This window comes from Coregonus clupeaformis, chromosome 31 (genome assembly GCF_020615455.1).
Source record: "Coregonus clupeaformis isolate EN_2021a chromosome 31, ASM2061545v1, whole genome shotgun sequence".
NCBI lineage: Eukaryota > Metazoa > Chordata > Actinopteri > Salmoniformes > Salmonidae > Coregonus > Coregonus clupeaformis.
Genome location: NC_059222.1, coordinates 1,726,902 through 1,969,375, shown reverse-complemented (window position 1 = coordinate 1,969,375; position 242,474 = coordinate 1,726,902). Strand labels below are relative to the sequence as shown.

The following is a 242,474-nucleotide window of genomic DNA, read 5'->3' as shown; positions in this document are numbered from 1 at the left end:
CAGTTGCCTCCATCATTCTTAAATGGAAAACTTTGGAACCACCAAGACTCTTCCTAGAGCTGGCCGCCCGGCCAAACTGAACAATCGGGGGAGAAGGGCTTTGGTCAGGGAGGTGACCAGGAACCCGATAGTCACTCTGACAGAGCTCTAGAGTTCCTCTGTGGAGATGGGAGCTCCTTCCAGAAGGACAACCATCTCTGCAGCACACCAACAATCAGGCCTTTATGATAGAGTGGCCAGATGGAAGCCACTCCTCAGTAAAAGGCACATGACAGCCCACATGGAGTTTGCCAAATGGCACCTAAAGGACTCAGACCATCAGAAATGATTCTCTGTTCTGATGAAACCAAGATTGAACTCTTTGTCCTGAATGCCAAGCGTCACGTCTGGAGGAAACTTGCCACCATCCCCACAGTGCAGCATGGTGGTGGCAGCATCATGCTGTGGGGATGTTTTTCAATGGCAGGGACTAGGAGACTAGTCAGGATTGAAGGAAAGATGAACGGAGCAAAGTGCAGAGAGATCCTTGATGAAAACCTGCTCCAGAGTACTCAGGACCTCAGACTGGGGCGAAGTTTCACCTTCCAACAGGACAATGACCCTAAGCACACAGCCAAGACAACGCAGGAGTGGCTTCTGGACAAGTCTCTGAATGTCCTTGGGTGGCCCAGCCAGAGCCCGGACTTGAACCCGATCAAACATATCTGGAGAGACCTGAAAATAGTTGTGCAGCGATGCTCCCCCTCCAACCTGACAGAGCTTGAGAGGATAAGCAGAGAAGAATGGGAGAAACTCCCAAAATACTGGTGTGCCAAGCTTGTAGCGTCATACCCAAGAAGATTCGAGGCTGTAATTGCTGCCAAAGGTGCTTCAACAAAGTACTGAGTGAAGTGTCTGAATACTTATGTAAATGTAATATTTCATTTTTTTTTTTTTTTTACATTTGCAAACATTTATAAAAACCTGTTTTTGCTTTGTCATTTTAGGGTATTGTGTGTAGATTGATGAGGTGAATAAAATAAAATAAAAATCTGAATAAGGCAAATGTGGAAAAAGTCCAGGGGTCTGAATACTTTCCGAATGCACTGTATCTCATAGGTTCACATAACAAGTTTAATGATAGCAACCAGAGACGACTGTGGTTTAACTACTTTTATGGGTATAGAGTACCACAGTATGAGTCCTATACCCATAAAACCTAGCGGTCAAACAGGGAAATGGTTCCAATAGTTTTTCCACCATTCATTTTTCCCATAGGAGGTTTTAGTGACACTTAAAATAAGGGCTGTGTTTTGTGTAGGCTTACCTTGGCATGACGTTTTGATAACCATGTAAATCTGTCTAGGACAAGGTGACTTTTATCAATATATTCGCCTGTATTTTCCCACCAAAAATGAAACGCTAATTAGCTGCTAATGTGTTTATCATAAAGAACTACAAATGCCATGATGATCTGGACAAGACTGCCGAATTGAGGCAAAGGTAAGAATTTCTGGATGATCTATAATGTTAAATGTAGTAAGTAATAAATTGGCTAAATTTCATTAAATGAACAATTCTGTGAACTGTCTTGTGCAAGATTTAAATTGTCACAATACCTGTTAGCAAAGGTGTCAGCTAGAGATGACGTGCAGGAGCTTGCAGGGATTTGTAGTTTTGCATGATGTCTACTTTGACGCTAAATAGCATTTTCCATATCTGAGAGTAAATAGAGCCGAATATATTGATAAGTTACTTTGTCCGAGAGAGATTTACATACAGTGCCTTGCAAAAGTATTCAGCCCCCTTGGCGTTTTTCCTATTTTGTTGCATTACAAACTGTAACTTAAAAATATCAGACAATTTGAATATTCCACGGAGCACCACTAAATCCATTATTAAACAATTGAAAGAATATGGCACCACAACAAACCTGCCAAAACTCACGGACCAGGCAAGGAGGGCATTAATCAGAGAGGCAACAAAGAGACCAAAGATAACCCTGAAGGAGCTGCAAAGCTCCACAGCGGAGATTGGAGTATCTGTCCATAGGACCACTTTAAGTCGTACACTCCACAGAGATGGGCTTTGCGGAAGAGTGGCCTGAAAAATGCCATTGCTTAAAGAAAAAAATAAGCAAACACATTTGGTGTTCGCCAAAAGGCATGTGGGTGACTCCCCAAACATATGGAAGAAGGTACTCTGGTCAGATGAGACTAAAATTGAACTTTTTGTCCATCAAGGGAAACACTATGTCTGGCGCAAATCCAACACCTCTCATCACCCTGAGAACACCATCCACACAGTGAAGCATGGTGGTGGCAGTATCATGCTGTGGGGAGGTTTTTCATCGGCAGGGACTGGGAAACTGGTCAGAATTGAAGGAATGATAGATGGATGGTGCTAAATACAGGGAAATTCTTGAGGGAAACCTGTTTCAGTCTTCCAGAGATTTGAGACTGGGACAGAGGTTCACTTTCCAGTAGGACAATGACCCTAAGCATACTGCTAAAGCAACACTTGAGTGGTTTAAGGGGAAACATTTAAATGTCTTGGAATGACTTAGTCAAAGCCCAGACCTCAATCCATTTGAGAATCTGTGGTATGACTTAAAGATTGCGGTACACCAGCGGAACCCATCCAACTTGAAGGAGCTGGAGCAGTTTTGCCTTGAATAATGGGCATAAATCCCAGTGGCTAGATGTGCCAAGCTTATAGAGACATACCCCAAGAGACTTGCAGCAAAAGGTGGCTCTACAAAGTATTGAGGTGAATAGTTATCCACGCTCAAGTTCTGTTTTTTTTGTCTTATTTCTTGTTTGTTTCACAATAAAAAATATTTTACATCTTCAAAGTAGTAGCCATGTTGTGTAAATCAAATGATACAAACCCCCCCAAAATTAATTTTAATTCCAGGTTGTAAGGCAACAAAATAGGACAAATGCCAAGGAGGGTGAATACTTTCGCAAGCCACTGTACTTATCAAAATGTCACGCCAGGGTAAGCCTACACGAAACACAGCCCTTTAAGTGTTTCTAAACTCCCCTCCGGGAAAAATGAATTGTGGAAAAACGATTGGAACAATTTCCCTGTTTGACCGCTAGGTTTAATTGGTATTATTACACCTCCACTGTGGGGCTCTATACTATGGGTATGGAGAAAAGTACTGCCAAGTTAGTTTAGAGCTGTAAGAAAACATACCTTCCCTAAGAAAACAAAAGAACCTTATCCTAAAGTAGTTGTATTACCTCCATACATATAATGACCGACAGAAAAACATACAGTAGATATACCTATTGAACTTATACCCCTACGGATAGCTACAGACACACCTCAAAGACCAACACGGTAACACTTTATAATAACTCATGAACAATCCAATATAAATGCTTATACATGTTACTAAAATGCTTGCAAATAATAAAATGCTAGTTTATTAATAGAATGTATACTATTTATATAGTTTATAATGCTTATACTTGAAAGTTATTACAAAGTGTTACCCATACTCATTAAAGACAATGTTACATAATCTAATGGACCATATTACTTGTAGACATTCCAGAGGTCATATGGAAATACAGACCCCCAGTTGATGCATGGCCTTGAGTTTAATTATAGAAAGACATATGTAAATCTAGTCGTCAGCATTCCAAAGACAAACAAACATAATGTATACTCATCTCACTTTTCACAACAATTTGTAAAACAGACTTAGGTATTATTGTTTGCTGCTATGGAGAATCAAAAGGAGAAAAAGAGGTGGTCACTGGAATACATGGTTGAGACTAAAGCTGGATTTTAATTTTTTAATATTGGAATCTCAAAGAATAATTCATTAAAAAACTGTATAAAGTGTATTTATTTCAATGGAATGTTTATGATCTATCTTTTTATATTTTGAAGTAAAAAATAGAAACATATCAATAATGTGTCATAATTTAACATAATTTTGACTATTGAGACTTAATGTATGAATGTCAATGCGATCTAATGTGAACAGAAATCTCCATAGCAGCTTGAATGAATAAATGATTAAAGTCATGAAATGCTTTTTCAAAGACATTAAAATGCTTCAAATCATTTAAATGAACTTCAAATAAATGAAAAATATTTAAAATCAATAAAGTACAAGACCTTGTTGGATTTCTAACAAATGACCCTGTGTGTTTGTATTGTGTCAACATTATTTTAATATTGTATCGATCATCATAACTATGATCAGTGTCGGTTTCATGTAAACTTGTGTTGCCCTTTTCAGAAGAAATGGAGAGGTATCAAAACATAAAGGCGTTTCATGTTGATGTTGAAGTAGTGCTGAGTGATTTAGTGCTTTTTGAGGTCGGTTTGGTTTCAGTGAAATTATTAAAGAATAATCACAGTTTTCAGTTTCGATAATAAAAACAAAACAATAAATGCACTTTGAATTATGTGGGTTGAATGCTGTAACAACACAGAATAAAGCAATTAAAAGTCTCATGATGGTAGTGACTGCCCATTACTCCTTATCACTTATTATAAACTGGGTGGTTCGAGCCCTGAATGCTGATTGGCTGACATCCATGGTATATCAGACCGTATACCACGGGTATAACAAAACATTTATTTTTACTACTCTAATTATGTTGGTAAACAGTTTATAATAGCAAATAGGCACCTCAGGGTTTGTGGTATATGGCCAATATACCATGACTAAGGGCTGTATCCAGGCACTCCGTGTTGCGTCGTGCTTAATAACGGACCTTAGCCGTGGTATATTGGCCATATACCACAAACCCCCTCGTGCCTTATTGTTTAATTAACCATTTATTCACATTCATTTACTTTAATAAAATATTTCAGTTGTGTATATTACATTAGGTTTTATTTGATTTCTTTATTTCATTCCAAGTCATTATCTCATCTCTATAGAGCTGCTGCCTATGCTGTCTGACAAAATCACTAGTTAAGTTGTTCTTTAAAGTAAATAAAGCATCATTTTATGACTGCTGAATACCAACTATCAATCGCTTAGATCGTGCATTTTCAGGTAGAATTACCAACTGCTCCCTATCCCTCTCGATCACCCATTCTTCTCTCTTTCCCTCTCCGTGTCTACCCTACACTAACCTAATGTACAGGCGTAAAAGAAACACACAGACAGGACAAGTAGGCACGCAATGGATTATGGTCATTTTAGTTAATGACCAGGTTTTCAGAATGAAACTATGTAGAATATTGGCCTGTTGGAAACTACAACTCACTACTACATCGCACAGTTAGGGCTTGATCTGATTTATTTCTAGAGAAACTGGGCAGTGTCATAGATACAAAAAAAACAAAGAATAACTGACATTTCGGTTAATAGCTCAGTACTATGTTGAAGACATGGGGCTGAAGATACATTATATATACAATAGTATGTGGACACCCGTTCAAATTAGTGGATTTGGCTATTTCAGCCACACTCGTTGCTGACAGGTGTATAAAATCGAGTACACAGCCATGCAATCTCCATAGACAAACATTGGCAGTAGTATGGCATTACTGAAGAGCTCAGTGACTTTCTACGTGGCACCGTCATAGGATGCCACCTTTCCAACAAGTCAGTTTGTCAAATGTCTGCCCTGCTAGAGCTGCCCTGGTCAACTGTAAGTGCTTTTATTGTGAAGTGGAAACGTCTCGGAGCAACAACGGCTCAGCAGCGAAGTGGTAGGCCACACGCTTACAGAACGGGACCGCCGAGTGCTGAAGCGTGTAGCACGTAAAAATCGTCTGTCCTCGGTTGCAACACTCACTACCGGGTTCCAAACTGCCTCTGGAAGCAACGTCAGCACAAGAACTGTTAGTCCGGAGCTTCATGAAATGGGTTTCCATGGCCGAGCAGCCACACACAAGCCTGAGTGGGACAAAATCCCTCCTGAGATGTGTGCAAACCTGGTGGCCAACTACAAGAAATGTCTGACCTCTGTGATTGCCAACAAGGGTTTTGCCACCAAGTACTAAGTCATGTTTTGCAGAGGGGTCAAATACTTATTTCCCTCATTAAAATGCAAATCAATTTATAACATTTTTGAGGTATTTTTCTGGATTTTTGTTGTTGTTATTCTGTCTCTCACTGTTCAAATAAACATACCATTAAAATTATAGACTGATCATGTCTTTGTCAGTGGGCAAACGTACAAAATCAGCAGGGGATCAAATACTTTTTTCCCTCACTGTAAGTATTCAGACCTGTTGCTCTGAGACTAGCAATTGAGGTCAGGTGCATCCTGTTTCCATTGATCATCCTTGATATGTTTCTACAACTTGATTGGAGTCCACCTGTGGTAAATTCAATTGATTGGACATGATTTGGAAAGGCAAAGAGCTGTCTATATAAGGTCCCACATTTGTCAGCGCATGTCAGAGCAAAAACCAAGCAATGAGGTCGAAGGAATTGTCCGTAGAGCTCCGAGACAGGATTGTGTCGAGGCACAGATCTGGGAAAGTGTACCAAAACATTTCTGCAGCATTGAAGGTCCCCAAGAACACAGTGGCCTCCATCATTCTTAAATGGATGAAGTTTGGAACCACCAAGACTCTTCCTAGAGCTGGCCGCCCGGCCAAACTGAGCAATCGGGGGAGAAGGGCCTTGGTCAGGCAGGTGACCAAGAACCCGATGGTCACTGAAAGAGCTTCAGAGTTCCTCTGTGGAGATGTGAGAACCTTCCAGAAGGACAACCTTCTCTACAGCACTCCACCAATAAGCCCTTTATGGTAGAGTGGCCAGACTGAAGCCCCTCCTCAGTAAAAGGCACATGACAGACCACTTGGAGTTTGCCAAAAGGCACCTAAAGACTCTCAGACAATGAGAAACAAGATTCTCTGGTCTGATGAAACCAAGATTGAACTATTTGGCCTGAATACCAAGCGTCACATCTGGAGGAATCCTGGCACTATCCCTACGGTGAAGCATGGTGGTGGCAGCATGATAATTTTTTTTCAGCGGCAGTTAATTAATTAGCTAGCTAGATATCTTAAAGTGCAACTGAAGCGATTTATGAAGTAAGGGTCTTTTTAACCTAAAATGATCACCAAGCATGTCCCAACATTCATATGTAAATAAAACCTCTGTAAACTTTGTCACTGACCTTCGGTGATGTCATCTGAATGGTCACTTCTCACTGACAGCTTGCAGTGGCAGTGTGTGGCACTGACAGCTTCTCTAGATAGCAGCTAGCTCAAAATGGCTTCTACAGAACCAGCTCAAAAAAGGCGTAAAGGGGGGTCTTACTGTATAGCCGCAGGCTGTAGGAATGAATTTTACAGAACAGAAGGAGTCCACTACCATGCCCTACCACTCAAGCAACAATCAGTGTTGCAACAATGGCTTGTGGCTATGAAGCGCCAAAGCCCACCTGTTTCCCCCAGATTCAGGGTTTGCAGTGCCCACTTCAAAGATTCAGTTTGTGTATAAAAAAAAAACAGTTAAATGCCTCTGGGATGCTAATCGAGGTGAAGACCCATAACCTGAAGCCAGATGCAGTACCCTCCATATTCTACTTTTCAGGGTACGGTGTTGGAAACACAGACCGGCAGCCAATACAACAATGATCAACTCTGTTCGACGCGGGGAGTGAGCGTGAAGCCGCGCTAGCCAGCTAGTGGAAAGAGAGGTAAGGTCCACAGCCCAACTAGCTAGATGTAAGAAAGAGTATAGCTAATTAAGTGATGTTGAATGATGATGTTTTCATGCTCACATTAGTTCCAAATCAGGTTATCAAACAGACGGAGCTAGATTTGGTTTGCTTTCTTATAGCTCTAGCTACCGGCAGTATTATTAGCTAGGTCAATGCTAGTTACTGCAATTCTATAGCCCAGCTGTCCATATAGCACACATTATTCAATAAAAATGACTGCCACAGTGTAGGATGAATTGCACTACCAACATACAGTGTATTGTTTACACTGAAAACATCTGCTGCAATGTAGTAATATGGCACCGACAGACATGGGAGCTCTGCTTCTAGCTCCCAAGCATCTTTGCAGTACATATATTTATTTTCTGTTATTTCTTACATTATTAGCCCAGAACGTTTTCTGTGTTATTACATACAGCCGGAAATAACTTTTGGATATCAGAGCGGCGGTAACTCACCAGCATTCCGAACAGGAATGTTCTCTAGTATGTCATGTTTCATGTGTAGCCCAGGAAGAGTAGCTGCTGCTTTTGCAACAGCTAATCGGGATCCTAATAAAATAGCAAATACAAAACTTATCCCAGAGGCTGCTCCAAGACACCGCTGGTGGAGAAGAGGTATTCGGAATGGACTTCTAGTCCGACTCAGGAGGCGTGCACAACATCCACTGCTTCCGAGTACATTACTCGCTAATGTTCAGTCCCTGGACAATAAAATAGACAAGCTCAGGGCAAGGATCTCCTTCCAGAGAGACATCAGGGACTGTGGCATACTCTGTTTCACTGAATCATGGCTCTCTCCGGATATACTGTCCCCATCCATACAGCCAGTTGGGTTCTCAGTACATCGCGCAGACAGGAATAAAGAACTCTCCAGGAACCCAAGACAGCAAAGGTAACTGAACTAAATGACTATCACCCAGTAGCACTCACTTCTGTCATCATGAAGTGCTTTGAGAGGCTAGTTAAGGATCATATCACCTCCACCTTACCTGACACCCTAGACCCACTTCAATGTGCATACCGCCCCAATAGATCCACAGACAATGCAATTGCCATTGCACTGCACACTTCCCTATCCCATCTGGACAAGAGGAATAACTATATAAGAATGCTGTTCATTGACTACAGCTCAGCCTTCAACAGCATAGTCATCATTAAGCTCGGAGGCCCTGGGTCTGAACCCCGCCCTGTGCAAATGGGTCCTGGACTTCCTGACAGGCCACCTCCAGGTAATACCTCCACTACGCTGATCATCCACACAGTGGGCCCACAAGGGTGCGTGCTCACCCACTTCCTGTTCACCCATGACTACGTGGCCATGCATGCCTCTGACTCAATCATCAAGTTTGCAGACGACACAACAGCAGGCCTGATTACCAACAATGACGAGGAAGGAGGTGAGGGCCCTGGCGGAGTTGTGCCAGGAAGATAACCTCTCTTCTGGAGACAGCAGAGGGAGCACGCCCCCATTCACATCGACAGGGCCGCAGTGGAGAAGGTGTACACATCACTGACAATCTGAAATGTTCCAGTCACAAAGACAGTGTGATGAAGAAAGCTCAACATCGCCTCTTCAACTTCAGGAGGCTGAAGAAATTTTGCTTGGCACCTAAGACCCTCACAAACTTTTAGATGCACCATTGATGCATCCTGTCGGGCTGTATCACCACCTGGTTTGGCAACTGCACCACCCCCAACCGCAGGGCTTTCCAGATGGTGGTGTGGTCTGCCCAACGCATCACCAGGGGCACACTGCCTGCCTTCCAGGACACCTACACACCGAAGTCACAGGAAGACCAAAAAGATCATCAAGGACATCAACCACCCGAGCCACCGCCTGTTCACCCCGCTATCATCCAGAAGGCGAGGTCAGTACAGGTGCATCAAAAGCTGGGACCGAGAGACTGAAAAACAGTTTCTATATCAAGACCATCAGACTTTTAAATAGCCATCACTAGCCAGCCTCCTACCCAGGACCCTGCCCTGAACTTCGTCACTGTCTCTAGCCGGCTACCACCCGGTTACTCAACCCAGCACCTTAGAGGCTGCTGCACTATGTACAATGGCTTGCGAAAGTATTCACCCCCCTTGGTAGTTTTCCTATTTTGTTGCCTTACAACCTGGAATTAAAATAGATTTTTTGGGGGGTTTGTATCATTTGATTTACACAACATGCCTACCACTATGAAGATGCAAAATATTTTGTATTGTGAAACAAACAAGAAAGAAGACAAAAAAACAGAAAACTTGAGCGTGCATAACTATTCTCCCCCCCCAAAGTCAATACTTGGTAGAGCCACCTTTTGCAGCAATTACAGCTGCAGGTCTCTTGGGGTATGTCTCTATAAGCTTGGCACATATAGCCACTGGGATTTTTTCCCATTCTTCAAGGTAAAACTGCTCCAGCTCCTTCACGTTGGATGGGTTCCACTGGTGTACAGCAATCATTAAGTCTCAATTGGATTGAAGTCTGGGCTTTGGCTAGGCCATTCCAAGACATTTAAATGTTTCCCCTTAAACCACTCCAGTGTTGCTTTAGCAGTATGCTTAGGGTCATTGTCCTGCTGGAAGGTGAACCTCCTTCCCAGTCTCAAATCTCTGGAAGACTGAAACAGGTTTCCCTCAAGTATTTCCCTGTATTTAGCGCCATCCATCATTCCTTCAATTCTGACCAGTTTCCCAATCCTTGCCGATGAAAAACATCCCCACAGCATGATGAGTCAAAGATGGCGTAGTAGTGTGGTCGTGTATTGTGTTGTGTCCTCGTGTAAATAGCCTGTTATTTTTTTTTTAATTATCTTTTATTCGTATATATTTCTCTATCTCACTTTCCATCCTCTAACTAAATATACTTTCCTGCAACCCGCCTCACCCAATGTGGAACGGATTCCATTATTTCTTTATTTTTATCAATAACCTACGGCTGAAACTAGCCAGCTAGCCAGCTAACTAGCTACTTGCTATTAGCCACCGTTAGCGGTCTTCACCACTGTCCGTGGCCTGCACTACCTACCAGCCTGCTCTAGCCTGGACAATTATCGGCCAGTCTGCACAGCGTGCTATCGACCCAGAGCATATTGGATTTACTGCTGGAATCACTGGACCTTAACACCGGACCATCGCAACTAGCTAGTTGCAACCGAATGGCTGTTGTTGGCTAATATCCACTTCCCGACGTACCAGTTAGCCTTGAGCTAGCCTCGAGTTGCAATCTACTGTAGAGATAGCCTGCAGAGCTCTATCATACTATCCAGGTCTGTGCCAAACAGTTTGAGCTTCTACTTCTAAAAATCCACCTTTCCAGAAATAAGTCTCTCACTGTTGCCGCTTGCTACAGACCACCCTCAGCCCCCAGTTGTGCCCTGGACACCGTATGTGAATTGCTTGCCCCCCATCTATCCTCAGAGTTCGTACTGCTTGGTGACCTAAACTGGGATATGCTTAACACCTCGGCCATCCTACAATCTAAACTAGATGCCCTCAATCTCACACAAATGATCAAGGAACCTACCAGGTACAACCCTAAATCTGTAAACATGGGCACCCTCATAGATATCATCCTGACTAATTTACCCTCTAAATACACCTCCGCTTTCTTCAACCAGGATCTCAGCGATCACTGCATCATTGCCTGCGTCCGTAATGGGTCCGCGGTCAAACGTCCACCCCTCATCACTGTCAAACTCTCCCTAAAACACTTCAGAGAGCAGGCCTTTCTAATTGACCTGGCCCGGGTATCCTGGATGGATATTGACTTCATTCCATCAGTAGAGGATGCCTGGATGTTCTTCAAAAGTGCTTTCCTCTCAATCTTAAATAAGCATGCCCCATTCAAAAAATTCAGAACTAATAACAGATATAGCCCCTGGTTCACCCCAGACTTGACTGCCCTTGACCAGCACAAAAACATCCTGTGGCGTACTGCATTAGCATCGAACAGCAACTTTTCAGGGAAGTCAGGAACCAATATACACAATCAGTTAGGAAAGCAAAGGCAAGCTTTTTCAAACAGAAAGTTGCATCCTGTAGCACTAACGCCAAAAAGTTTTGGGACACTGTAAAGTCCATGGAGAATAAGAGCACCTCCTCCCAGCTACCCACTGCACTGAGGCTAGGAAACATTGTCACCACCGATAAATCTACAATAATCGAGAATTTCAATAAGCATTTTGTTACGGCTGGCCATGCTTTCCACCTGGCTACCCGTTCCCCGGGCCACCAGCTCAGCACCCTCCGCTGCAACCTGCCCATGCCCCCCCCCCGCTTCTCCTTCACCCAAATTCTGCTAAATCTGGACCCCTACAAATCATCTGGGCTAGACAATCTGGACCCTTTCTTTCTAAAATTAGCCGCTGAAATTGTCGCAACCCCTATTACTAGCCTGTTCAACCTCTCTTCCGTATCGCCTGAGATCCCCAGTGATTGGAAAGCTGCCGCGGTTATCCTTCTCTTCAAAAGGGGGTGACACTCTAGATCCAAACTGTTACAGACCTATATCCATCCTGCCCTGCCTTTCGAAAGTATTTGAAAGCCTAGTTAACAAACAGATCACCGACCATTTTGAATCCCACCGTACCTTCTCCGCTATGTAATCTGGTTTCCGAGCTGGTCATGGGTGCACCTCAGCCACGCTCAAGGTCCTAAATGATATAATAACCGTGATCGATAAAAGACAGTACTGTGCAGCCGTCTTCATCGACCTGGCCAAGGCTTTTGACTCTGTCAATCACCACATTCTTATTGGCAGACTAAATAGCATGGTTTTTCAAATGACTGCCTCACCTGGTTCACCAACTACTTCTCAGATAGAGTTCAATGTGTAAAATCGGAGGGCCTGTTGTATGGACCTCGTGCAGTCTCTATGGGGGTGCCACAGGGTTCAATTCTCAGGCCGACTCTATTCTCTGTGTATATCAATGATGTCACTCTTGCTGCTGGTGACTCTCAGATCCACCTCTATGCAGACAACACCATTTTGTATACATCTGGCCCTTCATTGGACAGTGTGTTAACAAACCTCCAAACGAGCTTCAATGCCATACAACACTCCTTCCGTGGCCTACAACTGCTCTTAAATGCTAGTAAAACTAAATGCATGCTCTTCAATCGAACGCTGCTTGCACCCGCCCGCCCGACTAGAATCACTACTCTCGACGGGTCTGACTTAGAATATGTGGACAACTACAAATACCTAGGTGTCTGGTTAGACCGTAAACTATCCTTCCAGACTCACTTTAAGCATCTCCAATCCAAAGTTAAATCTAGAATCGGCTTCCTATTTCGCAACAAAGCCTCCTTCACTCATGCTGCCAAACATGCCCTCGTAAAACTGACTATCCTACCGATCCTTGACTTTGGCGATGTCATTTACAAAATAGCTTCCAACACTCTACTCAGCAAATTGGATGTAGTCTATCACAGTGCCATCCGTTTTGTCACCAAAGCCCCATATACTACCCACCATTATGACCTGTACGCTCTCGTTGGCTGGCCCTCACTACATATTCGTCGCCAAACCCACTGGCTCCAGGTCATCTATAAATCACTTCTAGGCAAATCCCCACCTTATCTTAGATCATTGGTCACCATAGCAACACCCACCCGTCGTATGCGTTCCAGCAGGTATATCTCACTGGTCATCCCCAAAGCCAACACCTCCTTTGGCCGCCATTCCTTCCAGTTCTCTGCTACAAATGACTGGAACGAACTGCAAAAATCTCTGAAGCTGGAGACACTTATCTCCCTCAATAACTTCAAGCATCAGTTGTCAGAGCACCTTACCGATCACTGCACCTGTACACAGCCCATCTGTAATTAGCCCACCCAACTACCTCATCCCATTTTGTTATTTACATTGTTATTTATTCTGCTCAATTGCACCCCAGTATCTCTATTTGCACATCATCTTCTGCACATCTATCACTCCAGTGTTAATACTAAATTGTAATTATTTTGCACTATGGCCTATTTATTGCCTTACCTCCATAACTTACTACATTTGCACACACTGTATATAGATTTTCTATTGTGTTATTGACTGTATGTTTTGTTCATCCCATATGTAATTATGTGTTGTTGTTGTTGTTTTTATCGCACTGCTTTGCTTTATCATGGCCAGGTCGCAGTTGTAAATGAGAACTTGTTCTCAACTGGCTTACTTGGTTAAATAAAGGTGAAATAAAATAAATAGATAAAATACAATTCAGGACACACCCCAGGGACACCCCCCTGGGAATTTCCTCACAACCTTTCTCAAAACAAGATGATCACATGCAGTTCACAGACCGAGACCTTTTATCCGTAGGATTTTAGTTCAGTTGAGGCAATGTTTGACTTTTACTATTATGTACTTATTTGAATGAATATAAATAATATTTACCAAATATATATTGGAAAATATCAACATTTCTTATGTTGTAAAATATTTAGTCTTTCTACATGATTTTGTCAAGAGCTGTCCAAGGGTCACCCCCAAAATTCTGTATTATGTGTGATATTGAAAATACCTAAAGGTACAACTATTGTGAAGTGGACAGTTCTGTTTTATTCTGCATAACTGCAAAGTTTATGGACAGAACATTCATTTTCTGAAACGTTTAGGTCTATCTATTGTTGACACTGTTGTTTCAGACATTCTTTCATTTTCATCATTATTTCGTTTCCTCTCATAATTGTGCTGATGAGGAGTTTACAAAAAACAACCATAATCTAGCTAGCTTTTTATTTGGCAGGAATTGAACGTCTCTGCAATAAAAATATCTGTGATCTGCATGCTTGTTCAATAGCCTGCTACCCTTTAGCAACCTAGCCTGCTAACCTGCTAGATTTTGAATATTCAGATTATCATAACTTGAGACTATGATGAACATCATATTCGCCTAGGCAGCACGTCAGTGATCATTTAGATTTGTGGAATGACATTATGTTTATCACTTGTATTAACCTTAACGTTATACAGTCCATCACTGAAGTCAATCATGTCACTCAAAGGGCATTCAATCCAACAAATAACAGTCAGCCACCTCAGTTGTCCGCCTTATAGAGTGAGCCCCATTTAAGTTAGGGATGGTACAGTAACACACCAAGTACCAGTGCAGAGGGGCAGAGGGGGTGACATTTGAGAGGGCTTGAGAGGGCGAAGGTTGTTCCTGGCCCAAAAGGGAGGGAAAGAACGGGAGTGGCCGTGGGCAGATTGAATTTCAACAGGACAGTTTTCCCAAAAGAATTAAGACGGACACCATCTGAGAGAGAAGAGGAAAGGGATACCTAGTCAGTTGCACAACTGAATGCATTCAACTGAAAAGTGTCTTCCACATTTAACCCAACCCTCTGAATCAGAGAGGTGCAGGGGGCTGCCTTAATTGAAATCATTGGCGCCCAGGGAGCAGTTGTTGTTGGGGGTTAAATGCCTTGCTCAATGGCAGAACGGCTGATTTTTCCACCTTGCTGGCTCAGGGATTCAAATCAGAGGCCTTTCGGTTACTGGCCCAACGCTCTTAACCGCTAAGCTACCAGCCCCCAAGGACTGAATTGTGAGTATTCAACCGCAAACAGGTGCAAACGTAATTCATGAACAGGTCAGGGAGGTGAGAGACAGGAGTGGACAAGTACTGGAGGAGTGTCCATCAAGGAGTGTCTCGGAGTTGGGGACAACCATAGAAGACCACGTGACGAACAGACGGACATGGTGACAGACCAAAAGAGAGATATTCTTAAGAGTCTTGGGAGACAAACAATGTGACTTTCCGTCATGCAATTAGTCTCTGTCAGTGGCTGCTATTCACTAAGTGAGTGACTCTCTACATCTGGCTAACTGTGTACTAACAAGGGCTTGTTAGTCGTTATAATTCATGTTTACAGTGCATTGTCGTTACTGTTCTATCGCCACCAATTACAGTGCATTCGGAAAGTATTCAGACCCCTTGAAATGTTCCACATTTTGTTACGTTACAGCCTTATTCTAAAATGGATATATTTTTTTTATGTCCCTTATCAATCTGCACACAATACCCCATAATGACAAATCAAAAACAGGTTTTTATAAATTTTAGCTAATTTATAAAAATAAAAAAAACGAAATATGACATTTACATAAGTATTCCGACCCTTTACTCAGTACTTTGTTGAAGCACCTTTGGCAGCGATTACAGCCTCGAGTCTTCTTTGGTATTACGCTACAAGCTTGGCATACCTGTTTTTGGGGAGTTTCTCCCATTCCTCTCTGCAGATCCTCTCAAGCTCTGTCAGGTTAGATGGGGAGCGTCGCTGCACAGCTATTTTCAGGTCTCTCCAGAGATGTTTGATCGGGTTCAAGTCTGGGCTCTGGCTGGGCCACTCAAGGACATTCAGAGACTTGAACCAAAGCCACTCCTGCGTTGTCTTGGCTCTGTGCTTAGGGTCGTTGTCCTGTTGGAAGGTGAACCTTCGCCCCAGTCTGAGGTCCTGAGCGCTTTGGAGCAGGTTTTCATCAAGGATCTCTTTGTACTTTGCTCCGTTCATCTTTCCGTCGATCCTGACTAGTCTCCCAGTCCCTTCCATTGAAAAACATCCCCACAGCATGCCACCACCATGCTTCACCATAGGGATGGTGCCAGGTTTCCTCCAGACGTGACACTTGGCATTCAGGACAAAGAGTTCAATCTTGGTTTCATTAGACCAGAGAATCTTGTTTCTCATTGTCTGTGTCACAATGCTGGGCTTGAACTCCGGTCTCAGATGTGGAGAGCTGGGGGTAATACCCCTTAGCCACAGAGGAGGTGAAGTAGGACCCAAATGAAACACCCAAGGCAATACTCCAGGCAAGTAGATTTAATGTAAAAACAAAGGTTCCTTGCACTTCAAAAATAGTCCAACAAAAGTTCTTCTCAGAAAGAGGTATATTAACAAAACAGGAGGCAAAACAAAATAACTCCCCGAGGGGAGAAAAACAAACTAAAGATAACTTAGAAAACCTTACTTGGAAAGACACGGTGGAACAAAGCAGGAGACACATAGCCAGGACTCAATAACCAAGTGAGAAACAAGGGGAAAACACACAGCTAAAATACACAAGGGGAAACAAGGCACAGGTGACCTGGATCAAGCTAATTAGGACACACGAGGAAGAACTAAGGCAGAGGGGAACACAGATGACCTCTAGAGGCCCGGAGACAAACAGGAGGCAGGAAGCTGACACACACGAGGAAGAACTAAGGCAGAGGGGAACACAGATGACCTCTAGAGGCCCGGAGACAAACAGGAGGCAGGAAGCTGACAGGACCCCCTCCTCTAGGAACGACTCCTGACGTTCCTTCCAGAACACCCCGGCCTCAGGGTGCGAAAATCTCGGATCAAACCTGGGTCCAGGATGTCCCTGGCTGGAACCCAGGAGCGCTCCTCCGGCCCGTAGCCCTCCCAGTCCACCAGATACTGCAGAGAGTTCTGGACCCTCCGGGAGTCCAGTATCCGGCGGACTGTGTAGGCTGGCTGGCCGTCAATCATCCTGGGAGGTGGCGGGGGTCTGCGTGGGGGGGCAAAAGGAGAAGACAAGACAGGTTTAAGGAGTGAAACATGGAAAGTGGGGTTAATTCTAAGGGAGCGAGGCAGAACCAAACGATACGAAACAGGGTTAACCTTTCTAGCTATGCGGAAAGGGCCGATGTATCTCTGGGAAAGCTTCTTGGATTCGACCCGGAGGGGCAGGTTCTTAGTGGCCAACCAAACTCTCTGACCAGCTCGGAAACTAGGGGCCGTCCGGCGGTGTCGATTAGCCTGACTTTGGTATCTCTGGGAGGTCCGAAGGAGGATACACCTGGCCTTCTTCCAGGTCCGCCTACAGCGTTGGACAAAGCGCTGGGCCGAGGGAACACCAACTTGCGCCTCTTCCTCTGGAAATAATGGAGGGTTGTAACCGAACTGGCATTCGAAGGGGGACAATCCGGTGGCTGAAGACTGGAGGGTGTTGTGGGCATATTCAGCCCAAATGATATAGGTGGCCCAAGACGTGGGATTACTGGCCGCCATACACCGCAGGGTGGTCTCCAGATCCTGATTAATCCGTTCCGTTTGGCCATTAGACTCTGGATGGAACCCCGACGATAGGCTGGCTGTGGCCCCAATAAGCCTGCAGAAGGCCCCCCAAAACCGGGACGAGAATTGGGGACCTCGGTCAGAGACCACGTCCAGGGGAATGCCAAATATCCGGAAGACATGGCTCATGAGGAGCTCAGCAGTCTCCTTAGCCGAGGGCAGCTTGGGCAGGGGAATAAACCGGGCAGCCTTAGAGAACCGGTCAACGATCACTAGGATGACGGTGTTGCCCTGGGATGGAGGAAGTCCCGTAACAAAGTCCAGAGAAAGGTGTGACCATGGCCTTCGAGGAATAGGTAAGGGATGGAGCAGTCCCTGGGGTCGCTGGCGTGTCGACTTTCCCTGGTTGCACACCGGGCAGGCCTCAACATAGACCTGCACGTCCTTCTTGATGGACGGCCACCAAAACCGCCGTCGGAGGAATTCCAGTGTGCGAGCACTGCCTGGATGGCATGTCAAGGGCGACTCATGACCCCACTGCAAGACGCGGGCCCGAACAGAGAGAGGAACGTACAGGCGACCGGCAGGACCACCGCCTGGATCGGGCTCATGGACCAGGGCTTCTCGTACCCCTCTTTCTAGTTCCCACTGAAGAGGTGCGACGATCCTAGACCTCGGAATAATCGATGCCAAGGGCTTCTCTTGTACCTCGGGAGAATAGGCTCGAGACAGGGCATCCGGCTTGACGTTCTTGGTGCCAGGTCGGTAAGACAGGATGAACTGGAAACGATTAAAGAAAAGGGACCATCGTGCTTGCCGAGGGTTCATCCGCTTAGCCTGTTGGAGATATTCCAGGTTCTTGTGGTCTGTGAGAACCTGGAACGGGTGCTGAGCCCCCTCAAGCCAATGGCGCCACTCTTCCAAGGCCAGTTTTACTGCAAGCAACTCTAGATCCCCCCACGTGGTAGTTGCGCTCGGCCTCAGACAGGCGGCGAGACATGAAGGCACAAGGGTGTAATCTCCCATCCTCACCCCTCTGTGACAGGACGGCTCCCACCCCCCACCTCTGAGGCGTCCACCTCCACCACGAAAGGTCTTTCTGGGTCAGGAGTCACCAGAATCGGAGCAGACGTGAAGCGGCGCTTGAGATCCTCGAAGGCCCCTGCTGCTTCCGGACCCCAGTGAATCTTGGTCCCTCCTCCCTTGGTAAGCGTCGTCAAGGGGGCTACCACCGAGCTGAAATTCTTGATGAACTTCCGATAGAAGTTAGAAAAGCCAATGAACCGTTGAACCTCCTTGACCGTGGTAGGTGTGGGCCAGCTGTGGACCGCTTCGACCTTCTTGGGATCCATCTCTAGGTGCCCAGGAGTGACAATAAACCCGAGAAACTGAGTCTGAGAAACATGAAATTCACACTTCTCAGGTTTAACGTAGAGGTGATTGTCAAGGAGCCTCTGGAGAACCCGGCTAACATGCCCCTCATGCTCCTTCAGTGACCTCGAGAAGATGAGGATATCGTCCAGGTACACGAAGACGAACAGATTAAGCATATCCCGGAGAACATCATTAATCAGGGCTTGGAATACTGCGGGGGCATTGGTGAGCCCGAACGGCATCACCCGATATTCATAGTGCCCCGTGGGCGTGTTGAACGCCGTCTTCCATTCGTCACCTTGCCGGATCCGCACGAGATGGTAAGCATTGCGGAGATCCAGTTTAGTAAAAATGGAAGCCCCTTGAAGCAGCTCAAAAGCAGTGGCCATGAGAGGAAGAGGGTATCGATTCCGAACCGTGATCTTGTTGAGTCCCCGGTAATCAATACAAGGCCTAAGACCCCCGTCCTTCTTTTCAACAAAAAAGAAGCCCGCCCCAGCCGGGGAAGTAGAGGCATGGATGAGGCCGGCTGCCAAGGACTCCTTAATGTAGGTGTCCATAGCTGCGTGCTCGGGGGAGGACAAGGAAAAGATCCGACCTCTAGGAGGGCAGCACCCAGGGAGTAGATCAATGGCACAGTCATACGTGCGATGAGGCGGTAAGGAAGTAGCCCGGGCCTTGCTGAACACAGCCTTGAACCGATGGTAAACACTGGGGACTAGGGAGACGTCAACAGACTCTTGAAACTGGGTACTAGGGGCTGAGGGACTCTGAAGCATGCATGTGAGTTGGCAAGTGGGACCCCAGCCTAGAATGGTGCCAGTAGACCAGTCGATCTGGGGATTATGTCTGCATAGCCAAGGGTGACCCAGGATTATAGGATACTCGGGAGAGTCAATGAGATAGAAGGTTTCCTCCTGCTGGTGTTGAGAGATGGTAAGTCGCAGGGACTGAGTCGCCTCTGTAACCTTTCCTGGTTCCAGAGGTCTGCCATCTAAGGCTGTAACTGCCTGGGGATGAGGAAGTAGTTGGGTAGGGATCTTAAGTTCCTTAGCCAAGGTTACATCCAGGAAATCACCTGCGGCACCGGAATCGATCATAGCCTGGACCCGATGCTGGTGGCCCTCCCAGGACAGAGTGGCTGGAATAGCCAGGACAGCGTTAGTAGGAGGAGCTCTAATTCTCCCCATCACAGCCCTCCTGTAGCTGGGCGGGGACTGGCGTTTCCCGAAAGCTCGGGGCAAGTGGAGCGGAAGTGGCCGGCAACCCCGCAGTAGAGGCACCGACGCTCCCTCATGCGACGTTCCCTTTCGTTGGGAGAAAGCCTGGAACGGCCTAACTGCATGCTCTCCGGGGAATCCTGGACCAGTTCAGGAGCCGGGGAAGCTCTGAATGACGGAGTCCAAACAGGAGAAACAGAACTGCTCCGAGGAACTTGGGACTGAGACACCTGGCGGCGAGCCGTTCTCCGCTCTCTTAGACGATTGTCCAGGCGGATGGCCAAGGCTATGAGGGACTCGAGATCTCCAGCTGGTTCTCGGGTGGCTAACTCATCTTGAAGGGGGCTCAGATAACCCTCCCTGAAAGCAGACCCTCAGCGCTTCATCATTCCATCCGCTCCTTGCTGCTATGGTCCGAAAATCAATGGCGAAATCTGCCGTGCTTCGGGGGCCCTGACGGAGAGACAGTAGGCGCTTGGAAGCCTCCCGCCCACTGACAGGATGATCGAACACCCGCTTGAACTCTTCTACAAATGCAGCGTGGGAGTCACAACAGGCCTCCTGGGACTGCCACACCGCAGAGGCCCAGGCGAGCGCCTTGTCTGAAAGAAGGGTAATGATGTAGGCAATCTTGGAACGGTCTGTGGGAAAACTTGAGGGTTGGAGCTCGAAGGTGAGGGAGCATTGGGTGAGGAAACCCTGGCAAGAGCTTGGATCCCCAGAAAAGGGCTTGGGAGGTGGTAGTCGGGGCTCCGCCAACCGAGAAGGCCTGTCGTCACTGGGAGGTGACCTGGGGGAAGGGAGAGGACCAAGGAGGCGTTCAAAGAGCTGGTGAAGGGAACTCATCATTTCGGCCAGGAGTTGAGAATGTCTAGCCATCAGCTCCTCTTGTCGGCTGAGAACGGCTTCATGGCGCTGGAAAGAAGCCTCATGTCGAGTGATCACCGCCAACAGGTCCTGGGAACTGAGTGTTTCTGGGTCCATGATTGACTTGGTTATTCTGTCACAATGCTGGGCTTGAACTCCGGTCTCAGATGTGGAGAGCTGGGGGTAATACCCCTTAGCCACAGAGGAGGTGTAGTAGGACCCAAATGAAACACCCAAGGCAATACTCCAGGCAAGTAGATTTAATGTAAAAACAAAGGTTCCTTGCACTTCAAAAATAGTCCAACAAAAGTTCTTCTCAGAAAGAGGTATATTAACAAAACAGGAGGCAAAACAAAATAACTCCCCGAGGGGAGAAAAACAAACTAAAGATAACTTAGAAAACCTTACTTGGAAAGACACGGTGGAACAAAGCAGGAGACACATAGCCAGGACTCAATAACCAAGTGAGAAACAAGGGGAAAACACACAGCTAAAATACACAAGGGGAAACAAGGCACAGGTGACCTGGATCAAGCTAATTAGGACACACGAGGAAGAACTAAGGCAGAGGGGAACACAGATGACCTCTAGAGGCCCGGAGACAAACAGGAGGCAGGAAGCTGACACACACGAGGAAGAACTAAGGCAGAGGGGAACACAGATGACCTCTAGAGGCCCGGAGACAAACAGGAGGCAGGAAGCTGACAGTCTGAGAGTCTTTAGATGTCTTTTGGCAAACTCCAAGAGGGCTTTCATGTGCCTTTTACTGAGGAGTGGCTTCTGTCTGGCCACTCTACCATAAAGGCCTGATTGGGGGAATGCTGCAGAGGGGGGCCAGTATGAAAATGTATGCACTCACTAACTGTAAGTCGCTCTGGATAAGAGTGTCTGCTAAATGACTAAAAATGTAAATGGTTGTCCTTCTGGAAAGTTCTCCCATCTTCACAGAGGAACTCTGGAGCATTGTCAGAGTGACCATCGGGTTCTTGGTCACCTCCCTGACCAAGGCCCTTCTCCCCAATTGCTCAATTTGGCCGAGCGGCCAGCTCTAGGAAGAGTCTTGGGGGTTCCAAACTTCTTCTATTTAAGAATGATGGAGGCCACTGTGTTCTTGGGGACCTTCAATGCTGCAGAAATATTTTGGTCCCCTTCCCCAGATCTGTGCCTCGACACAATCCTGTCTCGGAACTCTACGGACAATTCCTTCGACCTCATGGCTTGGTTTTTGCTCTGACATGCAATGTCAACTGTGGGACCTTATATAGACAGGTGTGTGCCTCTCCAAATCATGTCCAATCAATTGAATTTACCACAGGTGGACTCCAATCAAGTTGTAGATGATCAATGGAAACAGGATGCACCTGAGCTGAATTTCTTGTCACATAGCAAAGGGTCTGAATACTTATGTAAATAAGGTATTCTTGTTCTAGTTTTTTAAATACATTTCCTAAATTTCTAAAAACCTGTTTTCACTATGGGGTATTGTGTGTAGATATATGAGGATTTTTTTTTTATTTAATCCATTTTAGGATAAGGCTGTAACGTAACAAAATGTGGAAAAAGCCAAGGGGTCTGAATACTTTCCGAATGCACTGTATTTAATCGATGAAATGTGTTACATAATAAAATGTGTGAAATGAGTGAAGAGTACCGTAACAAATATATTTGGATTATTTGGACATACTTATTTGGACATTATGTATAGTTTATGAGTATGGATATGATTTTGTAATAGTACAGGCCTATGTACATTTGCATGTCTGACAGAGAACTGAACAGTAACAAAGATTTTTGACATGACTGCCACCTTTTGCATATTTACAGCTTAAACCCTGCAACTAATAATGACTATGTCATATGTGTAGTGATGCATCTGTTCCCAAACGGATTCAATTCCCACTCTGGTTTAAGACCCACATCCAACCTGTTCTTACTACAGGGATGGAAAAGAACGACCCAGAAAGAGGTGTAGGAGGAGGAAAGAGAGACAATGAAGAAGGAATGAAAGACAAACAGCTAAAGAACCATCTCAACAGCGAGGAGAAGGGCGAGAAGGAGAAGAAAGTGGGTGAGAAGGACGCGAGAGAGCCGGCAGTCCAGGTCCCTGTTGAGGAGCAGCTGGGCGCTGAGCAAACGTCTCACCATCAACGTCTCAGGGATGCGCTACGAGACCCAGCTCCACACTTTGGCCCAGTTCCCGGACTCCATGCTGGGCGACCCCAGATGCCGGCTTCGCTACTTCGACCTGTTGCACAACGAGCTCTTCTTGGACTGCAATCGGGCCTGCTTTGACGCCATGCTCTACTTTTCCCAGTCGGGTGGGCGGCTTCCGGCGGCCCGCCAATGTTCCCCTGGATGTTTTCATTGACGAGCTGCATTTCTATGAGCTGGTCGAGTAGATCATGGCGTGCTTCGAGGAGGACGAGGACTTCCCCAAGGAGTCTGTGAATGCTGTTTGAGCATCCAGAGTCATTGTCGGGCGAGAGCATCATCGCCATCACCAGCGTCATGGTGATCGTGGTGCCCATCCTCATCTTCTGCCTGGAGATGTTGCCCGACTTCAGGAGCAAGAATGAGTTTTGTGAGGTAAGGCGGCAAGGGAGTAGTGAGATGGGATCAGAGTTTGTGAGCGGAGTTGAGCGATCGGAAATCCCGCTCATCGCTCATGGAGCGATGCTTGCGCAAAAGAAACTCCTGCTCCAAATTCGCTCCATTCATTAAAATCACAATTTAACCATCACCCATCTATTTTTGGGACTACCTGGACCTACCATTTGCTTTTGAAGTATTGAAAGCAAACCATATGATTTGAATGAAAAGTATTTTAATAAACGTGAAAAGGTGAATGTAAGAAGCGTTCATCATTTAAAATAGGCTACACGTCGTATTAAACAACATATAAACACTTTAAATTGGTCAGGAGCCAGACAGGGAGCCTAAGAAGGAACACAAATTAATTATTTAGGCTATATTATTTCAAATATTTCAAGGCTATAACCTACAAAGAAATACATTGTGAAGCATTTGCGAGTGCGACACAATAGGCTGGTAGGGACATAAAGGGCTCAGCATTTAAACAACATTTCGTTGTATTAAATCATTATAGTCTATAAATTGCGCATATAGGCTGACTTACTAAGAATTAAATACAACTTCAATCATTTTTAGAAACACGAGATTGACCAGGCTCAAGCGATGGTACCTGGAGAGCAGGCCAGCAATGGAGAATATCCTCTCTGCGTTTGCAGGGCCACTGGGCTAAACACCCTCCAGGCCACTCTTGCCAGGTTGGGCAGAGATGAAGAGTTTTTATTTTGTTATTTGTCTATAGGTAGGCTTAAAGGTTTTTTAGGCAAAATAACGCAATCAAAACGGAAAGCTCCTTGAAAGTTGGAATATGCCAGGCCTATTGGGCCAAAATCAATTATGGCCTATTGTATAGATCATAGAACAAAAATTAACAAAACCTTTAAGAGATCTGATTTTTAGTTTAAAAATACATTGCTACAATGACACACTTAGTTAGCTACCCACCTTGTTCCTTTCTTTTAGCATGTGCAAGTAGTAAGTACACCATCATGCTTTCGGGATATGTGTCATTTCAGATTCCACAATGATTATTTAGTTGTGGACAATACATCACTGCACTCCCTCTCTTGGTCTTTGTCCTCATCTTTGTAAGTTGTAAATCACCTTGATTTTGCACCTGTGTGTTTTATCAGCTTCTTTATGAAAATATTTAGCGAACTCCATAACAGTAGCTAAAGCAATGGGCTATTGCAGCACACAAGTAGACTACAAATGCATACCGTGCCAGGCATGCCCTGAGCTCGTGAAGTGAGCACTACTGGAGCGAAATTGGAGTGGGCGAGAAGGCCCATGTTCCAGCCTTTGGGAATCTCGCTCTGTTCTCCAGTCAAATTGGGCACGCTCCGCTCCTCGCTCCAGCTCCGCTCCGCTCACATACTCTGGATGGGATAAAGAAGAGACAAGGAAAATTGAAAACGTTTGGGTCAATAGTCCAAAGTGGCCAAATATCCACTTGTTTCCTCCTCCATCTAAAATAGGAGAGATTGAGTGAACATTCGGTAGATGGAAAGTGTTACATAACATTACAGTCAGAGCAGGTTAGGGATAGTTACTGGACATGTGATGGTAAGGGAGAGGGGAAATATGATATTTTGTGAAAGAGGGTTAACAAGTGTTTAAGCAATGATGTCATTAAAACAATGATGTCTTTGAAACAATCGAATGAAATACTACATTTTGGTCTAACTCCCACTTATCTGCTTTTGAATATTTAATCGAATTTTGAAAAGCGTCAAGAGAGCAAGATGGATGGAGGGAAAGATAGAGGAGAGCCATGTATCATTTTCAAAATGACACATTTCTTCCTCTTAAGTTTTATTAATAATTTCAACTGTTCAAACCGGTTATTGGATATTTACTTCAGATACGTAACAAATTAGTATTGCGACACATTTTTGTGTCATACAGTCAACTCATCTGGTAAAGTCTAAGTCTACCTCACATGGTCTATCTGGTGTGTCTTGAATGGGATGTGTGCAGGACCGAATTAAGAAATCATAGGCCCCGGGGCATTGTTTTTGTTTTTATAGCCTTTTGAAAATGCATTTCATGCAATTCTACCTCATCTACATGACAGAAGACATTAACTGAATATTTCTTAATACCACACAAATGACCGAAATGAGTGGCTACTCTGACACTGACAAACTGAGATTAATCTGGTCTTGAATTCAAACAAACAATAGCCCAGGCCAGTGAAGCGACACACAGATAGTACAATATTAGGAAGAAATACAGTACCAGTCAGATGTTTGGACACACCTGGGTTTTTCTTTATTTTTACTATTTTTTACATTGTAGAATGATAGTGAAGACATCAAAACTATGAAATAACACATATAGAATCATGTAGTAAGCAAAAAAGTGTTAAACAAATCAAAATATATTGTATATTTGAAATACTTCAAAATAGCCACCCTTTGCCTTGATGACAACTTTGCACACTCTTCGCATTCTCTCAACCAGCTTCATGAGGTAGTCACCTGGAATGCATTTCAATGCGTTTGAGCCAATCAGTTGTGTTGTGACAAGGTAGGGGGGGTATACAGAAGATAGCCTTATTTGGTAAAAGACCAAGTCCACATTATGGCAAGAACAGCTCCTATAAGCAAAGAGAAATGACAGTCCATCCTTACTTTAAGACATGAAGGTCAGTCAATACGGAACATTTCAAGAACTTTGAAAGTTTCTTCAAGTGCAGTCGCAAAAACCATCAAGCGCTATGATGAAACTGGCTCTCATGAGGACCACCACAGGAATGGAAGACCCAGAGTTACCTCTGCTGCAGAGGATAAGTTCATTAGAGTTACCAGCCTCAGAAATTGCAGCCCAAATAAATGCTTCACAGAGTTCATGTCACAGACAAATCTCAACATTAACTGTTCAGAGGGGACTGTGCGAATCAGTCCTTCATGGTCGAATTGCTGCAAAGAAACCACTACTAAAGGACACCAATAAGAAGAAGAGACTTGCTTGGGCCAAGAAACATGAGCAATGGACAATAGACCGGTGGAAATTTGTCCTTTGGTCTGGAGTCCAAATTTGAGATTTTTGGTTCCAACCGCTGTGTCTTTGTGAGACGCGGTGTGAGTGAACGGATGATCTCCGCATGTGTATTTCCCACCGTAAAACATGGAGGAGGAGGTGTTATGGTGTGGGGGTGCTTTGCTGGTGACACTGTCTGTGATTTATTTAGAATTCAAGGCACACTTGACCAGCATGGCTACCACAGCATTCTGCAGCGATACGCCATCCCATCTGGTTTGGGCTTGTTTTTCAACAGGCCTCCAGGCTGTGTAAGGGCTATTTTACCAAGAAGGAGAGTGATGGAGTGCTGCATCAGATGAGCTGGCCTCCACAATCCCCCAACCTCAACCAAATTGAGATGGTTTGGGTGGCTTTTTGAAGAATCTCAAATAGAAAATATATTTTGATTTGTTTAACACTTTTTTGGTTACTACATGATTCCATATGTGATATTTCATAGTTTTCATATCTTCACTATTATTCTACAATGTAACAAATAGTAAAAATAAAGAAAAACCCTTGAATGAGTAGATGTGTCCAAACTTTTGACTGGTACTATATATATATATATATATATATATATATATATATATATATATTATAGGCTACAGTAAGCTACTAAATATAATTTCCAGTTGCACACTGACTCACTTAATGATGAAGATGAAGCCATAGGCTACTCACGGGGATGGCTGATGCGCTCCTCATGGCAATAGCCTATCCTCAAGATGAGTTACTTTGGAAAACAGTGCTGCTGTTTTGGGAGTTGTTGAGAAATAATTATTTCTATTGGTTCTACAGACAGATTAGTCTTCTCGTTTCAGCAATAGGCATTTGTTTTCCAAACTGTACGTTTTTCGGCGATTGTATTTTGAATTCTGCAAAGCACAAACCTACAGGCGCAACCAACCATAGAAATATAATCCATAGATGGCAGTTCCATCCAAGTCAGACTGGCAGCCATTGTTAGTGTACCCAAGAGTTTAACGGTCAAATTGCCAGGGTAAGCGTTTCCAAAAGCTTCTATGGACATAAGTCTATGGCCACAACACAAGCAAAAAACTGCGGCCTTTCCGACTGTAGGCATGTCAGTAACTGCCAAAATAAAGGAAACACTTCAGTAAATGAGGGATACAAAGTATACAGTGCCTTTGGAAAGAATTCAGACCCCTTTACTTTTTCTTACGCTAAGGCCTTATTCTAAAACATTTTTTTTTTATCTCAGCAATCTACACACAATACCCCATAATAAAAAAGCGACAACAGGTTTTTTAGAAATTTTGGCAAATGTATAAAATAAACAAAACAGAAGTACCTTATTTACATAAGTATTCAGACCCTTTCCTATGAGACTCGAAATTGAGCTCAGGTGCATCCTGTTTCCATTGATTATCCTTGAGATGTTTCTACAACTTGATTGGAGTCCACCTGTGGTAAATTCAATTGATTGGACATGATTTGGAAAGGCACACACCTGTCCCACAGTTGACAGTGCATGTCAGAGCAAAAACCAAGCCATGAGGTCGAAGGAATTGTCCGTAGAGCTCTGAGCCAAGATTGTGTCGAGGCACAGATCTGGGGAAGGGTACCAAAAAATTTCTACAGCAGTGAAGGTCCCCAAGAACTCAGTGGCCTCCATCAGTCTTAAATGGAAGAAGTTTGGAACCAGGGAAAGTGGGAGACTAGTCAGGATCGAGGCAAAGATGAACGGAGCAAAGTACAGAGAGCTCCTTGATGAAAACCTGCCCCAGAGCGCTCAGGACCTCAGACTGGGGCAAAGGTTCACCTTCCAACAGGACAACGACCCTAAGCACACAACCAAGACAATGCAGGAGTGGCTTCGGGACAAGTCTCTGAATGTCCTTGAGTGGCCCAGCCAGAGCCCGGACTTGAACCCGATCTAACATCTCTGGAGAGACCTGAAAATAGCTGTGCAGCAATGCTCCCCATCCAACCTGACAGAGCTTGAGAGGATCTGCAGAGAAGAATGGGAGAAACTGACCTAATACATGTGTGCCAAGCTTGTAGCATCATACCCAAGAAGACTTGATGCTGTAATCGCTGCCAAAGGTGCTTCAACAAAGTACTGAGTAAATGGTCTGAATACTTATGTAAACTGTTTTTGCTTTGTCAGTATGGGGTGTTGTGTGTAGATTGATGAAGGGGGATTTTTTTTTTAGAATAAGGCTGTAACGTAACAAAAAGTGGAAAATGTTAATGGGGTATGAATACTTTCCTAAGGCACTGTATGTTATGTTGTGGGGTGCATTTTCCTGGCATGGTTTAGGTCCACTTATAGAATCTATGCCAATGCACATTGAAGCGGTTCTGCCAGCTCGTGGTGGCCTGACACCTTTTCAAGACAGTTTATGTTGGTGTTTCCTTTATTTTGGCAGTTACCTGTATGTGCTCGTGATAAAACTTAATCCACAGTTATTTTTTTAAACTATTGATCCTCTGTGGCAAAATTATTCTCTCTGGTGTATGTTGAACATTGAGAGCGGGCTCCTGTGTTTGGATGAAAAAAAAAATATATAATACAAATAAATAATGTAATGTTTATTTGTGTTTTTTGGTCTCTTTGGTCCCTTACTGGCACAGCCCCTGACTGACACAATTGACCAGTCACATTTACTTATAATGCAGTTTTTTATTTTATCAATTGGTTACCCTGTCAAGGCAGGGCATCCCAGTTACCCACGTGGGCCCCCTACCTCCTCTCCTACCCACATCTGATGATCAGCAGAGCGGCACAGGCAGCAGCAGGCAGTCTAAACTTATTGAGAGCAGGCTCCTGAGTCCTCCTGTGGTTATATAATATATACTGTATATATAATATATACTGTATATATTTCCTTCATTTCTTAAAATACTATTTTTTTGTTGCCTTTTGGGCCCCCCACGGCCCTGGGCCCAGGGGCTTCAGTCCGTAAGCCCCTGCATTAATCCGGCCCTGGATGTGTGTAGTTCTGGTGTGTCTTGAATGGGAGGTGTGTAGCTATGGGATGTGTCTAGTAGATACCCATTGACTACCAGTCACTCTGTTAACGCTAGTTAGCATTGGCTCGCAAAACTACCTCTAACTTCCTTCATATCCACGAGTTCATCTGACTCTGGGGATGTAGATAAAGGGCCTCATTGCCAAAATCCCAAAGTATTCCTTCAAAAGGTTTGGGATAGAGTTAAAATAAAACATTTGTATCTACCACTGAGATTGAACATGCAACCTTTGGATCTGGAGTCATGGTAATAGCGCTCACTGTTGCCCCTAGTGGCCGGTTTTGATGGCATTTCCCAACATTCTCAGCACATGGACAGACGTCCAATTTCAAAGTCAATCTTGAGCAATCTGCCTGGTAATGTTATCACATTCCTTCAGGAGAGCTATACTAGGCTGACGGTGGCTGCCTTTTGCACGAGGGGTGACTGCCAGGAAGCGCTTGTAACAGTGCAATCTTGTCTCCCCAGTGAGGAGTGGCAGGCTGACTGAAGAGTGTTGGCTATGCGGCTGGGCCGCAGAGGAGGGAGACGGGATAGCGACAGTGGAGATGGATGGGGAGCATGGGGAGTGGCGTGAACACTCATGTTTCTCCTTGGAGATCTCGGTGGGGGGCAGCGTCTTCCAGGACACCTTCTTCCTGGTGGAGACCATGTGTGTCTGCTGGCTCTCTTTTGAGCTGCTCATGTGTTTTGCCAGCTTTTTTTTTTTTTTTTTTTTTTTTTTTCACCTTTATTTAACCAGGTAAGCCAGTTGAGAACAAGTTCTCATTTACAACTGCGACCTGGCCAAGATAAAGCAAAGCAGTGCGATAAAAACAACACAGAGTTACATATGGGGTAAAAAACATAAAGTCAAAAATACAACAGAAAATATATATACAGTGTGTGCAAATGTAGCAAGTTATGGAGGTAAGGCAATAAATAGGCTATAGTGCAAAATAATTACAATAGTATTAACACTGGAATGCTAGATGTGCAAGAGATTATGTGCAAATAGAGATACTGGGGTGCAAAAGAGCAAAATAAATAACAATATAGGGATGAGGTAGTTGGGTGGGCTAATTTCAGATGGGCTGTGTACAGGTGCAGTGATCGGTAAGGTGCTCTGACAACTGATGCTTAAAGTTAGTGAGGGAGATAAGAGTCTCCAGCTTCAGAGATTTTTGCAATTCGTTCCAGTCATTGGCAGCAGAGAACTGGAAGGAATGGCGGCCAAAGGAGGTGTTGGCTTTGGAAATGACCAGTGAGATATACCTGCTGGAGCGCAGACTTCGGGTGGGTGCTGCTATGGTGACCAATGAGCTAAGATAAGGCGGGGATTTGCCTAGCAGTGATTTATAGATGGCCTGGAGCCAGTGGGTTTGACGACGAACATGTAGTGAGGACCAGCCAACAAGAGCGTACAGGTCACAGTGGTGGGTAGTGTATGGGGCTTTGGAGACAAAACGGATGGCACTGTGATAGACTACATCCAATTTGCTGAGTAGAGTGTTGGAGGCTATTTTGTAAATGACATCGCCGAAGTCAAGGATCGGTAGGATAGTCAGTTTTACGAGGGCATGTTTGGCAGCATGAGTGAAGGAGGCTTTGTTGCGAAATAGGAAGCCGATTCTAGATTTAACTTTGGATTGGAGATTCTTTATGTGAGTCTGGAAGGAGAGTTTACAGTCTAACCAGACACCTAGGTATTTGTAGTTGTCGACATACTCTAGGTCAGACCCGTCGAGAGTGGTGATTCTAGTCGGGTGGGCGGGTGCCAGCAGCGTTCGATTGAAAAGCATGCATTTAGTTTTACTAGTGTTTAAGAGCAGTTGGAGGCTACTGAAGGAGTGTTGTATGGCATTGAAGCATGTTTGGAGGTTTGTTAACACAGTGTCCAATGAAGGGCCAGATGTATACAAAATGGTGTCGTCTGCGTAGAGGTGGATCTGAGAGTCACCAGCAGCAAGAGCGACATCATTGATATACACGGAGAAAAGTGTCAGCCCAAGAATTGAACCCTGTGGCACCCCCATAGAGACTGCCATAGGTCCAGACAACAGGCCCTCCGATTTGCCCAGCCAGATGCACTTTTTCAAGGATGTGATGAACATCATCGACTTCACAACCATCCTGCCCTACTAAGGACACTGAGAAGGCCCCGGGAATGTCACTGTCCATCATCCGGGTGATCAGGTTAGTCAGGGGGTATTTCTCAATATGCATACTACCGTACTCCAAACTGTCATGCTTCGAGTGCATTCTCCGAGGACGTTCTCTTGAGTCCGTTCTTGTGAGGACGAGAGTGTGGAGTACGCATAAAACATTACATTTGAGAAGCACTCGCACTCCCCCTACTGTATTACCTCACACACGCTGCACCTCCCCATTCACTGAACCTTCTTCCAGCCAGGACAATGGCAATAGAGACGAAACAAGATACACACAAAGCAAACGTTTTACTTCACAATTATCAGCTAGCTATATGTGAATCGTAATAATCTAGCTAGCCAGCTAGTTAAACAGCCAAATGCCTTTAAACTAATGTTCTGCAAGGTAGATGTCAATTCTTCGTGGGTAACAAGCTACCAATTCTTAGTGGCTAGATAGCTAGCCAGTTAGCCCTATTGACTTACTATGGATTTACCCATTCACTGAACCTACTTCCAACCAGGACAATGGCAATAGAGACGAAACAAGATATACACAAAGCAAAAGTTTTACCTCATAACCATCAACTAGCTACAGTTGAAGTCAGAAGTTTACATACACCTTAACCAAATACATTTAAACTCAGTTTTTCACAATTCCTGAAAAAATTCCCTGTCTTAGGTCATTTATTTTAAGATTGTGAAATGTCAGAATAATAGTAGAGAGAATGATTTATTTCAGTTTTTATTTCTTTCATCACATTCCCAGTGTGTCAGAAGTTTACATACACTCAATTAGTATTTGTTAGCATTGCCTTTAAATTGTTTAACTTGGGTCAAACGTTTCGGGTAGCCTTCCATAAGCTTCCCACAATAAGTTGGGTGAATTTTGGCCCATTCCTCCTGACAGAGCTGGTGTAACTGAGTCAGGTTTGTAGGCCTCCTTGCTGCACACACTTTTTTCAGTTCTGCCCACACATTTTCTATAGGATTGAGTTCAAGGCTTTGTGATGGCCACTCCAATACCTTGACTTTGTTGTCCTTAAGCCATTTTGCCACAACTTTGATTTAGCTTCCTGACTGATGTCTTGAAATGTTGCTTCAATATATCCAAATAATTTTACTTCCTCATGATACCAACTATTTTGTGAAGTGCACCAGTCCCTCCTGCAGCAAAGCAACCCCACAGCATGATGCTGCCACCCCCGTGCTTCACGGTTGAGATGGTGGTCTTTGGCTTGCAAGCAACCCCCTTTTTCCTCCAAACATAACGATGGTCATTATGGCCAAACAGTTATATTTTTGTTTCATCAGACCAAGTCTGAGGACATTTCTCCAAAAAGTACGATCTTTGTCCCCATGTGCAGTTGCAAACCGTAGTCTGGCTTTTTTTATGGTGGTTTTGGAGCAGTGGCTTCTTCCTTGCTGAGCGGCCTTTCAGGTTATGTCGATATAGGACTCGTTTTACCTTGGATATAGACTTGTACCTGTTTCCTCCAGCATCTTTACAAGGTCCTTTGCTGTTGTTCTGGAATTGATTTGCACTTTTCGCACCAAAGTACGTTCATCTCTAGGAGACAGAATGCGTCTCCTTCCTGAGCGGTATGACGGCTGCGTGGTCCCATGGTGTTTATACTTGCATACTATTGTTTGTACAGATGAACGTGGTACATTCAGGCATTTGGAAATTGCTCCCAAGGATTAACTAGACTTGTGGAGGTCTACAAATAAAATTCTGAGGTCTTGGCTGGTTTCTTTTGTCAAGCAAAGAGGCACTGAGTTTGAAGGTAGGCCTTGAAATACATCCACAGATATACCTCCAATTGACTCAAATGATGTCAATTAGCCTATCAGAATCTTCTAAAGCCATGACATAATTTTCTGGAATTTTCCAAGCTGTTTAAAGGCACAGTCTTAGTGTATGTAAACTTCTGACCCACTGGAATTGTGATACAGTGAATTATAAGTGAAATAATCTGTCTGTAAACAATTGTTGGAAAAATTACTTGTGTCATGCACAAAGTAGATGTCCTAACCGACTTGCTAAAACTATAGTTTGTTAACAAGAAATGTGTGGAGTGGTTGAAAAACAAGTTTTAATGACTCCAACCTAAGTGTATGTAAACTTCCGACTTCAACTGTATATGTGAATCGTAATAATCTAGCTAACCAGATAGTTTAACAGGCAAGAATGACCTAAAATTAATGTTATGCAAGGTAGTAGTCAATTCTTCATGGTTAGCTAGCTACCAATTCTTCGTGGCTAGCTAGCTAGCTAACGGTAGTAGTTAGCCAGTTCGCCCTATTCACTTACCATGGGCATGCAATCTATGCAAACTACAGTGGCTATTGAAGGCAGGTAAACATGCCAAAATGAACGCAATGTATTTTTTAACATTTTCAAGATACAATATTGTAGTCAGTCAGTATATGAGATGTGAATGGGCAACGTTTCATTCCGAAGTCAGAGTTTATTTTCTCTCGCTTCAACTCAAATAATAGCTTTTACTATCATTGATATCAAGAAATGTTGCATCATTTTATACGTGGTTGCGTCATATTTCTGTCCATATTTTTCGTTGAAGATTGCATCGATGCAACCACAAGGACACAGCGTTCGTCAGCATCGCCGACGCCTTCTGGTGGTCTGTGGTCACCATGACAACCATGGGCTACAGCGACATGTACCCCAAGACGGTGTGGTTGGCCATTGCCGGCATGCTCACCATCTCGCTGCCTGTGCCTGTCATTGTGTCCAACTTCAGATACTTCTACCACTGCGAGATGAAGTGTGAGGACGACACCAAGTACACACACAACAAGACCTCGCTGTGGCAGGACGAGGAGCATGAGGGTGTGGAGGAAGGTGAGCTAGACAGAGCAGGAAGTTGAGCGGGGCCAAAATGTACCTCAGGGAACACCAGTTGACTCAGGTGTGATCCTTCAGCTGTGACCCTGTCACAAAAAAGAGATTAGAAAAATAACCATTGAAAAGCTTTAAACCAGTGCAATGGCAAACTGACACTGGCATATAGTGTGAAAGCAGCAATATGTGTATCAGAAAAACATGAATGTCTGTTCTAGTTTTTATGGTGCAGATAAAACTATCATCATCAGGGGGAGACAAACAATTGACTGGTGTAGGAACATTCAACTACACTACCGTAGGTTGCTTGCCAGAAAGATAAAGGAGAATGAGTGACATGCTTGTTGTTTTCATTCGTCATGCTATTCATTTTTAAGCTATGAGTTGTAAATTATTAATTGTAATATTAGCTTGTATGTTCTTTAAAGAGTTGAATCTTCATTGTAATTTTAGTGCTGTCAATATGAAACACGGTGTCTTCTCATCTTCTTTAATCTTATCTTATGCAGTTTATAAAATGTATTTTGTTATAATGTATTCAAATGTATTATGAAGGAGCACTTCTCAAACTGAAAAAGCAAATGTTGGTCGACAGAAACAAGGAGCAACTACACATTAAAAACAAATGGTTGTATATAGTGCCAAATTAGGGTTTGTTGGTTTATAAACATAGTGGGTTAGCCACTAAAAAACGTAACACAAAAAACAATAGTCCTTCCTTCCGGTCTGTTGCGTGTAGAATATCGAAGGTTACGTATGTAACCACGGTTATGTGAGCTATATGGATCACTTCAATATATTGGTATCATTCCGCGGCGGGGGGATACATCCGAGGTGAGGATTTACAGATTTACTGCCGTGTACACCTGTGTCACGGCTGGGGTTCGCCCCTATATATAGACCCCATGGCTGCGACACACGTTCTCTACATCATTTTTGAGGCGCCTCTAGCACCGTAGAGGATTGGAGTGATCCATATAGCTCACATAACCATGGTTACATACGTAACCTTCGTTATGTTTCACTATATTGGATCACTCCAATATATTGGTATACCCGTACCAGATTTAGTCGGTGCTAGAGGGACCTGGTCAGCCAGCGGCAAAGTCCCAGCGCGGAACCAAGATTCATGGGCCGTCAATGTGGAAGGCGGGTCCCGGCACAGTCCCCGGAAGGGGCCCAGGACCGCTGAACCAACCGCTGAGGGAGGGAGGTGCCACATTTACCCGATAGTACCTAGAAAAGGTGCAAGAGGAAGCCCAGCTGGCTGCAGCACAAATATCAGCGAGGGGCACTCCTCTCAGTATAGCCCAGGACGCAGCCAAACCTTGTGTTGAATGTGCCACCACAGATCCCAGCACTGGCCTGCCAGCCAGGCGGTATGCTCCCTGACTCACTTCGGGGCTGTCATTACTTACTGTGCAAAGTTATGAAAAACAATTATCTCTTATAACTTCTCAAATCACATCCCTTTCTTAACAAAAACACTTTCATAATTTTTCATATTACATGCACAACCCATAGTATGGAAACTTCATCTAAGTAGTGGGTATACTTTCCAAGTTACAGTATTTCCTTTTTAACATTTTTAATGACATCACAAAATAACAAACAAAATGACATTAGTGTTCTATAGATCGCCTCTGACCATTCCCCACATTCTACGTTAGAAATATTGTTCCAGTATTCGATTTTGAACGTGTTAGAGTTTCAGCGGGAAATGGGTCTGTTGAAACAAAGCACGTTCCTTTGGCGAATTTGGAGAGCACCTGGATCTTCTCCCTTGATGTTCAACAGGACGTGAGTTGTTAATCCCCACTAGTTATTGCCTTCCCCCAGAGGGGGTCTGATTGAAGTTATTAATTGCAAACCTGATCTGACCTATTTGGATTCTCGTGGTCAGTCATGACACTAGTGAGGTTCTCATCACTAGTGTCCAACAGGGGCAGGTAAGGCCAGCTGCTCTCTGTGGCTGGATGGAGGACCTTTGGTGGGTCATTCTTCCGTCACACTCCTGGTTAGACAATTTTACAATTGATCAAGCTCAAGCTCTTTTGCAGGTGCAGCATCCAGAAGTAGGAGGCCTCCTCATGGTGGGCGGCATCACCATGCTGTCAGCAGTACCAACATTGGCCCAGGGGTTTGTCCAGATAGTCAATCACAGGCTAACCACTGGGTCACGGTAAGTAACCTTCGCTGCCAGGAAGGTACTGTTAGGGTGTATGACTCCAGTGGTCATGACACCACCCCAGAGTTTCTCTCACATCTCACCTCTCTCTTATCTTTTCCAGGGACCTCTGTGACTGTGGAGTGGCCGGCAGTCCAGCAGCAGAAAGGGGGCACAGATTGTGGGATGTCTGCTATTGCAAACAGTCTTACTCTCTGCAGAGATGAGGAACCCTCCATGGCACTATACCATCAGAAATCCATGAGAAAAAACATATTTTCTCTTGTTTTCAGGCTGGGTGCCTGCCACCATTTCCCAGTCCCGATTCCAGTCCCCGTCCTGGGTCCAGGCCTCCCAAGGTATCCACACCCTACACAAGAGAGGTCAGCATCCACTGCTTCTGCTGGAAATACGTGAGAGAAGGTAAGGAGGTGGCCCGTTGCAGGAGATGTGGCAAGCGTTTTCATGTGTCTTGTTTGTCTCATGTCGTCAATGTGCATGAGATTGGTCTGTCCATCGTGTCCGTTGTCCGTCATCTGTTTTGTCTGATGTTTTCCCCACCCTTGTTGTCACTGCTTGGCCGGCTCCCCACCTCAAGACGGTAGGTATTTTACTACATTACATCTTGTTGTAAATTGTATGTTATTGTAAATAACCTTAATCATGTTGTAATATTGTTTTACATTTGTATAAAGATGTGTTATCTTGCAGACATTGGCTGTGAAGTTGGTAATTTGGTTGGTAAGTATATAGCACATGTATCTGTCTTGTATTGCAAGTAACGTTTACAAACAGGTAAATATTCATATATTTTTCCATTTGTTTGCTGGTAAATATTTGAAACTTGCTCGAATTGGCTGTAAATGTATACATTTGATACAAAATGTATTCATTGCAAGTAACATTTTCAATTGACTAAAATGTAGTGTTCAGTTGCCCAGTTCCTAACTGGTCCTTAACACCTTCTCTCTAGCCATGAATCTTTTGTGCCCAATTCCAAATCAAACTTTAGGCCAGGGACATTGGTTTCTAGTTAGGGTTTGCATATCCGGAGGTTCTAGATTTATGTACGTAATATGGCAGAAGTGTCCTGGAGCCCATTACACAGCAGGGTGGAGTCATCACCATATTGCTACACCTATCCAAGCCCCATCAGGCAAACACTAAAAAGATAGAGTAGGGGTTTAAAGGCCTTAATTAAACTGGGTCAAAAATATATTTTAAAAAACCTTCTCTCGGCCTGTACCTTGACGTGGTGAGAGGGCTTCCAACTAAACCAGGCCCATGTTATTAAAAATGAATATCCTTAATGTTTGCTTTTCCGTCCCACCACCCCTGACTGAGACTGGCTGCCTGTCGAGGACAAGTGACAGGAAGAACTAGCCGCAGCACCTGTCTCTTGATTCTGCCTCTTCCCTCTCTCCTCATCCTTTAACTCTTCCTCTCCTCTCCCTCCAGACGAAATTCTGCATCTAATGACATCTGATTGCCCAAAACTCTGCCCGCTCATCCCATCCCCTCCTCCCTTCTCCATCTCTGGAAACCTCCTCCCATCAGACAGGCATCCTTTCTTTCTTTTCTATGTCTGCCATTAACATTATTGCATGTTTAATCGAACATTGAATTGAAATTAAATCAATCAATAACTGTATTTGTACATACCTGATCTACCTGTAGCCTGTGTCTTTGCTTGTTTGCGTTTGTCTCCTCCCCTGTTCACTTGAACTCTGTTCCTGTTCTCCAGGAACTAAGGGTTTCTGCCTAACACGCAGATGTGGATCCACTTGATGTCTTCCATTACCAACCACCCTCCAACTTTTCATTACATCATCTAAAGCTACAGTTATTGTAATTATCTGCTAAGACAGTTATCTTGCTCTATCATACTGGGCACATAATATGTGAGATACACAGATTAACTAAAAACACTAGCACTGCAAACACTCAGAACAAAGAGAGCAGCAGTGCCTGGACTTTACAGTCTCCCTCTTCAAGTCCCCCTTCCGAGACTGGCTGCCTGTTGAGAACAAGTGACAGGCAGAACCTCCCACCCACACAGCACCCACCACCTCTATATTCCACACACCAGAATTAAGTATTTCAGTCTGATTGCCATTTGAGTGTTCAAAAAAAATCTGTGAAAATAAATGAATGACATGTCTGTACCACAAAAATATACAAGTTTATATATTTAAATCGTAAATATTGCCAGCTTGGTTTTCACAGCTGTTTCACAAGGTGTTAATTGCTGTAAATTGTAACGAATCCCTTGATGTTATTTGTTAGTTCAACATTATTCATTGTGGAATCCTAGGACCTATAATATGTACATATATATTCAACCACAAGGGTGTACTAATGAGGTAAGTGAGATAAAAAAAAATAATGAATCATAATAGGGTACTGAAATTAAATTTGAAAAAACAAGGGAAGGGCAGCTCAAAATAAAAACAAGCCAGCCAGACAAGCCAGTGTGTGAATCAAACTGATTTGCATATGAATGGAGTGGAAATTAGCTGACTTTAAGATTACACATTTTCTTTGCTATTTCTGGAACGTAGCAACGTTTAAGGCATTGATTTCATGTTGTTGAAATGTTAACAAGGTACCCAAAAGTAGTTCGAAGTGATGTTTTCATCTTATTAGCTCAACAAAACTCATTTAAACAGCAAGCTTATCGTGGACATCAGCTTTGTTTAACATAGCGGGGATGAACATAATGTAATTTAGGTTGTAATGATCATCCAAAATTCGACGTATTAGGTCATCACACCGTTGCTATAGCAACTGAAACTAATAGTTTTTCGAATCCCATTATGACGCAGGGGGGGACACTTTTTGGCTGGGGGACATTATTTGGCATGACAGGCTCCCTGGAGGTCAGGGCCCCTGGGCAAGTGCCCTGCGTGCCCGGTCGGTATTCGGCCATGATTACCACAAGTTTAGATATATGGCTAGACTAACTACCAATCTAAAAATTGTTAGCTGACAGGGCTAATTGAGTGACTGTCAGAGACTGGCATACCAAGAGAAAAACTGCTGATACACATCCACATTTTGAAATTGCACCTGGTGTATTCTACTATTCTTCCTCTCAATAGTAAGTTGAGACCCCGACTGAGTTCCTAAAACTGCTTATGCCTGGAACCGGCCCGGTCTGGGTTGAATTCAAACAGTAGAGGTTGATTACTTTACAAATGCTATATGGGCCTTAATAGTATCATTGACGATATGACTTTTAAAGTGTGGGCACATTTCAGTTGCTCTGTTAAACCTACCCTTTGGAATGACTTCAATAGCAACAGTGAATCTATTTAGTTATCAAGAGATCTCTCAATAATTATTCTCACAATAGCACATTGCTATTAGTCAGTGACAAATATTAAAGCTAAGTAGGGCTTGGTTAAAACCCTGGAGGGGAGACCAAATGAATAGCTGTAGATAGATCAACTCTCCAGTAGGGGGTGCTGCTCAGCCTATTGTTTAGTTTTTTCTGGTAGTGGATATAATGTTGAAGATCTGACGTTGTTTCAAAAGGTACAAATTCAACATATTTTATACAAGGTTTGTCTATGTTGAAAACTGGTTACAATGATGACATAATCCTGTGATTGAAATGTCACCCTCAAAACAACAGTTTGGATGCATTGATAACTTTTTTCAAATTCAATGTATTTTCCATGTAGTTTCCGCGTCACAATACATTGATAAAATTACGTTGACACAACGTTGATTCAACCAGTTTGTGCCCAGTGGGAACCTGATACGAGGGAAGGATAAAAAAAATCAAGAACACATCAAGTAACCTCTCATTTCCTGTTGACCTTCTGTAACCTTATTTGGAAGAGGAAATATAATGCAGAACAAAAAATTACATACACTTAGTTTCCATCCATTTTACAGGTCTTTTTTAATTGCAGCTTTTACAATCATTATCATTATTGTTATATCATTTTAAATTATCAGCACTACTCTTCATTATTAATATTAATTCAAATCATAACAGTTGTTTTCAAAATGTACACATACAAGTAGAATATCTTAAATGTCCATAATTTTAAACGCATTTACTTTTCTAACAAAAATTACAGTCATTCTTAACTAAGTATGAAATGAACATACAGTTCAGACACACACACATTCACACACACACACACACACACACACCATACAAATTGATAGAATAAAATACATACATTTTACAAATTACCCTTACCCAAGCTTTCACGTCATTAGAGGATTGATATCATTGCTCTCACTCTAAAATGGTTTTGTTTTGGCATGCATATTAACACAAACTTTTTGTTGTTGTTGTTGTTCGAACAGGATTTTGTCATAATGCACTTCACTCATTGTCCATTGTCCTTCTCATTGTGCATCTCATGGTGTCTGTTATGGCTTAAGAACATGATTATGACCCTTATAACTTATTTCGCAACCTCCCTCTCCCTCTATCCTAATACAGTGTTTCTCAACCTCTGCTCCGTGGACCGACCAGTTCCTTGGATGATGCTGACTGGTCCCTCAGATGGTTAGCTGTACCTGATTTAGTCAGTTCTCAAGTGCTAGTTTTAATGTAAGTGGTCCCCCAAGAGAGAAGGACCATAGCTTGTGGGTCCTTAGTAAAGGCAAAACCTTCACTTGCCTGTCCATGTTACAAAAAGTTTGAGAAACATGATCCCAATACCAGTTAATGAGATTTTAACAAATAGGGTATGCATGTTCTCTCGATAGTCCAAATAAAAAAATGTCTATCTGGGTCATCATTCTGTTGATCAGAATGGGAATGCAGTTTTATGTCCCAATGAAAAAAAGAAGGGTCATTGTGTCATTGTCATTTCACACTCACAACTGAAGATGAACTTCACAATGGGCGATGGAGTCACTTTCTACAGCATCAAACAGCTTCATGCCACAACTGTGGACTAAGACGGAGAGGAGAGAGAGAGAGACAGACGGACAATCACTCTATTTTAGCGTCTTTTCATTCTCTCACATTGTCCTTGTTTCTTCAAGGATTCCAATTGAATTGTTGTTGTTTGTGTTCTATTCTCCATTTTGTTGATGATCTTCATCTTATTTTTCTTAAAAAACAGGGTTGATTTTTTCCGGACTCTAAAGCAAAGACAGGGTTGATAAATAATGAAGCAACCATAAAATAACTAAATTTCAGTATGAGTCGACTCTTGTCTGAAATGTGTTTGGATGACTGAGATTACTGAAATGACAAATGTGTTTTGATGACAGTACTGAAAGGACTGAAATATTTTTGGATGATGGGTTACTGAAATGAGTGGAATGTTTTTGGATGACTGAGAATACTGAAATGTGTTTGGATGTCTGAGATGACTGAAATTACTGAAATATGTTTGGATAACTGATATTAATTACTGAAATGTGTTTGGATGCATGGAATTACTGAAATTGTTGAAATGAATTGGATAACATGTTTGGGTGACTGAAATTCAGACACTCTTACAGAAGGTGACAAAAGCAACATTCTAAATGTTAAAAATGTTTTGTTGAGCCAGGACTACTTTGCAACCTTGTACACGTTTATGATATTATTTGGCAATTAAGTATTTTTCTCACCTGGTGTCCTTATCTCTAGCAGGAATATGTTCTCACTGACCCCGACTCACCCCTGGGCCCGGAGTTCACTGAAACAGATAGCACTACGATTTTAAACACCTGTCAATGACACTAGATTTCCAGTCATAAACACTGAAATGGGTGGTCAGCATGGAACCAATGACCCAAATAGCAGGTCCCCAGTGGGAAGGAGATGAAAGCGACGACCACCTCACCTTCACTTTGGACTTTCCTCAGGGTGACGGAGGGCGTGGAGATGGCGGAGGCACGGAAGTTGGCAGGTAACGTTTCCGAGGAATCAGAGGTCACGCCCCGGAGGTCCTTCTCTCTGAACATCTTCCTCCAGGAGGGTGAGCGTGTGAACGTCTTAGTGCCATCCTGTCAACGAGACGCAGACAATATTGTATGATGATATTCATTAGATTTCCCAAGTGCTATTTAGGTATACTATAGAACAGCATGTGGGAAAAATACATGCACATGGTTCCCACAGTTAATGTTGGTTGAAACAAACTGCCTATCTTCATGAGCAATAACCTTAGGCAGGCAACTATCCACCTACCATTTCATAAAGATTGTAACGCTTGCTTGTATGAGTCATTATCATTGAGGATTAACTTTATTGATGTTGTTTTCATTGGCATTCTTTGATTATTATTATTTTTACCTCATCTGGCCTTCTCTCCGTTCCAATGGAGATGAGAGCATTGTACTCCTTCTCCAGCATCTGCCTCGCCTGGGAGAGAAATAATGAGTGTATTAAGATTACAATTAAGATTATCAAGGGGATTTCTTGATTAAATTGAGTTACAAAACAGTTGTAAGTAAGGTAAATGAAGTAGGTTGGTGATTGTGGTGAATGAGGGTTGTTCTGATGAGACTACGATAGTAGAATGAGGAGTGCCTGTGCTCTGATTGGATAGTGGTCGGCCCGTCGGCATGGCTGGATTTTAGAGAACATTTTAGAGGACCCCATCTTGGCGGTGTAGAGACATTTTTGAATATTTAAGCAAATTTTCTGCAATTCTACAAATTTCTCCATGGAGTTGAGAGAAACTGTTTCAGTTTTAAAGGTGCGATATGGAAAAATCCCACCACCATTTCCTGGTTGAAAAAATTCTAATAGTTTGCCTAATTTCAATTTATGTGACAAAATAAGCAACAAAACAAGTATAGTGTAGAGAATCATTGTACCATCTAACATATTTTCAAAGATATTGTATTTTCAGCTTGTTTGAAGCTGGTGTACAAAAGTACCAAAGTAAAAAATGCAAAAACTAAATGTAAGAATGGTAAGCATAGAAAAGGCGCACATAGAACAGATCTACCGCTTCTTAGACTTTAGGTTATTGAGATAGACTGTAGGCATGGCTTAGTAGGGGCGTGGCTTTCAGATAGTTGTATTTGGCCACACGTGAGAGTAAATGTCATTCCGGTTAATCTGTTCTGTTGTATTGTTATCACATGTGCAGGTTGAACACTAACGCTTGTGTAGCTTTAATGAGGGATAGTTACCACGTTGTTACAATATTAACCTTTTCACATGTCAAAATGCACTCACTGTTCCAAAATGTGATTGTTACGCAACAGGACAGTTAACACGCGCTGCCTGCTAATTATCTATAGGCTATGTTTCAACTTGTCAATTTCAAATTATTTTCTAACAAGTTTTATTTTCTAACAACAGTTTGAATTGAGGTGTGTTCCGCCTCCCAATTTCAGCGTAGCAGACAATTTATGTGTGAGTCTTTACTGAGCCGGACAAACTTCTCTCTTCGAGGAGAGCCCAAGCACGTCTTCACCAATGTTTCTGCAGATCAAATATGCAGACATTTGCGCAGCCTTGCACAAATTGGAACATTTTCTGGCTGGTACTCGCATTGCCTGCCTTGTTGTTTTCCTTACAAATAATAACTTTGGACATGTGTGCGTTCCTATCAAAGTAAGTGCCTTATTTTCTGTATATCGTGTTGTCGTTTCTACTGTAGCATACAGTTTGCATGTATGTATGTTTTGTATGTATGGAGCATAATGTATTTACAGTTTTATTCATGTTTTCAAGTACTGGTGACAAATAATGCATTCTGATTTTTGCATGTATCGTAATAGACACCTATGACGTGTGTAAAATACTTTTTTGAAGGTTCTACTGATTATAATGAGCTAATGCTAAGTTATTTGCCAGCTATGTGTGGCACCATGTTTGTTGACATTATACCATGCATTCTGGTTGTCACGTAAACATCTGTCAGACCAAAGATGTTATAATGAGGTGAAGAAATGGTTCACTCATTTTTCAAGTAAACTTTCGGAAGTGAATGATGGGAACTGAATGATCGTAGATGACACTCCCCCTTCAACATGCATACTGCAAACAGACCAAACTCTTCTTGTCTCCTCTTATTATCTTTGGTTGAGGCAAAAAAACAAACATGGTGGCGCGCACAAACTACCCATCGTCGGATTACTTTCGATTTCTACAAAGTGTTTTACTCAATTATTTCGATCAATGGTGAGCTCACCCGGGATGTGATGAATTTTAAATAGTAATTGCTATTAGCTAATTCATATTGTGGTTTCTGACAGCCAAGAGTTATCTAAATATGACCGCTTGTGTTACGTCAATCTTTCCTCAGTTAGCGCTAGGACTAATGTAGCCTACATTTTCCGATTTGGATGATTGTGTATGCTGTCACTACTTCTGTGAATGTCTGAACAGTGCATCCAAAAAATTAACTGGTCATATTCAGGACATAACTCTGAATATAGGTCCCCTGTAGCTCAGTTGGTAGAGCATGGCGCTTGCAACGCCAGGGTTGTGGGTTCGTTTCATACGGGGGGCCAGTATGAAAATGTATGCACTCACTAATTGTAAGTCACTCTAGATAAGAGCGTCTGCTAAATTACTAAAATATAAAATGTAAATAACTTTGTAAGGGACTGTGTTTGTGCAAAATGTTTCTGTGAAAAAACAGTGTGGCTAGCTCAAATGCTGACTGTTGCGTCAATCGAAACTGGACATTCTAAATAAGTGTTCTAATCACACCAGTTTGAGCGTACGCTGCAGGGACCACTGTAGAATGATCACACCCATTTGTTGGTACGTGTGAAAAGGTTTAGAAATAATATTGTTATTCAGTTTATATTAGAATTTGTAAAGATCAAAAATATTCAAGGAAAATTGAAATTTGCAGTGTACAAACGTAACAGGAATGACATTTACTCTCACGGGTGGCCAAAAATAACTATCTGAAAGCCACGCCTGCAAATTACCTATGGATTAGAATAAAAAAGGGTTAGTGCTATTCTTGGGACGTCCCTACCCTAAACCCTAACCTAACCATAACCCCTAACCTTAACTCTTTTACATTTCAACTTCAATTGGGTGACGTCAGCGTTGGGACATCCTGGGCTTTTCACGCACAACAGTGTCTAGGGTTTACAGAGAATGGTGTGACAAAAAAACAGCAACATCCAGTCAGCGGCAGTCCTGTGGGCGAAAACAGCTGATGAGAGAGGTCGAAAGAGAATGGCAAGAATGGTGCAAGCTAACAGGTGGGCCACAAACAGGCAAATAAAGGTGCAGTACAACAGTGGTTTGCAGAACGGAATCTCGGAACGCCCAACTGGTCGATCCTTGCTATGGATCGTCTATTGCAGCAGGCATCCACACCAGGTTCCACTCCTATCAGCTAAAAACAAGAAGAAGTGGCTCCAGTGGGCACACGATCACCAACACAGGAAAAACATTGCCTGTGGAAAAACATTGCCTGGTCTAATTAATTCTGGTTCCTGTTGCGTCATGCTGATGGCAGAGTCAGGATTTGGTGTAAGCAGCATGAGTCCATGGTGTCCTGGTGTGGGGAATGTTTTCCTGGCAGACATTAGGTCCCTTGATATCAATTGAGCAACTAATGTTTTCGACACCTTGTAGAATCCATGACCTGAAGATTTCAGGCTGTTCTGGAGACAAAGGGTGGTCCGACACGGTACTAGACGGGTGAACCTAATACACTTTCCGGTGAGTGTACATTGTTTGTATTAGAAGCTATTATTGGTACCATGATTGTGTTAAATTTTTATTTTATTTACACTAACATTTACCACAAAGATTGCAATTGTTCCATTCACTATAATAGGGGATCCTGTTTTCTGCTAACAATTCCTGCAGTACTGCGGTTGGCCTTGAACTGTCATGGCTTCAATGAGAGGGTGCAGTCAGTCATTCACCCCTGGGTCAACCCAGAATGAAAGTGAATAAAAACTGATGGTTAAATTAGCCAATGTTTGTGTAATCCAAACAACCCAACATCTTGGGTTATTCACGCAACCCAACTGGCTGGGTCAAAATAACCCAGTGTGTGTTCTGTCCAATATTTACCCGAATATTCAATCGTTATTATTCGATTACTTGCGAGAGTATACATTTTTGAAAGAACAAATATATATACTTTTTATTTTTATTAAAAGGCTTTGCCTACATTTTTACTATCTACGTGACATTGATACATGCAAAGATAGACCATGACATTCAAAATGTTAATACAACAGTTTTATTACAGTTTTTATGAGTGCGGCCATAAAAAAATACTTACCGGTAGCCTACACACTTTTCACGTGTGTAGCTTGTTATTGTCAGTCAATCAAAGCAGCTTTACAGTCAGAGGCTCCATGTGTAGCAAGTGAAGTGGGAGATTTCTAATCAATGGTAAATTGAATTATTGGCTAAATGAGAAGGAGTAGGCTACAATGATCATCCAATAGGTAGGCTGTTGTTTAATAAGAATGGAGTTGTTGGATGGGGAGCGCAGCAAAATAGCCTCAATTAGCCTTGCTAGCTAGCTATCTGGCTAACTTAGTTGGCTAGTGTAGCTAGCTAGCTTCTTTACATCAATTTGATGCAGTCAAGACAGACACTGCCAGATGAGATGAGAGATAATCTATTGCGGCAACAAGTTTGTCTAACTTGCGCAAGTTGGTTTGGCTACTTTCTCTCACTCTCCCTCGATGTCAGACACTCTGCCCCTCCCACACCCTTCTGTGCTGAAACAACAAGCAGAGTGCACCTCCTGAGTCGCACGAGCAAGTCCCCATTGAAGTTTAAAATGTATTTAGACTATCCGGATATCCGAGAAAAAAATCATGATATTATTTGAATAGTGAAACTATTTCAAAAGCCCATCCCTAGCTTTGGGTTATCAAATAACCCAAACTGGGTCGTTTTCAAGCCAGCATTTTTTTGAGTGTAGCAGGAAGGGAAGGTACCTGTGTGTTCTGATTGGGTATCTGGATGAGCAGGGCTAGGTCGGTGTAATCGAACGTGTCGTCCAGGGCTAGGAGGGCCCCATGGACCCCACTCTCTGTGAGATTATCTGCAAACTCCTTTAGCCCAATGGCCTGGACCCAACACATCACTCGCTCATTGGACCATACCATCACATCTAGGGAGGGGGCAGAAAGAGGCAGCTACTGTAGTACAATAACAATCGAGTGGGGTTAAAAAAAACTGTGAAGATTAGCATTTGAGAGACAAAGAATATGGGTGACGTTATAGCCCAAGTTACCTCTGTTTTATTTGCAAGACAACAATCATTGGCAATATCAGACGAGCCCCCAAATATGTTACGGCTCAAGTTACCTGTGTAGAATATTCTTACCTTGGTTCAGATGTTGGCTCTCATCCCTCCTCCTTTCTAGCTCCTTCCTGTCATAGTTCAAACGCTTCAAGCACATGATGCCATAATGCAGACTGACCCTGAGAGAGAAAGAGAAAGAAAGAAAGAGAGGGAGAAAGAGATAGAGCGATACTGTTGATGTCCTCAGAACCAAACACACAACCACATTAAAAACCCTGATGCAGAGAAACTGGAGAAAAGAAAAAAAGAATACTGAGTAGAGGAGACCGGGGTTGGTTGTCTTACGGGTTGGTTGTCACAGTGCTAATTACTCCCAATCTAAATGACACTGTGTAATATTTTAAAGGTTAAAATATGTGAATTATTTGAAAGAACTCATGCACCTGGTCAATTCATGTCAACATGGCATGCATCGGGGGGCTAGTTGTCACATGGAATATGGGGTTGGTTGTCACTATCAACTCCATTATAATAAATCCCAAGCTCTTTTGTGCATGTGCTATAAAGAGCTCCCTTTGTTTCCTGTATTTGTTTCTGTCACACACCCACACATGCACACCCACATGTGCAAACATTCACAAATTTACTAAAAAGGTAATTTGTTATTCTTACGGCCTAAAATTCTGAATTTTGATAGGAATATCGTTCGATCAAAGAAAGGCTATTTGTAAGATTCTGTATGCTATATTGCTTCATTTCCTGTTACAAAAGGAATACGCTACTAGCAAACAACCAAACCCATACTGTATGACATCCATGGTTGTCACAAGTGGACAAAGTGTGTTTGATGGCTTATGGAATAAGATATGAGGATAAAAATGGTCCACATTTCAAGTCTTTCTCCTAATATTGAAAAAGCATTGTAAGATACACTACACAACCAAAAGTATGTGGACACCTGCTCATCGAACATCTCATTTCAAAATCATGGGCATTAATATGGAGTTGGTCCCCCAATTTGCTGCTATACCAGCCTCCACTCTTCTGGGAAGGCTTTCCACTAGATGTTGGAACATTGCTGCGGGGACTTGCTTCCATTCAGCCACAAGAGCATTAGTGAGGTCGGGCACTGATGTTGGGTGATTAGGCCTGGCTCACAGTCGGCGTTCCAATTCATCCCAAAGGTGTTCAATGCGGTTGAGGTCAGGGCTCTGTGCAGGCCAGTCATGTTCTTCCACACCGATCTCGACAAACCATTTCTGTTTGGATCTCGCTTTGTGCACGGGGGCATTGTCATGCTAAAACAGGAAAGGGCCTTCCCCAAACTGTTGCCACAAAGTTCGAAGCACAGAATCGTCTAGAATGTCATTGTATACTGTAGAGTTAAGATTTCCCTTCACTGGAACTAAGGGGCCTAGCCCAAAACATGAAAAACAGCTGCTCCAGAGTCCAATGGCGGTGAGCTTTACACAACTCCAGCAGACGCATGGCATTGTGCATGGTGAGGCTTGGCCATGGAAACCCATTTCATGAAGCCCCTGACAAACAGTTATTGTGCTGACGTTGCTTCCAGATGCAGTTTGGAACTCGGTAGTGAGTGTTGCAACCGAGGACAGACGATTTTTACGTGTTGCGCGCTTCAGCACTCGGCGGTCCCGTTCTGTGAGCTTGTGTGGCCTATCACTTCACGGCTAAGCCTTTGTTGCTCCTAGACATTTCAACTTCACAAATAACAGCACTTACAGTTGACCGGGGTAGCTCTAGCAGTGCAGAAATTTGACGAACATCCTATGACGGTGCCACGTTGAAAGTCACTGAGCTCTTCAGTAAGGCCATTCTACTGCCAATGTTTGTCTATGGAGATTGCATGGCTGTGTGCTCGATTTTAGAAACCTGTGGCTGAAATAGCTGAATCCACTAACTTGAGAGGTGTCCACATACTTTTGTATATATAGAGTCTACTGGTGCTGAGAAATACACACAACAGTAAAATGTGTGACAACCAACCCCTTATACTCTAGAGAAGAGGAATAAAAGAGATGATGATAAGAAATATTCATTGGACAGTGAATATTTTGGTTCTGTACACTAGCACTTTGAGTTTGAAAGGATACAATGACAATGAGGGTGAAGTGCAGACTGTCAGCTTTAATTTGAGGGTATTTTCATACATATCGGATGAACCGTTTAGAAATGACAGCACCTTTTGTACATGGTCCTCCCATTTTAAGGTACTACAAGTATTTGTTAAATTGGCTTCACAGATGTGTCGTTAGCCAGGTATATTCATTTATTTCGTTAGTGAATGCAGGAGAGCTGTTGATGAATAGTATTGATTCTAGACTTTGCTATTGCCTTTGGAGGACATCTTCGGCAGGCTAAGTTAGAAGAGTGTACGCGCGGGAGGCCTATGGACAAGTCGACGAGCAACAAACCTGGGGTGTGACAACATGAGGAAGACAGCAGTGTCGATGCAAATTAAGCTGGCCGTCATAAGGCTCAGAAATGAAAATCAATCAATCAGGAACATTGCAAAAACCCTGGCCATGCCCAAGTCAACAGTTTGGTTCATCATTAACAAGAAAAAAACAACCGGTGAACTCAATTATGTCAAAAGACCCGGTAGACTGAGGAAGACCACTGTAGTGGATGACCGGAGAATACTCTCTATGGTGAAGAAAACCCCCCTGACAACAGCCCAACAGATCAAAAACACTCTCCTGGATGCAGGTGTAGATGTGTCGAAGTCTACCATACGTAGAAGACTACACCAGCAGGACTACAGAGGGTACACTACAAGATGCAAACCACTGATAAGCCTGAATAACAGAAAGGCGAGATTACAGTTTGCTAAAAAGCACCTATACGAGCACCAAGAGTTCTGGAAAAAAGTTTTGTGGACAGATGAAACAAAGATGAACATGTACCAGAGTGATTGAAAGAGGAAAGTGTGGAGAAAAATAAATAAATGCCCATGATCCAAAGCATACCACCTCATCCGTGAAACATGGTGGAGGGGGTGTTATGTCTTGGGCCTGTATGGTTGCCAGTGGAACAGGCTTACTTGTCTTCATCGATGATGTGACTGCAGACAGAAGTAGAACAATGAATTCTGAAGTCTACTGAAATATTTTATCTGCTCAGATAAAACCAAACGCCTCCAAACTCATTGAACGGCACTTCATCATGCAACAAGACAATGATCCTAAACATACTGCTAGAGCAACAAATGGGTTTTTGATGGCCAAAAAGTGGAAAATCCTTGACTGGCCGAGTCAATCACCGGATCTGAATCCAATTGAACATGCATTTTACATGCTTAAGAGGAGACTGAAGGCAATAAGTTCCCGAAACAAGCAGGAACTGAAGATGGCTGCAGTACAGGCTGTCACGCCCTGGCTCTGGGGACTCTCGTATGTTGAGCCAGGGTGTTTATTTTGTTTAGGTTCTAGTCGTTGTCTATCTATGTTGGCCTGAGTGACTCCCAATCAGAGGCAACGAGTGTCAGCTGGTTGTCTCTGATTGGGAGCCATATTTAACTGTCTGTCTTTCACTTTGTGTTTGTGGTTTCTTGTTCGGATTTGGTATGTGTTATACTGTAGACGTCACGTTATCGTTGTTGTTTTGATCGTGTGATCATTCTAAATAAATATATAATGTTCGCATTCAACGCTGCGCCTTGGTCTCTCCCTGACGTTCGTGACAGAAGAAACCACCAAAACCAGACCAAGCAGCGTGTCCAGGAGCCATCGCTAGCAGATCTCCGTGGCAACCTCGACTGGGTCAAGCCTAGTGAGGAGCAGAGAGGGTGGACTTGGGACCATTTGAGGAAGAGCTTCGACTGGGTCAAGCCCATTGAGGAGCTGAATGGCGGGAGTTGGAGACAGAGGAGCGAGAGTTGGGCGAGAACGATGGAGGCCTGGCCCACGGGGAGGAGAGACCCCCAGAAATTTTTTTAGGGGGGCTCACGACGTCGGGGCAGCAGGAGGCCGCGATAGAGCGGTCCAGTGGGTTGGCAGAGGAGGCCGCCAGGTTACGGGAGTCACTGGTCACTAGGGGGGAAGGAGGTTGTAGAGGCACGGCGAGAGGTACTGGCGTGTGTTGCCAGTCCGGTCCGGCCTGTTCCTGATCCCCACGTAGGGCCAGTGGTGTGTGTTCCCAGTACGGTCCGGCCTGTTCCTGCCACTCCCACCAAGTCAGTGGTGCGTTTCGTCAGCCCGGCGCGGCCCGTTCCTGCTCCCCGCACCAAGTCAGTGGTGCGCGTCGTCAGCCCGGTCCGGCCCATTCCTGCTCCCCGCACCAAGTCAGTGGTGCGCGTATTCAGCCCGGTCCGGCCCAGTCCTGCTCCCCGCACCAAGTCAGTGGTGCGCGTCGTCAGCCCGGTCCGGCCCATTCCTGCTCCCCGCACCAAGTCAGGGGTGCGCTCCGTCAGCCCGGTCCGGCCCATTCCTGCTCCCCGCACAAAGGCAGTGGTGCGCCCGTCAGCCCGGCTCGGCCCGTTCCTGCTCCCCGCACCAAGTCAGTGGTGTGCTTCGTCAGCCCAGTCCGGCCTGTCCCTGCTCCACGCACCAAGCCTACGGTGTGCGTCGTCAGCCTGGTAAGGCCCGTTCCTCCTCCACGCACCAAGCCAGGGGTGCGCGTCGTCAGTCCAGCACAACCCGTGCCTGGGTCATGTCCGGAGCCGGATCCGCCGCCGAGGCGGAGTGCCCACCCGGTCCCTCCCCTGTTGTGGTTGGTTGGCGCGGTCGGAGTCCGCGCCTTTGGGGGGGGGGGGGTACTGTCACGCCCTGGCTCTGGGGACTCTCGTATGTTGAGCCAGGGTGTTTATTTTGTTTAGGTTCTAGTCGTTGTCTATCTATGTTGGCCTGAGTGACTCCCAATCAGAGGCAACGAGTGTCAGCTGGTTGTCTCTGATTGGGAGCCATATTTAACTGTCTGTCTTTCACTTTGTGTTTGTGGTTTCTTGTTCGGATTTGGTATGTGTTATACTGTAGACGTCACGTTATCGTTGATGTTTCGATCGTGTGATCATTCTAAATAAATATATAATGTTTGCATTCAACGCTGCGCCTTGGTCTCTCCCTGACGTTCGTGACACAGGCCTGGCAGAGCATCACCAGGGAAGATACCCAGCGTCTGGTGATGTCGATGCATCGCAGACTTCAAGCAGTCATTGCATGCAAAGGATATGCGACCAAATATTAACAATGATTACGTTATTCTACATTATGTTAAACTGTCCAATGTTTTTTGATGCCCGAAAATGGGGGGGTTTCTAAACGGTTCATCCGATATGTATGAAAATACCCTCAAATTAAAGCTGACAGTCTGCACTTCACCCTCATTGTCATTGTATCCTTTCAAACTCAAAGTGCTAGAGTACAGAACCAAAATAACAAAAAAATGGTCACTGTCCAATGAATTATGGTGCTCACTGTATATGTAAAAACCACTGATATATGTAACTAAGCAGAGGACACTAGACAAGATGCCCTTTGGTATTGTACATTTAATATTCCCATCCCACTACTCATCTTTGCTGTTTATGATCAGTATTTTCCTTTATGTTTTCATGCAGCACACAAATTAAGGAAGCAGATTTGTACCAAATCAACACCAAGATTTTGGCATAAATATGCTTCCATACACAGATTGCCCTTCGATGACAGTAAAGATTGATTGAAACTATTTGAATCCAACCTGTGGAAGCTGTCCACCATTTTGAGCTGTCCTCTAAGCTCCTTCTTGGTGAGGTGGTCCAGCATGCGAGCGTCCACCAGGGACTCCATGAAGTAGGAACGGTACTGGGGCAGACCCAGGCTGGGCAGCCACTCGTTCCCTACCCACTCATGATTCATGTCCCCGTAGGCCAGGATCTAGATGGGGGGATAAGGGAGGGAGAGAGAAGTAGAGAGAGAAGGCGTGTTGGGATACAAAACATAGGGGGGAAGGAGGGAGGGAGGTGGGATATAGAAACGAGAGAAAAAGTGGGTAAGAGAGAGCATGAGACAGTGAAAATCAATGTCCTCTGAGAGACAATTTATTTAAATGTCCTATATTTCCTTCCAACATCTTCTCTGAGATAGATCGACAGATAGAGTTGACCTCAATCCCGGTCCTGAGTAAAGAGGAAAGTTAATTTGAAGCGGACAAAAAGTCTATAAAATAATTGAAAGGAACATTTCCAGGTTTGGGATGGGATTTATGATCTGTTTGCAATGTGATATCATTGATATCATTTTGCTGATGATGACAGTAATATTAATGACAAAAACAACAACTCACCTGGTCCCAGCTGAACTCCTTCACTTCCTTCAGTGGAGGCAAAGGAAAGGGAAAGAGAGAAAACAGGATAGATATGGAGGGAGAGGGAGAAGGAACGATTGCCAGAACGGTAAATGGCAGGATGCATTATAGAGAGGAGAGGATGTAAGGAAGGAGGGGCAGAAGGAGGAATAGTTTGTTAGTGAAGGAAAATTTGTTGGAGAAGCACTACATTCAAATACAAATTGGGGGAGTAGTGGGGGAAAGGTGCAGCAAATATATGCCTAATCAGAGAGAAAGACAAAGAAAACAAATCATAAATGGCATTTCATTCAGCATAGTCTCAAGTTGCTTGATGATTTTAAGCCAGTTAGATGTGTACCATCAATTCTTATACAGTTTGGAATTAATACACTACCGTTAGATAATTGAGTTGCACGAAATGTCAAACATAGATTTAATCACTTTTGAAATAAGATACTTTGTAGGAGAACTTCAAGCAAATACAAAATAGAGAGATCAGCAAAACAGCTTACTGGTTTTATGGCAGAGGTCAGTGACTCCATTTCTGCATGAGTCATCCAGATATTACTGGTCGACTGTGATGTCATCGAGGACAATTTCAGATTGAGATGGGAAAATAATAAAGGATTACAGTTTGAATACATTTTCACTCAGACATTTTTAAACTTCTGGATGTGTTACTGAACATATGCTAATGTTTGTGTGCAGGTTATTACGTGTATATGCTGTATCACTTACAGAGCGTGTGCTGGCCGGTGCCGAGGGGCTGGTGAGGGACACCATCTCCTGGATGGCCAGGCGCAGTTTAAGGCGGTGCAGGGGGTTACTGATGCCAATCTCCCGCTGGATCTCTGTGTCCGACAGGTTGGCCATGATGGCACCGCTCTTCACATTGGCACGACACGCCGCCACATACCAGGCGGGCATGCCCACCCACAACTAAGAGGAATTGGAGGGAGACAGAGAGAAGATGCATTGGGAATATTTACACACATATTACGTGCCAATAAGGCTGAATTGAATTGAAGAATATGTTCATTATGTACGTTATTCAGATTCATTCATAGTTGGATGGAGCACCTTCAGGTAAAATTGCACATCATTAATGATTTCCTCCCAGATAGTTAACCAATGAGACAACGTACCTCAAGCCATGTGACCACGGTGGGGCCATCCCATGAGGCAAAGGGAAGACCCTGACGACAGGCTTCTTCTAGCAGGTCATGCTTCTTCTTGCTGCGGCGATCTTTCTCCACGGTGCCAGTTCCCATCTTGGCCAGGCCCAGGGGGTCGGCTGATCCCAGGTCATCAGAGGGTGTGGAGGCTGGGGTCAAAGGTCATGTGAGACACTGCTTAAACCACAGGTGTCAAACTCATTCCACGGAGGGCAGAGTGTCTGCGGGTTTTCACTCCTCCCTCGTACTTGATTAATGAATTAAGGTTACTAATTAGTAAGGAACTCCCCACACCTGGTTGTCTAGGGCTTAATTGAAAGGAAAAACCGAAAACCTGCAGACACTAGGCCCTCCATGGAATGAATGAGTTTGACACTGGCTTAAACCCCCTCTGTCTAGGACAGGGCTCACCATCCCTGTTCCTGGAGAGCTACCCTATAGGACGGTAGCTCTCCAGGAACAAGGTTGGAGAGCCCTTGTCTAGGAATACTCCACATGATTACTGGAAAATCAGTTTTGCCATCAGTTTTTCTTATTAAAACTGTGAAAGTAGCTGCCCTTTTTGTATATATGTTCTTTAGGGTCAATTATATTACTGTTATATTGCGTATAATCGTGTATATTAGTGTATACTGTATAAGTTTGCAGGCAACCTTACATTGTTTCAAACCCTCATACCACACACATTGTTAACCCTCTATATTGACTTACCCAGAGAGGCAGACTGACTTCCAGGTCCTCCGATCCTCCCTTTCTCCTTCTTTCCAAACAGGCGTCCAATGGAGGACTTGATGCTCTTCTTCTTGCTGGCTTTTTGGAGAGAGTCCTGACTACTGGTGGTTGCACCATCAGCAGACAGACTGACAAATTCATCTCAGAACATCACTGGTGACACATCATTACATGAGGGTCACTGAACTAGTTGGTAATCTAGTCTATTTTAAATCCATTCTATTGGCTAGCTATTATTTAATTTATATTATTTTGTCTTTATTTCAACAGGGAGTCAATTATATTACTTAGCTTCCCAGAAAACACACAAACACCACACAATGTAGACTAAAGTAATTTCTGTACCTGCGGAATTCGCGGTGATCATCCAGCCCCGCCCCTGGGTGTGTGTGAGTCATTCTGTCCAATCGCAGAGCGCGAGGAACTGGAGGAGGGGTAGAGTCAATCAGGGCTAGCGCCCGGCAGTCGTCGCTCTCTTTGCTGTTCTGTATTGACAGAGAATCAGTTCAATTGAGTCACTGTAGACAACTAATCAATTTTAATTGCTGTAGGAAGATGTGTTCATTCAAGTAATTTCTCTAGTTTAATTCATTTGGAACCCTATAAACTGTTCCATCCATTTAAATCACAATAGAACATTCTATGTATTTGTTGTACTGTAAACAATTCAGCTCGTTTAAGTCACAGTACACTTGAGACCTGCAGCAACAATAATACCACACTGTGTTTTTCTCATGCTGCCGCATGAGAATATATTTAGAAGACCAATCACACAAACAAACACAATCAAACACAGTGTAGACATTAAGAAGAAGCTCCTTTACCCAGCGGGCAAAATTAGTTGAAATGATGTTACAACTAGGTTACAACCAGTTCTGATTGTAAACTGACATTATGATGTCATTTCAACTAGCCTTACCCGTTGGGGAGCAACAACCAAGAAGCGCACATTGAAATGCTAGATGTGTCCAAACACAGATAGCCACCAGCAGTACGGTACTATACCTGTCTATCTGACTCTCGGGCAGGGGAATGTGAGTGTCGGGGGGTGGAATGTCCAGAGCTGGGGGGAGACGGGGAGGCCAGGGTGGAGGAAGTGAGGGAGGGGGTCATGTAGCCCCTCCCCACACTGTCCCTGCCCCCGCCCAGCGAGGAGGGGGGGAGAGGGTTGGAGTCCATGGCCACGCTGCTCACCCGGCTCGCGATCTCCTCCGCCCTCAGCTCAGTGCTCTCCTTCTCCTCCTGGATTAGCCTGAGAGGAGAGGAGAGTGGCAAAGAGGGAGGAGAGGAGAAAGGGGGGGAGAGGAAGAGTGATGAGACAGAGGGGGGCAAGTGGAGGGCATTGGAGAGGTGAGGAAAGGAGCAAAGAGGAGAAGAAAAAGAGGGAGAGAAGGAGAGGGGAGAAAATTAGGAAAATTACTCCTGATTTTACTACTAAGCTGAGGATAGCCGCAATGAGATGAGGAATACATGTTTGTGGTATCACTCCTTTATAATATGCAAACCTCTGGATTGCGTAAAGAGTGTGAGTTTTTCTATCTGTATCACACCTGCTTTGGACAAAGCAGAGTAGAAAAGCAAAGAGATGTCGATTTTAGATATTGTGGGGGTTTTGTGTGCGCAATTGACCTCTGGATCACCCACTGAATTGGACAGAGGATATAGTAAGAGTGTTTTATTGAGGTATTGAGGTATTTCTTAGGCAATTTTAGGTCCATTAGGAATTCAGTCAAACCCAGCATTCCTGTTTGCGGTGTACCGGAAGACTTACTTTATCTCCTTGTTGATGGCCTCCAGTTGCTCCTGCAGCATGATGGCGAGGGTCTGCACGTCCGTCTGTCCGCTGGGCGAGAGCAGCTCCGACCCAAACAGGGTCTCCCTGTCCTCCTCGTCGTCCGAGCAGCCCCCCTCAGCTCCCCCCTCAAACCTGGGACCCAGCATGGTGCCACTGTTCCACTCTCCATACTGCAGAGAGACAGAGGAGGAAAGAAAGAAAGAAAGAAAGAAAGAAAGAAAGAAAGAAAGAAAGAAAGAAAGAAAGAAAGAAAGAAAGAAAGAAAGAAAGAAGAGAAAAGTAGAGACATGACTTGGAATGCTGTTAGCTACACTGTAAAACATTTCCTGTAAAATGTACAGTAAGACAGGGTTTCCCAAACTCGGTCCTGGGGCCCCCCTTGGGCGCACATTTTGGTTTTTGCCCATTGAATAACACAGCTGATTCAAATAATCAAAGCTTGATGATGAGTTGGTTATTTGAATCCGCTGTGTAGTGCTAGGGCAAAAACTAAAATGTGCACCCAAAGGGGGGCCCGAGGACCGAGTTTAGGAAACCCTGCAGTAATATACTGGTAGCAATTGGCCAGTAAGCTCCTGTACTTTATTTTGAAGTACAGCTACTGTAATCCATTTGACATATTCACAAATATTACTGTAATCTAATTTACAGTACCAAGTCAGTTATTGTAATCTAATGTACAGTACCAATTACAATTACAGCATATTACTGTAATTACCCAGTGACATATTAACCAGTGTTCTTTGCAGGTTTTCATTTTTACATTTACCTTTACATTTTGGTCATTTAGCGGACACTCTTGTCCTTAGAAACGTACAGTCAGTGTTTTCAACCAAGGTTGATAAAAAATAAACACAGTCATAGCAAGTAAAACGTTTCTGTAACTGTTACTGAAAATGTAGTTAAGGATTCACTGATCTTCAGAATAATTGTTATTAAAACAAAATATCTTATGATATACTGTATCTCTGACTATCTCTGGATAGTGACAATACATTACTGAGATATTCACGGTAATTTGATGCCAGCTTCCTGTAAATTACTATAATGTCCAAAGCAATGAAAAACTGTACAATACTGTAAAACTGACTAATAGACTGTAACAAAGTTATTTTTACAGTATTTTACTGCAATTACAAGGGATTGGATCAAGCAGGTTGGCTGCTAGGCATTTGTATATTACAGCATATTAATGAATACTAGGTGTTTTATATAGTGATGTTACGTTTGATACCGGAGCTCTGAGGCATGTGTCAAAATCGCTAAGCAGTTTGCTTTGAAACAGTGTGCCGATGCTTGTATCACTTTATCAGAAGCATGTGATCAATGACGTCCGAAGCGTCGTTTTGTCGAACAACCACCTGATTAGTTTGGTATTGGTTTCGGTAGAAGACAAAAGGCTACCATGCACACGCGCCACAGCGTGTGCGAAGTCATCTATAATAATTAGGCTGCTCTAAATTATTTTGACCAGCAGGTGCCACTAGTGTACACTGTGTTGATCAAAGCCTTGAGTAATGAACCTATTTTTGACACAATTTGCTGAAAATGCACGATGCTTCAGGAAGCTTTGGTTCCCCATTACTAGTTTTACATCACTTGCAATTCTAGAGGGAACAAAGGCTTCATAACTGGAATGATTACAGGGCAAAATAGATCAAATGGACATAGTTAAATATTCAACCATTAAAGGTTTAAAACCCACTGCCACTCTGATCTGTCCCCTATATACATTTAATTGTTAGGGAACTACTACCACATATCATTTAAATTGGTACGTGACTCTCACTAACGGGTGCAACAAATACAGCCTCTTACAAGACACACCTCAAAATATGTTAATGAGTCAGAAACAACAAACCATGCACCCACTAGTGTTCAAAAGGTTTTTGGAGCTCCAAAAATACAGTATGATACTGTATTCTGAATTACAGTAAATTACTGGTAGCAATTAGCCAGTAAGTTACTGCAGAGGAAAAGGTTTGTAGAAACTCTTCTAATACAGTATATTACTGTATTTTGTGGGGGTACAGCGTTCTCACTCATGGGTGCCTCTTACAAGGCACGCCTTAAAATATGTTAATGAACCAGAAACTCTTTCCTCGCCCACAACATTTTCCCATAATTAATTCTGTAAAACACATGGTATTTTACTGTACATTCAACAGTTTTTTACTGTTGAAATTACAGAAATGTCTTACAGTCTACTTTTATCCTTGCATGTCAAATCAAGACTCAAACAAAATAGGTAGTGGGTTCGATCCCCGGGACCACCCATACACAAAAATGTATGCACGCATGACTGTAAGTCGCTTTGGATAAAAGCGTCTGCTAAATGGCATATTATTATTATTATTATTAAAATGGCCCCCATGTGTAGGAGTGACAGGTCACTCAGTCAATCATAAATCATTAAAACACAAAATTAGCCACCACCGAGGGAGCAAGCCTGGTCCTAGACTGTATGTTGTGGGACAGGAGTTGAAACCCTGACTAAGACAGCAAAGCTGTTGAAATGTTGGTATTTATTGCATCAGAGCCATTTAAATGTGCAGCCTTTCTTTTCTAGGAGTTGGCTATAGCCAATATGTTATGGGACCAGGCTACCAGGGAGCTCCAGTACTGTGGGTAGTCCATGAGATCCTCACCTTGTTGCTTTCATCCCTGGGGGGAGCCCATCGGCCGCGGTGTGCCCTCCGGACCACCACGCCACTGGAGGAGCTGCCATAGCCGGCTGGGAGGGAGCCACCACCCTGGGGGTACCGGAGCTCCGAGGCACTCCCTGAAAGAGATCTTCAAAAAAAGGTTGGAGGGAAGTGAGCTCACGTTGCTCGCCCTACAGCAGTGGTCACAAACAGTCGATGGCAATAGAATGGTCGATCTCCAAGGCATTCCTAGTTGATCGAGAAACATTTCTATAATAAAGCCTTGCATTCCTACTTTTATCTGTCTTGCACTGTTGGCAGTAGGTGCACTTGTTTCAGCTGCCCTGTACACCGGGTAGGCGAAGTATTCCCATTTTGAACCATTTCATGTGTCTGAAGGAACAAACTCTGCTTACTCTGCGTGCCCGGAGAGCAAATCAAGTGCACCTTATAGCTTTCTCGTTTATATTGTGATTTCAAAACGTCTAAAACCATGACTAGAGAGAGACTGTCAACGAATACAGCAGTTCTGTTTTTATGAGTGAGTTCATGTTAAAGTTTCATTCAGCACTGTCAACATTTTTCATTCAAAACTTTATAAGTAATGAAAGGCGCGGCTCCACTTGCGCTGCAACCAGCACTGCTGCTTCAATGAATGAGTAGCAAAGTGTATCGATAGGCTTGCTGTGTTATTATTAGCGGCTGTGTTTTTTAATATCGTGGAATATATCACTTTCTCTGGTCATACGAGTAACAACAAGAATTTGTGTATAATGTGGTGTGACTCGAGTTTCACCACCAGCTCAAAGACGGTTTCCCCTTTTTGGTCAGTCTTAGCGGAGGGGGGAGAGCTGAGTGACGGTCCAATGATGAGAGGCAGAACCTCTGATGTTCTCCCTCCGCTGAGACTGACCATCAGATGCAGACATCATCAGTCCAGTAAAATATAGAATGCAAATTATTTCAATGTATGCTCACTTGGCTGTGCCTCACAAGTAATACAACAAATAATGATCTATTACCAGTGTGATCATATACATCAAGTTTTTAAATATAATTTGAAAATGGTTTGAGAAGAACAACATTGGTAGGGCAATTCAATCATAGCCAATATGCAGTGATAATGTGTTGGGCCTATAGCCTACTGCACAAACCTCATTGCTACAAAACTGTTTTTAATAGATTAGTGTTGCGTAGGCTTACGTTTTTTAAGTCATGTAAAAAAAAAAAGTTTGGTGACCACTGAGTTTGTTAGATGAGAAAATAAAAGGCTTTATTCGTTATAGCACATTTTCAGAATGTATTTACCTCATTTCCTGAATAAAATACACGTTTTTAATGAAAAACTTTAACATTTGTAAATTGAGTGAAATTGTGACATTTTACCCTCAATCACAATACATGCTTTATTTGTTACACTACATTAGAACAAAATATAATGCTACCTCAACTAACAGAAAGTGAGAAAAACAATGTAAACTTAAAGGTCCGGAACAGTCATTCTGATTCCCATGTAAATTATCCTTTTGAGTGACTAAAACATCACCCATAATATTTTTTATGTATAGAAAAATGCTACAAAATTTAAATAACTATTTTTTCTCTCATGTCACACTACCAGAAAGTCTGAAATACAGACTGAGAGGGCGGGGAGCTAGTAGGATGAGTGGGTGGGGGGGAGCTCACCTTGACTGGCGATTCTTTGAAAACACCTTTGTCAAGTGAGATTATCTCAAGCAAATTTGCTGATACACAAAGCAACTCAAACAACATTGAAATTGCATTCAACATCCAATCCTTTCATACATCACATCACGGTTTCACAAATGATTTGTTTATCCTGTTTGGTTACTGTAACAGCATCAATATAGTCAAACTGTTGACTGTTTCATTTAGCTAGCTAGCCCAAATGGAATTGTCAGGGCTGTTTATCAAGCTAGCTAGCTAGTTCATCTGGGACAATTTCAGCTGAAACCATACAGGGTGCCACCTGGGGTAATTTTGATTTAAAGACTGTCAGACAATATTCATATATCATGACTATCAATAATGTCAAGAAGTTTGTATGAATTTTCTATTTGGCATATCTCTTGATTTAATGACATGACAACTGCATCTGAGTTTTGGGCAATCCTTCCCCTACTTTTGTTCCATGCTGGCTGAAGACCTAGCTAGCCAGTTACTAACTAACACCAGACACAGATGAAAGCGGAAACCTATAAGTGTCTTTGCCTTAGATGAATAGGGGATACTTCTAATTATATTTGCTGTCACACTGCAGTCAAACTTTGCCACCAGTAGACTAGCTACCTAGCTACAGTGCATTCGGAAAGTATTCAGACAATCAACGTTTTCCCCATATTGTTAAGTTACAGCCTTATTCTAAAATGGATTAAATAGTGTTTTTTTCTCATCAATCTACACACAATACCCCATAATGACAAAGCAAAAACAGGTTTTTAGAAATATTTAGAAATGTATTACAAATAAAAAATGGAAATATCACATTTACATAAGTATTCAGACCCTTTACTCAGTACTTTGTTGAAGCACCTTTAACAGCGATTACTGCCTTGAGTGTTCTTGGGTATGACTCTACAAGCTTGGCACAGCTGTATTTGGGGAGTTTCTCCCATTGTTCTCTGCAGATCCTCTCCAGCTCTGTCAGGTTGGATGTGGAGCGTCGCTGCACAGCTATTTTCAGGTCTCTCCAGAAGAGATGTTCAATCGGGTTCAAGTCCGGGCTCTGGCTGGGCCACTCAAGGACATTCAGAGACTTGTCCCGAAGCCACTCCTGCATTGTCTTGGCTGTGTGCTTAGGGTCGTTGTCCTGTTGGAAGGTGAACCTTCAACCCAGTATGAGGTCCTGAGTGCTCTGGAGTAGGTTTTCATCAAGGATCTCTCTGTTCTTTGCTCTGTTCAGCTTTCCTTCGATCCTGACTAGTCTCCCAGTCCCTGCCGCTGAATAACATCCCCACTTCATGATGCCACCACCATGCTTCACCGTAGGGATGGTGCCAGGTTTCCTCCAGACGTGACGCTTGGCATCAGGTCAAAGAGTTCAATCAAGGATTCATCAGACCAGACAATCTTGTTTACTGAGGAGTGGCTTCCGTCTGGCCACTCTACCATAAAGGCCTGATTGGTGGAGTGCTGCAGAGATGATTGGCCTTCTGGAAGTTTCTCCCATCTCCACAGAGTAACTCTGGAGCTCTGTCAGAGTGACCATCGGGTTCTTGATCACCTCCATGATCAAGGCCATTCTCTCCCGATTGCTCAGTTTGGCCAGGAGGCCAGCTCTTGTAATAGTCTTGGTAGCTCCAAACTTCTTCCATTTAAGAATGATGGAGGCCACTGTGTTCTTGGGGACCCTCAATGCTGCAGAAGGTTTTTTATACCCTTCCCCAAATCTGTGCCTCGACACAATCCTGTCTCAGAGTTCTACAGACAATTCCTTCCACCTCATGGCTTTTTTTTTGCTCTGACATGCACTGTCAACTGTGGGACCTTATTTAGACAGGTGTGTGCCTTTCCAAATCATGTCCAATCAACTGAATTTACCACAGGTGGACTCCAATCAAGTTGTAGAAACATCTCAAGGATGCTCAATGGGAACAGGATGCACCTGAGCTCAATTTTAAGTCTCATAGCAAAGGGTCTGAATACTTATGTAAATAAGGTGTTTCTGTAGTTTTTTTCTATAAATGTGCAAACATTTTTAAAAACCTGCTTTCACTTTGTCATTATGGGGTATTGTGTGTATATTGATGAGGAAAAGTATTAATTTAATCAATTTTAGAATAAGGCCGTACCATAACAAAATGTGGAAAAAGTCAAGGGGTCTGAATACTTTCCAAATGCACTGTATGTAAACCACGCCCCTCTGCGAACATGCCTTCTGCGATGTTGCTTACAAGGCTCTACTTATTTAAATTTGGTAAGGGAATAAGACTTTCCCATTGGTGTATTCAAATTAGTATTTTTGTGATGTCACAAACAGCCCTTAATAATCCAGCCACCTGAATCCAAGTGTTTGACATAGGGGAGGGGACTAGTAACTTTATGATACAATTTTATCAATGTACAGTGAAAACATCAAAACTATGAAATAACACATATGGAATCATGTAGTAACCAAAAAAGTGTTAAACAAATCAAAACATATTTTATATTTGAGATTCTTCAAATATCCACCCTTTGCCTTGATGACAGCTTTGCACACTTTTGAAATTCTCTCAACCAGCTTCACCTGGAATGCTTTTCCAACATATGTGCTGTTCCCACATATGCTGAGCACTTGTTGGCTGCCTTTCCTTCACTCTGCCGTCCGACTCATCCCAAACCATCTCAATTGGGTTGAGGTCGGGGGATTGTGGAGCCCAGGTCATCTGATGAAGCACTCCATCACTCTCCTTCTTGGTAAAATAGCCCTTAAACAGCCTGGAGGTGTGTTGGGTCATTGTCCTGTTGAAAAACAAATGATAGTCCAACTTAGCCCAAACCAGATGGGATGGCGTATCGCTGCAGAATTCTGTGGTAGCCATGCTGGTTAAGTGTGCCTTGAATTCTAAATAAATCACAGACAGTGTCACCAGCAAAGCCCCCCCACACCATAACACCTTGTCCTCCATGCTTTACGGTGGAAAATACACTTGCGGAGATCATCCATTCACCCTCACCGCGTCTCACAAATACACGGCGGTTTGAACCAAAAATCTCCAATTTGGACTCCAGACCAAAGGACACATTTCCACCGGTCTAATGTCCATTGCTCGTGTTTCTTGGCCCAAGCAGGTCTCTTCTTATTATTGGTGTCCTTTAGTAGTGGTTTCTTTGCAGCAATTCAACCATGAAGGCCTGATTCACACAGTCCCCTCTGAAGAGTTGATGTTGAGATGTGTCTGTAACTTGAACTCTGTGAAGCTTTTATTTGGGCTGCAACTTCTGAGGCTGGTAACTCTAATGAACTTATCCTCTGCAGCAGAGGTAACTCTGGGTCTTCCATTCCTGTGGCGGTCCTCATGAGAGCCAGTTTCATCATAGCGCTTGATGGTTTTTGCAACTGCACTTGAAATGTTCTGTATTGACTGACCTTCATGTCTTAAAGTAATGATGGACTGTCATTTCTCTTTGCTTATTTGAGCTGTTCTTGCCATAATATGGACTTGGTCTGTTACGAAATAGGGCTATCTTCTGTATACCCCCCCCCCCACCTTGTCACAACACAACTGATTGGCTCAAACACATTAAGAAGGAAAGAAATTCACACAGAAGGCCCACCTGTTAATTGAAATGAATTCCAGGTGACTACCTCATGAAGCTGGTTGAGAGATTGTGCCAATAGTGTGCAAAGCTGTCATCAAGGCAAAGGGTGGCTATTTGAAGAATCTCAAATGTAACATATATTTTGATTGGTTTAACACTTTTTTGGTTACTACATGATTCCATATGTGTTATTTCATAGTTTTGATGTCTTCACTTTTATTTTACAATGTAAAATGTTTTACAAATAAAGAAAAACCCTTGAATGAGTTGTTGTGTCCAAACTTTTGACTGGTAGTGTAGAAGCAATAGTAATTTTTCACACTTGGGTCGTCCTACTTTTATCTGGTTTCATCCAAATATCATCCAATTGAATGAAAAACATGATTTTGACTCTTCGGGGACCTGTCATCAACCATTATTTGTGTTGGTTTTGAGGGCATTAGGGCAAAACATATTGATAATATCTCTGCTCTAAACTCTTTGCCTTGGTCGTCTTAGCAAAATATAAAACAAACATTTAGAAAGTCTATCATTTAGGAGGGGTAAAGTGTTCATAACATCATCCTCTGACAAGTGGTGGATTAGTGTTCCCTCGAGAGAACAAATTTGTTTATTTAATGCTTTTATCAAATGTATTTATAAATACCCTTGAAGCTCCATTGTGGCTAACCTGGAATAGGAAGAGCCAGGCCTCCCCCTCAGTTGATCCACCTCCAGCTGAATCCTCTCCAGCTCGGCTATGAGCTGGTCCTGGGAGAGAGAGATGGGAGCACAGTACAGGATGACATTATATTCCAGCAAAGAAAACGTCCTACTTGTTTACATGCATCTATTTCCCTATTAAAATATCTAAACAAAGAACGGATACAGAAGCAGGTAAGAATAACTAAAGTACAGACAGAACTGACAGAACTACAAGATCACAGAAGTATTTTTCTGTTAGCAAAATCAAAATATTGTTATCAGTGCAGAGCAGTGTGACTGGTCTCCAGTTCTTGCAGCAAAACAGATAAACCCTTGCGATGATAGATTCAATTACATATTGAGACCGGGGAGGGTAAACTATCCACCCTAGTATCCCAAAAAGGGTTTGCAAAAGTTAGTGTATAGCCCTAAAGGCAACCACTGAGTAAGTCCAAAGTTTTAAATCAGTATAAAGTCCTGCTGATGTCCTCATTCCATGTATCGACAGATGTAAAGTACAGCAGCAATGTATATATTGAAATCTGATGAACTGGATACAATAAGGGGAAGATATGTACCTTGTTTGCTAGAAGGTCATCTTGGATTTTCTTCATGTTTGCTAACTCCTCTGACAGTGCATTCTATAAGAGTAGAGGAGTGATTATGCCAAGATTACTCATGTTTGCCGTTTATTGTGTTGATCAAAAATACTTACTGATTATTGATGGCAATATTAGCTTCATTTAGCATATGGTTAACAAAGCGTTATAGTACCTTCTCCTCAAGGGCAGCCATTCTCTCTTTGAGGTGAAGCTGCAGTCGCTCATTGGACTCAGACAGTAGCTTGTCCACCGTATCCGAGAGGCGTTTGTTGTGTTCGTCATTCATTTTCTCTCTCTGCCTTGCCTGAAACAGACAAAATTACACAGTGAGGGTCAAGGTAGAGAAAAGATATGAAGGAAAAAATTAAGAAGAAGCTGAAGAAACTGTGCGCTTTTGGGTAGCAATAAGAGTTCATGCAGTTCATAAAGATAGGATTGGGTTTTAATTGATTGGCCAAAATGGAGGGTAAGGAACACATTGTAACACTTTACCACTTTAGCAGGTAAAATATAGCCGGTATAATGCTTGTTATAAGCATTTATGAAACATTATAACAGACCAAGGCATTTTTAAATCAAATACTTCTAGTAAGTTGAACTCAAAGTCAAGTTAAGTTATGATAACAAATTAACTTTTTTCCTAGCTTGTTCTACTGCTGGTGGATTTTTTAAGATTGTTTTTAATATCTGTGTTTTTGCAGGTACATTGAGTGATTGATTAATCTTATGCTACACAAAGATAAATCACATACATTTTTCTAAACAAATCCAGTCATTTAGTTAGAATTTTTGCACCCTTTACTGAAATGGATGTTCAAGTTTAAATGGCTTAGGTAATCTCCTCCCACTGTTCCTAACCCTGGCAGTCATTTTGAATTTGTGAATAAAAATGTCAACTGTTGGATATCCTAACTAGGAATGGCACATCACTTTGCAAGCCATCATAATGTGACTTGCAGGTAGTGTTGTAGTGATTGGAAACCAACGCTTTCTGAAGGCTTCGGCGCTTTAACCAAATTATGCAGAAAAACGGTTCATTACTCTGAGCTTCATTCTGTTCACAATGCACATAAGTGACATCTGCTGGTCAGCAATAAATAGCAGCTTGTGATTATCAGATAGACGTTTTTTTCTCCACTGTTTTCATCAAAACGTCTTGACGCAATTGTAAGTCGCTGGCTATAGTAGTTGGAATAACAGGTATGCATCTTACATCACGCTTCCCTGGTGAAAAATCTGTCGATGTGCCCTTGAGCAAGGCACTTAACCCTAATTGCTCCTGTAAGTCGCTCTGGATAAGAGCGTCTGCTAAATGACTAAAATGTAAAATGTAAATGTACAAGTTTACTATCTTTCAAAAACGGTATCTATGACATTATTTAGGATGCTTAACACAGACTATCCTAAATAGAACATATTATTTTAACAACAGTGCTGAAAGTGTGGTTTCACATAAATCAATTCAACTTAATTCGACCTCATACCTCTCACATCCCTGAATGTTCCATAGTTCACTACTCTACCTGCTAAGCTACACGTCAGGTGACATTTTTAGTTCAAAATCCTAACTACACTGAACAAAAATGTGAACGCAACAATTTCAAAGATTTTACTGAGTTACAGTTCATATAAGGAAATCAGTCAATTGACATCAATTCATTAGGCCCTAATCTATGGATTTCACATGACTGGGAATACAGATATGCATCTGTTGGTCACAGATACACTACATGGCCAAAAGTAGGTGGACACCTGCTCGTCGAACATCTCATTCCGAAATCATGAGCATTAATATGGAGTTGGTCCCCCCCATTTGCTGTTATACCAGCCTCCACTCTTCTGGGAAGGCTTTCCACTAGATGTTGGAACATTGCTGCGGGGACTTGCTTCCATTCAGTCACAAGAGCATTAGTGAGGTCGGGCACTGATGGGCGATTAGGCCTGGCTCGCAGTCGGCGTTCCAATTCATCCCAAAGGTGTTTGGTGTGGTTGAGGTCAGAGCTCTGTGCATGCCAGTCAAGTTCTTCCACACCGATCTCAACAAACCATTTCTGTATGGACATCGCTTTGTGCACGTGGACATTGTCATGCTGAAACAGCAAAGGGCCTTCCCCAAACGGTTGCCACAAAGTGGAAGCACAGAATAGTCTAGAATGTCATTGTATGCTGAAACGTTAAGATTTCCCTTCACTGGAACTAAGAGGCCTAGCCCGAACCATGAAAAACAGCCCCAGACCATTATTCCTCCTCCACCAAACTTTAGAGTTGGCACATTGCATTCGGGCAGGTAGCATTCTATTGGCATCCACCAAACCCAGATTCGTCTGTCAGACAACCAGATGGTGAAGTGTGATTCATCACTTCAGAGAATGCGTTTCCACTGCTCCAGAGGCCAATGGTGGCGAGCTTTACAACACTCTAGCCGAGTCTTGATATTGCGCATGGTGATCTTAGGCTTATGTCTGGCTGCTCGGCCACGGAAACCCATTTCATGAAGCTCCCGATGAACAGTTATTGTGCTGACGTTGCTTTCAGAGGCAGTTTGGAACTCAGTAGTGAGTGTTGCAACCGAAGACAGATGATTTTTCCGCGTTATGTGCTTCTGCACTCGGCGGTCCCATTCTGTGAGCTTGTGTGGCCTACCACTTCTCGGCTAAGCCGTTGTTGCTCCTAGACCTTTCCACTTCACAATAACAGCACTTATAGCTCTAGCAGGGCAGAAATTTGACAAACTGACATCCTATGACGGTGCCATGTTGAAAGTCACTGAGCTCTTCAGCACGGGCTATTCTACTGCCAATGTTTGTCTATGGAGATTGTATGGCTGTGTGCTGGATTGTATACACCTGTCAGCAACGGGTGTGGCTGAAATAGCCAAATCCACTAATTTGAAGGACTTTTGGCCATGTAGTGTACCTTAAAAAAAAAAGTAGGCGTGTGGATCAGAAAACCATTCAGTATCTGGTGTGACCACCATTTGCCTCATGCAGTTCGACACATCTCCTTCGCATAGAGTTGATCAGGCTGTTGATTGTGGAATGTTGTCCCACTCCTCTTCAATGGCTGTGCGAAGTTGCTGGATATTGGCGGAACTGGAACATGCTGTCGATCCAGAGCATCCCAAACATGCTCAGTCTGGTGAGTTTGCAGGCCATGGCAGAACGGGGACATTTTTAGCTTCCAGGAATTGTGTACAGATCCTTGCAACATGGGGCCGTGCATTATCATGCTGAAACATGAGGTGATGGCGGCAGATGAATGGCACGATGATGGGCCTCAGGATCTCATCACGGTATCTCTGTGCATTCAAATTGCCATCAATAAAATGCAATTGTGTTCGTTGTCCATAGCTTATGCCTGCCCATATCATAACCCCACCGCCACCATGGGGCACTCTGTTCACAACGTTGACATCAGCAAACCGCTCGCCCACACAACGCCATCTGACTGGTACAGTTCAAACTGGGATTCTTCCGTGAAGAGCACTCAAGTCAGTACCGACATCAAACTGCAGTCAGGTCAAGACCGTGGTGAGGACGACAAGCACGCAGATGAGCTTCCCTGAGATGGTTTCTGACAGTTAGTGCAGAAATTCTTCACTTGTGCAAACTCACAGTTTCATCAGCTGTCCGGGTGGCTGGTCTCAGACAATCCCGCAGGTGAAAAAGCTGGATGTGGAGGACTGGTGTCGTTACATGTGGTCTGCGGTTGTGAGGCCGGTTGGACGTACTGCCAAATTCTCTAAAACGACATTGGAGGCAGTTTATTGTAGAGAAATTAATATTCAATTATCTGGCAACAGCTCTGGAGGACATTCCTGCAGTCAGCATGCCAATTGCACGCTCCCTCAAAACTTGAGACGTCTGTGGCATTGTGTTGTGTGACAAAACTGCACATTTTAGAGTTACCTTATATTGTCCTCAGAGCAAGGTGCACCTGTGTAATGATCATCCTGTTTAATCAGCTTCTTGATATGCCACACCTGTCATTTGTATGGATTATCTTGGCAAAGGATAAATGCTCACTAACAGGGATGTAAACAACATTTCTGGGATCTTTTATTTCAGCTCATGAAACATGAGACCAACACTTTACATGTTGCGCTTATATTTTTGTTCTGTGTATATATGTATGTACTGTGTCCATTAGAGGTCGGTGTTTGAAAGTAGCTTGGAATCGAAGAAAGCAGCAGAACCACGGCGAAATCAGTGGAATCTCACATTTTGCATCACATGGTTTGAAAAAGCATGTGATCAAACAAAGCTTCAGATGTCATTGAATGTACTTCTGATAAAGTTATATATGCATCGGCAAACTGCTTCGAAGTTAGCTGCTTAGCGATTTCTACGCATGCCTCTGAGCTCCGGTATCAAACTTAACATCAAACGTAACATCAACAGTACATTTCCCTGTTTTTCCAGAAATCCCAGTTGGAAGATTCTGGGAATTTTTGTATAGTTACCAGAGTTTTGCAACCCTACTTGCAGGCCTGATGTGGCCTGTAAACAATGATTTTCAGGCAACTGTATTAGGATAAAGCGAGGCCTCAAAATAAGGCCTTATGAGATACAGTGGGGAAAAAAAGTATTTAGTCAGCCACCAATTGTGCAAGTTCTCCCACTTAAAAAGATGAGAGAGGCCTGTAATTTTCATCATAGGTACACGTCAACTATGACAGACAAAATTAGAAAAAAAATCCAGAAAATCACATCGTAGGATTTTTTATGAATTTATTTGCAAATTATGGTGGAAAATAAGTATTTGGTCAATAACAAAAGTTTCTCAATACTTTGTTATATACCCTTTGTTGGCAATGACACAGGTCAAACATTTTCTGTAAGTCTTCACAAGGTTTTCACACACTGTTGCTGGTATTTTGGCCCATTCCTCCATGCAGATCTCCTCTAGAGCAGTGATGTTTTGGGGCTGTCGCTGGGCAACACGGACTTTCAACTCCCTCCAAAGATTTTCTATGGGGTTGAGATCTGGAGACTGGCTAGGCCACTCCAGGACCTTGAAATGCTTCTTACGAAGCCACTCCTTCGTTGCCGAGCGGTGTGTTTGGGATCATTGTCATGCTGAAAGACCCAGCCACGTTTCATCTTCAATGCCCTTGCTGATGGAAGGAGGTTTTCACTCAAAATCTCACGATACATGGCCCCATTCATTCTTTCCTTTACACGGATCAGTCGTCCTGGTCCCTTTGCAGAAAAACAGCCCCAAAGCATGATGTTTCCACCCCCATGCTTCACAGTAGGTATGGTGTTCTATGGATGCAACTCAGCATTCTTTGTCCTCCAAACACGACGAGTTGAGTTTTTACCAAAAAGTTCTATTTTGGTTTCATCTGACCATATGACATTCTCCCAATCCTCTTCTGGATCATCCAAATGACCTCTAGCAAACTTCAGATGGGCCTGGACATGTACTGGCTTAAGCAGAGGGACACGTCTCGCACTGCAGGATTTGAGTCCCTGGCGGCGTAGTGTGTTACTGATGGTAGGCTTTGTTACTTTGGTCCCAGCTCTCTGCAGGTCATTCACTAGGTCCCCCTGTGTGGTTCTGGGATTTTTGCTCACCGTTCTTGTGATCATTTTGACCCCACGGGGTGAGATCTTGCGTGGAGCCCCAGATCGAGGGAGATTATCAGTGGTCTTGTATGTCTTCCATTTCCTAATAATTGCTCCCACAGTTGATTTCTTCAAACCAAGCTGCTTACCTATTGCATATTCAGTCTTCCCAGCCTGGTGCAGGTCTACAATTTTGTTTCTGGTGTCCTTTGACAGCTCTTTGGTCTTGGCCATAGTGGAGTTTGGAGTGTGACTGTTTGAGGTTGTGGACAGGTGTCTTTTATACTGATAACAAGTTCAACCAGGTGCCATTAATACAGGTAACGAGTGGAGGACAGAGGAGCCTCTTAAAGAAGAAGTTACAGGTCTGTGGGAGCCAGAAATCTTGCTTGTTTGTAGGTGACCAAATACTTATTTTCCACCATAATTTGCAAATAAATTCATTAAAAATCCTACAATGTGATTTTCAGGATTTTTTTTTCTCAATTTGTCTGGAATAGTTGACACGTACCTATGATGAAAATTACAGGCCTCTCTCATCTTTTTAAGTGGGAGAACTTGCACAATTGGTGGCTGACTAAATACTTTTTTTCCCCACTGTATGTATTGTCATAAAGAGTTATAACATTCACCTAAGAACTCTCTTGGTAAGGCCACAGGACTGAAAATGAACGAATTCAACAACCATGTCTCTATCACTAACAAATACAGTCATGGGTGGTAATTCTGCAATTCACTTGAAAAGGCAAGCTGATACAACTCAAATCTGGACCCCCTACAGCACGTGTCAAACTCATTCCACGGAGGGCCGAGTGTCTGCAGGTTTTCGCTCCTCCCTTGATTGATGAATTAAGGTCACTAATTAGTAAGAAACTTCCCTCACCTGGTTGTCTAGGTCTTAACTGAAAGGAAAAAAATAAAAACCAGAAGACACTAGACCCTCCATGGAATGAGTTGACACCCCTGCCCTACAGGGTCACATCGACTATCGATTTGAGTAATGACTCCAAAACTGTAACTGTAACTGTACTCAGATATATTTAGTGCAACAGGTTTCCTAAAGAATTTGGAGTAATGACAGCACATTGGGGTTTACAGTGTATAAACAAGTACTGCATTATTACCCTTTGCAACTCCTGATTCCTCTCTTCAAGTTGTGCCTCCATCTGTCGTAGTCGCTCCTCAAAGTTTCCATGGCGTTCCTCTGCCTAAATAGAAAAGATAGAGAAAGTGTCTGAACATGAGATCAAATATAAACTCAGACTAACACAAGGACAGATAGATGGGTTGCCAATAGGAGGACAACTCAGGTCATACAGACGGACGGACGGTAGAAAGTGGAAAGAGACAGACAGACAACCAAACAGTTTCACAGACAGTCAGACAGATCCACATGAGTAAACAGAACAAACAGTGTGAACTTAGACATCCAGTACAGTACCTTGTTGAGGGCAGCCACTCTCTGGGCGAGCTGGGCCTCAATCTCGGGCAGTGTCTCGGCCCTCTGCAGGGTCTGCTGGAGCTTCTGCTTGGCGTCACCCAGACGCTCCTGGAGCTGCCTGTTCTTCTCCTCACTCTTACAATATACAGGACGAGAAAGAGGGAAGAGAGCGGATGAAGTCAGGGATATTTTTATACACTGCACTACAATCCAGGTCTGAGTCCGAGAGCTGGTTTTCTGGACCCGGATTAAGTCTAGCCCTGGACTAACATATAATTTTAATGGAGATACTCCATTGAGAATTACTTAAATCGAGGTACAGGAAATTGGCCCTAAGAATCTGGCCCTAAGTATTAAAAGACAATGCTAATCTGGATATAACCTACTCATTTGTACAGGGTTATTGTACATCTATGTAAGCCACCCTTGTAGTCGTTTGTTAACCATTACCTGTCTGTGCAGTGACTCCTTGCTGGCCAGCTCATTCTCCAGCTTGTCTTTGATGTCATGTAGAGAGGTTGCTTCCCTCTGAGCACTGAGGTACCTGCAAACAACATGGTAAGAAAGGTAGATAACACCAACGGTGAACATTGGTCGAGCTGATGACCGGCAGCAAGTAATGTCAACATTAACGCTAACAAAGCTTATTTGGCACGGTAGGAGTGTAAACGTTTTTCACCAATATAAAGGTGCCTAAACAACGTTTATGTGCATTTATGCTCCACTACATCCCTGACCATTAGTTATGCACATCCACTCTTCACTGTATGTACAGTATGCAGACACAAGCCAACTATTGCAGTGTGCTGTAACGTTTGAAAATACCCAGGCATTGAGTTAAAGACGAAAGGTGCGATGTACAGGTGTTGTGACACGTTGGTGACAGCTTTTCAGATAATGAGGGGAAAACCTGGTAGTTTGGCACCATTGCACTGTAAAAGGGGAAATGAATAGTCACACAAGCCAGTATCGTTCTGCAAATAGAGGGTTACCTGCGTTCTAATGTAGTGATCCTCTCCTCCATATCCTCCCTTTGGCACAGAGCCTGAACGACACAGAAACGTAGTGAAGCATGGTTAATCATCCAAATAAACATATGATTATACATTACACATTGTGAATATCACAAACCAAAAATGGTAACCTAAACATTTAACAGAGTATGTGCACATTCATATGAATTGACTATTCATTATCACATTTGTTCAGTCATTTAATATGTGCACAGCTCCTCTAGTCTCTCTTGTCACCTAGGGCTCGTCTTACAGCTACTCTTTCTTTCATATTCAATATTAATTTACATGCTTAATAGAGTACAAAAGGTACAACTTTAGTAGAGGAATCACAATACAGACACTCATTTGCAACATAAGTAGCTAAATAGGCCTTTATTATGCGTCATTAATCCTGAGTGGCACAGATGTCAAAAGCACTGTGACCGGGAGCCCCATAGGATGCCGCACAATTGTCCCAGCGCCGTCCGAGGTAGGAGAGGGTTTGGCCGGGGGGCTTTCCTTGGCTCATCACGCTCTAGCGACTCGTGGCAGAGTCGGGCGCCTTCAAGCTGACTTCTGTCGTCAGTCGAATGGTGTTTCCTCTGACACATTGGTGCAGCTGACTTCCGGATTAAGCGAGTAGTATGATAAGAAGTATTGTGGCCAGGCAGGTCATGTTTCGGAGGACGCGTGACTCGACCTTCGCCTCTCCCGAGCCCATTGGGGAATTGCAGCGATGTGCCAAGTATGCTTGTGGCCATACCACCCTGAACATGTCTGATCTTAGTAGCTAAGCAGGGTCGGGCCTGGTAAGTACTTGGTAAAAACTCGTTTTTCAACCAATCCACAAATGTCTTGTTAACAAACTATAGTTTTGGCAAGTCGACTTTGTGAATGACACAAGTAATTTTTCCAACAATTGTTTACAGACAGATTATTTCACTTATAATTCACTGTATCACAATTCCAGTGGGTCAGAAGTTTACATAAACTAAGTTGACTGTGTCTTTAAACAGCTTGGAAAATTCCAGAAAATGATGTCATGGCTTTAGAAGCTTCTGATAGGCTAATTGACATAATTTGACTCAATTTGAGGTGTACCTGTGGATGTATTTCAAGGCCTACCTTCAAACTCAGTGACTCTTTGCTTGACATCATGGGAAAATCCATAGAAATCAGCCAAGACCTCAGAAAGAAAATTGTAGACCTCCACAAGTCTGGTTCATCCTTGGGAGCAATTTCCAAATGCCTGAAGGTACCACGTTCATCTGTACAAACAATAGTACGCAAGTATAAACACAATGGGACCACGCAGCCTTCATACCGCTCAGGAAGGAGACACGTTCTGTCTCCTAGAGATGAACGTACTTTGATGCGAAAAGTGCAAATCAATCCCAAAACAACAGCAAAGGACCTTGTGAAGATGCTGGAGGAAACAGGTACAAAAGTATCTATATCCACAGTAAAACGAGTCCTATATCGACATAACCTGAAAGGCCGCTCAGCAAGGAAGAAGCTACTGCTCCAAAACCGCCATAAAAAAGCCAGACTACGGTTTGCAACTGCACATGGGACAAAGATCATACTTTTTGGAGAAATGTCCTCTGGTCTGATGAAACAAAAATAGAACTGTTTGGCCATAATGACCATCATTATGTTTGGAGGAAAAAGGGGGACGCTTGCAAGCCCAAGAACACCACCCCAACCGTGAAGCAAGGGGGTGGCAGCATCATGCTGTGGGGGTGCTTTGCTGCAGGAGGGTCTGGTGCACTTCACAAAATAGATGGCATCATGAGGAAGGAAAATTATGTGGATATATTGAAGCAACATCTCAAGACATCAGTCAGGAAGTTAAAGCTTGGTCGCAAATGGGTCTTCCAAGTGGACAATGACCCCAAGCATACTTCCAATGTTGTGGCAAAATGGCTTAAGGACAACAAAGTCAAGGTATTGGAGTGGCCATCACAAAGCCCTGACCTCAATCCTATAGAACATTTGTGGGCAGAACGGAAAAAGCGTGTGCGAGCAAGGAGGCCTACAAACCTGACTCAGTTACACCAGCTCTGTCAGGAGGAATGGGCCAAACTTATTGTGGGAAGCTTGTGGAAGGCTACACAAAACGTTTGACCCAAGTTAAACAATTTAAAGGCAATGCTACCAAATACTAATTGAGTGTATGTAAACTTTTGACCCACTGGGAATGTGATGAAAGAAATAAAAGCTGAAATAAATCATTCTCTCTACTATTATTCTGACATTTCACATTCTTAAAATAAAGTGGTGATCCTAACTGACCTAAAACAGGGAATTTTTACTAGGATTAAATGTCAGGAATTGTGATAAACTGAGTTTAAATGTATTTGGCTAAGGTGTATGTAAACGTCTGACTTCAACTGTATAGCTCCTGATCCATGATGAATATAACTCATAAATGCATATTTTCCCGAAATTCATACCAGGCATTTCAATGCTCTGTGCATTGAGATATTTGCATTGGATGCACATAGTGGGATAGAACAGTAGCTTAAACAGAGAGGCTTTGGGAACTGATATAATCTAAGGCAGGGGTGGGCAGCCGATTACAAATTATTATTTTGTGTAAAAAAGAAACGCTCCAGGCCTTACTTGAGCATCTAAAACTAGATAGAAAGTATGTAGAAATGATCAATACTGATGTGGCCCTCGAGCCAAAAAGGTTTTCCCACCCCTGACCAAAGGCCTTGGCCAGGAACAGATTGGCCCGACTGACCTCCTTCACGTCCCTCTGGAGCTTCTGATTGGCCTCCTCCGACTTCGTCACCTCCCTCCTGGCGGCTGCAAGCTGTTCCTCTATTTCCCCAACCTGACGTGACATGAGGAAGAGCAATAAGATGATAAGGGACAATAAGGGACTATAACAGGACAGAGGGCCTTTATGAGTGAAGCCGTGAAGCACTGGTAGAGGTAGGTTTATGGCAATTATATAGAAAATACTGTCATGTACAATGATCAGGCTGTGTGGTTTTTGACTGTCCACAAGAGGGAAGAAGGTAACTGGTTTTAAGAATCTTCATACACCCCCCAACCTAATTTATTTTTCTTTATCTTTCTTCTCTTTTCTCTATTTCACTCTCTCTCTCACACAATATTGTTGGGAATGGTTCATAACAACATAGGTTACATTAAGCTCATAATAAACTACACTGTAAAATATGTCCTGTAAAATTAAAGTAACATACTGGCAGCAATTGGCCAGTAAGTTAGTTTAATTTATTATACAGTACAGCTACTCTAATCCATTTAATGGTACCACAAATATTACTGTAATTACCCAGTGACATATTAACCAGTGTTCCAGTATTTCAGAAACGGCCGGCCTCCTGGGCTTTTCACATACGACAGTGTCTAGGGTTTACCGAGAATGGTGCGACAAACAAAAAACATTCAGTCAGCGGCAGTCCTGTGGGTGAAAACAACTCATTGATGAGAGGTCGAAGGAGAATGGCAATAATTGTGCAAGCTAACAGGCGGGCCACAAACAGGCAAATAACGGCACAGTACAACAGTGGTGTGTAGAACGGCATCTCGGAATGCACAACTTGTCGGTTCTTGTCACAAATGGGCTACTGCAGCAGACGACTACACCGGGTTCCACTCCTATCAGCTAAAAACAAGAAGAAGCGGCTCCAGTGGGCACACGATCACCAACACTGGACAATTGAGGAGTGGAAAAACATTGCCTGGTCCGACGAATCCCGGTTCCTGTTGTGTCATGCTAATGGCAGTCAGGATTTGGCATAAGCAGCATGAATCCATGGCCCCATCCTGCCTGGTGTCAATGGTACAGGCTGGTAGCGGTAGAGTAATGGTGTGGGTAATGTTTTCCTGGCACACGTTAGGTCCCTTAATACCAATTCAGCAACGTTTCTATGCACCGAAGAATTCAGGCTGTTCTGGAGGCAAAGCGGGGTCTGACTCGGTACTAGATGGGTGTACCTTCCAGCACAATAACTGATATTTGGTGTTTTATATCACTTGCACTTTAGGCCTTAACAAAGGCTTAGGGAACCACTACCACATATTAGCTAAATTCGTACAGCATTCTCACTAACAGGTGCAACAAATATAACCTCTTACAAGACACACCTCAAAATATGTTAATGAGACACTAGTATTCAAAAGGTTTTTGTCGCTCCAAAAATACAGTATGGTACTGCATTCTGAATTACAGAAAATTAATGGCAGCGATTTTCAGGACAAGGTTGGTAGAAATCCTTAAAATACAGTATATTACTGTTTTCTGTTGGGGTACAGCATTCTCACAGATGCAACAAATATAGTCTCTTACAAGGCACGTCTTAAAATAGATTAATGAGCCAGAGACTCTTTCCCCGCCCTCAACATTTTCCCACAATGCACCATAATTAATTCTGTAAAACACATTTAAGGTATTTTACTGTGCATTCTACAGTGTTTCACTGTTAAAATTACAGAAAAGTCTTACAGTGTAGGCAATGCATACAGTGAGGGAAAAAAGTATTTGATCCCCTGCTGATTTTGTATGTTTGCCCACTGACAAAGAAATGATCAGTCTATAATTTTATTGGTAGGTTTATTTGAACAGTGAGAGACAGAATAACAACAAAAAAATCCAGAAAAACGCATGTCAAAAATGTTATAAATTGATTTGCATTATAATGAGGGAAATAAGTATTTGACCCCCTCTCAATCAGAAAGATTTCTGGCTCCCAGGTGTCTTTTATACAGGTAACGAGCTGAGATTAGGAGCACATTCTTAAAGGGAGTGCTCCTAATCTCAGCTTGTTACCTGTATAAAAGACACCTGTCCACAGAAGCAATCAATCAATCAGATTCCAAACTCTCCACCATGGCCAAGACCAAAGAGCTCTCCAAGGATGTCAGGGACAAGATTGTAGACCTACACAAGGCTGTAATGGGCTACAAGACCATCGCCAAGCCGCTTGGTGAGAAGGTGACAACAGTTGGTGCGATTATTCGCAAATGGAAGAAACACAAAAGAGCTGTCAATCTCCCTCGGCCTGGGGCTCCATTCAAGATCTCACCTTGTGGAGTTGCAATGATCATGAGAACGGTGAGGAATCAGCCCAGAACTACACGGGAGGATCTTGTCAATGATCTCAAGGCAGCTGGGACCATAGTCACCAAGAAAACAATTGGTAACGCACTATGCTGTGAAGGACTGAAATCCTGCAGCGCCCGCAAGGTCCCCCTGCTCAAGAAAGCACATATACAGGCCCGTCTGAAGTTTGCCAATGAACATCTGAATGATTCAGAGGAGAACTGGGTGAAAGTGTTGTGGTCAGATGAGACCAAAATGGAGCTCTTTGGCATCAACTCAACTCGCCGTGTTTGGAGGAGGAGGAATGCTGCCTATGACCCCAAGAACACCATCCCCGCCATCAAACATGGATGTGGAAACATTATGCTTTGGGGGTGTTTTTCTGCTAAGGTGACAGGATAACTTCACCGCATCAAAGGGACGATGGACGGGGCCATGTACCGTCAAATCTTGGGTGAGAACCTCCTTCCCTCAGCCAGGGCATTGAAAATGGGTCGTGGATGGGTATTCCAGCATGACAATGACCCAAAACACACGGCCAAGGCAACAAAGGAGTGGCTCAAGAAGAAGCACATTAAGGTCCTGGAGTGGCCTAGCCAGTCTCCAGACCTTAATCCCATAGAAAATCTGTGGAGGGAGCTGAAGATTCGAGTTGCCAAACGTCAGCCTCGAAACCTTAATGACTTGGAGAAGATCTGCAAAGAGGAGTGGAACAAAATCTCTCCTGAGATGTGTGCAAACCTGGTGGCCAACTACAAGAAATGTCTGACCTCTGTGATTGCCAACAAAGGTTTTGCCACCAAGTACTAAGTCATGTTTTGCAGAGGGGTCAAATACTTATTTCCCTCATTAAAATGCAAATCAATTTATAATATTTTTGACATGCGTTTTTCTGGATTTTGTTGTTGTTATTCTGTCTCTCACTGTTCAAATAAACCTACCATTAAAATTATAGACTGATCATGTCTTTGTCAGTGGACAAACGTACAAAATCAGCAAGGGATCAAATACTTTTTTCCCTCACTGTACAGGCTACATTCTCTCTCTCGCTCACTCTCTCGCTCTCAAACCCACCTGTCGACACATAAGGGCCAGTCTCTCTTTCAGCTGGGAGAGCTCAGCTCTTTGGCGTTCTATCTCCGTTTCTCTCTGTCTGTCGATCTCACCATCGTCCAATCCAGAAGAAGGTCCATTGGGTAGGCGCTGATGTCACCGGGGACGATGGTTTTCGAGAAAGGAGATCGATGGGAAATGAGATCAATTAGACCCATCATCATACTGTTGAATATCAAAGAGACACATCATAATACCCATATACTATATACTGTAGTACTGTTATTAACTTTTGGACGCTAACAAACACAAACACTAGAACCAACGAGCATAAGTCCCCCCTTACATCTTTCCCGCCGTCCGATCCTTGTTGCCGTCTTTTAATTTGGTCTCTTAAAGAGATTACCTGCAAGAGAGGTAAATGACGAAAAAATTGAGTGAATGCATTTGTATCTTTCTTATTGTCAAGAAATTGAGATATAACATGCTTTAATAAAACATCTGTATCCCGTATGGCTTTTACCTCTTGTGCGGATGCTTGTAGTTGATCTTCCAAAAGGGTCACTCTCTCAAGGGCCACACGGAGTCGCTCTCGAACCTTAGGGGCCAAAAATAAGAGATGAATGAGAAATGCTGAGAAATGTGTCTGTCTGGATCCTTTCAGCAAAACAATAAAGCGACTGTTGAGAGAAAGCTACAGTAGCTGCTTATGAGTGGGATGGAGACCCCAAAATGGGAGCCTGGTGGCCTGGTCGCCCACCTTCTCATCCAAAGCCTTGTGGTGTTCAAACAGGGACTTGAGGGCCTTGAGAACCTCCACTTCACTAGAGACACCTGCCGGGGACTGGGCCTGCCTCTTCACCACTGTCATCCTCAGACTGCGCTCATGACGGGACACAAGACACTCCAGGTGCTCTAGTAACAACTATATGGGAGGGGAGAGGACAAGAGGGAAAGATGAAAAGAGAGAGAAAGAGAGAGGGGGAGAGAGGAGGAGGAAGAGACAGGCAGAAAGAGGCAGATAAAGAGCTTGAGGGAGAGGTAGAGAGAGAAAGAGCGAGAGGCAGAAGAGTTAGAGACGCAAGGAAGGGATGGAGAGAGGCAGAGGAAAGGAGAGAAAGACAGGCAGAGTAGGAGGTGGAGAAAAAGAGAGTGGAGAGGAAAAAGGAAAAAGGAGGAGAGAGGGAGACAAGAAAGGTTTAGAGGGAGTGGAGAGGAGTGGAAGAGCATAAGGTAGCAGAAAGAGAAGGGGGAGAAACGTGGAGAAAAAGGAGAGGGCAGAGGGATGATAGGAGAAAATGTGAAAGTGTGTACTAGGGAGGAGAAGAGTGAGTAATAGAATCAATACCTCAACTACGATGGGTAAGAAAGAACAAACACAACTGCTGTGAAAGTGCTGAGGAGTAAAATGACTGATAAACATCTTACACGTGTGTTGTTTCTCTCCGCCTTGAGCTCAGAAATCTCCTCTTCCCTCTCCAGTAGCTGATCCCGGCAAACATTCAGCTCCTTAGTCAGCACAGCAAACTCCTGCAGAACCCCCAAGCAACATAACATTCATGAACAATATGGACGACTTGTAACGTGCTCACATATAATCAATTAATGTAGATGCAATATTACAGGAAATATACTGTAATCAGCAAGGTGTGCAACCAACTCTGAAAACACACATACGCATGTACAGTACACACATACGCATGTACACACACATGCAGAAAACACACATGCACGCACGCACACACATACACTTACGTGCAGACATTGAAGCAGTAAGCAAGCATAATAATCATGTACTGATTCACTGACACCGTTTACTCTGCAGTGACACTATCAGGCTGTGAACTTCAAGGATTACATCACTGAGTTACACAATGATACTGCACTGACATGCACTGGAAAGACAAGAAACACTCACAGCATTGATATGCCACTTACAATGCTAACTGGAAACACACTGTCAACAACAGTGTGAGTAAAATATCTTGCCATCACAAGGTAATATGACATGCAACACTTTTGTAATTATTAATTATTCCTTATGTTCCTGAGCCTTCCAAAAAAAGTGAAAATGATGATCCCTATTATTTGGAAGAAAAAAGACACCAAGAAATTAAGCTTAGTTTTGGCAGCACAAGCTTTAGATTGTTCCTTTTGGAGGCACAAGCTTTGGAACCTTCATTTTTTAGGCACAAGCACCACTACCTTTAGACTGGAGGACTACAATGACAATGTGTTATGCTGCAATGTAAACAATAGTAACAACATGGCATAAGACACACAGAAAAACATACAGTATGAAATGCAATAGGACAGCGATGGTAGTCGGAGATAAGAGTAGGGGAGTATACAGATGGTGACACAGTAGGACCGTTGGCACTCTGCCTTCTGGGATTGGTCCTTGTTTGGATAAGGGTCAGAATTTCACTTGGCATCTCTGGTCATTTCTTTTTATTCCATCTCTCTCTCATTCTCACTGTCTGTATCATCATTGAGAGAATATGGGCTCCATTCAGTAGAACTCTTATTTAAAGAGTAGCATACAAACATACCCTTTATCAAACGGTCCAATACATTGTTGTGTGCTATATACTGTACAGTTCACGTATGCTTTGTTTATGTACGGAATGTGTGTTGTGTACTTGTATGCACACTTGCTAATTCTAATCTAAAATCACAGAATGGTATTGGGGTACCGTTCAAAAATCGTGTTTTCAAAATAAGCTTTGTGTGTGCAGTGGAGGCTCTGTAAAGGAGGAAGGGGAGGACCATCCTACTCAGTGAATTTCATAAAAATAAAAATAGTGAAACATTTAAAAAGTGATAATTTTTAGATACAACTATACTAAATATATTCACATCTCCAAATAACTGATTAAAACAGATTGTTTTGCAATGAAGGTCTACGGTAGCCTCAACAGGACTCTCTGGGGTAGCACCATGGTGTAGCCAGAGGACAGCTATTTTCCTTCCTCCTCTGAGTACATTGACTTCAATACAAAACCTAGGAGGCTCATGGTTCTCACCCCCTTCCATAGAATTACACAGTAATTATGACGACTTCCAGAGCACGTCCTCCAACCTATCCGAGCTCTTGCAGAATGAACTGACATGTTGTCCACCCAATCTAAGAATCAGATAATTAATCTAGTACTGAAAGCATAAGCTACAGTTAGCTAGCACTGCAGCGCATAAAATGTGGTGAGTAGTTGACTCAAAGAGAGAGAAAGACAATAGTTGAACAGTTTGGAACAAATTCATTTCTTCAAAAATTAAGGAGAAGCAGCAGCAGAGAGAGCGAGAGAGAGAGCTAGCTTTATTTCGTTGTATTTTTTATTTCAATTTCACTTTCACTTAGCCTACTTAGCTAGCTAATGCAGCTAGCTAATTTAGCCTACTCAAACACCTGGCTCAAACAGAGAGGAATGCTATTTATGTTAGCTAGCTGGCTAAGGCTATCCAACACTGGAACTCTTCCAAGTCAAGGTAAGCTTTTGGTTTTATTAACTGAAGTCCACGTGAAGGGAAAAGGTGAGAGGAGGAGAGAGCTGTTACAACCTGGCTCATAGTTCGTAACAACAAAGGGAGACCACACATGACTTAAATGTAAAAAGGAATACATTTATTAAACTAAATAATAATACATTCTAAAATGTAACATAAGCTGTGGATGTCTGTAAGATCAGTAGTGTATGCAGTGTGTGGATGAGTGGAGAGGGTGTTGTATGGTGAAAACAGACCAAAAACCCGAAGGTGGTGGAAGCCAGCCTGCCAGTCATGGAGGACAGAGCGTGTTGGCTGATGTGGCCACACTTTATAGCCTGCAGGCCAAGCCTGCACAGGTGCGCCACATCAGCTGACAATCCTCCCAGCTCTGCCCACTGGCCTCCTGCAACAAGCAAACTAACAAACAGAAGATCCCAGCAGACACAGCGGGAGGAATGTCAAAAGCACGTAGATGCGATAAGGAATTATACAACAAGCAAAATGATGATGCTGTTTGTATGTGGCTGCTATGAAAGTGAACTGTGTGTGCAGCACAGGATGTTGGTGGCACCTTCATTGGGGAGAACGGGCTCGTGGTAATGGCTGGAGCGGAATAAGTGAAATGGTATCAAATACATCAAACACCTGGTTTCCAGATGTTTGATGCCATTCCATTTACTCCGTTCCAGCCATTATTATGAGCCGTCCTCCCCTTAGCAGCCTCCACTGGTGTGCGGGTGATCAGGGGTGTATTCATTCCGCCAATTCTGTTGAAAAATGTTTCTTAAACGGAAGCAAACGGAATGAAATGGGGATAAACCTACCTGAATTTGTCCAATAGAAACTCTAATTTGCAACTGTTTGGACTAATGATTACACCCTAGATCAGCTAGATGCAGGCAAGAGTGTGCAAGGCGGTATTGAATGTGTCACTGTCTGTCACCTTAATTACTCCAATATGTTTCTAGACCTGTGCACCTACAGTTGAAGTCGGAAGTTTACATACACCTTAGCCAAATACATTTAAACTCAGTTTTTCACAATTCCTGACATTTAATCATAGTAAAAAGTCCCTGTCTTAGGTCAGTTAGGATCACCACTTTATTTTAAGAATGTGAAATGTCAGAATAATAGTAGAGAGAATTATTTATTTCAGCTTTTATTTCTTTCATCACATTACCAGTGGGTCAGAAGTTTACATACACTCAATTAGTATTTGGTAGCATTGCCTTTAAATTGTTTAACTAGGGTAAAATGTTTTGAGTAGCCTTCCACAAACTTCCCACAATAAGTTGGGTGAATTTTGGCCAATTCCTCCTGACAGAGCTGGTGTAACTGTGTCAGGTTTGTAGGCCTCCTTGCTCGCACACGCTTTTTCAGTTCTGCCCACACATTTTCTATAGGCTTGAGGTCAGGGCTTTGTGATGGCCACTCCAATACCTTGACTTTGTTGTCCTTAAGGCATTTTGCCACAACTCTGGAAGTGTGCTTTGGGTCATTGTCCATTTGGAAGACCCATTTGCGACCAAGCTTTAACTTCCTGACTGATGTCTTGAGATGTTGCTTCAATATAACCACATAATATTCCTTCCTCATGATGCCATCTATTTTCTGAAGTGCACCAGTCCCTCCTGCAGCAAAGCACCCCCACAGCATGATACTGCCACCCCCGTGCGTCACGGTTGGGATGGTGTTCTTCAGCTTGCAAGCGTCCCCCTTTTTCCTCCAAACATAATGATGGTCATTATGGCCAAACAGTTCTATTTTTGTTTCATCAGACCAGAGAACATTTCTCCAAAAAGTACAATCTTTGTCCCCATGTGCAGTTGCAAACCGTAGTCTGGCTTTTTTATGGCGGTTGTGGCGCAGTGGCTTCTTCCTTGCTGAGCGGCATTTCAGGTTATGTCAATATAGGACTCGTTTTACTGTGGATATAGATTTTCGCACCAAAGTACGTTCATCTCTAGGAGACAGAACGCGTCTCCTTCCTGAGCGGTATGACGGCTGCGTGGTCCCATGGTGTTTATACAGTGGGGAAAAATTGTATTTAGTCAGCCACCAATTGTGCAAGTTCTCCCACTTAAAAAGATGAGAGAGGCCTGTAATTTTCATCATAGGTACACGTCAACTATGACAGACAAAATGAGAATATTTTTTCCAGAAAATCACATTGTAGGATTTTTTATGATTTTATTTGCAAATTATGGTGGAAAATAAGTATTTGGTCAATAACAAAAGTTTCTCAATACTTTGTTATATACCCTTTGTTGGCAATGACACTGGTCAAACGTTTTCTGTAAGTCTTCACAAGGTTTTCACACACTGTTGCTGGTATTTTGGCCCATTCCTCCATGCAGATCTCCTCTAGAGCAGTGATATTTTGGGGCTGTCGCTGGACAACACGGACTTTCAACTCCCTCCAATGATTTTCTATGGGGTTGAGATCTGGAGACTGGCTAAAGCCACTCCAGGACCTTGAAATGATTCTTGCGAAGCCACTCCTTCGTGTGTTTGGGATCATTGTCATGCTGAAAGACCCAGCCACGTTTCATCTTCAATGCCCTTGCTGATGGAAGGAGGTTTTCACTCAAAATTTACGATACATGGCCCCATTCATTCTCTTTCCTTTACACGGATCAGTCGTCCTGGTCCCTTTGCAGAAAAACTGCCCCAAAGCATGATGTTTCCACCCCATGCTTCACAGTAGGTATGGTGTTCTTTGGATGCAACTCAGCATTCTTTGTCCTCCAAACACGACGAGTTGAGTTTTTACCAAAAAGTTCTATTTTGGTTTCATCTGACCATATGACATTCTCCCCAATCCTCTTCTGGATCATCCAAATGCACTCTAGCAAACTTCAGACGGGCCTGGACATGTACTGGCTTAAGCAGGGCGACACGTCTGGCACTGCAGGATTTGAGTCCCTGGCGGCGTAGTGTGTTACTGATGGTAGGCTTTGTTACTTCTGTCCCAGCTCTCTGCAGGTCATTCACTAGGTCCCCCCGTGTGGTTCTGGGATTTTTGCTCACTGTTCTTGTGATCATTTTGACCCCACGGGGTGAGATCTTTCGTGGAGCCCCAGATCGAGGGAGATTATCAGTGGTCTTGTATGTCTTCCATTTTCTAATAATTGCTCCCACAGTTGATTTCTTCAAACCAAGCTGCTTACCAATTCCAGATTCAGTCTTCCCAGCCTGGTGCAGGTCTACAATTTTGTTTCTGGTGTCCGTTGACAGCTCTTTGGTCTTGGCCATAGTGGAGTTTGGAGTGTGACTGTTTGAGGTTGTGGACAGGTGTATTTTATACTGATAACAAGTTCAAACAGGTGCCATTAATACAGGTAATGAGTGGAGGACAGAGGAGCCTCTTAAAGAAGAAGTTACAGGTCTGTGAGAGCCAGAAATCTTGCTTGTTTGTAGGTGACCAAATACTTATTTTCCACCATAATTTGCAAATAAATTCATTAGAAATCCTACATGTGATTTTCTGAAGAAAAAAAATCTCATTTTGTCTGTCATAGTTGACGTGTACCTATGATGAAAATTACAGGCCTCTCTCATCTTTTTAAGTGGGAGAACTTGCACAATTGGTGGCTGACTAAATACTTTTTTTCCCCACTGTACTTATTTTCCACCATAATTTGCAAATAAATTCATTACAAATCCTACAATGTGATTTTATGGAGAAAAAAAATCTCAATTTGTCTGTCATAGTTGACGTGTACCTATGATGAAAATTACAGGCCTCTCTCATCTTCTTACGTGGGAGAACTTGCACAATTGGTGGCTGACTAAATACTTTTTTTCCCCACTGTACTTGCGTACTATTGTTTGTACAGGTGAAAGTGGTACCTTCAGGCATTTGGAAATTGCTTCCAAGGATGAACCAGACTTGTGGAAGTCTACAATTTTTTTTATGAGGTCTTGGCTGATTTCTTTTGATTTTCCCATGATGTCAAGCAAAGAGGCACTGAGTTTGAAGGTAGGCCTTGCAATACATCCACAGGTACACCTCCAATTGAGTCAAATTATGTCAATTAGCCTATCAGAAGCTTCTAAAGCCATGACATAATTTTCTGGAATTTTCCAAGCTGTTTAAAGGCACAGTCAATTTAGTGTATGTAAACTTCTTACCCACTGGAATTGTGATACAATGAATTATAAGTGAAATAATCTGTCTGTAAACAATTGTTGGAAAAATTACTTGTGTTATTCACAAAGTAGATGTCCTAACCGACTTGCCCAAACTATAGTTTGTTAACAATACATTTGTGGAGTAGTTGTAGTTTTAATGACTCCAACCTAAGTGTATGTAAACTTCCGACTTCAACTGTACGTTATAAACTTTCATTCATAGGCTAGGTTGTAGCAACCTCATGATGGGTATAGGGAACATGTGAGTATCATGTAGTAGCCTAAACCTATCGATGTTACATTGAACTGGGTGACTGGAATGTGAATGACAGTCATCCAATATGCTGTAATAGAAATAAGGCCTGGCTCATTAAAAAAAATTATCCTCACTAATCTTAAACAGCACCAACAGCCACTGTTGCCCAGGTAGGAGATATGTAAACAAAGATAAGTTTGATCGAACCTGATTCAAATATTATCTTTTTGAGGGAGAATATACCCACTGAAGAAGATTAGCCTTCACCTACGGTGGCCATGAAGGTCAATCTAATGAAAAATATGAACACAGTACTACTTTTATAATGCCCTATCAGATCCAATTACAGTGCTAAAAACAAACAAATGTTTCCCTCAATCTGTGATGAAAAATAGCTCAAAGAAAATGCTGACACAAGTAAGGGAGCATAAAGACAAAAGGGAACACAAGTACAAATGCTCTCCATGTGTAAGTACAATACTGGTTATTCTAAAGAGGCAGGAGTGGAATTAATTGATGTCCCTCTCTATAGTTTATAGTTTTTCTCTATATGGTGGAGCACACTGATCTGCCACTGCAGGAATTTATTGTGAGCCAGCTTTGCTCTGCAACTGACGCATACACAGACAAGCACGCGCATGCATGAACACACGCAAACACACATGCAGTCGCACACATGCACGAACCATACACAAACACACACACGCACGCACGGACACACATACACACTCAGACATGCCAATCACACCCACATACTCACATGGACATACATTGACTCTACCCACACTCATACTGTACCCCTCCCCCCCACACACACACACACACACACACACTACCATACCTGTGGCAGGGCGATGGACAGCTGTCTCGAGAGGGAGTCCTTTTCGTGGCCTAGCTCTCTGAGGCGTAGCTGGGCTGTCCCAAGGCTGTCCTGGGTCTCCCTTAGGCTGTCCAGCAGCCTCTCCCTCTCGGTCAGCATGTTGACCATCAGGGACTCCAGGTTCCCTGTGCTGCCCCCCTCGTCACCCCCACCCCTTGATTCTCCTCGGCCACCGTAGCCCCCTCCCCCCATGGCTCCACCAGGGCCCCCAGCCCCGACCCCAGGAGAGGAGAGGCCTCCACCGCGCCCATCCTCCGAAATGGTGGGCATAACCTCGCACATCATCATGAGACTGGAGAGTGTGTGGCGTGTTCTGGGAGAAAACGTCTATGTTGGGAGTTTGCGTTTACCCAAAAGCCCTGTGTGCAGCCCTATGTGCAGGTGTTCCGTGTGTCAAAGTGTGTGTACGTGTGATTCGTTGACAGAATGTCTCTGTTACTTGAACAAGATCTTCTGTTTGAGTCTGTCCACCTCTGACTGAAATGACAGTATATAAATAGAGAAATCGTTCCTTTAATTCTTTGTCAAAAATAGTTTTCAATCGGTCATGTTTGACGCTTCCTTTTCACTCCTTCTGATTCCATCTATTGCCTTACTTCTTCTCTCCAAAACAACACTAACAAATAGGCCTAGTGCACTTTTCTCTCTCGCTGCTTTTTTCTTACTGTGCAACAACCTGGGTTTTGTTTACCAGGAAGGATCTATGTCAGGGTTCCCCAACTGGCGGCCCGTGGGGCCGGGACAAATTTGACCCGCGAGTCATATTATTTGGCCCTCCAAGCTGGCCCTCCAAGGTTTCTGAGCAAAGAAAATAGTTTATTTTAAAAATTTGACATGAAAGACTGTAAAAACACCAGCAAATCAGCTAAAAGTGATTTTAATTTAGGAAATCTGCTCCAAAGTATTCCCACGCATAATAGAGAGATATATGTGATCATATACAAATGTAAGCAAGGTTTGAAATTATTATGTTTTAGTCAAATGTTATGTCTATTTTGGCTTCTTGCGGTCAATTCTGGCTCCCTGACCATCCACTCAAGAAAAAATCAGCCCGCGGCTGAATCTAGTTGATGATCCCTGATCTATGTGCTCTCGAATGACCGAAGGAGGAAGTATCTATGGGAATCTGGGCTGTGGTGGGAGTCTAGCATTGGCTGAGGGTGAGGAAGGGATAGAGGAAGGCCCACCTTCTGACTGGATCAACTGGTTGGGTCTTCACAGCACCCAGAGCGATAGCTGAAAGAAATAAAGATAGACAAAGTGTCACATTAGGCACACCTCAGTTAACACACTGTATACAACATAGGAAAGGCAAGCTAGGCCAGTACTACCACTACTGTATGAAAAATGTATGCACTCACTAACTGTAAGTCGCTCTGGATAAGAGCGTCTGCTAAATGACTCAAATGTAAAATGTAATTCAACAACAGAAACCTGTACTGTAACTTGATGTACTGTAAGTGTAGTAATCTCAAGCACCTCTCAAACATGGACAGATAATGACTCCAAATATGTAATGAAATATAGGTGCAGGACCTGGGTCGTGTTCAGCAGGGCACGTGTTTGCAAATGTTTTACACTGGAAAACAAAACAATCTGTGTTCTTACTGGTGTTACCTCCCCATTTCAAAATGTTTTCTCCCTACTGAACATGACCCAGATATTGACCACATCTAGTGTGTTATACATATTAGTTTATTCTCTGTGATTAAACAAACAAAGTGTGTGCAAGCTTTTTTTCTTGCAGCCCAGCACTAAAACACCTGATTCAGCTAATCAAGTTTTGAAAAAATGGCTGATTATTTGATTCAATCCTGGTGCCAGGGAGTCACAGAGTGTGCAGGCTTTTGAGACCACACGGACCTACGTAACCTAATCTAAAGGCCGGATGACATCCCCAGTTCCAGATCCTCACCTCTCCGGACTGGGGAGCAGACCGGCACATAGTGGTTCTGTAGTCTTTTCGAGAGAGACTACTAGTGGTACAGTAACAACAATGGGCTGTCTGGGAAGACTACAACTCCCAGCCTGTGTCCCAATACTTTACAAACCCTTCCTTTCTTTATATTTATTTAATGATCATGGATCAATAAGGCGACTGGATAAGGTTTCAAGCTTATTTCCCACATCTGTCCAGTTTAGGTTTGTAAACAGAGAGGATAGGCCTAAAATAGCAATCTAAGGAAAGATCAGTGTTTTTCTTGGTCCTGGGCACCCACAGGGTGTGCAGGCTTTTGTCCCTGCCCCTTCCTAACACATACTTGATTTAATAAATCGGGTTCTGGAAACGGGTGTGTTAGTGCTGGAATAGATCAAAAGCCTGCACGCCCTGTGAGTCCCCATCCAGGACCAGTAAGGAAGAACACTGGTCTAGGACCATTGTTACATTTCAATACATGATGTGGTGGCTGTAGATAGGGCAAGTCAGGCCATCAGAACCATGAGTCAGTCTGGGTATCCATTATAGCATTCCCTCCATGACCTGCCAGGAAGAGGATGTCTGGCAAACTGTAACCCACCCAGCACCTACTGCACCTGGGTTACTGCTGCTGCTATATCAGTATCTTCCATCTCATCCAGGAGTGCTAAGGAGGACCACCAAGGCCGTCTCTCATGCCATCCTTTTACTGGTACGGGCAGTGGTCTCCAACCCTGGTCCTGAAGAGCTATTAGGTGTGCAGGCTTTTGTTCCAGCCAAGCACTGACACACCTGATTCAGCTCTGAGGTAGGAGAACTTAGTGATGGCCAGTGCACTGCCTGTACAGGGGACTAGAGAGACAGAGGACTAGAGATATGGATATTTACAGAAACATATTCATAAGCAATGTAGAACACTGCCATATGATCAAAGCACAAACAGACTGGACAACCAGGCAATGTGACACTTTAAGCCCCTGCACTTCTGGACAAGGACTATACGTGGCCCAAGCCTTTCCACAAAATATAATCCCAATAGTAACGTAGTAGTATTTTCATTATCTTTGTGGGGTAGGCTATTCAAACATGTTAACGACAATACAAACAGTTGACACAAGGATACAAAGGCGACAAACCTCTCAAGACAAACAAAGTCCCAAATTATGGACAAATTATTATATAGAGTCAAAGATAATTGGGCTTGTGATACCAATTCCGTCATTTTTCATGGCAAGATTAGGACTATAGAGGCAGCTGATTTTAGGCGTACTCAGCTTCTGAAAGCTAGTTGGTCATCTAGCACAATGTCTTGTTTGCACCTGACACACTGACTAATATGCAATGTGGACTAATACTGCATCATTGAACAGTTACCAAATGATCTCTATATACTATTTATCATCATACTTGCCATCACCCTCATCATCTCTGTCAACACCCCATAGCTCTCACAGTCCTGACATGGTTGTGGTTGTTCTTCCCAGCCCAGAGTAGTAGGCTATCTCAGGGTTGCTCTCTATATGGCCAATTAGTAGCAGGCCCCAATCTTGTACAGTATTAGGTTACTAAAAAAGCAGCTATCCACGAATGGGGGACTAATAAGGATAATATGAAACGTTTGAGAGAGAGAGAGAGAGAGAGAGAGAGAGAGAGAGAGAGAGAGAGAGAGAGAGAGAGAGAGAGAGAGAGAGAGAGAGAGAGAGAGAGAGAGAGAGAGAGAGAGAGAGAGACGAGGAAGGAAGGAGCAAGGCAGCATTAACAGCGCTGTTCACCAGACATTGGGGTGGAGAGGGGAGTGTGGCTCAAGGCTTTCACTATTGCTGACATTGGAAGAAAGTGGGGCATGATCTGTTCAACATAAATGTTGTCTTATATAGGCTACTCAGCATTTACACACACATAAAATTATCTATTTTAAATGTTTACACATTAATGATGACTGAGACAGCGGCGGTTTGTCCTGTGCCACATTATTCACAATAGCGAACACAACTAACCTATTTCCATCCATCTCATTCAAAGAAACGCATCATTAGAATCAATAACTGATTGTCGGCAGCTGGGCAGAGTGAGACAGAATCAAAGGAAAGAAAACCAATCAAACATGCCTTTAATCGTATCCCCGACCATGTTTCAGTGCTGAAAATGAGGCGTTTGGAGATGACAGCTATAGGCTACTTCCAGTTTTGAAAAATACTATTTGATAAAACACACACACAGCCCCACACAACTAGAGACATTCCTGAATGTTAATAAAAACATCCACAGTTTGCAGGAAGATATCTCGATGGTTAACTTTCATCATGGCATAAGATATAGGCTACTCAGTTTATGGAGAACCGCACGTCAGAAATACGCTGAACGGAAACCAAAATGTATGTCACACATTTTGGATACAATGTAGTCCAGAGACAAACAAGAGAGAAAACCACTAAAATAATGGTTATCAGAACATTCTTGGAAATCGTTGCTTAATAACGGTAGCTTATATGCTACAGTTTATTAGTTTATTATAGGCTTATAATAAACTTGTCAATGCGTAGGCTACATATACGTTATATGTAGGCTATATTCTCTCTCTCTCTCGCTCTCTCGCTCTCGCTCTCTCTCTCTTGCTCTCGTGCGAGCCCTAAATAAATTGTGGTGTGTGTTGCTAACGCACCTCTCAATGCCTGACATTATCGAGCATTGCATCGTTTATTTTATTTATTTACCTCCCGCCTGTATTCCCCTCCCTTCCTGACAACACAATAAACATAGGCTAACTGGTTATCGGCTACACACAAACGCACACACATTTTCACACACTCTTCTCTTTTCATGCCATAAGAAAATGGGTTGCGAGGGGCGGTGGAAGTTCCGCCTTACCATAGTCATCGTGTGATGCTCATATTGTCCAAATCTGATGTTAAATATTTCTCGGACCCATCTCCGCGGATTTTGCCTCTGTGGCTGTGCTGCATTCAAATACCCAGATATATGGTTCCCCCTGTCTCTCTCCTTTGCACATGTAAACAGCATAAGGGAGCGGGGAGCGGCGCTACACCACCTTACCATAGCCTCCCCCTCTGTCGGATTGGAAGGTAATGGGTCTTAAAGAAACAATCTCTCAGCATTGCCCCGCAGCTCTCTGTGATTTACGCGCGCGCGCACACACACACGCATACTCAGGTACACGCACACACAAACACACACACAATTAATTATAGGCTACAGTAAATGTCTATAAGAGACAGCTAGGCCATGTTGACAGACAGACAGACAGACAGACAGACTTAACCATTATAAATTGACCACAACATGCATAAGATGTTTATATAATTTCAACAGTAAACCACTAAAATACCATAAATGTGTTTTACAGCACATGTAAGACTTTTCTGCAATTTCAACAGTAAAACACTGCAGAATACAAAGTAAATTACCTTAAATGTGTTTTATATAATTAATTATGGTGCATTGAGGAAAATGTTGTGGGCGGGGAAACAGTCTCTTGCTCATTAACATATTTTAAGGCATACCTTGTAAGAGGCTACATTTGTTGCACCCATGGGTGAGAATGCTGTATCCCCACTGAATACAGTAATACAGTAAAAATACAGTAATACATCCTGAAAATCTACCGTAACTTGCTGACCAATTCAGAATACAGTATCATAATGTATTTATGGAGCACCAAAAACCTTTTAAACACTAGTGGGTGCATGCTATTGTTGTTTCTGACTTGTTAACATAATTAGAGGTGAGTCTTGTAAAAGGCTATATTTGTAGCACCTGTTAATGAGAACACTGTATATACATTTAACTGATATGTGGTAGAGGTTCCCTAACAATTACATTTATATAGGAGACAGATCAGAGTGGCAGCAAGTGGCAGTGTTGCTGTAGGTGGGTGTGGTGGTGGAATCAGGCGCAGGACGCAGAAAATAAGTCCAAAATACTTTAGTGAATGCACAAACTCAAGCACGATGAAATGCCCTGAGGCGAGAACTCCGCACGCAGGCGAAAACAAAACGGGCGCACTAAACATGTGCGACAAAACACTCCTATACATAGGAGAACAGCTCAACCGAGCAAACAGTATTCGAACTAGCAAAACGCACGACAGTGAAAACAATCACACACAACACCTGACAAACACAACGAGAACTTATAGGACACTAATGACACTAAACGATAACAGGTGTACAATACCAGACCAGACCAAACGAACATAGAAACATACAACGGTGGCAGCTAGTATTCCGGAGACGACGAACGCCGAAGCCTGCCCGAGCAAGGAAGAGAGGCAGCCTCGGCCGAAACCGTGACAGTACCCCCCCTTGACGCGCGGCTCCAGACGTGCGCTGACTCGGCCTCGGGGACGACCAGGAGGACGCGGGCAGGGTGCGTCGGGTGACCACGATGGAATTCCGTTCAGGAGAGACGGGTCCAAAATGTCTCTCCTCGGCACCCAGCACCGTTCCTCCGGGCCGTACCCCTCCCACTCCACTAGATATTGGAGACCCCCATCCGACGTCTCGAATCCAAGATGGACCGCACAGAGTACGCCGGTGCCCCCTCGATGTCCAATGGGGGCGGAGGAGTCTCCCTGATCTCATTTTCTTGGAGTGGGCCAGCTACCACCGGCCTGAGAAGAGACACATGGAACGAGGGGTTAATACTTTTATACTCAACAGGTAGTTGTAATCTGTAACACACCTCGTTCAATCTTCTCAGGACTTTAAATGGCCCTACAAACCGCCGACCCAGTTTCCGACAGGGCAGGCGGAGGGGCAGGTTTCTGGTAGAGAGCCAGACTCGATCACCAGGTGCGTACACCGGTCCCTCACTGCGGTGGAGATCGGCGCTCGCCTTTGACTGACGGAGGGCCCGCTGCAGGTGGGACGTGTGCAGCGTTCCATGTCTCCTCCGAGCGCCGCACCCACTCATCCACCGCAGGAGCCTCGATCTGGCTCTGCTGCCAAGGTGCCAGAACCGGCTGGTACCCTAACACACATTGGAAAGGGGTTAGGTTAGTGGAGGAATGGCGTAGGGAATTCTGGGCCATTTCGGCCCAGGGAACGTACCTTGCCCACTCCTCCGGCCGGTCCTGGCAGTATGTTCTAAGAAACCTACCCACATCCTGGTTCACACGTTCCACCTGCCCATTACTCTCCGGATGGTAACCCAAGGTGAGGCTCACCGAGACCCCCAACCGCTCCATAAAAGCTCTCCAGACTCTGGAGGTAAATTGGGGACCTCGATCAGACACAATATCCTCGGGTACCCGTAGTGCCGGAACACATGGGTGAATAGCGCTCGGCGGTCTGCAGGGCAGTAGGAAGGCCCGGCATAGGGAGCAAACGACAGGCCTTAGAGAACCGGTCCACAACGACCAGTATAGTGGTATTCCCCTGTGAAGGAGGAAGGTCAGTGATGAAATCCACCGAGAGGTGAGACCATGGTCGTTGTGGAACGGGCAGGGGTAGTAACTTACCCCTAGGCAGATGTCTAGGCGCCTTACACTGGGCGCACACCGAGCAGGAGGAAACATAAACCCTCACATCCCTCGCCAACGTGGGCCACCAGTACTTAGCACTAAGGCAGTGCACTGTCCGGCCGATACCAGGGTGTCCAGAGGAGGGTGACGTGTGAGCCCAATATATCAATCGATCCCGAACCTCGAGCGGAACGTACCTCCGACCCTCCGGGCATTGAGGTGGACTAGGGTCGGTGTGTAACGCCCGCTCGAGTTCAGCATCGACCTCCCACACTACCGGTGCCACCAGACAAGACTCCGGCAGTATGGGAGTGGGCTCCACGGACCTCTCCTCCGTGTCATACCGCCGAGACAGTGCGTCTGCCTTACCGTTCTGTGACCCAGGGATGTACGTGATCTTAAATATGAACCGGGTCAAAAACATATTCCACCGCGCCTGGCGAGGGTTCAGTCCTCGCTGCCCGGATGTACTCCAGGTTACGGTGGTCCGTCAAAATGAGGAAAGGGTGTTGAGCCCCCTCAAGCCAGTGCCTCCACACCTTTAGGGCCTGTACCATGGCTAACAGCTCCCTGTCCCCTACGTCATAATTTCGCTCCGCCGGACTGAGCTTCTTGGAATAAAAAGCACAGGGGCGGAGTTTAGGTGGCGTGCCAGACCGTTGCGAAAGCACGGCTCCTATACTGGCCTCTGACGCGTCCACCTCTACCTGAAATGGTAAAGAGGGATCCGGATGTGCCAGCACCGGAGCCGAGGTAAACAGGTCCTTCAGCCTCCCAAACGCCCTGTCCGCCTCGGCTGACCACTGCAGACGCACCGGACCCCCCTTCAAAAGAGACGTTATGGGAGCTGCCACCTGTCCAAAACCCCGGATAAACCTCCGGTAGTAATTCGCAAACCCCAAAAACTGCTGCACCTCCTTCACAGGCTCTGTTGTAGCCGGCCGCGACCGGGAGACCCATGTGGCGGCGCACAATTCATCCAGGGAAGGGGAGGGAATGGCCGGCAGGGATGTAGCTCAGTTGGTAGAGCATGGTGTTTGCAACGCCAGGGTTGTGGGTTCGATTCTCACGGGGGGCCAGTATGAAAAAAAAAAATAATGTATGCACTAACTGTAAGTCGCTCTGATAAGAGCGTCTGCTAAATGACTAAAATGTAAAAAAAAGCGTGTGCGAGCAAGAAACCTGACTCAGTAACACCAGCATTGTCAGGAGGAATGGGCCAAAACTCACCCAACTTATTGTGTGAAGCTTGTGGAAGCTACCCGAAACGTTTGACCCTAGTTAAACAATTTAAAGGCAATGCTACCAAATACTAATTGAGTGTATGTAAACTTCTGACCCACTGGGAATGTGATGAAATATATAAAAGCTTAAATAAATCATTCTCTCTACTATTATTCTGACATTTCACATTCTTAAAATAAAGTGGTGATCCAAACTGACCTAAGACAGGGAACTTTTACTAGGATTAAATGTCAGGAATTGTGAAAAACTGAGTTTAAATGTATTTGGCTAAGGTGTAAGTAAACTTTCGACTTCAACTGTATATATTCTGAAGACCAGTGTATCCTTAACTACAACATTTTCAGTAATGGTTACAGAAACGTTTTACTTGCTATGACTCTGATGTTTATTTTTTTTACAACCTTGGTTGAAAGCACCGACTGTAAGCACCGACTTTCTAAGGACAAGAGTGCCCTGCTAAATGACCAAAATGTAAAGGTAAATGTAAAAATGAAAACTTGCAAAAAACACTGGGTAATATGTCACCGGGTAATTACAGTAATATGCTGTAATTGTAATTGGTACTGTAAATTATATTTCTTAACTGACTTGGTACTGTAAATTCGATTACAGTAATATTTGTGGTACCATAAAATTGATTACAGTAGCTCTTCTGTACAATGAATTACAGTAACTTACTGGCCAATTGCTGCCAGTATGTTACTGTACATTTTACAGGAAATGTTTTACAGTGCATAATATGATAACAACCTAACAAATGAAACTGAATATGGTGTGCATTAGGCTAGTTCGAATATACAGTAAGTATTTATAATGTATAATGCATCCATATAGTTTATAGGTCTTCTTAGCCAACAAATCACCTATGATGTGGACAGATGTTCTGGTGTTGCACAAGATTTAAGTCTAATATTATGTAGGCTGCACCAGATATGTATTTTTGTAATGGAAAATAGGCCACATGACTGAGGAGGCAGGTGCAGTGCAAACATCAGAAACTATACTTGTACAAACAACTTTTTTAGTTTGTAAAATGGGCTGTGATATTTGTAATTTCACTCACTGCACCAATCAGTGAATATTTAACCGAATGTACATTTCTACAGATGTAGGTTCTTAATTTGAGCCAGTTTGCTTCAGCAGGAAAATAATACTGGATTATAATTAATGGATTTATTTTGTAGGGGTTGAAACGTTTATTTTTAGGCAAATAAAGTCTGACATTTTAAAGTGGGTTTTACAAACTTTAGAAGCCTTTTTAAACCAAATACGCTACACTTTTGCATTTCCTGCTATGCAGGAAAATTCTCAGCAACTAAAGAGTGATCAAATTAAGATCCTACATCTGTAAATAGTTGTTTGTACCTTGATCTGACTGTTCTTTGCATATCAATGAAATTAGATTACGCATATTTATGTTACTCTATTATAATGCAGGCTACTTTTGTCTTTTAAGAAATACATGACATAAAAGTATGTTAAACTATCCATTCCGGGCTGAGTATGGTAAGAAAACCATTACAGTCAATACAATATGACAAGAATGCTAATATATGTTTATTACATGAATAAGTGTGCAGTTTGTAAATGTAGTTGTCATGTTGTATTCTGAAAATGTTGATGTGTGAGTAGTATACCATGTACATACTGTATACCAGCCTATATTCAATTCCATTGCATTGCATGTTCTTTAAAATAAATAAATAAACAAACAAGACATTGTTTGATATATAAATGTAGTTTCCATATAGAATATATCGATATTGATAGCATATCTCAGGTAAACAGATAAGCTGGTTGAGTTTGTTACAGTCAAAACAGAAGGTAGGGCTGTTTTTAAGCACAAGAGAGCCCAGCAAGAGGTGATGTAACGTGTTCTCAGACAATGATGTCATTGATTGAGACAAAGCAAGGATTTAAAGTGACAAAGGCGTTTTAAAAAACCCGTTGCAATTCTGCGTTAGGCCTGATCAGAGAAGAGTTAACCAGAGGGAGTAGGAATCTAGAGGACCAGTGTTGAGGGAAAGAAAGTGCTATTGATGAAACGGGAGCAAATATACATGCATTACTCCCACATGTCATATATATTCCTAATTTTATAATAATAGTCTCAATGCAACATATGGTAATGCCAGACATGTTTATTAATTAAGACATTTGAGATACAAAACACAAGCACCATTCATGTTATACAGTGAGAATAACAATAAGTGATTGGTGAACAATGAACCCCCATCCAACTGTGATACGCGTGTATTTGCTCAGTGTTAGATATGTAAACTGGGTGGAATGACTGTGAAACCTTGGACTTTTGACATGTAGATTAGTTTATTGCCTTAAATTGTATTCATACTACATACGATCACAATATATACGTATATACAGATTTTATGGTGAATTCCATGTATGTTATTTTCTGTTGGTAGCATATCCTGATCATAGATTTATTTTATGTTCATCGATTTTTCCAGGATATGACATAAAAAATAACTTTCGATACTTTACCCCCCCCATCCTCCTCACTACTCCAGTCTCTATTGTACTACATCTTTTTTGTCATTCTCCATTTTTGTGATCCCTCTATAAACTTGTCCGCAGTACTGTTACTCTCCCTCTTCCAAACGAGGCACTTCGATCCGCGCTTTCACCCTCGTATAGGCCTAAAGAATTGGTTTTGGATAGGCTACCTCTTTTTTGGACCGCCTCTTCCCTCTCTCCACCTAAACTGCTATTGCCCACTTTCAACACTGCAGTTCCCTCCTGTTCTACCTTCATATCTACTGTCTCAACTATTCCACAATTTCCTTCTCCTGTTTTCGACTTTCCACATGTATCCATAGAGGGAGCCTGTTCTGATTCAGGATTACCCGACGATTCGGGATTAGGTTTTCTCGATTCCTGACTTTTCTTCATTTTCCATTGACTCTCTTGACTGGGTTCCTCTGTTGCTTTGGACAAGGCGTCATTGTCCGGTATCTCTTCATAGATGCATAGGTCATGTGCTGGTTTGGTTGAGGCACATGATGTTTGATTACCAGATAGTGTTAGTTGTGCGTTCAGGTCCATAGATGTTGAGTCTTGCTGCTCATTGGTTGTAGTGATGTCTCCACTATTGTCTGTGGCTGTATCATGACTTGTGGAGGATTCTGAAGGGTGGCAACCTTCAATTTGTTGGTCTGTTGGTCTTACCACACTATAGGTCACTTCATCTGCTCTTGAAATCTCACTGGTTGCCCCCTCCATCTTTTCTTCCTGATCGGAAACTGATTGTCCATCAGTCATTGTAATGTCCGTGTCTGATAGATTGATGTCACTTGTGATTCTATAGAAGAGGGAATGATTCTCCAACATTTTCTCTAAACTTTCACTGATAGAAAATGTGGCGCCATTGGAATCAGTTCCTGCATCATGAGATGTTGGATCATTGTCCAAATTCAAGGTTTCCTCATGGCATAATGACTCTATTCCGTGGTCTTGTAAAGGTATGAATTCTCGCCACTGATTGGTTGAGAGGAACCATTCTGCTCTCTGATTGGTGGACAGAGAACTGCTTTCACCATGATCGATTGAGAGTTCCTCTTGTTCTTCCTCCTCGCACCTCCTCTTGAATCGCTGGCCTCCATCGGTCTGGTATACAGTCATCGAGGATATCTGTTTGGAGGAAGTGGATGGTTTCTTTTCTTTTTTATGTTTCATGATACCCTTTCTGTCACTGTGACCATTGTGTTGTGTTTTGTTCCCAATATGACCCTCATGGCCTTTCGTATGTCCCTTTCCCTCATCTGCATAAAGTAGTGTCTCTCCAGGGGTGGGAGGTTCTACTGTTCTGTACCTACGAAGAACAGCTCCGTCACAACGGCACCAGCCTCCGCACACATCCTCATAAGGTCCAGAAACTGAAAAGTACAGAAAGTTCTGGAATTGGTGTGATTCTCTGAATGTAGTACAGTGTAGACTGTATATTAATGAGAGTAATGTAGCAGAAAGGACAAACTTTCAGCATACATTTCTAAAAATAATTGATTGTTTGTACCTAAGCATTATGGCTAAATGAGTACCTGACATCTCCCTGCTATTTCTGGCCTTGTCATAGGTCTGTGTAGAAGGGGTGTTGTGGAGCTCCTGTTTCACCCCCCTGGTCAGTGGACGGCCGGGCGCCACGGCACTCTCTCTGACTGCACTGAGAGAGAGAGAGAGCGAGAGAGAGACATAGGGAGGCAGAGCAGAAAGAGGAGGTGGAAGGAAAGCCCTGAGATTAAAGCTAGATTTGTAGATGCATGCAAACTCATAAGAAAAACACATGACAAGAACATACTCTACCAATCAAAAGTTTGGACACACCTACTCATTCAAGGGTTTTTATTTATTTTTACTATTTTTTACATTGTAGAATAATAGTGAAGACATCAAAACTATGAAATAACACATATGGAATCATGTAGTAACCCAAAAAGTGTTAAACAAATCAAAATATATTTTATATATTTGAGATTCTTCAAATAGCCACTCTTTGCCTTGATGACAGCTTTGCAGACTCTTGGCATTCTCTCAACCAGCTTCATGAGGTAGTCACCTGGAATGCATTTCAATTAACAGGTGTGCCTTTTTAAAACTTAATTTATGGAATTTCTTTCCTTCTTAATGCATTTGAGCCAATCAGTTGTGTTGTGACAAGGTATTGGTGGTATACAGAAGATAGCCCTATTTGGTAAAAGACCAAGTCCATATTATGGCAAGAACAGCTCAAATAAGCAAAGAGAAACTACAGTCCATCATTACTTTAAGACATGAAGGTCATTTAATACGGAAACTTTCAAGAACTTTGAAAGTTTCTTCAAGTGCAGTCGCAAAAACCATCAAGCTCTATGATGAAACTGGCTCTCATGAGGACCGCCACAGGAATGGAAGAACCAGAGTTACCTCTGCTGCAGAGGATAGGTTCATTAGAGTCACCAGCCTCAGAAATTGCAGCCCAAATAAACGCTTCACAGAGTTCAAGTTACAGACACATCTCAACATCAACTGTTCAGAGGGGACTGTGTGAATCAGGCCTTCATGGTCGAATTGCTGCAAATAAACCACTTCTAAAGGACACCAATAAGAAGAAGAGACTTGCTTGGGCCAAGAAACACGAGCAATGGACATTAGAACGGTGGAAATGTGTCCTTTGGTCTGGAGTCCAAATTTGAGATTTTTGGTTACAACTGCCTTTTCTTTGTGAGACGCTGTGTGGGTGAACGGATGATCTCTGCATGTGTAGTTCCCACTGAAAGCATGGAGGAGGAGGTGTTATGGTGTGGCGGTGCTTTGCTGGTGACACTGTCTGTGATTTATTTAGGCACACTTAACCAGCATGGCTACCACAGAATTCTGCAGCAATACGCCATCCCATCTAGTTTGGGCTTAGTGGGACTATCATTTGTTTTTCAACAGGACAATGACCCAACACACCACCAGGCTGTGTAAGGACTATTTTACCAAGAAGGAGAGTGATGGAGTGCTGCATCAGATGACCTGGCCTCCACAATCACCCGACCTCAACCCAATTGAGATGGTTTGGGATGAGTCGGACATGAAGGAAAAGTGAAGGAAAAGCAGCCAACAAGTGCTCAGCATATGTGGGAACTCCTTCAAGACTGTTGGAAAAGCATTCCAGGTGAAGAAAATAAAAACCCTTGAATGAGTAGGTGTGTCCAAACTTCTGACTGGTACTGTATAGCAACACAGAGACAGGTCTATGGACATGGGAGTTAGAGTAATTTATATCCCTTCTAATAATTGTCTCTCTACATAGTGAAACATACTGAGCTGTCACAGAAGATATTCATCATGACCCAGCTTTCTGACTGATAAACACACACAGACACACACACACACACACACACACCTCTGGATGACTCTCTCCCTGATCCTCTCTACACGTCTCTGCTTGGCCTCTCTCTGCTCAGGGGTGAGGCAAAGATCAGGGTCCGGGGCAGAGGTTAGGAGAGTAGCACATCCCTCAACCTGTAACATGAAAGCCACAATCCTGAGTCTGTGTTTCATGAGGCATTCATAAGTTGTATTCTTTAGGAATCAATGGATGAATATCATTACTCGAAATGGCAGTTGAACAGAAGGACATCTACCAGATTGTGACTTTGAGATATGTGGCATGCTTATCCGTACAAGAGTAAAAGCCCAGGTAAAACTGTGATAAGACCTAACATGTTTCAGTTGATTGGCGATCAGTAGCTAATTAGCTTGTAAAAAGCCTTTATTAGAATATGATTTAAAACTGAAATAAGAGATGAGATTAAATGAACTATACTGCACAACAAGTCCACATCAACCATCTTACCTTCTGTTCCTCCTTATGACCTCCTCCCAACACTTTTCTTGTAGAGTCATGACCCCCATCCTCCTCTCTTACCCGGGGAACAGAGGCCACACCACCATTTCCCACAACGGCCCAGTCACAACTCTGATGGAGCTTCAGGGCCTCCGCAGCAGTCTCCGCCTCTGTCCAGGAGTCGTCTCTGGAGGACTTGGTGGTGACATTGTGGCTCTTCTGGGCCCTGGTTGCATTGAGCCCATTGGAGTTTTGCTCCTGCCTCTCTGAATCTAGCTCCTGTAGAGCCTTAGCCAACCGTTGGGCTGGCAGCTGCTCCTGGCTCATCTCAAGAAGTGGTTCCTCCACAGAAACGCGTTGGGCAATCAGAGAGGACGGTAAGATGGCTTTGACGACTCTCGTCACCCTCACAGCAAAGTGGGCCTGAAGAAAAAAAATGAGATTTTCCCTGAGTGACTCATTCACATGTATAGGCCTGCATGTATGCATATGCAAGTAACTGCCAAAATAAAGGAAACAATTGAGTAAATGAGGGCTACAAAGTATAATGAAAGCAAGCGCTTCCACACAGGTGTGGTTACTGAGTTAATTAAGCAATTAACATCCCATCATGCTTAGGGTCATGAATAAAAATGCCCAGTTGCCCATTATTTTGGCTACCATGGCTAGAAGAAGAGATCTCAGTGACTTTGAAAGAGAGGTCTCAAAGGAGCATAGGGTGTTTAAAGTGTGTGTGTGTGTGTGTGTGTGTGTGTGTGTGTCTGTCAGTCAGTCAGTCAGTCAGTCAGTCTGTCTGTCTGTCTGTCTGTCTGTCTCAGTCACCAGATCTCAACCCAATTGACCACTTATGGGAGATTCTGGAGCGGCACCTGAGAGATAGTGTTTTCCACCACCATCAACAAAACACCAACTGATGGAATTTCGTGTGGAAGAATGATGTCGCATCCCTCCAATAGAGTTCCAAACAATTGTAGAACCTATTCCAAGGCACATTGAAGCTGTTCTGGCAGCTCGTGGAGGCCCAACGCCCTATTAAGACCCTTTATGTTGGTGTTTCCTTTATTTTGACAGTTACCTATACGTACATATATGTGTGCATATACAGTACAGTATGTATATATTCATACAATGTTGGATCATATAATAATATACATATGGAAATCCATTACACACTCATCCTCATAGAACCAACCTCTTCTTTCGGATCTGAACTTTGACACTGGGTTTGGGTCGTGAGATCGGGAATTGGCGGTTTCCTCCGACTGACTAGCCTTTCCTGATGTCTCCTCATCCTCTCTATCTGCTCCTCTTCACTCATCCTCCCCTTCTGAGGAAAAAGTGATGCTTTAGTACAACGTGTATGACTCCAATGCATAGAATGAATGGAAGTCATAGATGTCGTGTGTGAAAAAACAGACTGGTAGCAGGAAAGCTTGAGAATGCCAAGAGCAGTAATAGTGCCAATAGAACATCTACGATATTGTGTGTGTGTGTGTGTGTGTGCGTTTGGTTTTGCTCTCCTTGTGGGGACCATAAGTCCTCATAAGGATAGTAAAACAAGGAACATTTGGATAAGTGGGGACATTTTGCTCGTCCCCACAAGGAAAAAGGCTGTTTTAGGCTTAGGGGGTTGGTTTAGGGTTACATTTAGGGTTAGGGTTATAATTAGGGTTAGGGGTTAGGTTTAGGGTTAGGGTTAGGAGTTAGGGTTAGGTTTCAGCTCAGGTTTAGGGTTAGAGTTAGGGGTTAAGGGTTAGGTTTAGGCTCAGGTTTAGGGTTAAGATTAGGGTTATGTTTAGGGGTTAGGGAAAATAGGATTCTGAATGGGAATCAAGTGTTTGGTCCCCACAAGTATAGTAAAACAAACATGTGTGTTTGTGTGTGTGTGTGAGAGAGAGAGAGAGAGAGAGAGAGAGAGAGAGAGAGAGAGAGAGAGAGAGAGAGAGAGAGAGAGAGAGAGAGAGAGAGAGAGCTCAAAGACATTGCTCCTGCATTTTTAACAAAAAATATAGATTTAGAGTTAGATAAAGTAGGATTTTTTGGCAGGGACATATACAGGATGCTACCCTCCACAACATAACCTTTATTCCAAACCAAAACTCCAAACCTACAACCTGATTTTGGACGGAATTACCTGGAAAGCTTTCTACTACCAAGGATTACTATTCTCAAACTATACAGCAAATGCTCTGGAAAACAAACAGAAACCTGAAAACACCATCCAACCTGGAACTGAGTGAGTAATGTTTAGTATGAAGCTATTTTTCACTTTCAAAAACCAAGAAGAAAAATTCATTACAATGATATATTTTATATTATAAGGACTGAATTCTAAGGCTACCAAGCTTAAGCTTGCTACAAAGAGATACAATTTCAATTAGCACTGACGTGTGAAGTGAGAGGTGTCAAAGCCCTTGAGCCCAACAATGGCAGGAGAGTCGTACAGTCTACCCCAACTAGAGGCCTTAGAAGAGGCCTTAGAAGCACCCCCCACTGTTCAGAGGTCATTAAAATACAGTACCCTCTGAATGTAAAAAACGACAAGACACGAAAAGAGTACAAATTGAAACTTCTTTTGGGGAAGCACGAGACACTTTTTGCTGATTTGTATAAAAATGGGAACATAAGCAACCTTATCTTCCACACAGACCATCCCCTGGCATGGCACAGTGCTATACTAGCACACTACCCCTCTGTTAAGAGGGGGGTGTTAGCGACGGGTGGAAACTCAGGATACTGGACAACGAGGACTCTGAGTCGTCTAATATTAATCTCTATAAATCTGGAACCGTTTTGGTTCAAGGCAACACCAAACAGTTCCAGCTGGACTTTCACCTAATCAAAGAAATAGCTCAGCAGGAGAAGCTGTCCCTTGAGAAAGATACCCCTACCCCCGAGCGGGTCAGACCAGACCTCTTCATTAAATAACCCCACAGAGCAACCCCAAGCAGAAACTCAACTTCCCAGCACAGAGTACTACTCCCTCATTGAAATGAAGGATAAATTCACCCAGCTGGAGGTAAGGCAGGTGGAGCTGGAACAGCAGGTGAACACACTCCAGTCAGCACAGACCCAGACAACAGTCCAGCACAACAACACCCCCTTAACTAGACCTGGAGAGCTGCAGGTGGAGAGAGACATGTCTGCACTCTGGACTGTGGTGAGACAACATCAACAGGAGAAAGAGCAGGAGCAGGAGAAGAACAGAGCACTAGAGGAGAGGATCAGAGTGCTGGAGGAGAAGGTGAGAACGATGACGGGTGACATTGAACAACCCATTAGAGAACAGCCCACCTCAGATCCTGGCCAAAGTCTCGACACCGCAGCAGAACTGTAACGATCCCGGCAGTCTGAGTCGGGTCCTGTCTGGTGACTAGTTTTTCTGTTCGTGATCTCCAGTTTCCCGAGGGTTCGGGAACGCTCCGGGGAGCTCTCTTGATTTCCGCACCTGCATCCCATCAGCAATCTGCACACCTGGTCCTGATCATCACCCTTCTTAGGCTCTGGCCTAACATCCAGTCCCTGCCGGATCGTTAGCCATGAACAGTAGGTTTACCAGAGTATCAGTCTTAGAGCCTAGCGTTAGTTTTGTTGTTTTTGCACCTTGTTGGTTTGTTGCTTACTTACCCCCGTTTTGTTCCATCTGCAGTCACCCGTCCGGAACCTTCATCCAACCTCTGCCTGGTGGTCGGCGGCTGCCGACCCAGGATGGGATCAACCACTGCACCCCCAACAACTAATCAACGCCGCCCGCTCTGTTCCCTGGATTATTCAGCATCACTCTTGAATTTGTAATAAACACTCACCTTCGTTTCAACTTACCTTGTCCTGGTCTGCTTCTGGGTTCTGGCTTAGCAACTCGTGACAGAACGATCCGGCCAGTAATGAACCCAGCGGACCTGGACTCTGTTCGCCATGCCATTACCCATCAGGAGAAGATGTTGGGCCATCATAGCACGGTACTACAGGAGATCGCGTTGTCAGTTCGGAACCTTTCTACCGGTCTGACGGAGGTCCAGAACCAACGCAAGTTTCCGGTGGAGGATCCACTACCGGTTTCACCCATCTCGCCTGCCGCTTCTGGAGCTGTGTCCTTCCGTGAGCCCAAGGTTCCGACGCCGGATAAATATGAGGGGGAGCTGGGAAGATGCCGTTCCTTCCTTATGCAGTGTGGATTAGTGTTCGATCTACAGCCCTACTCTTATGCCACAGACAAGGCTAGGATAGCCTTTGTGATTGCGTTGCTGCGTGGTCGAGCGCTGGAGTGGGCTTCAGCCGTTTGGGAACGACAAGACCCCTGCATGGCTTCATACCAGGGGTTCACGGCCGAGATGAGGAAGCTCTTCGACCATTCCGTCCGAGGGGGGGGACGCAGCTAGGCGCCTGTTTTCGCTTCACCAAGGAACTCGCAGCGTGGCCGACTTCGTGATCGAGTTCAAGACGTTGGCTGTGGAGAGTGGGTGGAACGAGGAGTCTCTGCAAGCGGCCTTTTACCAGGGTCTGTCGGAGCAGCTCAAGGATGAGTTGATCTCCTATCCGGAGCCTAGTGACCTGGACAGCTTGGTAGCCTTGTCTATTCGGGTGGATAATCGAGTCCGAGAGCGAAGGAGGGAGAAGCAATGGGGTCCGTCCAATCGATCAGCTTCTCAGTTCCCAGTCGGGTCGGGTGGTGGACCAGAACACGTCGATCATTCTCCACCACAAAGGATTAGTGGAGAGGTCCTCTCTCCCGATTCTGAACCCATGCAAGTGGGGCGGCACGGGTTAACCAAGGAGGAGCGTCAACATAGACGTAAGACCAACTGCTGCCTCTACTGTGGTAGCTCGGGACATTACATCTCCACTTGTTCCCGGCGGTCGTCAAACTGCCCGGCTCGCTAAAGTTGGGAGGACTTTTAGCGAGCCAGTTTCAACCTCTCAGTACCTCTGTCAGACCCCGTTTCCCGGCTACCCTTGTGAACAGGAATCAGAGCTTAGCGATTAACGCTTTTCTCGATTCAGGTGCCGATGGAAGCTTTCTTGATGCCGAGTTGGTGGAACAGCTGGGGCTTTCCAAGGAGCAATTGCCGGAAGCCATTGAGGCGACCACTCTGAACGGCAGTAGTCTGGCACGTATCACGATGAGGACTGAACCGGTTAAGATGCGGTTGTCGGGGAATCATTCTGAGATGATTTCATTCTTCATTCTGCCGTCTTCCCATGTTCCTCTGGTCCTTGGATACCCCTGGCTGAAGGAACACAATCCCACGTTCGATTGGGTGACGGGCAAGGTAACGAGTTGGAGCCTTGATTGTCATGCTAACTGTCTCAAGACTGCCTGCCCCCATTCGGTTCCCAGTCAGGTGATTGAGGCTAAACCCCCAGATTTGTCCCTGGTTCCCGAGACATATCACGATTTGGGGGAAGTTTTCAGTAAGCAGAAGGCTCTGTCACTCCCTCCCCACCGACCATATGATTGTGCCATCAACCTGTTCCCTGGAGCTGTCTACCCCAAGGGAAGGTTATACAGTATCTCCCGACCTGAACGTGAGGCTTTGGAGACCTACATCAAGGAGTCCCTAGCTGCTGGTCTCGTTCGTCCCTCGTCATCACCCCTGGGGGCAGGATTCTTCTTTGTGGGTAAGAAGGATGGCTCTCTTCGACCGTGTATTGATTATCGGGGGGTTGAATGACATCACGGTCAAGAACAAGTATCCCCTGCCCTTGATGAGTTCTGCCTTCGACTCCTTACAGGGTGCTACGATGTTCACCAAGCTAGACCTACGCAATGTCGTATCACATGGTCCGGATCAGAGAGGGGGACGAGTGGTTGACGGGTTTCAATACACCGATGGGTCACTCGAGTATCAGGTGATGCCGTTTGGACTGACCAATGCTCCAGCGGTATTCCAGAGTATGGTGAACGACGTCCTGAGAGATATGATCGGTCTCTTTGTGTTTGTTTACCTGGATGACATTCTGATCTTCTCGAAGGAACCTTCCGACCACGTCCAGCATGTCCGGCAGGTTCTGCAGCGATTGTTGGAGAATCGCCTGTTCGTGAAGGCCGAGAAGTGCGAGTTTCACGCCCACACGACATCCTTTCTCGGGTACATCATCTCCAGGGGAGAGATTAGGATGGACCAGGAGAAGGTTAGAGCGGTTCTGGAATGGGCCCAGCCCGGTACGAGATTGCAGCTCCAGAGATTTTTGGGGTTTGCGAATTTCTACCGCAGATTCATCCGGGATTACAGCCGTGTGGCCGCTCCGTTAACTGCCTTGACTTCCAGTATCAGGACCTTCAAGTGGAATCCGGAGGCGGATCGAGCGTTTCTGGATTTGAAGAGGCGATTCACCAACGCACCGATTCTCTCTCAACCGGACACGGCCCGTCAGTTCGTCGTTGAAGTGGACGCGTCTGATGTGGGAGTTGGCGCCATCCTGTCGCAGCGATGCTCCACGGACAGTAAACTCCATCCCTGCGCCTACTACTCTCGTCGCCTTTCGCCTGCGGAGAGGAATTACGATGTGGGTAACCGGGAGCTTCTCGCGGTGAAACTTGCCTTGGAGGAGTGGCGCCACTGGTTGGAGGGGCGGAGCAACCGTTTATTGTTTGGACTGACCACAAGAATCTTGCTTACGTGCAATCGGCTAAACGTCTCAACTCCCGTCAGGCCAGGTGGGCGTTGTTTTTCGGACGATTCAAGTTTTCCCTGACGTTCCGACCTGGATCTAAGAACGGCAAGGCGGACGCCTTGTCCCGGATGTTCTCCAAGACGGAGGAGAGTGGGTCCAAGACCGAGACAATTCTCCCCCGGAACTGCGTCGTGGGAGCAGTTATGTGGAAGATTGAGGAGGAGGTGCTGGCGGCCCTTCGGACTCAGCCCGGTCCCGGTAACGGTCCACCCGGTCGGTTGTTTGTGCCTGAGTCGGTTCGTCCTGCTGTCCTCAAATGGTCCCACGCCAGCAAGATGGCTTGTCACCCTGGCGTGGCTCGGACAATGGCGTTTCTTCGCAGACGTTTTTGGTGGCCTGCCATGGCCGAGGATACTCGGGGTTTTGTTGCTGCCTGTCCAGTGTGTGCGCAGAATAAGAGTACCAATCGGCCCAGCTCTGGACTACTTCACCCCCTTCCTATTCCCCGGCGACCATGGTCGCATCTGGCCCTGGACTTCGTCACTGGGTTGCCCGCTTCTGAGGGGAACACGGTCGTTCTGACTATCGTGGACAGATTCAGCAAGTTCGCCCACTTTGTGCCAATTGCCAAGCTTCCCTCTGCCTCGGAGACGTCCGAGATCCTGGTTAGGGAGGTTTTCAGGGTCCACGGTTTGCCCAGTGATATCGTTTCCGACCGTGGCCCTCAGTTTACCTCTGCTGTCTGGAAGTCCTTCTGTTTGGCCATTGGAGCTACAGTCAGTCTCACATCTGGTTTTCACCCCCAATCCAATGGTCAGGCGGAGAGAGCCAACCAGAAGATGGAATCCACGCTACGCTGTCTGGTCTCTTCCAACCCCACCTCCTGGGTCTCTCAGTTGCCTTGGGTTGAGTATGCCCACAATACTCTCCCTACATCTGCCACTGGGATGTCTCCCTTCCAGTGCCTGTATGGCTACCAACCTCCCCTGTTCCCTTCTCAGGAGAAGGAGCTCTCAGTGCCTTCTGTTCAGGCCCATATTCGTCGTTGCCACCGGACCTGGCATCGGGCCAGAAAGGCACTCCTTAGAGTTTCGGACCGGTATCAGCTCCAGGCGAATCGTCGCCGGATCCCCGCTCCCACCTATACCATCGGAGATAGGGTTTGGTTGGCCACACGGGATCTTCCGTTACGGACTGAGTCTAGGAAGTTGTTACTGAAGTTCATTGGTCCGTTTGTGGTGGAGAAGGTGATCAATCCAGTGGCAGTTCGACTCAAACTACCGAGGACGCTCAGAGTCCATCCCACCTTTCATGTCTCCTGCCTCAAGCCTGTTTTCCTCAGTCCTCTGTTGCCTCCTCCGCCTCCTCCTCCTCCTCCTCGGATGATCGGAGGTGGTCCTGCCTACACGGTGCGTCGCATCATGGATTCCAGACGGCGGGGCCGGGGTTTCCAGTATCTCGTGGACTGGGAGGGGTATGGTCCTGAAGAGAGGAGTTGGATTCCGCGGCGACAGGTCCTAGATGCTGACCTCATCAGTGACTTCTACCGCCTCCATCCTGGCGCTCCGGGAGTCCGCCCGGTGGCGTTCGTCGGAGGGGGGTACTGTAACGATCCCGGCAGTCTGAGTCGGGTCCTGTCTGGTGACTAGTTTTTCTGTTCGTGATCTCCAGTTTCCCGAGGGTTCGGGAACGCTCCGGGGAGCTCTCTTGATTTCCGCACCTGCATCCCATCAGCAATCTGCACACCTGGTCCTGATCATCACCCTTCTTAGGCTCTGGCCTAACATCCAGTCCCTGCCGGATCGTTAGCCATGAACAGTAGGTTTACCAGAGTATCAGTCTTAGAGCCTAGCGTTAGTTTTGTTGTTTTTGCACCTTGTTGGTTTGTTGCTTACTTACCCCCGTTTTGTTCCATCTGCAGTCACCCGTCCGGAACCTTCATCCAACCTCTGCCTGGTGGTCGGCGGCTGCCGACCCAGGATGGGATCAACCACTGCACCCCCAACAACTAATCAACGCCGCCCGCTCTGTTCCCTGGATTATTCAGCATCACTCTTGAATTTGTAATAAACACTCACCTTCGTTTCAACTTACCTTGTCCTGGTCTGCTTCTGGGTTCTGGCTTAGCAACTCGTGACAAGAACAGTACACCCTAGACCCTGACCATAGCCTCGACATCACACCCAGACAAACAAATGAAGAACCCCAAGCCCTGGGGACCCCAACCCCTCTGAGCAACCCCCCAGTCAGACACCCTGATAGCCCTCATGACGACCCCCCCACACCCACTGAGGACATACACAAGCCACAGATTGTACTCCTTATGGACTCAAACGGGAAATACATACAAGAAAATAAACTTTTTCCAAAACACACAGTGTCTAAACTCTGGTGTCCAAATACCCAGCGCGCCCTAAACCTTCTGTCTAAGGACCGACTAGGATCACCCAGCCACATAATAATACACACCGGCACAAACGACCTGAGAACACAGCAGGAAAGGGTGGCCACATCACTCAAGGGCGTGATAGAAAAAGCTTCTTCTACTTTCCCCAACGCACAAGTGGTTATCTCAACCCTGTTACCACGAAAAGACTTCCACCCTGCTACCATACAGCGGGTAAACGCAAGTATTTCCCGTGACTGTGCATCAAAACCAAATGTCTTCCTGGCCCACCACTCCACCCTGGACGTGAACAGCCTTTACGACCAGGTCCACCTATACAAGGCAGCAGTGCCCACCTTCGCCCGGACCCTAAAGGATATCGCCCTCAACCGCAGACCCAACACCTCACACAGGAGCAACAGATCAACAGACACCCCGCCCAGACCAGCGAGACACTCTCCCAGACCTGCGGGACCCCCCAGGACCTACACATAGAGGACCCCCGCAGAGAGGACCTACATCCAGACCACAGCACCATCAACCACATCTACACCCCCCACCCCAACCAATTAACTCCCCCCCAAGTCAACCATGCCCACACCCCATTTAGGCCCCCTCAGATCAGACCTATGTACACCTATAGCTCATCTCTTGGCAGTAGTACTGTAGACTACTTTATCACTGACCTCAACCCAGAGTCTCTCAGAGCGTTCACAGTCAGCCCACTGACACCCCAATCAGACCACAGCAAAATCACAGTCTACTTGAACAGAGCAATACTCAATCATGAGGCATCAAAGCCAAAAGAACTGAATAATATTAAGAAATGCTATAGATGGAAGGAAAGTAGTGTTGAAACCTACCAAAAAACAATTAGGAAACAACAAATTCAATCCATTCTAGACAACTTCCTGGACAAAACGTTCCACTGTAATAGTGAAGGTGTAAACTTGGCAGTAGAAAACCTAAACAGTATATTTGACCTCTCAGCTTCCCTATCAAATCTAAAAATCTCTAACAGAAAACCAAAGAAAAGTAATAACAGTGATAAATGGTTTGATGAAGAATGCAAAAACCTAAGAAAGAAATTGAGAAACCTATCCAACCAAAAACATAGAGACCCAGAAAACCTGAGCCTACGCCTTCACTATGGTGAATCACTAAAACAATACAGAAATACACTACGGAAAAAGAAGGAACAGCATGTCAGAAATCAGCTCAATGTAATTGAAGAATCCATAGACTCTAACCACTTCTGGGAAAATTGGAAAACACTAAACAAACAACAACACGAAGAGCTATCTATCCAAAACGGAGATGTATGGGTAAACCACTTCTCCAATCTTTTTGGCCCTATAACAGAGAACAAACAGCAAAAAAATATACATGATCAAATGCAAATCTTAGAATCAACTATTAAAGACTACCAGAACCCACTGGATTCTCCAATTACATTGAATGAACTACAGGATAAAATACAAACCCTCCAACCCAAAAAGTCCTGTGGTGTTGATGGTATCCTCAATGAAATGATAAAATATACAGACCACAAATTTCAATTAGCTATACTTAAACTCTTTAACATCATCCTTAGCTCTGGCATCTTCCCCAACATCTGGAACCAAGGACTGATCACCCCAATCCACAAAAGTGGAGACAAATTTGACCCCAATAACTACCGTGGGATATGCGTCAACAGCAACCTTGGGAAAATCCTCTGCATTATCATTAACAGCAGACTAGTTCATTTCCTCAGTGAAAACAATGTACTGAGCAAATGTCAAATTGGCTTTTTACCAAATTACCGTACGACAGACCACGTATTCACCCTGCACACCCTAATTGACAAACAAACAAACCAAAACAAAGGCAAAGTCTTCTCATGCTTTGTTGATTTCAAAAAAGCTTTTGACTCAATTTGGCATGAGGGTCTGCTATACAAATTGATGGAAAGTGGGGTTGGGGAAAAACATACGACATTATAAAATCCATGTACACAAACAACAAGTGTGCGGTTAAAATTGGCAAAAACCACACACATTTCTTTCCACAGGGCCGTGGGGTGAAACAGGGATGCAGTTTAAGCCCCACCCTCTTCAACATATATATCAACGAATTGGCGAGGGCACTAGAACAGTCTGCAGCACCCGGCCTCACCCTACTAGAATCTGAAGTCAAATGTCTTCTGTTTGCTGACGATCTGGTGCTTCTGTCACCAACCAAGGAGGGCCTACAGCAGCACCTAGATCTTCTGCACAGATTCTGTCAGACCTGGGCCCTGACAGTAAATCTCAGTAAGACAAAAATAATGGTGTTCCAAAAAGGTCCAGTTGCCAGGACCACAAATACAAATTCCATCTAGACACCGTTGCCCTAGAGCACACAAAAAACTATACATACCTCGGCCTAAACATCAGCGCCACAGGTAACTTCCACAAAGCTGTGAACGATCTGAGAGACAAGGCAAGAAGGGCCTTCTATGCCATCAAAAGGAACATAAAATTTGACATACCAATTAGGATCTGGCTAAAAATACTTGAATCAGTTATAGAACCCATTGCCCTTTATGGTTCTGAGGTCTGGGGTCCGCTCACCAACCAAGAATTCACAAAATGGGACAAACACCAAATTGAGACTCTGCATGCAGAATTCTGCAAAAACATCCTCCGTGTACAACGTAAAACACCTAATAATGCATGCAGAGCAGAATTAGGCCAATACCCGCTAATTATCAAAATCCAGAAAAGAGCTGTTAAATTCTATAACCACTTAAAAGGAAGCGATTCCCAAACCTTCCATAACAAAGCCATCACCTACAGAGAGATGAACTTGGAGAAGAGTCCCCTAAGTAAGCTTGTCCTGGGGCTCTGTTCACAAACACAAACAGACCCCACACAGCCCCAGGACAACAACAACAACAACACAACTAGACCCAACCAAATCATGAGAAAACAAAAAGAGAATTACTTGACACATTGGAAAGAACAAACAAAAAAACAGAGCAAACTAGAATGCTATTTGGCCCTAAACAGAGAGTACACAGTGGCAGAATACTTGACCACTGTGACTGACCCAAACTTAAGGAAAGCTTTGACTATGTACAGACTCAGTGAGCATAGCCTTGCTATTGAGAAAGGCCGCCGTAGGCAGACCTGGCTCTCAAGAGAAGACAGGCTATGTGCACACTGCCCACAAAATGAGGTGGAAACTGAGCTGCACTTCCTAACCTCCTGCCAAATGTATGACCATATTAGAGACACATATTTCCCTCAGATTACAGCGATCCACAAAGAATTCGAAAACAAACCCAATTTTGATAAACTCCCTTATCTACTGGGTGAAAAACCACAGTGTGCCATCACAGCTGCAAGATTTGTGACCTGTTGCCACAAGAAAAGGGCAACCAGTGAAGAACAAACACCATTGTAAATACAACCCATATTTATGTTTATATATTTTCCCATTTGTACTATAACTATTTGCACATTGTTACAACACTGTATATATACATAATATGACATTTGAAATGTCTTTATTCTTTTGAAACTTCTGAGTGTAATGTTTACTGTTAATATTTATTGTTTATTTCACTTTTGTTTACTATCTACTTCACTTGCTTTGGCAATGTTAACACACGTTTCCCATGCCAATAAAGCCCTTAAATTGAAATTGAAATTGAATTGAGAGAGAGAGAGAGAGAGAGAGAGAGAGAGAGAGAGAGAGAGAGAGAGAGAGAGAGAGAGAGAGAGAGAGAGATAATTTCTTGACACATAGGAAATAATTAACCAAAAATAGAGCAAACAGGAATTCTATTTAGCCCTAAACAGAGAGTACACAGTGGCAGAATACCTGACCAGAGTGACTGACCCAAAATTAAGGACAGCTTTGACTATGTACAGACTCAGTGAGCATAGCCTTGCTATTGAGAGAGGCCACCATAGGCAGACCTGGCTCTCAAGAGAAGACAGGTTATGTGCACACTGCCCACAAAATGAGGTGGAAACTGAGCTACACTTAGAGACACATACAGTATTTCCCTCAGATTATACAGACCCACAAAGATTTGAAAACAAATCAAATGTTGATAAACTCCCATATCTATTAGGTGACATACCACAGTGTGCCATCACAGCAGCAAGATGTGTGACCTGTTGCCACAAGAAAATGGCAACCAGTGAAGAACAAACACCATTGTAAATACAACCCATATTTATGTTTATTTATTTTCCCTTTTGTACTTTAACTATTTGCACATCGTTATAGCACTGTACATAGCCATAATATGAAATGCCTCTATTCCTTTGAAACATTTGTTGTAGTTTGTTGTAAACAGTAATGTTTACTGTTCATTTTTGATAGTTTATTTCACTTTTGTTTATTATCTATTTCACTTGATTTGGCAATGTAAACATACGTTTCCCATGTCAATAAAGCCCTTTGAATTGAATTTAAATTGAGAGAGAGAAAAAGGGAGAAGTGGTTGGGTGTAAATACAGCGAGAACCACAGAGCTATGTGTCTCTGTTTCCCTCTGTTGACTGTCAGAGATATTGAAACACGCCCTAATTGTAAGGAATCAGATGAGAAGCTAAACAGTTGAATTTGGCTTTGATTGAAAGAAAATATCATAAAAAAAAAATCTGTCAGTTATTTGTATTCTATCAAGTGATTTACATTTTAACAAGGTGCAGATGGTGGAGACGTAGATGAATTAGACAATTGTACCTTATTTGTGGGATCTGGTATGGACCATCTTGAACTAGACTGAGATTCTGTGGATGACAGAGATAGAGCGAGAGAAGGAAAATGAGTGTACAAGAAAGAGCAATTGATAACGTGACGAAAACCTGACAAGGACAATACAGTACAGTGTAACACCATCAGAAGGAACGTTTGCTATAGTTATACCATACCGGTATTTCCTCAACTCTGGAAATCGATGATCCATAGGTGGTTAATGTACATGATCGTCATAGACATAGTCAAAAACTCCATATCATACTAGCTACCTGATGTCTCTCTCTGTGTTCTGTCACCGTGGGTATCAGACTGTCTGTTTCCTCTTCTGTCCAGTGGATATACTGGGTCACTGTAGATGCCCTGGAGGACATACAGAACATACACAGAGATCATGGATGCAACAGAGATATTTACTGTGTCATTGTTGAGGATTCAAAGTGGTATTATCAGCATGGTTGCGTCCTGATTCTCTACCCTTCTCCCAAAGTGTGCGCTTGCACACTACCTGTCATGGATTTGAAAACATTGCATTGGTGTAAGCATTGGCTGGAGGGAGTTTCCACTATTGCTAAATCAATTATAGGGAGTGAAAGTGCACGCTTTGAGAAAAGGGTAGAGAATCAGAATGCAACCTACTGTGTCTCTCAATACTCACCTCATAGTTCGGATCTATCCACACATGCCCCTGGTCTCTTCCCTGATTGGTGTCTTGGAGCTCCTGAGGTAAAGGGGGGCGGGTCGGAGGCTCTGATTCAACTCCCTAACAAAATCATACCCATTATTAACCAATCAATGCTTATTGGTTCATTACACCGAACAGCACCCTTATAAGAACATTGTCTTACAGTGAGGGAAAAAAGTATTTAATCTCCTGCTGATTTTGTATGTTTGCCCACTGACAAAGAAATGATCAGTCTATAATTTTATTGGTAGGTTTAATTGAACAGTGAGAGACAGAATAACAACAAAAAAATCTAGAAAAACGCATGTCAGAAATGTTATAAATTGATTTGCATTTTATTGAGGGAAATAAGTATTTGACCCCCTCTCAATCAGAAAGATTTCTGGCTCCCAGGTGTCTTTTATACAGGTAACGAGCTGAGATTAGGAGCACACTCTTAAAGGGAGTTCTCCTAATCTCAGTTTGTTACCTGTATAAAAGACACCTGTCCACAGAAGCAATCAATCAATCAGATTCCAAACTTTCCACCATGGCCAAGACCAAAGAGCTCTCCAAGGATGTCAGGGTCAAGATTGTAGACCTACACAAGGCTGGAATGGGCTACAAGACCATCGCCAAGCAGCTTGGTGAGAAGGTGACAACAGTTGGTGCGATTATTCGCAAATGGAAGAAACACAAAAGAGCTGTCAATCTCCCTTGGCCTGTGGCTCCATGCAAGATCTCACCTCGTGGAGTTGCAACGGTGAGGAATCAGCCCAGAACTACACGGGAGGATCTTGTCAATTATCTCAAGGCAGCTGGGACCATAGTCACCAAGAAAACAATTGGTAACACACTACGCCGTGAAGGACTGAAATCCTGCAGCGCCCGCAAGGTCCCCCTGCTCAAGAAAGCACATATACAGGGCCGTCTGAAGTTTGCCAATGAACATCTGAATGATTCAGAGGAGAACTGCGTGAAAGTGTTGTGGTCAGATGAGACCAAAATTGAGCTCTTTGGCATCAACTCAACTCGCCATGTTTGGAGGAGGAGGAATGCTGCCTATGACCCCAAGAACACCATCCCCGCCGTCAAATATGGAGGTGGAAACGTTATGCTTTGGAGGTGTTTTTCTGCTAAGGGGACAGGACAACTTCACCGCATCAAAGGGACGATGGACAGGGCCATGTACCATCAAATCTTGGGTGAGAACCTCCTTCCCTCAGCCAGGGCATTGAAAATGGGTCGTGGATGGGTATTCCAGCATGACAATGACCCAAAACACACGGCCAAGGCAACAAAGGAGTGGCTCAAGAAGAAGCACATTAAGGTCCTGGAGTGGTCTCCAGACCTTAATCCCATAGAAAATCTGTGGAGGGAGCTGAAGGTTCGAGTTGCCAAAAGTCAGCCTCAAAACCTTAATGACTTGGAGAAGATCTGGAAAGAGGAGTGGGACAAAATCCCTCCTGAGATGTGTGCAAACCTCGTGATTGCCAACAAGGGTTTTTCCACCAAGTACTAAGTCATGTTTAGCAGAGGGTTCAAATACTTATTTCCCTCATTAAAATGGAAATCAATTTATAACATTTTTGACATGCGTCTTTCAGGATTATTTTGTTGTTATTCTGTCTCTCACTGTTGAAATAAACCTACCATTAAAAGTATAGACTGATCATGTCTTTGTCAGTGGGCAAATGTACAAAATCAGCAGGGGATCAAAAACTTTTTTTCCTCACTCTATATGCCTTTTCCAATATCTCTTTGGATATATGACAGCATGCAGGGAACCCACTCTGAATTCGTATGATTCCACAGCACTATGGTAACCTACTAGGTCACTGGTATTGGTAGTCATACCATTGGCAATCCACTCGGCATCCTCTCTGTTGAAGATCCAGGTGTCCCCGGGTGGGAGGATGACTTCTGGAATACTCCTTTGGGAGCTTAGAAAAGACACACAAGTGAAGAGAATAAGTTGCTACAAGAGCCATACTGTATACTGTATCTCTCTATATATCTGCCTCTGGTTGCTCCCTTTCTCAATGTGGGCAATCCATATTAATTCCTAAGCCTAAGCAATATGAGCAAATGATCAGACAAAGTATGAGTGTTTCCGACAGTTACCTGTGTGCCTCTGCAAGCCCAGCAGGACTCGGAAGTGATCCCTGTTTACCCTGAGTCCAGAGAGGATGTCCTCCATCATCCACAGCTCTCTCTGGGCCTGGGACTGCTCCTGAGGAGGGACGGGGGACAGGGGATGGGGGACAGGGGACAGGGGACAGGGGACAGGGGGTCATTTAAAGGCCAAATCACAAAACAGGTCTTTCAGTTGATTTGGTCATTCAACTTTGAACATGGCAAGCTTGCCCCTATCTATTTTATTTCCAACTGAGCTCAAGTTAGCAGTGGCTTTTGAAACAAAACAAAACCGTGGATGACAGTCTCTCCTGGTCCCATAGATTTCCCATAGGTTTATGGAAGAATGGAAGTCTATCAAAGTGAAGATATCCTTTAACGTTTTATTTGGTCTCCCCAAACACCCATTGAAACACCTAAGTCCTGGAACAACATTTAGGCTAGTTTCATACCCTCAGCATATTATCAGATAGTGTGCTCAGAACAGGAGCTACGCAGTCCTTTATCTAAAGGAGGAGTTCTTGGCTGATTCATGTGATTTAGACTGCATTTTGTGATGACATTGATCTTGCAGGTTTGACAAGCACCTTTATAAGGGCTTTGATTGATAACCATGTTTTAGGGATGGTGAGAGCCAGAGGCAGATGTGGCAGACCTTTACAATGCTGAAGCGTTTTCTGTATTATATTATTGCCCTATTAACGCGTACTGTGCAGTGCCTTCAGAAAGTATTCTCGCCCCCTTGACTTTTTCCACATTTTGTTGTGTTACAGCCTGAATTTAAAATGGATTAAATTGAGATTTGGTGTCACTGGCCTACACACAATTTCCCATAATGTCAAAGTGGAACTATGTTTTTAGAAATTTTTACAAATTAATAAAAAATAAAAACCTGAAATGTCTTGAGTCAATAAGTATTCAACCCCCTTTGTTATGGCAAGACTAGATAATTATGAAGTATTGTGTGTAGATGGGTGAGAAAAATATATATTTAATCAATTTTGAATTCAGGCTCTAACACAACAAAATGTGGAATAAGTCGAGGGGTATGAATCTTTTCTGAAGGCACTGTATTTGTTTTAAGATATTGATAACATGGACCATCACAGTATTTTATGACATTTTTTTGGACAAGTGGGGTTATCGTAAACAATGTGTAAAAATGATTTTGAATCTGGCCTTATAAAGATATAAGGTATATAAGGTAATGCCAAATTTCAGTCTGAATGAAGTATGCTTTCAAGTGATTGAAATGCATCTGACTGGTATTGGAATGTTCAGAAAAGCAGAAGGAAGATAATCAGGCAATCATTGTGTATTTCATATTTCTTAGAACAGAAGATCAATACATTTTCCCCAATCATTCTGTGCAGTTTTATCACAGTCCCTACTAACGAGTTCTGTGTGACTTCTGAGCGTTGCAGAGGGAAACAGAAGAAACATACTGTATATATGTTCCTGAGATTCATCAAATAAAATAAAATACAATTGTATTTGTCACATGCGCCAAATACAACAGGTGTAGTAGACCTTACAGTGAAATGCTTACTTACAAGCCCTTAACCAACAATGTAGTTTTAAGAAAAATAAGTGTTGAGTAAAAATAGATAAAAAACTAAATTAAAAACATAAAATAAATATTGTAAATAAATATATATATATATATATATAAAAAAATAATAATAATTAAGAACAGAAGTAAAATAATAGTAGCGAGGCTATGTGCAGGAGGTACCAGTACAGAGTCAATGTGCGGGGGCACAGGTTAGTCGAGGTAATTGAGGTAATATGTACATGTAGGTAGAGTTAAAGTGACTATGCATAGATAATAAACAGAGAGTGGCACCAGCGTAAAAGAGGGGGTGGGTGGGGTGGGGTCGTTGGGGGGACAAGGCAAATAGTCTGGGTAGCCATGATTAGCTGTGCAGGAGTCTTATGGCTTGAGGGTAGAAGCTATGAAGAAGCCTTTTGGACCTAGACTGGGCGCTCCGGTACCGCTTGCCGTGCGGTAGTAGAGAACAGTCTATGACTAGGGTGACTGGAGTCTTTGACAATTGTTAGGGCCTTCCTCTGACACCGCCTGGTATAGATGTCCTGGATGGCAGGAGGCTTGGCCCCAGTGATGTACTGGGCCGTACGCACTACCCTCTGTAGTGCCTTGTGGTCGGAGGCGGAGCAGTTGCCATACCAGGCAGTGATGCAACCAGTCAGGATGCTCTCGATGGTGCAGCTGTATAACTTTTTAAGGATCTGAGGACCCATGCCAAATCTTTTCAGTCTCCTGAGGGGGAATAGGCTTTGTCGTGCCCTCTTCACGACTGTCTTGGTGTGTTTGGACCATGATAGTTTGTTGGTGATGTGGACACCAAAGAACTTGAAGCTCTCAACCTGTTCCACTACAGCCCTGTCGATGAGAATGGGGGCGTGCTCAGTCCTCTTTTTTTCCCTGTAGTCCACAATCATCTCCTTTGTCTTGATAACGTTGAGGGAGAGGTTGTTATCCTGGCAACACACGGCCAGGTCTCTGACCTCCTCTCTATAGGCTGTCTCATCATTGTCAGTGATCAGGCCTTCCACTGTTGTGTCGTCTGCAAACTTAAAGATGGTGTTGGAGTCGTGCCTGGCCATGCAGTCATGGGTGAACAGGGAGTACAGGAGGTGACTGAGAAAGCACCCCTGAGGGGCCCTCATGTTGGCAGATGTGTTGTTACCGACCCTTACCACCTGGGGGGCGGCTTGTCAGGAAGTCCAGGATCCAGTTGCAGAGGGAGGTGTTTAGTCCCAGAGTCCTTAGCTTAGTGATGAACTTTGAGGGCACTATGGTGTTGAACGCTGAGCTGTAGTCAATGAATAGCATTCTCACGTAGGTGTTCCCTTTGTCCAGGTGGGAAAGGGCCGTGTGGAGTGCAATAAAGATTGAATCATCTGTGGATCTGTTGGGGCAGTATGCAAATTGGAGTGGGGTTTCTAGGGTTTCTGGGACAATGGTGTTGATTTGAGCCATGACCAGCCTTTCAAAGCACTTCATGGCTACAGGCGTGAGTGCTACAGGTTTGGAGTCATTTAAGCAGGTTATCTTAGTGTTCTTGGGCACAGGGACTATGGTGGTCTGCTTGAAACATGTTGGTATTACAGACTCAGTCCGGGACAGGTTGAAAATGTCAATGAAGAGACTTGCAAGTTGGTCAGTGCATGCTCGGAGTACACGTCCTGGTAATCCATCTGGCCCTACGGCCTTGTGAATGTTGACCTGTTTAAAGGTCTTACTCACATTGGCTATGGAGAGCGTGATAACACAGTCGTCCAGAACAGCTGATGCTCTCATGTATGCTTCAGTGTTGCTTGCCTCGAAGCGAGCATAGAAGTAATTTAGCTCGTCTGGTAGGCTCATGTCACTGGGCAGCTCACGGCTGTGCTTCCCTTTGTAGTCTGTAATAGTTTGTAAGCCCTGCCACATCCGTCGAGCATCGGAGCCGGTGTAGTACGATTCAATCTTAGTCCTATATTGACGCTTTGCCTGTTTGATGGTTCGTCGGAGGGCATAACGGGATTTCTTAAATGCTTCCGAGTTAGAGTCCCACTCCTTGAAAGTGGCAGCTCTACCCTTTAGCTCAGTGCGGATGTTGCCTGTAATCCATGGCTTCTGGTTGGAGTATGTACACACGGTCACTGTGGGGACGACGTCATCGATGCACTTATTGATGAAGCCGTGACTGATGTGGTGTACTCCTCAATGCCATCGGAAGAATCCTTGAACATATTCCAGTCTGTGCTGGCAAAACAGTCCTGTAGCTTAGCATCTGCATCATCTGACCACTTCTTTATTGACCGAGTCACTGGTGCTTCCTGCTTTAGTTTTTGCTTGTAAGCTGGGATCAGGAGGATATACTTATGGTCAGATTTGCCAAATGGAGGGCGAGGGAGAGCTTTGTACGCGTCTCTGTGTGTGGAGTAAATGTGGCTAGACTTTTATTTTCTCTGGTTGCACATTTAACATGCTGGTAGAAATGAGGTAAAACGGATGTAAGTTTCCCTGCATTAAAGTCCCCGGCCACTAGGAGCGCTGCCTCTGGATGAGCGTTTTCCTGTTTGCTTATGGCCTTATACAGCTCTTTGAGTGTGGTCTTAGTGCCAGCATCGGTTTGTGGTGGTAAATAGACAGCTACGGAAAATATTGATGAAAACTCTCTTGGTAAATAGTGTGGTCTACAGCTTATCATGAGATACTCTACCTCAGGCGAGCAAAACCTCGAGACTTCCTTAATATTAGATTTCGTACACCAGCTGTTGTTTACAAATATACACAGACCGCCACCCCTTGTCTTACCGGAGGCGGCTGTTCTATCTTGCCGATGCAGCGTAAATCCCGCCAGCTGTATGTTATCCATGTCGTCATTCAGCCACGACTCGGTGAAACATAAGATATTACAGTTTTTAATGTCCCGTTGGTAGGATATTCGTGATCGTAGCTCATCTATTTTGTTATCCAATGATTGTACATTGGCTAATAGGAATGATGGTAGAGGCAGATTACCCATTCGCCATCGGATCCTTAAAAGGCACCCCGACCTACGTCGCCGATATCTCAGTCTCTTTTTTTGGGGCCTTGTCGGGTGTCTGAAGTAAATCCTTCGCGTCCGACTCGTTAATGAAAAAATCTTCTTCCAGTACAAGGTGAGTAATCGCTGTCCTGATATCCAGAAGCTATTTTCGGTCATAAGAGACGGTGGCAGAAACATTGTGTACAAAATAAGTTACAAATAACGCAAAAAAACACACAATAGCACAATTGGTTAGGAGCCCGTAAAACGGCAGCTATCTCCTCTGGCGCCATTGTATGCCCCTGTTCTGCCCCTGCTAGGAATATATCTTACGTGAAACTGACCATTATAGGTATGGGAAACATTTTATGAGTTGCAGTGTACTAAATTCAATTCAAGAACATTGTATTAAAATAAATGTTGTGAGAGCACAAGATAATCTGTGAAGTGTGATAAAACTGAGGAGTCTATACCTGTGGCATCCCGAAATTACAGACGTGCTGGAGGTGTGAGCGGAACACAGACAGCTCACTCTCCATCCTCTCATACTGGCTCCACAATCTCTCCATTTCCTGTACCGAAAAGTAAACAAATATGTTTTAATTAGGGGTTAAGAATTTAAGTTTAGGTTCATAATATGGTCTTCCTGATATGGATATCAATTCGATTTTTCATTTAACACTAATATATCATACAATCATAAACAATTAGTAAAAAAAAAAAAAAGTTACAGAGCCATTGGCATTGTTACAATGTCCCTTCCATTACACTGCAGAATGTATCCTTTTTGACAGAGCAAGTCATGGTTAATGATCCTATGTTATGCACCAATGAGACGTCACACATCCTTGCTCGGATAGTGACCAGTTCTTCCTGGAGCAAAGCCTTCTGGGTGAGCGCTCCTTCCTGTCCTTTGAGTCCTTCGCTCCTCCACTCATCCAGTTGCAGCCTGGTCATCTCTAAGGCGCGCTGGACACTGTACTATAAGAGAGGGAGAGATGGGAAGGGTGAAAAAGTTTGAACAATACAATGTACACCATTGTAAGATGGAAAAGGATTGGGAAAATGTTTTAATTGTAGAAGCTTCCAAAGGTTGAAGTTTGCGGTGCTACAAATGGAACATTTCACCAGATTAAGCCATTGACTGTACAGTAAATAAAGTCTAGGCAAAGTCTGTGTGAAGTGTTGAGTGAACAACACTATACATGAATGTTGTCTAGTAGAAAAATGACAACAATGTGAAGGCTATTGAAAGGAAACTGTAAGCTGAAGGTACTGACCTTGTCAACTTGTAGCTGGGCCAGCTCTAGAGAAAGAGACTGGAGAAGCTTGTCGCACCCACACAGTCTAGTCAGCACAGCCTAACAGAATAAAAAAACACAGTTAAACAATCAAACACAGTTCAATTAGTGAAACAAATCTGATAGAAAACAGTGAAACAATAAGAAGGATATATTGGATAATAAGATAATAAGGACTACATTTAATTAAAGGGCACAAATACAAGCTCTTACATCTGCTCCACTCTCAAGAGGTCTGATGTGTGGTGGAGTCTCTCTGTCTTTGAACAGCTCAGACTTGGCAGGCTGTAAGCAGAGAGTTCATGACAGCTCATGATCTAACCACTCTGATTTTCATACTGAATTTGATAAACTTCCTTCTATAACTCAAATGAAATCCCAAATCGCCCCTGGTATCACGAATGAGTTCTTTGTGAATAATGGAATGTATGCGTGTACATTAGAAAGAAAGTGTACTGAAACGCGCTCCAGACCAGCTTGAAAAAAAGGGAATCAGGTGCTCGACTGAGAGACTTGAAAATCCTAAAACATTCCTTACCCCAGTACACTTCCTGGGCTAAGGAATATTTTTGTATGTGTGTACATGTTTGTGTTTCGAATCAGTTTTCTTGAGTGAGTGTTACACAAAACGCCTCAATATTTTTGAGACAAGATATATAAATATGTCTTTAAGTTAAATTATTATGATATGAGTTTGCCCATGAACTCTACAGTCGTTGATACATGCTTTATAGCGCATGAAAAAACAAAGAGTTTATATAGTTACTGTCATTATTCTACTTGGCGGAAAAGCAATTGTGTTGAAATATAACCTTTGACCTCAACATAGTGTAGTAGGCAGTTATTTTCATAATCATCAACATCACATTGATTTGAACATACGGAAGCTTCAACAGCCTCACGTTGCCAATACTGTAGCTACATGAAATAAACAACAACAGAAAACACATTAATGTCAAACAATGTATTTGAAAAACAGAGATTGAAAAACGTGACAAATGCAGAACACAAAGGCTATCACTACACAAGACAATTTACAGTTATTGGACTCACTCGCCAGTAGCTAAACAACAAACAGGATGGACAAACAGACAGACATAACTGTAAACAGACAGACGTTGTGAGGAGTATGTGTTAGTAGTGTTTCCTTAAATATGTGGACGTCAAATGCCATTATATGAATAACTTATCAGTAGTGTAGTTACTATGTTACAAGTCTATGGTATATTGTAATATGAAGTGCTACAGACAAAACACAATATTAAGACATAACAACATAAAAAGCTAGTCAAACACAGACCAAAGACAGACAGGTTGTACCATAAGTGTCGGTAGCAGACAGACAGACATATGGCTGTGATGGTGATGGTGGTGGTGGTGGTGGAGGTGTGGGGGGTGAGGAGCATGGGGAACTCTTGATGATGAGGGCAAAGGGGGCAATAAGTCTGTTTGCCCCCCTGTGGAGTAGCTCTGAAGAGAGAAACAGGGCAAAAAATATATACGATACAGTACGTAATTAAGAAAATATATGTATATATATATATATATATTATATATACATATACAGTAAGAGTAAAAAGTTTGGACACACCTACTCATTCAAGGGTTTTTCTTAATTTTTACCATTTTCTACATTGTAGAATAATAGTGAAGACATCAAAACTATGAAATAACACATATGGAATCATGTAGTAATCAAAAAAAGTGTTAAACAAATCAAAATATATTTTATATTTAAGATTCTTCAAATAGCCACCCTTTGCCTTGATGACAGCTTTGCACACTCTTGGCATTCTCTCAACCAGCTTCATGAGGTAGTCACCTGGAAAGCATTTCAATTAACAGGTGTGCCTTCTTAAAAGTTAATTTATGGAATTTCTTTCCTTCTTAATGTGTTTGAGCCAATCAGTTGTGTTGGGACAAGGTAGGGGGGTATACAGAAAACAGCCCTATTTGGTAAAAGGCCAAGTCCATATTATGGCAAGAACAGCTCAAATAAGCAAAGAGAAATGACAGTCCATCATTACTTTAACACATGAAGGTCAGTCAATACGGAACATTTCAAGAAGTTTCTTCAAGTGCCGTCGCAAAAACCATCAAGTTCTATGATGAAACTGACACTCATGAGGACCCCCACAGGAATGGAAGACCCAAAGTTTCCTCTGCTGCAGAGGATAAGTTCATTAGAGTTACCAGCCTCAGAAATTGCAGCCCAAATAGAGTTCAAGTAACAGACACATCTCAAGATCAACTGTTCAGATGGGACTGTGTGAATCAGGCCTTCATGGTCGAATTGCTGCAAAGAAACCACTACTAGGACATCAATAAGAAGAAGAGACCTGGTTGTGTAAGGGCTATTTTACCAAGAAGGAGAGTGATGGAGTGCTGCATCAGATGACCTGGCCTCCACAATCCCCCGACCTCAACACAATTGAGATGGTTTGGGATGAGTCAGACCGCAGATTGAAGGAAAGGCAGTCAACAAGTGCTCAGCATATGTGGGAACTCCTTCAAGGCTGTTGGAAAAGCATTCCAGGTGAAGCTGGTTGAGAGAATTTCAAGAGTGTGCAAAGCTCTCATCAAGGTAAAGGGTGTCTATTTGAAGAATCTCAAACATAAAATATATTTCGATTTTTGTTTTGTTTAACACTTTTTTGTTTACTACATGATTCCATATGTGTTATTTCATAGTTTTGATGTCTTCACTATTATTCTACAATGTAATAAATAGTAAAAATAAAGAAAAACCCTTGAATGAGTAGGTGTGTCCAAACTTCGACTGGTACTGTACTTTCTATAATAAGCCATGTATGTTACTATATATACAGTGGGGAGAACAAGTATTTGATACACTGCCAATTTTGCAGGTTTTCCTACTTACAAAGCATGTAGAGGTCTGTAACTGTGAGAGATGGAATCTAAAACAAAAATCCAGAAAATCACATTGTATGATTTTTAAGTAATTAATTTGCATTTTATTGCATGACATAAGTATTTGATCACCTACCAACCAGTAAGAATTCCGGCTCTCACAGACCTGTTAGTTTTTATTTAAGAAGCGCTCCTGTTCTCCACTCAATACCTGTATTTACTGCACCTGTTTGAACTCGTTACCTGTATAAAAGACACCTGTCCACACACTCAATCAAACAGACTCCAACCTCTCCACAATGGCCAAGACCAGTGAGCTGTGTAAGGACATCAGGGATTAAATTGTAGAGCTGCACAAGGCTGGGATGTGCTACAGGACAATAGGCAAGCAGCTTGGTGAGTTGGCAACAACTGTTGGCGCAATTATTAGAAAATGGAAGAAGTTCAAGATGCCGGTCAATCACCCTCAGTCTGGGGCTCCATGCAAGATCTCACCTTGTGGGGCATCAATGATCATGAGGAAGGTGAGGGATCAGCCCATAACTACACGGCAGGACCTGGTCAATGACCTGAAGAGAGCTGGGACCACATTCTCAAAGAAAACCATTAGTAACACACTACGCCGTCATGGATTAAAATCCTGCAGCACACGCAAGGTTCCCCTGCTCAAGCCAGCGCATGTCCAGGCCTGTCTGAAGTTTGCCAATGACCATCTGGATGATCCAGAGGAGGAATGGGAGAAGGTCATGTGGTCTGATGAGACAAAAATAGAGCTTTTTGGTCTAAACTCCACTCGCCGTGTTTGGAGGAAGAAGAAGGATGAGTACAACCCCAAGAACACCATCCCAACCGTGAAGCATGGAGGTGGGAACATCATTCTTTGGGGATGCTTTTCTGCAAAGGGGACAGGACGACTGCACCGTATTGAGGGGAGGATGGATGGGGCCATGTATCGCGAGATCTTGGCCAACAACCTCCTTCCCTCAGTAAGAGCATTGAAGATGGGTCGTGGCTGGGTCTTCCAGCATGACAACAACCCGAAACACACAGCCAGGGCAACTAAGGAGTGGCTCCGTAAGAAGCATCTCAAGGTCCTGGAGTGGCCTAGCCAGTCTCCAGACCTGAACCCAATAGAACATCTTTGGAGGGAGCTGAAAGTCTGTATTACCCAGCGACAGCCCCGAAACCTGAAGGATCTGGAGAAGGTCTGTATGGAGGAGTGGGCCAAAATCCCTGCTGCAGTGTGTGCAAGCATGGTCAAGACCTACAGGAAACGTATGATCTCTGTAATTGCAAACAAAGGTTTCTGTACCAAATATTAAGTTCTGCTTTTCTGATGTATCAAATACTTATGTCATGCAATAAAATGCAAATTAATTACTTAAAAATCATACAATGTGATTTTCTGGATTTTTGTTTTAGATTCCGTCTCTCACAGTTGAAGTGTACCTATGATAAAAATTACAGACCTCTACATGCTTGTAAGTAGGAAAACCTGCAAAATCGGCAGTGTATCAAATACTTGTTCTCCCCACTGTATATATATAGTAACATACATGGCTTATTATTATAGAAAGTTCACATGATAATAATGATGGTAAGTTATACAATTATCTTCCTATAAATACACTATGATAAATGATCATGTTATTAAAAAGATATACAGTGCCTTCAGAAAGTATTCATACCCCTTGACTTATTCCACATTTTGTTGTGTTACAACTTGAATTCAAAATGGATAAAACATTTTTACAAATCTTATCCATCTACACACAATACCCCATAATGACAAAGTGAAAACATGTTTTTAGACATTTAATTTAAGACAGAAATATCTCATTTTACATACAGTGAGTATTCACATCCCTGAGTCAATACATGTTAGAATCACCTTTGGCAGCGATTACAGCTGTGAGTCTTTCTGGGTAAGTCTATAAGAGCTTTACACACCTGGATTGTACAATATTTCCACATTATTCTTTAAAAAATTATTCAAGCTCTGTCAAGTTGGTTGTTGATCATTGCTAGACAGCCATTTTCAAGTTTTACCATAGATTTTCAATCAGATTTAAGTCAAAACTGTAACTAGGCCACTCAGGAACATTCAATGTCATCTTGGTAAGCAACTCAAGTGTATATTTGGCCTTGTGTTTTAGGTTGTTGTCCTGCTGAAACGTGAATTTGTTGCCCAGTGTCTGTTGGAAAGCAGACTGAACCATGTATTCTTCTAGGATTTTGCCTGTGCTTAGCTCTATTCCGTTTATTTTGATCCTAAAAAACTCCCTAGTACTTGCAGATGACAAGCATACCCATAACGTGATGCAGACACCACCTTGCTTGGAAATATGAGGAGTTGCACTCTGTGACGTGTTGGATTTGACCCAAACATAACGCTTTGTATTCAGGACATAAAGTTCATTACTTTGACACATTTTTTGCAGTTTTACTTTAGTGCCTTATTGCAACCAGGATGCATGTTTTGGAGTAATTGTATTCTGTACTGGCTGCCTTCTTTTCACTTTGTCATTTTGGTCAGTATTGTGGAGTAACTACAATGTTGTTGATCCATCCTCAGTTTTCTCCTATCACAGCCATTAAACTCTGTGACTGTTTTAAACTCAGCATTGGCCTCATGATGAAATCCCTAAGTGGTTTCCTTCTTCTCCGGCAACTGAGTTAGGAAAGACGCCTGTATCTTTGTAGTGACTGGGTGTATTGATACACCATCCAAAGTGTAATTAATAACTTCACCATGCTCAAAGGGATATTCAATGTCTGTTTTTTTTAAACCCATTTACCAATAGGTGCCCTTCTTTGCGAGGCATTGAAAACCTCCCTGGTCTTTGTGGTTGAATCTGTGTTTGAAATTCACTGCTCAACTAACAGACCTTACATATAATTATATGTGAGGGGTACAGAGATGAGGTAGTCATTCAAAAGTCATGTTAAACACTATTATTGCACACAGAGTGAGTCTATGCAATTTATTATGTGACTTGTTAAGCACATTTTTACTCCTGAACTTATTTAGGCTTGCCATAGCAAAGGGTTTGAATACTTATTGACTCAAGACATTTAAGCTGTTCATTTTTTATTAATTTGTAAACAATTCTAATAACATGATTCTTCTTTGACATTATAGGGTATTGTGTGTAGGCCAGTGTCACAAAATCTCAATTCAATCCAAGTTGTGTATTAACTTTCTGTGTACACAGTGTATGTTGTTTATTGATGTATACTATATACTGTATACAGAGATTATGTTCTGTTGTGCACATTCTGTGTATATTTACAGGGTACTGTACCTTTCCTAAAGCTTTTCGTCCACTTGAAATATGGTGGAGGGAGGAGTATACAGGCGTGGGCTAGGGAAGAAAAGCAACATGAAGATTGAGATAATTAAATAATCAAAAACCAAACCTTAATCCCAACCTTAATTAACTTCCTCTTTAATTATATTATGCTGTCTATGTTTTAGTTTTACCTTGTCACGATGACACACAATGACACACCACATACTCATGAATCCTTCTATTATAAAAGTATTTACCCAGCATCTACACATTTATAAGTATTGTGATAGAATAACAACACAAATAATTCATTGTTTCCTCCTCACACTGTTGATTGTTTGCCATCTCTCAGTCCCTGGAGTGTGGGGGGCGGACTTAAACTCCAGCTTGGGAGACGCAGGGGCGTAATGGGTCTCTGGCATAACGGGAGGATCATCCTGGGGGCGAATGTCAACCCGGCCCACTGGTGTGTGGGGTCGCGACCCCAATTGACCTCTGGCGGCTAAAGAACATGTCCCAATAAATTCTATGGGCTTTGGTGGTGTGTTAAGACCAGAATGGAAGGGAAGGGGATCCTCGTCTGTCCGGTCTCTCCTTCTGCTGCTAAACTCTATTGGGCTGGATGTTTTGGGCGATGGGCTGAGTACACAAGAGAGAAAATAGCACAGAATGCCAAAGTCATCACCCCCCTTTACACAATTCACCCAAATTAACCGTATTACTTTCTAAATGTGTTTGGTGACAGAGACAGTGACAGATGGCAGATGTCTAGACACTGCTTCTGCCTACTACCTTTGTTGCATGCTCCGCCTCCCTCTCGGTTCGGAATGTGGTGTCTCTATTCTCCCCCCGGTGACCTGATTTGGTTCTCTCTGTGATCGGTTGGTGTGTGCCGCATTTTGGGAGAGACCATCTCGGAGAGAGGGGGAATGAGGGAGATCAACAGACTCACTGCTGCCACCTATCTGCATGAAGTCCTGATAACTCGAGCAACGCCTGAGAGGATCAGAAAAGGGAGGATAATACAACAGTAGAGAAAATGGTAGCATTATGACTGGATTAAACCCTCTTTATAACAAAATAAAATAAAATAATGTGTTAAAGAAAGTTTCTAATGAGCCCTATATTATTATTATTATTATTATTATTCGTTTTTGTATCATTATTATGAATCCCTAATATTACTAGTATTATTAGTATAATTATTACTTAGGGAAATGCTAAGATGAAGAGATGGGATATAGTGCTCTACCTGTTGATGGAGTTGTCTGATTCCATACAGGCAGACTGACTGAGTGCTCTGACCCAGCCCAGCATGTCCTCCTGAGTGTCTGCACTGAAGAAGTAGGAGCGCATTCCCTTGTGCACCACCTTATATAATATGAATATATTATTTTACAGTATACACAGACACAGTATAAACACATACATGTACTAAACATACAGTCAACATAGTGGAAAGTGGAATGTATACTTTATGTTACTTACTTTGAAAGAATTTTTTCTGTTCTTGCACTCTCGCGGTGTGCAGAATAGAATGTTGTAGCTAGGTAGCGGGATGCTACCCAAAACAGATTCTTCTCTACTATCTAGAAGAGAAAGAGGATAGAGAAAAAGAGAGGCTAGAGAAAACGGCACTATTTATGTAAGGTACACACACAACGACATGATAAAATATTATTTGCTTGCCTTTGTAGTAGAACAGACAGTAGTTAGACAGGACAAACCATCTTCTTTTCCACAGTTTCAGCCCAGAGCTGTCCTACATGGGACAAAGCATTTATAAGAATTATAAGCATTACAATTCATAAGCATTTATGACATGTATAATCATGTATGAAGCAGTTATAAGCATTAATAAACATATACAAGCATTTATAAAGGCTTATTCGTGAGTTATAATAAAGTGTTTCTGAAAGTCCTACATCCACATTCAATACAAAGCCTGTTTAATGCTACTTCGCAGTGATCAAAACATAATATAGGACGTTATGCTTACTGAACAGTACCTTCTTATTGAGCCAACCCCTGATCACCACGGGGCAGTTGGGGTCTCTCTTAGCTGCCCTACATCTCTTCCCGAACGTGTGTACCCTGTCATCACCGTCCTGTAAGAGTTTGAAAGAGGATCATTGATAACGATGCTGATAAAATAACCTCAGTAAACGTTGATGTTCATGATGTTCGGTAGCGTCAATGAGCATTGAGGTTGTTAAACAGAGACTAAGCAAAGGGAGAGGTGGTTCAGGACAGGAGAGACAAACCTTGCTTCTGACAGGGAAAGAGGAGATTGTGACAACACTTGAGGCTTGGCTCATTCTGTCCTGATCCTCCATTCTGTGAGAAAGATACAGAGAGAGAAAAGAGGAGAAAAGATGAGATGAGGGTGAGGAGAGAAGATTAGGGAGGTAAGAAGAGAGTAACACATTATGAATACTTGTACGCACCTCAGTGTCTGTATGAAAGATTTGCCATGTAAGAATAATACGTTGATGTTAAAGAGTAAAGGTAGAGTGTTGTCGGATCTAGGGACAAGAAGATGGAGACTACATCTTCATATTAAGCTTATGATTGGTATTCAAAACTAGTGATGACGATCTGAACCTTTTAAAATAATCTACAAATACTTCGATCAGGAAATCAATCAGGACAAAAACTCATTAGGGACCTGTAGTGGGCCTTCTTGTATAGACATGATGACCAATAGGGGCTCTCCTTTCTAAGCAAGACCTTGCATCTGGGCCAATAGGAGTCCTACTTCTTTATGTAGTCCTTTGTGTAGCCTGTTGTGCAATTGATCCACAATTTTGGAGTACAGCTAAGTTAGGCTTATTTAGCGTGACCTGAACCATTATCGCTTTACTAAATGAAAAAAGGCAAACTGTGACCATAACAGCAAGAGGCACATAATAATAATAATAATATGCCATTTAGCAGACGCTTTTATCCAAAGCGACTTACAGTCATGCATGCATACATTTTTTTTTTGTGTATGGGTGGTCCCGGGGATCGAACCCACTACCTTGGCGTTACAAGCGCCGTGCTCTACCAGTTGAGCTACAGAGGACCACACATAATGGCTTGTACTACACAGCTGTTGAGCAAATTGTCCTTGCTTGTCTACGAACAGTTGACAGCAATACCAACCAGAAGAAACCAAGCACAAACACTGGTGAGTAACAAATCAACACCTACAGTCAATGGCATTAAAAAGCAATGAATCCCTTTGAAAACTGCCAATGTGGCATCAATATGAGTCAGTAACAGTTATTCTAGTGTCAAAGTTGACTACAAAGTGTAAATAGGATAGTTTTGGTCATAGAGTCAGTCCCGTCTAAACGGAGTTTGGAACATCCATGCGTCACAATGGGTAAATGAAGGTTGGGTTTTCATTTGATGATGTCCAATTGCCCACTAACATGGGGTGAACAGCTGCTGTGATTGTTAGGCCTACTGCTGCTAGGTAGCTCTCTCTCTGCTCTACCCCTCCCCTCTGTCTGTCCTTGATTGCAGGAGTGAAGTCTGGTGTGCGGGAGTCAGGGTTCCAGCTGCAGCTCATTCACCATAATCACCTCAGCCTTTAAGACCCGGTCAAACTTTCCACTCATCGTCAGATCATAGTCAAGACAACCATGTTAGTCTCGCTGCCGACTCAACCTGTCTGTTTTCGCTCTTGTGTTTTTTGGACTGTTTATTTACTTTTTCTCCTGTGCCACAGATATTTGGAACCTGACTCCTGCCTCCGCTTCACTCCTGCCACCACCATCCTGCTCTCCACTATCGGGCCTCTCCTTTGGACTCACCACGGACACTAGGACATTACGGTACCACACCTGCCCTGACCTGGATCTGTACCCTCCCTGTAACCTGGACTTGCTCTTCCCCATTTATTGGAAACCTGGACTATTGAACATTATAATAAACCTGTTAAAACTTCTCTGGCTTGGTGTACTTGTCTGCATTTGGGTTCTATCCAGTTAATCATAACAGTATGATCTGACCAACATGAACCCAGCAGACAGTAGCTCGGATACCACCCCAGAGTGCACTCAAATTTGGACTGCCATAGCCAATCAGGGCATTCTACTTGGCCAACATGATACCCTGTTTAAGACGATTGCTGAGGACAGTCAGGTGCTGCTTAATCAGGTTCAATTACTCACCAATCAAGTGTCTGTCCTTACTACCCCTTCAGCCCAGATCAGAGAGCCTTTTGTTCCTGCTCCAGAGCGCTATGACGGGAACATGGGAACCTGTGGCGATTTTTTGACTCAATGCTCGTTAGTGTTTGAACAACAGCCCCTCACCTACGCCTCAGAAAGAGCCCGTATTGCCTACCTTATCAACTCTACTAGCGGTTCCGCTCGTGCCTGGGGATCCGCGGTCTGGGAGAGTCAGTCGGACATTTGCAACGCTTACGTGGCCTTCACCACGGAGATGAGGAAGGTTTTTGACCACCCCGTACGAGGCAAGGAGGCTGCGAAACGGTTGTTTTCTCTTCGGCAGGGGGCTCGTAGTGTGGCGGAGATGGCAGTGGAGTTTCGGACTTTAGCAGCAGTGAGTGGTTGGAATGACGAGGCATTACAAGGAGTGTTCATCAATGCTTTGTCTGAGACTTTAAAAGATGAATTGGTGTCATATGATGAATCGCCTACGCTGGATAATCTTATTTCACTCACTATCAGGTTGGATAATCGGATTCGGGAGCGCCGCCGGGGAGGAGTGTTAGTTCCAAGCAACCTGTCTGTCATCAACAAACTCCTCCCTGCATCGTCCCTACGGAGAGAGCCGTGTCTTCCCGAGTCGATACGAGGAGCACTGAACCCGAAGCCATGGAGGTGGGTCGTGCACGGTTGTCCTCAGAGGAGCGTGCACGTCGTATTCAGGCTCGGGTCTGCCTGTATTGTGGAGAAGCTGGTCATTTCGTTCCTTCCTGCCCAGTTCGTCCGGGGAAAAGGGGCCGGCTCATCATTTATGGGAGAAGTTTTGGTGAGCCGAGCAGCGGATTCTTCCTCTTCTCCCCGCATTCTGCTCCAGGCATCCCTCCAGTGGCAGTCCCAGAATTTCTCTGTTAGTGCGCTGATTGACTCTGGTGCCGACGTAAAGCTTTTTGGATAGAGAGTGGGCTCAACAAATGGATTTGGAGACTGTTCCTATGGACTGTCCGCTGCAGGCTAAGGGTCTAAATGGACAATTGTTGACCCGCATTACCCATCAGACTGTTCCTGTTTGTCTTAGAGTGTCGGGAAATCATCAGGAGAACATTCAATTCCATATTATCGACTGCCCACAGACTCCCCTGGTCCTTGGTATCCCCTGGCTCATAAAACACAATCCACACATTGATTGGGTGACAGGTAGCATTGTTTCATGGAGCACATTTTGTCATGTGAATTGTTTGTGTTCTGCTCAGACTCCTGCCAGTACTGTGCCTCAACCTCCACTGGAGTCCATGGATCTTTCTGCTGTTCCTGACGTGTATCATGACCTGGCATCCGTTTTCTGCAAACACAGAGCTACTTCTCTTCCTCCTCACCGGCCTTACGACTGCGCCATTGACCTCCAGCCAGGAGCCCCGCTCCCCAGCAGTCGCCTGTACAATCTCTCCCGGCCGGAGACGGAGGCTATGGAGAACTACATTCGGGACTCCTTGGCGGCAGGTATTATGCGTCCTTCCTCGTCACCTGTAGGAGCGGGATTCTTTTTGTTGCTAAGAAGGATAAGACCCTCAGACCCTGTATTGATTACCGTGGACTTAACAACATCACCATTAAGAACAAGTATTCTCTACCTTTGATTAATTCTGCTTTTCCCCTCCTTCATGGTGCTACCATCTTTACGAAACTGGATCTACGAAATGCGTATCACCTGGTGCGCATTCGTAAGGGTGATGAATGGAAGACTGCCTTCAACACACCCTTGGGACATTTTGAGTATCGGGTTATGCCTTTTGGGTTGTCTAATGCCCCTGCTGTTTTTCAGGCACTAGTCAATGATGTCCTTCGGGACATGTTGAATCGGTTTGTTTTTGTCTATCTGGATGATATCTTGATTTTCTCAGAGTCCTCCCAGGAACATGAACTGCATGTGCGCCAGGTGTTGCAAAGGTTGTTGGAGAACAAACTGTTTGTGAAGATGGAGAAATGTGAATTTCATGTGTCTGAGACCTCTTTTTTGGGTTACATCATAGCTCAGGGGGAGCTGCGGATGGACCCAGCTAAGATCTCTGCTGTCACGGACTGGCCAGCTCCCTCTACCCGCAAACAACTTCAACGATTCCTGGGGTTTGCGAACTTCTATAGGAGGTTCATCAAGGACTACAGCCGCATTGCGGCGCCACTCACCGCTCTCACCTCCATCTCACGACCGTTCGCTTGGAATGAAGGGGGCCGAATCAGCGTTCGAAGAACTGAAACATCGCTTCGCCTCGGCTCCCATTCTGATGCAGCCGGACCCCGACCGCCAGTTTGTCGTGGAGGTGGATGCATCCGACACTGGGGTAGGTGCAGTGTTGTCACAACGTTCTCCTGAAGATAACAAACTGCATCCCTGTGCTTTTCTCTCAAGGAAACTTTCTCAGGCAGAGAGGAATTATGATGTTGGAAATCGTGAACTGCTCGCCGTTAAGCTGGCTCTCGAGGAGTGGCGACATTGGTTGGAGGGGGCGGAACAACCCTTCATCGTTTGGACGGATCATAAGAATCTGGCTTACCTCCAGTCAGCGAAGCAGCTCAACCCCCCGTCAAGCCAGGTGGGCACTATTTTTTGGGAGATTCAATTTTTCTCTGTCTTACCGTCCTGGGTCACGCAACGTCAAGCCTGACGCCCTGTCTCGTGTTCATTCGGCTGTTGATACTGGTAGTAACCCTGAACCCATTTTGCCTCCTACCTGCAGTATTGCAGTCATCACATGTGACATCGAGGGGATTGTTAGACAGGCTCAACATCATCAAGCTGACCCTGGGAGGGGTCCTCCTAACCGGATGTTTGTCCCTGAGTCTGCTCGCTCCCAGGTACTTCAGTGGGCTCACTCGTCTCCCCTTACCTGTCACCCTGGAGTTTCGCGGACCCTTGACTTTGTGCGACGGAAGTTCTGGTGGGCCACGATGGAGGCGGACACTCGAGCCTTCATTGCTGCTTGTACGGTATGTGCACGAAGTAAAAACTCCACCCAGGCCAGCGCTGGTCATCTACGACCTCTACCTATACCCAGCCGGCCCTGGTCGCATATCGCTATGGATTTTGTCACTGGACTTCCCCTCTCATCTGGTAAGACTGTCATTCTTACGGTGATTGATCGTTTTTCTAAGTTCGCTCATTTTTTGGCCCTACCTAAACTGCCCACTGCCAGAGAGACGGCTGATATTTTGGTTGAACATGTGTTCCGCTCTCATGGTCTACCCACGGATATTGTCTCTGACAGGGGTCCCCAGTTTGTCTCCCAGGTGTGGAAAGCTTTCTGTAAAGCTTTGGGCATTACATCCAGCCTGTCCTCTGGATATCACCCCCAGACCAACGGGCAAGCCGAGAGAGCGAACCAGGAGATGGAGACCGCACTTCGCTGTGTCACTGGGTCTAACCCTGGGTCATGGAGCTCCATGCTCCCCTGGGTGGAATATGCTCATAACACCTTGACTAACGCTTCCTCTGGTTTGTCTCCTTTTCTGTGTGCTCTGGGTTATCAACCTCCCCTGTTCCCTTCCCAAGAGAGGGAACTTGCGGTACCCTCGGTGCAGTCCCACATGCGCCGCTGCTGCAAGGTCTGGAGGAAGGCCAGGGTAGCTCTGTCCCGAGCTTCGGCGTACATGCAGAGGCAAGCCAACCGTCACCGGTCCCAGGCTCCCGGTTACTCTCCTGGTCAAGAGGTATGGCTGAAGTCACGGGACCTTCCATTGAAGGTGGAGTCGAAGAAGATGGCGCCTCGTTTTATAGGACCGTTCAAGATACTGTCTATTGTTAACCCCTGCGCGGTTAAGCTACAGCTTCCTGCCTCCCTACGGGTTCATTCCACCTTTCATGTTTCCCAGATTAAGCCTGTGTCGGTTAGCCCTTTGTGCCCGCCCTCTCGTCCCCCTCCTCTGCCCAAGATCGTGGGTGGGGGTCCGGTCTACACTGTCCGGCGACTTCTGGATGTTCGCTGCCGGGGTCGTGGTTTCCAGTACCTGGTGGATTGGGAGGGTTATGGTCCTGAGGAACGTTCCTGGGTGCCCAGGAGCTTCATTGTGGATCCTGCTCTGGTTCGTGAGTTTCATAGGTTACATCCTGATAAACCCTGTCGGCCGCCAGGTGGCGTCCGTAGAGGGGGGTACTGTTAGGCCTACTGCTGCTAGGTAGCTCTCTCTCTGCTCTCCCCCTCCCCTCTGTCTGTCCTTGATTGCAGGAGTGAAGTCTGGTGTGCGGGAGTCAGGGTTCCAGCTGCAGCTCATTCACCATAATCACCTCAGCCTTTAAGACCCGGTCAAACTTTCCACTCATCGTCAGATCATAGTCAAGACAACCATGTTAGTCTCGCTGCCGACTCAACCTGTCTGTTTTCGCTCTTGTGTTTTTGGACTGTTTATTTACTTTTTCTCCTGTGCCACAGATATTTGGAACCTGACTCCTGCCTCCGCTTCACTCCTGCCACCACCATCCTGCTCTCCACTATCGGGCCTCTCCTTTGGACTCACCACGGACACTAGGACATTACGGTACCACACCTGCCCTGACCTGGATCTGTACCCTCCCTGTAACCTGGACTTGCTCTTCCCCATTTATTGGAAACCTGGACTATTGAACATTATAATAAACCTGTTAAAACTTCTCTGGCTTGGTGTACTTGTCTGCATTTGGGTTCTATCCAGTTAATCATAACAGTGATTGCTCTCTATCCAATAGCATTGACAGTGAGACAGACCTGCTCAGCAGCTCTGACTGTTTACATAATATAACACGTCGCACATTTTTTTACTTGAGAAATACTGCACCAAACATCTTAGTTAGATGTCAAATTGCGCAACTAAAACATATTCCGCAAAAACATCAAAATTAATTACAGATTTCTTGAGTTATCTTAGATTCATTCTGGGGGTTTTGAGGAAGTGAAATAGGCTTCTGCGTCTACAGTGTCCAGTGGCTCTTTACGATTTAATGTGAAGACCTAAACTTGATCCTCAATAACAACGAGTGTACTCAACAGGCCTTGCCTCACCAGACCCAACCAAAATTACCAATACACTCCTGCATACAACTGTACAAATCAAGCTGTGTGTCGCTCCCATCCAATTAAATCCCATCAAAATCACAATGTCATTCACTACCATGTACAAAATGTAAAATGTCACAAACACATATCCAAACCGAAGGGTTTTCCGCTAACTGTTCCTTGAGAGGGGGGTACCGTAGTGTACTTGCCAGCCCCTTTTTCCCCATCTCTCTGAGTCCTCACAGGCCCTGCCGTCCCATGGCGAAAGTGACAGGTGACAGCTGCATTGCCATGGTAGCAGGGAGGGGTCTGGGAGTGTGTGAAAATCAATCTGGCACAGAAGACAAAGATGGCAGATATAATAGGGGAACGGGGAACACAAAACTGCAGACTAGACTGCACAGCTGAGAAAGACAGAAAAAGGGGAAACCCAAAATTAAAAAAAAAGGTGGACAGGGGGATGGGGTAACATGTTGGAGGTAAGGAAGCAGGAAGGGATGAAATCATTGAAAATCCATCAGTTTTGTGTGTGTGTGTGTGTTGTTTTGTCATTGTTTTACTGTAGCCTGTTACTAGCTAGCAAGCTCCATAGATACAGCTATGCACAACAAAATCTAGCAAAGAGGAAGATTCATGAGGAACATTTGAAACAGTGCCACCACAAAGCAGTCGTGGGAGCCCCAGTTATTCCGAATCGTAACATTATTAATCTACGCAACTATCAACCAACCACAAACAAGTGAGACATGGAGTAAGAGAAGACAACAAGAAGCCATTGTCATGTGGGTGTAGTGAAATATTTGGAGAATATCCTTCTTAACTAGGGGGGTCGCTCGCTCTGGGAACAGAAACGGAAAATGCTAAAGAGCGCTAGCAAAGACAAATGGTGTGTTTGTGTACCACACAGAGTGGGCTTTGTAGCCTAGCACTCAAGGAGCCTGGAGCATCATGAGAAGGTCGACACTGAGCATGTTGAATAAATCACGTAGGGAAATTGTTTCTTTCCATCTACGCACAGATCTCACTAACGAAGACACTTGTATGTTGAGTCCACCAAAGTCAGAAAATCGTAATCTTCAACAGTAACACACTAGGGATGACGTGAGCCACCCTCTTACCCTATGAAGATTTTATAATTACCTTATTTCAGGTAATGAGAAAAATGGCTTTGGATGGCATCATAGTGTAGTATGAATCTGAAGCCTATCAAACAACACGTTTATGGATAAACACACATTTTACATATCAAGTGTTATTCAGCCTTGCTCAAAATAAGTTCAGTCCCATGTCTCAAATTTCAACCACAAACAATGGGTTATATCAGGCAAACTGTACAGTACAGTATAACATTTGAACACCCAGATGACTTTACTGGGAAGTCATACAGAGAATGGTTTACTTTATAATAATACCAGTAGTAAATGTATTGGAACACAATATCAATACAATAAGATCACTGTAGATCAACCAGTGAATCACTTTACTGAGAAAATGTCATACAAATCATGAGAGCCTATTGAGTAAACCAAATGAATATACAATAAATAAGGATACGTATTTTCTGTCTAATCTACTGTTTATGATTTATCTATTGATATTACAACTACTAATTTCCCCCAATTAATTATGTACTGTGACTTGTTACCAAAATATCAATATGTTAATTAATAATATTGATACAAAGTTAATTTGGGTTCATTTTATGTTTGTATTTTACATTTGTATAGTAAAGAAGAACCATAGAACTGCTTTTGAAATTGAACTGAATTAAATGTGACTGGTCTGTTTTTTGGGTAAAATAAAAAAAGACTTCATAAAGAGTCCTCAACATACCATTTTATATACATTTCTCAATGAATCATAAAGATGCCATATTGCTGTACCTGACCAATCGTGTCCGCCTGCTGGCTCTCTCAACCTCCATCACTTGGCTCTAGTCCTGAGTCCTCACAGCATCTTCCCAGGGTTGGCTGCTCTGTCCTGGCTATCACAATCGCCTGTTGCTCCTTCAGTCACAACACTATCCTACTTTACTGTACTTCATTATCCTAATATGTGTTATCTCTATCTCTATCCCTCCTTTTCTTCTGTACTGGGTTTATCTGTGCAATTTGTCAGGCAATCTACCTACGCTGTCCATTGACACTCAATCAGTCTTTCTTCCTTCTAACAGTGGGCTCTCTGTGTGCTCCCTCTCCCACCCTCCCTCCCTCCCTCCCTCCCTGCCCTTGGCAGTCTCTCTCTTTCGCTGAGTGTGGGATTGTGACTTGGGCATTTCAAAGAAAAAGCTGTCCTCTCTCTCTTTCTTCATCTCTACCCGCCGTGACATTTTACTGCTATTCCCCAATTTATCAGAATCTAGGCTTGTGCCAAAGCAAGTAGGGACTCTAGAACCGTTTATACCCGGTTCAAACATGCATCCTTTGTCCTGATCTTGTACACTTTCTGATTGTGCCCACATTTTTAGACAGGTGTAGACTATTGAAAGACTCATTGTGATCTGATTGTGATCAGATCTTCCTGACCACGTCTGGAGGTAGTCATGCACACATTGTGGCAGGGTAAGTGTAGACAGATCTGGACAGTGAAACCATTTAAATTGTCATTATACCTCCCTCTAAAATCATTTGACAAGTGACGCCATTGACTTATGGCATCAATATGTATCTTGAAATAAAGAAATATGAATTTGAAAGAATTTCTGTCAAATCATTTGCATTCAGGGAGGGACCAGGATATCTGGCCACAATGCGGACACAGAGGACGGATAAGAGACACATTTTACTACGACGTGTAGACACAACGGCTACAATATGGGTACAATCAGAATGTGGATAAGATCAGGACAAAGGACACATGTTAGACCCAGGTATAAACAATGCTACTGACGTGTACTTTCAGTGATGGTTTTGACCCTTATTACTCTTGAAATATCTCTGTCATTGTATCATGTTGGTGTTATACTGCACTGTTTCATTAGACAACAAATACTGTCTCAACATCCAGTTTAGACCACAACTGATGCTCCAGAAACATTGGTCAATAACACATTAACAGGGAGGATATTTTTAGGCTATGATAAGAGGAGAAAGATAGAGGAACACTCACCCAATCTAATATTACCTCTAGTGAACAGTCAGTGTCTGGATGCTTGGCTGGTCTAACAGAGGTGGTTCGGTGAACGGACCATACACGCAGGATGGGTAACATGACTTGCATTAGCTCCCCAAGCGAATGCGTAGGATTAAGCTCAGTGGGCTAACACCGTTTTATGGAGTGAAGAAGGCCTGGTTTCGAATCTAGGGAGTTATTTGTCCGATACAGACAAATTGTTTTCAACCATGTTAAAAACCAACCAATACACACTTAGAAAAAGAAAACAATTTACACAAAGCCTTTGTTTGTATATAAAAAAAGAGATGCACATACAGTGGGGAAAAAAAGTATTTAGTCAGCCAGCAATTGTGCAAGTTCTCCCACTTAAAAAGATGAGGGAGGCCTGTAATTTTCATCATAGGTACACGTCAACTATGACAGACAAAATGAGAAAAAACATCCAGAGAATCACACTGTAGGATTTTTAATGAATTTATTTGCAAATTATGGTGGAAAATAAGTATTTGGTCAATAACAAAAGTTTCTCAATACTTTCTTATATACCCTTTGTTGGCAATCACACAGGTCAAACATTTTCTGTAAGTCTTCACAAGGTTTTCACACACTGTTGCTGGTATTTTTTGCCCATTCCTCCATGCAGATCTCCTCTAGAGCAGTGATGTTTTGGGGCTGTCGCTGGGCAACACGGACTTTCAACTCTCTCCAAAGATTTTCTATGGGGTTGAGATCTGGAGACTGGCTAGGCCACTCCAGGACCTTGAAATGCTTCTTAAGAAGCCACTCCTTCGTTGCCCGGGCGGTGTGTTTGGGATCATTGTCATGCTGAAAGACCCAGCCACGTTTCATCTTCAATGCCCTTGCTGATGGAAGGAGGTTTTCACTCAAAATCTCACGATACATGGCCCCATTCATTCTTTCCTTTACACCAATCAGTCGTCCTGGTCCCTTTGCAGAAAAACAGCCCCAAAGCATGATGTTTCCACCCCCATGCTTCACAGTAGGTATGGTGTACTCAGCATTCTTTGTCCTCCAAACACGACAAGTTGAGTTTTTACCAAAAAGTTCTATTTTGGTTTCATCTGACCATATGACATTCTCCCAATCCTCTTCTGGATCATCCAAACGCACTCTAGCAAACTTCAGACGGGCCTGGACATGTACTGGCTTAAGCAGGGGGACACGTCTGGCAATGTAGGATTTGAGTCCCTGGCGGAGTAGTGTGTTACTGATGGTAGGCTTTGTTACTTTGGTCCCAGCTCTCTGCAGGTCATTCACTAGGTCCCCCCGTGTGGTTCTGGGATTTTTGATCACCGTTCTTGTGATCATTTTGACCCCACGGGGTGAGATCTTGCGTGGAGCCCCAGATCGAGGGAGATTATCAGTGGTCTTGTATGTCTTCCATTTCCTAATAATTGCTCCCACAGTTGATTTCTTCAAACCAAGCTGCTTACCTATTGCAGATTCAGTCTTCCCAGCCTGGTGCAGGTCTACCATTTTGTTTCTGGTGTCCTTTGACAGCTCTTTGGTCTTGACCATAGTGGAGTTTGGAGTGTGACTGTTTGAGGTTGTGGACAGGTATCTTTTATACTGATAACAAGTTCAAACAGGTGCCATTAATACAGGTAACGAGTGGAGGACAGAGGAGCCTCTTAAAGAAGAAGTTACAGGTCTGTGAGAGCCAGAAATCTTGCTTGTTTGTAGGTGACCAAATACTTATTTTCCACCATAATTTGCAAATAAATTCATAAAAAATCCTACAATGTGATTTTCTGGATTTTTTCCCCTCAATCTGTCTGTCATAGTTGATGTGTACCTATGATGAAAATGACAGGCCTCTCTCATCTTTTTAAGTGGGAGAACTTGCACAATTGGTGGCTGACTAAATACTTTTTTCCCCCACTGTATGTCTGGGCGTAGATTATACACCTAGTAGGGCGCAGCTGTAGGGTGTTAAATTGGGACTATCTTATTTCATGATATGCACAGAAAATAATAGCAATCTACACTGACCAAAAATATAAACGCAACATAAAACAATTTCAAATATTTTACTGAGTTACAGTTCATATCAGGACGTCAGTCAATTGAAATAAATTCATTAGGCACTTATCTATGGATTTCACATGACTGGGAATACAGATATGCATCTGTTGGTCACAGATACCTTTAAAAGAAAAGGTAGGGGGGTGGATCAGAAAACCAGTCAGTATCTGGTGTGACCACCATTTGCCTCATGCAGCGCGACACATTTCCTTCGCATAGAGTTGATCAGGCTGTTTGTTGTGGCCTGTGGAATGTTGTCCCACTCCTTTTCAATGGCTGTGCGAAGTTGGTGAGTATGCAGGCCATGGAAGAACTAGGACATTTTCAGCTTCCAGGAATTGTGTACAGATCTTCACGACATGGGGCCGTGAAACATGAGGTGATTGCGGCGGATGAATGGCACAACAATGGTCCTCAGGATCTCGTCACAGTATCTCTGTGAATTCAAATAGCCATTGATAAAACTGCAGTCAGGCCAAGACCCTGGTGAAGACGATTAGCACGCAGATGAGCTATCCGGAGATGGTTTCTGACAGTTTGTGCAGAAATTCTTCGGTTGTGCAAACCCATAGTTTTATCAGCTGTCCAGGTGGCTGGTCTCAGACGATCCCGCAGGTGAAAAAGCCGGATGTGGAGGCCAGTTTGGAACTCGGTACTGAGTATAATTGTAATTCATAACATATCATGTTTGCCACAATATGATAGAATTACCTGTAGGTCTACTATGCTACTTAAACTTAAACAATGCACAGGAAAAACCAAATAGGGCAAGATGCAAAACTTAATTTAATGTTGCAATGTAATAACCTGTTCATATTTTCCCTATAAACAATCACTTGACTTACTTTTGATATTAGCCTAATAAAGTTAAGAAACCTTTGTGAAGGTTTGGTGTGGTATGGCTATTATTCGTTTTAGCTACTGCAGGCCTGAAGGCAGTGTGCACCGGCACAACTGACTCCCACAGTTTAATTTAAGGTTTAAGGTGTAGAATAATGTTTTAGACCTACCAGAGTTACTGCTTCAATCTAACAATATAATGCTTATCTTTATCAAAAAATGTCTGATAGAAAATTATGAATTAACCTCCTTCTGTATGCTTATATCTGTATAGCAGTAGTAGCCTATGTGTCAAGTAAAAATAAATCCATGTCAATGTCGGGAACATGGCGCCGACATATCTCTATCTTTCTCTCGATCTTTCTAAGGCCTAAGCTTGTCTCCCTTTATATTATGATTTTTGAAAATATGAATATCATACAGTGGACGCCAAGGTCTATGCCTATATGCATGAACTGCGCTGATGCATAACTGTGGATAATTTGGCCAATATCGCTTGTTTCTTGATGGCGCTGGCAGTGCCCAGTTGGAGGTTTCTTTCTCTCTCTCTTTCTACTCTCGGATCCAAACCAACACGGGTCTGTTTGGGTTTGTTTTCCACTGTCCTTTCGGAACGGTCTAACTGTCCTCGGGTCCATTTGGAACGGGTCTCCATTTTTTGAAAATTAATTTATGTATATTCGGTTGGGTGGGAAAGCCACGGATCCATTTCGGAACGGGTCCAACTTTTTGGAACCGTGAAGAACTCTAGTGCCTTTGTGTACGTGTTATGTGTGAGTGAGTGTGTGTATGTGTTGGAGTGTCAGTGTAAGTATGTGTGAGTGTATGGGTAGAGTCCAGTGTGTGTGGACAGAGTTAGCACAAAAAGGGTCAATGCAGATAGTCCGGGTAGCTATTTGGTTAACTATTAAGCAGTTTTATGGCTTGGGGGAAGAAGCTGTTCAAGAGCCTTTTGGTCCCAGACTTAAGGCTCCGGGACCGTTTGCCGTGCGGTAGCATACTTACGTACATTATATCAACAAGGCCAATGACTTGGGTGGCTAGAGTCTTTGACCGTTTCCCCCAGGGCTCGGTTCTATGCATCAAGTCACTCGGTTCTGTCATATCCTCACATGGTCTCTCCTATCATTGCTATGTGGATGGCACTGAACTACTTTTCTACTTCCCCCCTTCTGACACCCAGGTAGCGAGACGCATCGCTGCATGCCTGGCAGACATCTCAGCTTGGATGTCTGCCCACCACCTCAAGCTCAACCTCGAAAAAACAGACCTGTTCTTCCCCCCGGCGAAGGACTGCTCGCTCCAAGACCTCTCCATCACAGTTGACAAATCCATGGTGTCCCCCTCCCAGAATGCAAATAACCTTGTCATCCTCTGCAAACATCAAAGCAGTGACTCAGTCCTGCAGGACTCTACAACATCCGTAGACTACAACCTTTCCTCAAGGCACTTTTCATCTCCCTTCTAGACTACTGCAACTCTCTGTTGGCTGGGCTCCCCGCTTGTGCCATCAAATCCCTGCAATTTATCCAGAATGCCGCAGCCCCCCTGGTGTTCAACCTTCCTAAATTCTCCCATGTTACCCCGCTCCTCCACACACTCCACTCGCTTCCAGTAGAAGCTCGCATCACCTACAAGACCCTGGTGCTTGCCCACGGACCAGCAAGGGGAACTACACCTCCTTACCTTCAGGCTATGCTCAAACCCCTACATCCCAAAGAAAAAGCCATATCTCAGACTGCCCATCTTAATCTTTTATTTTTATTGGCCAGTCTGAGATATGGCTTTTTCATTGCAACTCTGCCTAGAAGGTCAGCATCCCGGAGTCGCCTCTTCACTGTTGACGTTGAGACTGGTGTTTTGCGGGTACTATTTAATTAAGCTGCCAGTTGAGGACCTGTGAGGCGTCTGTTTCTCAAACTAGACACTCTAATGTATTTGTCCTCTTGCTCAGTTGTGCACCGGGGCCTCCCACTCCTCTTTCTATTCTGGTTAGAGCCAGTTAGCGCTGTTCTGTGAAGGGAGTAGTACACAGCGTTGTACGAGATCTTCAGTTTCTTGGCAATTTCTCGCATGGAATAGCCTTAATTTCTCAGAACAAGAATAGACTGACGAGTTTCAGAAGAAAGTTATTTGTTTCTGGCCATTTTGAGCCTGTAATCGAACCCACAATTGTTGATGCTCCAGATACTCAACTAGTCTCAAGAAGGCCAGTTTTATTGCTTCTTTAATCAGCACAACAGTTTTCAGCTGTGCTTACATAATTGCAAAAGGGTTTTCTAATGATCAATTAGCTAATTGGATTAGCAAACACAACGTGCCATTGGAACACAGGACTGATGGTTGCTGATAATGGGCGTCTGTATGCCTATGTAGATGTTCCATTAAAAATCTGCAATTTCCAGCTACAATAGCTATTTACAACATTAACAATGGCTACACTGTATTTCTGATCAATTTGATATTATTTTAATGGACCAAAAAATTGCTTTTCTTTTGAAAACAAGGACATTTCTAAGTGACCCCAAACTTTTGAACGGTAGTGTATATATATATATATATATATATATATATTTCCTGAGCTTTTTTATATCTCCTAGATATAGGACAGACACTTCAAAGCCTTTTTTACTGTCTATTTTGCCATTTATGAATGTGTTATTCAATGTGTTTCTATGGGCTATCGTAGTGAAGTCCAAATTCAACATTTTATTAAATACATTGCAAATATTTTTGGGGGATACCTAAAGTGGTCCTAAAATGTCAAATCCAAAAACGAAATGATCCATGGTATGACCATCTTAAAACAATTCCATATGTTAGCTTAGTACCCACCGTCCCCCAACGGCATAGACTTTTAGAGATTACGATTAATGCACTAATTGTAAGTCGCTCTGGATAAAATCATCTGCTAAATGACTCAAATGTAAAATGTAACAGAATACAATACAATACAGTACAATAGATCACGTGAACAAAAATCACAAGGTCCTTGTATGGATTATTTCAATTTTTAATCTCAAAGATAGTAGACCTATAAGTATTTATGTATTGCCCTGTCCTATCTCCATGCCATGATGTTTTAGGAAAACGTATTCAACCTTCGGAGAGCCCTAATAGCCCTCCCTGGAGAACAGGTTTCTTCTCTGGTGGATCAACACCGCTATGCTGGCCAACAGTGCCACTGATAGGATAGCCACTGCCACTACAAGCGCCGCAATGACACCTTGCAAAAGTCACGAGAGATGCAATTAACTTAATAATCAGATTTAAGATTTCAGTCTTAAAGAGAGTCCCGTTTCAATGAGTAGTGACAGTTTCAGAGTAAACATTGTGTTAACGTGTACTTATCTGTGGCAATATTTATGGTTATTCTGGTGTATAGAATGACAGAACAATGAGCTCCTATAAGCCAAAGTAATAAAGCAAAACCTTTGAACCATTAGGAAGATATGGACAACCTCTCTTACCTGTGTTGGACCATGATGGTTTGAGCCCACACTCGGCCTCACAGTTGTTGAGATGACATCTTTAACCAGGTCATTAAATGAGGTCAGAGGGCACAGGTTGTGTCACAGCCAGACACAGGGGTCGGGTAGGGGTCACAGGATGAGTCATTTCGGTAATACAAGTCAAGAGAATAGGATCTGGAATAGTTCACACAGACTCTCTAGGGGGATACTGTAATGGGAAATTTAAGATGAATAAAGTTCATATTCAGTTAAGTGATTAACACAATGTATAATCATTTTCCTTCCTGTAATACACATGATTCTGTTTGTGCAAGGTTGATGGTCGCTAGGCTTAAAGGCTAGGTTCTACTATCTTCTGATAGTGTTGGCACCAGTCTAAAGGTGCCAGTTTCGAGGACAAACTGGTTGTTATTGTATACTGTGTGATTCAATGCCTTGTGTTATGTCTTTTGTTATGTGTTTACAGAACATACTGTATGTGATTAGGATATAAGGGTCTGCTGTGAGGAGGGAGACATTTTTCGGTAACACTTTACTTGACACCCAGCATAATAACACATTATGACACGGTCAAAACCTTGTCATAGTATGTCATGACACATATATTTAGACCTGTTGTGACATATTTTTTTCTTATTTTATGTCTTATGTAGGTGTCATAACCAGCCATAAAGTAACTCAATATATGTCTGAACAGGTGTAAATATATGGGTCATGACAGTGTTATAACCATATTATGACAGGTTATGACAAGTTATGTCAGCTGTTATGACATATTATGACTAGGGCTGTTACAATGACCGTATTACCGCCACACCGTCACACCGGCAGTCACGAGTCATGAAGGCAGTCAAATTCCACATTACCGTTTAGTCACAGTAATTAGGCTTCTCCAAGCTCTGATGCTGCTGCTGGTCATTAGTAGCCTACCAAACTTGCTAACTGCCTGGTACTCCACACTCTATTGTCCCTCTAATCACTCTGACATCAATGCAAATGTAATTGAAAAACTAATCAAACACTTCATGAGAGCCCATGAGCTAATGTTGCGCAACATTTCTATAGGCTATGCAATTGTGTGAGAAAACAGAGTGATGGCCTCTATCAGCTTTCTATAGGCTAGGCGTACTATATTTATTTCTCAACCTTCCTAATATTAAGCACATTGCTTCTCTTTATGACAGGAGTATAGCCTACCTTGCTGGGATGAAAATTAACCAAGAGAAAAGCGTCCTCCATTCGCTATTTAAGTGCATAGATGACATGTTTTTTTTTCCCCGCTGCCCCTGTTTCGAGACAGGCGCATGATAATGGTCCATTCTAATTCAAAACAAATTTCACACATATATTATTTAGTATATGTAAAGACAAGATTAAATCAAGAATAGTATGATGGGTGACAATATTAGCCTATCACTTGTGAATTATAAATTATCACTTGTGAATGATGCCCAGCTTAAGGCAAACAGCGCATGCTTTGTTTTGCAACTTTTTCAAATCATAGTCCCACACCTCATGTAGCCTAGCCCATATGCCTATATATTTTGAAAATGTTTGAATCACAACTAAAGTGGCCAAATAACTTCTCAAAATGAAGCACATTAATCCGCTTTACAATGGGTGTAGAGCCTAACTGGCATACATATACAGCGCGTGAGTTTCAAGTTTGGGGAAGATCATTTTCACCATAAGAACGCACCTTTATAATTTGTATTTATTTATTTATTTATTTCACCTTTATTTAACCAGGTAAGCCGGTTGAGAACAAGTTTACAACTGCGACCTGGCCAAGATAAAGCAAAGCAGTGCGATAAAAACAACAACACAGAGTTACATATGGGGTAAACAAAACATAAAGTCAAAAATACAACAGAAAATATATATATACAGTGTGTGTGAATGTAGTAAGTTATGGAGGTAAGGCAATAAATAGGCCATAGTGCAAAATAGTTACAATTTAGTATTAACACTGGAATGATAGATGTGCAAAAGATGATGTGCAAATAGAGATACTGGGGTGCAAATTAGCAAAATAAATAACAATATGGGGATGAGGTAGTTGGGTGGGCTAATTTCAGAAAGGCTGTGTACAGGTGCAGTGATCGGTAAGCTGCTCTGACAACTGATGCTTAAAGTTAGTGAGGGAGATAAGAGTCTCCAGCTTCAGAGATTTTTGTAGTTCGTTCCAGTCATTGGCAGCAGAGAACTGGAAGGAATGGCGGCCAAAGGAGGTGTTGGCTTTGGGGATGACCAGTGAGATATACCTGCTGGAGCGCAGACTACGGGTGAGTGTTGCTATGGTGACCAGTGAGCTAAGATAAGACAGGGATTTGCCTAGCAGTGATTTATAGATGACCTGGAGCCAGTGGGTTTGGCGACGAATATGTAGTGAGGGCCAGCCAACAAGAGCGTACAGGTCACAATGGTGGGTAGTATATGGGGCTTTGGTGACAAAACGGATGGCACTGTGATAGACTACATCCAATTTGCTGAGTAGGGTGTTGGAGGCTATTTTGTAAATGAATTCGCCGAAGTCAAGGATTGGTAGGATAGTCAGTTTTACGAGGGCATGTTTGGCAGCATGAGTGAAGGAGGCTTTGTTGCGAAATAGGAATCAAATTCTAGATCTAACTTTTGATTGGAGATGCTTAATGTGAGTCTGGAAGGAGAGTTTACAGTCTAACCAGACACCTAGGTATTTGTAGTTGTCCACATACTCTAGGTCAGACCCGCCGAGAGTAGTGATTCTAGTTGGGTGGGCGGGTGCAAGCAGCGTTCGGTTGAAGAGCATGCATTTAGTTTTACTAATGTTTAAGAGCAGGCTGCACAGTACTGTCTTTTATCGATCGCGTTTATAATATCGTTTAGGACCTTGAGCGTGGCTGAGGTGCACCCATGACCAGCTCGGAAACCGTATTGCATAGCGGAGAAGGTACGGTGGGATTCGAAATGGTCGGTGATCTGTTTGTTAACTTGGCTTTCAAATACTTTCGAAAGGCAGGGCAGGATGGATATAGGTCTATAACAGTTAGGATCTAGAGTGTCAATAATAAAAGCAATACATGCATATTCACATCAATTTGTGGTCACTTTTGAGAATGGTGTTTTCCTGCTAATGACACATTCACGCTTATAGACTACTGTCGTGTGCGCATTGCTGTGCTTATAATGTGAAGAAATAGCCTAATAGTTTATCAACATTTTAAGCTAAACGTTCTCATCTGTTGAGTAAGGCTCATTGCTTAAAACGTTTTTTTTATGCTAGTGGGATCTGTCGCATCCCACAACTGTCCCAGACTATGTTTGGAATATTTATTTCTCACACAGAATAGAATAGGTCAACTTTTGTACTATGGGGGACAGTAGATGGACATAGGCTAGTGCTTTTGCTGTTCGTTAGGCCTACTCATCTTCTTGGCTGACGAAAAGTAAATGTGGACATTTCTTCCAATATTTTCAATATGTGCCTCGGAATAGGATAAGGACGCGTGCAGTTGAGTCCCCGATGTGTCTGTCTTCACTTGTAGCCTGTGAGAAAGACCCGATCACGTGACTGAGAGCCATGTGAGTGAGAGGTGCTTCGGCACGCAGCGGGGAGGAGGGAATTATAATTATTATAAATGTTTTACATTTTAGTCATTTAGCAGACGCTCTTATCCAGAGCGACTTACAGTTAGTGAGTGCGTACATTTTCATACTGGCCCCCCGTGGGAAACGAACCCACAACCCTGGCGTTGCAAGCACCATGCTCTACCAACTGAGCTACTTGCCCAAGGGCACAATGGCTACTGGCCACAAAAGCATGGATTGTGGCCACACAAAGGGAATGCAGCCGGGAAATTCGAGGCATTATCAAGTGCTTGTCAAATTGTGAATGAGAGACTGATGAAGTGTGTACAGCCTGCGAAAAAACTAAGCAGAGCTCATGCCTTTCATCTGACTTTTTTCAAATCATCATTAGTCGCATCATGCAGCCTTAGAATGTATTAAAAATCTAAAACATTTTTTATCACAACTAAAGTTATATAAATAACTCTAAATTAAGCATATAGGATTACCTGTTTCTTTGTTAACTGCTCAACACAGAATAGCCGCATGTGCACACTCCCTCAAATCGTTTGGAGAAAATATCCTTTCTATTTTATTCAGTTATGTTCAATTGTATTCTTCATACTATAAAATAATATAAAATAATGCTACGGAATTCAAAGCAAATCTTGTCTGCTAAATGAACTAGTGTAGTCCACAGCCATATGGCATAGCCAGATCAGGGCCTAACATAAGGACAACGCAGAGTATGCTATTCTGTTCTTCTGAAATAGACTACATTTTCTTCATATCATGTTTTTTTAGACCTGTCTAAAATAAATAATGGATTTATTGTGATGGTGTGGGCTATATTACATGGATTTATTAGACATTTTAACATGTAGATGTTCCAAAGGTCTGCATCCGTGGCTTGTAGGCTATGCGTAGAAGACAGGAGATGCTAAATGTGTTTAGGTTAATTAAAGGTCAATTACCATGAGACCGGCAGTTATTTGCTTGACAATCACCAGCTGACAAAATTTTATGACCGCCACAGCCCTAGTTATGACCATGTCATAACATTTTATGACACTGGGTGTCAAGTAAAGTGTTACCCATTTTTCTATGCTCCCATGCTGGAGGTTGTCTCCCTGTTGCAACTTGTATTAAACCAGATAGATTTTTGATTGACTTTGTCAACGACTGTCCTTTTTGTCCATCTGGAATTTCCCTTTACAGATACAGTCATGTGTTATTTCTAGAGGTATTGCAACTGATAGTACATTACCCACCATCCTCTTGATAGAACTCAAAGAGCTCACAGGCAGTGTAAGGAGGAAGGAGACTGTTGTACATGTCTAGGGCAGCCTGGAGCGTGATGAGGGTGGAGTCAATCTAGAGAGAGAGACGTACACATCAGGTCACATATAATTAATTGTGTATTATAAATTGCATAATCACATAGCATAAACATTGTGTTTGTATGTACGGTCATGTGTGTGTGCGCTTGTGAATGTGTAAATATGAATACGGAGACATGCTAGACATCTGATTGCATAATATGAAGTGTGTGCATTTGTGGGCATGTATGTGTGTGTGCCAGTGGCGTTCACTAACCGCTGAATAAATGATGAACTTGTGCTTGCTCCATTTCCTTAGAGAAATTCCTCAGGATGGCATTCAACAGAACCCCTAAACATTAAACAAACATTGGATCAACATTATAAAAACAATCACAGTGACATACAAGCAAATATAATCAAACCTTCTATTACCATAACTTTCAGACCAACTCACAATGCCTAGTATATTTCATCTACTCAACGTCTCAGCCCATAACAGCAAAGCAACATTACTTTAACTCTTTTACAACCACAGCACCTCTGGCACCATCTGAACTCTAACCTCTCACCTCTCGAGAGCCTGGCCTTGTCAACGCTGAACACGACCTCAAAGGAGGCTATTTTCTATATGGTGTTGAGTACTTCCTGTGTGGCCCAGCCAGGAGTGGTCAGGTTGTGATTCCTCTAATGGGTAAAATGACAACCATTAGCATCGTTCTGTTTGAAGCACAATCTTCCATAACACGAGTCACAACCAAGCCACACACAGGCTTTCACCTGCTCAATTCCTTCAGATCACATCGAATGAGATAAGGAGAGGAAGCCACTTTTGAATATTGAGATGTACCAAAGGTGACACAAATGTTCAGTTCTCCATGTTCCCACCAGAGGGTAGTAAAACATACCAAATGACGCCTCCATCAATTGACAGATGTCTCCATAATAGGAATCATGATGGGACTCAGTTTAATTAAAACCTTTTCATTTTAATTCTCATTCTAATTCAATCCTGTGGTTAATTAACAGCTCTGAGAAGGTGAGAGAAATTGCGTTGAGCAGCTTTTTGGAAGACGACAGAGAAAACTGTGACTGAAAATATCGCTGAGGACTTGATGTCACACCAAAATAACTAACAAGGCCTTTGTGGCAATGAAACATTAATTCAGTCTTTGGATAACACACACAGGTAGCAAGTGAGTCAAAATTAATTCATGGGACAAGATGAATAAGGAGAGACAGGGTTGGGAGGAAAAGGGTTTCATGGCTGCGACATATTGCTCAAGGCCTATTTATCACATGACATGACTTGAAATGACGGGACAGAACAACAAAAACAAACATAAACAACAATGACATAAACAACAACAACAAGTTGTCAACAAACTCATAAATCTTGTTGAGGTGTGCTTGATTTATCTTGGAGTTTTCCCTTTTGGGACTATTCTATTTGGTTCAGTTCCACCGGGCAAACTCAATCAAGCTCAAGCAGTATTTGAAAGTTTTTGACATACTGCTATGCATTTGACCCAAGTCTGAACATGTTATGTCATGTCTACTATGAAGTATCATGGGCATTAAGATTTGATGTAAGTGTTACCTTGACAACTCTTCTGAGAATTACCTGGTGAGACTTGAGAACTCTCTGGTAGTATTCGCTGCCAAACGTCTCCACCATCAGCTCTCTAAACCTGGGGCAGCTTGTCAAATCCAAGACAAAAATGAAAGTTTTAATCGTCTGTCAAATGTGTCAATTTGCTTCTATTAAAACTAATGTAAACTCGGTTTACATCTTTGCTTTATTAGCGGTCCTTTGTTTTGATTTTATCGTCATTTCCATCCCACTGCAAAATGGCCTATTGGTAAGGGAAATGGATGTGAAAGATCCATGCTCAAAGTCATATCTCAAATGGGTGTAGTGATATTGAGACCCACATCAAGCGCCACACAAAACCAATGTAACTAGTCTTTTCTTTCAAATATTTTGAGCGTTTGATTGATCCTACTTGGAGTGCTAGGTCAGATGGGCTGAGTTTGCACTTTTGGGACTATGTCATTGGTTACAATGCAACCAGGCTAGCTCAAAAACAGTTGAGTGAGTGGACGTGTTTTTTATGCCAGTCAGCTGCCTGCCGCCTGCCTACCTTATCCTGGGCTCTGGTGATAGTTGAACTGCAATGGGCTGCCATGGTAACTGGGGCATGAGGGGAGGGGGGTGTATTTTTGGGGGAACAGTCCCAGCCAGGTTAGGCTGGGCACTCATCAGGGTGCGGTAGTAGTCTGTGCTCCGCACGTACACCTGTGTGGAGGGGATGAAGTGAAGCTTGGTTACGTCCCAATGTCCATACTAGCATACCACAGAGAATGCATGTCCCAAAAACGTATTCACTGTAAGTGGTATGCCAGTGTGCATAATGGAACAAAGCTTTACTGTATTAAGAATTAATATGTTCTACTTAAATGCCAGTATATTAATATGCTAACAACATCGGCTTAACAAGTATCAAACTGTTTGAAGTATTTTAACAGTTGAATAGGGCAAACAATTCAATTTAAGGAGGTTATACTGTGGTGTATGCCTGAAAACATGAGATGATATCAAGAAGAGAGATATTGTATTTGTGGTAAAGGGGAAGAGAAAGAGAGTGGATAGAGAGAGAGAGAGACGTCTCTCTTGTGACATCTGTCTTTGCTTTTTCCTTTTCTGTGTGAAGTGATAGCACACTATAAATCACTTTGACAACATTGGCTTTTCCTGTGATGCCGATAAAGCTTGTTAGAATTTGAAAGTAACATGACAGGGGAGAGGAAAGGTACAGCATGAACTGAAACTTGAGCGCGACAAACAAATTATTAGCAACAGCGAATTCTCGAAAAGTTGTTATTTTGGTGATAATTGCATGTTACTTAATGGACGGTGGGAGGGATGGAAAGAGAGAGAGGGAGAGGGAGGGATACAGGGACTGGAGAGAGAGGGAGACAGGGACGAGAGAGAGAGAGAGAAAGAGATAAAGGAAAATGATGGAATAAAGAGACAGGGGGAGAGTGAGAGCAAGAGGAAGAAGGAGATCAGATCTTTGTTGTAATGCCAGTATGATGCAAACAGCCCTGGGGCACACAGAGCCAAACAACATGTATGCAGTCTAATGCACAGTGGGCCTTCAGGCGAGATTAGCCCAGACGCAGCATCATGTTATGAGGTTGGTGTGATGACATCATCAAAATGAGTCACTCTCATTAGCCTAGACCATAATCAAGTGATAATGCCCAAGAAGCCGGTGTTTGGAGGATACAGTGCCTTCAGAAAATATTCATACCCCTTGACTTATTCCACATTTAGTTGTGTTACAGCCTGAATTCAAAATGGATAAATTGATTTTTTTTCCTAACCCATCTACACACAATACTCCATAATGACAAAGTGAAAACATGTTTTAGAAAATGTATTGAAAATGAAATTCAGAAATATCTCATTTACATAAGTATTCACAACCCTGAGTCAATACATGTTAGAATCACCTTTGGCGGCGATTACAGCTGTAAGTCTTTTTGGGTACGTCTAAGAGCTTTGCACACCTGGATTGTACAATATTTACCCATTATTATTTTACAAATTCTTCAAGCTCTGTCAAGTTGATTGTTGATCATTGCTAGACAGACATTTCAATTCTTGCCATAGATATTCAAGCCGTTTTAGGTCAAAACTGTAACTAGGCAACTCAGGAACATTCAATGTCGTCTTGGTAAGCAACTCCAGTGTAGATTTAGGTTATTGTCCTGCTGAAAGGTGAATTTGTCTCCCTGTGACTGTTGGAAAGCAGACTGAACCAGGTTTTCCTGTAGGATTTTGCCTGTGCTTATAGCTGCATTCCGTTAATTTTTATCCCAGAAAACTCCCTATTCCTTGCCGATGACAAGCATACCCATAACATGTTGCAGCCTCCAACATGCTTGAAAATATGAAGAGTAGTACTCAGTGATGTGTTGTGTGTGATTTGCCCGAAATATAACGCTTTGTATTCAGGACGTTAAGTTAATTTATTTGCCACATTATTTGCTGTATTGCTTTAGTGCCTTATCTGTACAGGCTTCCTTCTTTTCACGCTGTCATTTAGGTTAGTATTGTGGAGTAACTACTACAGTTTTCTCATATCACAACCATTAATCTCAGTAACTGTTTTCAAGTCACCATTGGCCTCGTGGTGACGGAGTTAGGAAGGACGCCTGTATTTGGGTGTATTGATGCACTATCCAAAGCCTAATTAATAACTTCACCATGCTCAAAGGGCTATTCAGCGTCTGCTTTTTTATTTTTACACATCTACCAATCGGAGCCCTTCTTTGCGGGGTATACTAAAACCTCCCTGGTCTTTGTGGTTGAATCTCTGCTTGAAATTCATTACTCGATTGAGGGACCTTACAGATAATTGTATGTGTGGGGTACAGACATTGGTAGTCATCAAAAAAGACCCCTATTATTGAAAACGGAATGAGTCCATGCAACTTATTATGCGATTTGTTAAGCACATTTTTACTCCTGACCTTATTTAGGCTTGCCATAACAAAAGGGTTGAATACTTATTGGCTCAAGACATTTCAGCTTTTAATTTTGAATTCATTTCTAAAATGTTCTACAAACAAAATTCCACTTTGACATTATGAGGTACTGTGCTGACACAAAATCTCAATCGAATCAATTTTTAATTCAGGCTGTAACACAATACATTTTGTAAAAAGTAAAGGGGTGTGAACACTATCTGAAGGCACTAAAACATTTAAAATTATGCTGATTCATGAATTTGACTGGCTGAGAAAAGCTGCCAGATTGTCTGTTTCGTCCTGACTCCTGACACGTTCATTACTATGGGACAGCTGGAGATCTAATTTCAATATTGATATTGTTGCAAATGTCAGAGAAACAGACAGCAAAGTTAATATAATTATTCCCTGTTGAAAACCAAATGCTAGTCTAAAATAAATGGGAGATAATGTCTAGATGATTTTTACAGTGGATATCATGTGGATAAATTGCCTGGCTGGGCAGGTGAGACAGTGGATTGCGCAATCAGATGGAATAGTGAATAGGCATTTCAACGTCATAGCCTTAGCTGGTGGTAACTTGTGGAATAGACCCAGTCGGTATTAGATAGAACGTCGCGACCCTGCCCACCTGTGGGGAAAACAACCTGTAGATACCTAGGTTACCCCATTGGCTCACAGCAAAAATGTAACCTTTTTCAAAACGCATTTTTCTTGTTGTCTGCTTGTTTTATTCAATTACAAAACTACATTTAAGAAAATAACAGCATGTCTAGAGATTACTTTTCAATATTGCCTGCTCCCTCGCTACTTAGAAAAACGTAATATTGTATGGCTTCCCTCATGCCCCTTTTCATGATGATGCTAGCAGCCACTTAAGTGACTGAGTGCTAGCTAGCTACCGACCAGAACTTTAAGCTAGCCAAGACAAACAACACAAAAAAACCAGACTATACAGCTTCAAGTAGTGAGTGTAGTTACAAACAGACTGCACTAAACAAGTAAAATGTCTTACCTGTGATGGAATGACACCACGTCCCCATATTTCCCACTCTCCCACACCGAATTGACTGAAGCAAAAGGGCTCTTCTCGCAGGCTCTATATCCCTAATGGGAGCATTGCAAACTGTAGGTCGGGATTTTTGACCTGGCTACATGTACATTGAACAACACAGCAGCTTTTTGCCATGTTTTGTTATTTCTTTATAACACAAAAATTGATGATGAATTGGTCTATGTTTCAATGGGGGTCAAAAGGAAAGAATGTTGGTTTTCTCAATTTGTGGGAGTAGTCGAAGGGAATTCCTTATTATTACATGAATACCGACTGGGACTACAGACGCGGTTTTAACCAATCAGCATCCAGGATTAGACCCATCCGTTGAATAATTAATCAATAAGGCACAAGAGGCTGTGCTGTATCATGAATAGTCACAGGTAAATGGTGTTGTTTGGCCCAATGCAATAGCAGAGGGTGGTTATGGTCAGTAGTTGTGGTCAGTAGTTTTGTTCAGTGGTTGTGGTCAGTAGTTGTGTGGTCAGTTGTTGTGTGGTTGTGGTCAATAGTTGTGTGGTTGTGGACAGTAGTTGTGTGGTTGTGGTCAGTAGTTGTGGTCAGTAGTTATGGTCAGTGGTTGTGTTCAGTGGTTGTGTGCTCATTAGTTGTGGTCAGTAGTTTTGTCTTTGTGGTCAGTAGTTGTGGTCAGTAGTTGTGATAATTAGGTTGTGTGGTTCAGTAATTGAGGTCAGTAGTTGTGTGCTTGTGGTCAGTAGGTAAGGTCAGTAGATTGGGTCAGTAGTTGTGTGGTCAGTAGTTGTGATGAGTAATTTTGTGGTTGTGGTCAGTAGTTGTGGTCAGTAGTTTTGTTCAGTGGTTGTGGTCAGTAGTTGTGTGGTTGTGATCAGTAGTTGTGGTTAGTAGTTTTGGTCAGTAGTGGTCAGTAGTTTTGTGGTCAGTAATTGTGGTTCAGTAACTGTGGTCAGTTGTTGTGGCCAGGTGGTTGTGGTCAGTAGTTGTTGTGGTCAGTAGTTATGGTGATTAGATGTGTGGTAAGTAGTTGTGTGGTCATACATTTTGCGGTTGTGGTCAGTAATTGTGTGGTTGTGGTCAGAAGTTGTGTGGTTATGGTCAGTAGTTTTGTTCAGTGGTTTTGGTCAGTAGTTGTGTGGTCAGTTGTTGTGGACAGTAGTTGTGTGGTTGTGGTCAGTAGTTGTGGTCAGTAGTTGTCTGGTCAGCAGCTGTGTGGTTGTGGTCAGCAGTTGTGTGGTTGTGGTCAGTAATTGTGGTCAGTAGGTGTGTGGTTGTGGTCATTAGTTATGTGGTTGTGGTCAGTAGTTGAGGTCAGTAGTTATGGTCAGTAGTTGTGTTGTGGTAAGTAGTTGTGGTCAGTTGTTGTCTGGTCAGTAGTTGTGTGGTTATGGACATTAGTTGTGTGGTTGTGGTCAGTAATTGTGGTCAGTAGTTGTGTGGTTGTGGTCAGTAATTGTGGTCAGTAATTGTGGTCAGTAGTTGTGGTCAGTAGCTGTGTTGTGGTAAGTAGTTGTGGTCAGTAGTTGTCTGGTCAGTAGTTGTGTGGTTGTGGTCAGTAATTGTGGTCAGTAGTTGTGTGGTTGTGGTCAGTTGTTGTGGTCACTCTCTTCACCCTCGTCATAATTTTTGCCTATGCTGCCAATATGCTGTCCATAGCAACCGCTCCGTTTGAGCTGCTCAATGATGAAACCTTTAGCTACCATAGCACCCCGTATTATCGGCATATTCAACATTGTTTAAGAAATATATTACCTTCAACAGTGTAATCTTGTGATCAAGCCATCAATGTTTTGTGATTATTGGTGTCTTAAAAATGTTAGCTAACAGGTTAGCAATTAGCATGTTTGACATTTCAGTTGAAATACTACCCATATCAGCTTTTTGATAAACGGTTTAGTGTCACTAGAATTTTGTTTATCTCAATGATTGTAGTCAACTACTTCTCAAACTCTGAATAATTCCCAGAGGGTGTAAGGCTCTAGGTTAATAATTATACAAAGTACCCTTTCTGCAATGAATCAGTTTCTTTATTCATGAGAGCTCTGCCCTCTCAAGTCCAGAGTCCATCTTTTATACACATACGTCAGACAAGAATCCCACCCCACTTTAGGCGGGCTGTATTTTTCCACTGTACACATATTAGTCTTTAACATGTTTCATAATCTTCTCCAAGCCTAATTTTTTCTCCCCTCCCTAAATTGGGAGGCCTATTTCCTAATCTTGGTTTCACAGTTGTCACAAGTTGTCTGTCGACAGTTCTCCTTCTCCTTTGTTGTCTGGCCTAACTCCTACTCATATTGCTAAATAGTAACACAATGTCAAACTTTAATTGTCCTACGCACATACATTCCTAGATTATAGTCTTATTATTCTAATACATTTCACACAGTTATCAATGGTTCCAGGGTGTAATACTTTAGTCATTACATTTAAATTCTTCTATCAATCCACCCTTTGACTAAATATTACACACACACTCAAAATACATTGTTATAAAATGAAACACACATATAAAATGAATCACTAGTACAAAACACACTATAAAAAATACAATTTGGCTGTCATACTATCACACTTCTTGTTAGGATTTTCGTTATGATCTTCATTGAAAAGATAGCATACTAAACATAAAAAAATGTCTCATTCAATTCAGGTTCATCAGGATTTAAATCTTCCACATCATCCACCAGAGCAGGAGGCATGTAGCGTTCATTCCATTGGTCTGAGTCTGGAATACCTCACCATCTGTTGGGTCACCGCTTTCTCCAGAGACCTAAACACAAGACCTCTCACACACGGGATTAGGCAACATCCACATAACACCAACATGAACATCCCAGCCAGAGCCGCCCCCAATGCAGTCGCTACAATAGTCTTCCATTTTCCAAACATGTTATCGAACCAATCGGTTAGTGAGTTATCAATACCAGAGTTCTCAGCCAATTCGTTCGCCAGCGTGGTGAGTTCCTGAAGAGCCTTGGTCACTGACCCATCGGGCGCTGTGTTATTGGGGATGAAAGTACAGCACATAGATCCAAACATGACACAAACCCCACCCTTCTCAGCCAAAAGCATATCTAAAGCTATCCTATTCTGCTATGCCATTAAGCTAGTTTCCGCTGTCTGCTCAGCCAATCCCTTTATCGCATCATGAGTGTGGTTAATAAATCTCTGCTGGTTGTAGTAGATGTAATTTATCCAATCAACATTCTTAATAATTGTTGCCCACCAGAAAATACTTGACTCGAACCCAGCTGCGATCTGATTCCTAGCTTTGAATTTGTCTGGAACCCCTCTAGGTACTCCTATCCCATCGATATACACTCTCTCATCAAAGGATCCCGGGAGGAGGTCTCGCTTTCTACGTGACAACACACCCGACTCTGACATGTTAGATTGTTTGATGAGAGTGAAGGGCATTACCAGCTGAGCTAACGCACAGGTTCCAGTCCAATTCGCATGGAGCTTGGGCCATAGTCTATTACCACCACACAACCACCAGATGTCAGCACGGGCCTGGTGTTGATCCCTGAAGTCCTCAGGCTGCAATGCAGAACAGGGCTGATTCCAGTCTTCTTTAAGGATTGGATCCACAGCCAGTCATCTGGTTGGATAGAGTAGGTTACCTTCTTCTTTAGTTCTCCTGTGGGGCACAAAATCTTTGACATACGTGTTTGGTTAATGAACAATCTCCTCATGTGTTCTGCTAATGTATCTTCTGTCACTATGTCTGCTTGTTCCAGTCTGCCTAACTCAGGCATTCTGTATGGTCTCCCAAATACCTTCTCTTTATCTGGGGTTACTCTAATGGTAATCAACACTATTGGTAGGCATTGTACCCAATTTCTTCCCTTCACTCCGTGATAACTCTATAAAATCAATTTCCAATTGCTGGACAGGATATTTTGCCAGAGAATATTCCCCCTGGGGTGCTCTCTGTCTACCTTGGTGATTATTCTGTACACAGATGACACATCTGGAACAAAACATTTTGTAATTCGTTATACCCTAGGCCACAAAGTGTTTCCTAACCTGCTCTACCATCCCCCCTGTTGACACATGGCTCTGCCCATGTGTCAATATTGCCACATATCTAAACAATCACTTAGGTAATATTGGTAAATTATCCTTATGCCATATCCCCTCCTTATTGACTGCTCCTAGCTTCTCCCATTTGGTCACCTCTTTCATTGGTGCTCTCACCTGACTCTCAGTAAGTCTGTGTCGATGTTTACTTCCTCTTTCAGATGTAGCTGTGTGGGTGTCTGTGGTTTGAGGCCTGCCTTTTAAGCTTCCTCATCTGATAAGACTATGTCTGTCAAATCCGGCCTTGGCAAAGTTTCTCAGTATCCGTTACACAATCATGTGGGCTGCCATCCTATTGTTTAATAAATCCTGAACCTACGAAAAATGTTTACTACGCCATCAGCCTAATAGTAAAAACTATCTCCTATTGTTCAATGTGATCTGTCTGCATAACTCACTGTTCTATAAACAAACTATTCAGACATCTGCTTCACATTACCCTCTGCTTCGTTTACTAAATCCTGGCATTAGTAAATTCTATCCACACACCACCAAAAATGAATAACATATGTGCATACACATAACTAGAAAGCATGAATTTAATACCATTCTTGCTTAAACAATGCAATTAAACATTTCTCATCACCCAATTTCTATTACTTTTTTTCACACAGGAAACCCTCTACAATCTCTATCCTCTACCGCTGTCTTTCCATCTAACATTACTTTAACAGATAACCAATTATTTTTAAGTTATAGTCAAAACATCTATTCCCAGAGATGCAACGTAAACCTCTATGTTATACTATCTGCCATGTGTTGCTAGGTGAATCTCTTTCATATAAACGTATACATTTGTAAGTCGCTCTGGATAAGAGCGTCTGCTAAATGACATAAATGTAAATGTAAATGTATCAATTAAACCAGTCAGTCAATGTTATCTTACATACTCTGCTTCCTTCCAACACTGCTTCATTATTCTTAGTGTTTGTTTAATAATCCTATTATTCTCTGAGTTCCCTTACTTCACTTCCCATGAATATAAGACACTCGCTTCTCTAGGCATCGTAAAATACATCCTATTACCTATGTTATCAACTAAAATTGTAGCCAACTCTTATGAAACCCCCAATCCGTCATTATTTAGAATACAGCAGATCTAGGCAACTGTCCTTTCTAAGTAGGCTACAAATAACACCAAACACATGCTGTAGTTGACCAGCATATATTAAATTTATCTCCATAGTATTAATATCCAATGTAGTGATTGACATTACAGCACCATTCTCAATCATTTATATAGCAAACCCTTAGGCAACACAAAACAATTACTACCACGCAATCGTTTCAAACCTTCCCTTCTACATCACCAAACCAAATACTCTGTAGTATCCGTTCCAGCAACACATACCAGCAGATGAATTACACTCATAAAGCCAGATGTATTCACTCTATGCGATTGAAATGACAAATAAATCCCACTACTATCACAATTACAATGGTTTGTCGTCTTACCATCTGATACAAAATGACGTTCCTTCACTTGCTACACCTAAGCTCCACTCTGATAATTAGCTTAATGGAAACCCTAAATTGGCTTTGTACAATATTATAACTTACGTCTTTAACCACATTACTTATGGTCAGTTTATTCCTGAATCCTTATCTCTAATACATTATCCAAATACGGTACAAACTTAGAAAACCCATATTAATTATGTCTCACCCATGACGTATGTCTACGTTTGGGTGAGCAAGTTAATACATAATTATTATTCCAATTATTATTTTATGAAATCTCTAGCCTATCATTCAACACAAATCCCCTTCATCAAATATACTCCCAGCAGAACCGACAAAAAACAGACTGTGATTTCCAGGACACTGCCCCTTTGTTCTGGCCTCCTATCTCCCCGAGAGTTGGCATGAGATACTCAACTCCCTTCAGGTCTCTCTTACTCCTCTTTTCTCTCCCGTTCTGCTCATGGTGAACGGCATACCTTTTAACCTCAATCAGTGTTGCTATGCCCCAGCCAATCAGGGTCTTTTTTATTGTTTGAGAAATATCAGGCCTCATTCCGCTTAAAAAAGCTATTTTTAATTGTTGATGATCTGCTACCTGTTTGCACTCATGGATTTTTTGAAAAATCAGCATGTCTATGGTAGTAATCTCTAAGATTGTTACATAGTTAAGTTTATCTCGATACTCTCTGTCTACGGCCCACTGTAAAATAACTCTGTCCCCCCTTCCTGGGGTCCAGTCTCCCTTCACAGCTGCCCAATCCTTTCCTACCACTATCTGTCTCACTGCCCTTTCCAATTATCCTGTGTTTAACTTAAAACTTGCAGTGAGCCCTTCCATATCTCTCCTGAATCCCTCTATTCCTGTTTTCGGGTGTACCACCCCTTTTACGGCTTGGACCACATCTCTCTGGGTCCATGCCCTGTATACATCTAAGGTTGCTGGGGCTCCCTCAGCCCCTGCCAATGGATTGGGTAAGGCTATCATTGGGTACTGGCCCCCTCCTACTTCCTCATCTCCTGACTCATACTGACTCCCTCCTTAGCTCAGCTCTGAGTCCTCCTGTTCCTCCCTCCTAACTGGACTTTTATTGTAGGGTTCAAGTCTCCTTAGAGGCATGGGATTTCCACCCTTCCACCCCTAATATACTAAAATTACTTTACTATATTACCTCTGCTCCAAGATGATAGATAGTTATTATAATACTTAATATTATTTATATTGCGTGACCTATGTGCTGTCTCCCACCCCTCACGCACGTCTACGTTTCAGGTGCGCAAGTCAGCACTTCTCACTTTACTATCTAGACACCTTCCCTCAGTCATAGAATCCTCCCAGAATCCTACAGACTGGTGACTATTCACTGATCTTACACTATTCTAAGCCAGGCATTGTTGTACACCCCCCAATATATCATTATATCAACAGCTTATTCTCCAAACTTCAGATAACCTCATTCTCATATTCACACCACTCTCATATCACATTTACACAGCATTATTTCCCAACACACAATCAATATTCGTATAACCTACAGGAATATTTTATTCTATAAAAGTCCCCAGATTTGGAATGTTCACCCTAGCACGTTTGATATCTCACTATGGTCAATGTTACCATAATCCTATATTACTTCTACATTTCCCAAATGTATTAACCCCTAAGAGCTTGTCCAAAATACAATGTGTTGACGTCATATGATTACCCCCGTACACGTGACCTGTTCCTCCAACAGGATTTCTCATACCCGGTTATCTCTGGGATCTCCTTTGAGGATTTGCTTCCTGTTATGATAAGTTTCTATTATTGAGAAGTGAGGATGCAAGAATTTACTTAGACATTCTGTGGAGATTTTATGCCAAGTATTTATTGGATCACGAGCTCGTGGGTTCATCTAACAAAACGGACATAGCTCTGCCCTTTGTCAGTTGAACTGCCCACATTCACAAATCTCACATCTTTTATACTCTTGGTTACCATTCCTTAACCTACATCTGGCAACCATCATGGGCACTCCCTTTCTCTGTTGTTATTACCCTTTGCCCCAAGTCATTATATCCTGTCCATCAATCATACTATCATAAACATCACTAATCTCCTTTGACATAAGGAATTTAGACTCCGTGGTACCAAGCCAGTTATCTCGTAACTCTACCTCGGTCCTCACGATCCTATGACCTAACATCATAACAATCCACTCTTTTTATTTTTTATTTTGTGGTAAGTAAGATCACTTAACCCCCAACAATTCATATACAATCCAATATTTCCAATCAGTAGTACATATATATCTGACTAGATCCTAAAATATGCTAGATAACTGAGAATCCACCCCCTTCCACCTTTTATACCTGAATCCAACCTAATTCTCAATATATTTAATCAACAAAGGTATACATTCTCAGTCATCTATCTTATGCGATATCAAACCACTTAAACCTCTATAAACTCAGTCTGAGTAAAAGAAACACATAATTAACTACTATATATTCATGCTAATAATCTATGTAGTCAAAACCTTATTTTTATATATAAGGAAAAATCCTACATAGACATCCCCCATTTTAAAATGACCCCTTTTTCTGAGCCATGCAACCAAGAAAAACATATATAGAAATAAATTGTTAACATAATGACATAATCCATACACAACAATTATACATAACTATTACTAAGTTACATGGATATTATAATCTGGACACATTAATATAAAAATAACAAAAACGTCCGTCTTCATCATCCATGCGCAGTCAGATGAACCCCAAGCTTTTTACTGGTCACAAGGATCTGATCTACTGAGATAGTCATCTGTCCACATGTCGAACCTGTAAACCGTACATTCCATGTTATACATTTCCAATTTAACATTCCCATTCCTCAATCAACATTATCAATGGACTCTAATCTGGAATAACATATAGATGAATAATTTATCCTTTCTCTCCTTGCATTTATACTGACTGATACATCTCTATTCATTCTCCTAATACCTTCCTATATGTCTCTAATATTTCCCATAGCTTTCCCATTTCCCATTCCCAATACCTTCCTAATCTTAATGTCCAACATGTATCCCCCATATAATCACATACATTCCCTCTTCATCTACTGTAATAGCATTCAATGCTATGTGATTATCACTTAGTCTAATGAATAACATCTCAGACCCAATTGCTTAAAACCCATGATTGTTACAAGATACAACGTTCAACTCCGACTTTGTCCTCCTATAGTACCTAATATGACATACACATTATAACACTCTATTATCACTCTCTGTTAAATCATTACATCCCTAAACTATTCATGCTTTAAGAATTCTACCAAAATCAGATCACCCATGATAATAACCTATTAAGTACTTGCCTATCAACATAAATACAGTGGGGAGAACAAGTATTTGATACACTGCCGATTTTGCAGGTTTTCCTACTTACAAAGCATGTAGAGGTCTGTAATTTTTATCATAGGTACACTTTAACTGTGAGAGACGGAATCTAAAAAGAAATCCAGAAAATCACACAGTATGATTATTAAATATATACGTTAACCCAATTAATCAACATATTCATGATTTAACTCACAATCCTCACCTTAACTTCCATGTTTGAAACAGTATGATTCAACAATGTCTACTCAAAATAGATAATATAAGTGTATCCTAAGACATTACCATAATGAATCACTGTTTTAACCCATAATATTGATATAAAACAGTTCTATACTAATACATACTAATGTATCTTATAAATTGATCTTATAAATTATAACCCAAAACCAAATTTAAAATGACCATCCTTATTGATTCACTTTATCTTTATCAATGAAAATTAAAACCCTCAACTTTATCACCCATTACAACTGTCAGAATGTACACTTATTTTAACATACATTATAAACATCCATAATGCAATTATGACTTTCCTCATCCTGATAATAAATACAGATCATTATCTCAATGCATTCTTATTCTATTAATTTAGCAGTGTATATACAGTGAGGGAAAAAAGTATTTGATTTATTTTTTATATATGATTTATATTTTGTACGTTTGCCCACTGACAAAGAAATGATCAGTCTATAATATTAATGGTAGATGTATTTGAACAGTGAGAGACAGAATAACAACAAAGAAATGCAGAAAAACGCATGTTGAAAATGTTATAAATTGATTTGCATTATAATGAGGGAAATAGATATTTGACCCCCTCTCAATCAGAAAGATTTCTGGTTCCCAGGTGTCTTTTATACGGGTAACGAGCTGAGATTAGGAGCACACTCTTAAAGGGAGTGCTCCTAATCTCAGCTTGTTACCTGTATAAAAGACACCTGTCCACGGAAGCAATCAATCAATCATATTCCAAACTTTCCACCATTGCCAAGACCAAAGAGCTCTCCAAGGATGTCAGGCACAAGATTGTAGACCTACTCAAGGCTGGAATGGGCTACAAGACCATCGCCAAGCAGCTTGGTGAGAAGGTGACAACAGTTGGTGTAATTATTCGCAAATGGAAGAAACACAAAAGAGCTGTCAATCTCCCTCGGCCTGGGGCTCCATGCAAGATCTCACCTTGTGGAGTTGCATTGATCATGAGAACGGTGAGGAATCAGCCCAGAACTACACGGGAGGATCTTGTAAATGATCTCAAGGCAGCTGGGACCATAGTCACCAAGAAAACAATTGGTAACACACTACGCCGTGAAGGACTGAAATCCTGCAGCGCCCGCAAGGTCCCCCTGCTCAAGAAAGCACATATACATGCCCGTCTGAAGTTTGCCAATGAACATCTGAATGATTCAGAGGAGAACTTCGTGAAAGTGTTGTGGTCAGATGAGACCAAAATGGAGCTCTTTGGCATCAACTCAACTTGCCGTGTTTGGAGGAGGAGGAATGCTAACTATGACCCCAAGTACACCATCCCCACCGTCAAACATGGAGGTGGAAACATTATGCTTTGGGGGTGTTTTTCTGCTAAGGGGACAGGACAACTTCACCGCATCAAAGGGACGATGGACGGGGCCATGTACCGTCAAATCTTGGGTGAGAACCTCCTTCCCTCAGCCAGGGCATTGATAATGAGTCGTGGATGGGTATTCCAGCATTACAATGACCCAAAACACACGGCCAAGGCAACAAAGGAGTGGCTCAAGAAGAAGCACATTAAGGTCCTGGAGTGGCCTAGCCAGTCTACAGACCTTAATCCCATAGAAAATATGTGGAGGGAGCTGAAGGTTCGAGTTGCCAAACGTCAGCCTCCTTTTTCCCCTCACTGTACTTCTGTAAACCTCTACTGCCACACAGTCTCCCATGCACAGAAAATGCCCAGATTTTCCTTTCATGTTGGCAGAGTTTTCTTCACCTTTTTGAAAGAAAACTTCATAACATTGTTAGTTGAGACACAATATGCTACTTTACACAGTCTTCTTTTAGATTATGAAGTGCACCATCTTGCAGCTTGTTGCAGTCCACTCATGTCATAAAAAGACCTCCTCTACATTCTTCCTTATACCACAAATACATTTTCACCTAAAACATTTAATCTAACCCATAACACATTAATTACTACTGCTCATATTCTCACTACAATATGCAAATGTGCCAATAACTCCTCTTACCATCATTACCAACCCCTTTTCTAAACACATGAGTCACAACGTGATTCATGCTTTCAAAAACAAAACACCAACATTGCCTAAATTAATATGACAACATTTGATAATACCTTAACTTACTTCTATCCCGTAAAGTAATCCAAGATTAGTAGACTTAACTAGCAACAGGTATCCCTCATTCAGGGAAAGCTCTCTCTTAAAGTCCTCTTCTCATTGTCTTTTGAATTACCAGTGTGGATGATCAATTCACACTAGAAAGTCACAACAGAGTTCAGAGGTCATTGAAATCATTCAACGAAATGTTCCATCCTACAGTATACTAAACATTGCAAACATTCAAAACATTTCATAAATGTTACTTATCCCAAGTGTACATTAAGTCCTCATGACATTTATTCTCATAAGAAATCATGTATACCCAAAACTCAGTCAAAAAAGGAAAAAAAAACAGCCAGGCCTTACATAATTTAGTAGCTCCATTTTACGACCTAATACTGCCTAACTTCACTAAACTGCTCCCCCTTAGCCCTGGCAACATTCCAATGAGATAAGGAAATCCCCTTTCTCCTGGAAGAGAAATTATACATTTAGTTAACATTCAATTACAAACAGTAATCCAAAGACAGTAATTACACACAAAACATGATACAGATATACACAGTCCTATCTCATCAATAATCATCTGTATCAATCTAATTCCTCATAACTACTCCATAAAAAGATTATATAAAATCTCTCAAAAGATGAAAACCACTCAAAATTCCTTGAGTATACAATGATTATGTTTAATTGATTACCCTTCAGACCATATACTCTTTAATTCTCACAATGATCATTGAACCCCTAAATCTGCTCCATGTGATCCCATATCAAATGATCCATTATCGTTTACTTGATCAACAACATAGGAAGTATCAGTTTCCCCTTCTATTGTTCCTGTCACCCCTGCAAATGTCATATTTCATTCATTAGCCAATACAATCACATACTCCGCTTAAGTAAGACATGATATTTTATCCCCGGCATCTATTTTAAAAATTGTTTGATACGTTGTCTCCTACTTTACCCTTAACATAATATTATAGGAGACTTCCATCAATCCTGGGAAAAAAATCTCCCACTTAGAGGACACTAGATAATAACACGTTTCATTAAGTACACTACACCTTCTAATATAAACCTATAACCCCTTTCTATTAATTTAATCTTCACAACCTGTTGCATTGATGTTATAAAATATAAACCTATTGTTTAATAACTTCATAACTCAAAAAAAATGTTTATTTAATCCATCATCCTAATAGTAAAAACTATATCCCGTTGTTCAACATACCATAAACAGATTATAATTTTTTTGTTTATTAATGAACTGTCTGCATAACTCAATGTTGTTTAAACAAACTATATAATGTAATAATAATAATTACCAATGATCAAAAAACGTTCCATATTCAATTATCTAGACATTTTCTTCATATCATCCCAATGCTTCCTACATATGTCAATATAGCCCAACTATCACTACTTCCTGTCACCCTCTTATGAAATCATGTCATTAGTAAATTGTATCCACAAACCACTATTACCTAATAACATATTTTCATAGACCTTGCTAGAAATAATTATTTTAATACCAAGCTACTTAAGCAATCCAATTCAACCTTTCACATCTCCCAATAAACCTACTTAAACTTCTTCAAACAATTCAATTCAACATTAATTCAACATGTCTCATCGCCCAATGAACTTAATTACTTTGTAAACCCTCTACAATATCTATTATTCGCTATCGCTAACTTTCCATATAACGGTACCTCAACAGAATATACATTATTGTGAAGTTATAGTCAAAACTAACAAAACATATATTCACAGATATGCAACTTTAATTACTATGTTATACTATCCTCTATGTGTTGGTAAAACAATCCCTTTCACATAATGTTATCAATTAATCTAGTAATCTAGGTCACACGCATCAATGTAGAAGTTATGCTTTCTGTCCCTATCTGTGCTCGAACCAGGGACCCACTACACATATCAACGACATTAACCATCGAAACACCATTAAGCTCCATAAAATCCGCTATCCTGGCAAAGCCAGATAAACAACTACTTTCACGTCGCATAGCAAGTTACATCACCAAATGAAACCCCACTAGCTCTCACCGCTAAGTAGCTAGCCATTTCCCATGTAGCTCAGTTGGTAGAGCATGGCACCTGCAACGCCAGGGTTGTGGGTTCGATTCCCACGGGGGGCCAGTATGTAAAAAAAAAATTATGCACTCACTAACTGTAGGTCGCTCTGGACAACAGCGTCTGCCAAATGACCAAAATGCAAATGTATTCAACTAAGATCGTAGTCACATCTCATATGAAACCATCACTCCTCCATTATCAGAATATAGCAGATGTAGGTAACTATCCTTTCTACGTAGGCTACAAGTAAGACCAAACACTTGCTGTAGTTTACCATAATATATTGAATGCATATCCATATTATCAATATCCAATTTATTGATAGACATTACGCCACCATTCTCAATCGTTTATTTTAGCAAACCCTTAGTCAACACCCAAAAATAAATAACTACCATGCAATCGTCTCTCTATACCTGTTAAATAAGTGAGTATTTCTGTTTAAACCACGCACCACGCTACAAATCTTCCATTCAACATCACCAAACCAAATACTTTGTAGTATCCATTCAAGCAACACATACCATCATATGAATTACACTCTGATTTTAGCCAGTACCATGGAACCGATGCCTTTTGAAAAGACAATAAGTCCCACAAATAGCCCAACTACAATGGTTTGTAGTCTTAACCTCTGGTACACATTAACGACACAATTACAAAAAGTCTTTCAAGTATTTCTTTGCAAAGCTCTCACGTGCTCAAAATGAATAAATTAGTAGTCAACGAGTCAAATCCACATTCATTGATTTGGAAATAAATCTGCCAATTTTAATAAAACTGATTATGTTTCCTTTGCAACATAATTAAATTCCTTTATAACATCATATTCGCTCCATAATGAGTTTTATTTTGATGGAAACCCTAAATTGGCTTTGTACAATATTATAACTTACGTCTTTAACCACATTACTCACGGTCAATTTATTCCTTAAACCCTACCTCGAACACACTATCCAACCACGGTACAAATTTAGAAAACCTACATTAATTATGTTCCACCCATGACATACGTCTATGTTTGTGTGATCAAGTTAATACATACATAACGTTAGAAACTTCTAGGTACTCACATCAAAGAATACTTTCGTTAGTTTAACAATCCTCATTCAACCCAAATCAGCCTCTCAATCATTCTTCCAGCGGAACCAAAAACAGACTGTAATTTCCAAGGACACTGCCATGCCTGTCCCAGAAAACACAGACTTTCCACTACTCTCTAAAATAACATCAAGTGCTATTTACCACTCCTTGATATTCTATGACCTTATTATGTTATATATTGTAACTTCTTATCCAAACTTATATCAAATTATTATACCCATTTTTAGAACTTATGTTGCACCCTTCAGATTCAAATTACCTTCTGCTCTTTGTTCATAAGATAGCCAAATTTGTCCCATTCAATTACTTAACTTTACATTACTTTTACAAAATACTTATTCTAACTGCGGATTTGCCTGTAATAATTTCATCATTTCCTGTCTCTCACTTCGAATTAAATGAAGCTCTAATTTACTCTTAATGGTGACTTTTTAAATATATATATATATATACCGGTCTACTAAGCTGGCCATTCATTACTGTTATTAGTACATGCAATTATTAGTAATAAACACATAAAATCTCCATCCTGATATGTATTAAAATTTAGTTTTGCTTTAAATGTCATTTTGGTGCTATAATTCAATATGTTACATTTCATTGGCTCCCTCTCCAGGCCGTTTTGAGTATTTCACCATCTATTTCATTTTATGACGTTCTCCCACATCTAAAAGGTCCGTAACCTATTCTTTTATAATGTCTTACACATTACGGGACTAAAAACCCACTCTATTTCATTTTATGATATATCCTAGCTTACACCAAGGGTGCCTTGCCCACTCTCTTTATGATGTATCTAACATCAAGGGTTTACCTGAGCCCACTCATTTTATAACGTACTGTTTTACATTAATGGATTCATCCACTCTCTCTTTATGATGTACTTATTACATCATAGATGCCCTGCGCCTATTCATTTTACTCAGTACTTTAAACACCCCCTATTTTTTAATCATAACACCATGTCATAGTCCAATTTGATATTCTCCTTACATCCCATACATAACTCCATACCACTCATCGTCCCCCTTTTAAAATATAGAATTTTAAAAGTCTGTTACAGCTAAGCCTTACCACAGATAAGCAGAATTTGACATAATCAAAAAAATGTCTGCTTACCTGTTAGTTTGGCTGTGAACTGCATCCTGTTCGTGAAGATGCCAATCTGTTATGATGAGTTTCTATTATTGAGAAGTGAGGATGCAAGAATTTACTTAGCCATTCTGTGGAGATTTTATACCAAGTATTTATTGGATCACGAACTCATGGGTTCATCTAACAAAACGGACATAGCTCTGCCCTTTGTCAGTTGAACTGCCCACATACACAAATCTCACATCTTTTATACTCTTGGTTACCATTCCTTAACCTACATCTGGCAACCATCATGGGCACTCCCTTTCTCTGTTGTTATTACCCTTGGCCCCAAGTCATTATATCCTGTCCATCAATCATACTATCATAAACATCACTAATCACCTTTGACATAAGGAATTTAGACTCTGTGGCACCAAGCCAATTATCTCGTAACTCTACCTCGGTCCTCACGATCCTATGACCTGACATCATAACACTTCCTATGATGGAAAAATAAGAAATCCCCCCGTTGTCCTTATAATCTAGTAATAATTCACTCAATAATTATTTTCCTTTGGACTTATTATTAGGTGCGACTTTTGAGCAAATGTTATGATCAACTTTTGTAATTAACCATTTAAATTATTCAACCCGTAACCCAGTGTTTTAAGACCCCAGTTTCATGAAACGGATGGGACAACCATTCTTTCTCACGCGACCTACTTTAGTCCCTTCTTTTGGAATTTATTCTTAGATGTGACTTTTGAGCAAATATTACGTCTCACACGTATACAACCTTACATGATTATTGGTTAACACTATCGGTAACCTGGAGTTTGTAAGGCTCCAGTTTCATGAAACGGATAGAGTTACGGCAAATCTACAGTTGTTTATGACTTTTGACTTTACTAATATTCTATTTCCCACACATGCTATTTTAATTCCCTTGATTTTATGACTTTTAATTAATTATTAGGTGTCAAATTATTTTACAACTTTTAATGAATTATGCATTTCATCGTATATTCCTTCCTTGAAACAATTAATTATCACGATTAATATATCTATTTCACAAGTCAATATGACTTTTATTGAAGTTCCACCCCGTTTTATATTTATCTAGAATACTGGCACATGGGTTTTCTCTAGATAAACGTCTAAACACGTCGCAGTTCACTTCCTCCTTGCATACTTTTGACAACCCTTTTTTAGATTGTCTCAACACAAGTCTAGTTTATGTTTGGTAATGGCCTCTCTACCTAGAGTCAATTTCGGACCCACCTCTCTTACTGTGCTATACCACTCGCGTTTTATACTTATCTAGAATACTGCCGCATTGGGTTTTCTCTAGATAAGCGTTTCAATTTGTTGGTTGGATCTCGTCACCGTTCCTGTCATGAACCAGTTCATCACCGGCCTGAAATAACCCTCAATCCCAGAGGTCAGGTCTTTGTCTTACAGATCCTGGATCCGCCCGTGCACGGTTTTGGGGTTCCTGGGACGACAACAACGGGTATTGAGATCCGGCTCGAAGGACCAAGTTGTCACGAGATTTTGTTATCTCAATGATTGTAGTCAACTACTTCTCAAACTCTGAATAATTCCCAGAGGGTGTAAGGCTAGGTTAATAATTAAACAAAGTACCCTTTCTGCAATGAATCAGTTTCTTTATTCATGAGAGCACTGCCCTCTCAAGTCCAGAGTCCATCTTTTATACACATAGGTCAGACAAGAATCCCACCCCGCTTTAGGCAGGCTGTATTTTTCCACTGTACACATACAGTGGGGAGAACAAGTATTTGATACACTGCCGATTTTGTAGGTTTTCCTACTTACAAAGCATGTAGAGGTCTGTAATTTTTATCAAAGGTACACTTCAACTGTGAGAGACGGAATCTAAAACAAAAATCCAGAAAATCACATTGTAGGATTTTTAAGTAAGTAAATTAATTTGCATTTTATTGCATGACATAAGTATTTGATACATCAGAAATAACTTAATATTTGGTACAGAAACCTTTGTTTGCAATTACAGAGATCATACGTTTCCTGTAGGTCTTGACCAGGTTTGCACACACTGCAGCAGGGATTTTGGCCCACTCCTCCATACAGACCTTCTCCAGATCCTTCAGGTTTCAGGGCTGTCGCTGGGCAATACGGACTTTCAGCTCACTCCAAAGATTTTCTATTGGGTTCAGGTCTGGAGACTGGCTAGGCCACTCCAGGACCTTGAGATGCTTCTTACAGAGCCACTCCTTAGTTGCCCTGGCTGTGTGTTTCGGGTCGTTGTCATGCTGGAAGACCCAGCCACGACCCATCTTCAATGCTCTTACTGAGGGAAGGAGGTTGTTGGCCTAGATCTCGCGATACATGGCCCCATCCATCCTCCCCTCAATACGGTGCAGTCGTCCTGTCCCCTTTGCAGAAAAGCATCCCCAAAGAATGATGTTTCCACCTCCATGCTTCATGGTTGGGATGGTGTTCTTGGGGTTGTACTCACCTTCTTCTTCCTCCAAACACGGCGAGTGGAGTTTAGACCAAAAAGCTCTATTTTTGTCTCATCAGACCAAATGAACTTCTCCCATTCCTCCTCTGGATCATCCAGATGGTCATTGGCAAACTTCAGACGGGCCTAGACATGCGCTGGCTTGAGCAGGGGGACCTTGCGTACGCTGCAGGATTTTAATCCATGACGGCATAGTGTGTTACTAATGGTTTTCTTTGAGACTGTGGTCCCAGCTCTCTTCATGTCATTGACCAGGTCCTGCAGTGTAGTTCTGGGCTGATCCCTCACCTTCCTCATGATCATTGATGCCCCACGAGGTGAGATCTTGCATGGAGCCCCAGACCGAGGGTGATTGACCATCATTTTGAACTTCTTCCATTTTCTAATAATTGCGCCAACATGCAATAATTTTATCACTTATGTCCTTACACAGCTCTCTGGTCTTGGCCATTGTAGAGAGGTTGGAGTCTGTTTGATTGAGTGTGTGGACAGGTGTCTTTTATACAGGTAACGAGTTCAAACAGGTGCAGTTAATACAGGTAATGAGTGGAAAACAGGAGGGCTTCTTAAAGAAAAACTAACAGGTCTGTGAGAGCCGGAATTCTTACTGGTTGGTAGGTGACTGTAAGTCGCTTTGGATAAAAGCGTCTGCTAAATGGCATATTTATTTATTTATTTATAGGTGATCAAATACTTATGTCATGCAATAAAATGCAAATTAATTACTTAAAAATCATACAATGTCATTTTCTGGATTGTTGTTTTAGATTCCATCTCTCACAGTTGAAGTGTACCTATGATAAAAATTAAAGACCTCTACATGCTTTGTAAGTAGGAAAACCTGCTAAATCGGCAGTGTATCAAATACTTGTTCTCCCCACTGTATGTGCACCTAAGAAAGGATAGCTCTCCTTTTGTAGCAGCCATACAGTACAGTGGCTGTGGTACAGCAAGCCCTAAACATGAGAATCTTTACTCAAGTAGCTCATTTGTCCAGCAGCTAGTAGGGCTAGCTAGCTAGCTAGACTTGATAGGGGGGTAAAAGTTCACTGGTACACACACACACACACACACACACATATGCAAGCACACACACATGCACACACGTGCACACACACATGTAGCTAATTTGTCCAGCAGCCAGTAGGGCTATCTAGCTAGCTGTCAATAGCATGAATCTGTAACAACAAATCTGTATAAACAGGGGCTAATACGACCATTACATCTCAAGCATGCTAACTAACTCACTTGTACAGCGATCATACATATCAAAAGCACATTACAGGAAGCCCCCAATATCTAACAGTTACCATACACATATACCATATTCATCAGGAAATGTACATAGTTCACTCGTACACATTGTAAATATGGAAATAGATTACAGTATTTCAAAACGTGACTTACCTCTTGCATAGAATTATCAGACTGGGGAGAATTTACATTCACGATCTCCCCCTAATAGGGTGCTGTGTTGAAGTCACCACGCCTACATCTTGGCAATCCCCCACCATTGTAAAAAATATTTTGGAAGCTATAGAAATGCATTTATTAATGTGTACATTCCTTTTTGCCACGTGTATTCTATTACAGACACCTTAATGCATACTTTTACATTATATTATGTGAGCTAAACATAAAATAAAAATGAAAAAATATATAAAAACATTTTCCTTGAAGTATAATTTTTTTTTAGATTAGTAATGTTACTGTCCCCACTAACAACAAGACAATATTTAAATACTTGCAATTTTGTCCTTGAAACATTTAATTGAAATACTATCCTATGTAGGACTGCTCCTACTGGGGAGTGCCAATACAGCAGACTGGTGGCTTCAAAGCCTCTCAATGGCCAATACATAGCATCAGCAATCCAGGGTTTATATATATCATTCATTGGGACCATTGGCTGGGCATTCCTTTCTTTTTAAAAACACAACAAAAGAGAGTTACCGATCACAACTGTTACACATACACATAAAGTACAGTCAGTACGTGTCCACACTGGGCGAAAAGGGTCCATATCAGGGGATATCTTTACATGACACGTTTTAGATATTCTAGAGCAGCGTTTCCCAAATCGGTCCTCGGGACCCCAAGGGGTGAACGTTTTGGTTAATGCCCTAACACTACACAGCTGGTTAAAATGATCAAAGCTTGATGATGAGTTGATTATTTGAATCAGCTGTGTAGTGCTAGGGTAACAACCGAAACGTGCAGCCCTCGGGGTCCCGAGGACCGAGTTTGGGAAATCCTGTTCTAGATTTCCAATGCATATTTTGAGTTTTGTGGATATGCACCATATCCTGACAAATTCTGAATCCAGATGTGTCTTTTATATGATACTGGGATTACTCCGAATACGTTTACTATGGACTCATTCAAAATCCTGAGATATGTGACATCCTATTTTCTCTCTTCATGTTGACAAGTACTGACTGTATACGTTGCATATCTGTGTTTTCTCAGCACATTCTAGATATGAAGCTACATTGATTACAGATTTGCTTCTTTTGGCTGAGGTCCATATCTGGATCTTGATATGCTTTTTGATATGCTGACAATAAGGATGATTTCTGATGCATTTCTGAGTTTTCAGCACATGGTCAATAATTTGACAATTATGAAATCCATATTTTTCTTTCATGCACAAATCATTTTTGGATTCCCTCCAGATATCTTACATGGAATGGCCGGATATTGACTCATTAGATATCCTGAGATAGGCCTATGTGGACATCTTATTTTCTCTATATGATGACAAATACTGACAGTAGCACTACATAGTATATTTTCTCAGCACATACAATACATATGCTCTTGACTGAGGTCCATATCAGGATCTTGATATGCATTTTGATATGCTAAATAAGGACAATTTCTGATGCTTATTTGGGTTTTGAGGACATGCTCAATAATTGGACAAATATTAAATCCATGTAATTATTTCAGACACTAGTTATCATTTTTGTATTACCTCTGGATAAAGGCGTGTGCAAACCGCAAGCTAAAAGCACTGTAACTGGTAGCCTAGCAAAAATAATCACGTATTTTCTGCTGTGTTCTGCAGTGTTCCAACTGTCATTGTTTTTATTTGGGCGCCACAAATTAGTGTTTAAACGGTATGTGTTCGAACTGACAACTGGTGAGAAGTCAGAAAATACCTGAAAGTGCTAAAGTGAGTAGCTAATTTGAGATGTTTTATTTATCTTAGTAACTAGAATCAATAATGTTAGCTAATTTGTCCAGCAGCCAGTAGGGCTAGCTAACTTGCTAGCTAGGCTTGATAGGGGGGTAAAAGCTAACTGGTAGCCTACAGTAGCTAGCGAACAAATAACGAAATTGTCTTCCTTGAAGGGAAAAACATTTTTACCCCCTATCAAGCCTCAAGGTGACAGCTAACGTTTTAAAACATTTAGGCATATTTTTTATGACTGGTCAATATAAGCTAGCTAGCTAGCTTGTTCCAGTTAGTTTCCTCATCATGAATGAAGCAGGTAGATAATAACTATGTGATTTTACAATATTTTCTTGCAATATCAACAACATTTAGATACATGATTTATGCATTGACCATTTGGAGTGAATCACAGACCAACACTACCACCACATTGGGTCTGGACTGTGAGGGACAGCCGGTGACGGCCCAATCTGCACATCGCATCCATAACAAACAGGGGTATTATATATATATATATATATATATATATATATATATACACATTTTTTTCAACCTTTATTTAACTAGGCAAGTCAGTTAAGAACAAATTCTTATTTACAATGACAGCCTACCCCGGCCAATCCCTCCCCTAACCCGGGCGATGTTGGGCCAATTGTGCACCGCCTTATGGGACTGCCGATCACGGCCTGTTGTGATATAGCCTGGGATCGAACCCGGGTCTGTAGTGACGCCTCTAGCACTGCGATGCAGTGCCTTAGACCACTTCACCACTCGGCCCCGGGCTGAGGGTGAGGGGGTGCAACATTTTTTTTCCGTTAAATAAATCAAATTAATTTCTAGCAAAGATTGACCTACGTTTGCAACTTTACAGAAAACATGTGTTGTGATTGGAGCTCTGGATTTGCTATGCTGCATTTTTTAAACAGAAATAGCATAAATGTGATTTGGAAATAGCAACTTGTTTTTAATATGATGATGTTTGCCTTTCCGTGCCTTGTATAGCCTACTACTGAATATGGTGCAAATGTATGATCAGATACAGTGCCTTCAGAAAGTATTCATACAACTTGACTTATTACACTTTTTGTTGTGTTACAGCCTGAATTGAAAATGGATTAAATCGATACACACAATACTCCATAATGACAAAGTGAAAACATGTTTTGAGAAATTTCTGCACATTTTTGAAAATGAAATTCAGCAACATTTCATTTACGTAAGTATTCACACCCCTCAGTCAATACTTTGTAGAAGCATTATTGGCAGCGATTATAGCTGAGTCTTTCTGGGTAAGTCTATAAGAGCTTTCCACAACTGGATTGTACAACATTTGCCCATTATTATTTTCAAATTTCTTCAAGCTCTGTTAAATTGGTTCTTGATCATTGCTAGACAACAATTTTCAGGTCATGCCATAGATTTTCAAGTAGATTTAAGTCAAAGCTGTGACTCGGCCACTCAGAAACATTCACTGTCTTCTTGGTAAGCAAATCCATTGTAGATTCATCCATGTGTTTTAGGTTATTGTCCTGCTGAACGTCAATTTATCTCCCAGTGTCTGGTGGAAAGCAGACTGAACCAGGTTTTCCACTAGGATTTTGCCTGTGCTTGGCTCCATTCAGTTAATTTTTTATCCTGAAAAACTCCCCAATCCTTAATGATTACAAGCATACCCATAACATGATGCAGCCACCACTATGCTTGAAAATATGGAGAGTGGTACTCAGTAATGTGTTGTATTGGATTTGCCCCAAGCATAACGCTTTTGTATTCAGGACAAAAAGTTAATTGGTTTGCCACATTTGTTTTGCAGTATTACTTTAGTGCCTTGTTGTAAAAAGGATGCATGTTTTGGAATAGTTTTATTCTGTATAGGATTCCTTCTTATCACTCTGTCATTTAGGTTAATATTGTGGAGTAACTACAATGTTGTTGATCCATCCTCAGTTTTCTCTTATCACAGCCATTAAACTCTGTAATTGTTTTAAAGTCACCATTGGCCTCATGGTGAAATCCCTGAGCGGTTTCCTTCCTCTCTGGCAACTGAGTTAGGAAAGACGCCTGTATCTTTGTAGTGACTGGGTGTATTGATACACCATCCAAAGTGTAATTAATAACTTCACCATACTCAAAGGGATATTCAATGTCTGCTTTTTCTTTACCCACCTACCAGTAGGTGAACTTTGCGAGGCATTGGAAAACCTCCCTGGTCTTTGTGGTTGAGTCTGTTTTTGAAATTCACTGCTCGACTGAGGGACCTTACAGATAATTGTATGTGTGGGGTATAAAGATGAGGTAGTCATTCAAAAAATCATGTTAAACATTATTATTGCACACAGAGTGAGTCCATGCAACTTATGTAACTTGTTAAGCAAATTTTTACTCCTGAACTTATTTAGGCGTGCCATAACAAAGAGTTTGAAAACTTATTGACTCAAGACATTTCAGCATTTCATTTTTTATTAATTTGTAAAGGTTTCAACAAACATAATTCCACTTTGACATTATGGGGTATTGTGTGTAGGCCAGTGACAAAAAAATCTCAATTTGATCTATGTGGTCCTCTGTAGCTCAGCTGGTAGAGCACGGCGCTTGTAACGCCAAGTTAGTGGATTCGATCCCCGGGACCACCCATACACAAAAATGTATGCACGCATGACTGTAAGTCGCTTTGGATAAAAGCGTCTGCTAAATGGCATATTATTATTTATTATTATTATCTATTTTAAATTCAGTCTGTAACACAACAAAATGTGGAAAAAGTCAAGGGGTGTGAATATTTTCTGAAGGCACTGTATGTCACCTTCATGTGAAGAAGCATGAAGATTTTAGGCACTTGAACAGGTAAAATGACATATCATGTAAGGATATCTATTGAAATGATAATTTTTTTCAGATATGATACATTTCTGAAAATTTGTGGATTCCTTCATTCCTAAGTATAATGGCTTAGATATCTCAGCATGTTGACACATACCCTTTCCGGAGTTAGAATATTCTACCAAATATGTAAGCGGGTGCACGCGCATCAGGTGCAAGTCTTGAACGTATCTCACCGCAGATATCTCCCAGGACTCATACGGTAGCGCAGAGATTTCTGATGTCCGGATTGGATGCATGTAGAAACTGTCCCATTACTGAAAATATCCTAGCTCCGTATATGAAATGTACATGCGTATCTGGAGCATGTCTACTCCTTATATCTAATAAAATGTCAGATATTGAGAAATATGTAGATAATGATATCCCCTGATATTGATTATTTTTGCTCAGTGCCACGCACATTACACACACACAGTCCAGGGCCACAAACACTCATTATACCATGCCATGTCATCCATGGGGTTTACCCAAAAATTACATGGCCTGCAGTGTTTTCCCTGACTTAGCAAACTGGAAGGGATCTGTTAGTATCAAAGTCACTTTGTGGGTCAGTAAAAATAGGGTAATAAGATGTACTGTAGAACAAGTGAGCTGACTTTTATTGTTTAGTTATTCATCATTTCATTATATTGTTAACCTGTAGGTACTGTATATTTATACAGAATAGGATTGTGTATAGCAGTACACACACACACGCACACACACACACGCAAACACACATAAAGTTCATCAATCTGTGGAAATGGGTCAGCGAATCCACCTGATACAAATGCAATCATACACACAGGAGAACAGGGGATAATGTGCCCCTTATACAAGTTGACTGGGATCTGAGTTCCACCACCTAAGAATGGGAGCATACAGGCCACAGGGAGTAAAAAAAAACATTTATCATATATTCAAATGTTAAATCAAGTCTGGGTCAGTTCGTCCATCTAGAAACTCTCTCTACACACACACACAAAAAACTGGCCCGTGAGTGATTTTTTTTTGTGGGAAAAAAAAGTTTTGGGGGATTTTAGTTTTTGGTCACAAAATACTAAATCAGCAGGAATTCAGCAAAAAAAATTACACTGGTAATCTGTTCACAAGTATTCCCCCCCTTGGTTGTGGTCAATTTGCAGTCTACTAATTATTATAATTATGTTCTGGCCCCACGACCAAAAATCGGCCAGTGGCTGAATCTAGTTGCCTACCCTGCTGTAGACACAATAATACACTGGCCACAGCATCTGAACTGCATTTAAGGGATGGTAAAAAAAATTTTTTTGCAATACTGTTTTTGTCTCTGTTGAAATAATTGCCATAATTTCACAATGGTTGTCATGGGAACTGAGAAGTTGGTGCATTTTGACAATCTGTGCAGGGAGACTGAAACACTAAAAAGGGGAAAGGAGAGTTGGAGGGATACACAAATCCATCCGACGAGTGAACGTTACCAAACAGCGCTGAGCATTTCAACACAATAAGGCTCTGATGGGAATGAACGGTTGTGAGAAAGAGTGCAAGAGAAAGTGCAAGGATAAAAGAGAGAAGAAGAGAAAGAGAGAGAGCTATTTTAGGCCGCGGTTGTCATGGAAACAGCAATCTCACTACTACAAATGGAGACATCTAGAACACATGGATCGACAAACAAATGGGATGAGTAAAAGCGCATGCAAATGCCATGGCGTGTGTGACTACTCTCCATCTTGGTCGGGTTAATCCTCATGATAACACAGTCTCTTTCAGCCAGAGTGAATATGAATGGGACACTTTAGTGAGGGGGGACAAACGCTGGGAGTCAGGGGCTAAGTAACAGCCAGTAGTGTCCATTCAGTAAGTCAGTGAGTCAGCCACTCAGTCTGTCTTTTAATTAACCAGTCCCTTTAGCCGCTTCCTTCCCCCTCTTTTTCTCTCTTTCCCTCTTTATCTCTCTTTACCCCTTTCTTTCCACTCTCCCCCCCCGCTCTCTCCTTCGCCCCCCCCTCTCTCGCTCTTGCTCTCTCTCCCTTTCTCTGAAGGACAGAGGTATTCCCACATTTCTCAGTTGCTATAGCAACACTGCGGCGAGAAAAAGAAAGAGAGGATGGAGCCTGGGAGAAGGAGAGAGGGGGAGGAGGGGAGGGGTAGAGAGAAACAGGGCCTAAGATGAGGGGATGTGTAAACAATGTTAATGATAGCTGGTCCTGACCGGAGCGATGGCGAATCTCCCCTCGTAGAGCCACCCAGAGCCCAGACTTATGTCACTCCCATTATGGTAGCCACAATAATGTAAAAAAAAGAATGGCCTGCCCAGCATTTTTATACATGACCCTAAGCATGATGGGATGTGAATTGCTTAATTACCTCAGGAACCACACCTGTGTGGAAGCACCTGCTTTCAATATACACTGAACAAAAATATGAACGCAACATGCAACAATTTCAACAATTTTACTGAGTTGCATTTCATATAAGGAAATCAGTCAATTTAAATATATTCGTTAGGCCCTAATGTCGTACACGTTGATCCAGAGCATCATGCTCAATGGGTGACATGTCTGGTGAGTATGCAGGCCATGGAAGAATTGGGACATTTTCAGCTTCCAGGAATTGTGTACAGATCCTTGCGACATGAGGCCGTGCATTATCATGCTGAAACATGACGTGATGACGGTGGATGAATGTCACGGCAAAGGGCCTCAGGATCTCGTCACGGTATCTCTGTGCATTTAAATTGCCATCGATAAAATGCAATTGTGTTTGTTGTCTGTAGCTCATGCCTGCCGATACCATAACCCCACCGCCACCATGCGGCACTCTGTTCACAACGTTGACATCAGCAAACCACTCACCCATACGACGCCACACACGCTGTCTGCCATCTGTCCAGTACAGTTGAAACCGGGACTCATCCATGAAGAGCACACTTCTCCAGCGTGCCAGTGGCCATCAAAGTTGTTCATTTGCCCACTGAAGTCGGTTACGACGCCAAACTACAGTCAGGTCAAGACCCTGGTGAGAACGACGAGCACGCAGGTGAGCTTCCATGAGACAGTTTCTGACAATTTGTGCAGAAATTCTTCAGTTGTGCAAACCCACAGTTTCATCAGCTGTCCATGTGGCTGGTCTCAGATGATCCCGGTGGTGAAGAAGCCGGATGCGGAGGTCCTGGGCTGGTGTGGTTATTCGTGGTCTGCGGTTGTGAAGCCGGTTGGAGGTACTGGTAGAGAAATGAACATTCAATTCTCTGGCAACAGCTTTGTTGATATTCCTGCAGTCAGCATGCCAATTGCACACTCCCCCAAATCTGTGGCATTGTGTTGTGTGACAAAACTGCACATTTTACAGTAGCCTTTTATTGTCCCCAGCACAAGGTGCACCTGTGTAATGGTCATGCTGTTTAATCAGCTTCTTGATATGCCACACCTGTCAGGTGGATGGATTATCTTGGCAAATTTGAAATTCTCACTAACAGTGATGTAAACAAATTTGAGAGAAATAAGCTTTTTGTGCATATGAAACATTTCTGGGATCTTTTATTTCAGCTCATGAAACATGGGACCAACACTTTACATGTTGCGTTCATATTTCTTTTCAGTATACTTTGTATCCCTCATTTACCAAGTGTTTCCATTATTTTGGTAGTTACCTGTATGCACAGTATGTGTATGGAGTGCCTTCGGAAAGTATTCAGACCCCTTGACCTTTTCCACATTTTCTTAAGTTAAGCCTTATTCTAAAATTGATTCAATTGTTTTTTTCCCTCATCAATCTACACACAATACCCCCTAATGACAAAGCAAAAACAGTTTTTTATAAATGTTTGCTAATTTAAAAACTGCTGAAATATCACATTTACATAAGTATTCAGACCCTTTATTCAGTACTTTGTTGAAGCACCTTTGGCAGCGATCACAGCCTCGAGTCTTCTTGGGTATGACGCTACAAGCTTGGTACACCTGTATTTGGGGAGTTTCTCCCATTCTTCTCTGCAGATCCTCTCAAGCTCTCTCAGGTTGGATGGGGAGCATTGATGCACAGCTATTTTCACAGCTATCGGGTTCAAGTCCGTGCTCTGTCTGGGCCACTCAAGGACATTCAGAGACTTGTCCCGAAGCCACTCCTGTGTTGTCTTGGCTGTGTGCTTAGGGTCGTTGTCCTGTTGGAAGGTGAACCTTCTCCCCAGTCTGAGGTCCTGAGCGCTCTGGAGCAGGTTTTCATCAAGGATCTCTCTGTACTTTGCTCCGTTCATCTTTCCCTCAGTCCTGACTAGTCTCCCTGCCACTGAAAAACATCCCCACAGCATGATGCTGCCACCACCATGCATCACCGTAGGGATGGTGCCAGGTTTCCGACAGACGTGACGCTTGGCATTCAGGCCAAAGACTTTAATCTTGGTTTCAACAGACCAGATAATATTGTTTCTCATGGTCTGAGAGTCTTTAGGTGCCTTTTGGCAAACTCCAAGCGGGCTGTTATGTGCCTTTTACTGAGGGGTGGCTTCCGTCTGGCCACTCTACCATAAAGGCCTGATTGGTGGAGTGCTGCAGAGATGGTTGTCCTTCTGGAAGGTTCTCCCATCACCCCAGAGGACCTCTGGAGCTCTTTCAGAGTGACCATCGGGTTCTTGCTCACCTCACTGACCAAGGCCCTTCTCCCCCGATTGCTCAGTTTGACAGGGTGGCCAGCTCTAGGAAGAGTCTTGGTGGTTCCAAACTTCTTCCATTTAAGAATGATGGAGGCCACTGTGTCCTTGGGGACCTTCAATGCTGCACAAATGTTTTGTTACCCTTCCTCAGATCTGTGCCTCGACACAATCCTGTCTCAGAGCTCAGACAAGTCTCTGAATGTGGCCCAGCCAGAGTGGCCCAGCCAGAGTGGCCCAGCCAGAGTGGCCCAGCCAGAGTGGCCCAGCCAGAGTGGCCCAGCCAGAGTGGCCCAGCCAGAGTGGCCCAGCCAGAGTGGCCCAGCCAGAGTGGCCCAGCCAGAGCCCAGACTTGAACCCGATCTAACATCTCTGGAGAGACCTGAAAATAGCTGTGCAGCGACGCTCCCCATCAAACCTGACAGAGCTTGAGAGGATCTGCAGAGAAGAATGGGAGAAACTTGTAGCGTCATACCCAAGAAGACTCGAGACTGTAATCGCTGCCAAAGGTGTTTCAACAAACGACTGAGTAAAGGGTCTGAATACTTATGTAAAAAATATATATTTAATCAATTTTCGAATAAGGCTGTAACGTAACAAAATGTGGAAAAAGCGAATGGGTCTGAATTCTTTCCGAATGCACTGTATGTTTAGATGTATGTAATACCAATTATTTGTATCACGTCAACACATTAACACAACCAGACATGTGCCACTGAAGGGAAAATAATCTGGATGTCCTTGTTGCCAATATACATCTGATAGACAAGTGCACAAAATCCAATAGTTACTGTATGTATCACTATGGACATCAATGCATGTCCCATGCATACTACAAACATATGTGGACTGTTATATTGTTGGCAACGGTGTCTCTTATACATTCTGCATGTCAACTGTCTCTTTGTCCTTTCTTCTCAATCAATAACTCATCTCTTGACGTCAATACTGTTATCCCCCCATGGGACAAAAATGTCCTTCTTTAGGACAAATGGAGTATAAGGAAGGGGGTAGAGCGAAAGGGGGAAAAGAGAGGTGGAGAGGGAGAGAAACTTGTTCTACCTTCATATCTTATTATGTTGTGCATAATATATCTGACACAGCAAGAATTGCTACATCTATTTTTTTCTTTCTTTTTTCTTTTTTTCTTTTCTATTTTTACAGTCCTTTGCTTCTTAAAACAATGTTATTCTCTTTCTTTGCAAAAATAAGGACTTTTAAGCGATAATGAGGACCTGTCCCCAAAAAAGTGTATACAAATTGCAACAGTAATAAAATGGAATCAATATATGAAGCTACACACCACAGAGAGGCAGCAGACACAGAAACAATGATGTGCATTATGACCGCCCCATATTCTCAAATGAAATAAATCAAATAAAAAAATCAAATTTGCCAAATACAACAGGTGTAGACTTTACCGTGAAATGCTTACTTATGAGCCCTTTCCCAACAATGCAGTTAAAAAGTAAAAAAAGAGAAGGAAATAGTAACACAATACAATAACAATAAGGAGGCTATATACAAGGAGTACCGGTACCGAGTCAATGTACAGGGGTACGAGGTAGTTGAGGTAATATGTACATGTAGGTAGGGGTAAAAGTTACTAGGCAATCAGGACAGATAATAAACAGAGTAGCAGCTGTGTATGTGAAGAGTGTGAAAGTGTGTCTATGTGTGAGTGTGTGTGTGTTGTCAATATGCATGTGCGTGTGTGTTTTGTGTGAGTGTATGTAGTGTGTGAGTGTGTGTGTGTGTGTGTGTGTGTGTGTGTGTGTGTGTGTGTGTGTGTGTGTGTGTGTGTGTGTGTGTGTGGTGTGTGTGTTGAAGTGTCAGTGTAGTATGTTTGTGAGTAGAGTCCAGTGAGTCTGCATAGAGCCAGTGCAAGAATGTCAGTGAAACAAAAAAGGGTGTCAATGCAAATAGTCTGGGTAGCCATTTGATTAACTGTTCAGCAGTCTTATGGCATAGGGGTAGAAGCTGTTCAGGAGCCTTTTGGTCCCAGACTTGGCGCTCCGGTACCGCTTGCCGTTCGGTAGCAAAGAGAACAGTCTATGACTTGGGTGGCTGGAGTCTTTGACAATTTTTAGGGCCTTCCTCTGACACCGCCTGGTATAGAGGTCCTGGATGGCAGGGAGCTCAGTCTCAGTCTACCCTCTGTAGCACCTTGCGGTCAGATACCAAGCAGTTGCCATACCAAAGGGTGAGGCAGCCAGGCAAGATGCTCTCAATGGTGCAGCTGTAGAACTTTCTGAGGATCTGAGGACCCATGTCAAATCTTTTCAGCCTCCTGAGGGGGAAGAGGTGTTGTCGTGCCCTCTTCACAACTGTGTTGTTGTGTTTGGACCATGATAGGTCCTTAATGATGTGGAAACCAAGGAACTTGAAGCTCTTGACCCGCTCCACTACAGCCCTGTCAATGGGGTGTGCTTGGCCCTCTGTTTCCTGTAGTCTATGATCAGCTCCTTTGTCTTGATAATGTTGAGGGAGAGATTGTTGTCTTAGCACCACACTGCCAGGTCTCTGACCTCCTCCCTATAGGCTGGCTCACAGTCGTGTCATCAGCAATTTAGTGATGGTGTTGGAGTCGTGCGCGGCTACACAGTCGTGGGTGAACAGGGAGTACAGGAGAAGACTAAGCACACACCCCTAAGGGGCCCCCGTGTTGAGGGTCAGCTTGGCGGATGTGTTGTTGCCTACCCTCACCACCTGGGGGCTGCCCGTCAGGAAGTCAAGGCTCCAGTTGCAGAGGGAGGTCCCAGGATTCTTAGCTTAGTGATGAGCTTCGAGGGCACTATGGTGTTGAACGCTGAGCTGTAGTCAATGAACAGCATTCTCACGTAGGTGTTACTTTTGTCCAGGTGGGAAAGGGCACTGTGGAGTGCAATACAGATTGCGTCATCTGTGGATCTGCTGGGGCGGTATCCGAATTGGAGTGGGTCCAGGGTGTCTGGGATGATGGTGTTGATGTGAGCCATGACTTTCAAAGCATTTCATGGCTACAGATGTTCTTTGAAAGGCTCACATCAGCACCATCATCCCAGACACCCTGGACCCACTCAAGAGTTCGCAGCGTAGGCACGGGTGGGCCTGGGTGGGCGCAGGCCCACCCACTCTGGGCCAGGCCCACCCAATCAGATTGAGCAGCAACAACAACAAAAATGATATATATATATTTATTTGATTTTATTTTTTATTATGCTCTACTTGTCAGTGTTCCACACGGGACATTATTTGTCTTTATACCTAAGCACTGTACTTGACTTGTGCAGGAGTTCACCGGAACTGAGTCCCGGCACTTAAATTGTTCTTCTGCTTGAGTTCCTATGGAATATTAGTGATAAAGTATTGAGGTGTTCCTGCACCTAAATGTAAACGGTACCAGCACCCAAAATGAGTACTGGAACCTATTTCAGTCCAAGTCAAGCCTAAACATACATACACCATCAGATATAATTCATAGCAAGCAGTAGGGAGGAGGTGGGACAACGAAAGGGATATACTACAGTGGGGAAAAAAAGTATTTAGTCAGCCACCAATTGTGCAAGTTCTCCCACTTAAAAAAGATGAGAGAGGCCTGTAATTTTCATCATAGGTACACGTCAACTATGACAGACAAATTGAGAAAACAAAATGCAGAAAATCACATTGTAGGATATTTTATGAATTTATTTGCAAATAATGGTAGAAAATAAGTATTTGGTCACCTACAAACAAGCAAGATTTCTGGCTCTCACATACCTGTAACTTCTTCTTTAAGAGGCTCCTCTGTCCTCCACTCGTTACCTGTATTAATGGCACCTGTTTGAACTTGTTATCAGTATAAAAGACACCTGTCCACAACCTCAAACAGTCACACTCCAAACTCCACTATGGCCAAGACCAAAGAGCTGTCAAAGGACACCAGAAACAAAATTGTAGACCTGCACCAGGCTGGTAAGACTGAATCTGCAATAGGTAAGCAGCTTGGTTTGAAGAAATCAACTGTGGGAGCAATTATTAGGAAATGGAAGACATACAAGACCACTGATAATCTCCCTCGATCTGGGGCTCCACGCAAGATCTCACCCCGTGGGGTCAAAATGATCACAAGAACGGTGAGCAAAAATCCCAGAACCACACGGGGGGACCTAGTGAATGACCTGCAGAGAGCTGGGACCAAAGTAACAAAGCCTACCATCAGTAACACACTACGCCGCCAGGGACTCAAATACTGCAGTGCCAGACGTGTCCCCCTGCTTAAGCCAGTACATGTCCAGGCCTGTCTGAAGTTTGCTAGAGTGCATTTGGATGATCCAGAAGAGGATTGGGAGAATGTCATATGGTCAGATGAAACCAAAATAGAACTTTTTGGTAAAAACTCAACTCGTCGTGTTTGGAGGACAAAGAATACTGAGTTGCATCCAAAGAACACCATACCTACTGTGAAGCATGGGGGTGGAAACATCATGCTTTGGGGCTGTTTTTCTGCAAAGGGACCAGGACAACTGATCCGTGTAAAGGAAAGAATGAATGGGGCCATGTATCGTGAGATTTTGAGTGAAAACCTCCTTTCATCAGCAAGGGCATTGAAGATGAAACGTGGCTGGGTCTTTCAGCATGACAATGATCCCAAACACACCGCCCGGCAACGAAGGATTGGCTTCGTAAGAAGCATTTCAAGGTCCTGAAGTGGCCTAGCCAGTCTCCAGATCTCAACCCCATAGAAAATCTTTGGAGGGAGTTGAAAGTCCGTGTTGCCCAGCGACAGCCCCAAAACATCACTGCTCTAGAGGAGATCTGCATGGAGGAATGGGCCAAAATACCAGCAACAGTGTGTGAAAACCTTGTGAAGACTTACAGAAAACGTTTGACCTGTGTCATTGCCAACAAAGGGTATATAACAAAGTATTGAGAAACTTTTGTTATTGACCAAATACTTATTTTCCACCATAATTTGCAAATATATTCATTCAAAATCCTACAATGTGATTTTCTGGATTTTTTTTCCTCATTTTGTCTGTCATAGTTGACGTGTACCTATGATGAAAATTACAGGCCTCTCTCATCTTTTTAAGTGGGAGAACTTCCACAATTGGTGGCTGACTAAATACTTTTTTCCCCCACTGTATATATTGACAATAATAATAATAATACATTTTATTTGGCAGATGCCTTTCAGGACACTCAAGGACATCTTACATAAAATCTAGTGCTGTACATAAAATCAATTCAATGTAATGAATTTGAATTATGCTTGATTATTTACTGGGAAAAAAACAATGAAAACTAATTGTAAAAAAAACAATCAGCTTATCAATTTTTAAATAATAGGCAGGTTCTGGCACGTGTCACTTCGCATTGATACCATGTGCAGTAAACAGTAGTTATCGCTGTGTAGGCTAGGCTACACTGTGTAGGCTACTCACCATTAGCTAGCTAGCTAAAACTCAGCCAACTTGGCTAGCAAAAATGGCCAAACAAAGCTCACTTTTAAACATTTTCAAGAGACCGTATATAGAAGAGGATGTTGGAGAATTTACCAAGTTATTTGATATCCGTGATTTCACCATGAAGGGCCTCTAGTCCCCCTCTATATCAATCACTGATTGCATTGATCTAATCGATGGCCATTCAGAGACAATGATCAGCACTACAACACTGTTTTTATTCAACACCTTTAGAAATCATGAAACATGCTTCTCCACTTCAACTCACATTCTCTCCCTCCGTTTTCTGAGACATCATCAGTCCAGTGAAAAAAAATTGAAAGTTATTTCAATTTATGCTCCGATGTGCCTCGCAGTCCCGTGTAGCTCAGTTGGTAGAGCATGGCGTTTGCAACGCCAGGGTTGTGGGTTAATAATAATGGCGCCAGAGAAGATGGCTGCTGTTTTACAGCCCTCTAACCAATTGTACTATTATGTGTGTTTTTCCGCGTTATTTGTAATTTATTTTGTACATAATGTTTCTGCCATCGTCTCTTATAACCAAAAAGAGCTTCTGGATATCAGGACAGCGATTACTCACCTCGTATTGGACGAAGATTTTTTCTTCAACAAGGCGGCCGTGAAGGATATCCTACAGACACCCGACAAGGCCCAAATCCCCGTCATTCGCATGAGGAAGAGACGGAGATATCGTGGACGTAGGTCGGGGTGCCTTGTAAGAATCCGACGGCGAGCGAGTAAACTGCCACTCCCATCAATCCTATTAGCCAATCTTCAATCATTTGAGAATAAATTGGATGACCTAAGATTACGGTTATCCTACCAACGGGACATTAAAAACTGTAATATCTTATGTTTCACCGAGTTGTGGCTGAACGACGACATGGACAACATACAGCTAGCGGGCTATACGCTACATCGGCAGGATAGAACGGCTGACTCCGGTAAGACAAGGGGTGGCGGTCTGTGTATATTTGTAACTGGATCCTGGACTTCCTGACGGGCCGCCCCCAGGTGGTAAGGGTAGGTAACAACACATCTGCCACACTGATCCTCAACCAGGGGGCCCTTCAGGGGTGCGTGCTCAGTCCCCTCCTGTACTCCCTGTTCACCCATGACTGCATGGCCAGGCACGACTCCAACACCATCATTAAGTTTGCCGACGACACAACAGTGGTAGGCCTGATCACCGACAACGATGAGACAGCCTATAGGGAGGAGGTCAGAGAACTGGCTGTGTGGTGCCAGGATAACAACCTCTCCCACAACGTGACAAAGACAAAGGAGATGATTGTGGACTACAGGGAAAAAAAGAGGACTGAGCACGCCCCCATTCTCATTGATGGGCTGTAGTGGAACAGGTTGAGAGCTTCAAGTTCCTTGGTGTCCACATCACCAACGAACTACCATGGTCCAAACACACCAAGACAGTCGTGAAGAGGGCATGACAAAGCCTATTCCCCCTCAGGAGACTGAAAAAATTTGGCATGGATCCTCAGATCCTCAAAAAATTCTACAGCTGCACCATCGAGAGCATCCTGACTGGTTGCATCACCTCCTGGTATGACAACTGCCTGGTATGACAACAAAAAATTTATGCACTCACTAACTGTAAGTCGCTCTGGATAAGAGCGTCTGCTAAATGACTAAAATGTCAATGTAAGTAATAGGTTACAACAACTGACCTATTGCCAGTGTTATCATATAGCCTAGCTTGAGAATCAAGCTTTTAAATATAAGGGACTCGACGTTATTTATAATAAGGGGTAGGCCTACATGGAGAAAATCTGACCTCTCTTATTATTTATGAAAATAGGCAAATGCATGAAACAACATTTATTTCCAGTCAATATTTATAGCCTATAATTTTAAGGAATTACATTTAATTGGAAATAGAACTTTGCACTGGGCTTCTCCGCCCATGCACTTTAGTTAGGCATTATAGGTTTATCATCATTTTATTGATATCACACAATACATTGTAGGCACACTTGATCTTCACTCAGCTTGCATTTTGACTCATAAAGTGATCTCGACTAAGAAAAGGTTGGTGATCACTGTTCTAGTCTATATAAGCTATGGCTGCCTATTGTGATTATTTGTCATGCCTACTCCCGTTCCCTCTCTCTGGTGCTCGACGTCGCCGTCTACTAACCACCAATCCTGGCAACCCACATTACGCACATTACCTTGGTTACTTCCCCTTTATTTAGCCCTCAGTAGCCTCAGTCTTCAGGCAGTATTGGTTTTGTTCACATTCAGTTTCTCCTGTTTTGTTTATCTGCTTATTCTCATTATTAAACTCACCTTCTGCACCTGCTTCCTGATTCCTAGCGTATACGTTACATTATTACTCTTACATCAGGGCATTATGTTGTAGTCTTCGTCTATTAATTATAGACCTATGGTTTGTTATGTGTAGGTCTATGTGCGTCGCATGTTCAATGCAAGAGTCATGGATTTACATAGGCCTAAAAGACTATTTGGTCTGTAATGCAAAATCACATGTTAGATGGTTTGTTGTGTGTGATTGATTACAGTAGGGTATAGGGTAGGCTTTTATGATAATGATGATTTGAGTGGCCACATTTTGTCCCACCTACATTTTTGCTGGCCCTGCCATCAGTGGATTTCTGCCAACGACACTGGTTCGCACATTTGCCACTTAGACCTACTACATTACCAAGATTGTGAAACTGACGTTTACATGCAAAAGCATTCAAATGAAATATAGCTCATGTTACCAGGTTCAAAACTGAACACTCCACTCAATGAGTAGTGACATGCTCCAAACATGGACCTTTTACCCACTATTCATTTTACAATCCTTTACCATTTCCCCTTAATCCTCATCCACTTTCTTGCCATCATCCTATGGTGGCCCTAAGTAGCTTCACTGTATCATCCAGCAACCAGAGGCCTACTGTAATGCACCATATGCAGTAGTGGTGCATCCTGTAGTCTATTCCAAGATGTATCCACCACACATATCAACATTGTGCATTAACTTACTGTAACACTCTGGCTCCGGGACTTGTGTATTTGAGCCAGGGTGTATTGTGTTTTGTTGGGTTTTGGGTGATTTTCTATGTTTGCATTTCTGTCACGTTTATTTCTAGGTTTGGTCATTGACTCCCAATCGGAGGTAACGAGTGTCAGCTGTCGGCTCGTTATCTCTGATTGGGAGCCATATTTATACTGCATGTTTTCCTGTGGGCATTGTGGGTTATTGTTCCGTTTCAGTCATTAGTCACTGTTGGACTTCACTATCGTCTTTTGTTTTGTATTTACGTGCTTTATCAATTAAAGTCATCATGTTCACTCAACGCGCTGCGTATTGGTCTGCTCCCTTTATAGACGATCGTGACAGAATAACCCACCAAAGAAAGACCAAGCAGCGTGTCCAGGAACAAAGGGTCTGGACATGGATGGAACTGTTGGACGGTAAAGGGTCCTGGACTTGGGAGGAGATCCTGGATGGTATGGATCGCCGACCATGGAACGAGACGGTGGAGAGGCGACGGCGAGAGGAGCAACAGCAACGGCATCGGCAGGGCCATCGTCGGAAGGACGAGAGGCAACCCCAAAAAGTTTTTTGGGGGGGGCACATGGCTTGGGCGACTGAGCAGCAGGAGGCTGCCACAAGGCAGATTCAGAAGGCTACCAGGTTAAGGGGGCTGACGGAGGCAGAGAAGGGACGGATTCAGGAGGCTACCAGGTTAAGGGGGTCACTGGCCAAAGTAGGGAAAGGAGATGTAGAGGCACGGCGTGAGAGACTGAGGTGTGTATCCAGTCCGGTCCGGCCCGTTCCTAATCCCGAGGTACAGCCAGTAGTGTGTGTCCCCAGTACGGTACGGCCTGTTCCGGCCCCTCGCACTAAGTGTACGGTGCGCGTCGCCAGCCCAGCCCGGCCTGTTCCTGAGCCTCATACGAAGCCTACGGTGCGCGTCGCCAGCCCAGCCCGGCCTGTTCCGGCCACTCGCACCAGGGATACGGTGCGCTTCGCCAGCCCGACCCGGCCTGTTCCTGCCACCCGCACCAAGTCTACGGTGCGCGTCGCCAGCCCGACCCGGCCTGTTCCTGCCACCCGCACCAGGTCTACGGTGTGCGTCGCCAGCCCGGTCCGGCCTGTTCCTGCCACCCGCACCAAGTCTACGGTGCGGCGTCGCCAGCCCGACCCGGCCTGTTCCTGCCACCCGCACCAGGTCTACGGTGTGCGTCGCCAGCCCGGTCCGGCCTGTTCCTGCCACCCGCACCAAGTCTACGGTGCGCGTCGCCAGCCCGACCCGGCCTGTTCCTGCCACCCGCACCAAGTCTACGGTGCGCGTCGCCAGCCCGACCCGGCCTGTTCCTGCCACCCGCACCAAGACTACGGTGCGCGTCGCCAGCCCGACCCGGCCTGTTCCTGCCACCCGCACCAAGACTACGGTGCGCGTCGCCAGCCCGGTCCGGCCTGTTCCGGCCACCCGCACTAAGTCTACGGTGCGCCTCAGACGGCCAGAGTCTGCCGTCTGCCCAACGGGGCCTGAACTGCCCGTCTGCCTAAAGCCTGCAAAGCCGCCCGTCTGCCATGAGCCATCAGAGCCGTCCGCCAGACCAGAGCCGCTAGAGCCTTCCGCCAGACAGGATCAGCCAGAGCCTTCCGCCAGACAGGATCAGCCAGAGCCTTCTGCCAGACAGGATCAGCCAGAGCCTTCCGCCAGACAGGATCAGCCAGAGCCTTCTGCCAGACAGGATCAGCCAGAGCCTTCTGCCAGACAGGATCAGCCAGAGCCTTCCGCCAGACAGGATCAGCCAGAGCCTTCCGCCAGCCATGAGCAGCCAGATCCGTCGGCCAGCCGCGAGCAGCCAGATCCGTCGGCCAGCCAGAGCAGCCCGATCCGTCAGCCAGCCGTGAGCAGCCAGATCCGTCAGCCAGCCATGAGCAGCCAGATCCTTCAGCCTGCCATGAGCCGTCCAGCCAGGATCCGCCAGAGCCAGCCAGCCAGGATCCGCCCCTTAGTCAGGTACGGTCCCTTAGCCCGGTGCTGCCCCTTAGCCCGGTGCTGCCCCTTAGCCCGGTGCTGCCCCTTATCCCGGTACTGTCCCTTAGTCCGGTGCTGCCCCTTAGTCCGGTGCTGCCCCTTAGTCCGGTGCCGCCCCTTAATCCAGTGGGGTTTAATTGGGGGGTGGTCATGTGGAGGAGGCTAGGGAAGCGGGTGGTGACTAAGGTGGGGTGGGGACCACGACCAGGGCCAGAACCGCCACCGTGGACAGACGCCCACCCAGACCCTCCCCGAGACTGTATGCTGGTGCGCCCGGAGTGCGCACCTTTAGGGGGGGGTACTGTAACACTCTGGCTCCGGGACTTGTGTATTTGAGCCAGGGTGTATTGTGTTTTGTTGGGTTTTGGGTGATTTTCTATGTTTGCATTTCTGTCACGTTTATTTCTAGGTTTGGTCATTGACTCCCAATCGGAGGTAACGAGTGTCAGCTGTCGGCTCGTTATCTCTGATTGGGAGCCATATTTATACTGCATGTTTTCCTGTGGGCATTGTGGGTTATTGTTCCGTTTCAGTCATTAGTCACTGTTGGACTTCACTATCGTCTTTTGTTTTGTATTTACGTGCTTTATCAATTAAAGTCATCATGTTCACTCAACGCGCTGCGTATTGGTCTGCTCCCTTTATAGACGATCGTGACACTTACCTTAGCATACCAACATACATTACCTACTACTTCATCCATGTTCATCTGCTAGACTAGGATATTGGAGGCGATGGAGAAATCGTTAAAGGGCAAGGGATCCCTTTTTAACCTCAAAACTCTTTTAACAGGGGCTGGTGAGGTATTTATGAAGGCCCTGTGCTTGTTAGAGGTTCTGTATTGGTAACATCTTACATGGTCAGAATGCATTATGAATGAGACCCTAACGCACTGATGCATTCTGAATGTGTAAGCTATTTTAGAATGTGTTCATGATGCACCGCAAGGAAAATATATTTTGGTCATTGACCCATTGCTTGATTGCTGGAAAGACAATCATCAGAGTTAAACATATATTTTTTTGACATTTTCTGTTACGGTAAGATGAGAGAAAAATAACATTCAAAGTGGAGAGACATTTGTTTTACAGCTTTATAATGTAACAGTTATAGTCTTGTGTATGTCCTCAAAGAATAGAGGAACATTTTTCAAATCATGTATGCATGGTATATACACTGAGTGTACTCAACGTGTCGAAAGTGTTCCACAGGGATGCTGGCCCATGTTGATTCTTGATACACATGGGAAACTGTTGAGCGTGAAAAACCCAGCAACGTTGCAGTTCTTGACACACTCAAACCGGTGCGCCTAGCACCTACTACCATACCCTGTTGAAAGGCACTTAAATATTTTGTCTTGCCCATTCAGCAACAAAGGAGTGGCTCAAGAAGAAGCACATTAAGGTCCTGGAGTGGCCTAGCCAGTCTCCAGACCTTAATCCCATAGAAAATCTGTGGAGGGAGCTGAAGGTTCGAGTTGCCAAACGTCAGCCTCAAAACGTTAATGACTTGGAGAAGATCTGCAAAGAGGAGTGGGACAAAATCCCTCCTGAGATGTGTGCAAACCTGGTGGCCAACTACAAGAAACGTTTGACCTCTGTGATTGCCAACAAGGGTTTTGCCACCAAGTACTAAGCCATGTTTTGCAGTGGGGTCAAATACTTAGTTCCCTCATTAAAATGCAAATCAATTTATAACATTTTTGACATGCGTTTTTCAGGATTTTTTTGTTGTTATTCTGTCTCTCACTGTTCAAATAAACCTCCCATTAAAATTATAGACTGATCATTTCTTTGTCAGTGGGCAAACGTACAAAATCAGCAGGGGATCAAATACTTTTTTTCCTCACTGTATACCATGTCTCAATTGTCTCAAGGCTTAAAAATCCTTATTTAACCTGTCTCCTCCCCTTCATCTACACTGATTGAATTGGATTTAACAAGTGACATCAGTAAGGGATCATAGCTTTCACCTGGATTCACCTGGTCAGTTTGTCATGGAAAGAGCAGGTGTCCTTAATGTTTTGTACACCCAGTGTGTATCTCCTCTTAAATTTCAGTGTTAAACGAATATGCACACAATTCCTCCCAGTAACAATACAGGCAAAGGTTTCCATTTGAATTCAAACACATGCATTTCTTTACAATAATTGTCCATATTTTATTCCACAACATTTGTTTCAGGTTGGTACATGAACAGATTGGATCATCATATAAAGAATTGGCGCAGGCTCCAGATAAACTGTATCAACCTACTCCCTCATCTCCCACCCACTACCCCATTTTTGCATTAAACGATACAAAACATGAATCAAAATGAAAACAATAAGCATTTTCCTCCATTCGTTTTTTTTTTCAGAGTATAAAGACAAATACGCAGTTATTCCAGGTTACATAGCTTGCTGGGTTGAGTGCTGTCTCCCCCTGAGAGAGACATCAGATGAGGTGAGGAAAATGCCCTGGGGGAGGAGTGTGTTAGGGAAGTGGAAGTGGGGATGGATGGATATATGGCTTCAGAGTATGACTAAAAGAGAAACAGGATAGCAGCTTCCATAGCACTTTGAGCTAGAACACACTGTCTAGAATATTAATCGAGATCAAAATCACATTTTGCTAAAAAATGGATTCTTTACATCTGTAGATTATATAATGTATGTACATTTCTGCATACCATACATTGTGTTAGAGACAGACTGCAGTCCTCATCTCAGAGCCAAAAAAACTAAACTCAAAAAAAACATTGTAAGCTCAAGTAATAATGTTTCTCTATTTACATACAATCATCAGACGGTTACACCACCCGTTCATGAAAATTGATCGCTCCTACAAACAGTGAGTCATGTGGCCGTGGATTGTTATATAAAGCAGGCAGACAGGCATCGAGGCATTCAGTTACTGTTCGATTGAACGTTAGAATGGGCAAAACGAGTGAGCTAAGCGACTTTGAGCGTGGTATGATCGTCGGTGCCAGCGCACCGGATCCAGTATCTCAGAAACGTCCGCCCTCCTGAGCTTTTCACGCACGGTAGTGTCTAGGGTTTACCAAGAATGGTGCTACAAACAAACAATATCCAGTCAGTGGCACTGCTTTGGGCGAAAACAGCGAATTGATCAGAGAGGTCGAAGGCGAATGGCAAGAATTTTGCATTCTAACAGGCGGGCCACAAACAGACAAATAACAGTGGTGTGCAGAACGGCATCTCGGAACGCACAAATCATCAATCCTTGTCGTATGGGCTATTGCAGCAGACGACCACACCGGGTTCCACTCCTATCGGCTAAAAACAACTGAGGAGTGGGAAAACATAGCCTGGAACATGACAGTGAGTTCAGTTTACTTGAGTGGCCTGTGCAGTGCCCAGACCTCAACCCAATAGAGCATCATTGGGATGAGATGGAACGGGCTGTTTGCAGCATGACTGTACAGCCGTCCAATCTGCAGCAACTGTGTGATGCCATCACGTCAGCATGGACCAACATGCCTGTTGAACGTTTCTGACACCTTGTAGAATGGCACGAAGAATTCAGGCTGTTCTGGAGGCAAAGGGGGGTCCGACCCGGTACTAGATGAGTGTACCTAGTAAACTGTCCGGTGAGTGTATAAAAATCACTATCTCAAAAATAATTATATTTAATACAATATAACCCTAATACGCACACTAACTCCTATTCAGTTGAATGTCTTCTGTTCCTCTCACACACAGAGCATGTCACTCAATTCCTTAACAGGCCACATAATTCACAGCCAGGATCTAGCCGTTGATGCTACATCCACACTTGAATATAGCTACCATAAAACCGTAGGCATGCGCTACCTCCCTACAGCGAAAAAACAACATTTCCGTGGTTCCAGAACAACATTTCCGTGGTACTGTAGCTGCTTACACACTGTGACACCTCGTCTCCATAGCACCATAGTGGAGTTGATGTAATGTCAGTCTCCCAACAGATGCTGCAGTATATGTGCAGTCTCTTTGTGGGCCAGGGTAGTGAGAAGGAAATCCCTTGAGAATCAGTGCTGGGAGGCTATTGAATTTGAAGGGACAATAGAAAAAGAGGGCAAGAGAGCAGGCTCAGGGAGAGGATAGATCCATGTTTTGGATCCAGATAAAGGGGACAGCGATGGGGAGGAAAGTTGCACCCATCCACAAAAATAATATGTCCCCATTTCATTTCAATTAGTCACGTCACAATCAGAAGATGAGAATATGAGCCTCCCGTCCATATGGTTGTGCCTTGCTGTGAGCGATGAGAATGGTGTTTTCTCAAGATCACCTTGCGCTGCCACACATGTCCGTGTTAAGATCACACGTTCCTCCAATCACATTTGCATTCCAGCATTTCACTTTAATCTTTTAGTCTGGATGCGTGTTAAATTTGTTATCCACCGCCACATACGGCACATTCCGCTGCTCTCGTCACGGCATCTTAAGAATATTACGATTTGTGTTACTTAAATCTGCCTGTTCTGTCGACTTAAAAGCAGATATACAGCATGAGAGATGTTATGTTGGTGTTTTTTCTTTCACTAACTCACATTTCTTTCCTTTAAGCTAATGCTAAGAATTATAGCTCATACTGTGTGTTTGGAAAATTGGCAACACACTCACAGGTTATGAATTACCTACTTGAATTTTCACCTCAAGGTGTTTTGGGTGCAATTGCTTTCAAGACTTGTCTTAGCTCGAGGTTATCTGCTTCAACTTATTAATAAACACCATCCTTACTGGCAGCTCACCACTAACTACCAATCATCTCTTTAGATCCCATGTCTGTACTGCATTGTGATGCTTGTTCCAACAGGAAGTTCTTTAAACAGGAATGTAAAGGAAGTCTCCAGGGACCAATAGGGATCTCCAGGAGATGCAGGAGGACAACCACATACAAAGATGCCTCAGAGAATTGAATAGTGTCCCAAATGTACAGTAGTCTTTGTTAAACATGGTGCATAAGCGTCACAAACCATCAAATGTTCAAAATGGAAAACGAATCATCAATCTATTAATTATTTGGCTATCCACATTTCTTTATATTGGTTGTAATCAATTTGCAATAAATATTTTGAAACTGGGAAAAATAAGTGGAACATACTATGATTACAGTACAGTAGGCTTATACCAGCGGTTATGGGAAATTAGATTTCCCTTTGTATGATGAACCAGATGTAGGTAACTGTTCTCAACCATTATTCTGTGACCAATTGGGTGCAAAAAACAGACAGTTACTCCATTCTGACCATACTGAAACCACACATTAAACCATGTGCTGTATTCTAACAGTGTGTCAAATGAAGTAGTTAATGTATGAACCAAGAGTAAAATCCATCAAATGTCTTTTTTTTTTAAATAAAGATTGCCGTTCCTATGTAAATATTATGAAGACAGTATGTCAGGCCACCTCAAGTATTATTACATTCACATTTTAGTCATTTAGCAGACGCTCTTATCCAGAGCGACTTACAGTTAGTGAGGGCATACATTTTTCATACTGGCCCCCCGTGGGAACCGAACCCACAACCCTGGCGTTGCAAGCGCCATGCTCTACCAACTGAGCTACAGGAGGCCACTTTCTGTACACATCAACATGCTAGCAACATCACAAAACAAAGAGTACTTACTCACAGGGATGTAAGTAGTCTTATACAATTTGAACTAATCATGAGGTGCCGCAGTGGATCGCAGGTCTGCATACCCCCCACCCCGTTGCAGTTTTAATGTACGATTGCTGTAATTCTACACATTTTGACATGGGGCAGAGAGAAGATTTAGTAATTGTATAACGAATTTCATGCAATTCTACACATTTTGCAATAGGGTGGAGGGAAATGTTAGCTTTTTTTATATGATAGCTGAGTGAGAGTGACTAACAAAATCAATGGGGTAATTCAACCATGATTACAACAAGTTTAGATAGCTGGCCGCTAGACTAACTTACTGATCAATTGTTATTTTTTTTGCTGACATGGGCTAATTGTCTTTCTGTCACTGTCACTGTCTGTGACTGACATAACAAGACAAAAACTGCTGATGCACAACCAAATAGCGAAATCGCAAAATTATATTCTACTATTCTAACTCTAAACAGTAAATTGAGACACAGACTAAAAATTCATCCGTGGGCCTACATAAGGGGGGCCACCAGTTGCCCATCCTTGCATTAGGCCGCTCTCTAATAGTCCAAATGGCATAAAGCAGGGATCATTCAGCCACAATAAATAAATAATAATGAACACAAAAATGATGCTTTTTATTATTTCGCATTTAAAGAAATCCTATAGCTTAACTTCATTTCTTTCACTTCATTAAAAAGCTTTCCAAACAACAACATAGTTCAGTTTCTCGTTCTGTTTATCAAATGGAATCTCGTACCAAAAAGTCAGTTTGTGGTTTACAGTACAGTATTCCATTACTGTGGGAGGGTTGACAAATGACACACTCAGTATTCCATCTGTTGCAAGAGGCCATCATCATCTTCTTCTGTAAAGTAGAGTAAAGATGACATAGTTCATGTGTTCTCTACTGGTGTTGTTACTCGGGGCATGGTTTAGTAGTGACTGTATAGTACTTCCTGTTGTGCATTTCTTCCATCATATTCCAGTTGTGTAGACATTTACTACACCATTAATTTCAGGGTGTAACATGGTCCTTATAATAACAACAATAATAATAATAATAATAATAATAATAATAATAATAATAATAATAATAATAACAATAATACTAAATGTATAAATAGTAATATAGCTTAAATAATAGACATAGTTTCTCCAATGGTATGAAAGTAACATGTCTACAATAGTGATGTTGATCATCAAACATTGTGCCAAATATTATAATTCCAAGAAAGGACTTTCTAGTTATGTTACTGTGGTTTACTCTCATGTTGCATACTCAGAGGTATTTAATATGCTCTTTGAAATGTGACAGTGCAGCCATATGTTGGAGTTTTTAGTCTTCATTTATATTCTAGTAGCGTCTCAGTAGGGAAACAGTTGAACTGTGCTCACAAAAAGTGATATGTTGCTTTACAACTCCCTAATAGTTATATGTTGCTTTACAACTCCCTAATAATTCCTTGGTTGGGCAAGCGCTTTGCCTGTTTAATCTCAGAAAGACTATGAGCAACATATAAAGTGACCTGTTGTTGACTATAGTTTTGCATGTTGTTTTCATATATTAATACTGATCAAACTAACTGAAAGCCCTATGTAAATGTCTAATACAACAGATACAATCATATATTCTATCAGAATTTATCATATTATTATTAATGTTATCATTATTTCCCCAAAACATGTACCTTTGTTTCTAGTGGTGCACTCATTACAGGAGTAACTAGTAGATCAGAAGAATCCCCACTCAACACACTCAAGGCAACAGCTCTGAAAATGTATGCAGCACTGCGAGGAGAGGGGTGCAGCAAAAGCGAATGTTTAGTGGTTAACAAATTACATAGAGCACCATGTTGGTGCAAGATCACCTCCATATACAAAAATACTACTTACTGTGTGTAGGATTACACTTACACATACGTCTAATCTCAGCTGCAACAATCGGTCTTTCACTTGAATGTGGTTGGCGTGTTCAGTTGGCTCTCAATTGCAACAACCATTTTCACATTTTCTCGGAGTTAAGAAGTGAAGCGGAAGCTTTTTCAGGAGACAAACTGGATTCTGTGTCACTTTAAGCAGCCTTTTAATGCCAATGTAACTCTCTCATAAGAATGACTAAAAGCCTGTCATGAGATATTAAGAGAACAGACATCATACTATGGTTACCAAGATGACTAATGGGTGAATCGTATACCATATAGGTTCAACCTATATTGAAAAATGTAGCCTACTACTGCATGTTTCAATTGGTTTCCATTGACCTCCAAGACCTCGATATATGATTTATGTATTTATTTATTTATGTGAATGACACATGGCTAGACAATTGTACACATTATATCAAACTAAGCAAAAAATAATTGACGACAGTTTAAATGCACAAAGCTTTAAATGGTATTAACACATGAAAGGTACACTGTAAAAAGGTGGTTTGTAGAATTGTCATACAACCAAATACTATTATCATACATTTCTGTTACACTAAACCAAAGATGGTGGTTGAATCCACCGACTGAATGCCATTTCAAAGACAGGCATTTAATCACCCTTTTGACAGTATTATGTGGCATCAAAATGGTCACCATGAGAAAGGAGTTCATATCAAATTCCCCACTTATAGCAAATATCTTGCCACTGATCTGTTGTTTTACACTTTGTCAACATTTCCCGTTGCCCATACAATTCTTTGCAAGATATTAGCTCACTGTTGATGTGTTTTGTTATTTCACCTAAATTTGCTGATGACACATGCTGGCACCTGAAGCTCATTTTAATAATCAAGTAGCCTGCTGGAATATATGGAATATACTCTCAAAACAAACAAGAACAGAATTGTCCAGTTATCATCACTGCAGAGGGAGTGAAACACAGACAAAAGCTTGTCAAACAGAAAACTGTGGGACCTCTCCTACGATTTTCCAATATTCATGGAAGCCAAATTCATAGAATCACAATGAGTGTTGCAATTGAGCCCTTATGTTTTGGAGAAGTAGCCAAACTCAAAACATATGTATCGTATAATCAACCTTCACAATCACCACCCCTGATTATTCACAAAACAAACTATTACAGCTCATACATCCTCCAAAATATCTCTGCATTGGAATCTGCAATGTTACATATTCAAATGAAAATATACTTATAGAATTTGTGAATTTTCACAGTAATTTGTACTGTACTGTACCTTTTGTCCTTCAATTTCTGCCTACCTACGGCCTCAAGGGAGACTATTGAGTTTATATCAGAGAGTCTTTCGCAAGTGTTTTCTGTAAAAGAGAAATGTCTAGTATTTTTTCCTGTAATGTCTCATAACTCAAACGTCAATGTGGTAAGTGCTGTGCATGTCTTAAGTCTTGACTGACTTGCCAACAAAGACTTAGGGGATTGAGCAACAGTACTTGGAAAGGTTACTTATTCTATGTGAATACAACTCGTAGAAACTGCAAGAAACATTTGCTTTGGCACAGATTTACATTGTAGCGATGTTCGATTTTTAACTCCATTGCCGTGACCGTTACTCCAAACACAAGTGGCCCATTGTGGTAATCCTTGGCTCAGTACACTTTAGCTGACCAGTCTATGTGTTTGTGTATTGCGGTGTCAGTCTATCCTCTCTCTTGGTGTAATGTTAATGCACTGTAGTGTCTAATCATTCAGTGCGTAAACCAGCCATCAATCCCCTCTCTGTCTTTCCCTTGCACTCTCTCTCTCTCTCTCTCTCTCCTCACTCTTTGTTCTCAAATTTGAGTCTCTTGAACGTTTTCCTTTGAGTTTCCCTTGAACAGAAGAGGCTCCATTTGTGGATTCTGGTTCTGGACCATGAAACCCTTGATCGATCCGTGTAATCCCATGGGGGGCATGGGGAGGGACATTGGCAGAGGTGGGGAAACAGAAAGAGGGTTGGTGTTGGTGCCGTTTCCAGACATGGTCTGGAAAGTGGCTGAGGAGATTGGGACCTGTGTACAGGAGATCGGGATATCCTGGCCTTGCTGGTTAAGTGGAGACGGATTGTTCTTGTTGCTTAGAGTACCGACTCCTGCCCCTGTCCCAATGCTCAGACCCATCACGTTGTTGTTGAAATGATTGGCCTTGTAGTAATGGTTAAGATGCTCTGATCGCCCGAAGTTGGGAAGGTTGACTATTTCCGGGTGATGCATTCTCAATGTTCCGTCTCCTCCGCACCCGGATTGCATGGTCGATCCCCCTGAGATGCCGCTCCCGGCCCCGGCACCAATCTCGTCTTCCACGTTGATGATCTCGATGGCGCGGGTGGGGCCATGGTGCTTGTGCAGCTGGTGCTGCTTCCTCAGCTTGTAGAAGACCACCAGCATCACGGCTGCCATGAAGGTGATGGCCACAAAGCAGCCGATGATGATCTTGGTGGTCTTCATCACGTCGTCCAGGCCAGTGATGTTTGTGACGTCCATTATCGACACTGTGACTGTATTTTCAGTATTTCTGGTGGCTCGCGGGGAGAAAGAGGAGAGAGAAGAGCGAGATGGAGATATGGTGAATCCAGCCCTGCCTTTACCCAGTACCCCTCCTGAAAAAGTGGGACCCAGGTAATCTGGCGGTACGTAGGTTTCGTTGATGTACTGCCTCCCAGCATCCTCACCATTGTTTGTTTCCACAGTTTCAACAGTGACAGTGGTGAAGAAGCTGTAGGGGTTGCTGGAGTCGGAGGAGGACACGTTGAGCACTGCAGTCGCCGTGGTGTTGCCGGCGGAGTTGGTCACCATGCAGGTGTATTGGCCTGTGTCCTGCACAGTCACGTTGGTGAAATTCAGGGTGCCGTCATGAAGGACTGAGATCCTGACGCGGTACGATCCGTGGGTCATGAGGGTGCCATTTGGGGTGAGCCAGTTGACAGACGTCATGGAGGTGCCAGTGCGACACTTCAGCTCCGCGGCCATGCCCTCTGTGACATTGAGGTCGGTGGGTGGCTCTACGATGACGGGAGCGTAGCATGTGAAGTGGCTCTGGTCCAGCTCACCAATGTACCGGCCCTTCAGGACTGGTGGCGCGTGGCAGCGGGCGCAGCATGTGGTGTTACTGGGCACCGTCTCCTTGAGCCACCAGCTGAGCCACAGGACATCGCAGTTGCACACCCAGGGGTTGTGGTTGAGGTGCACCCGCTCCAACTGGTGCAGTGGAGTGAAGAGGTCGTGGGGCAGCGAATGCAGAGAGTTGTGGGACAGGTTGAGCTCCTCCAGGTTCTTCAGGTCGTCGAAGGCATTGCGCTCAATGACCGTCACCTTGGAGTGCATGAGCCACAGTTTGCGCAGCGACACCAGGCCCTGGAAGGAGCCCGGCCTGACGAGCCCCAGTTGGTTTCCCGACAGCTCCAGCTCCTCCAGTCTCACCAAGGGCGTGAGGTTGGGGATGTCCTTCAGGCCGCACATGCCCAGGTTCAGGAAGCGCAAGTTGACCAGGCCCTCAAAGGCGGCCTCGGAGATGTAGTCCAGCTTCCTGAGTTCGCCCAGGTCGAGCCGGCGCAGGGAGGGAACGCGGTGAAAGGCGTACGCTGGCAGTGTCTCGATGGGGTTGTTCCGTAGCCAGAGCTCCCGCAGTTTGCTGAGGTACTCAAAGGCCTGTGACGGTACCAGCGTGAGGCGATTGTCAAAGAGCTCCAGGGTGTTGAGGTTTGGCAGGCCATTGAACGCGCCCACCTCAATTTGTCGGATGTGGTTCTTGGAGAGCTGCAGTATTTCCAAATGCCGCAGGTGCTTGAACGTGTCTGACTTTATCACCTGTTGAGATATATAAAAACATGCTGGTACATTGTAGCCACATGAAACCTCTCTGCCGTAAAGCATACTCTGTTCATATGCGTACATGTATGGATTGTGGGTAAATGTAATAAGAGAAAGGCATATTTACCTGAATCGTGTTCTCTTGTAAGTTGAGGTATCTTGTGTTCACAGAAATACTGTCCGGTACGTCCTCTAAACTCTTCCTTGTACAGATGACTCGGCTTGCCTGATTGGAGCAGCTACAGGGGTTGGGACATGGGGGCACGGCCTCTGTCAGCTGAGGTCCATGGTGGTGAAGCCACAGCAAAAGCTGGACCAACCAGAGGAGGGGGGAGGGGGTGGAGGGGCTGGTCACCATGACAACATGCATGTCAAATTAGTCATGACCCAACCTTAGTTCTAATATGTTGATAAATCACCTCCAATACAAGACAATTAAGTGGTTATTTTGATGTTCATTTTACCAATTCTCTTTCAAGTCGTTTTAAAAATCATGAAGAACTGTTAGATATTAAATGTTCTCTTGATTGATCATATATATTTCCTCAATTGACTTTGTTCATGTCAGTTTAAATATGAAATGCCTTCAATTTTTCAGCATATCTTTTTAGGGAATTAATAATTGTCCCATGACAATTATTAAAATAACAAAGGAGATGTTTGGTGAATCAGCTCTTGAAAGGGGTGTCTCTATGGAGGGTAGATGCTCCTCACTGTAGGGGGGAGAGAGAGAGAGAGAGAGAGAGAGAGAGAGAGAGAGAGAGAGAGAGAGAGAGAGAGAGAGAGAGAGAGAGAGCGAGAGAGAGAGCGGGAGAGAGAGAGAGAGAAAGGGGGATCAGACAACTGAACAAGGCATGAGTACTGACACATTAGCGCTGTAACTGTAGAACCTCTGTAAAATCTCTGTGGGCACTGAAACGTTTAATCATGTGGGATATAATTGCAAGATTGATGGTCAATAGATAATATGCATGGAAAGCATGTCAACTTTCAGGTTTACACTAGAGCATTGCTTCTCATAAATTAGTCTCTAGAGACTACTGATGAGTCACCTACTATTTCATTCATAGGTCGAGGTAAACATTTTGGTCAAGGCTTGATACTTTGTTCAAAAGGAGGATCACACAATTCTAAAAAGCTACTTGAGAGCTAAGGTGTACCACAACTCAAAGTACCACAGGCCTAGAGCAAAGTAAATATTGGTAATTAAATAAATGTAGTGTATGATTCATTACTCAATGATGAAAGAAAAACAAACTCCTTTGGTATTTATGAGCTTACTCATACACACGGTAATGTATGTAGAGAAAAGGTATTTGCAGGAAAGATAAACTTGTCTGTGACTTGAACTCTGTGAAGCATTTATTTGGGCTGCAATTTCTGAGGCTGGTAACTTTAATGAACTTATCCTCTGCAGCAAAGGTAACTCTGGGTCTTCCATTCCTGTGGTGGTCCTCATGAGAGCCAGTTTCATCATAGCGCTTGATTGGTTTTGCGACAGCACTTGAAGAAACTTTCAAAGTTCTTGAAATGTTCCGTATTGACTGACCTTCATGTCTTAAAGTAATGATGGACTGTCATTTCTCTTTGCTTATTTGAGCTGTTCTTGCCATAATATGGACTTGGTCTTTTACCAAATAGGGCTATCTTCTCTATACCACCCCTACCTTGTCACAACACAACTGATTGGCTCAAACACATTAAGAAGGAAATAAATTCCACAAATTAACTTATAAGAAGGCACACCTGTTAATGTAAATGAATTCCAGGTGACTACCTCATGAAGCTGGTTGAGAGAATGTCAAGAGTGTGCAAAGCTGTCATCAAGGCAAAGGGTGGCTATTTGAAGAATCTCAAATATAAAATATATTTTGATTTGTTTAACACTTTTTGGTAACTACATGATTCCATATGTGTTATTTCATAGTAGAATTTAGAAAATAGTAAAAATAAAGAAAAACCCTGGAATGAGTAGGTGTGTCCAAACTTTTGACTGGTACTGTATATATATATTTTTTATCCAGTAGGGTAAACACTCCAAACAGCCTACCCGACCGCTCGAAGGCGTCCGCATGGTCCTAAATCACACCGTTGCCTCGTTTTGTATCACATTCCAATGATAAAACTGGGGGGGACAAAAAAGCAATTTCAGAATGTGGGGGCCCCGTCCCCAGTGATAGTTGCGCTGAGGGGTACTGCCACACCCAATTGTAACTCAGTTATCTGCACCTCTCCAGACTGGTCTGCATCCTCCAATAGGCCTATAGGGTTGGACTGGGGTGCAAGAACCTGAGTTAAACTTGAGGGACCCCCTAGTATTGCTTCTACAGTCGTGGTCAAAAGTTTTGAGAATGACACAAATATTAATTTTCACAAAGTCTGCTGCCTCAATTTTTATGATGGCAATTTGCATCTACTCCAGAATGTTATGAAGAGTGATCAGATGAATTGCAAGTAATTGCAAAGTCCCTCTTAGCCATGAAAATGAACTTAATTCCCAAAAAACTTTTCCACTGCATTTCAGCCCTGCCACAAAAGGACCAGCTGACATTATGTCAGTAATTCTCTCGTTAACACAGGTGAGAGTGTTGACGAGGACAAGGCTGGAGATCACTCTGTCATGCTGATTGAGTTAGAATAACAGACTGGAAGCTTTAAAAGGAGGGTGGTGTTTGAAATCATTGTTCTTCCTCTGTTAACCATGGTTACCTGCAAGAAAACACGTGCCGTCATCATTGCTTTGCACAAAAAGTGCTTCACAGGCAAGGATATTGCTGCTAGTAAGATTGCACCTAAATCAACCATTTATCGGATCATCAAGAACTTCAAGGAGAGAGGTTCAATTGTTGTGAAGAAGGCTTTAGGGCGCCCAGCAAGCGCCAGGACCGTCTCCTAAAGTCCAGCAAGCGCCAGGACCGTCTCCTAAAGTTGATTCAGCTGCGGAATCGGGGCACCACCAGTGCAGAGCTTGCTCAGGAATGGCAGCAGGCAGGAGTGAGTACATCTGCACGCACAGTGAGGCGAAGACCTTTGGAGGATGGCCTGGTGTCAAGAAGGGCAGCGAGGAAGCCACTTCTCTCCAGGAAAAACATCAGGGACAGACTGATATTCTGCAAAAGGTACAGGGATTGGACTGCTGAGGACTGGGGTAAAGTCATTTTCTCTGATGAATCCCCTTCCCGATTGTTTGGGGCATCCGGAAAAAAGCTTGTCCGGAGAAGACAAGGTGAGCGCTACCATCAGTCCTGTGTCATGCCAACAGTAAAGCATCCTGAGACCATTCATGTGTGGGGTTGCTTCTCAGCCAAGGGAGTGGGCTCACTCACAATTTTGCCTAAGAACACAGCCATGAATAAAGAATGGTACCAACACATCCTCCGAGAGCAACTTCTCCCAACCATCCAATAACAGTTTGGAGACGAACAATGCCTTTTCCAGCATGATGGAGCACCTTGCCATAAGGCAAAAGTGATTACTAAGTGGTTCAGGGAACAAAACATTGAAATTTGGGTCCATGGCCAGGAATCTCTCCAGACCTTAATCCCATTGAGAACTGGTGGTCAATCCTCAAGAGGCGGGTGGACAATCAAAAACCCACAAATTCTGACAAACTCCAAGCATTGATTATGCAAGAATGGGCTGCCATCAGTCAGGATGTGGCCCAGAAGTTAATTGACAGCATGCCAGGGCGGATTGCAGAGGTCTTGAAAAAGACCTTTGCATAAACGTAATTGAATTGTCAATAAAAGCCTTTGACACTTATGGAATGCTTGTAATTATACTTCAGTATAACATAGTAACATCTGACAAAAATATCTAAAAACACTGACGCAGCAAACTTTGTGAAGAATAATACTTGTGTCATTCTCAAAACGTTTGACCACGACTGTACACTCCCCTCCATATGTATTTAGGATTTTTAAATTTGGCTCTATACTCCAGCATTTTGGATTTGAGATCAAATGTTTAATATGAGGCGACAGTACGTAATGTCACCCTTTATTTGAGGGTATTTTCAAACATATCTGTTTGACCATTTAGAAATGAAAGCACTTTATGTATCTAGTCTAGTATTTGGTCCCATATTCCTTGCACACAATGTGACTACATCAAGCTTGTGACTCTACAAACTCGTTGGATGCATTTGCAATTTGTTTTGGTTGTGTTTTGGGTTATGTTTTGCCCAGTAGTAACTGAATGGTGAATGATGACTGGAGTAATGTTATTTCTAAGTGAGTAGATTAGATGTTTCTGAACACTTCTAGATTAATCCAGATAATGCCATGATTAAGAAAAACCATGAATGAATCATGAATAATGATGAGTGAGATGCTGTTCAGAAGCTACAACAAAAGATGCTTACCTCACACCATTACCAATAACAGGGGAGGTTAGCATTTTTGGGGGGGGTATGATCTTTGTGCCTCATTTATGATTATCCATAATAATGGAGCATCCACATGAATGTAGAAGTGTTCAGAAACATCTTCTATTCTTACTTACAATAAAAGTGACTCCAAAATGGCACAAGACGTTATTCACAATTCAGTTCCTATTAGGCAAAACATAATTCAAAACACAAATACACTGCAAATGCATCCAATAAGTTTGTAGTCACAAGCATGCAAGGAATACGGGACCAAATACTAAACAGTTGACTACTTTAATACACTATAAGTGAATTTGTCCAAATGCTTATGACTTCTTCAAATGGGGGTACTAGATACATAAAGTGCTTTCATTTCGAAACAGTAAAACAGATATGTATGAAAATACCCTAAAAGAAAAGGTGACATTCTGTACCGTCGGCTACTATGAAACATTCTATCTCAAATCTAAAATGCTGGAGTATAGAGCCAAAATAAACATTTACCCTCACTATCCAAATACATATGGAGGGGAGTGTATATCATTTCAATAGCCCATTACGCAGTGAACAGGTTTTTGTGTTAAGCAACTCAGCCCTCACACCTCTAGTGTGATACCATCAGGCTAATCAGGACATACCACATTTGAAAATAATTATCTTATGTAGACACAAACAAGTAATTTATAGGTTGTTGATTTGTACCAGTTTACCATATCATTTCTACCTGGTAATTTCTGCCACATAGAATACAGTGCTCCCACAATTTGGGTAGTAAATTAGCCAACATGGTCATCTTAGCATGTATATAAATATGGGAACCCCCTTTCATCCTCCTCCACACAAACTACCCTGTACTGTCCCTTTAAGAACGACAAAGATGGAGACCCTTATCCTCTTAGGGATTGGACCCTTTTTTTTTAATTTTCACCTAAAATGACATACCCAAATCTAACTGCCTGTAGCTCAGGACCTGAAGCAAGGATATGCATATGCTTGATAACATTTGAAAGGAAACACTTTGAAGTTTGTGGAAATGTGAAATTAATGTAGGAGAATATAACACATTAGATCTGGAAAAGGATAATACAAAAAAAAAAACATGCGTTTTCTATTAATTATTTGGTTCCATCATCTTTGAAATGCAAGAGAAAGGCCACAATATAATATTGCAGTTTAGGCGCAATGTAGATTTTGGCCACTAGATGGCAGCAGTGTGTGTGCAGTTTCAGATTCATCCAGTGAAGCATTGCAATACTGGACTATTTTGAGTGAAATCTGCCCAAATGTGCCGAATTGGTCAATTGATACATTTTCAAGTACATAACTATAGAGAACATACAAAAATGATATGGTCATACGAAATGTAAGTTTACACACTCCCAGGAATGTCATACATGATGGATCATTAGCTTATACACTAACTTTCACACATCTAGATGGCCGGGTGGGGAGGGTGTGTAGCCAGAGACAGCAGGGGTTCAAACTGTAGAACCCAGTTCACCACATTTGAATATAAAAATTGATTTTATCAAACAAAACTATGCTACATTTTATCTCTGGGACCCTTAGGATGACAAATCAGAGCAAGATTACTGAATGTAAGTACATTATTTACCTTCAGAGGTGAATGTATCAAACCAGTTGCCGTGATATGTTTTTTGTTGTTGTGCACTCTCCTCAAACAATAGCATGGTATTTTTTCACTGTAATAGCTACTGTAAATTGGACAGTGCAGTTAGATTAACAGGAATTTAAGCGTTCTGCCCATGTAAGACATATCTATGTCCTGGAAAGTTTGCTGTTACTTACAACAGTCATGCTCATCACATTAACGCATGTTAGCTCAACCGTCCCATATATGGGACACCGATCCCATAGCGGTTATCAGAACCTCGATAAAATACTGCATGTAGTTCAAGGCCCTGCTGTTCAAATAAAAGCTACCTTAGCTCAAATTATTGATATATCCATTCGTATCATACCTCTCTGGTGAATAGTCAGATTTTAACCCAGGTTTATAGTTAGCCCAAAACATCCTCTCTCCAATGCAGTGCCATGAATGCATGTGGTCCTAGAATCCTGGTTGCTATGGCAACCGGCTGACACACCATCTTGTGTTTTACTGCCCAGTGCACTATCCTATTCCACGCTAGCACTGTGCAGTTAGCAGTGTTCTAGCAGATGTACGTCAGTCGTTTGCAAACAATCAGTGTCTCGCTTTTCACTCAATTGACATCTAAGCCACAAGCTTTTAGGGTTCAGTAGGCTATTACATTGTCGAGTGCCTGCAGGTCAACAGCCCACACACTTGCTCAGTAGTCATAGCATGTTTTCGTCGATTGCACATATACCAAAATGGCACAGTATCTGGTCCAGAAATGATCCCTCAAACGTATACATTGCACACTAAGGCCGACCCTTGTCTTTCACGATCACAGTGTAGGGAAACAAACTCTTCATGAATTCTAATATGCATACAGTACAGGCAGCAGATTAGGAAAACATCAATCGCTGTTCAAATATTGCTGAAGTCTTAAAGCAGCCATTAAGAGGGAGAATATGCTAAATATGCTAAATATAGGTCTGCAGAAATGTTCTTTACCCACCCTCACACCAGCACACACACACACACACACACATGCACACACCAGAGTACAGTTTCAATCCATGATCCTCCACTATAATTGCAACATTGAGACAAATTATTATTGTGTCAATGTGCATAACATAGCCTCAAGGTATTTGCAACAGACAGTAGCATTGGAGAAGGGGAATATATTCAAAATGTGCTTCAGGTGTCCCTTCACGATCTATGTGGGGCCTACACTACAGGATGATGCCTCTGAGACAATGGGCTTGTCCATAATTGTGAAAATGTCCCATTTTATCATGGCGAGCTTGTTCAGGAAATGTCCATTTTCATTATATAAGAACTGTAAGTTGGGCCTTACAAGACGACAGAGAGAAACACCATTGTAAAGCGAGTTTATGGCTTGATAGGGGAAAAGATTGCTCTTCACTAAGGGCTCGATTCAATCCGTATTGCAGAAGAGCCGTGGTATAGAGTGATTTAAATGTAAAGGTATTTTCCGATTGAGCCGACATATGCAGTGCTTACCGTGAATGCAGTCTCCGTGAACGGGGGAATATTGCCTTAAATGTTTATTGCGCTATACCGCAGATATTCAGCGATATGGATTGAATCGAGCCCTAAGACTCATTCCAAAGCCATCAAAACATCTAACAGAACACACATTGTTGTCCATAGATGTATCTCTTTTTTTCTGAGGACACTCTCATACAGGCTGGGCACTGTCGATGCAGGCAACTGCAATGGTGCAATTCTAAAGTGCATATTCTCTTATTGTGGGTCAATTGGCTACCTATCAGTGGAGGCTCCTCAGAGGAGGAAGGGGAGGACCATCCTCTTCAGTGAATTTCATAAAAATAAAAATTGTAAAACATTTAAGAAGTTATCCTTTTTAGATAAAACTATACTAAATATAATCACATGTCACCAAATAATTGATTAAAACACACTATTTTGCAAAGAAGGTCTACAGTAGCCTCAACAGCACTCTGTAGGGTAGCACCATGGTGTAGCCGGAGGACAGCTAGCTTCCGTCCTCCTTTGGGTACATTGACTTCAATACAAAACCTAGGAGGCTCATGGTACTCAACCCCTTCCATAGACTTACACAGTAATTATGACAACTTCCGGAGGACGTCCTCCAACCTATCAGAGTTCTTGCAGTATGAACTGAAATGTTGTCCACTCAATCAAAGGATCAGAGAATAAATCTAGTACTGAAAGCATAAGCTACAGCTAGCTAGCACTGCAGTGCATAAAATGTGGTGAGTAGTTGACTCAAAGAGAGAGAAAGACAGTAGTGGATCAGTTTTGAAAAAATTAATTTCTTCCAAAATTAAGGAGAAGCAAGAGAGAAATATAGAGAGAGAGATTTCATCATTTTTTTTCACTTTCAGTTTCACTTACTTAGCTAGAAAATGCAGCTAGCTAGTTTAGCCTACTGAAACACCCTGCTCAAACAAAGGGATGCTATGTTAGCTAGCTGGCTATGACTTTCCAACACAACACTGGAACTCTTCCAAGTCAAGGTAAGCTTTTGGTTTTACTAATTTATTGACACCGGGGCCTGCCGGTGTAACTGCTTACTGACTGTACACTGTAACATTACTGCATGATTGTAACGGGCTTAGTAACGCGTTAGTTCTATTAGCTATGCTGACTTTGACGTTACTTTAGCTAATATGGTGACAACGATGTAGGCTGTGTGTAGCGGTTTGGCTTGGAAAGGTTTTTTCGCCTGGTCACATACAGTTGATGTGTTGTGCATTGAAGTCCACAAGCGAAGGGACAAGGTGAGAGGAGGAGAGCGCATAGATTCGAGAAGGAATACAACGTGGCTGCTATGAAAGTGAACTGTGTTTACACGTGATTAGGGGTGTATTCATTCTGCTGATTCTGTTGAAAAACGCTTCTTAAACGGAAGCAAACGGAACAAAACAGGGATAAACATACATGAATTTGTCCAAAATAAACTCTTGTTTGCAAATGTTGGACTAATGATAGGGAACATTTGAGTATCATGTAGTAGCCTTAACCTATCGCTGTTACATTGAACTGGGTGAATGAAATATGAATGACAGTCATCCAATATGCTGTAATAGAAATAAGGCCATGCTCATGAAAAAAAATGGTCTTCCCTCATCTTAAACGGTACTGACCGCTACTGCTACCTATAGTCTACTAAGACATGTCAAAGCATAAAATGTTCAATACAATTTATCTATTACAATAAGACCTGTGAATATATACAGATGTGTGCCTATTATTTTATTTACTTATTTCCCTGACCCCCCTTCCCCTTTTCTCCCGTCAACTGCAGTGAACTTCTCTGTTAGGTAGGTGGCTGTTGCCCAGCTTACCCTACACCAATAACCACTGCAAAACATCAACACAGCACACTCTTGAGTTACCTTAAAATGCCACACATTCCACCTTCAGTGGAAGACAATGTTTAATAGTCTGTAGCCTTTTATCTTATTTCCTGTCACCATAGAAATAGAACATTACATTATGTTCACATTACATGGCTGCTGTTTTATTTCTATATGACATAGGCTTTTTTTTTAAACTATTTTCACGCATACACTAGTCTTTACACCTCCGATCCAATTCAATTTTCTCATGTCAACATCTGGTTGCACCCATGTAGATATTGATCTACTACACACAATCAGTCCTGGGTGAAGAAAGCATTAAATTGTGAAGAAACAAATGATCTGCACCCTGCTGGCCAAATGTTACACAAACACATGATTATTGTGTAATCACTGTATTCTACCAATGCTTTATTCTTTGGATCTGGTCTTATGTTGAGGTGATTATTGTGGGGAGACACTTTACTTAAATAACCTTTGGTTATACTTTACTTCAATAGACTGCAACTATTACGTGCATTATGATGCAGTTATAATGTATTGTATAATGTATAATGTAGACTATTATCATAGTCTTATATTAATCATTACTAAATAACAGCCATTTTGAGTCAGTTGAAATGTTGATACATAACAGAGACATAGGCCTAATATAGCCTATTATACGGCTTATTATGAGTCATTATAAAGGTTCATAGCCTATATGCTTATAAAAAGTTATAAAGCATTATACCAGCAGTCTTTAAGTAAAGTGTTACCAATTGTGGCTTTGAATATTCTTAGGCTAAAGGCTACCTGAGCATTAAGAGAGATCCTGTATACCAGGCTCAATTAGGGCTAATATTTACAGCTGGTGTATTTACAGCTGGTCTGAGATTAACACAAAGCGACACAGGTGCAGCAGCGCTAACATCATCTACTGTAACTATGACAACACTAAATGGATTCGGGTTGTTGAAGGTGGGAATCCGGTTAGGATGAGGCTATATAAACAATTGTTGAAATCAGTGTGTTATAGGGAAAATTACGTTAAGGTCAAAATGGTGCTTCCTACTTCATTTGCAGGGGATTTTTTCTCTCTTTATTTGGTCATTTTACAGCATAAAATGGAGAGTCTAATCATTGGAATAAAAAGTCGAATTAGATCATTCCCATGGCATTCACATGACAAATAGTTGCAATCTATCCTCAATGTATGACCAAAGCACAATAAACCCTCGTGACTATAAATGATCATATAATTCCAACAATGCAGCTGGCCTCGCGCTACGGCGCACCTATGGAACGCAATTGAAATTCTTAGAATAGGCCTAATTCTGCATTACAAAATGGCTTGCATCGACTCTCTTTGAATGTGTAATAATGACAACTGCACAATTGCAACAAAAATAATGTTATTTAACGTTAGGCAGGTATGTTACAAAATAGGTTTATGTAAGGTGACCCTATGATTCCAGCACCTTTTCGATTTGAAATTATCTTGAGGATTTCTTACAACACATTAGCTTTGATTTCCAACATTTTCCAATTGTAACCCGATGGTTTTCCCCGATATTCATTTATACTCAGCAATTTTAGCAAATAAAACGGCATGTCTCCACCTGATATACGCAGAATCATACCAAAATAACAAATAGGTTGACTACGACGGCCATTTCACCTACGTCCAATAGACTCATACCTTTCTGTTTCAATTGCTGGGCCGTGAGGTCGACGTTTTCTCTCCTTTCGTTCCCTCTCCTCTCGTCAGTTCCTCAACCCCTTATCTATCCCTCTTTTTCTCTTCTATAAATTAATTAGCTCGCTTCCACGGCTGTTAGCTCGGCTCTCTTGTCTTCCGCAGCACCAACGCAACGAAGGGACTTCATATACCGATAGCACGTTCAACATAAGCAGAATCCACAAACGACACAAAGAGGGTGAATAAACGTGTACATTAACATAGTTAAAGCGTTATTCAGTTCAAATAAGAACGAAATCCGTAATGGATGCATCCAAGCATCTTCTCATCCTAGGAGACACGCGCAGGCAGCAAACGAGACGGCGCCCGTTTGGCAGAGTATTTTTGCACTCCAGCATAAGAGACAGTTTACGCACATTCCGTAGGTCTGCAGCTGAATGCCACGAAGTCAGCGTAGACCTCTCAACATGGACCATAGAAGACCAACCAACCGTTGATGATGAAGGGCCATGATTAAGAAACTCATCATGTATTCCAAGACAAATGGCGCTGATGCACTAATGTCATTATGGTCTGCAATCGTTGTGCAGCCCCTACTGTATGTTGCAGGGTGAATGGGCTATACTCAGGTCCAGTGGATTTGAAAGAACCTAGATAAATATATGGCGGCCACAAACAGTGGTCACAGAGTGTAAAGTGTTTCATATGACTCAGCACTCTATTGATCGATTCATTGATTGATTCGGTACATTTCAGGAAAAGTTGCACCAGATTTATCTGCAGTGTGGTGGTCTTGAGATCAGGATATTGCTGGTTCACAATTGCATCTCACAGTGGGCCTTTTGGCAAAGAATGCTATTTCACTACCCCCTGGGCATTTTCAGTTGTGCTATTGTTGTGCAAACTTAACATATCAGACCAATCAACATTGATTTAATGCAGTATGAAAGTTTCCTAGACATACAAAACATTGTCTTTTCAATTAGGTTTTTAAAGTTTGGTACTTTATCTAAGTGGCATCATGGCATACAGCTTATTATGACATATGGACAACAAAGCAATAAATAAAAAAACATGGACCATCTGATATGAATTTTTGCTCAAAAGATATAACAGCAAATGGTTTTGTGGGGACATAGCAGCCTTGGACAGCAATTATGTGTATTGGGATGCCATGTGTGGGATGTGGTCCCATTAGTCTGTTCTTTGTCCTTTCTTTCTCATAAATTACATTGGCTCCTAATCTAAAAGTAATGCAATTTAGAATAAACAGTGACACTGCTCCACCTGGTGTATACTACGCTCCTTGACTGATGTTATGGCCCTTCACATCACCCAACTTTAGTAACCTGTACAATGCACTGGATCCTGTCACTCTGTTTCCATGTATTCCATTAAGATTTGTGTTGAATTATAAAACACAAGACTATAGCTATTCTCAGCAATAAACTGCATATGGAATTTGCTCTCAATCAATGTTCAAGCTGCACCCACATGAACCCATTTTAAGTTCAAACGCGTAGCTTATACAACCACACCCCCATTTCCCTTCACCTCCATCCCCCATCTATCTCCACAGTACAGGCTGTGGAGGTGAGTACAGACCAGAGTATTCACCTGAAGAACCCCTCAGATATGCTCTCTCTCTCTCTCTCTCTCTCTCTCTCTCTCTCTCTCTCTCTCTCTCTCTCTCTCTCTCTCTCTCTCTCTCTCTCTCTCTCTCTCTCTCTCTCTCTCTCTCTCTCTCTCTCTCTCTCTCTCTCTCTCTCTCTCTCTCTCTCTCTCTTCGACTCCTCCCCTTCCTCTCCCTGAATGCCGTAGTGAGCATAGTTCACAACTGATAGCTTTCGCTAAGAGCCGCACAGCAATGCGGTCTCTGTGCCTTTTGCCTCTCTCTTCCTCTCTCCCTCCCCTCTCTCCCCCTCTCTCTCTCCCCCTCTACCTCTCTCTTTATTAAATTTCAAGTCACACAGTGGTGCAGAGGATATTCCTCCTTTCCACTCTTTCTCCCTCTTCCCGTGCTCCCTTGCATTCCCCCAAGCTCCCTTGCATTACCCCATGCTTCATCTGAAATCTTAGTCTTCTCCCTTTCTGGCTCTCTTTCAAGCCCTTCTCGCTCTCCTCTTCCTCCGTACATCTTTTTCCCTTACAACCCCCACGCCATTTAAAATGATTCCGCACACACCACCAAAGCCCACCCAACCCCCTGCATTCCCTCTTGCCCCCCTCTCGCTACACTCTCTCCTCACTGTGTCATTGAATGTGTGGCAGTGTGTGTATGTGTGTTTGCACATTTGCACGTGTGAGTGTGTGTGTGTGTGTGTGTCAAATGAACAAACGCTCATCGCTGTATTGCTTGTCTCATCAGTACAGAAATACAGTTGAGGGGACTAATCCTGCTATTAAGACAGGGGTGTGTATGGCGCCATCTCCAGAACAGCCAAACACATGAACTCTTAATGGTGTGTTAAGGTCCACATGGGAGAGAGAGAGAGAACGATAGAGAGAGAGGGAGAGGGGGATGGAGATTTGGCAGTGACATGCCATTGCAAGACACATGTAGCATGCTGATAGCTCTGGAAATGTGCAGCTAGGACTGTGGAGACACACAGGAAGGTGCTGCTGCATATTCATCATTTCCATGACACTTTGGATCAAGGATGTTGGATAGCTGTCTATGCCCTGTCTTTTCAGATATAGCCAAGCTAGTTGCTCGCATTTCTATTGTGGGGAACATTAGTTTACATGCATTGTCTGACAATGTGAGTAATTGAATATACTTTGAGATTCTAGTAAACACAATAACAGTCTGCTTGATAAGCATCTGATGTGAGCTTGCTAATGAAATGACATTTTGGCACTTTAGACTTTTGGATCTGATCTATTTATAGAACTGTGACTGAAAAGACTGTAATAGAGAAAGAGAGAGATACTGAGATAATTTAGTGCTATTCATGGTGACAACACTGTGTGCTGTGTAAGGGAGGGAGAGAGAGAGAGCGAGAGGAGAGATCCTAATGTCACAGTATCTTAGCAACTGCCTCCATCTCCTTGGAGACAAGACCTGACATCATTTCCCGTCTGTGAGAAATCGCTTTGGTTTGTACACTGTGTGTGTGTGTGTGTGTGTGTGTGTGTCAGCAAACACTCATGTTTATGTGCAGATATGGGCCTGTTATGATTGCTAACAGTATGTGCAGTGATGGGGTGGGGATGCATTCCAATGCAATATGGGTATATTCAAGAATTACTTTCAGAAAATAGTTTAAAAAGAGCTAGTTAAACAATATATTATGACAAATGTTACCAAAAATGCCTAGCCTAAAAGTAATACTATTAATTATTTCTATCAAGTTAATTAACATTTAACTGTATTTTCACCAATTTAATTTAATTTATTACAGGTAAAAATAAACACACATTATTTTTCTGTACAGTTTATTATTTTTCCCATCAACAAAAATAAATAAAAATACAATTATTATTTTCTAATTTGGGTTCAATTTTATAAAAGCTGTCATTAATAAGCATTATTTAACTATTTATAAAATGTAAATAAACATGTATTTCATTACTTTGAAAAATGTTTTAAAATGTATAAGCATTTATAAGCAATTACAAGTTTTCAAGTTTCAAGTTTCTTACTGTCAAGTGCACTAGTACAGTGAAATGCCTTTCTTGCTCTTTCCCAAAAGTGCAGTAATCAATATAAGTCAAGTAGAACAACAACACACAAGAAATAGAAATAAGAAGAACACGAGAAAGTAAGTAAGCGACAGTCCCTTCAGAAAGTATTCACACCGCTTGACTTTTTCCACATTTTGTTGTGTTACAGCCTGAATTTAAAATTGATTAAATTGAGATTTTCTGTCACTGGCCTACTCACAATACCCCATAATGTCAAAGTGGAATGATGTTTTTCGAAATTTTTACTAATTAATTAACAATTAAAAGCTGAAATATCTTGAGTCAATAACTATTCAACCCTTTTGTTATGGCAAGCCTAAATAAGTTTAATGTAAAGTAATACTGCAAAAAAATGTGGCAAAGCAGTTAACTTTTTGTCCTGAATAGTGTTAGGTTTTTATTGCAAATCCAATACAACACATTACCTTGTACCACTCTCCATATTTTCAAGCATAGTGGTGGCTGCATCATGTTATGGATATGCTTGTAACTGTTAAGGACTGGGGAGTTTTTCAGGATAAAAAAGAAATGGAGCTAAAGCACAGGCAAAATCCTAGAGGAAAACCTGGTTCAGTCTGCTTTCCACCAGATACTGGGAGATGAATTCACCTTTCAGCAGGACAATAACCTAAAAAACAAGGCCAAATCTACACTGGAGATGCTTACCAAGAAGACAGTGAATGTTCCTGAGTGGCCAAGTTACAGTTTTTACTTAAATCTGCTTGATAATCTATGGCAACACCTGCAAATGATTATCTAGCAATGATCAACAACCAATTTGACAGAGCTTGAAGAATTTTGAAAATAATAATGTTGCACACTCCAGGTGTGGAAAGCTCTTAGAGACTTACCCAGAAAGACTCACAGCTGTAATCGCTGCCAAAGGTGCTTCTACAAAGTATTGACTCAGGGGTGTGAATACTTACGGAAATTAGATACATCTTTATTTCATTTTCAATAAATGTGCAAACATTTCTAAACACGTGTTTTCACTTTGTCATTATGGGGTATTGTGTGTAGATGGGTGAGAAAATAAATATATGTAATCCATTTTGAATTCAGGCAGTAACACAATTGGTGGGGGTATAAGTCAATGGGTATGAATACTTTCTGAAGTCACTGTATATACAGGGTCAGTTTCAGGGTCAGTGCCAATACCATATTTACAATGTGCAGGGATACTGGAGTGGTAGGGTTAGATACAGTATGTATAGGGGTAAGGTGACTAGGCATCAGGATATATGATAAACAGAGTGGCAGCAGCGAATATGATGATTGTATGTGAGTGTCTGTATGTGTGTGTAGAGTCAGTATGGATGTGTGTGCATGTCATGTGTGTTTGCGCAAATGAAGTGTGTGTGTGTGTGTGTGTGTGTGTGTGTGTTGGAGTGTCAGTGTGAGTGTGTGTGTGTGTGTGATTGTGCACAGAGACAGCGCAAAGATAAAAAATAAAATAGAAGGGTCAGTGTAGATAGTCCATGTAGCCATTTTGTTAGCTATTTAGCCTGTTGGTGTCAGACATGATGATCTGGTACTGCTTTTTTCACAACTGTTTGTGTGTGGACCATTTTAAGTCATTTGTGATTTGGATATCGAGGAACTTGAAGCTCTGGACCCGCTCCTCTGCAGCCCCGTCGATGTTGATGGGGCGTGCCCGCCCCCTGCTTCCTGTAGTCCAGGATCAGCTCCTTGGTCTTACTGACATTGAGGGAGAGGTTGTTGTCCTGGCGCCACACTGCCAGGTCTCTGACTTCCTCCCTATAGGCTGTCTCATCGTCACCGGCGATCAGGCCTATCACTGTTGTGTTGTCAGCAAACTTGATGATGCTGTTGTTGTCATGCATGGCCACGCAGTCGTGGGTGAACAGGGAGTACAGGAGGGGACTAAGCACACACCCCTGTAGGGCCCCCATATTGAGGGTCAGTCTGGCAGAGGGAGTGTTTCCTACCCTCACTACCTGGGGTCGACCCGTCAGGAAGTCCAGGATCCAGTTGCAGAGGGAGGTGTTCAGTCCCAGGATCCCAAGCTTGGTGATTAGATTGGAGGGGACTATGGTGTTGAACGCTGAACTGTAGTCAATGAACAGCATTCTCACATACTGTAGGTATTCCTCTTATCCAGGTGGGTGAGGGCAGTGTGGAGTGCAATTGAGATTGCATCGTCTATGGATCTGTTTGGGCGGTATGCGAATTGGAGTGGGTCTAGGGTGTCTGGAATGATGGAGTTAATGTATGCAATAACCTGGCTTTCAAAATACTTCATGATTACAGATGTGAGTGCTACAGGGCGGTAGTCATTGTGGCAGGTAGCCTTAGAGTTATTGGGAACAGGAATGATGGTGGTCAGCTTGAGACATGTGGGGTTTACGTGACCTGGAATACCGTCCGGCCCCGCGGCCTTACGAGTGTTGACCTGATTAAAAACCCTACTCACGTCGGCCTCGGAAAGCGAAATCACCCAATCCCCTGGTTTAGTGGGGGGCCTCGTGCACGCTCTGTGTCGTTTTTGTCGAAGTGTGCATAAAATGCATTGAGTTTGTATGGTAGAGAGGCATTGTAGGGCAGATCAAGGCTGGCTCTTCCTTTGTAATCCGTAATGGACTGTAGCCCCTGCCACATTTGTCGGGCGTCAGAGCCTGTGTTATAGGATTCCACCTTGTTCCGATGTTGTCCTTTTGTCGTAGCGGGACTTCTTGTACTTGTTTGTGTCCTTATGATAATTTATAATGCACAGAATTGATATATACAGTGCATTCGGAAAGTATTCCAAACCCCTTGACTTATCCATATTTTGTTACGTTACAGTCTTATTCTAAAATGAATGAAATATGTTTTTTTCTCATCAATCTACACACAATACCGTATAATGACAAAGCGATTTTTTAATTTTTTTTATTATTTATTAAAAATACAAAACAGAAATACCTTATTTACATAAGTATTCAGACCCTTTGCTATATCGTGACATGACTTTCATTATTGTGATGACTATTATTTATCGAATAATTACCTACTATGTTTAATTGTTACTAGATTCAATTAATCATGTAACAATTAACTCATTAGGAATTTGGGGTACCACGGGAAAAGTTGATTAACGAGTTACTGTTTCCCAAATTAACTCTAAAGATATCTATATATCTCTTGTCATTTAACAGTAATTTATTAATCATTTACCTCATATCAGTCTCATTCTGAAAGTCGTAGACTCTTTAAGTCTGCACGATCCCGGGTCTTACTGAACATTCCGTACCACACAAATTGATTTAATTATTTATTTACTAACTAATTAAAATGATAACACAAGATACAAACACGTACACGGTATAGGTAGGGATTAGAAACTTAATACAATGAAAATGGGTCCCTAGTGGACTAACACAATATGACACTTGTTACAAAAGATGGCGAGTTAAAGAGAGAGACAGAAAACACTTGGATACACATGGACCTACGCTCACAGTAATCCTAATACCTTGCCCCGAACTGCTGCCCGTTTGGTAAGAAGTAATGCATGTATTTACGTGTTGGAGGTCTTCGTCATGTATCTCTGTTGGACCCAGGCCTTTGTTGGAAGGGGTCAATTGGGCCTTCTCTTTCGGATGGCCTTTTAGATGTAAGGCTCAGATTGTCCACAAGAGGTCACAATGTCCTTCTTAGTTGTCTGTTTCCTTTCACTCATTCTGGAAGTGGTCTTCTGAGGACGGCAAATCAGCATTGAAGGTCCCCAAGAACACAGTGGCCTCCATAATTCTTAAATGGAAGAAGTTTGGAACCACCAAGACTTCCTAGAGCTGGCTGCCCAGCCAAACTGAGCAATCGGGGGAGAAGGGCCTTGGTCAGGGAGGTGACCAAGAACCCGATGGTCACTCTGACAGAGCTCCAGAGTTCCTCTGGGGTGATGGGAGAACCTTCCAGAAGGACAACAATCTCTGCAGCACTCCACCAATCAGGCCTTTATGGTAGAGTGGCCAGACCGAAGCCACTCCTCAGTAAAAGCCACATGACAGCCCACTTGGAGTTTGCCAAAAGGCACCTAAAGACTCTCAGACCATGAGAAACAAGATTCTCTGGTCTGATGAAACCAAGATTGAACTCTTTGGCCTGAATGCCAAGCGTCACGTCTGGAGGAAACCTGGCACCATCCCTACGGTGAAGCATGGTGATGGCAGCATCATGTTGTGGGGATTTCTTTCAGCGGCAGGGACTGGGAGACTAGTCAGGATCGAGGGAAAGATGAACAGAGCAAAGTATAGAGAGATCCTTGATGAAAACCTACTCCAGAGCGCTAAGGACCTCACACTGGGGTGAAGGTTCACCTTCCAACAGGACAACGACCCTAAGCACACAGCCAAGACAACTTAGGAGTGGCTTCGGGACAAGTCTCTGAATGTCCTTCAGTAGCCCAGCCAGAGCCCGGACTTGAACCCGATCGAACATCTTTGGAGAGACCTGAAAATAGCTGTGCAGCGACGCTCCCCATCCAACCTGACAGAGCTTGAGAGGATTTGCAGAGAAGAATGGGAGAAACTCCCCAAATACAGGTGTGCCAAGCTTGTAGCGTCATACCCAAGAAGACTCGAGGCTGTAATCGCTGCCAAAGGTGCTTTTTGCAAAAAAATCTAAAACCCTGTTTTCGCTTTGTCATTATGGGGTATTGTGTGTAGATTGATGAGGGTAAAAAAACTAACAATTTAATCAATTTGAGAATAAGGCTGTAAGATAACAAAATGTGGAAAAAGTCAAGGGGTCTGAATACTTTCCGAATGCACTGTATTTTGCTAAGGATTTGACATGGCTTATTCATAAAAGTTATAATGAAGTTCCCCAAATCTGCTAATCTGCACAGATATCTATGTTTCTCAGATACCAAAAAGTCTGGGATAATAAATACCACTTATGGCCATGTACTCTGATAATCTCCACCCGGCACAGCCAGAAGAGGACTGGCCACCCGTCAGAGCCTGGTTCCTCTCTAGGTTTCTTCCTAGGTTCCTGCCTTTCTAGGGAGCTTTTCCTAGCCACTGTGCTTCTACATCTGCATTGCTTGCTTTTTGGGGTTTTAGGCTGGGTTTCTGTATAAGGACTTTGTGACATCTGCTGATGTAAAAAGGGCTTTATAAATTAATTTGATTTGATTTGAAATGTGCATGAACATTTGCTAGCTAACTAAGCCAGTCTCCAATCAATCCAAATGAAACGAAAGCGATGCTAACCCAACGCAAATTCACACACTCAATGCTGAATAAATACTTCCCAAGGTAGCTAGATAGTGTAGTAAAATTCTAGCTAAAAGCACAAATGTCATGTGTTCATGATAATCCTGCTGAGAAAAAACAGCATAGACCAGCCTAAATTTCAAGCTGGTCCATGCTGGTTTATGCTGATTAATGCTGGTCTATGCTGGTCAAGCTGGTTTGACCAGCATGGTCTAGCTGGTTAGGCTGGTTGACCAGTTTGTCAAGCTGGTAATTCCTGGTGACCAGTTTATGCTGGTATGCTGTTATTCTGGTGACCAGTTTATGCTGGTGATGCTGGTATGCTGGTAACCAGTTTATGCTGGTATGCTGGTATGCTGGTGACTAGTTTATGCTGTGACGCTGGTGACCAGTTTATTTAAATATTAGTTTGTAGTAGTGATTAGTTTGTTTAAATATGTGTTATTGCATGTACATTAATTGATGAATTAATCTTATGCTAAACAAAGATAAATAACATACGTTTTTCTAAACTAATCCAATCTGTTAGTTGGATTTATTGCACTCGTTACTGAAATGGTTGTTCCAGATTAGATATTTTATTTTTAGTCATTTAGCAGATGCTCTTATCCAGAGCGACTTACAGGAGCAATTAGGGTTAAGTGCCTTGCTCAAGGGCACATCGACAGATTTTTCACCTAGTCGGCTCGGGGATTAGAACCAGCGACCTTTCGGTTACTGGCACAACGCTCTTAACCACTAAGCTACCTGCCGCCCTTGATGGTTTATGTAGTCTCATTTATTAATCTTTCTAACCCTGGCAGTAATTCTGAATGCAGATTGTGGGTGAATAAAAGTTCCAATTGGATATCCTCACTCTTCCTGGATTCCAATAACAATTAAACATCACTTTGCATGATTATCTTTTGCAGCAGCTACTATACCTGGGGTCCACAAAAAAACACAAAGCCTGACAAGTAACAAAACATTGATACACTGATAGACAAGGAGAGTCACACACATTTAAAATACAACAATATACAAACAATACAACCAAAAATAATATAAACAATACAACTGAAAAATGAATGTGTGTGTTAGAGTGTGTCTGTGTGTGTGCGTGTGTGTTTGTGTGTGTGTGGCCCGTCACAGTCCCCACCGTTCCAGGAGTTGTTGTTTAATTCGTTTTTTCAAGGTCATTTTGCTGTTTGCGTGAGTAATTGGAGATGGAAGGGAGTTCCATGCGATCATGGCTCTGTATAAAACCGTGAATTTGTTTTGTACTTGTGGACTGTGAAGAGACCCCTGGTGGCATGTCTTGTGGGGTATGTATGGGTGTCTGAGCTGAATGTTATTTGTTTATGAAGGCAATCTGGAATTTTCGTCACAGTAATATTTCTTATTAAAACTAGAAGAGAAGCAGTTAATCTCTCGTCAACCCTCAACCAGGAAAGACTGGCATGCATGTTGTTGATGTTAGTTCTGTATGTGCAGTTAAGGGCAAAGCGTGCTGCACTGCTTTGAGCTAGCTGCAGGTTGTCTAGATGTTTCTTTGCTGACCATATTACTGGACAGTAATCAAGATGGGACAAGACCAGAGCCTGAACAACTAGAACAGTTGATTTTTGTGTCAAAATGCAGAATATATTTTTATAACAGATATACCACTCCTCATCTTCACAACAACTTTGTCAATAATTTTTAGATATTTATTTAGCTTTATTTTAATAGGGAAGACATATTGAGACAAAGGTCTCTTTTTCAAATGCACCCTGTATAATACAACATAAATACACATTATACCCAATACAGACTACATGGTCAAAAGTATGTGGACACCTGCTCGTCGGACATCAAATTCCAAAATTATCTTGTTGGAAAGGTGGCATCTTATGACGGTGCCACGTTGAAAGTCACTGAGCTCTTCAGTACGGGCCATTCTACTGCCAATGTTTGACTATGGAGATTGCATGGTTTTGTGCTCAATATTATACACCTGTCAGCAACAGGGGGCCTGAAATAGCCGAATCCACTCATTTGAAGGGGTGTCCACATACCTTAGGCAATGTAGTGTATATACACACATTAAATACAAAAACAGAGTCATGGGAAGCACAAATAAAACATCACAAATCACCCAGAAAAACAGTTACATTCCTCCACAAATAAAAAATGGATCAATGATGGAATTTTCTTCTGTAATCAGGCCAGTGTCTGAATTAATTTGTTGTGGCAGAGAGGAGGAAGTAGAACCCTTCAGGGATTTGACAGTTTTCCAGAATGTAGCCGGGCTCCCATCAGGCCTTCATGGTAGAATTGCTGCAAAGAAACCACTACTAAAGGACACCAATAAGAAGAAGAGACCTGCTTGGGCCAAGAAACACGAGCAATGGACATTAGACCGGTGGAAATCTGTCCTTTGTTCTGATGAGTCCAAATTTGAGATTTTTGGTTCCAACCACCGTGTCTTTGCGAGACGCAGAGTATGGATGATATCTGCATGTGTGGTTCACACCGTGAAGCATGGAGGAGGAGGTGTGATGGTGTGGGGGTGCTTTTCTGGTGACCCTGTGTGTGATTTATTTAGAATTCAAGGCACACTTAACCAGCATGGCTACCACAGCATTCTGCAGCGATACACCATCCCATCTGGTTTGTGCTTAGTGGGACTATCATTTGTTTTTCAACAGGACAATGACACAACACACCTCCAGGCTGTGTAAGGGCTATTTGACCAAGAAGGAGAGTGATGGAGTGCTGCATCAGATGACCTAGCCTCCACAATCACCTGACCTCAACCCAATTGAGATGTTTTAGGATGAGTTGGACCGCAGAGTGAAGGAAAAGCAGTCAACAAGTGCTCAGCATATGTGGGAACTCCTTCAAGACTGTTGGAAAAGCATTCCAGGTGAAGCTGGTTGAGAGAATGCCAAGAATGGGAAAAGCTGTCATCAAGGCAAAGGGTGGCTATTTGAAGAATCTCAAATATAAAATATATTTTGATTTGTTTAACACTTCTTTGGTTACTACATGATTCTATATGTGTTATTTCATAGTTTTGACATCTTCACTATTATTCTACAATGTAGAAAATTGTAAAAAATAAAGAAAACCCTTGAATGAGTAGGTGTGTCCAAACTTTTGACTGGTACTGTATGTCTTTTAGATTGTCGGAAGCCTGCATTTCCCAATCATAATTTAGGTCACCCAGGATAATAACTTCTGATTTAATAAAATAATACAACAAATGAGTTAACTCCTCACGTGCACAAAGGTTAGCCGAGGGAGGACGGTTGACCCTTATAACAGTTATGGATACATCTTTTCCCAGACAAAGGCATAGCCCTTTTGTGGAGTCAAATAACCAAATCTCCCTCTAGTGGCCTCATGGGTGAAATGTAAATATTTTTCATAATTTCATAATTAATCAACTTTTTTTTTTTTACACCAGAAATATGGGTGTTTCTATGTCAAACGGTGTTGTTATATTTCAGTCTTCTGTGATGTATGTAAGTGTAATATTGGGTCACAAACTCAATAATGAATAAATGTAAACTCTTTATCTGACATGGTACAGGTGCTTGTTTTTTTTAAGCCCATAACCATGTTGTGTAAGGTGTATACTTTTGTTTCAAAGTAAATTTGTTTAAGACTACCAAGAAGTACTCTGTGTGACCCTGGTTTAGCCACTGCAGTAAAAGGTTTTAAAGATAGTCGCTAAAACATTTTGGCAAGGGAAATGGATTCCAGTAAAGTAGACAGAGAAATTATTTTTAATAAGAATGGCCACTCCACCAGCTCTACCTTGTCTGTCAGCTCGGAACACATTATAACCCTTAATATTAATATCAGAGGCCAGAATGTCCCAAGAGATCCAAGTTTCAGTCAATACCAGAATGTCCGGATTTGTCTGCATAGCCCAGATCTTGATGTAATCCAGTTTAGGAAGTAAGCTCAGAATGTTCAGATGCATCAACCCAAGTCCTTTACGATATTTAAAGTCACATGGTGTCTCCAACTCAAACAAGCTACGTTCAATAGGCGGTTGCAGGTCCTGTCTGATGGTTGATATTGATATAGTTGGTAACCTCCCGAGTGGCGCAGTGGTCTAAGGTACTGCATCGCAGTGCTAGCTGTTCCACTGGTTCAAATCCAGGCTCTGTCGTAGCCGGCCGCGACCGGGAGACCCATGGGGCGGCGCACAATTCGACCAGGGTAAGGGAGGGAATGGCCGGCAGGGATGTAGAGCAAGGTGTTTGCAACGCCAGGGTTATGGGTTCGATTCCCCGGGGGCCAGTATGAAAAAAATAAAATATTAATGTATGCACTCACTGACTGTAAGTCGCTCTGGATAAGAGCGTCTGCTAAATGACTAAAATGTAAATGTATGGTTACGATTGCATAGAACTGCACCTTTTGGTTTATCCCTATTAGTAATAGAGGAAGGAGTAGAAATTGGAATTACTTTTCCAAGGTTAGCATCATAGGGCCTGAGGCCGCAGCCAATATCAATGACAATTGACCATCCAATGTTATACCTAGGAGTTTAGCTTCCTCAACTTTTTCAATGGTCACACCCTTAGTGTACAACTCCAGTTGAGGTTTAGGTCTTAGAGAATGTTTTCAACCAAATACAATGCTTTTAGTTTTAGATGTTGTAGTGTATGGAAATTATGACTGTTTTAAATGTTTTTCATGAAGAAATGGAATGTTGGTTATGTTAGTATCAAAAGGCAATGTTTAGTATAATGTAACATATAATAGACAGGAAGTGTATTGTAAACTGGCCAGAAGAGGGAGCCCATCTTGTTGCATTGGTTATAAATAGGGGTACACGAAGAAGATAGGTCAGAACGGCCATAGCAATCTGAGGAGCCGTTCTCCGGACAACGCGTGTCTGTAATTTATGCTGTAACCTCGTGGTATGAATAAAAGCCTCTAACACGATGCAGCATAACGGACTCTTTGTTGATGGCAATAATTGCCACCATTCATCATATACGACAATGTATTTAAGACCAGTTTATTTTGATCACCCATTCTGATACTGACTGTAACTCCTTATTTAGAATTTCAGTGAGCTCACTGGCTTTGGGTGCTGACATGTAGAGTGTAGAATCATCTGCATACATAGTCATGCTAGCTTCATATAAGATCAGTAGCAAATCATTTGTAAAAATAGAGAAGAGTAATGGCCGAAGGCAACTGCCCTGAGGGACACTACACTGTACATTTTATTTATTGAACCAGGCAAGTCAGTTAAGAACGAATTCTTATTTACAATGACAGCCTACCTCGGATGACACTGGGGCAATTGCGCACCGCCCTAAGGGAATCCCAATCACAGCCGGATTGTGATACAGCCTGGAATCAAACCAGGGTCTGCAGTGACTGAGATGCAGTGCCTTAGACCACCGCGCCACTCGGGAGCATATCTGATGTTAGAGAAGCATCCATTGAAGAACACTCTCTGGGTTCTATTGAATAAATAACTCTCCAACCATGTGATGGCAGGGGATGTAAAGCCATAGCAAGTGGGTTTTTTAAGTAACAATTTATGATCAATAACATCAAAGGCTGCACTGAAATCTAACAATACAGCTCCAACTATAATTTTATTATCAATTTATTTACATCATTCATCTGAGTCAGTGCCCTTCTCTATATGCATGCTGAAAGTCAGTAGTTAACTTGGCCAAACACAATCCTCTCCATCAGTTTACTAAGAACAGGCAGGAAACTGATTGGGTGGCTGTTAGAGACAGAAAAGGGTGCTTTACTACACTGCTCAAAAAAATAAAGGGAACACTAAAATAACACATCCTAGATCTGAATGAATGAAATAATCTTATTAAATACTTTTTTCTTTACATAGTTGAATGTGCTGACAACAAAATCACACAAAATGTATCAATGGAAATCAAATTTATCAACCCATGGAGGTCTGGATTTGGAGTCACCCTCAAAATTAAAGTGGAAAACCACACTACAGGCTGATCCAACTTTGATGTAATGTCCTTAAAACAAGTCAAAATGAGGCTCAGTAGTGTGTGTGGCCTCCACGTGCCTGTATGACCTCCCTACAATGCCTGGGCATGCTCCTGATGATCTCCTCCCAGACCTGGACTAAAGCATCTGCCAACTCCTGGACAGTCTGTGGTGCAATGTGGCGTCCAGATGTGCTCAATTGGATTCAGGTCTGGGGAACGGGCGGGCCAGTCCACAGCATCAATGCCTTCCTCTTGCAGGAACTGCTGACACACTCCAGCCACATGAGGTCTAGCATTGTCTTGCATTAGGAGGAACCCAGGGCCAACCGCACCAGCATATGGTCTCACAAGGGGTCTGAGGATCTCATCTCGGTACCTAATGGCAGTCAGGCTACCTCTGGCGAGCACATGGAGGGCTGTGCGGCCCCCCAAAGAAATGCCACCCCACACCATGACTGACCCACCGCCAAACCGGTCATGCTGGTGGATGTTGCAGGCAGCAGAACGTTCTCCACGGCGTCTCCAGACTCTCTCACGTCTGTCACGTGCTCAGTGTGAACCTGCTTTCATCTGTGAAGAGCACAGGGCGCCAGTGGCGAATTTGCCAATCTTGGTGTTCTCTGGCAAATGCCAAACGTCCTGCACGGTGTTGGGCTGTAAGCACAACCCCCACCTGTGGACGTCAGGCCCTCATACCACCCTCATGGAGTCTGTTTCTGACCATTTGAAAAGACACATGCACATTTGTGGCCTGCTGGAGATCATTTTGCAGGGCTCTGGCAGTGCTCCTCCTGCTCCTCCTTGCACAAAGGCGGAGGTAGCAGTCCGGCTGTTGGGTTGTTGCCCTCCTACGGCCTCCTCCATGTCTCCTGATGTACTGGCCTGTCTCCTGGTAGCGCCTCCATGCTCTGGACACTATGCTGACAGACACAGCAAACCTTCTTGCCACAGCTCGCATTGATGTGCCATCCTGGATGAGCTGCACTACCTGAGCCACTTGTGTGGGTTGTAGACTCCGTCTCATGCTACCACTAGAGTGAAAGCACCGCCAGCATTCAAAAGTGACCAAAACATCAGCCAGGAAGCATAGGAACTGAGAAGTGGTCTGTGGTCACCACCTGCAAAACCAGTCCTTTATTGGGGGTGTCTTGCTAATTGCCTATAATTTCCACCTGTTGTCTATTCCATTTGCACAACAGCATGTGACATTTATTGTCAATCAGTGTTGCTTCCTAAGTTTGATTTCACAGAAGTGTGATTGACTTGGAGTTACATTGTGTTGTTTAAGTGTTCCCTTTATTTTTTTGAGCAGTGTATTTTTAGGCAGTGGAATTACTTTAGCTTCCTTCCACGCCTGTGGACACACACTCCTTTAGGCTTTGGTTAAAATATAGCAAATAGGGGTGGCAAAATACAGTCTGCTACCATTCTCAATAGTTTTCCATCAAGGTTGTCTATACCTGGTGGCTTATCATTATTGATGGATAACTATAATATTCCACCTCTCCCACACTAACTTGACCGAATTCAAAACAGCAATCCTTCTCTTTCATTATTAGATATTTTGTAAAAAAATATGATGGTTGACTGTTCAATGTAGTTTTTCCACTTTGCTAGTGAAATAGTTAATTGAAATAATTGGCAATATCAAAAGGTTTTGTTATAAATGACCCATCAACTTGTGATGGGTGATTTGAAGGAGTCAGGCGCAGGAGGGTAATCACAGAATAACAGGATTTATTCCGGAATACAGAGTTACGCAGAAATGCATCAAAACAGTCCAGTGCGCAAAACAGGTGCACTGGAACCAACAAGGCACATGGGGAAAATCACCTGGCGAATACAAAATACAAGGAGCTCAACCGAGCTTCACCATCCTCACAATAAACAATCACACACAAAGACAAGGGAGCAGAGGGAACACTTATACAGGAACTGATGAGGGGATATGAACCAGGTGTGTGCAATAAACAAGACAAAACAAATGGAATGATGAGATGAGGAGCGGCAGTGGCTAGAAGGCCGATGACGACGAACGCCGAAGCCTGCCCGAACAAGGAGAGGAGGCAGCCTCGGAGGAAGTCGTGACACAACTTCAATGAACGATGGAGATTAATTGGGTTTTCTGGCCATGATATCATTTAACCTTTTGACGCGTACGATCACATATTTGTGATCATTGTTGAGTGGTCCCTGCAGCGTACCATCATAAATATGTGATTGGAACAGCAGCAACAGAACGTATGATGCAAACAAACACATCTAAACAGCGTTGTTGTCTGAAAAGCATCTAAAAGTGGTCCTCTGTAGCTCAGCTGGTAGAGCACGGCGCTTGTAACACCAACAGGTTGCGCTGACAAAAAACAAAACATAGTTTAGCGTTCTAACAGCTAGACTTGTTTACAATGTACCATATACAGTGCATTCGGAAAGTATTCAGTCTCCTTGGCTTTTTTCACATTTTGTTACGTTACAGCCTTATCCAAAAATGTATTCAATCGTTTTTTCCCCTCATCAATCTACACACAATACCCCATAATGACAAAGCAAAAACGGGTTTTACATATTTTTGCAAATTTATTAAAAATAAAAAACTTAAATATCACATTTACATAAGTATTCAGACCCTTTACTTAGTACTTTGTTGGAGCACCTTTGTCAGTGATTATAGCCTCGAGCCTACAAGCTTGGCACACCTGTATTTGGGGAGTTTTTCCCATTCTTCTTTGCAGATCTTCTCAAGCTCTGTCAGGTTGGATGGGGAGTGTCGCTGCACAGCTATTTTCAGGTCTCTCCAGAGATGTTCGATCGGGTTCAAGTCCGGGCTCTGGCTGGGCCACTCAAGGACATTCAGAGACTTGTCCTGTGAGAGCAAATATTACAAGATTATGTTATAATACTGTTATTGCATCAAATGGTTGTTTTCTGCAATAGAATAGGGTTCTTAGAACTCTCATGTGTCTGTGTTAACACTGACAGTAGATTTATGATGCCTTTGGTGATAAGACCTACAGCATGTATTCCATAGAATTGTGTAATGAGGTACCTGGGAGAGATGGCTCGGGTATGGATAATGATGAGAGGAAGCTTATTTGGGGGCCAAACTCTGGTTTCTGTACAATAAGAACAGTCTTCATAGCAAATGCTATCTGGCTGGGGGATACTCCTTTCTCATATATCAAGTCTCACCTTGTGACCCATTGCATATATCTGTTGTTTGTCATGTAGACTAAGAGGGTGTTTCTTTGCTATAAAAGATTTTTGTATTTTTTGTGTCTGGGCTCTCACCCAACAGTC

At 42.8% G+C, this 242,474-nt stretch overlaps 4 protein-coding genes, 1 long non-coding RNA gene and 1 pseudogene across 9 annotated transcripts; 1 reads left to right on the top strand and 5 right to left on the bottom strand.

The window, feature by feature from the left end:
* The first annotated feature begins 23,052 nt into the window (after nucleotides 1–23,052).
* LOC121548102 lies at nucleotides 23,053–38,640 on the top strand (annotated as a pseudogene).
* Nucleotides 38,641–40,782: 2,142 nt separating this feature from the next.
* On the bottom strand, nucleotides 40,783–91,040 carry LOC121547190 (liprin-alpha-3). 3 transcript variants are annotated; one of them, XM_041858326.2, is made up of 30 exons: nucleotides 90,100–91,040; nucleotides 82,811–82,912; nucleotides 82,143–82,307; nucleotides 81,906–81,980; nucleotides 81,729–81,788; nucleotides 81,404–81,532; nucleotides 77,999–78,091; nucleotides 75,247–75,299; nucleotides 74,705–74,798; nucleotides 74,255–74,389; nucleotides 73,938–74,021; nucleotides 67,416–67,547; nucleotides 67,220–67,282; nucleotides 66,604–66,707; nucleotides 60,696–60,840; nucleotides 58,024–58,217; nucleotides 57,258–57,504; nucleotides 56,598–56,737; nucleotides 56,232–56,353; nucleotides 55,491–55,669; nucleotides 55,084–55,284; nucleotides 54,858–54,920; nucleotides 54,343–54,369; nucleotides 53,758–53,933; nucleotides 48,139–48,236; nucleotides 47,747–47,922; nucleotides 43,149–43,217; nucleotides 42,697–42,859; nucleotides 42,482–42,549; nucleotides 40,783–42,004 (listed from the first exon to the last, which is right to left on the bottom strand). In XM_041858326.2, exons 1-29 carry the CDS (start codon nucleotides 90,424–90,426, stop codon nucleotides 42,497–42,499), a joined length of 3,669 nt encoding a protein of 1,222 aa, XP_041714260.2. In that variant the 5' UTR covers nucleotides 90,427–91,040; the 3' UTR covers nucleotides 40,783–42,004; nucleotides 42,482–42,496. The 3 variants fall into 3 exon arrangements, with proteins under 3 accessions (XP_041714260.2, XP_041714261.2, XP_041714262.2); XM_041858327.2 differs by having other exon boundaries at nucleotides 40,783–41,814; XM_041858328.2 differs by having other exon boundaries at nucleotides 66,628–66,707.
* A 106-nt stretch (nucleotides 91,041–91,146) lies between these two features.
* LOC121547939 lies at nucleotides 91,147–95,124 on the bottom strand. Its single transcript, XR_005996577.1, has 3 exons — nucleotides 94,925–95,124; nucleotides 92,674–92,908; nucleotides 91,147–91,374 (listed from the first exon to the last, which is right to left on the bottom strand). It is a non-coding gene; the product is annotated as an uncharacterized LOC121547939 (long non-coding RNA).
* Nucleotides 95,125–100,906: 5,782 nt separating this feature from the next.
* On the bottom strand, nucleotides 100,907–135,239 carry LOC121547191. 3 transcript variants are annotated; one of them, XM_041858329.1, is made up of 19 exons: nucleotides 135,146–135,239; nucleotides 134,910–135,028; nucleotides 134,450–134,653; nucleotides 133,984–134,296; nucleotides 133,670–133,729; nucleotides 127,707–127,778; nucleotides 127,473–127,553; nucleotides 127,021–127,173; nucleotides 126,666–126,764; nucleotides 121,640–121,748; nucleotides 121,373–121,458; nucleotides 119,510–119,614; nucleotides 119,124–119,214; nucleotides 118,840–118,886; nucleotides 106,307–106,441; nucleotides 105,124–105,537; nucleotides 104,671–104,789; nucleotides 102,842–102,963; nucleotides 100,907–102,679 (listed from the first exon to the last, which is right to left on the bottom strand). In XM_041858329.1, the coding sequence occupies exons 2-19, from the start codon at nucleotides 135,011–135,013 to the stop codon at nucleotides 101,364–101,366; spliced, it is 3,630 nt and encodes a 1,209-aa protein (XP_041714263.1). In that variant the 5' UTR covers nucleotides 135,014–135,028; nucleotides 135,146–135,239; the 3' UTR covers nucleotides 100,907–101,363. The 3 variants fall into 3 exon arrangements, with proteins under 3 accessions (XP_041714263.1, XP_041714264.1, XP_041714265.1); XM_041858330.1 differs by having other exon boundaries at nucleotides 119,510–119,572; XM_041858331.1 differs by lacking the exon at nucleotides 127,707–127,778.
* A 3-nt stretch (nucleotides 135,240–135,242) lies between these two features.
* LOC121548103 (pleckstrin homology domain-containing family A member 4-like) lies at nucleotides 135,243–144,973 on the bottom strand. The gene is made up of 5 exons (XM_041859484.1): nucleotides 144,725–144,973; nucleotides 135,922–135,994; nucleotides 135,667–135,765; nucleotides 135,343–135,419; nucleotides 135,243–135,246 (listed from the first exon to the last, which is right to left on the bottom strand). Exons 1-5 carry the CDS (start codon nucleotides 144,763–144,765, stop codon nucleotides 135,243–135,245), a joined length of 294 nt encoding a protein of 97 aa, XP_041715418.1. The 5' UTR covers nucleotides 144,766–144,973.
* A 63,175-nt stretch (nucleotides 144,974–208,148) lies between these two features.
* On the bottom strand, nucleotides 208,149–224,740 carry LOC121547192 (leucine-rich repeat-containing protein 4B-like). The gene is made up of 3 exons (XM_041858332.2): nucleotides 224,303–224,740; nucleotides 213,415–214,000; nucleotides 208,149–213,284 (listed from the first exon to the last, which is right to left on the bottom strand). Exons 2-3 carry the CDS (start codon nucleotides 213,655–213,657, stop codon nucleotides 211,272–211,274), a joined length of 2,256 nt encoding a protein of 751 aa, XP_041714266.1. The 5' UTR covers nucleotides 213,658–214,000; nucleotides 224,303–224,740; the 3' UTR covers nucleotides 208,149–211,271.
* Between the last annotated feature and the right edge of the window lie 17,734 nt (nucleotides 224,741–242,474).

Coding starts and splice junctions, on each gene's coding strand:
- LOC121547190 (XM_041858326.2), bottom strand. CDS start 90,426: ATGATGATGTGCGAGGTTATGCCCACCATTTCGGAGGATGGGCGCGGT. Junction 81,981..82,142: donor ACAAGGCTTTGGATGAGAAG/GTGGGCGACCAG, acceptor TTGGCCCCTAAG/GTTCGAGAGCGACTCCGTGT. Junction 74,799..75,246: donor ATCACTACATTAGAACGCAG/GTAACCCTCTAT, acceptor TGTTGTTTGCAG/GTACCTCAGTGCTCAGAGGG.
- LOC121547191 (XM_041858329.1), bottom strand. CDS start 135,013: ATGCGCTCCTACTTCTTCAGTGCAGACACTCAGGAGGACATGCTGGGC. Junction 133,730..133,983: donor GATGGCAAACAATCAACAGT/GTGAGGAGGAAA, acceptor TTTCTTCCCTAG/CCCACGCCTGTATACTCCTC. Junction 102,680..102,841: donor AAATAGCAGGGAGATGTCAG/GTACTCATTTAG, acceptor TGTACTTTTCAG/TTTCTGGACCTTATGAGGAT.
- LOC121548103 (XM_041859484.1), bottom strand. CDS start 144,765: ATGGAGGTTGAGAGAGCCAGCAGGCGGACACGATTGGTCAG. Junction 135,995..144,724: donor AGGCGGACACGATTGGTCAG/GTACAGCAATAT, acceptor TCTTTCTCACAG/AATGGAGGATCAGGACAGAA. Junction 135,420..135,666: donor GGGGTTGGCTCAATAAGAAG/GTACTGTTCAGT, acceptor TGTCCCATGTAG/GACAGCTCTGGGCTGAAACT.
- LOC121547192 (XM_041858332.2), bottom strand. CDS start 213,657: ATGCATGTTGTCATGGTGACCAGCCCCTCCACCCCCTCCCCCCTCCTC. Junction 213,285..213,414: donor TACAAGAGAACACGATTCAG/GTAAATATGCCT, acceptor ATATCTCAACAG/GTGATAAAGTCAGACACGTT.